The sequence below is a fragment of the Falco cherrug genome, chromosome Z (assembly GCF_023634085.1).
Source record: "Falco cherrug isolate bFalChe1 chromosome Z, bFalChe1.pri, whole genome shotgun sequence".
NCBI lineage: Eukaryota > Metazoa > Chordata > Aves > Falconiformes > Falconidae > Falco > Falco cherrug.
Window position 1 is genome coordinate 53,608,352 of NC_073720.1, and position 251,922 is coordinate 53,860,273.

General features: G+C 42.0%; 1 protein-coding gene across 1 annotated transcript; it reads left to right on the top strand.

The window, feature by feature from the left end:
* The first annotated feature begins 78,103 nt into the window (after positions 1-78,103).
* On the top strand, positions 78,104-243,491 carry LOC129734658 (pro-neuregulin-1, membrane-bound isoform-like). The gene is made up of 4 exons (XM_055698305.1): positions 78,104-78,173; positions 229,041-229,218; positions 235,550-235,674; positions 243,427-243,491. The coding sequence occupies exons 2-4, from the start codon at positions 229,064-229,066 to the stop codon at positions 243,489-243,491; spliced, it is 345 nt and encodes a 114-aa protein (XP_055554280.1). The 5' UTR covers positions 78,104-78,173; positions 229,041-229,063.
* Positions 243,492-251,922: the final 8,431 nt, after the last annotated feature.

Sequence of the window (251,922 nt, forward strand, 5' to 3'; positions counted from 1 at the left end):
GATTTCTAAGCTACTGAGTTTCTTTAACACATCTGGACTTCCATAATAATTTACACATGTAATAATAGATCTGAAGAATTTGATCTAGTGTGCTTATTTCTAAGTAATTATTGCATTTTTAACTGAATAACCTTGCTCAGCCTTCACCTTTCTTCTGTATAATATCATCTGATGGATGTTGGAAGCAGAGGAATTACAGGGCTCTCAGCTTACTGCTCTATTTTAAAGGGGGTTTACATGGCCCAGTGGGCTGGAGCACAAGAGATGGATTCTCCGTCAGGTAACCTTGAGTGGCTGGTTATGAGCTTCAGCTTGCTGTGTAGTTGAAAAAGGAAAGGGGATGAGGAGCTGATGGCACCTGCTCTTTGCAACTGTTTTTGAGTCACAAGCAAAATGCTATGTAAGAAACAAGAATGACCTGGAGCTACACCTCCTGAAGCAGGCTAGTTTTGGTACATGATTCGATTCTCCCATCTCACTATCATTCTGTAACTAAACCCACGTCTTTAATCTGAACATATTCACTCTAATCTGTCTGTTCAATCTGTTTTTCAAGGTTAATAGTTAAATGGCTAAAGATATAAATGAGGATATATGCAGGGTTTGCTAGAACAATGGTGTAAATTTTTACTTCTTCTGTAATGCTATTTGTTTTTGCATCGTAGTCTTAAACTGCAATGGATTCCTCCTCCTGTGAATTACAGTTGTTACATAAGAAAAGTGTTTTACTGAACACTGTCAGTCTAACCTTTTGCAACAGCTCTTTGAAGACAAAAGCAGAAAGTCTGAGTAGTACCTCAGCTACAGATGCAAAAGCCATGAAGAAATAGTGAAGATGTATTAGCAGTGAAAGTCCATTTCAGTATAAATGTACAATGTTGAAAGAATCTATGCTTCAATATCTTTAGGAAGCTGAAAAGAACGTGAAATATATTCAGTATCTGTAGAGGACCCACAGTATTGGGATGCTAGTGTAAGGTTGTTTTAGAGCCTTCAAAAACAATCAGGCTATGTGCTGTGTGTTGTTTTCTCTATTAAAGGAAAAACATTTAGCTGATTCCAAATCTGGCATGAGTCATTATTTTGGTTTTTGTTAAAGCAACACCTTGGAGTCCTCTGCAGGGACTCTGAAAGTGAGTTAGTTGCCTTGTATTTCTGCCCAGTTGTCTGCATGCTGTCCAGATTTATAAGAGACAATATCAGTCTCAAAGTACTTGGAGCCTTACTAGGCCAGACAGCAAAGTTCTAGAAGTACAAACAGGGAGGAGTGAAATGAGTAGCCAATGCCACTTAAGACCTAGGGGCAGATATTCTGAGTCTTAGAGAAATGTCCTACCTGTTAAAACAGTGTCTGCCTTTTAAGACGCAGAATCTGTTTGAATAGCAGAAGCTATTCAGAATAATAATGCAAAAGAATCAGAAAAGGGATAAAATGCTGTGCCTTAGGGTAACTATGGTGGTGTTAATGATACCTTAATGACCTATTTGATTTTTAGACAACATTTTTTTTTTCAAAATTGTTACGTCTCATATTAAAATCTGGAAGTACAATGTGATTCTTTAAGATATATGTAATAATTAAGGTTTTTTCTCTGCTGAGTGGTTTTCCACCTGATATAACAGGGATGTTCTATTAATAATCATAATCAACAGAACCAATGGCATCAAATGCTCATCAGTTCTTCACATTTAGGGCACTGTAGGCTCTGTGTGTATGTGTGTGTGTTCTTTCTCTCCTAAATGATGGCACAACATAGAAGAATAAGGCAGCATCCTTTAAAAGAGTATTTATATTTTCTGATGCTGCAGTTTTCAGAAGCCACTGGGAAAAAACCAGAGCAGCTGGATGCATGAATGTCAGATGGCTTGAAGTAGTTGTGTACATGTAGGGACAGCTTTGTTGCACCGGTCAGTGTCCATGGTATTTTTCAATATTTTTGTTTCCCTATAGCACTAAAGGTGCTGTGGGAAAGACCCTGAATGAAGGAATGGCCATGAAGTATTTCTGCAGTGGTTTTTCTGTAGAGTATGGGAGCTGGGTGAGTCAAATTTGTGAACTGTTATGAAATGGCACTTGGACTGGCAGTCACGACATGCAGCTATGCTGGGCTCATCCTACTTTCATAATGCATGGTTACATGTCCTGTATTCTTCTCAGTGGTGGATAATTACATGGCAATTATACAGACCTCTAAAATAAATCTCCCAAAACTATGTACTTGATTTCAAATATTTCAAGATTACTCAGGGCTCTAAGCAAGACTGAATAAATTTCCTGCATCCATGCCTGCAGTTTTAAGAGCTTTGGTCCAAACATAGAGCACCACATTAGTAATGAATATTGCTCAGTTTGCATTACAGACATCCATAATTCAGGTTATCATAAATACCATATTTCAAAGAAGGACACAATTTCACCTGAAGGTTTTGTTTATGTCCCCTATTTGGGTTTTTTGGGTCTTATAAATGAGGACCTGATCGATGTTTTTCATATGGTGGAGTCAGTGGTCAAGTTCTGTCCTGCACTGAGTATCTGATAATCTGGTTGGATTAATTCTGCATTCACTCATTTCATGCAGCAAGGGCCGTTGTCTTTCCCTCCACCAGGTGCCCAGTGGATGATCTTCAAAATGTGCTATGTTTTGCAATTGCTTCCCCTTTTCTTGTATTTGAAGAGACATTGGTAGGACAAGGGGGAAAAATATTGATCCTGATGGTGTTTATGGACTCTGGTCACACCAGCAAATAGCTTGGCAAAGAAAGAGCAGTCCAGCAGACTGAAATATTTGGTGCTGTGATCATTACAACTACAGTTGTAATGTATGCGGTTCAGGTTTTATTTCAGGCTAGATTTAGTCTAGCTCCCTGAATTGAGCATCTAGACTCTTGTGAATCAAAGCAGTCATAAGCAAAAGTCATAGGTACAAACCTTTAGTGCACCTTCCAGCAAGCATTCACAAAATTGTCTTTTTAACAGTAGCCTCCTACAGTTCATGGAGGCTATTATGATAGCAAAATCTATATATTTCCATTTGCAATGCTTCTTGCTACAAACAACACTCTTCAGCTGGCTTGGGTCTTCTTGTCTTGCAGGTTTGATCATGGAAAAGAAGTGCAGGTTTTGAAATTTGCATATTGAATTAGTCACTCGTTCATTTTACCATGCTGTGAGAGGTACATGCAAAGTCATTAACAGCGTGTCTCCTGAAGTGTTCCGTACTAAAAGATGACTGGTGTGCATTCAATGTTTTGAGTTTTGGCATCATACACAATTACAGAAATGGTGATGAAAAAGTTTCAAAACCAGCAATGCTTTAGAGCAAGAGTTCTGGTCCAGAATTAGTCTGTCCTATCTAGTTAAGGTTTTTATATTTTTTTGAAAGTATATTTTATTAGTCTGATAAAAAATAAAGTAAGGGTGAATATACACTAGGTTAGTAACATCAGCAGTGAAAAGAACAAAAACAGTCTTGACATAAATATGAATGTAATTCTGATAGCATGGCTTCTTCAGAAGCTCTCTGGTGCTGTGTGGAAGGTAGATACAGTTTAAGTACTTAGGACATGGATGGAAAATTGAAGAAAAGCAGAGCTCTGCTGATACTGATCAGTGTCAGCTGTAGAGCCTTGCAAATGAAAAATCAGATCACACATTGGGCATGACCTGGCATCTTCATGAGAAGGAATGGGATAGCAAGCAGTCAAACATACTCATGAGTTGTGGACAGAGCCCAGACTGCCAAAACTGTCCTGAATTAAAACCCCCTGCCTCAAAACCACCATCTGCTCTTACAAATCTGAATATTTTAGTGAACAGGGCTGCTAAAGAAACTGCAGCAACATCCTTCAAATGCACACATCATATATGCAGACTATGCTGTTATCAAATAATAAAGCTGGGATTAAAACAGAACAGGATGCAGTGAAAATCAGCAATTACACCTAAAGGAACAAATGCTTGCAAAGTGAGTGAGGGCAGCTGTGCTAGATTACACCAGTGTTCACAGGTGTTAGTGAACCCTACAAATAAACTTGTTTATATTTTTCCACTAATGCAGATTGGGAGAGTTTTTATGTGACACAAGCTTAGCAGAACATTGTAGCGATTAATACCTTGGATGTAAAATTAGATAAATTAATGCTTGCCTACCTTGCAGTTTTTCAGTATGTGTATTACTCCCCTGATACTCTAAACTATATATTCCAGATCAGGAGCCTTGTCAGACGAAATGGGTCCACTACTGGGCGAGTCAGGTTATCAGTTACACAGTCTGGAGTAAAGAGTGGAGCATTAGAGTGTTAATCTTGGATAGGTATTCCTCCTTCAATTCAACCATTAAATAATGCAGACTGACCTCCCCTATGCAGGCAGTCCTTCAGGAATTGAGTCTGGTACATTGTATTCAGTAGGTCATATGATGCACCACTTTACATTAGAACTGGGATTAAGGGAGGCTTTCCAGACTGGACATGCTAAGTAATGGTTTGGTTTACAGTAAGAGTACAAAAAAGCTATTTAGCACCAGCTATTTATGTAAACACTGCTGTTACAATACTCTATCTGCACTCCTCTGAAGTGGATTAAGTTGAACAGCTTAAAGGCATTTTTCTGTGAAATTAGATAACCCCCAAAAAGAGTTAGGGAAGAATAATGATGGCATGTTAAATTCACACCTGAGCTTATCTGACAGAAAAAATCCCCTGTGTTGACAGGTCCTGAGAGCACAGAGCTCATAAATGGATTGTACGCATTAGCTGTAGCGTGGTTGCCGAAAAGCTTTGAATGCACAGTGGAAGCACGAAGGGTTATGCTAAAGAGCAGCAGAGGTTTTGTTTGCTAATTAAACAATGATGCTGTTACAGAGCAAAACAAATGAAGGAAGGGAAATATAAGATGAGGCACAGTTAAAATAGCAATGTCAGCTGGAAAATTGTTGTACTGAACTTTGTGACAGGTATGTAAACACCTGGACTCAGCAATTTAAAGATATTAAGGCATCACTTCACAGAGCCTTGCACTGTCTAATCTGTGCACAAAAATGACCTCTTAAAGTGCGTGCCTTTTGTAAAAAAAAAAATAATGGCCAGACTTTTGTGGTATTTTCCTTACACATGCTATGGTGGCAAGTACCTGAGTCCTTGTCTTTGACCACCACAGTAGGCATAGTCATCAACTCAATGTAACTTGCCCTGCATATCGCGGGGAGCAATATTCTGGGTTGTGGAGGTGTGTGGAGGTGTTTGCCTTGGTGTAAGCTGTCTTGCAAAGCACACTGCAGGACAGGTCTTTCTGCAACATTTCTCTGACTCCCGAGCTTTTGCTGTGTTCTTTCAGTAACACTTACATGGTGTTCTGTGAATTCAGGTTGATTGTTATGGACATCTTATGCTTGGGGTTTTGGTATCTCTCGTTGTTTATACGTGTGGTTTAAAGCCATTTTTATCAGTCACAGGTTGCATGTAAGTCTTAGAAACAATGGTAACTTGTTATGAAGACAATCCCCACTATGGCACTGTTGTGGATGATTTCCCATCGGAGGTTCTGTTTCCTAGCAGTACCACAGCACTTCAGGTACTTGTTTCATAGGCGCAGGTCTGTAATAGCCTAGAAGTCAAGCACTAGGCTGACTGAGAAAAGTTGATGTGGGAGGTGGGTGATGGCATTGCTCCGCACAGCATTTGAGAGGACAGGGCTCATATACCCAGGGATTTATCGTAATCAGGCCCTCACCTGCATCTGAAGGAAGAAATGTTTCTGTTTTCTGCTGTTGAAGAGGGGTAGATGGGCTATAAATTAATTTCTTTGTCAGTACTTTGTCATTGCTTATCACAACTGGGACCAGAGGGTTTTGCTGAGTTCACGATGTAGCTCACATTTAGGTAGCATAGGGAGGCAGACTGAGAAAAGCAACCTCAGAAAAATATGCCCTTAAAGCAATGTTCTGTACCCAGGCAACACTGCAGTACACAGACGCCCTTACTCAGGAAAGCAGGTGCTTTGGCCTCTCCATTGGCCCAGTTACTCCCCTGCAATTTTGGGTGGTGTTTCTTGCATACCTGTATTGCTCTTGATGGTGGTGCATGTGGAAAGGTGCTGGTCTGCCGTGGGGGCTGGGAGAATATTGAGGTGCTTACCAGAGCTGTCATGCTAAACAGTCTGGGTGAGTCCAGAACAGACCACAGGCTGGGCTATGGAGCTATTGGTGAAATCCTCTGCTTTGATGAACCACAATGTGCCCTGCCTTCAGGGGGAGGGAAGGCCATTCGAATCATGCAGGCATCACCCAAGCATGAAGCACCTGGGCTGTGGTAACACAAAGAGGTGTCTGCAAAGACTGTCCACATTCCTGAGGCTGCACTGACCCACAAGATGCTGCAGGAAACAAACATCCTGAGCTCAGCCCTTGCTCTAGGCAGAAAATGTTCCCTGAGACACCAACCTTCTCCTCCTCTGGCTGAAGTTGCTCAGATTTTCAGTTCTGCTTTTCCATAATTTGTTTTCATTTTCTAATGAAATCTGTGTGATGAAATGAGACAATGGTCTCATGTGGGACTTGAAGAGGCCATCTCATGCTTGCCATTAATTAGCTGGGTTTCAGTTTGTGATTTCAAACTATTAAAATAATTAAGTTTGTATGAAGCCTTAATCACAGAAAGTAACCTGAATGTTACACTCACTAATGTCAGTTTAAGAGTCCCACTGGGCAACATGTTTCCATTTAGCTACTTCCAAGTGTTGCTTCTGGTGACCTGCTCCTACCATCTAACTGGCCTGCCTTGAAAGCAGAGTGCTGATTGCAACAGACAAATGAGGACTGCATGAGTCTGGTACATAGTAGGCGCCAGCTCAGGGAGATTTTTCTCATTACAGTATGCTGGAGAAACTTTCATTAGTTCCCCCTGGCTAGCTGCTGAAAAATGGTTTAGTCTCCCTTGTCTGGAGCTGAAATTCAAGTCCCATGCTCATGCCCTTGCTACATAAATTTGTGTATCTAAAGTCAACAGTCTGATTAAGAATAGTGCTGGACGCTTGTCTAAATGAACATGGAAAGCCATGAAGATGACTCACCTTGAGTAGGGCAAAAGGTGGCGGGACCTCAGGCTGAGCAGTGACAACATGGATGCTGAGTCAGAAGTGCTGATGTGGGAACTTAACTACCACTTAACACATTTTCCGGCTCAAAACCCTCCCTTGACCCATCCCTGCAGGTAAATCTGTGGCTGGGAAGGTTCTGCATTTTAAAACACTCCAAGAGGCTTTTCTAGTTTTCCTGTTTTGCACCAGCTCAGAAAGTGTATGTAAGCAATGTAAACATGCCACATATTTACTGGACTGGTATAGTACATGCCTAACAAATAATCTCTTCCTCCAAAACATCAATTTTTTTAATTAGCTTATGACTGAATTTGACTTTCTCTGGCTTGCCTGTGGCTCCCTCCAAGTTCCACAATGGTTAGCAGGCTAGTGCCTTAGGAGATCAGTTGTCTCATCGCATGCTGGTTGCATTATCTTTTATATGTGTAATTTTCTTGCCATTAAAAAAAATATTCCTAAATTCTTGCCTTAGATGTAACAAAAATATTACTTCACAAGTCACCATGTTCTGAGGATGCTATTCTACCACACAGACATGACTTTGAAAAAAATCCTGACCAGTTTCCCTCCATTTTTCTTTGCCCTCCGTTAGGGTACAAGTCAAATCGGCCCTTACTGCAGGGAGAAACAAAACCACAGGTGATTATATTGTAGAAAAATGCAGGAAAAGGAGGGGAGTGTATTCTCTCTGAGTTCTCTGCTGCTGAATGGCTGTCACTGCAACAGCTCATAGTGCAGTCATAACAATCCAGAAAAAGAGAATCAGAGTATTAAAGCAGGAAAGGTCGAGAATGAAATGTAAAACTATGCTGAAATAAAGATGATCAATTATATCAAATAAAGGGAAAGCCTGGCCCTGAACATTACACTTGTGTCTGTTTGAAACATAGGGGGTTTGGAAACAGGCAACAAAAATAATGAGAGCTGGGGAGGTGTCTGTAAGTAGAGGCTGAGTATACCCTGTTCTGAGTTAGGCAAGAGGTGGAGAGCAGTGAGAAGTTAAGCCTCTGTGAAGCAGAGCATTGTAAGATATTTCAGGGTTTGGGCTCAATCTTGCTTACCTTGTGAGACCAAGAGGAGACACTGAGTGAACTAAAAGGCAATCAATCTTTTGCAGCAGATGATGAACCTTTGGCACTTACAGCTGCAAGATGACATTGCTCTCACCCATGTAAAAGGAAAGTTGAAAGCTTTCCTGGCTGTGGAGGGTCAAATCAGTGAAGCAGGGGATTCTTTTAACTAGCGGTTCAGTTTCAGGTGAACCGCTCACTTTGCATCCAAAGACTAAATGGATTAAAAGATGTATGTTATGATTAGCTCCTTACACTAGCAATGTTATACTGGTGGTGCAACACTTCCAATTTCATTACCATATACACCTCCTTCAAGAAGGTTCTACAGCTTTTTTTTTTTTTTTTTGTATGCAAATTTGGCTATGTCAATATAGGTAAAATGCTTGGTGAAAGGGTGGAAACTATTCAAAACCTGTCAGAAATTAGCAGGATATCTCTTCTACCCTGACCATCAGAAGCATAGTGGTGCTGTTTGCATGTTCCTTTAAAGCAAGTGCTGAAGGGAGATAAGGCGTGTACTATGTCATCTTTAGTGTGACTACAATGGTTGTTTTATTTAGGAGCTGCTGGAGTTGTGTTGCACTACTTCAAAGGGATCATCCATATATTCAAATGCTGTACATTTGTAGAAACAGGATGTTGTGCATAGGGCTCAAGCAGTTTTCAAACTGCTGTTATCTCAGCTTGCCAGCATCTGGATGGATCTTTCTTGGTTGTCTGTCTCTTTGTATTTCTCATGCCATTCTAAAAACTTTAAACTTTATGCACACACGGAGTCACATACACACATATATATGTATACAGCAAACGTGCATGCGTACAGCAACTCCAAATTTACATAGATGTGTGTGGAGTGTTTAGTGTGTATGTGTTTAATAGTTTTTCTTTGGGGTTAAAGAAATAAATCTATTTTCTGTTGAAATTTCCTTTGAGTTTCAGACAATCTCTTCTGATCATTCTTATAAATGTCCTTTATTTACAAATAGACATATGGCTTTCCAGATCTCCTTCTGTGCCCCCATGGTTTTCTGAGCTGTAAAGAAAAGACTGTTGAACACAATTCGTGGTAGAGTAGACCCAGAAGCACACAGATCTAAGATCCCCTTCTGTTCAGCATACAGACATGGAAACACACCTACACTGACAGCCTTGGACACTTTTGGCTTCCCATTCCCAAATGGCGAGAACCATTTGCTACTGCTGGTGGGGTAAAGTCTAACCTGCAAAGCTATATGCTGGCTGGTGTTGCACTGTGATGAATTCATGGTCGGAACTTCTTAGGACGTATCACACAGTGGAAGTGATATGAACCTCACCAACCTGAAGAAATTTGTCTTCATACTTATCAGTATAGGTTGTCATGCAGGCAACCAAGTTTAGAAAGAACAGTGTTCCCAGCAAGCTGTTTGCTTGGGTGAATACTTGAAAACCTGCTATTGCATCTTTCCTGCATGTAAAAGAGCATGCCTTGCCTTACCTCCAGCACACAAAAAAAAAGGGGAAACAAAGAGGTGGAAGTAATCTCTGCTAAGTGTTGCAAAGGGTCTTTTGCAGAGCTGGAAGTAAAACACACATTGTCTGCATCCTTTACTTGCATTAAAGTAGTGCAGCTCCTGCAGGAGCACTGACTACAGCCTTTAGGTCATCCAGTCCTCAGTCCTAGGCAGGCTGCGTCACCCATACAAAAACTACAGCTTACTAATATTTGTTAGAGTTGACTTGCAAGACTCTTACAGCTTCCCACGCATGCTCTTTCAAAATGGGAAGGATACAACCCGGGAAACACACTTGTGGAGGCAGGCAGTGCTAGTTTAACCTGAAGACTGCACTTGAACAGATAAAACTGTATCTGTTAGTTACATATATGAGGCCTTGGAAACTTTCAGATTAGCTTTTCTCTGTTACCAAAATGTAAGGATCTGGTTTTCCAAGACTCCCAGTGCCTTTTTCAGGCACTAGGTGTACGTTGCAATGGACAAGCTTGAGTCTTTCCCTGTGGATCCAAGGGAAAGAGAGGTTAGTGGTGAGATGGTCAAAATGCATGACAAATGCAGAGCTGCTCTCTGAGGGTGCAGAGAGGAGATGGATTTTTCAAATAATTTGTGTGCGCACATGTTAGTGTGTGTAAATCCATCTAATTAAACAATCTGAGACTTTTCAAGTGGCTTTGCCAACAGCATCCATCAGGTTATGTTCAGAATCTGCCTTTAAAGTTTCATTTGTGCAGCTGCTGAGTACTGTAGTCAACAGAAGTCTGTGATGGTCTGAAATGGCATATATCTGTGTTGAATAAGGAAGCCAGTAAGCAGCCCTCAGACAGAAAACAGAGCACTTACCTAGAGCTGGGATGATCAGTCTGAAGGGGCCCACTGAGAACATTTTGCAGCCTCCTTCCTCAACATATTTCTTTAGGATATTTATTTTCACCCCACTGTATAAGAAGAAAGATCCTTTTTGTATTTACAGATGTGTTAAACCTTCTGCCTTCTGCCAAGCTATTCCCTTGAAGAATGCCTTACAATGTCTTGTATTGTCTCCTGTCCCTGTGTTCTTGCCATCCCAGCTGAATGACACACTGCCTTTGCTGACCAGACCCCACTTTCTCCAAATGAAGAAGTGGATACAAGCGTTATGTGCTCATAATGACAACTTCCCACCCGGAAGTCTGTGCAGATACTCTAAAGGGTGTCAGCCCTCGATGGACTGCATCTCTCCTGCTTCGACTTACACCACCTGCCACAGCTGCTTAGTGACTTGGCAGGCAACACACATCACTGCCAAGTGTTGCATTTGCTGGGCAAAATCAGATGTCAGCAGCACTGACTGGACAACTTGAGTTACAAAGTGATGCAGACCTTGGTTTGATAAATGTCTTTAGAGTAATAAACAGGGAGGATAACTGGAAACAACTTTCAAGCCCAGTGCCTGTGGGACCTGAGGTATCCTCACTGCATGTTTTGATGCTGTGTAATTACAAGCTGCAGACATTAGTTCCCTGAGGCTGGCCAAACCAGGTCAAATGCATTAAGCTGTGAGAATGTGTGAGAGGCAGGAAGAGTGGTTTTTTCCTCTCTGAAAGACACTGATGACTCTGGATATCCAAAATAGGCAAAAGTGGGTTTCCTGGTTCAGGGATGATACTTCCTATCAGATGTCCCAGAATGAATAGAGCTGAGCACTCATGGCATTACAGCCGCATATTACTCATTGGGAAAGGTGCAAACAGGACGTACCTGCAGGCTGTTGGCCACAGCTTGTAGCTTGGCTGCCTTCTGCTGCTCATATGTGGTTGAATCTACTTCTAAAGACCAACCTGCCTACTTTGCTGAATAAATCCTGTTTCAAAGGAACATCTTGGAGTAACATTCTTTGCAGAAACAGGGCTTGCCTTAGTCTGTTTCCTAATGTTGCTGATGATGGGATCCAAGCTAGATTAATGCCTGGTATTTCAGAAAACTTCATGCACTGTGCACAACATGCACACAGGAATACCAGATTGGTGAGCTGATAATCAGACCCAGGTTCTCCAGGTGGCTGGAAAGGCATATGAGCAAAACCCTTACATACACTGCTTAGCGTGCTTCTCTTCACCCTTGGAATAGTGTTTTCCTGATCCTTCCCACATTGTTTTGGCAGCATCACTTTTGCTGTACTCCTGGGAAGTAGGAGTGAAAATGTCACCGTTTAGGTCTTTAATCTGTGTAATAACTTGACTGATTCAAGGAAATGGTTCCCATTACTCTCTGTGGACTTTGAACCAAATCCTGTCTTTCCTGGCATTGAGAACAGAAGGTGGAAGACACCTTGACCTTGGTTGATGATAGCTATTGTAACCATCTGGTCCCTGGAGCTGGACCTGCTGTCAGCCCTGGACTGAGAGACCCAGGTGGACTGCAGAGGTCTGGTGACAGGGGAGCTGAATAGGAAATCCCATGAAAAAGCTGTCTGCTGTGACTTCAAGAGGGATGAGGTCAGGCTTTCTTCATATTGAGAGGTATGCGATGGCACATGCTATTTATACACAGTTCTCCAGTGGCCCTTAAATCTCCTGCTAAGAACTCTGCCTTTGCGAGTTTTTAAGGATCTTAAAGGGAGCTTATTATTCTATGATGCTTGTTTCTCCCAGAAGAAGAAGGGGAAACATTAGGGAAGGATTGTCCTGCTAGCTGACAGTTATTAATTTCTTATGAGCATTTTGAAGTTCAAATCATGTATTTATATTCTCAGGCTGCATTATTCTTCCCATGTTTTTTTGAGACCTCTACATCTTTTCTCAGAAGGGTTTCCTCTTAACCTAAGCCGTTATCAGTCATAGACAAATCAGCACAACAGAGCAGCTGTGTAGCTCATTGCACACCTAAGGCAGACACCGAAAAGTTTTGCCTATGGACCAGCAATGCTGATTTTTTTTTTTTTTCCCCCTGAAGAAAGTGATATTGCCGCTACAAATGTTCTGTTTCTCTGCTGGGGGTGACTCATGTAGCAGCTTGGATAGCTCACCCCAAGAGTGCTGTTCTCCTTATAACTTCACTGAAAGAAATTAAAATGCATTATAATGATAGCAGTATCTGATAAATCTGCTGTAGATAGGCAGAGCTGCAGGGTTTAGCAGAGCAAGCAGGCTGGCTTCAAAGTGCTATTACTATGAGGAAAATCATCACTCTGGAAGGATAAATTATATACATAAAACCTGGATGAAACTAAAAACCCCTCCTTTCACAAATGCTGTTCAGCCTTTGGGAAAACAAGGATGTGGTTTACTTTGTCTCTTGAGTGGCTGAAGTTGAAGCAGTATACTGATGTCCCAACAGCTGCCCAGCAGCCAGTTGCTGAGGGCAGGGGCAGGCTGTGCAGGCACTGTTCCATTTACATGCTCCATCAGTACCTATCAGTAGAAATGTGACTAAAAAAAAAAAAAAAAAAAGGGTTCAGGGCATACATGTTACTTTGTACTGTCTTCTGGCACAGGTAGGGTCAGAAGAGAAAGTCACACGGAACCTCCCTTGCTGGTGCCCTTTCTTGCAGGTGGTGATGGGAGCACAGCTGGGTAGCGGAACTCGAAGCCCTGCACAACCAAGCTACAAAGCCACGGGCAACAACCAAGAGATGTCCCAGATGCAAATGTCAGGGTCTGGCTGGGGATCTGGGGGCAGTTTGGAATCACTTTGGTCTTCTGCATGCTCTGATCAGAGAGCAGGCTAGCCACTTCTTTCTCCCTCTGGGATGGGCTATGAAATGAAGCCTCTCGCAGGAGGTGAAAATACTGCAAGAATTTCACAGGAATACTTTTGGCATGCAATAGATGATGGCTGAGTCCCACAGGTTTCTCAGGCACATCCTTCACAAGCAAGCTGTGGCATGGTGGCAGGTAGAGGATACACGATGCTGGAGGCTGCTGCATACTGTTTGCATCCTGTTTAGGAAAAAATGTTGCTCATATTACTAAAACAGACAATCCCATCTGCAGCACTGCCAGGAGGAGGCACTCAATAGCTCTTCTCATAGACCTGGAGTGATGACATATATTTTTCACCCAGTAAGCCTGTGCATGTAATTTGAACCAAAAATCTACTTGTGATTAGCACCCTTTAAATAGAAATTGTATCTAGCTTATTACAGTTGTTGTGGCTAATAATCACTGACAGATGTCTGAAGGATCTGAATGGTCACTGGCAGATCTGAGAACCTGGGAAACAGCAACACAGCAGAGGAGTAGGTTGTGCATGTGCTGCCTTCAGTGACCAAGTTCTGTGTGTCATTTCAGTATGGGGGACTGAGTCTATACTGTGACTATAAATTGCACACCTCTGCTTCTGTTCTGAAGTATCTCCATACAGGAGTGAAGAAATACTGAAAGCAACCCTAGATTCTTCAGTTTGTTGCTGGCATTGCTCCCAGAATGCAGCGTGCTGCAACTTTGAATTTACCATTACAGGGATGATGGAGGAATTGCTTATCAAGGAAAGAAAAGTTTTTCTTTCCTAATAAAATAAAAATTACATGTAATGTCTCTTATAGCTAGAACTGAGTACAATGAAGAGAAAAAATGGAAATCACAGAAAATATTTTTGATGTGTTGGTATGCATAGCCTTAGTCATCTGCCTTCAATTTTTTTATACTAAGCTTTGAGAGCCAAGGATATAATGGAAGAAGTAGGAAATTGGAATGTTGAAATTAAAAAAAATAAATTTGATTCAGCTGTGCAGGTAATCTCCCATGCTTTTTTTTTTTTTTTTTTGTTAGTGTCTGTATATTCTAGCCCTACTGAGATAAGCTAATTGGAAAAAGAGAGTGAGCTTGAAGATTCATGAAAAGCTGGTTTCAGAGTACGTCCTTTGATTATAAAATTTCCATTCTTCAGTTGCTTGGTGACATAAATCATCCCTTCACGGTTAGAGAAAAAAGCCACATGATTTATGCAATTTCCTACATTTCAAATTGTATATTTGACCGCTATGTTTATAATCTGTTTAAATAACCTAAACCACTGTTTAAAGAGGACAAGCAACATAATATAGAATAATTTACCATGTGCATCCAGCACCTTGAAAATCAGTGTGGACAATTTCAAAGCAATTAATGAACAAAGGTTCTTAACTTTAGTCAGATTTAATGAACTCTGTTTTCTTAAAGCATTGATTAGTCTGTCTCTGGTAGTAGCAGATAACTAGAAAAAGGCAACTAAACTCAGAAGCATGAAAGGCTTTGGAAAATCACATTGGAGGTTAGATCCAGGAAAAAAATCTAATTGGCTAGTTTTCATCCTAACAGATGAATTACCATCACTGGTCTAGTAAGAATATTGTCTGCTTGGCATTGCAAATACTTTGAAGAATCAATTGGAGAGCACTGACAGACGTGTGCACTGCAATCGTGCACATTTCTGTCACTTGCTGCAGGAAAGGTTTTGAATAAATGGTAGTGAATCATACTGCCTGGTGATGCACGCAGCATTTTTTAATTAGCTTTGTCAACAAACTCTGAGCCTTCTGTATCACTTGTACTGGCTGTACAAGCTGGCAGAGAAACTATTACATTTCCCATACACTATTTTCTGCCAGCTTTGATAGATGACTGTCAGTCCATAATGACAATGTGTGTCTTGAAGGGCTTTGCATCAGTCTGCTGGAGTACAGAAACCGGAGTCCCTTAACAAAATAGCAAAATGAAAAGTTTGTTTGTTTTGATATATGATCTCTCAGTATGTTTTTTTAAAGCAGCTAGCATGAAGAAAAGTTATCAAGAGTACTAGAAATACCAGTCCAGTGGCACACAGATGAAGGCTTCCACCAAAAAGCTAAGCAGTACTCAGTGTTGCTGTTTTCTAAGCCTTGCAAAGGTCCAACTCTAAGGACCTAGGTGAAATGTAATGGCTATTAAAGAAAAAAGAAAAGAAAAGAAAAGAAGAAAAAAAGGCAGTAAAGGCTGTTTAGCGCACAATTTTTGCACAATTCCTTTCTTACTTGCATTGACTGTAGGGAAACTACACCACCAAAACCTAATGCTGACTTAATGCTTGTGCCACAACACTTCCAGCTGTTGGGTATTTCAGTGTGAAACTGAACACCTGGACATAGTATTTTTTATAATGTGCCTAAGTTGTTGTGAAGTTAATGGTTACCTGTGAATTGTCAGAGACTCTTAAGGCTGAATTCTGGCCCCTGTAATGCACAAAAGGTGATGCAGCCAAGAAGTTGTGGTGAGTAGGATGTGGCCTCTAACTGTTAACAATTTTGGTTTCAGTCATTGGTCAGGCATCAAACACACCAAAGTATGGCAAAGTTTCACAAGATTTGCAAGTTCTATGCCTTGCCTAGGCTCAATGTTTTTTGCCCATTGTGCCAAATCCTATATATGTGTCTGTAGTGTTCATGCATTTGCTATGTGTGACTTCCACACAGGAACAGAAATGTGAATGTGTGCAGAAAACCACAGTGATTTCCATGTAGGTTATGATTTTTTTCCTGTATAGTTGGCTTGGGAAAGTGTCCTGATGAGCCTGGACTAGTGATTTAAGGAGGAATTAATTGACAACAGACTTTTTCTCTGTTACTTTGATCTAAATCTCAGCCTTCTGGTTTGTTTCACTACACCTGCAGCTGAAAGAACTATCACTGTATGTGTTATGAAAGCTGTGTGTCAGTATCCATTTCTGGTAGGGAGAGAAAATTTGCTTGTTGGACCTTTGACAATGCTTAGTTTCTTCCAGAAAAACTGAATCCCCACATGCTAGATCAATGCAATTGATTTCCCATTTGCCTCCCCTTGCTATTTCCCTCCCACCTCAAAAGTTACAATGTTGTGTAAAGACTTGGGTTCTCTCTCTCCAGTAATTTGTTATTTAAACAGGTTAAATCAGGAGAAAAACTGCAATCCTAGTTCTGTGTCCAAGCCACCTATTCAGACTAAAACAAGTTTGCATGAAAAGTGATCAATACTTAATTTACTTAAGTAATTTGGGAACTCTCCAGTGCAGAGGACTGGGAGATGCCTGCCTTCTCTGTTGTTTTTACAGATTTCTGGAGAGGCGCCATGTCTTCCATTCTTGTTTATGACACAGAAAAAGGACAGGCGTATCTAACTGTACCAAAAATGAAAACACACTTAACTGAGAGGCACCAGCTGTATTCCGAGCTCATAAAAACAGTGTCTGTTTCATAAAAAGATGTCTACAGAAAGTGGCTGGGTGGCAATTTACAAAATCAGATCCAAGAGGTGTTGAGATACCGGACTCCCATTTCATCTGATGAAATATACATGCCATAAAAATCTCAGGAATTTGGGTTAGGAGCAAGATAAGCTCGTGAAAATAAGTCCTAGCAAGCTCAGCACTTCCAGAGTGTGGTGGTTAAACACCACCTGAAGAACCAAAATACTATTGGGGGTTTTTGCTTTTTGGTTTGTTTTACTTTCTTTCTTTTTTTTTTTTTTTTTTTTTCCCCTGGCTCCAGACTTCGTGTATGCCCTGGACATGTTGTGTGGGCTCTGCCTCAGATTCTCAGGGTTATTCAGGTTTTGAACCAGCATTGATCATATCTCTAGTCTAATCTGTGTGTGAGAAGCATATTTCAATACTTTCAAGGATCTCAACTTTTCTGTCGCAGGGAAATATGAAAACAGGTAACAATTCTTCTGATATTATAGACCAGTGAGAGACAAAACTATGAGGCTCTCAGATTCTGCAGTAATGGAGAATATATGACTGCCTGGGGATGAGGGGTGTTTATAGCAACCAGGACTGCCACCATTTCCTGCTCAGCTAGATCACTTTTTATCAACTTTGATATACATTCGAGCACCTGCCCATGTGTTATCTTTCAAAAACACAAGTGAAAGTGTGATTTGGCAGCAATATGGGGTTTACATATGCACAGGCAGTTTCCAACTGCCTCTATAGGGAGTAACTCATGTTTGTCGTCACCTTACTTGACTCCTTTCCCCCAGCACTGCCCTGCTCTTGTGCCTAATTGTGTGCAAGCTATCAGCAGGGAGGGAGGGTGTCAGCTGCTTTCAGTGTGGATCTTTTTTAGGAAGTATGTAGGTTCTGCATATGAAAACACTGACCACAGACGGTCTGTCTGCTGCACCTTTGCACCTTCCCTTACTGACATTTTCTGCCTTTCCTTGTGTAGCTCCAAAATGGCAGACTTGTGTTTGTATTGCCCATATCCATTTAACCATACGGCAGTGGGCAGTGATTCTCAAACTTCCAGCACAACTTGCAGGAATGTGCTCTGATCCTAAATCACATATGGGACTAACTGGTAAATAATTTCAGTCTTACCTTGTTACTCTCTGTTGTCGGATCAAAACCACTGAAACTGGCAGGCAGGTAGGATGTTGCCTTTAGTTTCTCTGTCTTTCAGAACCCTCAGCTACCGGGAAAGATGAATGGCCTTGGTTTGCTCCACTGACCTAACTTGGGCTGCAGGCTTTTTGACTGTGAAGTATGGAATATTATGTGCATTTGAAAGATTCCACATTTCTCTGTTTGTTCCCTCCGATTAAGGGAACATAGTAGTCAACTGAATTCTGGCAGAAGGTTTTTTGTTTATTTAGGCATTTTAAAGAAATCCTTGGCAAATGAGCTGCACTAGCCATTAAAAACTGGCTAGTTGTCACAATGCAACATGAACACTGAGTCTTGAATTCTTTTTCACACTCTACCACTGGCAATCTAAGAAAGACAGAAAGCTGACAGCTTCTTTTCCTGGGTAAACATTCTTCAAACATTCACTATCAAAGAACTAGTGAAAACTTGTTCTATTGGTGCCTGTTTTGTAGATGATCTTTGTAAGGCCAGGCTCTTTTTGAATGGTGTTGATTGGCAGGGTAGGTCATGGGTCCACACACACCACTACTCAGGTCATGTGCAATACATTTGTTTTAGTTTAAAACCTCAACGATATTGTGGAATAAATGTTTGGTCAGGCTTTCAAAAATGAAAGAAGCTGCATCTCAGGAAATCCTCCCTCCCTAAAGCAAACTGCTTTGTGTGTTAACTTATTTTATTTCATCCTTTCTGCAGCAGCCCTTCTCATATGACTTCTCTTTGTGGTGGTAGTGGATGCTGCCAGGACAACGTGCCCTTATCCCTTTACCCAGCCCTGGGATCTCCCCTTTCCACCTTCCCTATAGAGCCCCTTGCTGCTGCTCTGTGCTCCAGAGGTACCACAAGTGAGGCTGATGCTTCAGGATGTGGTGTCCCAAAACCATTGGTCTGCAGAGATCTACATTTAACGTAGTTGATGCACGCTCCTTAGATGACACAAAAATGAAGCACAGTAGACTTGGAAATCAGGAAAGTCACAGTATTCACTCCCTGAACTTGCAGACACTGAAGTGCTTGGACCTTTCTCTGATATTGTTATGTGGAATTATAATTTATGTTTTGTCTTCAATCTCTTGCAGTATTTCCTCTGTCATAAGTTTGAAGTATACGTCTCATACCGTGTAATGAGATTCACATTTCTCCCCCTTTCTTTCCCAGTCTTAGGTTCCTGCAGTGTTACGTAGACTGGTAGCAGCTGCTGTCCCATACTTGGAAATAATTTCCCACACATAATTTATATGTGCCAAATAGCTGCTGTTTGAGTCAACATATAACCCTTCTTTATTGGCAGTGGCAAGTGAGTGCACACAAGTTATCCCATTAACCTTAATAAAGCATCACGTCAATGATACTCATTTTAGCAGTGACAAACAGGAAAGTTGGATATTTTTGCCTTTCGAGAAAATTGCCTCAAATTTTGATCTTGTTTTTGTCTCTTTCTTGCTTCTAAGGTTATTTTGGAAGATAAAATAGTTTTAAAGCATATTTATTCCAGAGAACAGACACATAAGTGAACAGGGTCATTGTGTCATAGTCTGCTTCAGGATATTATTGTTTCACAATGGTAACATTTCTTCCAATACCTGATGAACCTTTATAGGACCATTGAAAATAGAACTTTTATTAAAAATAATCTTTTTATTCAAGTTTTGGAGAAGTCTTTTAACTCAAAATCTTCCATTGACTTTTCCCATCCAAATAAAGACTTTATTCAAGTTCACTTAAAGCAAAATATAATGTTCTCACCTTACCTTGTACCTGTTCCCACTTCGTCCACTTAAAATGAACTATCGTTCCGTATAGAAATGCAATTTTCTGTCCTGAAAGCACCAGCAGTACTTATAAAGCTGCTTGTTAGATCGCCATCTAGTGATTTAAAGACAGCGCTAACCTTTTCTGAAGAGAGTTTCTCTGTTGGCTGATTGTAATTCAGTAATGAAGACGCTTGCCAGTGCAGTTGCCAGTGCTTATATGTGGAGTCCATGACTGAACATGAGTGACTTATCAGTATTTGAACAAATTATCTTTTCTCTGCTCTCGGTGTATTTTTATATGAAGTGGATGCAAGTGGAGGGAGGAAATACACCAGAAAGTCTGGAGCATACATCTGAAAAAAGTACTAATATATCCTTTCAAAGAAGTATTGATTTGGTGTACTGAAGCATAGTGGCACTAACTGAAAATTTTCTGGGTGTCAGCAAGTAAGAAGTCTCTTCCACTCTGTTTGATTTTTAGCACAATCTGTATTACCTATTTTTGTACTCTGTTCCAGTGTTGAGTGTCCATACTAAGCTTCAGTTAAGATGGTATGGAAATAAATGTATGGTATGCTTTTAAAACACGTTAGGATTGCCTGGCCAGTAGTAGGTTGCTTTTATATTTGCCAATTACAAGGTGAGCAACTGCGGGATGATCACGTATACATGGTCTTCAAATTTGTAGAGGGAGGCGAAATATTATAGAAGACAAGGTGCTGCTTTTGATTTGGACATGTGGCATAGCAGGCAAATAGGATGTTTTGGGATCTTTTCTTTACTGAATGCTTCAAACCAAGGCCAAGCAACAGATGTCAGGCAAGATCTGATTCTCTGATATTATTATTCACAGCTGTGCTGAACGGGCAAGTATGTCATTTCTGATCTGAGAGACCAACAGCCCTTTTACTTCTTGCAACAAGACAATTCCTCACTGTTCATATCTGTCGGTGTCTTGTATCTGTTCATGTGTTCATCCTGTTCATGTTGATGGGCTGTGACAGCCATTTTGGAGATGCCAGCAGTGGTAGTTTTGTCCACCTGTACAGAGCAGAGAGACTTTTGCTTGGGTGACGTCCCACAGTTCTGCAAACTTTGTGTCTGAAAGAGATAAGCTGGATGTCCTGGCCCTACTTTGTTGCTCAGGTATCTTCTTTGTAATGGTAGGCTCTGCCAGAAACAAATCTGTATGATGTACCAGTGACTGAAATAAACTGCTTCATGAGTGTTAAACTAGTGTGTACCTGTCTAAAGTATCTTTTGTTTTGAGACAGCAGAGGGGCGACGATGTTGCACTTTCTGGCAGTATTATACACGATAATACCTCCACTACTGCGTTGGGCTCCCATGAGCTGCAGGTCAGACTCTGTTTTTAGACTGGATGCTTTGCACTGGCATCTAATTAACTGCCTGCACTCCCCCCCCTCTGCCATCTCTTACTTTTAGCCTGGCCTTTGGTCCATTGTCTTATTGTCCTGGTTTTAGCTGGGATAGAGCTGATTTTTTTCCTAGTAGCTGGTATAGTGCTGTGGTTTGGATTTAGTATGATATTGATGTTGCTAACACACTGATGTTTTTAGTGGATGCTAAGTAGTGTTTATACTATGTCAAGGACTTTTCAGTTTCTCGGGCCCTGCCAGTGAGAGGGCTGGAGGGGCACAAGAAGTTGGGAGGGGACATGGCCAGGAGAGGTGACTTGAACTAGCCAAAGAGATTTTCCATACCATATGACAACATGCTCAGTAGTTAAACTGGGGGAAAGCTGGCTAGCAGCCTCTGCTCAGGAACTGGCTAGGCATCCGTTGGTGAGTGGTCCATCACTTGTTTTATATATTTTAATTCTATTTTATTTTTTCCTTCCTCTTCTGTCCTATTAAACTCCTATTAATAGAAGTTATATATAAACTATTTTATTATAAAATAAACACTGTTAGGGCTCAATCCACTAATTTTCTCACTTTCACTCTTCCAATTCTCTCCCCCAATCCACTGAGGTGGGGTAGTGAGTGAGCAGCTGTGTTGTGCTTTGTTGCTGGCTGGGAATCATGACACTTACTTACTCATTTCTGAAGTGATCTTCAAGATCCAGTCTGGTTTTAACAGAGAGAAGTTTCCTCACCAGTTATGGTTCGTCTCTTGACACAAGGTGGTGCCTCGAGTTGTAGTCTGCCTTAGAGCTGAGGTAGTGCTTTGTAGGTGAACAATTTTAAAAATTACTTAAAATTATTCGGGTTCCCCATTAAAGGACCATGGAGCAGTATTTGGATGCTCAGCTCTAGAAAATTGCTGTCTTACTGGCAAAGGAACATTGTGTCTACTCCAAAAAGTATTTCTAGAGTCTGAAGCATGTGTTTCCCAGAAAAATGTTGCAGAAGTATGGCCTTTCAGCATCAATAAGACAGAGCAGAGATCAGTTTAGTAGTTGGCTATGTAGGTCTCAAGGATTTTACAGTGTGCAGAAGAGCCTTCTGGAGAGATGAATACTCGGGGAAGGGGCAATGAGCAGAGGCGAGGGGTCCTCAGAAGGATCATACATGATTTGATTAGCAGATACACCCTGAGAACGCTGGATGTTGCTGCTTGCCACCATAGTGCCTATGTAAAATGTCAGAGAGGGCATCACCCTGCCCCCTGCAGTGACCCAGGCAGCTCTTAGCACCCTGCAGCTGCTCCCTGCACAAACAGGAGTCAAATGGACCAGGGGATGGTAAACGGTGATTGATAGAGAAGTTGGACAGCCCTACATACGGGGCCATAAAGCATAACTTCTTCCAAGCCATTAAGACTTCTGAAGATAATCTGAGTGTCAGCTAAGGCACATCCTCCATAAGTGGAAAACTCTGTGAGGGGCTTTTGTTGACATTTCACTAACAAGTCCTGCCAAAGCAAAAATCTGCTGCCTATCTAGGTCATTTATTTACCAGCTGCCAGGACTGCTAATCAGCTAGCTTTGGGAAGGAAGTTCGACATGGATTCTGGGGCTGAAACCTTCCTGTTACAATTTAAGAAGAAACTTTGCATTGCATTTTCTTGCCCTGAGTTATTTCAGAAACTTTCACTTTGGGGGTGCTTTAGCTAAACTATGCTTAATTGCTATATTTAATCCAAAAGCTCTATGGCAAAGGTGAAAGGAGAGACTGATAACAAAGATGATAAAGCAGATTTCTTGCAGTGCTGGAAGATAAGACTTTTGTGTAATTGACTGCATTTTAAACTTAATGCGTATCTTGTTGGAGCCAGAACTGCTATGGAAACCTTGTTTTACACAAACCTTTTCGTCAGCTGAATGATGCTCATTATATATTTTGGTTCACTGGATCTATACCCTCTTTGTTGACATATATGTGTAGTTTGATTTTCAAGCTGCAGTACTGGTATCTGTATATGTGGCTTGTATTAGTGATGGGGAAAACACTGACTACAAAACCGTAACATATCTGAAAGAATTTTCCAAAAGAAGTCAGTGTAATGCAGTCATCTGCATTCCACAAAGTGAGAAAATTGAGCTAATGGCAGTAGACTAAAGCAATTTGTACAAGGTTCCCTTGCAAGCCAGCAAAAGAGAGGAAATAAGAAGTTACTAAACACCAAGGTGTTATCCACAGAGGATTTATGAAAGGAGCTTCACAGTCCATCTGGAGGTTTAAATCTGTGGGTTCCCTCTGTCTCAGTTAATCAGCTGTTACCGTGTCCTTTCAGTGAAGTATAAGGAAAGTCTCACCACCCTTGAGCACTAAGATGGCTCTGTAAGTCACACACATCCTCACATGCAAAATGATGCTACAGACAATTCGTACCTGGGGAAAAAAAAAATAAAAAGAAAAAAAAATTAAAAAAAACCAACCAAAGCACCACAGAAGCTTTACAACTCAGGAATTATTTTTCTTTTTGTTTCATGCCCGTGCAGGGCTAATTACTGATAAGCTGACTGCACTGGTGACTTGTATTACCGTGTGGGAGGCATCAATTTACCTCAGTAACAACTGAGTAGAGAACAGAGACAGTTTTTTGTTCCTTGGACTCTTTTATGGGTTTGGAATTATACTACGTTTCTTTTTTCTATTGTCTTCAGGAATAAATACCACCATAAATTGGGCTGTGCATATGTAGTTTTAGTTCATCCTCAGATGACAGAATAGAAAGTTACCTTGACTTCAAATGCCATATATGGTATAAAGGTAGTCTATGTTGGTGGAGTTTTGTTCACAATGTAATGAAGTCCATAGACAGTAGAAGTCAACGCTAATGACCTGCAGTCCTTTAAGAGATGGTCTGATTTTTGCTATGAGAGTTTAAGGTCCTGCAGGAAGGCCAGCCCAACTGAGGAATCATTTTCTGCCCTGGAAAACCGTCTCTCTTTCCTGTTGAGAGCCAGGACTGAGGGCAGCTTTTCTCTCCTTTATGCTCTCCACTGAAGCTCATGAATCTTTTGTCTGTAATTGCTGTTTTGCCTCAGCTGTATATTTTGGATTCGTTCTTTCCCACTGTCCTGTGAAATCAATAGGTCTCTGTACCTACTGTCAGTGAATTATAGAGCAAGGACTCATGGATCTGTTCACAACTTCCTTAAAAAGAGCAGCCCAGTTTCATAGAATCACAGAATCATTTACGTTGGAAGACAACTTCAAGACCATCAAGTCCAACTGTAAAGTTAACACTGCCAAGTCCATCACTCAACCACGTTCCCAAGCGCCACATCTACACATCTTTTAAATACCCCTAAGGATGGTGACTCCTTGGCCAGCCTGTTCCAGTGCTTGACAACCCTTCCAGTGAAGAATTTTTTCCAAATATCCAACTTAAACCTCCCTGGGAGCAACTTGAGGCCATTTCCTCTTCTCCTATCCATTGTTACTTGGAAGAAGAAAGCGACACCCACCTCACTGCAGCCTCCTTCTGGGTAGTTGTAGAGAGTGGTAAGGTCCCCCCCGAGCCTCCTTTTCTCCAGACTGAACAACTCCAGTTCCTGCAGCTGCCCCTTATAAGGGTTGTGCTCCAGACCCTTCACCAGCTTCATTGCTCTTCTTTGAACTCCAGCAGGTGTTTGCACTCTTGACTGCATTATTAATATCTAAAAATGCAGAGGCCTGAGCCTTCTCCTGCTCTTATGGCATTCTTAAAGCCTTTTTCCTGTTAAAGTTCTCTGGCACTGAGTGATATACTTGCCCAGCCTTTTTTAGAGAACAGATGGGTGTCTGGCAGCTCTGTTTTGCTACCTCTTTTTCACAAATCTTTTAGAACTCAGTGTGACTGAGAGCTTGCCCTGCAGTCAAATTTAGATGAAGTTGATCAATGTGGTTTTAAAAGCTGCTACAAAGCAGGGGCTGGATACACCTCATTTTCTTTGGAATCCCAGCTAAAAGCTAAGGCATCTCTATAGTCCCGCGCTGTTGTATGAAAGCAGATGTGTATGGTAATTTTTCATTGTCACCACAGAAATGCTTTAGAAGATCTTTGTACTTGTAAGCCAACATCACATTGGCTCTCGACATTTTCTAAGATCATGTTTTGGACAGAAATGGGGTGTTTCCTGGTGTTGAAATGGGTATTCAAACCACTCCTTTTAACTTACTTTCTTTTTCAGTTATGTGTTGTTAGCTGGAATAGGACACCACCCCATAAATAGCTCAAATGAACAAGGAAATATACAGCAATGCCTTCTTTTCCCGAAAAGGGGAAGGAGCATCTTCACTGAGTGGCTTTTTGAACAGCAAGTAAAACCTAATTGTTGCATGGTCTCTAACTGGGATTAACTTTACAGCAGTAGCAGTACCTTTAAAGTACTTGACGTCCTTTGCTTTGCTGTTAATTTCACCTGAGACTGTAAGCAAAATTTAAAAAAGGGCCATCTGTGATTGATAGTTCTGTCCTAAGCAGTTCCACACGGCAGTCTAGCAGCCGTCAAACATCTCACCTTTGTGTATGTTGGATCACGAAGCATGAAGGTGATTCTTGGAACCTTGCTATGTAAGCACCCAATATATTAATTTCTAGAGGTGTAGATCCTTTCTGCTCCGTTGACTAGTCTGTGAAATTAGATGTTAAAATTACACTTGCAGGGCAGGTCACTTTGTGTCAGAAGAGAGTATTCTCTTTGGCCATTTGTAAAACTTAACTTTTGTTGGAGAGACATTGACAGTCACTAGGCATGATCAAATAAAATACAATTGCAATGATTTTGGGTTATTTCCTGTGGTAAAGTGGCTTACCACCATTGCTTTTGATTCATACTAATTGAGCATCGTGTCTCACATACTATAATGTTGAAGTTGTTGGAAGTTTTGCAAAACTTTGGTTTATCTATTTACAACCATCTGTTGGCAATGTCTGGGGTCCTTATTACACAGTATGAAACATGGTAACATTGGCATGCAGTGAAGAATTGCTTGATGCACCACCATATCACCAGAAATTGCAATGCAAATTCAGCACGGTTTGCCTGACACGGGAACTCACATTCCAAGACTCCTGTCAGTCAGAATTCCACTAGACATGATGATCTACAAATGTTTTGTGAGAGATGATCCAGTTCAAATGTGTTTATGTTAAGTATGACAACCATGAAGGGAAGTAGGAGTACTCCTGAGGTCATGCCTGTCTCAGAACCAGCTCTGCTGCCTCCTTCTCCCTTTGCTCCTTATTATTCTCACCGCATCTAGATTTCCTGTGCGCATGCACAAATCCGTCAGCCAGTGTCCTGGACTTCAATGAGGAGGGAGGTTGTGGGAAAGAAAGTGACTGAAAAAACCCCCAAACTTGCAATAACTTGGTGTTTCAGAAATCATTGAAATAAACTAAAGATTCTATAAGAACAAGAATAAAGGGACATGTAATAGAATACAGCTGACATCTTAATTAAAAAAAACCAGAAAGACAGACGGGCACAATTAGTGAACTGCAGGCAATGCAAATTAGGGTTACAATATTATTCATTAATTAGCAGGATTTTGCTAGCATTTCTTTAATCAAGGCATTTTTGTTTTAAGTCTAGCAGATGGTACATCTTGTAGTTCACAGTAAGGGACTGGCCATTATCTTGAGCAACCAGGTCTGAAGACATTTGGAGCTAATATGTGTGACTAGAGCTTGATTTTCATGTGGGAAGTTTATGGGGCCCAGGTAAGGCAGCACTAGCAGGTTGTGCTCCTAAAAAGGGATCTTTGGTGAAAGTGAGATCAGAGTTGTAGGGAGAGGTAATACTGTCTTTGGACAAATGGTTGTACCAGCTGAGGCCACTGCAGCTGTGACACCCTTTCTGCAACACTGTGGAAAGATTGTTTGTCTCTGACATCAGGTTATCTTTCTGCAAAAGAGGTCACACAGCATGAAGAGGGGAGGGGTGGTGGTGGTGGGAAACCAAAGAAACTAAGCAGTATCATCTGTTTAGATCAGTCCATCTAGCAGAAGTTAGTATCACTTTCTGTAAATCCTTACAACACCACATCAGCACTGTTAGGGCCACAGTATGGAATTTAGGGTACACATACTCAAAAACAATTGACTCCCACTTTTAAAAGAATCTCAGTAGTACCATGTTTCTGGAACTCCTCTGTTGCTTTTCAAGATATGATGCAGATCATGTTGCAAAGTTTTATTCAGTGCAACTGACTGGCAAACATAAGTGATTTGTGTGTGTGTAATCTTAAAAACAGAAGGTTTAGATGTTTTGCCTTTCCTTAGCTTCCACCACACTGTTGGAGTGCTTCATTGTCTGCTAATTTAGATTTTACATTGGCTAAGTAGCTGCACTTAAATGTGCACACTGATTTGCTTACCCTGGGAGTTTGCCTTTCCTCTGGCTCTCCACTCTTCTGGGAGAGCTGGTGTACTAAGATCTGACTGCAGGTCGCAGTGTTGCTTGCTTGTACTGTGGATTTCTTGCAGTCCGCAGGAGCTGAGTTCTGAGCTCCTTGAAATGGCTGAGTGTTGGACATCAATAAGCGAAACGAGCAGTGCCCTGCCCGCCCTGCACCAGCCCGCTGTGGGATCACCACAGCCAGAAGCACACCCAGCTGCCTGTGCTGTGCCACCTACAGCACCAACCAGAAGAGCATCGCCAGAGCTGCGAGCTGCCTCTGCACCAATACCAGGTGCCAGAACCAGGTGCACTGTTTTCCAACATGGGAGAGCTTCACTTCTGCTGGGTTGCATCCTGTGAGTGGGCCCATGCTGACTGTGTAAGGAACATTGAAAGGCTGTTTGAGATGAGGGGGAAAAAATCCCTCCTAAGCTTCATTTCTCAGTACGTCTACTAGTGCCAATAGAGTAGGGCTAGGAAGGGACTCTGTACATGCATACTTTGGTCTTTTGCTGGTTGTTCCCCACTGTCAGCTCCCTCGTGGTTGCCAAGCCTGTCAGCTTTCCCACAGCAAGAAGGAGTTACATACAGGCTGTGCACCTACTCCTCTACAGGCTGCTCCCACTAGCCATGGATAGGTGATGATTCAGCCAGTAGATGGCATTAGCAGTATAGACAGGCTCCAGGCAACCCGGCACAACCTCTTCAAGATTCCATTCTGCTCTGTAAGTTTCTGGCAGCTCCTCTGCCAGTTGGGGTTATTGTTTTGTTGTGCTGCGTTCACTCCTGGTGGGACATCCGTATCACTCCATGCCCTTTGGGGTGGTCACAACGTCTAAGAGCATCAGCATGTAAATTTGACAGGGCTGTGGGCAGCTGTGCTGTGGACTTGAGGAATAACTAAACTAAGAAGAACAAGGTTGGTGAGCTGTCTATCACAATGTACATCTGATACAGTCTTTCATGGCCCAGGCAGTAGATGAGGCTGGTCTCATCTCAGAACAAGGTCTGGTACTGTTAAATCATACTAATTCTTGTTGCCACACTCTGGCCATGAGAATATTTACCTGGCTGCACAGTCTTGTCTTCCCCCAGCAGCCTTCTGATTCCATGGTGGACATTGGGGCTCCTGCTGCTCACATTGTCAAAACATGCCATTAACTGCAAAATTAACATTGGGTTGCTCATCTTTAACTTTCAGTGTTTTTACATGTATTCAAACAAGCAAATGGATGGATAAATAATTTGAAACTTTCTCATTGACTTATTTTTAATTTTTTAAATAATGAATTCCTATCTCCTGATCACCTTTGTGGGTTGTTGCTGAGCTTTTGGTGTTAGATTGTGCACCTGGAAGCTTGCACCACACTCCAGCTCCTCACTGCACTATGTACTGTTCACATAAAGAGTGAAACTGTCTCCACCCAAGAGAGTTTGCAGCATGTGCTCGAGAAGCAGCATGTGGAAGCAAGAGCATGTGGAAGTGTGACGCTGCTTATGCCGCCAGCACCTACTGCAGAATATAGGGCTTCATGAACTCATGGGCTGACCATGCCAGCTATTTTCAAGAGCATGCACGTTTTTGCTCCAAAATGATCTGAATACTAAATTAGATAGCTTCCCAGTCACCTGCTGTGATTAGTGATGCCAAACTGGCACAGAGTAACTGCTTAGAGACAAAGTTTGTCTTTAAGCAGCAAAGGTATTTATTTCATGCAACACTGGGGAGCTAGCTGATTCCCACCAGACAAACTAGCTCCCAAGTTTTCAGTAAGAAGTCAGGTAATTTGTACAGTTTTCATGAGGTTACAACATCTTTCCATACATATTCATTTGATTTTGACACCTAATCATTCTATTCATAATAGGTGGGATCTAAGTGGAGTAAACCTTTCAACTTTCTTTTTTCAATGATTTCCTGACTCATGGTCTCCTTATCTCCTTCAGGTGCCCACCTTATCTTTTCTAATTATTCAGAGTACATTCCTTTCTCAACACAAACAGAGCATCACCCAGAGCATTGCACCAAACTCATCCTGACTAATCTTTTTAAGACCTTGCTCTGTTTCATTAGCAAGGGTAGAGATTGGTACTCTGTATAGCCTTCCACAGGAGCCTGCCTCAGTGTTTCTTAGAGGGGTAAAGACACAAGCCAGCCATGTCAGGTACTTAATGCAGGAATCATTTATATATGAAAGAGTTATATCTGATAAGACTACAAGTTTAGTGACCATTAGAAGGAAAATACAGATAGATAATCCTCCTGCATGCTTCTTCACAATGGATTTTGTACCACATTAGTAAAACTGCTGTAGGGACAAATTTGATCCATGACTTGTACAATAGCTGGAGAATGGAAAAAAGAGGATACTTTAGTGTACTCTAGAAAAAGACCAAGCCAAGTTCTTTGGGAAGTTGTGCTTTGGCAAAAGTGCTGACTGTGATCTGAGTTAACTAAATCAATGAATTAGAATTTCCTGAATGTATGGAGATTGAGTGCATAACTTTTGGATCCTTTTGTCTTCGATTTCTGGTTTGAGTTTCTTAAGTGTACTCCCTGTTTAAAGCTGCACACTTACAAGGCCAAGAAGCTTCTTAAAGTGAAACCTAAAATTCTTACTTACTGTCGAACTATGGAAATAAATTAGAGTAATGCAAGTCCCATCTTATAACAGAGCAGTGAATTTATCTTGAGGGGTGATATGGGGGCATGTATGCCAGAGTAAATAAGTGCATTGTATTCTCCACCCCAGAATGAATACTTCACCCATCTGGCTTCCCTGTCATTTCACTTTCTTACCCGGTGAAGGAGCTCTTGGTCTCCTCTCACCATTTTGAATGGTCCTAAACCCAGGTGTTGACTGGCCAAAAATAGGGACCGAGGCAGGTATGAGGAATGGCAGGGAAGCCAGTGGCTGAGAAACTTTCTTTCAAGCAGCTGGCTGAATGACCAAATGAAATTAGTGCTAAGCCAAGGCACAGCAGCCTGGAGACAGGCTCAAGAATGAGAAGACAACCTGGACTGCTGTGGGTAACCTAGATGTGCGTCTACACAACCGCTAGCAGCATTCACATTGTGCCCCACTCAGACCACTCTGTTTTTCTGAGCTGTGTATTTCTGAGACGAAATTTTATAAGACCAGCCAGACAGTCCCTGGATGAGTTTTTCTTGGATTTATGATGTTGCCTCTTCCTTAAAAAGTTTGGTTGTTTTTTTTTTAACCTGTGAGTTTTCTTTTGATTGCAAAGTATACAAGTTTAGCTGAACACCCAGTATGAAATCAGCAACATTTGGGACAAGCCTAGTGGTTTTAGGTTACAGCAAAAGCACATTATTATAACTTTTTACTGTAATTTTTCCCCTTCCAAAACTATGTTAAGCTTCATGCCAGCCAATTTGCACTGGTTTTTGTTTTTTTTTTTTTTGTCTCCAGGAGACTTTCACAGGTCTGAGGATCTAAGCCAGCTTGTGGATTTCTTCTTCATTGGTTCTTAACTCACACACTGTCACAGTCCCCTTTAACTGTTAGTGTTGCCAGAACACCTCAGAGTCCCCCAAATCACCAGATACCTTAAAATGCACAGCACAGTTTATCAGTTTTCTCCCCACTTTCAGAGCTTATGGGTCACAGCTTTTCTGTGTCTTTCACCTTCCTATGCAGCTAGGAAGTCTAGAAACTTGCTTTGTTTCTTCTTCATGAAAATTGAACTTCTCATCTACTTACATATGTTCAGAACCTGTAGAGAACGTGATGAAATACTCAGTAAAATCACAGGCATCGGTAACACTGATTTCTGCTGCTTTGCAAGTCACAAGTTTAAGTATTTACTGTTGTCTGAAAGTCCCTTAGCATGGCTGTTAACTGAGATTCATAGGAATGACCTAATTTAATAGGACTTCTGCAAGGGATATGAAGATCATATTCATGTTGTTTCATATTCATTCACACTGTTAAAGCCTTCCATAGTGCAAATGACTTCCATACTGCAAATCAAAAGTTACATTGCACCATAGAAATAAATTTCAGATTCTTACCCAAGTGACAATTCCTTTGTTTCTAAGACAAAATCTGGTTTTGCCACTTGCAGTTTCTAGATTTGCTTCAGTTTCACATACCACCTCCACGTCATTGTTTGACAATAGAGAATTGCCATTTCATATTACTACTTGTAAACCACATTGTATCTAAGATGCTTTGAGGTAGTATCTCTGTAGGCTCCTTGCACAGCAGATCTGAAGTCACAGAAGGTTTCTGTGTGTGACTGAGACATCCTCCATGTGGGTCATGTGTGGAACGTTGTCAGGTTCATTCAACTGCTATACCAGAAGAGCGCAGAACAGGCAATAGTGCATCGTATTACCTTTCTGTGTAACTCATAAAAATGCACTGAAATCAAAGGCAGTCTCTCAGTGTCACATGACTGAAGCTGCTGCAATGCTGGAGTAATGTGGGTGTTATTTGTGTTGTTATTATACCTTTGCAGATAGCCTGGGAGTGAAACAACTTGCCCAGAGCCATCCAGTGAATGAGGCATTGGGGTAAATCAAAGGAAAAACAGTTTCCAGCCCTTTAATTTTAACCATACATGAAGTGATAAATAGCCTTTATATCCAGGAAAACATTAAACACTTAGGGGAAATGCAACACTGAGAAATACAGCACCTGATATTGCCCAAGAGTGTCTTTCATCTCACTGTGCTGTTAATCTGCAGCATTTAATGACCAGCTTGATGCAATCATAAAAATTCATCTCTAGCTTCTATGCATTTTTAAAGAAACACTTCCCTTTGAGCAGCAGTGTATTTGTGTTGCCTTTAAACAGACTACGTGGCAGGTATTTTTTTTTTCTAATAAACATGTTAACTGCTTTGCTACGAATGTGATTTTGCATACAGTTCTTCCCCTTGTGAAATTCCACTTAGAAACCTCAATAATGAAAACATTCCTACTTTTAGAAAAATGTCTTTAATGTGTGTGGAGAAGGCAAGCGATTTTATGATATGGTAGCTTAGCTTGACCGAGTAAATACTCATTTGTCTCCAATATGATGATCTGTAATATGCAATGATTGTCCTGCCTACACTAGGAATTTGACAGGTGGAAGTTAAAATGCATTTCATAATGAAGATGCAGAATCATTAGACAAAAGCATAAATGCCTTCCTTAAAATCTATTGTGCAGCAGGGGATATTGCAGGGGGGTTGTGTGTCTAATTGGTTTCCTGCTGGAAAAGAAATGTTAGGTGAAGGTTGTGGGCATTTTGATGTGTACATCTTGTTCATTTATGCTTTGTGCACAGGTGCCTGGACAGAAGCAATTACAGAAAAACCTTGCCTCCATAATCTCAGCATAAACATCTGCGTGCTTTTTCAAGCAAGCAGCTCTTCCATGGGAATTTGCTCTACCTCAATAAGATTTTAAGTGGTCATGCAATTCTGTCTCATGCCACAGCGCTCTTGTTCCTCCCCCACGACCAAAACTCCCAGATCCCAGAAAGCTTCATATCCCACTGCCTAAATTCTGAAGGACTAAGGAAAAGAGCCTCAAAAACATGTGTATTACTGCATCAGCTTCATAATGCTGATCAGAAAATCCCCAAAACCAGTTAAAAATCTAGAAGACAGTCATATTCTGTGTCTGTAAAGAAGCAAGCAAGTTGGAGGTGATGAGAATGGAAGATGCCTTGGATGTAGTAATACACAAAATGAATGAATTGGATAAATACCAAAACATAGGGGTAGAGGAGGAGAGACTTTGCAGTAAAGCCGAAAAGAAATTGCTTAACATCTGAAATATTTTATAATGCAATAATAGTCTATAAGCAGTCAGACTTTCTGCCCAGTTATTTGATGTGAAATTCCAGAATGGGTAAATTAGAAAAATTCTAAAAACTGTTTTACCTAAAATAATAATTACTTGGGCTTAAGATAGTGTTTTTGCACAACTGGATTTCACACTATCTTACTGCTCAGGTGGAACACAGATCATAATTTTCTGAGTGCCACCTTATACTTCCCACATACAAATTGCTGTGAATGATGTGAACATCTCGGTAGACTACGCCTGCTCCACACTTAGCATTTCGCCCTTTGAGAGCAGCAGAGTAATACCCTCTGTGAGGCTAGACTGCTTTGGACAATGAACTGTTGAGACTGACCATATTTTTCAGGTGGAATTTTCTGATCTGACAGGATCAAGTAGTCTAATATTTCTGACTTCAGAACATGAACTCTGTAAAACACTGCAAGGTATGGGTGGCCATGGGGTACAATACTGAAAAAGTAAGCAATTACATCTGGCATGCTGTGATTCACTTCACAGTAGTAATTCCAGTGTTGTTTTCTTGCTATGTAAATTAATGTGTTTACATCAACAGTATGGTAGTGAATGGAGTTTGATTACTTCATTGTTCCAAGTCAAAATATAGCTCTGAAGAGATATTTTTATTATTATAAAGGCTAGAAGTGCAAACCGGCCTTACCTCACTTGCAGGTATTAGGACAAATTGGGAATATGCTGCCCTGAAAAGGTCACAGACTAGGTATAGGCTAGGACAGAACAGCTGGCTGAAGATATACTGCACACAAGAAACAGTAGATTGTACTGAACTCCAAAGTTATTTGTCTTGAAATACAATAATCTGAAGTCGCATGAGGTTTTCTCTGTCCTTCAGGCTGTCAATACCATTTTAACTTACTTAGTACAGATCACCTGAATTTAACCCAAAATAAGAGAAATTCCTGGCAGTAACAGTAGAAATTTTAGATTCTGTAAGACAAGGAAAAAGAAAAAAAACTCAGCCAAACAATCTGAAAACCTCTTAAGGTCTTCTTTCTTTTTTTTTTCACTTGCTATCGAAATAATGAATAGCATTTCTTACTTAATTTTATTTTAAACAGTTTTGCAAAGTTTAGTTTAATTTCTAGTTTGTGATTTTTTATGATAATAAACTCCATCCAAAAATACAGGGACATGTGTAGTTTCTCTCTCTCTAATTTCTTTTTGAAGTTTCGCTTAACTACTTCTTTCCTATCTCTGAAGAAAATATCTGTGAATTATGATGACATTTCTTGGCAAGTGTTGTCTTCAGAATCATGTAGCTGTCAAAATATGTGATGAAGTCAAATGGCCTCAAGGGAGGAAATGTCATTCGTTTGTCATCATGACAAGTGATATACCTCTGTGAGATAGTCTAACAGATTAAAGTTTATCACAAGAATCAAGAAACTTACTTTAATGATCGAACTTCCTCACTTCAGTTGTCTACCAGCTGTGTCCTTCTTCCTCCCTTTCGTCCTCACTCTGCACTTTCTCCAAGACTATTTCACTGGTTCTGTCAATGTGAGATTTCTACCTGAGATCCAGACAGACAGCAAAAGACCCTTCTGTTTCCTTGTGGACTCTGATGCTTACTGTATTTTAAACAGGGCAATGATTAGAGACAGGCAGGATACCTCTGTCGTGCACCATATGCATGGTCACCCACTGTGTACTGATCTAAGAGCTGATCAAGTCTGGAGAAGAGAATCAAGTTAGGCTCCTCTGGAGGTCACTCCTAGTGTTGCTCAACTTGGATTCATCAGCTTTGTAGCAGGAATGGTGAAAAATCTGCTGTGAGTTTGTTGCCAGTACAAAATCACAGTGCTGGTCCAGCATTGCTTATTTGTTGGATATAGTGTTCAAAGAACCTTTGCATACCTCAGAATACCTAGGCTTTTCAGTAAGGAAAAGCAGAAAGATGTGACAATTTTGGCTTGAAAGAGGGTGACTGAATCCAGCTTTCCCTGTGGAGCAGGACTACCCCCAACACTACATCAGGGCATCCTTGCGTTTGTTTGACCAAGTCTTGAAAACCTGCCTGGTCAGTCCCTCCAGGACTGCATCATCCTTTGCACCTTTCACAGGTTTTCCTTTTGTCTGGCACGAATCTCCCAAAGTGCAATTCGTTGCCCCTTGTTACGCCACCTGCAACTGATGGCAAGGGTTCTTTGTAATTCCCTTGAAATATTTGTAAGCTGCTACTAGAGCACCCCAGCCTTGCCTTTGCAGGACCAAACAAGCCTAGCAGCCTCACCCTCTTTTCTGGCTCAAATTCTATGCCCCTGACTACCTTGATAACATTAAATTTTTCAGGACTGATATCTCTGAAACAGAACTAAAAGGCTAGGTAGTGCTGCGGATTTATTCCATAGCTGTATGCTGTTGGTAGCTGTTTTGTGTGTGTTGGTTCGTTTTGTTTTCCCAAAAGGAAGACAAAAAATAAAAAGGAGGTGCTAAGTCTGAGATGACTGATAGAGAAAATGGGTATTTCTGCTACGCTTGGACAAAAGACGATTGCATGAACACTGGTGAAGAAGAGATGTGCTTAGTGAAACCTCTGCTGTGTATGCTGCACTAACAGTTAAGCTAGGTGGAAATGTCAGTTTTGCTTGAAACTCCTCACTGTCCACCAGTGTTTCCCAGTGGGGCTGTATCTCAGTTCAGAGATGTTGCAGGAATTTTTAAGGGTTGTTAACAGAAGATGTGGTATATGAGGATGTTCTGTTTCTGTGCAGCCTGTGGTACTCCCTGCCGATGTGCTTTGATCTGGGTGTTACCTCCTTACACACTGAAGATGTAGGTTGGAAATGAAAGAAAATTAAAAAAAAATCCCATTGAGTTCTTTCTCTGTGGTCTTGCAAACCAAGAGGATGATCGTAATCAATAGCACCATGCTTGTCATGTCCAGAAGATCATTGTCATTCCTGCTTCTGTACCAAAGGAGGAACAGAAGCTCATCATCCCCATGCTCTGCTACTCTAAGCAACCAGGTTGTGTGCCTCTGCTGATCAAGCAGGAGCATCCTGGTGCCTCCTTTGAGATGATAGAGACTGAGTTCAGACTCCACAGATACTGTATTGTAACATAAAATTTAGAATGGCAAGCAATCAGGAGAGGTGTAAGGATGGGCCTGCAGGCATACAGCTTGTTTATAGTAAAGAAATTATATTCCAAGTACATTTACTTTTCCACAGTGTCTTCTTGATTAAGTTCCTTTACGTAAATTCAGGGTCATATTTGTTGCTTACATGACCGTACAGAGCTCAGCAGGATTACACCAGCAGAAAGTTTTGCCTGGAGAAGGGGGTAATTGACAAAAAACATATTCATGCAGCTTCATGGTTTTCTGCCTGATAAATGCCTTGAGGTCCTCAAGTGGTATCTGTATCAGTGTAATATATTATCATTAACTACATTGTGGTGAACACCATACTTCAGAAGAAAGCTGAGCACTAACTGCCTATGTGTCATACCTTACAACATCTGCTTGTCCCATCTCAAGCAGCCCTTGCAAGGTCTGTGTTTTCATATATTCAGTTTTTTTCTTATCCACCACTTTGGCAGCAGAGCAACAAAGCTGTGATAAACTTGAATTATGCATCTAAGTGCTGGGTCTTCTTTCCACAGTTACTTGGTAGGTATCAAGTACTGTACGAGCATGGGTTCAGCAACCTATTCAAGACTACATGTGTTTCTGAGCTTACACGTGCCTGACCCACCAGACTTTTTCACTACAAGTAGGTGTGAGTGCAAGCATTTGCATGAAGGAAAGGAAGGCTGTACATTTGCAGTTTGCTACACAGAAAGGTAAATTTCCTTTTGCAGTGCTTTGTATTGCCATGTCCTCAATTTGGTATAAAGCATGCTTGGATCATTCTGGTATCAGAGATCTGCTTGGATGGGGGACTTGCTGGCTGGGTACAAGAAGTCAGACCAAGTGCAAGCCTTGGACATTTGGCAAGGCAGAGGAATCCTGATCCGCATGGATCTTTCTTATGTGAAAGCCTGGTGACAGTTATTCAACAAGTATGAGCTGATCCACCTGCAAAACATCAGCTGTGTTGCTAGCAGCCTCAGCCCTCTTGAGTGATGGCTACAACTGCTGGCTGCATGTGGAGAGTGCTCATCTGTGTGAGAAGCCTTGTGTAGCAATGAAAATACCATAAAGCAACGCTTGTGGCCAGTGAAGGACGGAGGAGGTCAGAGGCAGAGCCCTGAGCCCTTGTGGTTGTACCCTGTGCCAGGTAGTAGCTCTGGTGAGAGGAGCAATGATGGCCGTGAGAAGGGGAATAGGTGGGGGAGGGAGAGTAAAGTCCAGCTGGTGTGTGAAACACAGCATAGATCAGGATCAGCTTCAGAAAGCAAAGAAATCCTCTGCTATGAAAACAGAGAAGGGGGCTGTCATGGGGCACTCTGCCTGTGAATTTAGTACCAACAGCAGAGAGGTGACAAACCTGCCTTTTGGATCTCTGTAAGTACACGGAACGGGGACTGCCTGTGGAAACAAAGTTAACAGAGCAGGTATTTAAGAGGAGGATTTGACTTTGAAAAGCCTCTACCTTTATTATGCAAGATAAAAATCTTCAGGAGGAAGATGTAGAAATTGCAGGAAGCAAGTGGGTGGTCTGAGGGGTGAACGATAAAGGTGGGGGAAAGCATGGCAGGGCATTAACGTATGGGAGGCCTGTGATACATCCTAACTTTTCATAGTCTGGCAGAGGCACTGAATCAGGTTTCCCCTGTGCAGGGATGCCTTGGGCCGCAGAGAGCATGTAAGGGTGGGAGGAGGCTCTGTGAAGGGCTTGCTGCAGCCTGTTGAGTCCCACAGGGTGCCATTCCAGCTGTAGAAAATTTACTACTGACATAGGCCATGGAATAAATAATGAGTGTTTGCAAAGGCTAAGAGGTGGCCTGAGGCACTGCACAGTACCCAAAACTTTCTTCACTCTAACCCCTCCACCCCCTCAAAACAGGACTTGTTTCAAGATTGCTGTTGTCCTTTTAAGATGTAAAAATCTTACCTTCAACACATTAGAAAAATTATGTACAAAGAGACAAGGCGAAGCTCTGGGAAAAAAAGTATGGAGTGATCCCTGTCCTGGTACTACAGCTGTAAAGCTCTAAGAAATTTCACAGGTCTGTTCTGAAGATTTATATGTTTACAGTTTTACCGACTTCCATGCTCAGAAATGTCAAACCCCTCTCTGTTCCTGGCCATATCTTTAAGGACTGTGCAAAGTAAGATTTTTAAGGCATTGCTGCTGAAAACTGTCTCAGCTGCTGGGTCTCCCCTTGGTACTTTGAAAGGGATGGTATTTCAGTACTTGGCACTATATATAACACATCCACCCAAAATTAGATACAAGATACCCCTGCCTGAGCGCCCCGAATCACCCTGGTTACAAATGCAGTCCACAGGCACTGGGAAATGTGCGTGTCAGAGCTTCTCTCTTTTTGGCTTATGGAGTAATCCTACCAGCCTGGCAGGGTGCCCGAGACTGATAGCTCAGAGAGGGCTGTGTGGCGTGCTGTGCACAGAGGCAGGTCATGTGCGTGCCTCAGCTGGTGAGGTGACCTCGGCCATACAGACCTGGGTTTGCTTCAGTCAGCAGCTCAGGGCTACAGGCTTCCCAACACGGCAGCAAGCACCTCGGCATGGGCTGCTTACCCTGCTGCTCAGCCAGTGCTGAGAGGGAATTTACAGCTAGCTGTCATTAGTCTGTGCTGCTTCACAAAACAAAGGCTCCCTCGGGCTGCCTTTAGAGCACGGTTAGGAGCAGCACAATAGCGATTTCTACAGAAGAAAGTGGTCTGAAAATTGTCCTGGAATACTTGGAGTTGGCCTTGTATTTTATTCATGTCACAGGTTAGGTGCATGTGTTCTGGATTTACTTCTCAGTTGGAACAAGCAGGGTGAGGGAACGTACAGAAAAGGGAAGCCAGCAGGTTGTCTTGCTTTTAGGATGCCCTGTTTTGCCAAGCAGAACTGCCCCATGCAGACCACTTGCTGCTGCCAGGTGGCATTGCTTTTGACATTGCTCTGTTGTCATGCTGTTCCTTAGCAAGGTCACTCTTGATGCTTCTTTTCCCCAGTGTACCCATTTCTCCATCTCCCCTTTGGTTAGAGATCCTGATATTTTTCAGGCATTACCCTCCCCATCCTCATTATCTTCTTTTTCACAGCAGGCTTAGGATTTCACTGGCTGACTTACCTAGGTAGCTGTCAAGAGCAGTATAAACTACCCCCACCCACATCCTCAGCTGAATTAATGGAGGATAGTGAAAGTGCCTCATTTCTGGGCTGTGACTAGAGGAAAATCTCTCTTGTGAAAGGGGTTTTGGGCTCTAAACTATTTTGGACCTTCAGCAAACTTCAGCTACCGGGCATATGTGATCTCAGATGTTGCTATATGCTAAAGATTACCAAAAATGAATTTGCTGGAGATAAGTGTTTTACAGCAACAATTAAGCCTTCTATTCTTCTTGAGTTTCTGAATTGAAAAGCCTGTCATCACAAAGAGCTGGTGTAATTGCCGGTTTGTAGTACTGACATGGCCCAGGGCAAATTCAGTGATGGCATTGGGCATTCAGCACCTTTTCAGCAAGCGCAGACCTTCTGATTTCATTTCCTCCAACACCCCACAATAAATCCCTTCTGTTAAATGATGTTTTGGACAGATGAATGACAGTAAAAGATTTTATGTTGAACCACAGCCCAGATAAGTATGGAATGCACCTGAATTGTCAAATTATGGCTATTTGTCAAAGAAAAAGGCTCGAAACGCTTACACCTCTGCTGTATTTAGTAACAATGTATGTGAAAATTTCTATTAGACAGACTGACATTCATACTTTCCAAAGCAGTTGTTAATTAGAACTAAGTGGTATTTCCAATGTGCCTGTTAATGATGGCTGCCATACAAATGTGGCACTTCTGGACATTGACAGATTCATTACCTAGCAACACAAATACCGGCTCTTGAGTTGTGTGTGTTCTTCTGGCTCTCTCTTCCCCCTACTTCCCCCAGAGTGGCTTGTAATAAACACAAAAATCCTCAGTGGAATAAATGAAAACTGAGAAATTTGCTCCATTGTGTGCAGTGTTCGAAGTGCATAGGCTTACTAGCTTTGCAATGCTTTGTAGGGTATCTCAGATGCTGTCCCACTCCATCCACTGTTTCATGTCAGGTGCAGTCTCCAGCTGAGGTGGTTCTGTTCCCCATTTCACTTTTCCTCCGACTTACAATGACTTGGGGACACCCCTGCCCCTGGACCTCAGCTCTACAAGTGACTGGGCACGTTTTACTTTTGCACATAGATGGAGTGCTGTGAGAAAACGGATGGCCAGAGGTGAGGTGATCCCCCTGTCCTTTGGCATCCCTATGTTGTAGCTGAGTGTCTTGGGGAGAGAAAGCCCTGAATTTCCCTGTGCCTAGGTATGAAGTCAGTGATGCTGATGACCTTTGTATGCAGCAGACCAGACAGTTGGTTGTACAGGTTGCTTCGTACCTTAGTTTCTGAACTGGTGATGTTCCCAGTTTGAAACTCAAAGGCATGTGGCGGGATTTAAGTCCAGCGAAGCTTCTGTATTAGGCATGATACATCAAAGTCCTGCAATTCTTCCTCCAAGGAGGATCAAATCCTATTTTTTAAATAAAAGCAATTTTCTCAAGTAAGAGGTGGGAAATATATGACCAAGTAATTGTCTAGAGAAATACCAGTGCAAAAATATGTTCAGTGTAGTAAAAAATTCCCTTGCTCTTCTCAAATTGGCTCAAAACTGCTGAAGAGAGTATGGTATACTGAGCACACAGCACTAGGAAAATGTCAACGAGCAAAGTTAGCTATGTGTTACAAATGAAGCAGTAATTAAGAACACATATTTTGCACTCCCTGGCCCTTCCACCTTCCATGATTTTCACTGTCTATGGTTGCAGTCACCAGCCTTAAATTTAATAAGGTACTTCTGTCAGAGCCAAACTTGGCTAGTGAAGAACTTTGAATCAGAGTAAGTTTTAAAATGGGATAAAACCTTCAAAGACATCTCCAGTGTGTAGTGATTCTGAGCTAGAAATACAGTAAGAATCAGAGTATTTGTGGACTGCCTTTAGCTTCATCAGCTGGGGCTTATCCTTATGGGTTGTCGAAGTAATGGACTATGTGAGAACATTGTTCAAAATTTTGGAAATCCATGGCACAAACATAAGGGTGCCTCCCCTTCCCTGTTTCAATCCTTCAAATATGTTGGTGCATATTGTTCTGAAAAGAAAAGTGACATCATTGCCAGTTTAATAAAAATGAACTGAGATTCCACGTGCTTACCTGCAGGTATAGACCTGATTTCATGCATACCAGTTGGATATTTACTAACCACAGGAGTCCTTCTGAAGATGGCACTGTCTTAAGAAAGCTTTGCAGTCCTCTGAGGTACAATCTAAACAATTTTTTCACAACTTGCCAAGAATTAACCTTTCATAGGGGCTTCAGGATCTTTGTGTGCTTAGTGTCCATCATCACTTAGGTTCTAAAACAATTCTCATGGCCTTGTTCGGTCTTAAGGCAGTCCAGGGAGGAAACAGTTTTCTTCCTTTCTTCATCAGACAATGCTAAAAGAAGAGAGAGTTTCTACATTCTACCATTCTACAGCAATCTGGAGAATCACTGTTGTTTGGATGCAGAATGAGCTTGGAGAGTGGATGGTTTGCACTTGGTTTCTCTTTCTCCTACCATTTTCTAGGCTCTGAGCCACATAGAGTTCCCAAGCTGAGTTTCAGCAGGGACACTCTTTGTGCAGCACCAGTGTTGTGGTAAAGTCCCAGGCCATAGGGACAGCATTCCCATAGGAATGCTGTAATGCTGGTATGCCAGTCTTCACACGGCCCCAGGTGAAGCTGTTCCTGCAGCTATGAGGCCTCAAATGGTGAGAGTTATGGCCTTCTTCCCCTTTAGATGTGGAAAGAAGGATCTGGATTGTCAAATTTCCTAGTGTAATTTTAAAAGATCCTCTGGGAGTGTCATAGAGGAAGCTGTCAGGTGGTGAGCACTCTGGGGAAGTTGGTCTTGCATGCAGCAGTGTGAAGGATCATTGCGCATGAGGGCACAACACATTCTCATTAGAGCAATTAATTGGTGACGGTGTGTTCTGTAGAGCAGCATGGGCTGGACAGCTTTTAGAAGGGCCTCTGGCCTGTATTCCCATGTCTTGCTCTGAGAATAGCATTTACTGTGCAACCCAGAACAACCTAGAAATTACTTCTGACCTCTTGAGAAATTTTACTTCAAGATGTGCCCGTGTGTGCTTGGAAATGGACTGGGACAATCTGCTTAACTCTTCCAGTCGGCATTCTGAGTCTACAATGCAAACTGAAACCGGGTTAATCCTTTGGGTCATGTCTTTTTCTTCTTGTAAGTGCATCATTTATCCCAGGCTAGAAGTTTTTTTGTACTTTGGGTTACATGAACATGCCTGAGGTTTTGGCACCTTTGCTAACATCTGCTACAAATGTATTTTTGTTGGCTGAAGCATTCAGTCAAGGAGTGTACAGCATTAGACTCAGAGTTAAGAAATTTGCAATAAGTTACCACAGAGAAAATTTGCACAGGAATGCTGTCACTGGAGTGAGGGTTGATTTTGTAACCATTTCTAACCAGTACCCCCTTCTGAAAATTCCCTGTTTACCATTATCTCTTGATCATAAAACTGTGCACACCACTGAAAAGCATCTGAAATGTCATATTCCAGGATTCCCACAGCAGCAAAACTGTCCTTAAACTCATTGCAAGGGCAAATGCAATGGAAATTTCTGAGTTTGGGAAGTGCAGGTGGCTTTGGCAAGCTGTTTAAGAATATCCTGAATTTCAATCATGTTCTTCCTTAGGACCTTCGCATCTCAGAGACATCTGCTACAGGGAGAGGGAGGTTCAGCTGAGTGGGAGCCAGAAGCAGGCTAACCTCATGCCTGACAAGCACCTTGGAGAAGACTGGGTGGAGTGGAAAGGGAAAGGGCGGTACTAAGGGGAGGAAATCTAGAAGTATGTTGGACCTTCACCAGCTCTGCTGCAGCTGGTCAGCAGAAGCCTCCTGCCTGAGAGAAAAGACCTTTGCAAGGACAGTGCATTAGCCAGGAAAGAAGGGAAAATTAGGGGATGAAAGAGCCTGTTGCTTTCCCAGAGAGGGAGCGAGTGAAAGGGGACAGGGACAAAATAAATGCAGAGATCAAGGAGGACTGGCCTCTGGCACTCCTGAAGGCATGTTTTTCTGTAGATGAAATGCAGCACCAGGGTCCAAGGAAGTGAAAAGTGCAGCTGCTAAGTCCAGACTGCAAGATCATAGGGCACACTGCTTCCCAGCTCAACTGACTTGTAGGCAGTTTGCTCGGAGATGCCTGCATGGCCTTCCAGCACAACTGCCTCTGGAGAAGCAGGCATTTGAGCACAGACATCTCTGTACCACAAAATAGTTATATCCATGCTCAGACATCATTGTGTCCTGGGGGAGGGAGGGCCGGTGTCTAAGTTCCAGCCCAAGAATAGAGAGAAGCTTGAGTGCCTGTCAAAACCAAGATTATGCCTTGCTTCCACAACACATTCCCCCTGTGACATGGTTTGCTCTTAGAGTCAGTCAGCACTAACTTACAGTCCCCCAAAACAAGAGAAGTTGAATGCTGACCAGGAGAACTTCTGCAGACTGGAACCAGTGTGCCTCATCCTCACCCCTTGGAGACACTGTTCACCTAGGAGCCTGAATCATGCTTCCAGAGTAAAATAAGAAGATATAGCTCTTCACTGTGAAAGCTAATAAATATGTGTTTCTGAAGCCACTGTCTTTTTACTTCACCCTGGTCACAGTGCAACTATTTTGTTTATGAGTTTTGTTAGCTGGAGACAGCTGGGTTTAGAGGTAAGAGGGTGGGTGAGGAAAATTAAAAATTAGTACATTGCCCTGCTTTCAAGCTTCAGATTAACTCTTGGTCTTAACTCTGTGTATTTCAGGGTTTGGGTTTAGTTTTTTTGGGTTTTCTTGTTTGTTCGTATTGTTGGTTTATTTTGGTTGGTTTAGTTTAGTTTTGTTTTAAATCTAGTTGCTGCATGTTCTAAATACTGCAGTGAGGTGTTTGTAGTGTAGGAGGTAGGTTTCTGTTACTGGAAAACTTCAGGGATAATCCATCTGAGGCCAGTATTGTTCCAGGTTCAGGAGAGTCAGCAAACAGGAATGTCATCTGCCCAGTCATTGTCAAATGCTGAAAAATTAATATATTTCTATCACTGCAACGTATCTGGCCCTCTATTTATTTTCTGAGACCTGGAAAACTGAATATATATTATTTATGTATTTATTTTATATTTACAGTGCATACTTTTATCAAGACTTTTTCCAGGTTAGCCCTGCTCTATGTCACCCCAGCAACAATATGGGGTAATTCTCATTTTGTCCTCTTGGAGGCTGACTTTCTCTATCCAGCTGCATTAGACTCACATCGATAGGAACTTTTGAAAGAAAAAAATGGTTAGATCTACGGAGCCCATGTGAGATTGGGTATGTGTTATGCCCGACACTATACATAGTGAGAAACCATTGCTTTTGTGAAGACTGTAAGGCGGGAAGAGAGAGTTGTGATTGCACATGATGGGCAGAGATGGAATGAAGGTCTTTTGTTTCTAAGCATGTGCTTTGACTGCTTCCCTGCTGCTGTCCCACGGTGTTCAGTTTGGTAGCCAGAAGGATGTATGGGACTGCTAGAAGCCATCAGACCTTAGGACAAAGAGAAGGAGCAAGTGAAGTTCCCCAGGTTACTTACATACCCTATTCCACAGGCTCCAAGAAAGGTAAAAATATAACTTGATAATCAGTGTGCACAATGAAACACTCAGAAACAACAAAAAAGTCAAGAATTTTGAAATCTTAAAGAAGATACAGCTCATTAGGGCTATATTCTGCAGTACTTTGTGGCACAGCTCTTCAATGCACATGGAGGAAGGAAATCTGAAGCAATGTTTCGTTCATGGGCAATTCAAGAGTATTTTAACACTGAATGTGTTATCATCTGACAAGCTGTCTCCGCAGGCTGGGCTGGAGCTGTCTTCAGAGATGCTAGGGAGAAATCTTGCTCTCCTGCTGCCCTTGTTCAGGTTCTGGTTCCTGCGTAAAGGGGGGCATACCAAAAGGTGTACCTCTTGTTTCCAAGTCAAAAAGCCCCGTGATAGTCTTCCCTAGGTAGTCATGTAGAGTCTTTTGTTTATAAAGGGTGTTGCATCTGAAGACATCTACTAGGACTTGCAGAAGAGGTAGATACAATATATTAAAGCAAATCCAATTATTAATACAATAATAGATTTGATGGGATGGAGAAAATGTGTTCCCATTCCAACATCACTCCAGTGTGGTTAAATGGCATGCATTTTATATAGTAATACAGTAGGGATCCTGCTTCCACCCTCCTGCTTTGGGGGAAAGATTTTCAAAGGACTCATCACCTCCACAGTTTCATTGAGAAAGAGGTGCTGACAGAATGAGAACTGTCTTACAATTCATAATGAAACTATTTCTACCTCCCCTTTGGTAGCAGTGTTTCTGCAGTCTTAAACGACTAGCACTACCACCACAATTCTTTAAAAATACAAGAAAATCAGTAAAGTAATGGTTTTTAAGTCATCATCTGGTCCCTCCAAACTATCACATTTGCTTTTCAACATCTCTGTTTTCATGGGCCTGGGATTATTTACTAGTCCTCCTTACATAAAATGTAATCTTGGCTATCACTGCTGCCACAAGTACAAGAGTTCCCGGAATTTGCTGTTCAATGTTTAATATCAGCACACGTGTGAAACAAAAATACTATATTTCATTATTATTATGATGTATGTTACAGTGATGTTCAGAATTACAGGGTTTTTTATTGCATGGAGTTTAAAATGTTTGTTTCTTCCTCTGTTCTTAGCACATTTACTACTGGTACATCAAATAAAAGATCGTTGACTGTGCAGAAATTTATAGAGCAAGGCAAATGCTTAGCAACAGCAACTGGCACAGCCAGCTTTTCTTTATGGACAAAAGAGGCAGCATTCAACATCGAGCTGATACAGAGCTGATGGCAATCAATACCTGGTCATGACAACAAAATAACAAGAGCACTTTGCAGTGTCCTGGCATAATTCATCTTATGATGAATGAACTACCTGCAGGTCTTGCCACAGCTGTTACAGCTTCCCATTGTTTCCCCCATTATCTTTGGAGGAGTCCTCAGCTCTCTTGAGGTACATGGTCAGGGAGGGCTTTTCACAAGATATCAAGGAACAAATTGCAAGCAGCAAACCCATTTTCAGCAGTCCATATATGCTGGTCCTGCATTCCCCAGATCAGAGCAAAACACTGCAAGGAGAAAAACACTGCAGGGCAATAATCACTTTTCTTAAGGGCCTGCTTTGTGTCCTACTAGTGTTGGAAACGCTTGACGTAGAGGAAAGTTATTGATACAGATTTTTCTGTGTAGTTTTACCTTTTAGTGTACCTTCCAAAAACCAGAGGTGGAGAGGGTGTAATGCAATATTCTTCACCTCTGTGGTAGCACCAAGAAATCCCTTATGGTTTGTCTGCCATGGGGCATTGTAACAAGAGAAGGGCAGTGAAAGCACTGGCAGAAAACCCGGAGCACTATAAACTGTAGCTGGTGCTGCCTAGTCATCTCCTGTTTCCCTTACAACACCCTCTCAAGCAATGCAGAGGGTTATTGTGTTGCACAAAGCATGTTCCTCCCCTCCTTAACAGATGCCACTTCCTTGGGAAAAACTTGAGAACTAGAAAGGAAACCAGCGATGATGGGCATGTTAGTCACCTTCTGCCAATGCAAGGCTCTTCCAGCATGCAGTGCCATATTCACTGGTGCAGGCAGGGAGAGGAGACAGCCAGGAGTGTGTCGTGGGCTGCAGATCATCGTTTGGCAGCTGGAGGAGAAAGCAACTGGAAAAAATTAATTACTTAACTGGATAGAGACTGAATCTGTAGCCGATCCCATTTGACATGAGTCACATAGTAAAAACGTGGTGCTCTTATTTCGTGCCTTGCCAGAACTGCTCCAGTGCTGTTGTGGAGAGTGCAGACAAACGAAGCATAGCCAGCTGGTAGTGGGATAATTAGAGAAGCATAAAGCACCATGCAAGTACCACAGCTTCTGCAAGAGGGAGCACAAAGCCCTGCCCTTCTGTGCCTGTGAGCTCAGTTTTGCTTCTGGTGGTTGATTGCATGCCAGCATGGTGTTAGCAGTGCCAGGCCAGGGACCACAGCCAGGTGATACTTGGCACTGCTACTATTGCTCATAACTTCTAGCAAAAAGGCAAACAGAAATTCCCCTAAAGCTGTGACAGCCCAAGTGGTATATAGGATCAAGCACAATTGACCTTGGATGAAAAGCCAGGTTTAGAAATTCCCATGCAGCTATCTTGTGTTAGGGTGTGTTAACTTTCAGAAGGCAATGAGCATGGTTTTGGCACAGAAAAGGAGAATGTGGGCAAGCATGGTACATCAGTGGCGTGCTAGGGACTCCAGACTCCCTGTTCCCACTCTTTGCTCTCATACAGAGGGCAGGTAAGCAGCATGGGAATATACTGTTGGCCAGCTGTGGCAAACCCTGCAGCAGCAGCAGCTACTCCAACCTCCTCGTGCTTGTAACACCTGAGGAAAAGGAAGGGGGGGGGGGGGGGGGGGGGGGGGGGCGGCGAGGTGTTGCTCTCAATACTGCCAGTTTCTTCCAGGCAGCTTGTGGCTGCCAATTGTCAAAGCAGCACTAACATTTTTTCCAGAGGAGTGAATAAATGGTGAAGAAGCAGCATCTGTTACTTGCACTGAATGGGACTGGACCTGAAGAAAGCAGTAGCTAACAAACTGTTGCAGATAATTGAGCACTAGAAACCTTTTCTTTTTCTGCCAAGTTTTCAAGGTGCTGCCTTATTTTATTTTCTTGCTCCCTGTTACTCTTGTGTAATTTCCAAAGCATGAGATACAGCATTAGGTGTGCTGAGAGGATTAATTCTTGTGTGTGAAAAAAGAGAACATGGCAAGGAGCGAAACTCTTGTACCATGTTCCTTGGCAAAACAGTGAGGAGAGGGCAAAGCCTGCTTGGAGCTGCTTGTATTTCTGGCATCACCCAGAAACCAGTGGTAAAAATGGAAAAGAGTGTTGAAGCGTGCTGCGCTGAAGTCAAGGCTCTCTCAGTTACATAGTCTGAGCTTGACTTTTCCCCCGTGCTTTTCTTGCCTTTGAGCAATTACTTTTCTTTCAACAGCTGATTCATGGAGTGTCTCGAGGCAAAATGCAGTAGGTCCCAGGGTCTGGTGTGAAAGGACTGAAGTTTTAGGGTAGGATCCAGGGATCTAAAGGCATCCATCTTCTTTTGATTTGTTCTTCTTTTGTACTTCATTTTCTTTAAGTTCATGTGTGTTTTTAATCTAAGACACACTGGGAAAGACAGAGGATATGGGAAGTTACCTCTGGAGTTTAGCCTTGCCTCATACATTGTCTCCCCTTGCAAAGTCTGTAACGCCTAAACTGGTCAGAAAACAAGAGTTCCCAGCAGCAGCTCAAGTCATTCTTGTCAGATCTTGCTTGTCTTCAGATTCCTTGAGTTCATCGTATTGTCTGGAGTAGGCCTATGGATCTGGGCGGCTGGGACAGTGCCCAGCACATGGTGGAAATAAGCCCCTTTAAAATGTATTTGTGTGGATACACATGGATTTATGCATAAAACTTTAATCTGACCTCATGGATAATCCATTAGATTAGTAGTGCCTGAGTATTGAACAGCAGTGGTACCCACCACCCTTTCTTATAAGCCTTTGCTGTCACTTGCTTGTCACATTTTAATGAGAATATTGTAAAAGTGATGTGAACAGCTGCTGAGAATCCCTCCTATAAGAGATCTGTGTGTTTGCATGTAAATATAATGCATGCATCTCACTTTATGCTGTCTCTTCATATTAATTACCCTGGAATCTGCCAAGATATTTGCTTTGTAGTGCCTTGCTTTTCTCACATCTTTTGGTTAAGCTGAGGAAATTGGGTAGGCTGCAGGACATCCCTCTTGGGTGTCTCAGTTATGGGACTACTGCCTATGTCTATGTGCCCTATGCTTTGTGCTTCTTTGTACTGTGTAAAACTATTTTGCATCTCCATTCCACTGCATTGGTACCTGTTGTATAAAAACTGGCTACAATAACTCATTACCTTGTTCATGGTGACTGACATTTAGTTCCATTTATAACTGTGGACTTCAGTGCCAATTATAGCTATTCCGAACTTTTATAACATTAGGGAAGTGCTGAACTAATGAAGCAAAGTCAAGCTCTGTTTGAAAAGCTTAAGGATGATTTAACTATGTTGGTGGCATGGAGAAAAATCATAGATTGCATCTTTGTACTTTCTGTCACCAGGAGCTGAAGGTGGTAGAGAGACAACAGACGGGGAAATAGCTTAACCATACTTAGTGATGTAAAATCTACTGGAAGAAGCAGCCTGCAAGCCCCATCTGCTGCTCAGGGACTTCCCAATAGTGCATGAGGGGAATGAAATCCATGCATGTTCCATCTTGAGAAAATGTCTTTGCTTCTGCTTCTTGGCAGCATCCTAAATACATTCTAAAATGAGTGCTTTAGAGTAACAGTTAACTGTGCAGAAATGTCTGTGCGCTGACCCCAAAGAATTATCAGAGGTAGGTGTAATTATTTGTAAAGTAATTCAAGCTTGGATTATGAAATATTTGCTCATGTCATTCTCTTGAAAAGAGAGGGCGTGCAGTTAGATTTGCATTGACCTTTTCTAGGCAGCCCTTTGACGTTCCAAGTGGGTGGAGGAAAGGTGGAGGCACTTATGTTACCAACACGAGCACGGAAGGGTAATGCTGCTGGAAGCTGAGGCTTTCAGGAGAGAGGGGGCACCTACGCACTGCACAGCAGGGTAGTGAGTGGCTGGCAGGAGGCAGAAACCACATCCATCTCGTTTCGTTGCTTGTGGAAGTGTGTGACACTTCTGCACAGTAAAAGACAAGCAGTTTCTGATGACATTTTCTAGCTCACTAGAAATGTGTAACGTGGGGGGAATGTCTATGGGAAAAGTACACATAGTCACCAAATGAGGGTAGAGGAACTCCCCTGGAAAACAGGCAGGGCAAGAGGAACTGCCAGACCTATTGAGCCCTCACAGCACAAAGCTGGGTATGAGTCTTTCTTGGAGGCTGTGTCATAGCACAATTTGTGTTTCTTGCATTCCCTGGCTCTGCATCAAATCCTTCCTCTGCAAGCAGTAAGGTAAAGGAATAACAGACCCTTGTAACCCCTCACCATCAAAATTGCCCAGTTTGCTGTATTTTGCAGCAGCTTAGTCTCCTTTTTTTTGGCATTGAAGATAGTACAGAGAATCTGCAGTAAACATGTAGTTTGGTGGTTTGGTGCAGCGAGTTAGTGAGCAGTTCTGTCGCTTGGCCGTGGCACATGTCAAATGCACCCGGACAGGGTGCTGACAGGTTGTGTCACTCATGGTTTTATCCAAAGGTCACTTTGTAATGTGTTCTTCTCACTCACCTGACAGACCTCTAGTGGCAGGGCTGGCTCCCCGCAGTGCCCCCAAGGAAAATTGCACTGCCGCAAAGCTTCTCCGTCGTCTGACCTCACTGCCACTTAGGACCATGACTGCCTGTCCCACCTGCTACAGGTGCAGAGAAGTTGTGGAAATATCTTTTCATGTCTCTTCCTTTCAAAAGAAAGCATTTCTTTTTGTTTCTAAAGAATGTAAGTTCATCCCCTCTTTCCCCGAGTCAGTGGTATTTTCCTGACCTCAAGTCATTCTTGTTATTTGCCTCTGGACTTTTTCCAGTTGGCCTGCCAGTTCCTCTAAATGTGGACCCCAAGATGCCAGCTCAAGTCTGCAAATGGTGGATAACGGTTGACACAAAAGCCTTAACAGTAGAATGTTATTAAACATTGGTTAAAGCACTTCATTGTAGGTTGTTATGAAAGGCCATAAAATTAGGTAATATGTTTATCTGAAATTGAATGTTAACATATTCTCCACCCATTTGGAAACCAATTTTAACATATTCTCTACTTTGCTATATGTACTGAAGGGGCAACTTCTTGCTTCAGCAGCTACTACAGTCTGAGACTTCTCCCTAGCTGCTTTTTCAGAATAACTGCAGCCCAGAAGTGCTATTACACACTGTAACACACTGTATTATGCACTTAACTGAGCATCACCTTCAATAACTCAAGTGACATCATACAGATTGTACTGTGCAATTTAGGATGTATTTCTGTGAAAATATTCCCTACCCACTTGTCATATTTTGTTTTAGTGTTTGGGGTTTTTTTAGCATAGCAAATCTGCTGCAGCTGTCAGTGCTGCAGTATCTTTTAGATTTCTCTTTTTTCCCCAGGAAAAGCACAGAAAGCATGGGGCTGCAGCTACATTTTTGGTTTCCGAGACCCAGCTTGCTTGGTAGATGGAGGAGGACGGAGGAGTCAGGATTAAAATAGGGTGTGCATTTAAAACATTTAAGTTCTTTGCAATTAACAAATAGTTGATTCTTTATTCAGAGAGATCTTATTCTGGTTAATTCAGAATAAAATCCTTTGATTCTGATACATCAGTGCCTAGCAGAGCAAGTACAGAGTAGCTGCACTAGAAAAAGTCCCCAAACAGACAGAGCCTGGAGCATATGATGTATCCTGTCCTCTGTAGGCTGGTGTCACTGACACCCTTGTTCTGCAAAATCCCACCCTGTCCTCTGAGAAGACATGTAGAGCCAGGCCCTTGGGCATGTTTGTCAGGTATTTTTTTTCAGGACTGTTTAGAAGTTTGCATGTTCTGATATGAGAGAGGAGCAATTCTCTCTGCATTCCTCCATTTTGCAACCTTCCAGCTTTCACATTTTGCGACATGAAATCATGGGACTGTTTATCTGATTTGTTGGTGGGGTTTAGGGTTTTAAAAATATCAATAACTTTTAAAGAAATAGATAAACCCCCAAACTGTAGTCTGGGTCCTTTTGTGAACTTTACTTCTTGGTTTGGGAATTTTTATGGGAACTTGTTTGCAAGACTTTGAACAATGTTTAGGAGCTGCAACAATATTACAAAAAGAAAAATAATTCGTATGAATCCCAGTAAAATTATATAAGTAACCAGTGGTGACTTCAGTGTTCTAGTTGTACAAGATCACTGCTCCCCATCAAGTTGCTAAGTTAAAAAACCCCACAAATTGCCTTCAACAGCAGTGCCATCTTTTGTGGCAGTCAACAGCAGACGCAAAAATAATTTTTTGATACAAATATGGTCTTTCAAACAAAGAATGGGGTCTGGGGCCTTTTGAACTGCTTCTGCAAATTCAGATAGCTGATGTCAGCATTCATGCTGTATTGCATATCCTCCTTGTTAAAAATAGTTAGTGTTGTCAGCTATCTGTGTTTTGCAGACCCATAGCTGCACGACATTCACACTATAGAAAATTCTTCACTGGTTGTCATACAGCTGTTGTAATAACAGTTATTTCCAGATGATACTTATCTTCAAGGACATAAATTCCCTGCTTCTTGTGCAGTACACATTCTAGCAATATTTCCAAAAGGCCAACTGCTTATTCTTTATAAATAGTCTGAACCAGTAATTACTAGGCCAGCTTTTGGTAGTTTTGCAAGCCGTATTTGAGGTTGTTTTTTCCATGGCTAAAATTATGTTGACTGAAGATTAAACTTGCTTCTTACCCTGAGGGACTCTGCCCAAGGCCCACAGTTTTGCCAGCATTTGAGATATAATCATAAAATCATAAATGTTTCAATTTCAAGTTCATTTCTTTGGCAGTCAGTAGTTTTCCGACAGCCACGGGCAACACAATAGCTTTGGATCATGTCTATATTGATTGTATTGTCTGCCTCTATTTTGAAGCTGCACTGGCCTCTCAGCTGGCTACATTGCACAAATGCTTCTGAATGTTTGGAAAAACCAACTCTGGAATATGCTGGCTTTCAGCTTTTGCTAGAGGCGCCTGATCCACATCATACATGAAAGTTAGTTGGGACTTCAACAGGTTGTGAATTAAAATCAGAGTAGCTATTTTCTATTCGCATCTTAAACTGTCAGCACTCTCTGTGTATGTAGTGTAATGGAAGGCAGACTGACATTCTTTCGTTCACACTGAATTAATGCTCGATAGGCGATTTTCCAAGGTGTGCCTGCGTGGAGCTGGTTGATCTGAAAATTTTTTCTCTGGCCACTTACATGACAAGTCTAAACTGTAACTCTTTGTTTTGTGTATTACCTTTAGCTGCTGGAGACCATACGTACGTCTGTAGCCCCACTGAAATGCTGAAGTGCACCCAGTCAAACAGTGTTTTTACTGGAAAGCAGGAAATACAGAGCAGAGCTGTTTGTTTGTGGTCCTTTTTGTCCAGACTGTCAGGACCTCTGTCTCTGTCCTTTAACTGTAATTTACTCTGTTCTGCAGCTCCCCAGAGAAAACCCAATGAGGAAAGCACACAAAGAGACCATTCAAATCCCTGAGACCCTTGCTGTCTCCCACATGGAGCATCTGTCTGGTTGGGACCTCCATGTGGTATGGCAGTAAGAAGATATAGAGTCTCAGCTGTGCACTTGTGTTAACATCTACTTTTGCTGATGCACAAAGATTTGCAGCCTAGAGTCTACAAATGTTTAAATGTTAAGTTTGCGTGTCTACAGAGATGCTCTTACAGGAGAGCAGCAACCACTCACACAGCGGTGAACTCCAGAGAGTGACTAGCCTGGGAGATTCAGCCCACTGAAGTAAAAACTCCTCCCAACAGCTTTACAGCTGTCTGAAATGTTCTTTTAATTTTTTTATTTTACGTATATTTACTTCACACGAAAAAAAAAAGATGGAAAATTTCAAGATTGTTATTAGGATTGGGATCATTGATATTTAGTTTGCACCAACTTCAAGGCATTTTGTATTAGGAGAACTTGTCTAAATTTGGTGGCATTCTGGGTATGTCTTTGCAGAAGGGAAAATAGGTATCATATTACAAATGGCGATAGAAATAGCACAGTAAAAATGCTTTTATTTTCACATTACAGTGCTCCCTATTGCTCTTCTGGAAGCATATGATTTCAATAGATGGCAATTTGAGAAGACTGTCTTGCAGCAAGACACTTGTGTGGTTTTTTATCACTGTGGCTTGTTTATTGATGTTGTCCCAACATTTCCAATCCATGAGAGGTAGCATAACAGCACTTCTACCACAGGTGATTAAGTCATCAACAGTGCTGAGATTATAACTGGTGCTGCTCAGCCTTTCAGCTGCCAATCACCCCTACACAGTCTTACACCTTTTGCTGAAAAGCCTTCAGTGGTTGAACAGACTTGCTCCTGAAATGAAGACAAAAGCTGGTGAACATACAATGGACTCATGAGGTATCTTCCAATGCAAATTATCCTGTGATCCTATGATTCTGCATGGCTTCACTACAGTGTTAAGTGTATGGACAGGCCTACTGCATAATCCACCTGAGGGTTATAATGTCCATACTGCTGTTGCTCATGTCATTACCAGATACTTGATCTCCTGGGACTATTAGCAGTGAATTATGGTATTATTACTGAATTCATGGGCACTGTATATCTCTTTCAGGTCTGCAGGGGACTTGTGGGACTGCATCAGAGCAAAATTATACTTCAGTGGTGCAGCCAATGTCTGTATCTGACATATGTAATCATGGATCTCATTAATCTGTAAAATGCACTTGCTTTTGATACGTCTGATTTAGCCTAGGCACCAGAAGCAGGCCATCCCCACTTATGAAGAACTCTTTATTAAACAAATTATCTCCCACAAAGCAGCATCCTATCTGAGCCTCTTGGACTGTTTCCAGTCCCTGAAGTGGCTATATACCACCGCAGTGCTAAATGTGGACATGTAATTTGTGATAATCCCAGGTAAATATTGAGCTGGAAATCATGGCAGATCTTTGGGCTTTAAGTGATGGTTGCATTAAAATGGGTGAAAAGCTTTTATTTTAGGGATGGAGGACAGGGGCAGTCTGCTTGTATTTCGTTTAGTGACATTTTTACAAGTGAAATTAATGTTTTGGGATTGCTTCCAGCCTGATTATGTGTCTGAAGTAGGAGTGGAACAACAAAAGATGGTATACATGTCATTGCTCAAGAGGTTTTAGGCAGACAGCCTGCTTTAACTGTAAGTGTATGGATACTACTCAGGTTAATTTTCATGCACATTTGTTTGGGCACTTACTAATGTGCATTGCATGTTTTGGAAAAACGCGGGTAGAGGGCACACAACACTGGGGTCTGGGCCTTACCACAGTGTTCCAGAGGGATCCCCCAAAAAAGTGTGCCTGTTCCTCTGTCCACCTTTGTTACCCTTGTCTCCATCTGTGAAGTATCGGCTGCAGCATTGACTTATGGAATATACCCTTTGGGAATGATAAAATTCCCCATTTTCCATTACCTGGGTAAATCTTCTCACAGCTGGGTGTCAGTCTCTTTTCCCAGGTAACAACTGATAGGATGAGAAGAAATGGCCTGAAGTTGCACCAGCAGAGGTTTAGATTGGGTATTAGGAAAAATTTCTTAGAGTATTAAGCATTGGAACAGACTGACCAGGAAAGTGGTTGAGCCACCATCCCTGGAGGTAATTAAAAGACATGTAGACGTGGTGCTTAGGGACATGGTTTAGTGGTGGACTTGGTAGTGTTGGGTTAATGGCTGGGCTTGATGATCTTAAAGGTCTTTTCCAACCTGAATGGTTCTGTGATTCTATGATTCTGTGGCCGTGTGAACAGATACTTTAGTTCACAGAAGATTAATGTATCATACTCCAGTCAACCACACGTCTTTGATAACAGTTATTTTTTGTTGTTTTAAAAGGTGTACATGGTATGTCTGCTAAGATCCATGGGCAAGGAACTAAAATTATGGCAAGCTATCCCTGCCTTTAATGTGACAGAATCTTATCTGACATAAACTAGGGCAAATCTTGGCTGAATCTCGGCACTTTGCATGAGTGAATCATCTGGATCATTGACTGTCTTTTCTTGAGGGGAACTTCATGCCTTTGGCATGTCATGTCACAGTCAAAAAGCTCTTCTTGTTTCTGAGACATCTGCCTTCATCATTGGGACCGCCAGGCTGTTGGGACTTCTGTGGCCCTTCTTGTGATGCAGCAGTCTGTTAGAATGATCTTTCTGTGTTTACATGTTGCTTTCAGTAACATTTGCCAAATCAAGGCCTCTAAATTTTAATAGTTTATAAACTGGGTTGTTCTTGTCTTCAGCTATTTGAAACCTTTAACACTGTACTATGTTTACAAAGGACCTCGCTTTATCAGATTATGCTCTTTCACTAGGCTGATATTGTGTTGTTATGCCAATGCCTGACCATATCTTCCCTGAGTCTGTTAAACTTCTGCCTGTGGATGTCAGGAAGAATTTTACTTGAAACTTTAAATTAATCTGTAGCTCAACAAGATTTTTAAAGAAGCAGTTTATAGTTTTCTATTTACCTAAATAGAATCAGACACTATTTCATTGAATATTTGAAGAGAATCTGGTTTATTTTCTAAGTCCTTAATTTGTTGATAGTTTTCCACTACAGAACGGTAGGATTCCTTGTTGTCATCCAGAGAGCAGGAGGGAAGAAGAAAACCCATGACAGATATTCATGAGTCCAGATTTTCTCCTTTATAAATGTGCTAATTCAGATTAAAATCTTGAAAATTCAGGACAAAGTGTGTAGGAGTCTATAGGTTGGTGCATTTTGTTGAAAGTGAGACAAAAAAAACATGGCTTTGGGACTTGGCATTGGGACTCTGGGCAGATGCAGAGGAAGGAGCGTTAATGCTTTTAGCTGAATCATATTTATCTCAGACTTAGTGGAACTATGTATCACTGTGTGTGTTAAGGTTCTGTTTATAAATGATTAACAGTTGTTTAAATGGTTAATTGTGTATAGGTCGGCTAGTTGCATATAACTGTGTGTGAAATCACCTAGAAATGTGTTTACCTGCATAAATAATGTAGCTTTTAGAACTGTATCATGCTTCTTTTTGCTTAGAATATATTAGCCTCTATACAGGTATTTTATAATGTGATGAAAACATACAATATGACTAGCCTCTTCTGCTCTTTATGGAGGAAGAAAACAAAACTACAGTTAATCAGTAAAGCACAGGCCTTGAGGTGCCCTGACATTTCAGATCTCCTGTATCCAAAAGCTACATTCCTTGTGGGCTGAGGTTGGATGGTGTCATAGTAAAGGTACAGTAGAAAGCCTGAACATGAGTTTGTGCTATTCTTCCTTCCCCTGAAGAAATCCAGCATTTTAAAGTGAGCAAGAAGAGCTGAAGTGGAAGATGAACTCAAAAAAGTGGTGGCTTTTTACAGCCTTTACCTTTATAATTATTCGCCAGTCATTGGGAGCCCTGCACAGCTATAAAACTGGACTAATGTTGCATACATGCAGTATAAGACACCCTCCTGCCAAGGGCTTAACACCATAACAGTGATGACTACATGCTTTTGTGCTTGGTTTGGGATTGGTGAGTTCTGAATGCACAGTGAAGCTAAACAACAAAGGGCAAACTTATGAAAAATGGCAGCATTTCTCAAATGCTGCTGAAATGCCTAGTGAGCAGACGAGTGAGATACTGTTTGACTTGTTCGGCCCAAGTTAGGGAATCTGTGAGAGAAGGATGTGCACCTGTTGGAGCAGACAACTAAAATAACATTGGATTTCTACGTTCATTCGTTAGTAATTGTCCCTTTGCCCTCATTTGGGCTGTACTGAATTTTTGTCAAGAACAGTATTCTGCAGTTAGTGAGATGAGCAAATGTTTAAAGAGGGGAAGGAGCCACTTTGGACCCAAAATGAATGGCGTCCTTAGAAATGAAGCAAATTTCTTTTCAATAAATTCTCATTGACAAAAGGAGCTTTTAGATTAGAGACACACCCTACACTGAGCCTAAGCAGGTCCTGTCACAATCTCTACACCAAGATGGTTTTTGGTCTGTGTCACTGAGTGAGGTAAATAAGACCTTTATGGTCCATTTTGATCTTTACATTTTTGTGTAGCAATTACCAGTAGAGATTCCAGTTAAGGTCACTCAGTACTTCCCACTGTCTTTTCTTGCTTTCACATAATTATAACTTTACAAAGCATGTATTTTTACCCTGGTTTGTCTTTGCTGCAGAGCCATTTCTTTTTGCAAAGGACTGTGCTCTCAAGGTTGCTAAGAGGCTTAAAGCCAACAGGATTTTACCTGTTAGTGCTCACGAAACAGATTTACTTGAAAAGCTAAAGAAGAAATAATTTATCTAATTCTTATTGTTCCTCCTTCTTCAGCCTGTGAATTAATAGTTTTAGGATGATCATTTCATCAACAAATGTGACAAAAATAAGCTAGACCTTTCCTGACAAAGAGCTGGGAGAGTTCCTACAGAATGTTTGGTAGGGAGTGAGGCACTGTGTGTTATGCATCCCTCAGAGGATTTCTTCTCCTGCCATAGCAGGAGGTATTCAGAGTCAGCTGCAACAGAAGACAATCAAGGCATAAATTATTTAGATCTAGTAAACATCAAAGTAAGAATTACCAATACTAGCAATGTGTGTAAATTTTAAAACAGTACGTCCAGAGGTATAAAATTTGTCATTGATTTCACAGCATTTTAATTGGAAGAAATGTTCTGCACAACCAATTAATTCAATCAGTTCACTGGCAGCAGATATTTTTGGTGCCACAGTAGCATTGCACATTACTTTTGTTAAGTCAAGGGCTAGGACATTAGGAGATGACACTTCAAAGAAAAATCTTTCAGTGCTAGGGATGTACCTTATTTCTTGGCTCATGCTCAACAATGAAACTGAGTCATTGGTCAATTCACTTTCATTGCACCATTTATTAAATTTGCTTTCATTCCTTTTATGCCTTTCTTGGAACAGATGGAAAATTCGGCTCTCAGCAACTTCTACTTTAAAATTTCTCCTTCCCACTTGATCAGGTGGCCTCAGCATTGTTAAAGGATGTCAGAAGCCTTGTGTTCACCAAGGTGCTTTTCCAAGGTGGTTTTGTCCTTGTAGCCAGATCCTAACTCAAATGGAGTTAGCAGGTTGCAAGTCAAAGTAATTGGGCATTGGGTAATAGAGTGCTGAGAGGAGGAGCACTTACAATTATTTTGTCATGTATTGACTTGTAATTTATGCCTCAGTTCTAATGAATGGAAAAGCTTTTTTGAGGCCTGTTTTTCTCAGACTCTGGAGATCATGAAGTGTTCATAGTAGCCAATGTGGACACTGTTAAAATGTATGCAATTACCTAATGCCATTTATACTTTAAGGTTGCTTGGTGCCGTATTTCTTTCTCTTGCCATAGGAGAGCCTTCCTGTTGTAGTAATGATGCTGGTATTCATTCCTCCACATGTGAAAGGGAGAGCTCACCTCTGCCCTCATGAACCCTTCCTGGAGCACCCCGCCCCGATGGGGGGACCCCTGGCAGGTCATGGGGTGGTCTCACAGGCTGACCGCCTGCAAACGGGGGCAGAGTCTGCATTTTGAATGGGACATTCCTCCTCCGGGCTTTATAAGGGAGCTCAGAAGTGGCATTTTTAGAAAGACAGACAAAAATTTTCATCAGTGTGGTCAATCCCATTTTCTATGAGTTAAATGCTATTCCTGTGGAGAAGTTCAAACACATTGAAACGTGGCGTGTGGAAAGACCCCCACATGGTACAAGGGGGCGAGGCAATAGGATATGAAATCTTAAGGTTGCTGTCATCTTCTGGATTTTAACTGACTGACTACTAGTTATACCCATAGGCTGCATGTAAGGTCAGGTGTGTCCCCCTTGGCTTTGCAGCTGTATAGATGGTGTCTGAGAAGGTTTAAACTTTGTCAAGCTTATAGCTAAATACCTGAGTCAAAGTTTGTGAGAATGTGACCACATGGATAAAGAGAGAGGATGAACTGAAGATCATAAAGGAGTTCAGTGGTAAAATAAAGGCTAAAAGGCCCATTTTTCAAGGTCTCCATCTTTAATCTGATTTTTCTGGAACTCATTATTATCCCTCAGCTCTGCAAGCTGTGTGTGCCCTGTTCTATAAGACAGGATGTTACTATGGCAAGTGCTCTGATCTTAATGATGGTGACTGTGGGTTCCTGGAAACGATGATTCACATGCTGCATGGAAGAATTTGTCTTTGGAAACTTGCCTTGGTGCCTGGACCCATCTCCTTTTTAGAATTTTATTTATTTAAGAAGCAAGCAGATCCCTTGCTAGCTAAAGACCATTCAAAATAATGGTAATGACACAGGCTTTGTCTTTTGGTTTGTATTTACCAGTGGATAAAAAGCCACACAAGAGTAATGATTTGCAAAATAAAGATGGAATCCTGTTAGTACATTTCTGATAAAATATTTATTAATTCTGCAGATCTTTCCTATCATAGCCCTTCTCCAGTATCTTCAAGATAAGTAGACTCCTGAGGTTCCTCTTTACGTTTTCCAGGCACAGATCCAATATTTCCTCTTCTTTTAGAAAGGAGCACACACAGAGAAAAATTTTGTTCTGAGTAAAAAGACACTTAGTATCTAAATTAGCCATCCCTGGAATCTATTTAAATGCAGATTCCAAAAATTATGAGTGAAATTTGGAGACATGTTCCAGATCTAATTATTTCATTATTTACTCTTAAGGTCCAGTTTAATTTTTCACCAAAATGTCCTACTAAGACCTCACAGAGAACCATATGAGGTGTCTAGTAGTTACACCTTGTTTCTGAGCTAGTTCTTCAGCACTGTGTTTTGGTGAGGACAGCTTTATGTTCTGAATCCTGGGAGATACTCTGGTGAACGCATAGTAATTCATTAAGCAAAGTGGCTGCTATGTGGCCATGAAATGTAAACACCCACCCAAGAGTAACAGATGCCTATTGAGAAATGGAGTCCCTTAAGACCTCCAACCTATTCCACAGTCCGCAAATAGGATCAGCCTTTTATTGATATTATTATCTACACTGTTCTTTTAGACTTTGTAGTCTCTGAGGATGTCCCACAAACAGGGTACTTTGTAGCATAGGCAAACAGATGTGAACGTATGGAAAGAACAAGTTTTGCTTTTGGTCAGAGTTTCCCTTCTGCTTCTTTTTGCCCTGCCTACTGCACCATTGTGGAGTTCCTTCCTTGCACCCCTCCCTGACACATCTGTGGGGAAGGCCCTGGTGCAGCCCTGTGACTCTGCTTTTCACAGACACACAGCATCTGCTGTCACAGGTAGGAAAGAGGAGTGCAATGGAGGCAAGGCAGCTGTTGACATAACTGAAGGCTCTGACATCAGTCCTTTTAATTAAGTGGAGAAAGAAGAGAGCTAGCAGATATTTTTAGAAAGCAGGATGCTGGGGAAAATTACCTCATGCTTGAGGTCTCTGGGTTTTATCATTTTAAGCTCTACAGTGAAAAAATTGGAAATACATCTTTCTAATTCTTTCCACTTCCTTATTTATCCCTTGCCCTTTTCCCACCCTGTCTTAACAACTGGATTATTCAGGAGCTTTAATCAGAAGTTAGTTTCACAAACTTTGTATTGCTTACCTGTCTTCTGCAGATCAGTTGCATGTAATTTCAGACCTTCAAAGACTAATTAATAGAAAACAGAGCCAAGAAAAAGGATTAAAAGGGGTGGGGTGGGGGCTGTTAAATGCACTTGAAGTCTGTCTCTCCCTGCTGCCACCAAAACCCACAGTAACTTTTCCAAATTTCAGTATTGCTGTTATCACTCCTGCCCATGCTAAAGCAGCTGAGGACTTCAAGATGAGCAGAGGTGGGCCAAAGCCTGGCTCTCATGAGTATGTCCAGGTGGGTCTGACCTACAGTTCTTTGCAATCAACACAAAGTCACTTTTTGACTTCACCTGGGCTTGGATCAGCCAACAGAGTGCACCAGGATTGCTTTTACAGTAATTCAAGGGTTTCTGGCTCTAACTCTGCTCTGCCCTTATTTCTCCTATGGCAAAGCCCAAGAATCCTGTTCAGGGTCCACCTGGGTACCTTGGCTGGAAAAAGCTACTGAGTCTCTTCTCAAGAGGAGAGCTTCACAGATGGAGTTTTTTGCTCGTGAACTTTCTGGGTTTTTTCCCATGAGGTTATAGCTTTGGCACTGTTTGGGTGACATGGGTGTGTTAGAAAATGCCTGCACATTTATAGCCCCTGTACCCAGCAGCCACAGCGCAAGAAGGATGCAATGTTATTATCACAGTGAAGTGAGTTAATGACACACCACCTGAGATACAGTTACTGGCCTTTAGGTCATACGAGAGGTTGCAGGGCAAAAGACAATAGCAGAGGGAGAGAAAATGAAATGCATTTAAAAAAGTAAAAAGATGTGAATGTCCAGACTGTTCGCCATTTAAAAAAGTAAAAAGATGTGAATGTCCATAATGTTTACCATCCAGATCTTCTTGTTTTTTTATTGAGTGCTCCAGCATTTAACGGCCAGTGTTTTTCAGGAGGTAAGAATGTTCAGGAAAAGGTATATACTCAGCTGATTGTCTGCAGACTTACAGAGATTACACTAAATTGGGAAAAGGTTATGTAAATTTTGAAGATCCCTCTTTGGAAAACATGACTATTACAAGCATGATTTTTTACTCTGGTTTCCTAAGGAAATGAAGATTAGGTTATACATAGGTGGATACTTCATTCAGTAAGTCTTACTGCTTTCCCTTTGTCTCCTGAATAACATTTAAAACTGCTGGTATAGTTAGCTAAATTTGGCAGCAGGATTGTGATCTCCAAGCTTTCAAGTTTCTCCAAGTTTCATGAAAATGGGCAACTGACTAGAGGAGACAGGGTTCTGAGGTGTGGAAGTACCAAAGTATACCTCAGGCCTTATCAAATTTTGCAGAATTGAAGTAGGAGACATTATGAACACTAACTTCAGAGAGTACACATTTGTCACATAATATAATATAGTGCTGAAAGCCATACAGAATGAAGTCTGTAATTTCTGCATTTCGATAAAATATTACTTTTTTCACTGGAGAAACTGTAGACTTGGGACTTGCAGATCCTGAAGGGACTGTATACATCAGCAGGGTGGATTTCCTCTTGCACTGGGGGTCTGACGGATGCTTGACCATATGCAGAATGCAGTGGTTCCTGTAACAATGGCATTACAGAGGGTTTAGAGCTGTAGTCCAGCTAGAAATGCATTCTCATATATTCTAAACTATCTGGAGGGCTGATGTGAATTAACATAGCTTCTTCTGCACTCTATAACCTGCATTTTGAGCCCAGCATTTTTAAAGCAAGGAAATTAAACCCATTATTTATCATTACAGCTCAGAGGTATCTATTTGGTACTTGAAAACTTCTTAAAAAATGCAGGTGATAGATTTTTATTACAGCTAAACTATTTATTGTTACCCAGGTGCACATTTTTAAAGGAATATTTGTTGCATTAATGCTTTGTGGATGAATGGAGATTGTTTACCCAGGTGTCTAACCGGCCATATACTATCCTTCGTTGATTGCAATGACCACAGTGCGGAACAGCTTTGTGGTAAAACCATTGCAGATGTACTGATGACCAGAGAGCCAAGTTCTGCCTTTGTTCTGCAAATGCAACTTCTATTACATCTGGAAGGCTGTGAGTTTTGGCTCTCCAGTGTGCAATGTCCCTCAGCTTTCACTGTGAGATCAGAAAGTCTTTGAATGTTAACTGGTACATGTAATTATTTTGATTACTCTGTTGACTTAAGTAATTGCATGCTTTAGTATTTTGTTGAATTACAGTCTAAACTGTAAGTTTGTTTATTTTATCTAGTCATTGTTCACTGAACTCAAAGAACTTCATTTTAAGGATGAAATATGTAGCTGGTCAGATTGAGTGTCTAGTGCTATGTGCTAAGACATACTAGAAACAAGGCTGCCTAAAAAAAAGGAAAACTACTTTCTGGGCACATTGACAAAGGGAAAAAGAAGAATAGATGACATCTTCTCAAGAACATTGCTGTTCCCAGCAGGATGATTTCTGGGAGCTTCCTAATTTGCTTGCTATAGATATAATTTCTATAGAAACTTGGAGTTTTAAGATGCAAATCCAGTACAGCTTTATCTATTCAAACACTTCGTGCAAAGCAAGAGTGAGTTACTGCATTGTTACAGAACCAGTGAAACCAACCAATCTTTCCAGTTTAGGACATCTACTTTCAGTAAACAAAATACCCCAGGGTACACCTCTTGCAGTGTGTTCTGTGTGTCAGTTTGCTGGCTGTGACCCAAAAGCCTCCTTCCTCCCATAGAGAAAAATCTTCCTTGCTCTCCAGATACTTTTTTCACATGTGGGTTGATGCATTTGGAGGACATGAAGTAAGGATTTGTATAACACTACATAGCTTATGGACCTGGCTGGAGGAGAAGTTCAGCTTGAAGTACTGCCTGGAGGTTGCTTTACTCAAGGTGCCTGCAGAGAGGTAGGAGCAGCAGATCAAAAAGCCACTGACAGTTTGTAAAAGCAGTGTTACGAGCAGTGTTTATGGCTGAACCTAAGTAGCCATGGCTTATCTAGCTAGGAAACCCTTGTGTGATGTAACTCTCATTCCTTCAGTGAGATATATCAGTCTATGTCCATTTAGCTGGTCACAAGCTCTGTTGTGTCTTCTCCGCTAAAGATGACTGTATCCCTTCATAGATCATCTTATTAAACCCTAGGAACACATTTAAATCTTGTTGGGGAATAAACTGTTCGTCCTTGCCCATGTAAGAGAGAAGCAGAACATTTGTCCTCTTTCGTAATTCTTTCTGCTTATTTTACATGTCCTGGTTTGGAGGGGTGGGGGTAAGGGGGTGGAGTTGTTCATACCCTCAGAACAATTCACACACACAACTGTCGTAACAATGTACACAACTGTTCAGACTCAGATATTCCCAAAAAGGTTAACTGTTGATTAATGCTTGCCTGTTCAGATATTGGAAATGAATGTGGTTAACCTCTGTCACACGTCCTGTTCCTAAAACCTTTTGATCTTTTTATATATAAGGCAAAGATGTTAAAACTGAAGCTGGTAATGCAAATACCAGTGTTCAGAGTTTTCTGTGTGCATTACCAAGAAATAAGAGTATTAACTGTATTTTTAAGGCTACTTAAAGCTTGGAGATAGCTATAGATTTGGTTATTTTTCATTCAGTCAAGAAGAAAAGTTAAGAGATGATCTAGATGTTACTAAATACTCGTATCTGAGTTAGAGAAGTTACTGAAATGTCCATTTCTACTAACACTGTGAGCCAAAGGCTGTTCAGAAAATGCATTTACCTACATGACAGCGATTACCTGCTGCTTGCAATGAAACCAGATTCTGACCAAGAAAAAGGCAAAGCTTTCCTGCCTTACAGCAGCCAGATGCTGTCAGGTGCAGGTTGTATATTACCTTACTATTGGGGACAAGGCACGTGTAGGAAAAGGTCTTCCTTTGCTTCCTTCATCCAGAGAAGAGACATGTAGAGTTATAGGGCAAGGGAATATTGCAGAGGCAAAGGAGTCTGTTCAGTCTGGATCTGCCTTTATCCTGGAAGGCATTGTAACTTAGATAGTAAAGTGAACCCTGTGTTATCCTAAGACAAAAAATCAAGCAGGAAAGCGACAGTAGTGCCTTGCTTTTCATTCATGGGAAGATTTGAGCATTGGGATCAGGAGGTGTTATTTTAGACTACTCCATGGCTGCATCACAGAAGCTCTGAGATACTCAAACTTTAATAGGCTAGGTATTTCAACCTTTAAAATGAACTGCTTCTTTGTGCCCAGCAGTGACCAGCTATAATTAACATGCTTACAAGTTAATTCACATGCCTGCCTGCCCTTTGGAACCATCTGTCTCAAATGCATCCAGCTTGCAGCCAGAAAGGGGGACATGATTATCACATCCAGTTCCCACAGTAATGCAGCCTTCTTGCTTTATTCAGTAAATCCAGCACTATACTCTGTCCTTACTGAGGCCAGCAACCAATGGTGCATGGGGAGCAAGACTGCTGGGAAGGCATGCAAGTTTCACTTTGACTCCAAGTGACAATGAACTTGCCACACACCCCACCTCATCCCCAGTAATCATAGCTAATTACTGTCAGTGCTAAGAAGCCCTTCCGCATCTGCCCATTGGCTTCTGTTCTGCCTCTGTGGATGCTTCATGAGACTGAACCACTCACCTGCTTCCATGTGGGGATGTTCACACAGCTCTTGATTCCATTAGCTAAAAAACTTCTGCTGTTGCCTGTGAGAGGAGCTTGGCTCTGATGAAGGGAGGTGTTAGTGAGAGCTTGGAGTTATCCCAGGAAACAAGACTTTTACCTCCATGTGTCGGCAAATCTGGAAGAAGCAGCAAATTGAGTGTCTGTGTAATGGATCAAGAAGATGAGCTTCTGGGCTATGTTCTTCTCATTCCATGCATCAGTTGGATTAAAGCTTTTGGTCTTTGAGATAACTGGTATACTGATGCCTTCTTATCTCTCAGAGAGTTCTAGATTTTAATTAATTAACATTTGTGAACTGTGAACAGTTCCTCTGATAGGAACTATTAAGTATCAGAGCAAAATATGTATAATCTTGGCATGCTCAAATTAGCTCAACTTTGGTATATGTGAAAGAGAATGAATGACATGCTACTTCATAAGGAATATCTTGGGTTGTTTCAAATGCTGTAATCCTTCTTTTGTGGATTTCTGGGCTATTTTTATAATACCAATTCTGATTAAAAATATTAAGTCTGACTGTCAGCTCTAATCCATGCTTCATCCATGCTTACCTAGCAACGTTAAACACTCTGACTAGTCTAAAGGCATTTAGAAACATTCCCATGCTATAGAAACTTCTGAGAAAAACATCCAAGCTACCCTGTTTCTCTGCTTCTGTGTTAGGAAGGGTTTATGGAGCTGCACAAGACAGGATGGCTGTGTATTTAGTGCATTGACTTTGAATATGTCCTGGTTTGAAAGCAACTTACTTAGCTTTTTGTTGTCATTCTGATGTAAGTGGAGCTCAGCCGTGATCATCCACTGATATATAATAAAAATGTTTTTTCCATTGCTAGTTGTTGTAGTTTGCCATTTTTCTGATTATGGTAGCTGCTCAGCTCCACTCTTAATAAACTAAGCAGCTGTATAAAACTGGTCTGGAAGTGCCTCCACCAAAATGGGTGAGGTTGAATGGCTGCTGCTGTAGCCTGGTCCCTGTGCAAGGTACAGCTGCTTTGAGCCTCGTCCAAATCACAACCAGGCAAAAAATAGTTTCACCAAACTACTCAACAGCATGTAACTCACAATAGCAGTGGAGGAAAATGCACAGCTTTGGAGTTATCTTCTTTTCTTAGGCAGTTTTGTCCCACTTTGAGTTGTATTTTGGGCTGTCGGTACTACAGATAGAAATGTACTTTGCAGTATTTAGTTCTACATTTCGACACTTAAAAAGCTCAGCTAACCTCCTCAAGCTGCACAGCTGCTCTGAGAGGGTTTTCAGCCACAAAGTGTGAACTTTTTAGCACTGCTTTGCAATTAAAATGAGCAAAATCCCCCCCAAAGAATGTTTTAAAGGTTTTTAAAAGTATGTAAGTTGGTGTTGTTTTACAATATCCTGTGTGGAAAAGACAGGGTTTTTTCTAGTTTTCTAGTGAAACCTAATTTGACCATGCAAGAAGCAATTAAGCTAGAATATGTTGTTCTGTTTTATCTGATCTTTAAATAATTTACAGACTGGATTTATTTGTGCTGAATGATAAAAACGTTGCTGTTTATATGTGCAAGTAAACACAGCAGGCAAATTATGTGAGGCACATAAAAATAAGAAAGGACTAAGAAAGAAAGTATGTGAGGAAGAATATACTTGGTACTGCAGAGTTTGGCAGCCATATGTAGTGTGAATTTCTGATATAGACAGATGGAAAAATAGTAATCCAAAAACATTACCCTAGAAATCACTTGGTTTAAGTCTCCATCTCCAAATTGTCTTATAACTTTAAATTCTTTATTTCCATCTGATACCTTACTATAACAGGTGTAATCTTATAGACTTCCTTAATAGAGGAAAATGGAATTTATTGTCTATAGGGATGTGTGTAGGAAGATCCAGAGAGTATACTGGATTTCAATTTCGTAGTTAAAGCTTAAAGAGTGGTTTGAAAGCAATGCTTTTCATTAAACATTTAAGAAACCTCTGCCATAAGAAAGGTGTTTCCATGCTAAACAGAGGAGAAAGGCATATATCACTTTCTGTAATGGTAACACTGTGCCTTGGGACAGGCTGACCCACAGTGTTGTCTTCTTTAGACCATCCGAATGTAACTCAATCACAACTCACCTTCACAAAGACTTCTCCCTGTTTTCAGGCTGGGGCACTTGCTGAGAAATTAGTCTTATGCTTTGACCCAGTATATTCACTGGAGGAGGGTTCGTTTGTAGTGGGGATGTACATGGGCTGTTGGCTGCACAGCCAAAGGGGAAGGGAGATGAACAGAAGTAACCACAATCACTTCAGTGCAATGGAATTGTGGATGTGGAGAGAAGGGGCAGGTGGATTATCAGGGGACAGACGGTGGCTTTTCTGAGGACATAGGCAGCGGCTGTTTTGAAAGAACAGATGGTGGTTGGGATGTAGGAATCTGTAGGAAAGCAAAAGTTAAAAAATGCCTAAGCCACTTTTTCAAGTGGGCTGTGAGTTCAGGTTTCTCTGTTTTCAAGAAGGCTTATAGCTAGATTTTAAAAAAGCTTGGGTGGATCTTCGGAGTATGTGGTCTTAGCACTGTGTGCAAACCAAGCTTCAAATAACCCAGTCTGTCACTCTCCCACCACCCAGTCAGTGCAGTCACTGGTTACTTTGAAAAACTGTATCCATCTATTCTAGAATTTTAATAGACGTTATGGCAAATTAATTCACAGAAATGCATTTTCTCACATGCAATAGTGACTGCATAAGTGTTCTTTGCCACTATTTGATTGTTTTTCCCCACCTTGGCCCTTTTGTCTTTAAACAGAATGACTGTGACCTGCTGACCGTTTTTTTCATGACACAACAGATCAGTCTTGTCTTTCCATCACACAACCATGAAGCAAACAAACTATGTCAACAATCTGGGTTTATTTTTAGCGTCCTGAAAGCTGCTGCCTGCTCTCCAGGCAGCTGGGAGATGCTGTCTTCCTTGCTCACAGGCCCTGGTGTTCACACACTCTCTGTTCTGGAGTTTGTGTCCATTCCCCAAGTAATAACAAAGGTAAGATACGGCTATCAACAGTGGATACCTTGAAGCCAGGTTCCTCAGAAGAATACTCATGCCAAAACAGGTGACTGCCTATAAATTTCCATTTCTTACACTTCTTTCTTCTCTGAAATGACTAAGTGTAGTTGGCCTGATCCTGAAAGACATCACACCAAGGAGCAGTATTGAGTGCATGTCACATAAAAACAGTCATAACAGTTCAGATCAGTGTCTTTTAACCAAATGTCCTGTTCCCTAAATGTCATTCCTGTACAAGAAATTACAAAAACAGGGCAAGGACATAGTGTTGCTTCATTGAGCATTGCCCAGATTTTTGGAAAGTAGTGGTTGTAGGACTCCGGACCAGAGATGGGGTATTTATGCTTAGAAGTCCGTCAAAGACTTTATTCTTTGAATTTGTTTGGTTGGTTCTGGAGCCTTCAGTTTTAATTTTTTTAATTATTATTTTATTTTTTTTTAGATTGACAGTGCTTTGCAGTTAGGATTTCCAAATCTAAACTAGCTGTTGCATGAATAAGCATCACCTTTTGATTTGAATCTGCTGTGTTTATTGCTCCTTTATTCTTGGATGAGAAGCAATGGTGAAAAAATGATCCCTGCTCATTTTCTCTGTGTCACTTACGTTTTCATAGACCTAGATCATATACTTCCTTAGCTGCTTTACTTTCTTTAGCCTGGCATTTGCTAGAGTGCATGCATCTCCATAAAGATGGCTCATAGAAATGTCACAGGCCAGAAGGTTTCTGCCTGTTTTGAGTTCATACCAGGAAGAAAGCTTTTGCTGAGAATTCTTTTCCTTAGGTCTATCCAGAAGTTTTTCACAGCATACAGGATTACTAGACTGCGCACACATTCACTCCAGATTAAATGCACATAAAAAGAAGGCGAAGCTGACCCCATTTCCACTACTTTGACATTTCTTTTTTATTTCTGGTTTTCAACAATGCACAATAATACTCCATCTAGTGCCACTTTAAGGAACAAAATCATGCAAAATCCAGTTCTGGAGAGTTGGAGAGTTTTTATAGAGAAAGCCAGGACATTGGCATTGGTTTCTGTCAGCAGCTGCCTTGAAGTTGTTAGACATTTGAGTCAATCATTTTGGATTTTTTATTGTCACATGGTTCCTGTATTGATAATGCTGGATATATCAACACTACTCACATCAGTTTTAGATACAGCTGTGCTCCCTGCTGCTCCTGAAGACATACTGGGGAAGTATGTGGTGATGTAGAAGTATTGATATAGATCAGGGAATTATTATTACATACATAAACCATGTTAAAAGAAGATTATTAGGGTGGAAAAATGGAGTCTCCAGTTTTAGGAAATACAAGAATTGTGTCTGTGTGGCCTTAAGTGTGTGCTGAGCCACTCTGTTTCATTGCTTTTCAAATATTTTCTGATATTAAAAGGACATCTGCACTGAGGGTGCTGCAGTGAGTAAACTGCTTTTTTATAAGAAGAAATTCCTGTACTACGATTAAAACTACCATTAGGCTATGAAGGATCTTATTGATAGAGATTGAAAGGGGAGTGTAGGGCTCCACAGAGCTAGATAAGAGTTCTCAGTGAGGTCACTCTGCTAAGCCCTTTCACAATCACCTGGGTTGTTCCTGTCAGTAAAGCAGGTTGCAAGCGTTACCCACCACTCCCACCTATCTTCATAATCCCTTGTCTAGATGATGGTCCTAGCCCTTAACAGTTCATTGTGCATAAAGCCACTGGGACATGGACTGGATATATGCTGTTAGGAGGTGTTGTAGAAGTCACACTGCTTTGCTGGACCAGCAGGAAAACTTGTAGTACTTGGACTAAGAACTTTGAACAGACAGTGCAAGTTTTTGAAATTTTGATTTCTGATAATAACTTGAGACCCCGTTAAAATTTGTTCTGAACTAAATTTCCAGTATGGGTATTTTCTGTGTGAAAAGTGGTGCTGTTAAAAGCAGTATATTGTGACTACTTTTTTAAAAGCCTGATTTACTGATAATTTACTTCAGAAACACCTAATGACTTCAGTTTTTGTAAACACTGCACCAAGAGGGGCACTTAGCCCAGTTAAAGATCCTTTCAGAAAACTTTCATACGCTGTGGAGTTATGAAGTAGAGCAGAGAAGAATCAGTTTTTCCTCTCTACAGCTATGTTAGCTCCTCAGCTGAGACTTGCAGTCTGTCAACATCAAGCTGTCATCAAGACTTCTCTTGCAGTGTTAATGGGATGCACAGGTAGCATCTGCCACCACAATCAGCAGGGAGGGACAAAGGCTCATTGGCAAGGGGGTGCAATCCATGCTAGTGGAGAGCTAGCATGCTACGTGCAGGAATTTCATTTAGTGCAGAACAAAACCATCTCAGACTTTTAACTCCTGGAGCTGGTTGTGTCTGGATGAAGCAGCTATAGATTGCTTTATTTATATACAGTCTGTCTTGATCTATTTGTGAAAATAGGCAACCTGTAGCATTACTAAAATATTCCCTGAAACAGCATACTAACCTTTTAAAACTCATCCTGCAGACAAATGCTAAGTCCTTAGGCAGTTTTCTCTTCCCAGCTGTGGACATCTGCATATACCGGGATTTTATTATTTATATATGGCTTGTTACTAACAGCCTCAGGTTAAAAAGCTGAAATTCCATTCTGTTAGGCACTGCATTAAATGAGAAAAAAAAAGGCAGTCTTTTTTGAACTCACTCTCTGATATCATGATAAAACTCAGAGTGGGGCCTTCATATCCAGGGCTTCTAGATGCTACTGGATGATGAATGATAATAATTTCAAAGGAAGTGAGATGAGGTTATGGAAATTGATAACATCTGCCAAGAGAAGATGTGGCTTGTCCTCTGAGTGAAAGTGGCAGCTCAGGCAATGGAAAAGAGGGCGTTACATCAGTGCTTGTGTTGCAAGAGGAAAACTGCTGGTTTTCAGTTGAGGTTAAAACCTGAAGCAAGCTGGAAAACAAGAATCCTCTTTCCTGGGAAAAACTGAGACTTTTTCTTCCTTGGGGAGGAACAGCCCTTTCAAGGTTTGAGAAATTTGTCCCACAGCTGAAGGGAAGTCAATGATTAGGATCCCTGCAGCTCAGCATTGGGCAGACCATGGGCTGAAATCTGGGTCTGTTTTATTCTAAGTAAAAAGCAAGCAGCAGAAGGTTTTCCTTCTGCAGCTCCTGTAGGCAACCGAACACAGTCCACACCAAAATATCCAACAGTCTGTAATTAGGGCAGCAAGCAAAAATGTCAAAAGTCCAGATTAGAATTCTTGGGTCTACATCAGGTAAACCAGGGTCTGTCTTTTCAGTCTCAATACAGGTGATTGTTTCAACTACAGAGCTGTTTGCTGTTTTAGGCTGTCCTTAGTTCTCTCTGTCTGTGTCTGGCCAGGTTGTTCATATGTTGAGTCTGTATTCCTCATACCTGTTTTAAAACTGTGAGGTCTGCAAGAAATTGGTGTGGATGCATATGAAGGGATGGATCTGGTTTTTTAAAATGAATGACAGCAGCTTGGGTGAGAATGAAGAAAATATTGTGGAATTTGATAGGAAACAAATCTGTCTGATTTTTACAAATCTTAGGTAAGTCAAGGTCTATTTAGGTTATTGAAATAATAATACTGTTTTCCAGAAACATCAGGACTGTGCTTTCTAATTTGAGAGCATATTCTGGCCCTTCAGACAAATATCAGACACTAAAAAACAACCAACCCATAACCAACGCACTTTAGAAGGGCTTTCATGCCTGTTGCTTACCAAGGCTTCAAAGGAAGAGCTGAGGTTGCAGCACCAGCCCTTCTGGCTGGAGATGGCTGGAGTTGTTAATGCTGAAGGCTCCTTGCCCGTGAAGCTGTAGTGCGGTGGAGGGGTTTGCTTCTCCAACCTGCCAGTGAAACGCCCCCCACTATGGGCTTTGAGTATTGGGGGTCACTGTCTCTTCTCAGACACAGGTGCATCACTCCATTGGGAATGCTGGGACAATTGTTGAGAATCATTTGCTTTCATCTGACGTGCAGAAAAAAAAGAGAAAACTTTCTTCTTAAAGAAGAAATCAGCTGGTGGTGTTTGTTCCCGTGGGGCTTTGTTTGTGCTCTGAAGGGAACTTCTTGCTGCTTGCAACAGGTTATTTCCTTGACTGCAGTTTCTTGACCATGGTATGAATTTGTGAGGCTTAAGTTAAAGCACTGAATTCTGGCCTGTTGTCAAAGAGGGCTGAGGAAGCTTTCATATGCTGGATGTATATTTCCAGAGTACCCAGCAATTTGCTGATTTTCAGAGGCCAGATTAACAATTATCTAGGACTGTGCAAACTGTGCTTCTGTCTTGTTAAAATTTAAGAAGTGCTTCTTTGTTTCTCAGCTAGAAGGCTATTTCCTGAAAGAGTTTTTAGGGACTACAATATCTGTATATGTCCTTTTTCTTGGCATTTATATCTGCCAACACAGCATCTTTTCTGCTGCTTTGATTCCTCTGTGATTCTATCTTGCATTTCACAGAATTTCACAGAATGGTCAGGGTTGGAAGGGATCTTGTCCAACCCTCTGCTAAAGCAGGTTCACCTAAAGCAGGTTGCACACTGTCATGTCCAGACAGGTTTTTAATGTCTCCAAAGGAGACACCACCAGCAAACTTGCTGAGGGTACACTCGGTCCCTTCATCCAGGTCACTGATGAGTCAGGTGAGCCAAACCAGACCAGCACTGACCCCTGGGGAACGCCGCAAGCTACGAGGCTCCAGCTGGACTCTGCACCACGGATCCCAACCCTCTGAGCTCTGCCATTCAGCCAGTTCTCAATCCACCTCACTGTCCACCACCCAACCCACACTGCCTGAGCTTACTTGTAAAAATGTTGCTGGAGACAGTGTCAAAAGCCTTGCTGAGGTCAAGGTAGACAACATTCACCTCTTTTGCCTACTCAGCCAGTCATTCCACCATAGAATGTTATCAGGTTGGTATTCTGCACACACTATTCACTCCAGCTACCTCTGGCTGAATTACAGAGGTCACTTTACATGAAGAGAAGGTAATGGATGACCAATAGCTTGTTGGGGTTTTTATTAGCCAGAGGGAAGTATCTCTCTTGAAGGCACCACAGCACCTGTTAGCAATTACTCTCTCAAATGTGTGAGGTGTAAATTCTGAAATTTAGGATTACTAAATGCCTGTTTCACAAATGACAAAATTATGCAGGTTGGAAGGACCTCTGCTTCCCTCTCCTCAACACTAATCCAACTAGATCAGGTTGGTCCACACTATGAGCACTTATGTTTTGAATAGCTCCAAGAATGGAGAACCCATGATATCCCTGAGACCTTGCTGTAATAGGGACCTTCCTCTTTGGGGAAAAAAATTATTCCTCAGATCTCATGGGAGTGCCCTGTCTTGCATCTTGTGCCTGCCGCCTTTCACCCTTTCTCTGTGCATCTCTGGGAAGAGTCTGTCTCCATCTTTGCTCTCCCCTCTCATGAGGCTGCTGAAGACAGCAGTAAGGTGCCTTTTAACCCTGCCTTCTTAACCCTACCTTGAAAATCATTACCCATCATAAAGACATGTAAGTTTAATGGCTTTAATATTTTGGATTTTGAGCAGGAAGGGATCAAATTTTCAGGTTTTTATGCACAACCACAAAAGCTACTGTTCTTTTTCATCTGAATTTTTCATTGTTTATATTGAGCTGTGGCTCTCTGATTTTCATTTATTCCAAGGAACTGAAGCTGTAAATAAGACAAATGTTAAAAGAAAGGTAGTAGTGGAAATTGCCAAAATTATAAATACAATTTTAATTGAAAGTGTTTTTGTAGGCCCACAAAAATGCTTTAGTATGTAGTATTGCTTCAGTGCTTGTGAAATAGTTTGTAGTTTCCCCCAAAGAAAGACAAAAAGATTTACAAACTCAAAAGAGCAGACAATTGACTAGAAGTAAGTATTTTCCAGAAGCACTGAAAAGATAGGGTATGTGTTTACGCCTTAAAAAACACCTGGTTTCTTATTTCTCCCTTTGAAGATGCAATCCTCCAAGATATGCACAGAAAGACAGGGTGGCAAAATGTGTTAACCTTACATTTGGACAAAGAGGCTTCTGCAAGCCTTGTATTTGAGATGTTTCAGGTTTGACATGTAAAGAAAAGTTTCAAAAAATAAAGACGTAATAAAAGCAGTAGTGACTTGTTAAAAAATGTTGGACAGTTAAAATAACCTCAGTAAGGAAGCAAAGGCAATGCAGGCAAAGGATATGGAAAATAAATTGTGATGGATGAGTACTAAACCAATATGCAATTAGAGAAAGCAAAGCTATTGTGCAAACAAAAGTGAGGAATAGCATGAATAGGGGCTGGAAAATCTTTATAAATCATGCCTTAGAAGTGGTTTCTTGATAATCAGGAAGCAAGTGAAAGCCTAGGAAAGTAGCATGATGCTTTTTAGTAGATTTGAGGAGGCTGTTTTGGAAAAGCAAAGAAAATAGCACTGAATAAAGAGTAGTTCTGAATATAGTGCAGTCTTCAAAAAAACAATAGGCCAATGCATCATTCACCTCACTTCCCTCTCAGTGGGAGAATCTCTGTGCTTCTGTTATATGTGAAACAGCAAGAGAACGAGCACTCATGACAAAATTACCTGTTCTCTTAGGCAATTCTAAAGAGTCTGAAAGTGCTTGGACTACTGCTGATTTTTAGTGAAAAGTTGTTGCAAGCAGATGTAAGTACAAATAAACATACAAAAGCCTTGAAGAGACTGGATTCTTCAGTCAAAATAACTCAAGGGCAGTACCTTAAAACTTTGTACTCTGTCAGGGTTTGGAACGGTAGCCCTACATCTTACTTTAGCTGATTCTGCTGCAAGGTAGAGACTATAAAAGTGAAATTTCTCCTCAGCCTTTGCACTTACAATTAATACAAAGTGTATTACTTCAGTGGTATTCTTCTGCATTCCTATGAATGGGTGAAAGCATCTGTCAGCAATAAATTAGCATTAACTGCTCTTCAGTTAATACAGTTAATAACATGAGCATTTCTAGATGGTGCAATGCTCATGTGTGCATTTCACTGCTTTCTCAACCGAAGAATTAATTGTGCATGTCTCTGAAAAATCCTATAGCTAATGCGAATGATATTTTATCATCCATCTTCATTATTAAATAGTATGTTTGGCCCAGTCAGATTCTGTGAGCACAAGTCAGGAAGGAAGATCGTTTAAAGAGAAAAAAGAGCTCAGTAAAGAGAAAGCTTATTTGTAGAATGATATTTAGTCTCACTCACTGTTGCATTAGTAGTCAGGCTGAGACTTTGGACAAAAGGACTGATGCCAGGCTCCTTTGCTCCTCACTGGTAAAATCTCCTGCTGTTTACACGGCCATGTACCCATGGTGCTCATGGATTCATTGTTTCATTGCAGCAGCAGGACAGAAACTATTTTTATTGAAAGCTCCATGAACCTTTCGGATTCCCTGGGTTGTTCACAGTACAGGACGTACCTGAGTGTCCTCCATCAACACTGTAGGTAAAGGGAAGTCATTTGAGCTTACTTTGAGACCGAGACATTATGCAAATAAGAAGGCAGTAAGACCAAAAAGTGAACTAGACTGTAAATGTAGTGAGCATGACCTCAACTGTTAAAATATGTGGACTTAAGTGCTTTCAGGCTCAGATGCTGTCAGTCCGTGCCTGGTGCCTTATTTACAGAGCAGGATGTCTGGAACAAAAAACATCAGAGCAGTCTGATGCCTGTACCTTTGCGCCTTCTGCTGCAGAGACTATTCCCTCCACAGCAAATTCACAGGTGCAGTTTGCTAAGGAGACATGTCAGGTTAATAACACAGGTTTTGCTGACCTGAGTCAAACATACCCTTAATATCAAAGAGGATCTTGATCACACTTTTCTGAGGGAAAAGTTTTTCATAATGAGAAGTGATACCTAGCTATTTTTTCTGTTGCATCTGATGTCTGTTAATAAACAGGACAACAGGGTTGTTATGCTTATGTTTAACATTCGGGTCCTATCATATGCATCTGTCCTTTAAGAAATGCTGAAAGATTAACTCAGGTCAGGTTTGACAGCCTGATCTTCAAGGATCTTATCTGCCAGTGGAGTCCTGCACATACCTGTTGTGATGGCATCACTAGTTCTGCAGCTTGTGCACCCTCTGTCTTCTTTAATGACCCCAGTACAAGGCATTTCCAGTGGGCTAACACACAGGCAAAGAAACGAGACTCCTTGGCAAGACTCAAGGCAACCAACTCCAGATTTCTGCTGGGAGATGTGTTTGTATGCATGTGAGTGTGTGTGTGTTGAAGGGGGGAGGAATTTACAGGAAAAAGTTGTGTTAAAAAATACAACAATGTGGAGGGTGTCTGCATATCTGTTCAGTGAACTTATCTAAATATTCACTTTTCTTCCCTTTCTTTTCCCCTTCCCTTCCTCCCTTCTCTTCTCCTGTTTACTGTCAGGAAGGGCCACCTCTGAAGGGCCAATTCAATACAGCCTGGCGCCAACACAGACGGACATCAACAACAGTTCCAACAGTGAGTCTATTTGCAATTGGGAAACTCCTTGATATGGTATTGTTTTATGTGCATGTAAAACACGCAAGAACTCTGCAGAGGACTTCTAGAAGAGGGAGAAGGTAGATTTGTCATGCCTAGCCCCCTCTGGTTGGAGCACCCTGCAAGTTTTTGATGCCTCACTAAAAGCATTAGATACTGATGTGTGAGGGCCAGTGCCAGGGCATTTTACCAGCCAAACAGGCTTCTGGAGCTGCATGCTGTTCAGAAAAAACTGGCTTCCAAGGAAGGAGATACTTAAGATACTTCAGCTGACTAGAGAAGAAGAGGTTGGAAGCCATGCACAGAAAAGTCTCTTAATTGAATTGTTACTTTCCCAGCTTGGGAGAAGAGCTGCCAATTTCAGATTTGGGTTCTAGACAGGTGAAGAGACCTTGCTTTCAGTTTTGGGGTAATTTAGCTGCTATCACTTAGATTCTCTGGTGCTCCCTGAGCACCTGGAGGGGGAAGATGAGTCCTTGCTCTTGTATAATAAGATCAAGGTATAAAAATCTCTTTCTTACTATGCATGCTCACAGTGTTATCCAACACTCGTGGTCCCAGTCCCCAGTGACCACTTCCTCCAATACATGTGTTGGGGAGAGAGACTTTTTATGGGGTTGTAGGAGGGGGGGAGGGAAATTCATTACACAGAGCAAATTAAAAATTATACCTGCTCCTCAATGGTCCTAAAAGGTACTCCTGCCCTACATTTTCCTCTTGCTGACTCTCCTGGGACCAACAAGCTTTGGCCCAGCATTACAGAGAAGGTAGCTGAGGAAGGAGGGAGTGGTTTAAAGGAGAAGTAGACAAGTGAGTGAGCTGGAGGAGTTGCAAAGAGGTGACAGCAAACAGAGGATATCAGAAGGGAAAAGAGATGGCAGTGAAAAGACCCAGAGAAAGCACTTCTGGGTCTCTGGAACAGCAGTCTGAGGGCTGAAAATGTCTCAGTGAGCTGTTTTTTAGCTAAAGTGTCTGGCCTGAGATCTGGAAAAAGTCTCCATTCACCCTCCACTTCAAAGACAGTAGGACAAATGATACCCTCTGGCAGGAGCTGAGCAAGCAGATTCTGTCTGCCACTTATTGAAGACTGACCACCAGAGCTGTATGATTTGTAGCACCTCATTCATGTAATATAAAGCAGTGCACTGTGATTGGATTAACTCTGTTTTTTCTAGCTGCATTGGTCTCAGCATAGTTTAATATTTTCCATGTGTCTATTAAACACTGTATCTTTGGTATATATATGAAGATGCAGGTTTTAATTAATATATTTGAATATATTTGTTAAAATCATGCTCACAAACTGTAAATGTAACTGTAATAATGTTATCACATACAATGCTATAATCTGATTTTGTGCTGCACAGTGAACAATGGAAAATCTACAGCACAGACCAATGTCTCACTGGTCTGTGACTCAAGCAAAGAATTGGTTGTTTATTCTTACCATACTTCTTTGCCTCAAATGCTTGAGTAAGTCATACTGTATTTCTTCCCCCTTTTAATTTTCTGATGGTTTGCTTAAGTCCCACAGTTTGTGCAGTCTCATGATCTCTTCTGTAAACTGTTGCTTGGAAGAGTTGCTATCCAGGGCAGTGCATCAAACCAGCTGTTTAGGCAGCTGTATCGATCTCGTGAGCACTTCTGTGTGTCAGTAAGCATGTGGACATGGGCCTTGAGATCAACAAGAAGACTTACTGTGAAATTGCCACATGCAGTTGAGGGACCTAGGACTCTATCTGTGCCAGGTGGAAGTGATTTTAAAACATTTTGAAATCTCTCAAAGATAGGAAGCTAAACACCAGGGGAATTCAGGCTGATGTTTGGTTTGTGATAGGATACCTTTAGCAGTCAATGAGTGGATCTGAACTGCAACACAGGGCTTATGTCTTACCAGGTCCTAGAGGAAAAGAAATACAGCAACAGAAAAAAGCAAAAGCCTCAGACATGTACAGCCCCATGGTTTGGGAGAGGATGTGCTGCAAAGCACTTTCGAGGGTCTTACCTCTGTGAAATACAATACAATATAATATCTTTCTTTTAGCTCACCTAGTCATCAATCCTGTATTTGTCTAGAGCAGCACTCTATTTTTGCCTTTTTTTCTTTTCAAGTTGTTAGAGCAGTTAATCAAAATTCAAGATGGATTATGATTAGATCTCAAACCCTGCTTTGAACCTTGATTGATTTTCTTAATGTCCGCTGTGCTTCCTATCTAGGAAGAACAGTTTGAGGTTACACTATGTTTTTTCATGGGAAAATTCAGGCAAGAAAAGCAACAGCATAGTAATATCAAGCAGGTAAGCTATTGGGCAAGGCTATTCATAATGTTCATCCAACACATCTTCCTCTCTCCTGCCGCATCCATTTGTATGTAGCCTCTTCCCCTCTCCTGGTCAGAAACCAGACCTCCACAGTTTAATGTTGAAATTATTGTAGTCATGCAATCCTTGGAGATTCCCAACAGCATCTCAAAATGTTGTTAGGACTGCATTACTATAATTATTGTTGTTGTTGTTGTTATTGTTATTAAAGATGGTGTCCTTTGAATGACAAAGCCTTGTACAAATAGGAGATTATCTAGGTGGACAGATTAAAGGGTGAGAAAAAGGAAGGGATCTAAGCCCTGTAACTATGTAGAAATGTCCCTCTGAGTGTGGGGCAGTACTGGAATAGGGGCTGAGAGAGGTTTTACAATCCCCATTCTTGGACATACTCAAAACTTCACTGAACAAAGCTTGGAGCAAGCTGATTGAACCTGGAAGTCATGATTTGAGCAGGGATTGGACTCCATAACCTCCAGAGGGCTCTTCCTGACAACATCATCTTCTAATTCTATTATCTGTGGTAAAATCAGTGGCAAGGTCCTGTGTATTGAGGTACATATAGCTTGATACTTGGTCTAGCACCTAAGCTGCTGAAAATATCCTCCCTCTTTGGAAATAAGATGTCTCCTTCAACTTTGGAAATAAGCTGTCTCTTCCAAAACCACTAGGTAAATGCCGTTTTCTGGTAGTCTGCAGTGGACAGGAGAAAAACATCATGGAATTTTGTGTATCAGATTAAAATGAAGCCTGCTATATACACAAAGTAGCTAGATTTTAGGAAAAAAGGGCTGGAAGCTGAGCTGGCAATCTTAAACAGGGAAAGACATCTTGCTCCCCGTAAGACTAAGACTGAGTGAACTTTCTCAAGGACAGAAGAACAAATCTGTCCTTTCACAGATGTCCTGGGGATCAGAGCTAGAGGCATCTCACTCTGACAGCATTGTTCCTGTTGTGTAGCTAAATTGAATGGGTCAGGTCCTGGGGCTGTCAATCCAGCTAAATTTGCACCAGAGTTTAGAAAGGAAGTAGATATTCTCCAAGGGCTAAATGCCAGTGACTCTGATGTGACATTGTGGTAAAGTTCTGGGCTCTTTCAGTGGGAATAAAGTACTGTTGCATTACTGTAATGAGTTGTGGTATCACATCCATTGCTCTTTTATTGTGTGTTTTCAAACCCTAGGCTCCCATTTGGTTTTGAGGGACACCAGATTTTTAGTTCTGAATGTCTTCTTTATCTTTTATGTAGTGATGAAAATCAGAACTGAGAGCTATTTATAAATTTCTGCTGTGCATACTGAGCTCCTAAGTATTACCTGAGGCAGGGTCTGTAGGAGGAGGTAATACCAACTGACACAGATGTCAAAAACAGACTGATTTTCTGACACATTAGTCACTGTTCGTATCTGAAACAGAAGCAAGAAATTTCAAGTTATCGTGCTACATTCTAGGTTTCTTGGCTGTTGCATTTTAGTTCTTAAAATTCCTGTTCAGAATCCACTGAGACTGCTTAGGTAGCTGCTATTCATTTTAGTGGGTTTGGGGATAAGTAAAATGTCAGCAAGATTAATGATTATAATTGAATGTAAAATGTTTTCTGTTTTTTCTTGCTATCTATGATATTACTAGGTTTTTTTAGTGGCCATTCATCGAAAAGCAAACTAGCTGACTCCCTGAGACATTCCAAATTGTTTCTGCAGTCTGCTGATGGCCACCAGTTCTGCCGGCAGAGTTCATAGAGAACATTCAGAAAGCAAATCTATATCACTAACAGCACTGCTGCCAGTTGACTTTGTTATTACAAAAGTTAAATCCTTATCCTTTCTATGCTCTGACATACACACCGTGATGCCTGGATTTTGTCAGCGTCCTAATCACGTCTGTCACAATACAAATTGGATGGAAAATCTTCCACAGGAGCATCCTGCCCACAATTTTAACATTAGCCAGAAATAATTGTGCAGTGTCTTCTGTGGAAGCATTTAATTCCATCACAGCTGCCAATTTCAAATGATTGGTTTTGTTCCAGTTAATAGGAGCTGCTACAGAAATGTCACTTTGGCACAAATTTTGGTGCTGAGATCTGCAAGAAGCAGAAAACCAGCAACCATGGAGAGAAAGGGTCTGTCTGTCGTCATGTGGAGCAGCTTTTAAGGATGGTGGGATAGCTGGACACCACTTGTTTGCAGTTACCAGCTCCTCATGCACATAGAATTTTATGCACCTGAACAACTTGGGAGTGTATTTGTGACAGGACAGGGGCATAATGTTGTTGACCTCCTTCTGAGATGATAATGCATGCCAGCGCCAGGTTATGGCCCTCAGGGTCCCCATCTACAAAACTAAAACAACACAGAAAAAAGTTTGCTTTTCCACGTGAGGGGGACAGGAAGAGGTGATGGCAGAAATCAGACAAGAGCACATGCCAGTGCTCAGTGGGAGACTGGCATGTCAGGAGAGTCTCAGCAGTGTCAATGCCAGTGTAGGGTGAGCCCCAGCAAGAAGTCTGTGTCTGTTGCTCAGGATGGGGGTACAGGGAAGGGGCACTCATGAGGTTCAGAAAAAGCAGAAGTTGGTCTTTTAAATCAAGGTGTTAAAGCTGTGAAATATTCAGGGTTGTGGGATAATATTTTTTTAGTGACTGCCTCCAGGTGATGAATTTAAAAGACAAAAACATGCAACAATTGCTTTTTCTTGTTGTTGTTTTTTACATATTATAGCTTGTATTTCACAGATGTATTTCACAGATATTCTGAAGCCTGTTTACATGAGGACACTAGGTCAATAGTATCTGAATTAATTTTTGAACTGCATTTATTACACAGAATTAGAGACTGATGGGGGCACTCTCACTCAGAATTTAGCTAAACTAAAATAAAGGGTTAGATTCGAGAGCAGGGTGTGAAAAGCAATGAAGACAGAAGGAGAATTTGCCTTCACCTGAATTTTGTGAAAAGCTCATGGAGATAAAATGCTATAAATCAGGTCTTCAGCCAGTATAAGTGAGCATTATCCAGTGATTTCATTCAGGTGTTCAGTCAGGGAAAAATTGGTCCTCAGCAGGCAGTTAACCATGCAGAGTATGAATGCTCAGGAACTGGCTGGGATGTAGGAAAACAGCAGAAACCGCAGAGGTTTACAAAAGCACCTGTTGTTTAGATCAAGTTAAAGCACCCTTTGGCTTTTCCAGCTTTGTGCAGAAACCAGATTATTGTAGTTTTTAAGTCAGTAGTTTTGCATCTGGCTGCTTCTTTTGTGACCAGGACAAACAGGGCATAGTAGAAAATGCAAAATGGAGTAAACTAAACTTGGAGAAATAGACACTTTTGCCTTAAAATAGAAGAATTCATAGGCAGTGGTAGAAATTAAAGATAGCAGTTTCACAACATGCAATTAGACTGTAGAATCCTCTACTATGGAAAGATTTTGAAGGGTTTAGTTAAATTCAAAGTAGTGTTAGCAAATTGTATGAATTACAAGAATACCTAGACAGATGATTATTAATTATGATGAAAATTCTGGGAAGATTATTAGATGCTGTTCTTCTGGTGTTATTCTAGTCTGTATCAGGATGAGATAATCTAACAGACAGCCAACCTGCAGTAAGCAGAAAATTACCTGAGAAATACCTAGGACTGATCACTCTGAGACATAAGATTTGGAAGACCTTGGGTCATATTAGGTTAATGGCTGGACTCGATAATCTTAATGGTCTTTTCCAACCTAAACAATTCTCTGATTCTCTATTCAGGCTATCACTTGGTCTAGCTTCTTTTTTTGAACTCCCCCATCCTTATTTTAGCTGAGTTAAGCCCTTCAAGTGTCCAGTTGCTGATGAGTAATATATTTTGATCATACCGATTCACAGTGACTCAGGAAACCTGACTTTTTAATGCAACTTGTAGGAGAACCATGTTGAGCTAGGTGTGCTTGGAGCCTTAATATTGCCATAAATAACGGTGCTGATGAAACAGGTGAGTAGGTTTAACTCTTAGCCTAGCATGAAGTCAGTGATCAAGATAAAGTTGGAACTGTTCAGTACTGTCATAACAGCAGTGTGCAAGTTTATTATCAATGTACTGTGAAAACGCAAGCTGTGGGAATCGACAGGTAGGTTTGCTTGAAGGATCCTCAGGGCTGCAAATAAAGCATCTATGTCCAGGTCTGCTAGGGCACATTATGCAACAGACTTTCTCCTCAGCAAAGAAATTGGTGGACATGAGGGAAAATGCTGCTTTCTCTCCTTCCATGACTCACAGGGGAAGAAATGCAAAGGGGTTTATATGGGAAAGAGCAAGAGCCAGGAGTAATGGTGCTGGTCACTTCACATCTACCTTTCACATGGCAAACCCAGACAGTCCCTGTTCATAGACATCTTCATTGTGAACAGCAAAACCAAGGATGAGAGAGTAAGTTAGTAGTCATTTAGTGGAGTAACAAGCATGTCTTACAAATTAAAAGGCATGTGACATTGAGTGCCTTGTGTGGACACCTGGTAGCCACTACTTGCAGAGGAACTGAAAAGGGAGAATGATGCCTCATGCAAAAGTGCCGAAAGTTTGGGCCATGTTTTGCTGCCTGCATATCTTCCTAAGACCTTGTATGCTTCTGGCCAGCTCTAAGGTCTCCCTTTTCATTGCCTTCAACAGTACCTCAAACTGCTGTTACAGGCACTTATTTCTTCTCTGGTCTCAGTGTGCAGAACGACTTTATATCTGGAGAGTTCATCCCAGCAGTCAGCAAGAAAAAGCTAGTATGCAGCAATTTGAATAGGAATTCCTCAGCACTCTGACTTCTCCTTATCTAGAAATTACAAAGGAATTATTGCAACTTAGTGAGTTAAGAAGTACATTTAAAATACCTCTTATTTAGGTGTTTTTTTAGTTTATGTCAGTGTAATAACTATTACTATTCCACAGTAATTAGGTTCGTATGAAGTATTTTACTGGTTGAACTGCAAAAGTTTAACTGGTTATGCATTATTTATGCAAGTAATTTATGAGAACTTGTGTCATGTCCTCTGAGTGATGTTCACATCTTATGAAATCCCAACATCATCAGTAAGCATCTGGTGAAATCTTTACAGAAGTGCTTGTCCTGGGAGCACTAGAGCAGGAATTTAAAATTGCTCAGTATATCCAACAAGGGTAGTTTTATAGAATGCTTTGGGTTGCAAGGGACCTGTAAAGATCATCTAGTCCAGCCCCAAACTACTTTTCTTGTTTGGAATGGCCAAGTCATTTATGGTTATGTTTTTCTTTTTTAAAATGCAATGTTTTCACCACATCATTGTCCTGAATTATAAAATTACGCTTTCTTTTTATGATACAAACATAATTTCTGTGCAGTATTCCTCAGCTCTGAAATAATTAAACATTATAATTATGTCACCTCAGTCCAAAGTATCCTCTACAACTCTTCACAGTTTTGTAAAGGAAGAATTCAAAAAAAGGAGACCTCTGCTCATGCTGTAGCATTTTCACATCAAGTTCGTACTTGTATGAGGAAGAAGAACTTCGAAAGGTCAGAAGACACCATAGTTTACAGGCTCTTTCTGTTGTGGCTGCTGCAGCTCTTTTTCTTCTTTTGCACTAGGCAGGTACGGTCTGATTAAACATAACTTGGATGTGACAGTTTCCAAAGGATCAGGTTTGAGAAAAGCCAGGAGAACAGTGTGGCTGAGGTGACAATCTAACTGCTTGCAAGCCAGCAGCTGCTCTCATGCTTAGATACAGTAATTTTTAACTCTAGCTTACCCAGCTGAAAGGTGCAAAACATCTTTCAAAAAGAGCAGAAAAATTCAAAAACGTTGTGAGATGCACTAAGAGCATCCAGAAGTTGTCCAAATAGCAAATAGTCAGGGGCCAGCAGGCAGTGTGAGCACAAGAGGAAAGCAAGCAAGCTATTGAATTTAACAGCTCATAAAGCAGCAGGTTGTATTTCGTGAAATAAAATGGGACATGTTCTGGAACTTTTTATATAGGTATGGATTGTAGCTCAGGGAGAGAAACACCTCTCCCTCCCTTTCTTTTCCCTGGCTCCCTTTATTCATGCATAGCTAAGTGTTGTGGGCTGCTGGCTGCCTGTAGGAGTGAGTCCTTGCTTCTGTAAAGCCCAGTTGTGCTGATAGGGCTGTTAGTGTGAACTGCCCAGGGACACTTGTTACTGTTGTAGACAAGATTTTGAAGGATGAAACTGCTTCAGGAGCAAACAGTTACGCTGGTCAGACTAGATTGTCATTATGGATCTTTCCTGATTCTTAATATGCCTCACTTATAACAAGAAGAAAATATTTTTCTGTAAGAGGACAACCTTTTACTTCCTCCTTTAACAATCTCTACACCAGCCCACATGTAGTCATCTCTGTCACAGGGTAACTCCTGCCATTGTGCTGACTAAGCCTACAGAAATGCAAAGGGAATTCTGTGTATGCCACACTCTACCTGTTCCATCTCATAGATGTAACCAAGCTCCTGATTTCATAGAATCAGAGTCATAGAATCATAGAACCATTGAGGCTGGAAAAGACCTTTGAGATCATCGAGTCCAACCGTTAACACAGGACTACCAAGTCCGTCACTAAAACACATCCCTAAGCATCACATCTACACATTTTTTTAAACACCTCCAGGGATGGTGATTCCACCATTTCCCTGGGAAGTCTCTTCCAATGCTTCAACACCCTTTCAGTGAAGAAACTTTTCCTAATATCCAATCTAAATCTCCCCAAGTGTAACTTGAGGCTATTTACTCTTACGCTGTTGCTTGTTATCTAGAAGAGACCGACCCCACCTGTCTATGAACCCCTTTCAGGCAGTTGCAGAAAGCAATAGGGTCCCCCCCTGAGTCTCCTCTCCAGACTGAACAACCCCAGTTCCCTCAGCCGCTCCTCATAAGGCTTGTGCTTCAGACCCTTCACTAGTTTCACTGCCCTTCTCTGGAGGACAAAGTACAGAAAGCCTAGCAGGGCAAAAATGGGATGCAAGTGACAAAGTATCTAGTGGGGCTGACAGAAATTCAGGAGGGAAGAACAAAGAAAGACATGCCACTTACAGCCTCTTATGAAGCTACTGTAATGACTTTGGCTAATTTCATATTTTCAGTATGCTGAATTAAGTCTTTCTTCCCACAACCCATCTCCCCCAAACCCCACCCCGTGATTTTAAATGAGCTATAGCATTTGGGATTTGCTTTCCGTTGCTAAAGTGTTTACAAAGAGCTTCTTGCCACTGTACTCCAAGGCTAATAATAACGCAGGGCTGTTGGCACAGTCATTAGAATGAGAAACAAGTTTAGGCTGCACTATCCTCAAATTAAATTAGTCATGATCTCTGCGTGTCCAGTCAGCCTTCCCATCTTCTAGCATCTCTGGGATGGCTCTGCTGCATGGCCAGCCCCAGTTACACCCTGATGTTTGCAAAGATGGCTTATCAATCCCTTCTGTGCCTGTTAGTGGCCTCCTCTGCTAAACACATCTGTAGGTATCCAGGTGATCTATCAAAGAAAGAAGAGGGAAAGACGTGGAAAACCCCTTCCGATAAAGGTCTCAACATGTTATTGAAGCACCGTGGGCCTTCATAAGCACTACTTGTATGTGGACAGGCCAGGTGTTCAGGCAATGTGACAGCTGTTCTCTCCAGCATCTGTTGTTATCCCATTACACCTGCTCAATGCCCTGAAATTCAACCTTAGCTCAATACTGCTGCATCTTTCTCCTTCCATATCTTCACACTCCCCTAAAGCCATCCAAGGTCTCGGAGGTCAGTGCTTGCCCCAGCTCCCAGCCATGCTTCCCTGACTCCTCACTTATGCCATCTCTGCCATTCCTGCAATTGCAATAACTGACTAACAAGCCAGTCAAACCCTCCTTTTGCAGGGGTATTTTTCAGGTGAATCACTGGATCTGTGGGAGAAGAGACTACTAACATCTCTGCTCAGGGAAAGGCTGACATTTCAGCTCAACCCTTATTAAAGTCCAAACCAGAAAGGTATTAGGAAGACTTTAGTGAGGGGAAAGACTTCTACAAGTGGTCAGTCTAGCTGTGAATTGCAGCACCACAGAATAACATTGTCTGTATGTCACTCACAATACTGGTGAAAAAGCAAGAGCACTTCAGGCCAGTTTGGGCATTACTGGAACACCTCAATCCAAAGGAGACACTCAAGCCCATGTCTGGTGAGGTTTCACAGGACTGCCTTCCCAACAGGATGACTTGACTTTTCTTCCCATTGCTTATGCCTGTTGCCAAACAGTCCTCACTGATGGGGGCTTCTGCAAGATAGCTGTTATCAGAAGTGCAGGCAGATTTCTCTTACCATGGCTGCCTGAAGTGATTCTGCATTCTTACCAGTCTCTTCAAAATGTAATGCTTGCCCCTGCAAAACATAATTAAGATAATTACCCACCAGATCAATCTCCTGCTGGGTACGAGTTCTTTCATGCATGTGGTCTTTAGATCAAGACTGGATTTGGGGTAGTCAGGGACTGTTTGTTTCTACATGGATTTCAACCACAAGAAAAGCTACCCTGTCTTCAGGGGTTTGGCTTTGTTAGGCTGTGCAGTTGGGTCTAGGCTTTACTGACAGGGCAGGTTCACTGCTTTCTGAGGGATGGGAGGTAGGAGGCACAGTGCAATCTAGGCTATGGCTACAGGAACAAGCTGCCAAGATAATCCAGCATATATCTTTACAGAATGTCAGGTACTCTCTTTAAAATGAGTGCACCATATTCTGTCACCCTATCACCAATGTAAGGCAGCTCTCTCCCTATGGAAATGCTTCTTGTTTAGAGTAAGAGGAGAAGTCAAGTTTTCCAGGTGTCTATCATGTCTTAAACCTATTGGTATGAGGTAAGGAGTTAAGCCCCAAGACTTTTTCTGTCCTCCTTCCAACGAATGCACAATGGTTTCTGTTTTGCTTGCAGAGAAATACCTCACTTCTCTCCTTGCTAATCCCATTTGTATTGGGTTTCTTCTCCCTCTCTGATACAGAAGGTTGCCAGCATGTTCATGCCCAGCAGGCATCAGTTGGTGTCTGTTCTTAAATTCAAAGCACATAGCTGTGCCCTCAATTTCCATTCTTTAGAAACCCGAATGTACCATGATTAAAATAGACTGCAAACAGATGCTTGATGATAAAGAGGTCTCATTTGCTTGTACTAATTGCAATTTGTGCTGTGAGGATTTTATGACTGTCTAACAGCTAATCTTTGTAAGAGTTCAATGAATCTGCTGGGCTTGGGGCTTTGGCATGGCCATGGTAGGCCTGTGGTTTTGATTTGTGGAAGTTTTGGATTCAGAGCTCACTGAACAGCCCAGAACTACTCAGCCATGGGAACTGACAGCAAAATGCATAATCTGTCACACCCTCCTGCTGCAAATTTGATATGTAGGGACATCCCTCTTCCACTTGTATCCATCCTGCACTGCTTTATGCACTGGAAAATTGGTCATTTGACTTCTGGATGTGAAAAGCCTTCCTTACTGCAGAGTTTAGAAAGGATCCTTCAATTTTCTTTCTTTCATACCAATTGAACTTCAAAGAGCAAAGACCAGAAAAGGCAGATGGGGGCAAAACAAAGTGGTCTTTACAAAGGCATCACTTAAAATCTCTTCCAACATCAGGCAAGAGCAGGTCACAAGCTATGAAGGGAAAAGGCAGATGTGGCCCTGACTAGGTATGGAGACAAGTGTCTGAAGCAATTCTGATGATGTTGTTGATAGTTCAGCTGTTCATATGCCCCCCAAGAGGAGCCTGGTGGCTCAAGAGAAAGAACAGAATAGTGTCTCTCCTCCTGCAGCCCCAAGGCTTGTCCTTATACCAGTCTTTGCTGTCAAGTTCTGGGGACACACCAGACCAGCCCTACTCACTCTAAACAGCATTGTACATCAGGAGCGAGTCCCTCCACAGCAGTCTGAGACCGGTGTGGAGAGAACTGGACTTCAAGTGAAACAAAGCTCTCTATTCTTCTAGACAGAAGTTATCTGTCCTCCCAAGTTTCAAGATACATGAGCAGGTCTGCAGGTGCCCTGCCAACACCCTGGCTCTCAGTGAGTGAGCCAGCAGCACCCGAGGCTGATGCTCCAGCTGTGAGTGCGCCCCAGGCTGCAGTGGGACTGCAAGGGAAGGTAGTTCTTGTTTGTTTTCCTGAGCACTCTGTTAAAACTTTGAATCCTGTGTCAAGAGTAAAAGCAAGCTGCAGGCAAAGTAGAAGCTGGCCAGGCATGTGTTTTTTATTTTATTTGTTTTTTATCAGTACAGCAATTGTGGATGGAGTTGGAGTTTCGGCTCACATTTATTATCACTCTTAGATGTTGTTTTTGTAAACCTGGTGTTTCTGTGAAAACGAACAGAAATGGCAACATGATAGAGGAGAGAAGGAGAAAAAAACTAGGCAAGGTGGTAAAGGCACTGGTACATGGGGTTTTATTTCAGGCATTTGCATGTTACTGAAAATGTAAATTACAGGAGACAGGGAAGCTGCAAGGAGCAGGGCCATATGGTATGATAAGTTTAGCTCTTGGGTGTCTTGAGCTTTTTATGGTTGGGTCAGAAGTGAGTGATTTCAGCGCACATAGGGCTGTACTCAAACTGTTTCCATTATGTCCCTGGTAGCAAGCATCATCTGTCTGGTGGGAGCATTTGGATGCTGGGCTGAAGCAGTCGCTCTCCATCTTTCTTCATAGATTGACTGTGTGATAAATAGGCCAGTGTCACTTGAAGCACCATGCATGTGTCGCTAGTCTCTTGGCCAGTAACTTCGACTCCTCCTAAATCATGCCAGGTGTGGTATCCCTTGTCAATGCTTCCTAGCTGGAAAATAAAAAGCATCCAATTCCTTTCTTGTACAAGATAAATATGTGAACTTTTTAAAGAGTAATTTTGACTTTGAAGAAGTGTCATTTAAGAGACCTTTAGTTCATATAAGAACTTTAATAGTTCACTATTATTTAGTCAGCTGAGTAACTTAGCTGAATTTAGTTAATTACAGCTACTAGCCCAGCATCTGCAGTTGGCCTAGATGATGGTTATAGGTCCCTTCCAACTGAAATTATTGTATTGTATTGTATTCTACTCTACTCTACTCTACTCTATTCTATTCTATTCTATTCTATGAATGCGTTATACTGGAGTTAGCTATACCTCTGAATGTATCAGTGTAACCCCCTTTCTAAAAGTCTAAATTGAAATTAGAACAATCTGGTATTTCTGAAGAGTTTTGCAAAAATTGAGAATGATGTATTATAAATAATCATACAGGAGGTGAAGTCTCTCGTCTTTTTTTAATTTAAGATTATTACTTGGCATCTTCACAGATCCAGGAAATTTACCATTTTCCTTTTGATGAGAAGGGAGTTAGGAGTGAGTTTCACAGTCAAAAGGACAGGGGGACTGTCAAAAGGACAGGAGGACTCTTGGCATAAAGTAGTTGTTTTCAGACCAGCAAATCCTGTTCTGAAGTTGTATTTTCCACGGTCATTTTCAGAAATCTTTGCACAACCTTATGCATAGAAAGTGGTTTAGAAACAAAGAACTTGCATGAAATGCTTTCTTATCCTCCTTCAACTTCTGCTCCAAGGCTCAGAGTGAGTAAACCTCTTAAATACAACCTTGAAAGCTTAACTGAAATCAGGATGGAATGACAGAGGCCAATAAAGTGCCATTGCTTCAAACTGAACATCAAGTAGTACCATTCCTCAACTAAGCAAATGCAGTCATCAGCACCCGCAATAGGAACGAGGGTACATCACAGATTTGTCTACCAGGGAATCAGATTGATAGTGATTAGGATTTAACAGCTCAACAAGGAAAAAAACCAAAACCATTCTCCATAGCATGCAAAGAGAGGACTATAGTTGTGACTAAGAGTGGCTGTAACACAGCTAATGAAGGCAGTGCTCCTGCAGGAGCTGTGTGCCCCTGCTTACTCTGGAGGCGGTTATGGGCAGTTAGAGAGCATGGTGAGGTTCTGAAAGAAGCGATGCTGGCACCAAACTGAGCTGTGGTCTTGGATCCTCTCACTTCTTCCATGATGTTGAAGGTCATCTCATGGAAAGTGTATTTCCTTTAAGAGGAAGGATTTGTAGGGGAAAAAAAAATCCTTTAAATAATCCTTTAGTTTATGGATTACACACACACACACACACACACACACACACTATTTTTTCATTTTCTGCTATTCAGGTCTGAAACTTCTAAGGAGAAATTTCTTGGGGATTTTTCAGGTTCCCTGCCAGTGATCAGTGAGCAAATCTTTTCAGGGAGAAACCTGAGGAAAGGCCTTACTGGTTTCCTTGCTTTGCCATGGATTTTTGTTGCAGTTTCACAACCCTTCACAACAAACCAGAGAAAACAGATGCTTGAGTTATTTTAAGGGTAATTCTAAATAGCATTTCTCCCCCAGTGTTTTGGTTTTCTCTACTCAAGGGTCAGAGTTAGAACGGTGGTAAGGAATCTATTTATTCTTATAACCAGTTCCTCTCAGCGATGTTAATCCCCCACACCTTTGCAGTCACATTCCAACATTGCAAGATAACTTTGAAATAAGAAGGAAGCTCCACTGAGGGTTTGTGCTGTGGTATATTCCAAGTTATAAAGATTCACTGTCCAGCTCCCCATTTGCAGATTTAAGAGCAACTCTGAAAATTTCAGCCTGTGGGGCTAGTGATATTTGGAAGTTGGAAGTCTGCAGGCAGTTATAGGAAATCCCAAAGACACAGCTCTGCATAAGGTGCACAGGTTTGTTGGGCCAAGTGGGTATTCACAGGATTTGGCAGGATGCAACAGCCTCAACTACAGTTTCATCCAGCAACAGCTGAATTGAACCTGTAAGTCTGGCTAATTTCTATGTCAAAAATCAGTGGGAGAAGTTTTTTACCTTCCAGTCTGTTCCACTTCAGAACAGAGTTTTCATCATGACTTCCTCAGACCACCACAGATTCCCAGCCTCTGATTAGTCTTGGGGGTTTTAGGCTTTTTGACTACATTTGAGTTTTCTGATTTTTATTTTGCTATGTAAGCTTTTTTTTTTTTTAATTGCCTAAGGCAACATGCTGGAGGAATGAAGAGAGTGGCTAAGCCAGATCAGTAATGACAGCCTGCAAAAGCCTGCACTCTGCTACCATCAGGCATCCAGCAAAGTCTCCTGAGCCTTTGACTGGACATTAACACTGTTCCCCTTCATGACACAGGAAACTCAGTCTGCCTTCATCAGCAGCATTTTGGTATAGATGTCATACCGCTTTGAGGTAATTTCCAGTCATTGATAAGAATGAGCTGATTGCCCTTTGCTTCCCTGGGGCAAAAGCTCATGCCTATAAAGGCCTTATGTTAGTGGCTTTATGTGATTACAACTAAGCCCTTAATTTTATCATTTATAGGGGTACTAAGCTCCTGCACCAGCAGAGAGAGCTGTAAACTGATAGCAACACAGAGGAAAGAGAAAGGGTATTTTCCACAGTGAGCCCTGGGGAGAGGCAGCAGTCACCTTTGGCAAGGGTCCCACTAGTAGTTTTTCTAGAAAACATGTATCAGCATCTTCATAATCCCGTTCTGATGGAAACAAGACATTACTGGAGGAGGACTAGGCAGTGCAGTCATTGGGAGGGCTTCTTTCCCTCTGCAGACCTTCTCTATTTTGTAGTATTCCCACTGCTTCACCCTGAGTTAGGCTGTTCTCCACCTGCCTAACCCAGGAATTAGTGCAGCTCTGTCTTTTTTTCCACTTCTCTAAATGAAGCATAAAACTGAAATACAATACTGGCTACACACTAATCAGTGCCTATTTAGAAATACCCCTGGAATGATCTTTTGGTCCCATAAAGGTTTGCATTTAGACTTGTAATTTAGGACTGTACAGGTCAATCCACAGGAAAACAGTTGAAATGTGTAAACAACTAAAAATAAACTACTGCTATGCTGTCCAGGGTGCTTATCTCTTGCAGGGCATAATTGTGCATTAAATTAAGTGTTGAACAGATGGACTTGGGTAGGAGGTGCAGCTGCCAGGCACTCTCCTGCTGTGAAAGGAGAGATTTTTCAAAACTTTATACACTGTTTTATTTTGTGCATTAATTGTATTAAAAGCTAATTGACTGTGCTTTTGAAAGGCTCACCTCTATTTGCTAAAGCCGTCACCTCTGCAAATTTCTCTGTGTATCACACACTGCATTGCTGAGTGGAGGGATCCATAGAAACATGACTTTATACTTAGTTTTCTAAAGATAGGCTTGGAAGCCTAATTTTAGGTATCCAGGTCTGAACGTTTTGTTCAGATTTTGGCAGGGACAAAGCAAGTAATTTTCTAAACTCTGGACAATCAGAACTCTCCTCTCCTCTCCTCTCCTCTCCTCTCCTCTCCTCTCCTCTCCTCTCCTCTCCTCTCCTCTCCTCTCCTCTCCTCTCCTCTCCTCTCCTCTCCTCTCCTCTCCTCTCCTCTCCTCTCCTCTCCTCTCCTCTCCTCTCCTCTCCTCTCCTCTCCTCTCCTCTCCTCTCCTCAGTCTCTGAGGAAAGTGATTCCCCTCACCATTGTTTCCATTTGAATTCATTAGCACGTAGTTGTTTCCACAGCTTGCTGTTCCAACCAGTTGTCTGCCTTGTTTGCTGCCTTCCTCCACATGCTTGTGCCAGTTTTCTGCGGGCTAAAGAGGAGTTCAAAGATGTTGTTGGACCTTTTGCTGCAACGTATTCTCTTTATTCTGTCGAAGAACTCATGTTCATTTGATTCGTTAACCAGAGTTTTTCTGAGGGCTACCGTTCCATGGATTTATGGTGTTATTAATTTCCATTATTAGTTTGCAGATTGTATGGGAAAGTAAGTTACTAGAACCGTAATAATGCTGTATCATCACTGGCTGTTGTTAGTCTGAAAAGTTCCTTCCAATGGAAAGTGCTACAAGGTATCATAAACCACAATCTATAAAAACTTTATTAGGTACATCATAATTTATCGTTTTATACTATCTGATGTAATACAGAGGCAGACCTCCAATAATCTTTATTTTTTGCAGTTCTCTTCTCTCAGGCATTCTAAATGTTTCTACTGCAACTGTAAGGAACAAGTGCTGATGATTTACCTTGTAATCTATGCAGAAAGCAAGGGAAATTAAAAGACAGGGGCTTCAAAAGGCTTCTCATTTCAGAGGATCACTTTCTCTGGCCTGCAGAGCATCTCATTGCAATTATTTGACATTGTATATTACAACATGGTTATGAAAAAAGCCCAAAGAACCTTTTGATGAATCCCTTACTAATTAAAGACATTCCCACAGTATCAGTGACTGTTCTTAGGTCTGTAAGCCAACCTGGGGCCACAGAAAGTTTCCTGGAACTCTTCACTGAGACTTCAGAAATCCCTCAGTTACTCAGTGAGAAAAATACACACACACATACACACAGACATGCCCCCCCTGACCCCCACCCCCCCTCCAAAATTAGGAGACACCAATTTTGATGGAAAACCTGAAAGTAAGGTCCTCACATGGCACTTTCTAAAGCCAGTCTTCTGACAGGCTAGCCTCTCTGATCACATCAGTCCCACATCTGATTAGCTGGACTACTCAGTATGTGATGGTCTAAGATACTTAATGCAAGGCCATTAAACCTTGCAGACTTATTTGGGAGCTCACTTCTTTAGTCCTGCTCTCACACCCATCTAACAACAGACAGAGTTTACCATGGGGCTCCTTTTCCCTGTCCAGGATACCAGTTACCAATTGTTGCAGAGCCTTAACTGCACAGCAGTCAACTGCTGATGCATGGTTGTAAATTTTATTGTCAAATGTCCCACTGAGGTGTTTTGTTGTTTAGATAAAATGTTCCCTGAACATCAAAGTAAGATCTGCAGTGCACACCTCTTAGCATAAGGCATGGATACTTTCCTGGTTTCAGCTGGGATAGGGTTAATTTTCTTCTCAGTAGCTGGTGCAGCGCTGTGTTTTGGATTTGGTGTGAGAGCAATGCTGACAGCACACTGATGGGTTTGGTTGTTGCTGGGTGAGGTTTATACTCAGTCAAGGACTTCTCAGTTTCTTGGGCTCTGCCAGTGAGAGGGCTGGGGGGGCATGGGAAATTGGGAGGGGACACAGTCAGGACAGGTGACCTGAACTAGCCGAAGAGATATGCCATACGATATGACATCATGCTGAGTATATAAACTGGGGGAAGAAGAAGGAATGGGGGGATGCTCAGACTCATGGCATTTGTCTTCGCAAGTAACTATTACACATGCTGGAGCCCAGCTTTCCTGGAGGCAGCTGAACACCCGCCTGCCAATGGAAAGTAGTGAATGAACTCCTTGTTTTGCTTTGCTTGTGTCCAGATTTTGTTTTACCTATTAAACTGTCTTTATCTCAACTCACAAATTTTCTCACTTCTACTCTTCTGATCCTCTCCCCCATCCCACTGTGTGGGGTGTGAGGAGCAAGTGAGCGGCTGTGTGGGGCTTGGTTGCTGGTCAGAGTTAAACCACAACAGATACACAGTTGGAAACATCTTGTGGTGACATCTCACAGCTACTCCTGTGAAAACGAGCATCTGCTCAAGAACAAATTACCCAGCCGCAAAAAAACATTGCACATGTCTGCTTGTCTTCATCCTAATGTTAAACTATCCTCTCAGCCTCATGCAAAGGAAGGCTGGAGTTTCTCATAAGGTGTTTATCCAGTCATGTAAGGTCCAGCAAACAGGCAATGAAGATGCAAGATTGTAATAAGGGCATGTTATGACTGTATGCTAAAAGGCCCTAGTTCTGTAGGTTAAGTATGGTGTATAAACACCTTAATGGAGAGAAGTTGTTTAATAGTATTAGTGATGAACAACTCTTCTAAACTTTGGTCCTAGATCATCTCAGTTTTGATTTTAAAAATGCAGTTACCGATGTGGTATTTTGTTATCCTGAACCTTGTACTTGCTAGAGAGAGTAAATATAACTGTATTAATGGGCTCAGCTCTTACAAATTTTTACTCAATATTGGATTCTCACAAACGGAGAATTTTTGAGTCAAAACTTGTATTTATTAATTCAATTAATTCTGACCAATACCATCTTTTCATCTAAATGTTAAGAAGCGTGTGCATTTTGACACTGCATATCTTTCTGTTAACAGGTGCTGCAAGATGTTCAGAGTATTGCAAAACTGGCTGTTAAGTGCAGTTACCAAGAGCATGCTCAGGTTATTGCTGGTGGGTGTGAATATTCTGCTGCCACTGCCACTGAAATGCGGTTTCTGATCACTCGCTGCTAGTTCACTATGAACTGCCAGTGTAACATCGAATAGCCACTTAAAGTGTGTGAATCAGATTGCTGGTGCTAGCCTGGTCATGCTCAGATGCACCCCTCCACTTGTGTTTGTTCACAAAACTTAGATTTTGCATCTTTAGGATAGTATGTCACAAATCCCATGCTGTAGACTGCAGGGAGCCAGAGGAAATTCCTGCCATGAAGGCAATGGAAAGTTTCAGCAGCTCCCTTCCTGTGAACACCCAGACTTGTTGCATTGAGAAGGCATCCCCAGGAAAGACACCCTAATCAAAGAAAGGCTGAGGCAGGTCTGTAAGAAAAATAAAGACTGCCACGAAAGGAGACAAAAATTCCACTACGGCTAACTAGGCCAGGTTTGGGGGAATAACTTAAAACGGTTACAATAATTTTAAGACCTTTGCACTGCCTTGTTGTGAAAATTGTCACATGACCAACAAAAACAGGTGTTGCACCCCCTGGTGCAGGTGGAAGAAATCTTCCGTGTTAAGTGACTTGATTCTAATTAGCATGGGCGTCACTATGTGGCTCACTTAAAGACTATGATTCCTGCTGACTCCAGTGTCTTTGGTATCACAGGCTGGACGGTACTGCTGGTGGTCCTCTGTGACAGGGGACACGTGAGCTGACCAGAGTTGCAACTCAGAAAGGGAGGCTACAAGAAACCCATTACTCCCGAAGGGATTTGAAGTGGTATACGGTGCCCGCTGTGGGCTTCTTTCCCAGAACAGGAGCATTTGGACATTTGGAGTATACATTTCTTTGTGTGTGTATATAGGATACCATATTGCGTATCTTTAGCAATTGTGTGTATGTTTATACTTAAGTATTTGTGCTTCACTCTTTGAAAAACATAAATTTCACAAAAATGCTATCAGGACAAGCCAACAGCAGCATTCTTGCATACCAGAGAATTTGGGTGGGAATCAGTTTTGTAATGCATAGTTAAATGTTATCCTACAGCACATTAACAGTAGCAGATTTTCCTGTACAAAGCAGGACTAGGTCTCTAAAAGTGAAGGAAAGGTTTCCTACCTTCTGAGATTCAGCTGCCCAAACAGGCTTACTGATACTCTGGCAGAAATGTTTTAAAGACCTGAAGCATGTCACACACACACAGAGGTTTTACATTTGTGAGAGAGAGAGTGTGTATTTATAAACGTAGAGAAAGTTTCAGTAACTTGCCCAGTCATGCTGGGGTCTGTGGTGAGAGCCAGGATGTAAATTCCGTATTCTTAAGCCAAGGTTTTTCTCACAAGACTGCCTTTATGTTATACAAAAGTCTATGCTCTTTTCTCCATCTCTTTTCCCTGTCCACATCATGTGTGCAGTAGCGTTCTCTAAAACAGATCTTTCAGGATCTACTTCTGGCTCTACTGGTTCTCATAAAAGCTTGACTAGTTCAGGCATGCATCATTGTATGGTACAAAATGCTGCAGCTTGACATAAAGGAGGACGTATTTGTTGACAGAATTCTTTATTTAAAAAAAAGAAATCATTAACAAGTATTAACGTTGTGCCATCATGCCCACTTGGATGTGTATTTGAAAACATAGACTTTGCTTTTTTTTAGTCTGATTTACCTTCCAGATCAGGAGGAATGTGAACAACCAAACATCCCTGACATTCAAAACGTCAAGCTTTGGGCATGTTTGAGTGGCCAACTGCAACAGATCTGACTCAAATATGTATGAAAGCCAGTATTTTCCACTGACAGAAGGGTCAACTGATTCTGTCGAGGCTTGAAATAGAGACTAAAATGAGGCATTTGCCTTTGGGCAGATGCGAGTGGGTATTCACTAACAGGCGTCCTGCTGAACTACTCTGTGTGTAAAGTCCATAGGAAAGCCCATAAGTACACCATAGATAATCCCATCGCAAGCGTAAGTAAGTGACTAAGGGCAGCTGTGTAGCATGGATGCTGGGGTTGGCTTCTGCAGCAAATTTTCAGTCGAGGGCCATACTGAGCTCAGAGAAAAGTTAGCATGTATGTAACAGTATTGCAGATCAAGGCTGAGGAGCTAACTGAATTAGCTCCCAGCAAAGAACACAATCTCTTCCTCCTTAGGCCAGTCTTGTCTGGGGCATGGTCACATGGATGCAGTCTATGCTACACGCACATGGGAAAGAGAGGCTAAAAAAGCCCAAAAAAATTATTTGATGGAAACTGAGAAGCACAGAAGGAGAGGCAGTTAATTCAGTTAATTATTGTAGGCACTACCTATAAATGCTGTAATTCTTAAGAAATGTCAGCATACATGTGCAAATCAAACAGATCAGGTCTGTGCCTGTGATAGTGCAGTCAGCAAAAGCTTGGGCCTGTGTCACTAGGACGGAAGGGTTTGAGATTTTGCTGAGACAGCTCCTGGCAGTTTTCACAGTTAATTCATTTTTATCTGTAATTTAGAATTTATAAAACTCATTGCTCATGCAATTTAATGTAAGACTTACCCAATGTCAACCAAGATGGGTTTATGATAGCAGGAGATATTTTGAAAGTCAATAGAAAAATATATCTGCCTTGTACCAAATCTGCAGGAGTCAAAAAGTTCTGAACTGTGCACAGATTTTGATGAGAGAGAAAATTATCTATGGCATTTGCAGAAAGGATACTAGCAGCAGCTGAACCAGAGGCTATTTATGCCTTGTTTTGGGAAACGAAAGAAGAGGTTACTAGATTTTAAAGAAAAAGTATCTCCTTGCCATACACATAGAAGTCTATTGCAATGAAAAATGCAGGTTATTGATATTAATAATGTCTCTATTAACACTTTTGTATGTGACAGACATATTTAATAAAAACAGAGATGAACATGGAAGGCAAGTGAAGTATACTTTGCATGTTATTGAGGCTTATCTATACTGGTTGTACTAAGTGAAATCTTTTCTAAAAATGATCCTGCCAGTCAGTATTACATTTTGTGTTAATGACATTTATTAAAATCGTGGAGGAGGCTCTTTCATCTGACAAACTTCTTTTTTTGTGGCCATGGATATTAAATATTGGGCATTCAAATATTAGAATAAGTTTTTAAAAATTTACCTGAGATACATACCATCTGAAAAGAAAGTAAATAATTCATATCCCTGCCGGTTAAATTATCCAGTGGTATTACATTTCAGATTTGTGTGCTTTGCTTTAAGTTTGTAACACCTTTAAATGGATCCAAGTATTTCTCATGTCATCCAAGGATTTTACAGTTATAACTTCTGCAGTTATAAAGCTCAGCTTATGTGGATGTACACCTATTAAAACCAGGCTGTTCTTGAAGAAAAGAAACAACAAAAGAGATCTCTTAAACCACCACTACTGTGATAGAGCTGAGTGAACTATCCATACATAGCATGTCACGGCTTAATCACATGAATGGCTTTTTGCTTTAGTGAATACCAAGAAATAAGATAAGCACCAGTCTCAGACAGAGCTTTTTATGCAGCGCAAGTCCCTTTCCAGTCAACTGTCTGCAGGGAGAGTCCATCCCAGCAGTGCCAGAAAGGCCCATAATGATGAGTTAACCTTCTTATCACAAGCAAGAGGTTGGGTTCATCCAGTGTGCCCTGTGCATCCTGTGTCAAGATTATACAGTCTGAGTGAGTGAGCCATAAGCTAGCACCAGCTATCCATATGCAGCTGAAACACTTCGAGTCAAGTATGATCAGACACAGCTTTAGCTCAATCATTCCTTCGATTCATTAGCCCCTCCCAATCAATGAAATATCTTGGACCTTATTTCAAGCTAATTGATTGCTAAGCTTAGAGTCCACGCTCTTTATCCTGTTAGAGACTCACAGCTCCCTCTGGAAGCATCAGCGAGAAGTGTCTTATCCAGCCTCCTGTTCACATCACTTGATGTGACTCAGCCTTCTGAAGAATATAGTTACTGTTTTAAAGCATACAATATCTGGATTTCAAGTACTGTGGGACGTTGCAGTCATGTACCCCAGAAATTATAGACTGCTGTAGGAAAAGGTAAACTGACGGATGACAGGGAAAATTGGGAGTTGTGAAACAGCTTTGATGTGTGCAACAACTAATCGGACAAGCACTCTTAATCCAGCACATCCCCAGAGCCATTACAGCATGACATCTCTTATCACAAACTGTCAAGGTCCCTTTATTATGTGTTTGCAATAGTAGATATTAGTGTCCAGTGCTGTAAAGTCATAGTATAATTTCAGTTGGAAAAGACCTTTGAGGTCATCAGGTCCAACCATTAACCCAGGACTGCCAAGTCCATCACTAAACCATGTCCCTAAACAACACATCTAAGCATTTTTCAAACACCTCCAGGGATGGTGATTCCACCATCTCCCTGGGAAGTCTCTTCCAATGCTTCACCCTTTCAGTGAAGAATTTTTTCCTAATATCCAGTCTAAACCTTCCCAAACATAACTTGAGGCCATTTCCTCTTTTTCTGCCACTTGTTATCTAGGAGAAGAGACCAACCCCACCTGCTACAACCCCCTTCCAGGTAGTTCTAGAGATCAGTAAGTTCCCCACTGAGCCTCCTTTTTCTGGACTAAACACCCCCAGATCCCTCAGCTGATCCTCAGAAGACTTGTGCTCCAGACCCTTCACCACCTTTGTTGCCCTTCTCTGGACACGCTCCAGCACCTCAGTGTCCCTCTTGCAGTGAGGGGCCCAAAACTGAACACGGTGTTTGAGGTGTGGCCTCACCAGTGCCAAGTACAGGGGGATGATCGCTGACCTTGTCCTGCTGGCCACACTGTTTCTGGTACAAGCCAGGATGCCATTGGCAGTCTTGACTACCTGGGCAAACAGGTGGCTCACGTTCAACCAGCTGTTGACCAACACTCCCACGTCCTTTCCTGCCAAGCAGCTTTCCAGCCACTCTTCCCAAGCCTGTAACCTTCCTTGGGGCTGTTGTGACCCATGTGCAGGACCTGGCACTTCTCCTTGTTGAACCTCATACAATTGGCTTCAGCCCATCAGTCCAGCCTGTCCAGATCCCTCTGCAGAGCCTTCCTACCATCAACACTCTGTCCAGCTTGGTGTTCTCTGCAGACTTACTGTGGGTGCACTCAATCCCCTGGTCCAGACTCCAGTATCAAGAAAGATACTGAACAGGACTGGCCCCAATACTGAGCCCTGGGGCACACCACTTGTCACCTGTCACCAGCTGGATGCACCGCCATTTACTACCACCTGGCCTCAGCTTTTTACCCGGCAAGAGCAGACCCGTGAAAGCCACGAGCAGCCAGTTTCTCCAGGAGAATGCTGTGGGAGACAGTGTCAAAGGCTTTACCAAGGTCCAGGCAGACAGCATCCACAGCCTTTCCCTCATCCACTAGGCAGCTCACCTTGTAGTAGAAGAAGATTAGGTTTGTCAAGCAGGACATAACCCAGGCTGGGCCTGATCCTCTGGTTGTCTTGCACATGCCATATATTTGCACTCAGGGTGTTCTGCTCCATAGCGTTCCCTGGCTGTAATTCCCCACATCCTCCTTCCCACCCTTCTTGTCGATGGGTGTCACACTGGCTAACTCCAGTCTTCTGGGACCTTCCTGGTTAGCCAGGACTGTTGATAATGATAAAGAGCAGCTTGGTGGGCTGCTCCACCAGCTCCTTTAGTACCCTCGGGCAGATCCCATTCAGCCCCATAGACTTGTCCATGTCTAAGTGGAGCAGCAGGTCACTGATTGTTTCCTCCTGGACTGTGGGGACTTCATTCTGCTCCTTGTCCCTGTCTTCCAGCTCAGGGGGCTGAGTACCCAGTGGAAAGCTGGTCTTACTATTCAAGACTGAGGCAAAGAATACATTAAGTATCTCAGCTTCTTCCTCATCCTTTGTGGCAATGTTCCCTGCTGCATCCAATAAAGGATGCAGATTATCCTTGACCATCTTTTTGTTTGTAATGTATTTCTCGAAATATTTTTTTGTTATCTTTTATGGCAGTGGCCAGTCTGAGTTCATGCTGGGCTTTTGCCTCTCTAATCTTCACTCTGCATAACCTCCTGATATTCTAGTCCTCATGAGTGGTCTGTCCCTTTTTCCAAAGGTGGTAAACTCTGCTTTTTCCCTGAGTTCCAGCCAAAGCTCCCTCTTCAGCAAGACTGGTCTTCTCCCCTGCCAGCTTGTCTTTCAGCACATGGGGACGACCTGCTCCTGTGCCTGTGAGATTTCCTTCTTGAAGAACGTCCAGCCTTCCTGAACCCCTTGGCCCTTCAAAAATGTCTCCCAAGGGACTCTGTCAACAGGCTCTCAAACAGGTCAACGTTGGCCCTTCAGAAGTCCAAGATAATGGTTCTGCTGATCTCCCTCCTTACTTCTCCAAGGATTCACCCACTCCTTGCTATACAGAGCTTGGAGACAATCAGCAAAAGACAAAACCATCTTCTTTTAGGTAGGATACTATTTTTCTCAAAGCAGTCACTCTATCTGTATACTTTCAGTTTGGATCCTCACATGAGAGCTCACTAACACTTTCAAAGGACAAACTAAAAAATTAAAGTCCTTAAGTGTCAAACAATGAAAGTCCTAATCTCTGAACAGGTATTTGTTGTATTTCACATTATTATTTTTCTTAACCATTAGACATAACATCCTATCACCTCTCCTGCTGCTAAAGCCCTTCCTCTGACCCATGAGAACCAAGCATTGTTTTTGTCTTAGATGGTCTGACTAGTGTGTCTAGCAAAAATCCAAAGATTTATTCTCAGCTTTTGAAGAATGCTGTTTCTGGTTTATGCTTGAAATAAAAAAGCTCATGTGCCAAAAGTCATGTCTATTTTTCTAGCCAGCAATATTATTTTGCCCAGTAGAAGACTTAACCTCTTTCCACAAACTGCACTATAATTACATTGTGAACCTCATTACCACAAGATACTCAGAAAAAGATTAATATGTAGAGGACATGACTATCACTCACTGTTAAAAATGGCACCTGGAGGACATAGCAGAAAAAAGTGACTCTATACTTGCCTTTCTCATTAACATATTTTCTTAAATTAGCTGTTAGCAAGAGCACTAGGCTAGATGGTTCTTTGGTCTGAGTGAGGGCAGCTCATAACTGTGTGCTTATAAATCATCTACTGTCAAATATTCCTCAGATAAGTTTTTCATCAAGTCGCTTTAATTATATCCTGGTTAATTTAAAAAAAAAGAAAAAAAGAAATAAACCCAGAGCTGTGTTTCACCCTTATAAACAGGAAAAAGGAAATCTATGGGATTTGGAGGTTAGCATCTGAAAATGGAGAGCACAAGTCCCTTGTGTAAACATGCATTTGCCACAGACTTTCTTTTACAGCAAAAATAAATCAACAGTCAGAAAATAAATAACTAGATTCTTGAGTCTGGTCAGAGCAGGTGTCCAAATGAATGTTCTACTAGTACTGTCTGGCAGCATAACCCAGTTTTTAGTTAGACATTATTTTATGCGGGCAACTTATAAAATGCAAGATATATACTGCCTGACTGTTATTCAGATGAATTCATTCTTGTCATTAACTGTTCTACATTTGACTGCTAAAACCGATGTTTGCTATTTGTATCCATATTTGTGCAGGGCCACAGAGCAGGAATAAAGCAGAGATTAAAATCTTTCACTAAAAGAGAAAAATGTGTTTCTTTGTGACCTGTGTGCTTTTCCTCATCCTCATTAAACTGCAGCTGTTTTGGAACTGCTTTTGCACTGCCTTTCATTTGATGTGGTCATTTACAACAGCATAAAGCTTGGATTTAACCATATTTTTAAGTTTGTTTTCATTTCAAGGGATATATGCTGTGCAGATCTGTGGACGACTGGATCCTTTCTGCTATCCTAAAAGCAGGCACACCAATTAGTTATTTGCCTTTTTTTGTCATCTGGATGACTCGTTTCTCCAGACACTGACTGGACTAAGAGTTAAGAGCTACCTCTTTGTGCTCTGACAACAAGATCCAGAAGTTGTAAGATCTAATGTCATTTCAAAAGCTGTTACCAGGGAGCAGATAGTCACTTTTATCCATCATATCATCAGAGATTATCATTACAAATTAAAAGGTACACAGGAGACTCTTGGTGGAATAATTAGAAGTATTTGCATGTTGTGCCTTTTTTTTTTTTCAGTCAACTCAGTGCAACCACAGTTTTGTAAACAGATGGAAAATTTGGCTCTACTGGTATTATAAAGATTAACTTGTTTTGACTGCAATTACAGTAAGTATTATTTTGGGGGTAATATAATTACCAAAATCATAACTGATTTTTTCTCTAGGTGTTTTTTTTTAATGTCCCCTTTCTTTTCACACTGTTGAATTTTAATGGTGTGTGACTTCCAAAAAAATGTATTTGCACACTTCTAGTGTGATATTTGAAGTGCAATTTCTTCATTCCACATTTCCATTTTTAAAGCACTTTTGAGAAGCAAAATGACTTTTACTGGAAGAGCAATGAAAAATTTTTTACATATTTCTTTTTTACTGGAAGAGCAATGAAAAATTTTTTACATATTTCTTTTTTGGAAAATGCAGCTAGGCATGTGCAGTAAATTGGCTCCTTCACCTATGAAATAATTGGGCTTCCCCTACAGTAGTTCAAGATGCTTTTTCCAGCTACATATGGAGAATTATTTTGCAAATGCTGGTATGTCTTTCCAGACTTTGCCTCTTAGTAATTGTGGTGGTATGTCCCAATCATTTAAAGAATTTATTATAACTGCTAATCAGAGACTAGAACTCAAACCGATTAATTGGCTTACAATGTGAATGCTGATAAATATGTAAGCACAACAAAATTTTGGCATGTGCTTTGCTTGGTACATAGAAAACATCAGGACTGCTTGAAGTTTTCCCATCTCAGAATTACTATACAGGAAAACACATTTTCATTGAAATCCAGTTTTTTGTAGGAAAACATATTTCTTTTATTTATTTGTTTGTTTGTTTGTTTTCATTTTTTAAAAAACAGTTTTTCCAAATGATAAGTTTGTATTGCTCCTTTAATAAGTTTGGTTTGTTTTCTTTTTTTGTCCAAGTGTGTGAATGTAGGTGAATTAATCCCTGTTAGAAAAATGTTACAGACATTTAAATTTTGGATTGGCATTAGAATTTACATGGCAAAGAGTGAAATATTCATTTTAGTATTTTAAAATTGCGAATGTTGTGCAACTTAAAAGTACTTTTTACTTTCCATCCAAATGCAAAATAAAATGCAATAGTTCTTCCTATGGGTAGAAAATCAGAACATTACTGTCTTTGCCAATGTACTTAAGGACCTTTGTGAAAGAGTGGAAAACCTTGCAAGGTGTTGAGTGTATGCATTTTGAAAACATGACTCATTATACATTTGCTTTCTGAGTCTAGCTTTCACTACCATGCTGCTTGTACAAATACCTCTGCTTACCTAGAGAAGATACAGAATACCATGTGTGTGTGTGCACATGCATGTGTGCATGTGTGCATGTGTCTGCTTCTGTGTGTGTGTGTGTATACAGGTGGGACTTTCCAGGTGCAAAGCACAGAAAACCAAGGGACTCTCCCTCAGCAGCCGATGTGGATGTAGTTCATGGCTCGGGTGACAGCAGTAGTCTGTCTCCAAACTGTCTGCAATGGTTAAATACGTTTTTGTACTCCTACCTACAGGCTAGTTTCCCCTAAATGTTACCCTCAGTCTGGGCAAGGTTTGCTTCAGATCTTTTTGTCTGATGTATGGGATCTGGGCAGTAAGATCTGTGAAACCCTCATCAAAACCCTCATGTGCAGGGGAATTGACGTTTAGAGGTAGATCAGCTAGGCAACTCTGCAGAAGACTGATCTTCCAGTACCTGGAGCAGTAGCCAGCCATGGGGATGGTCTGGCTGATGTTTGCTGTTCTGCTTAAGAACAGCAGCCACGCACTTAGTTTCTTGTGTGGCTAAACCCATTGCATCAACATGTTATGCAGTGCTGCATGTGTGCCTGTGAGTGCAATTCGCCACTTCTGAGCTGACACACTGTTTCACATCTCAGCATACTACTTGATCTTGGTTAAGGACAGTGAACTTTTTTTGCAACACTTATTTTGACAGTGCTCCCTACAATGCTGTAGGTGGCTTGAGGAGCCCTTGTATTTCCACACCAAGGGAAACAGATCTCTTAGACTGGCCTCCTGCACAGCACAAGCAATAAATCTTTGCTATGGTGTTTCTGCTGTTAATCAACCACCCTGTAGATGTTCTAGAGCAGCTTACATTGAGAATGGCTTAAGAAGGCTTGGGTTCCTGCTCAGTAATGTGGGTGTGCCTTAGCAGGTCTGAACAATAGAAAACAACAAGCAACCTTCTCCTTTCCTATGTGTGCGATCTTTTCGGTGCTATTATTCTGCTAATTGAGCAGCTTCAGTGGCCTTGATAACATTATGACTGTTTATCAACAAGTGGTAGCAGGACAAATCAATCCTTTGCCCAGCATAGCTCACACAAAGCAGAACAGAAAGTGTGATGGCTATGTCTCTCTCCACTACCAAGAGAGGTGTTGACCTTTTGATTCTGGTGGCCAGCCCTGAACTCGTGGACTGTAGTGCCCTGTGACCTGCAGTGTCCTGGCAAGCTCAGTCAGGCAGCATCTTTGCAGGCCTGGTAAGTGCATTAGGTAAATGCTCCGGTCAGAGGCAAGACCTGAAAGACTGAGCAGGCCTTGGGAGTGTGCTTTTAGCTGACAACCATCTGAGTTTAAACAGCCTCCCTTTGACTAGGTGAACATGTGCCCCTGCCTTCTCGGGATGGCATGCTTGAGTCCATGCACCAAGTTCAACTCTCCTTCTTGGAGAACACCTGTGCCAATGCAAACTGTGTAAAAAGTTGCATTGATCACACGGCTGATTGTAACGGAAGCAGGACAACGGGGCAGTTGGTCCTTCGGTTTCCTCCCATGTAGATGCTGTATATCTGAGACTCATATACTAAAGGGGTTTTCATATCAAGATGTAGGGAGAAAAGTAAAGACCAACAGCTACCCAAACTAATTAAAGCATCAGTGGGGGGCAGTGTTTATTCAAAGTAAGGTAGTTAATTAGAGACAATTGAAATAGCAACATTGCAATTCAAGTTGGATATTTCACAGGAAAAATGAAATAGTTAGCCTCACGTCCTTGATGTTGCCATAGGCAGAACACCTTGCTGCTTCAGGAAACATGTTTTGCGGGAAGTAAATGTCCAAAGAATGGCCACAGCAATTCTCTTACAGAGGAAGATTTGGCCAACCAATAGCAATGAGAAGGAAACAGTTCCTGTGAGAGCAGTTCAAGGCATCTGCTTGTTGGAGTTTAATTATCTTACAGATAAAAGTATCTGGGTAGCTCTTCCTAGGTTGGTTTTCGAAAATAACTAAATTACTCAGTAGCAAAGCAAGGAATGCAACCTGCCTCCCCAAATTTTGCACAATGTGCCTGATCCACTTAGTCCCCTACTGGAAGACCCCCACCTGCAAGAATCATTCACAATTCTGCAGGGGCCTGAGGAAAATTATATGGGGGAATTCCCATGATCATTTATGTCAAACAGAACTGCAGGTTATCTTCACATATGGCTGCATTTGTGAGGCTGACTATATGTCACTGAACTGAGCAGACAACATTAAATATTATCTGTGGCTGAATAATTTTCACCTTTTTCTTGTATTAGATATGCTTATGTACGATCACTGGGTAGTGTCAGAATGGATGTGCAGCACCTCAGGAACTGACTTCTACTGCTTCAGTGGGAAGTGCTTTCCCCTCCAGCTTTACCCACCCAAGCCCAAGAGGACCACCTGCAGTTTGGTAGTACTTTTGTGTGAAGGTGTAGTGGCTGAAGAAGTAACTACATGCAGCAAATGCACTTTCTCCAATGCAGGCAGTGCCTCCATGGGCTGTAGCCTTTTCTCTGCATATGAACTGTTTTGACTCTTATCTGTGGCTTCTGATTCTGGGATCAGTCTTCCAAAACAGTTCGGAGTCCAATGCACCTTCATGTGTTGTGGTCTCACATTTCACTTTGGAACTCCTCTTTTTTTTTCTTTTTTCTTTTTTTTTTTTTAAGCAAAAGCAGAGCCTGTGTGTAAGTCACTTGCTGAAAAGCCTAAGAAAACTCAAGGTGCTTCTTATCATAGTTGCTTAGTTTGCTTTTCACCAGGCTTCAGTGAAAAAACACAGTAATGTCAGTGTATATTGACTGCTTCTTAAGACATTTCATCTGTATCAATTTCAGAGTAAACCACAGCAATACAAGATAGAGAATATGCTGTGTTTTCTTGCTCTTTCTCTCTCCTTACATATATACGTGTGTATTTATGCATGTCTCTGTGTGTGCATGTGTGCTGGAAAGCTTTATAGATATTTTTATATATTAGAACTGCAATGACTATCAGAGCTTCACAAATTTTGTTTCACTTTATGTGTGACACAGGACGTAGCAACATGTTATCAAGCTAACACGCATAGTCTGCCCTTTGGAAAATAGAAAAAAGGAGTGATTGATGGCCATGAATTAGTCACGAAATGTATTTTTAGTAATACATACATCATTCCTCCATGTTCTGCATCAAGAAACTATCCTGTAAAAACAGGCTTTCTTTTCAGTTTTCAAATTTGAATGCACATCCATACAAAGATTTTTGTCAACAAAGAAGCAAACATTTTTGCTTAGAATTTTGGAAAATGGCATCTTGTATTGTAATGACAGTGCACATTGGCAAAACTTGGTACCTCCACCATACAATGGAGGCACCCAAACAAGCAAAGATGCAAGTTGCATTTTATGTTTATTTTCTATCTTTTTTCAGTTGCAGTCTGCATTTGCACAAATAAAGTGCAACGACTTGTAAATAAAGTGTAATTACTTGTAAATAAAGTAAAATGACTGATGCTAGGCTTGAAATGGGTGCACCAAACTAAAAATTCTTCTCCAGTTCTCTCCAGAAAAAAAAGAAAATGTCCAGTGGACAAGGGTGAGAGAATTCCAACAGATAAATTTTTGCAGAGGCTAAACCCAGCCAAAATCTTTATAATAAAGACAAGCTTTGAAATAACGCAAGTTCAACTTTGGTTTTGCCAGGCAAATGCATTTTCTAAGCTCAAACATGTAAAAAGTGTCATTGAGTTTAGTATGTTGCAATTCATTGGTTAATGGCAAGTGCAAGATCTTGTCTGTGCTGTGAGCCTGCTGGCAATTTCCCAGTATGCCCGGGTGCTAGTTTTCCTAGGTTTGCTTCTGAGTGTGCCGCTGGATTCTAGGGACACGTGGGCAGGCCACTTCAGTATCCACACCTTTGATTCTTCTGCCTTTTTCTCTTGAAATGTCATTGAATAACACACCACATAGACATCTGAGGCCACCAAAAAGTGGGAGTTTGGGAGCTGTGGACACTGGAAAGCTAATTATTTTGAGGAACTAATCAGTTCCTCTGACTTGCTTGTAACAGCATGGGACTAAGCCTCCTGTTTCCATATCTCATGTTATCGTATCTTTTCTGTTTAAACTATATACATTTTGGGTGGTATCTGCATCTGAAAGAGACTTCATATTCACATCCATATGGATGTGTTTTAGCAGGAATGTGAACTACCACCACATAGACAGGTAGGGGTAGAAGTCTTTCACTGAGCTTAGCTAAGCAGATACTGCAGATAGATACATCCTCTGAAAACAAAGCACTTGGGACTGCTTAGGGTGACTACATGGGCTTGGAGTTGATTGGGTCTGTACCGTGCTTTACCATAGGACTTTTGTCAGTGCTGGCATGCAGCTGTGTCATTCCCAGTCTGGAGGGACTTTAAAAGCGTGGTCCTTCTCTGTGCCAGGTACCTGTCTGTGAAAGTGGCTCACTGATTTCCTGGGACTAATGCTAAAAAAAACCAAACCAGACAGCTGTCAAGGGGCAGAAGGTCAGAATCTTGCTCCTGCCCATTCCCTGCTTTCCCATTGAGATGGGCGTACGGTACGTTCGCTGTCTGAGAGTCAAATATTTCAGAGGGTGCGTGGGGCACTTTCCAATCCTCTGTGTACCCCTGTAGACTCAAGGCACTGGGAAATGCACAGACTTCAGCAGTGTCTGTTCCTCCTACTCCCTGTCTGGCTGCATGAACAACTGATTCCCTGAAAAATTAACATTGGCCAGGCTTGTATTTGTGCTTTGATGAAGTGCAGGTATGCTGGGATTTTATGTCTCTTTACAAGAAAGGTATAGCTGAATCTTATCAGATACATCACGTTTGAAGGGTGCAAAGCTGATCCCCTGGCTTACAAAGTAACAGCAAGAAGAAAAGACTGCTTTTCCTCCTTGTTCCCTTGGCAACGCTCACTCTTGTATTCAGCACCAGTCCAGCAGCCCGGAGAGCATAATTGGATGAGTGAGGTGGTGGCGGGTGATGGGTAGGGGATAGCGCATCATGTAATTAATTCTGAGCATGGCTCGTGAGGGATGGCACACTTTCAATCTCTGCTGTAACACTCCATCCTCAGCCAAAGGAGCTTGTAACAAGAGAAAGGGCTGGGAGGCGGTGGGATTAGCTGGGCTTTCAAAGGGAGAGCTGTGATTTCCAGAAATAACCCTCCCGCTGATTGAGCTATAGATGTGTCACTATTTATCAGCAGACCAGGCCATCTGCTAGAGTGTTTCCCTGGAAACTTCTCGTCTTCTCCCCTCCCCCCCATCCCTCTTCCTTCGCTGTCCTTTGCTATCAGAGTGGGCGAGTGCCCTCCCATGCACAAACCATGGAAGTGAAATGAGTGTGGTTCCCAGTAACGTCATTGGCACTTTCTCACCCGGGGAATCCCTAAGCAGAAAGAAATCATGTTGAGCACCAGACAAGTTGGGAATCTAGATCCATTAAAAATTACAGGAAGAAAAGGAACTGTGTCACCATCCACAAAGCAAGTTCTTAATCATTTTTCTGTTTTACAAATACCACTCTCTTCTGCAGATTTCTCTTGCGGAAAAAAGATTAAAATATAACTCAGGTATATAAATGCTTGCTGAGAAGAAAAGCCTGCTCTGTAGCTGATTGGTTTTGGTTTTCATTAGCTGCTTCAGAAATGTGGAACAAATTAAGTAAAAAATGCAGGGATTTTTCAGGTCCTTCAGACCCCAGCTAAGCTGCCAAGAGCCAAACCCCCATCATACAAGTCATCTTCATGCAGAAGTTTGCACCAAGATCAAATTTTCTTTCCAGGCAAAAGAACTGACAGAAGTACATTCACATGCCTTTATTTGCCTTTCACCTCTATTATGAAAGTGCTTTTTGAAATGCCAAAGCACTTACAAGCTGTGGCCCCATGATGCTATATGAAAAGATAAAATGCAAAAAGGATACCTGTTCCCCTCAAGATTCTGTTTGGACATAGGAGATGCTAATTTTTTAGTTGTTGATTTGTCCTTTAAGAAAAAGACAAAAAGGCAAAAAATGTTCCCAGAATGGTTCTCGTTATGCTGGATCCGATACAAGGATGCAAAGAAATCCCATGATATTGCTAGCACCAGCTTGTTCTGCTGAAACTGCACCTCACTCACTGCATATAGAAGGAGAAACAGGTTAGGTGGTAACTTGTCTTGTATATGGGCCTTCTCCTCTCTTTCAGGATAATTAGAGATTATTTTTTTCAGACTGATGCAGAAAGTTTCAGTTGTCCTGTCTCCATCCTATATTAAGTCAGAGAAACAGAGAAATCAATCTTAAAGTGTGTACTAATACTCACCATAACAAAAATTTGAAGACTGCAATACATTTAATCCAAAATTTTAAAGGAGACCTGAATGTTACTCTGATCTATAGATAAAATTTATTTTTAAATTAATGCTGTAATTTGGTCTTACTTGTATTTTTCATTTAAGTAATAGGAGAGATTTGTTTTACCTTTTAAAGGTCTTTCTTCTAGCCATTGCTTCAGCTTTTGGAGTTTTTCAACAAACAGCTCAAACTATTGTTCCCATTCCATAAACCCAAAATATAGCAGATAGATAGATCTTAAATAGAGCTTGATATAATTTTTGTTCTTAAACAAAATACAATCAAGAAATACAATTCCTTCTATCAGATCAGTCTGGAATTCTTACGGTCTTTTCCTTTCTATTTTAGCTCCTCAATACCAACATATTGATTTACCAATGAATTTTATTTCCTCACTTTTACCTTTAGGGAATTAACTGTGAAAATTCAGGTAACTAAGTTGTTCAGTTTTATTCTTTTAGAAAAGTCTAACAATGAAATTTTACCCTTGGTATAAACAAAATATTGGATGATGACTTAGTTACGAAGTTTAAATAAGAAAATATTTCACCTGTGGCATTCAAAAGTATGTCCTAAATAAACTAGCCTTTTTCTTCTTTTTTTTTTTTTTTTTTTTTTTTTTTGTATCAGTCATCAAACTGCTCATGTTTTATTGGTCCACTTTGATTATTGCAATATGCATATCCAGAAAGATCAAAATTGACCATGCATTGCTCATATTCTATGTAATTTATATTGTCCAAAGGATGTCTGCACTTTTTTTGTGGTTTACTTTTTTTCTTTTTTATTTGCATGTTCAGTTTTTAATTAAGAAATCTCCACAACTGAACACACAGCATAGCACAGACAGAAACAGACAGAATTAATGCCTCAACAGTTGCTAGGTATGTGCTGGAAGTGTCCATTCAGGCTCAGAAGTGAAATTCCCTACAGCTGTGATCATAAGTTACCTTCTTTCTTCAAAGAAGACTGCATGTCCTGTTTACTTTGTTCCAGAAGCTGCAATTTAGCTTTGTATTTTTATATCATGTCTGATACTGTTGGGTTTTTTTATATATTCCTTAATAATGTTGTATTTTAATAACTATGGAAACTATAAACATAGTTTTTAGTAGCAACAATGGACAATGTACCTGTGCTCATAAAAAGCTCAGCTGAAGCATGAGCACTTGAATATTAACAGCTAGCAAACTTCAGACTATTTGGTAGCTTGTATAAATTGTACCAATGTATTGTACCATGGATCTTCCAGGAATAACGAGCCTACATATGATTTATTACCAGTAAGCAGTGGGAGGTGTATGAGCTACAAGAAGTGAATATTGGCAATGTATAGCTCACTGGCAATCTGCAGTTGCACTCATCCTACTGAACTGAACTCTGGTTTATTTGAAAGAACAAATACAATCTGCCTTTGAAAGGAAGTAAGGGACAACTTGCTAAATAATTTACCAAGGCAGATGGTATACAGGCAGTATCACTTCTTTGACCACTGTTCTTAAAAAGAAATAAAGAACCAACTTCTGGCCTTCAGAACATCTTCATTCAGTTTAACAAGGTGTGGCAAAATCCAAACTAAATAAGGATAAGATGTTATTGCTCTTAATGTAACCTAATTCTATATTCCCTCCATTTGGGAGTGTTTGCTATAAACAATGTTTGGTATGGAGTGACTGCATAAATTGAAACTTGCGTGATGCCCAGATTTTTGTTACAAGGAAGAGCTGTTTATTTTGGTACCCAGGTTCGTATATTACACATAAATTATAAATCTTCTATAGGGCTAGGAGACGGAGTTAGGCAAGGGGTTTTTGTGAAAGGTTTTCATTTTCATAAGAGGCTATGTCTCTGACCTGCTGTGTTCATTCACACTGGACTTTAGTGATAAAACAGTTTCATTGAAGGCTTCTTAAGAGGGCTTGCAAGTCCCTTGCCCTATCCTTGAGAGGCAGAAAGCAGAAAACCTGCTTGAGTGGTCTGTTGCTGTACCAGGTGCAGGACTAGCACTTCTGCAGTCATGGAGAGGACACAGAAGTCATCACATGGCTTTGCGAAACTGAACTCCTTACACCATAACTTCAAGAGTCCTGGCAGATCATTGTCTTAAAACTGAGTAAGTCCATTCCTGGTACTGAGATGCTGCCTCCCGCTTCAGGAATTTGTTATAGAAATTCATCATATAAAATGGAGGTGAACTGGTAGCAGATTGCCTTCTCACAGAGGAGACCACTTCTGAAATGGCTGGGTGGTCTAACTACAGCTCTCTACTGTGCATGGGAAGAATGTCACTGGTCCCCCACCACATCAAACCAGGTTCAATGATTGTATGACCCAAACCTACAGTCAGTCCACAACTGTTCAGCTGTCGTCATGTTCATTTTTCAGGAAGTAATAATGAGAAACTGTTTTCCTTTGGACTACTTTTGTTAAATGATGCTGTTACTTTTGTCCTAATGCTCGAACATTCTGTAGGTGGATCAGGACCCTGCCCTGCCAGTTAATTTGTGCCATTGATGGTGAGTCCACAGCCTTTTGCAGCCAGGCTTGTCCTTAGGACCTACTTCCCTGTTCGCTGCAGAGTTTAGTTTTCTGTGTAGCTATGTGAAGGCTCATTCTAGCCATGCCTTAGGATATCAGTATCAAAAATTCAGGCTGCAGCAGGTAGTCTTTAGCAGAAGAATGAAAAGTTACCCCAGTTAGCTATGAAGTTTATAAATGACATAAAGACCTTCTGAAGGTTTGAATCTGATTGAACCCCGCCCCCCGCCCCCCCCCCCCCAGCCAAAAATGGATAAGATGGCAAACAAACCTACAAGAAGTCATACAGAACAAGACTCAGCCTTGAGAGTACTGTAAGTGTCCTAGCAGGATTTTGCTGGGATGAGCAGAAACCCCCCAACTTTGAGATAAAGAACAGAAGCTACTGTAGGGGGTGGTGTTTGCTTTATTTCTTTTTATCTCCTCCAAGATTTTGTACCTGTTCATTAACCTGGTATTCTTAGCAAAATATATGCATCCTTTACTGCCAGCTTAACATCTGTGTAAAGCTCAGCATGATGTGGGGCTGGCTGGCTAACCCCAGGATTTTCACTCCCGAAAATGGTAGTTTACAGCTACAGCAGCTGCAACTGCACTTGCAACACTGTGCAGACCAACATTCTCAAGATATAGCAGGTGTTTCTAAGCTGAAGTGCCATGTTTGAGGTGGGACCTGGAAATGCAGGCTGCACATTTGGGAAAGGTATTTTGCAGTCATAGGTCTTAATAAAAACCACTTGGAATGCAGCAGGACAGGCAGACAGAGTGACTGAAGCTCCAAAATCTCCTCCAGTGAGTGCCATAATGACAAAAATTTCTGTTACTTCAGTAGAACATCCCAACAACAGCACTGTTGGTGCAATGTGAATAAGCGATTTCTAAGTAGTCACATGACTGTATGTTTTAATATTTTTCCATATACCATACGGTGGATTTAGTTTCACCTTCTGATTCCTTTATGTAGTGTGGCATGTAGAGTATGCAAGATAGTCTTTGAATGCTGAAAAACCTTGTCTGTGCCACTCATAAAAATTGCAAGTAGCTCTCAATACATGGGGCTTACATTACACAAATAGCCATGAAACTGTAAGTAGCCTTCACATTACAAAAGAGCAGTTCTTCTATATTCAGTTGCAGTACACTAATTTTTACTTCATTGTGGAATGTACCATGCTTCTTTCCTATATGCTTCATTATCCAAACACTGAAACTAGTATCAGTATGATTTTCCCATGCAGTGAGCATGGCAAGTATGCTGTTAATAGCAGTCCAAAGTTTGGATATGAGTGGCTGCACAACACCACATTGCACAGGAACCTTGTAGGCACAATTTAAAGATTGCTCCGTCATTTACCTGTTCCTGCAAGGAAACTGTTTGTACCTCTGTGTCTGTGGAGCAAAAGGCAAGTTTAGATTGTTGAGCAGTTTTTCAGCTTTTAAACCAATATAACAGGTTTTAGTGCCTAAAGCAGCTGTAAAATAGATCAATCTTTCTGACATATTTCTTTGAAGATTCAGAGGCTATCACACAGATTTGAAAAACTCCTTGTCTGGTCTTTCAAAGACCAGTTTACTGGGAGAGTTCCACACAGCAGGTAAGTGTTTCCTATTGCTAGCTGTCCAGATGAGCATACAGTTTACATTGTAATCGCCTGTGCACAGGATCAAAGAACAGAATACCTTAGCAGAGAGCAGCTGAAATGCAAACACATGCAGAACAACCTCTTCTATTAAAAAATCCATGATATCACAAGGCACAAATAAGTTCCTGCTCCCCCCTCTGTTAAGGTACAGGGCAATTGACTTCCTTTTGTTATTGGTGTACAAGCAGACGTAACTAGTAGGCTCACTTATCCATCCCATCCTGCAAAAAAATCTCCCTTTACACTCAAATCTTCAATAACAAGCTGCCCACATGGTTCACCAGCAATGATCCAGTATTTGCTGGAGTGAAATATAGATCGACTTTAATCAGCTTTGAATCAGTCCTTCGAACTGTGGGCCCTTGGGACAGCAGTGGAAATGCTCTTTATAGTCTGCCTTCTGTAGCACAAAAAGTTTTGGAGCACACCAGTGCTGCAGAGGTGATAAGGGAAGAGATTTCCTTCTGGTCAATGACTGTAGCATGAGCTACATCACATATCTGAAAACTCTTCTGCACTGGAAGCTCTGAGACACTTCTGAAAAAAATCTGTTCTTACTTTCTGAAAGCCACTTTGCAAAAGCGACTACAAATTCTGAGTACAGTGCTCTAGTGCTGCACTAACAGCTGCTTTGGGAAAACAGTTGGAAGAAGCTTTTTTCAGTGTCTGAGTCAGTTGCATAAATGAAGGTAGGGCCAGGACCTTCAAGGTACTGGATGCCTTTCTTCTAACAGATTGACAGGACTAATGTGTTCATGATATACTAAATGCCCGAGATACTACTGAGACTGCTCTACTCAAAGAGCTTAGTGCCATATTCAAAAGTACAAAAAGAGTAAGGACTGGTTCATGTTATTCCCACATCTGGCACAGACAGGTGGGAAAAACAAGACATGATTTTGACCTCCTGTTCCCTACATTAAAACTACTTGTTTCATCAGCTCAGTGGGCATTTTCTGTATGCCCCCAGGCTGGAAAGGATCAGCCAGGAAGGTGGAGTGACTCATCTCCTGACACATTTACTCTTTTCGGGATCAAAGGTAGCATCACCTGGCAGCAGGCAGCCAAGGTAAGCACACGCTGTATCACATGGCAGACGAAAAGGTTAGCAGTCAAGGGCATTTCTCATAGCCTTCCACAAATCATTTTGCAGTCATCAAGCTTGCATTGGCAACATGGGCTAGCACATTTTCCCTTCCTGAGAGCAGCTCCTCAGAGTTAAGCCCTGATGGCCAAAAGTCTTTGAAACATTGATCCTCTGGGCAAGGAGAGGTACAGAGCAGCCTGGCTCTGCTGACATCAGGGTTTTTTCCTCATAGTCTCTTTTTTCTTGAAGCTATTCCTTTCCTAACTTTTATGTCAATACCTGTTTTGACCAGGAAAAGTTTTCCTCTAACATTGTGTTTCTCATCTTCAGAGGTGACTCACACTGAGTGCTGGGGCTGCGTGCATGCCAGGATTCTCCTCCCCATGAAGTTTCCGGACAGTGTTGTTCAGAACTGTACTGAAAGTCCACAGCATCCTGGAGGGATGCTTCTTCACCAGGGGGTTTTACAAATCACTTTGTAGTGTAAAGCATCGGTTTTGGATAGTGAATCGAAGCTGACTCACAAATTCATCACAGGAATGTGCTTCCGGACCTATACTACCACCTACAGAACAACAGGAAAAGGTTAATTTATCGTCGGTTGGTGGAGGTGCCTCACACTTTTCATAAGAAATCTTGCCTTTCAGGTACACATGGTAGACGCAAGGATGCAGATTTTGCAAGGGGAAATAAACTCCTAAGCTTAAAAAAAAAAAAAAAAAAAAAAAAAGAACTTCAAGCATTAGAACCAGTAAGATAGGTATAGTATGGATCTGGTTGGATCACAAAAAGATGTTAATCCTGGCCCTGAAGGAGATGAGGTATGCCTTTCATTTCAGCCAAGGCAAGGTCATACATGAATCATAGTGTATAGGTGGAAAGAGATGGATCAATAGAGAGATAAATAGATGATATATTTATATACTTAGATTTTATTTAATGCGTAAATTTGCCAAGTAAAACCAATCAACTCAATAGCACAAATGTGCCAGCTAAATATTATGGACTGGGTCTCTGTCTACCGAAAATGTTATGGTTCCACTGGCAATTGTCAACTTGATGGTACTACTGGCTACAAGCTCCAGTTTCAGGTTTCCGTCCGAAACGAGCAATGGATTCTCTAGCCTGGCCTGTGTAGCAAATACTATCACACTCCACAGTCTGACCTCCTGTTCTGATTGAGCTGGAGGATGTCTTTAAATATATCCTATCTGGAGTAATGATTCAAAACACAGAGAATCCACAACATCCTTTGACTTACTTATCTTTAGTATTAAAATAGGAATAATTACAATTTAGAAAATGAAACTTCTGAATCTGCCTTCAGTACCTAAGCACTTCTGGGTTCAGACCTTACTATGTGGCTTGTGTACCTTTTCTTTGGTAGCAATACCGGCTTACAGAGGTTTTTGTGCTGAGTCTGCCCTCAGCACCTTTCTGCATCTCTTATCTCTTTCAGTGGGCTGACAGTTGTTTTGGGCTAGACACTGTATTAGTTCAGGTTTTCCTTTTCAGGACTGTTCTTGACCTAGACCTATTTATTGATCTAACTTTCAGCCCCATATGCAGTTGGGTCACACAACTGAAGAGGTCATGTGGGGGAAAGAACAGGTACTTTGGATGGAAGAAAGGGAAAGGAACCATGTGTTGCCAAGAAGAAGGTCCTGATCCCTGCCTGCTCAAAAGAGTTATCAATAATCTTCCTTTGGTGGCCATACTTAAAATAAATTCACCTCTTACCTTTCTCTTTGTTAAGTTAAAACCCCTCAGCTTCAGTCCTTCCAGAGAAGCAGGTTTTCTGTATCTCAGTTATTATTTTAGATTTTTACTTTGTACTCCCCAGTGTCCTTTTTTGAAAATATGACTGGAAACAGACACTGCCCTGCAATAGTGGCAGAAAGAAGTTATCCTTATCTTGGTCTTTGCCATATTTCATACAGACATGGGCAGTATGGCCTGGCTTTGGCCCATCATACAAGACAACAAGCTTATGTCAGAAAATTGCCTATGGGCCCAGCGTTTTGTGGCCAGCGTTTCATTTATGCCAATAGTGATTTGCCTTTCCTCTCTGTTTTGGGAATAGTTTCTTTTATCCCCTCCCACTTCCAGTCTTCCTGAAGCCTCTGTTGGTCACTTGAAGTGGAAGATTCAGTGGTTTATTTCCATGCCTTTTCCTCATTTTGGCTCTGAACCATGGATAAGCCTATGAACTTTGGAATTAAAACATCTAGCAGCTGCGAAGCATGTCATAACAGCCAGGTCAGAGCCACTCATGGTTCTCTGCCCAAACTTGCAGCAGTGAGGGAGAGTGGGACCTCATTGTCATGCTTTGAGCCTTTCTCGCAAGGTGTGTCTCTCCCCTTTGCCTGAACTTGCATAAGTGAAGATTGCACTGCCACACATTCAGTATACACACAGCCTGCTGTTTTGTTTTAATGGGGATGTCAGAGCAGGAATGGAGTAATGTGCCAGTGAAACATGGAAAAGTAAATACTTTTCAAATGCTGTTTGCCACTCACCAAGACTTAATTTAGTTCTCTACATCACCTCTCTGAATGCATCTGTTTCTTAGAAAATTGAGAGGCAGGTAAGGATGCAATACCAAAGAAGCTGTTAAAATGCCAGTCTTTGCCAACTGTTACCACATAGCTACCACAGACAAAGAGGAAGGTAATTGCATTATTTGCATAGTGCCAACAGTGTGATGAGTGATTTATGGGTACTTTTGTGTGCTGTGAGACTCAGCCTGTTCTTCTCTAGGTTACGCTTCAACATCTGGGCACTGCAGACTCTGGCAGATGTATGCTGGGATATTTATATGATCAGATTGGACTACACACTCTAGGGATTCAGTGTCTCCTCCAAGAAAACATACAGGAAAACCACTGCAAATAGGAAGACATTGCACAGTCTACACAGTGCATTTTCTAGTGCATTTTCTAATGTTTATTAATTCCATCATGCATAAGAATAAAATGGCTGCAGTACCCTTTCTGGATACTGGGTATGAAAAGAGAAGTTGCTCTCGCATCTGTAGAAAAATGTGACTTAAACAGGTTAGCCTGTCCTGAACTTGCCTGTGAACCTCAGGAGACTCTTTAACACACAAGAATATCTTTGAGTTGGTTTATGTGCTGACCTCATTGTGCCTGTGATAAGCAGCCCCTGTAGGTACCCTACTTTGTACCAATGTACCTGTAGGTACATGGTTGCCCATGTGTGGACAGGAGGTATCCACAAGGCAGTATCACAGTATCAGTCTGCTGTCCATCCAGGAAAGTTAGTCTGTGTTACTTTTTAAAACAAAGAAGCTAAGTATGAGCGGTCTCTCTGAGAATTTGTAAGTAATTTTCTGGTACAAAATGCTCCGAAAGAGAGCAATATTATGGCCTTGTGGGTTCATGATACAGTGCCACCTAATTCTCTTGTGAAGGAGCCAAGATCCGGTTCGCACCTCCCATGGTCTGTGTCTACTACCATCCCACTTAGATACTTTGTTCTTAGTCATGATGCAGGAAGGACAGGTAAGTGTAATAGTAGCAAGTCATGGCTGCTCTGAGAGTCCCTGGGAAAAAAGACAAGAGAAGTACAGAGAAAGGAAGGAAGGCTAGCAGAGGAGTGTGATTAAGAGTTTTGCAAAAGAAAACCCATCCAGCCATCCTGTATGTTTCTGAGGAAGGAACGAACTATTGAGACTGTATCTACTTGTCTGATATTACGTCAGAGACTATACATTTCCTGCCTGCCTTGGTTGTTACTCAGCTACTGCCCTGGAAAATGAGGTTATACTCTGGTTTTGATTAGCTCTAAGCAGCAGAGTGAGCTCCACTACTGTTGCCCTATTACACCTGTAATTTTTGGCAATACTCCTGTTATGGGGACAATAACATGAGCAACCATGCAATATATTTCATGATGCTGTTGAAGCACACTTCATAAGTTATTAGGAAGTATGTTTACGTGGAGGTGTGTCTTGTCACTTACTGGTTGCAGAGCCTTTGCATTCTTGCAAGTACCACTTTTGCTTTGGAAAAATTGCAAGTAAAATATATGGCCTAATGTTAAGGAATTTTTTATGTTCTGCGCTCCAGGGTTCATGGCAGTGCCTGTAATGAACCTGTAATGATGAGCAAGTGGCAAAACAGTTATTGCCCCCCACAGAGCATGACTGTGGAGTATACCCACCAAGGTCTTTGCACCCAGTAGTCACATACAGCCAAGTCCAACATAAGTGCTGATGCACTGCCTCTAGATAAAAGTTAGTTTATGCTACTTCTTAATGCTTATTATTGTAATTTGGTGGTCCCATTGTGCAAGGAGCTATACAAACACATATTGAGAAATACAGAAGATGTGCATGTCAGGAAGGATAAAGTAGCCTGTAGAAGTTGAGGTAAACCTCAGACTTGTACCCACAGCCTGGGGAATCTATCTGCACCTCTGCATCTATCCAGTTGCTGGACTGAGGCATGTCCAGAGCACAACTGGCTAGCCTACCTACAGCAACTTTGTCCATTCAGCTTCTCCCTTTAGATAATGATGATAATGCCAAAACAAGCTGATGGACATAGCTGTGTTTCTAGAAGCTATCTGCACCATTACCTTTCCGGTCCTTGAGCTCCCTTGTCAGTCATCAGCCTGAATTGAATCTTACAGCAAAACCAAAGCATTCTGCAATGACTGAGTCATAAAACATTTCTAACCCCTCTTGGATTATTGCTTGAGCAGCTGCATGTGGTAAAATTACAGAATCTTACATACTGTTGGAGCCGAAGTTGTAATGCTGTGTGCAACAAGCAGTCCTTTGATCTTGTCTTTCAATTGGTGCCTGCACATTGATCTTGTTAGTACCTTAGTGCCAACCCAAATGCAAAGATTATGGCTAGGTGGTATCCCTACCTGTGATAGCTGAAAGTTTTCACAAGTAAGCTTCCTTTGTTTTGTTTTTCATTGTATTTAAGAACACATATAAGTTGTCTTAATGCAGCTTGTGGCCTGTCAGTCTTAAAACTGGTTAGTGGGCCTTGGAGAATAACTTTTTATATGGAAAATGCTGTGGAAAGCCACTTTGGGGCTAGATTCTGCACTCCAAGTGCCCCTGGAGAGGCTAAAGAAAAAATGTGCAACTAAGAGCTGAGTAGTTCTGGAGAGCCTGGGAGCCATTCCAGCCCTGTTCCCCACTGGTTATCTGTTTAGTGAGACAACACATTATAACCTTCTCACTGAGGGCATGAATTGCTGTGTTTACCAATTTGGTGGACAGCACCACACTCAGTGTCTGCCCCAAGTAGCACTGCTGCCTCTCTGCCTGTGTGTCACCCTGCAGCCTCAGCCCTGCTAGAGACCCATGGAGGTTATTCAGAGCTGTGCAGGCATCTGTCCCGCAGTACAATACCCCCAAACAATTCACTTAACCAGAAGAGAAAGTGAGAGATGTAGATTACTGCTGAAACAAAAGGAAAGGCTGGATGGTAAAATCAGAGTGATGGAAAATAGGTGTGTAAGCAAGGTCCACATCTATTCATAGGAGTGAAGCATCTGTCTCTCAGAGCCAATTTCAAGCTCCTTGAGTCCACAGGCTGAAATGTGCACCTGAAGGGCCTTCAACAGATCCCAGCCCAGGGCTTTAGAAGCTGAGAGCATTCTCGAACCCAGGAAGTGGTAGGTGGGGAAATGTGCATGCAGGAAAATAGATGCTCTTCGAAGATTACTCCCTTGTGTACCCTCCATACAACCATGCACTTTCACAGATCACTCTGGTAAGCCTCTATAAAAACAAACTGTGAAGAAGCATCTGCAGTTAATGTTTAAAGAGGCAGTTTCATCCAGAAACAATATTACCTCAATGATTTTAAATGGAGAGGTCTGGATTGTTTTGTAGTTTTCTTCATTTGAAGCCTGTGGATTTTATTCAGCAAAATGATGGGCCAAATATCCCAGAAGAGAAGTAAATAAGCTCCACTTGAAAAATGAGATTTGTATCCTAGAATGCATGGCAAAAGAGCTAACAGATTATGGTAGATGTCTAACTGAGCTGGGACCTCCAAAGCAGTGCCATAAGACAATCAGGGGTCATGCAGAATAGGGGAATGAACTAGGTGCAGAGAGCCAGTTGTGGCTGTATGCAGCATTAGGCATCAAAAAATATGTTAGAAATTTGGAAAAGGATTCAGAAAAGAACAGCAAAAATTACCTGAAGTCAATATAACTCACTTTACTGTGAGGTTATTTGAGAAGAATGGTCCATTTCATATGTTCAAAGTAATTGACTTGGTGGCGTTCTCTAAAGAGTTACCTGGAAAAGGGATCACAGACCTTTATTTTTGTGTAGCCAAAGAAGCTGAAGGAAGAAGGCAATGCCTAGGAGCCAGACCTAGAGTAATTCAGACCAGAAACAAAAATGGAAAAGTTTATGGAGAGTAAGTCACAATTCACTGAGCAACATGGCAGATCTTTCTGTATTTGCAGCTTAAAAAAAAAAATAAAATACTATAATTCAGTTCAAATTTGCTGAAATTCAGTGGCTATACATGAGATCAGAATAGATGATATCTGTGATGTGCTTAAGTCCTTAGGAATAACTTGTGCTTGGATATTATGGTAAACATCACAACTTTTCAACTATTTGTTAGTTAACCACTTATTCATTTGTATAGAAATTAGGTTTCTGGCTTGAGCACAAGTATTGTAAGGAGAAATATGGCATCTATTATGTCCTGTTCAGTTATTGTAGTAAAAACTTCTCTTCTTGAAGAGGTAGATAGAGAAGGCAAGTTACAGAGCTGCAAAGACATGATGAAGAAAAGCATGAAGCAGAAATGGTTCCCAGACTTCTGGATGCAGTTCTGAATGTGTTTATATAGAAAAATAAACCTAATTTCTGATAAAATAACCAAAGCAGTACTGTTAGGAAATCTAAGGTATGAGTTGGAAAGCAAAATGGTTTCTCTTTTTATTCCCAATGCAGTACTTGGCAGTGTTAAAATACAGCATTGAACGCATGTACAAAAGGTTCCAACAGAAATAATGTGAGGGGGGAAAATTCACTATGCAGTGAGCTAGGTGGCAAGAGGCCAACAAGCTTCCTTTTTTGCATCTCACAGTAATATCATACATCCAAAAGCAGTGTACTGTCACTCTGTCAGAGTGTACATGAGCCTGAAGACTGATTCTGGGGAAAGCAGATATTCAGAGCAGCTTGGAGGTTAATTCTGAGGGTCCTTGTACACTGCCAGGGATGGATCCTGAAGCCCGTTTCCCAACTTTCTCAAATAAAAGCCTCATTTTTCTTCACTGAGTGTAAGCAAGGCTTTTTGTTTGTCCTTCTTCAAGGGTCACTCAGAGCTTCTGCTGGTTTTGAATGACCAGTGTCGGCTGTGTAACCCTGAAACTAGCCAGCATCACAGCTTATGGAAAGAGCAGAAGGCAGAGAGGCCCCTCAGAGAGCTCCCTGTGAGGAAACCCAGATCTCTTCCCACAGCCCTGCTGCCTGTCGGCAGGCCCTGGCTCACACTTACCAGCGTGGCAGCAAGGAGGGTCAGAGACTCAGACCTTCTTCCAACATACATTTTTCTTTTCTTTTTTTCCCTGCAGTTGCCTTTTCCTGCATGCAGCATCTGCCATCATTGGTAGAGCAAAGACAAGAGGTGTATTTGCAAGCAAGGAAGGCAAGGCTCAGCCTGTCACTGCCCTAGCCAGGTTCAGGAACTCCAGAGCAGTAGCTAGCAGCACAGGACTCATTTCCAGCCAGCAGATGAAAAGCAGGAGGTCAGGAACAAGTTAAGGTCAGCAGATCAAGCTGGAGTAAATGGTGAAAGTTAAAAAACTTATTTCCATATCTGTCCTCGGGGAACAGCTTGCAAGCTGGGACTTGCAGGAGACCTGGCTCTGTCTCTACAGCATCACTGCCCTCTTCACCCAAATACACTGTGGTGGTAATTTCACATCCTAATGCCCCATCTTCCCCATCTACTGAATGGGGATTCCTCAGCTACTTCTTGCAAGACACTAAAATTTTTGGAAAAGGGAGGCTAAGTCAGAGATGGCAAGGATGAGTAAGGCAAACCAGCCCGATAAATGCCAGTGAAAGTGTGATGTTATCATGGACTACTTGCTGTGTGATCTTCTTGCCAGCTCCTCTGTGAAGCAGGTATTTCAGCCTTTACATTACAATAAGCCGAAGCCCACAAACACCAGTGGGAAGAGGCTAGTGGAGTTAAATGGTCTTTGGCTGAAATGTTGTGCAAGAGACATTGCTCTCTGCAAGAGACTTCCAAGACATCTGAGCTACGACTCTTGCAAGGGTAACAATTCTCCTGCATGTACCAAACAGCGCAAGGAGAAAGCCACCCTCTTCCATATTTTCAGCATGATGAGTGTGGGGTTTTCATTGCAGTTGGAGTGATACACAGAAATTGCAAATTGGCAGGAGACTGATGGCCCTGAGGAACTTGAAGATGTGCCATGCCTTTAGTTTATATCAGTGCAGGCTGAGGAGAGCCCTGGTCCATGTTTTATAACATGTGGTTTGTTTCTGTTACAGCCCCATCAACATAAAACAAGAAAGCAAAAGGGTTTTGAGGCTTTCATGTGTGTCATTGTCAGCTGGTCTCAACCAGAACATCATTTGGTAGGTTATATTTTAGCCCAAGTCTGTTACAGGATCACCTATCCTCAAATAACTACAACACTTTTGCTCTCCTGTTTTGATGAAAATTACTTTTGATTGACAGAGCCATCGCTGCTTCATGTTATTCACAAGGACATTGCCTTTCTGAATAACATCTCTCCAATCAGCATGGTGTGTGTGCACCAGAAACTTGCCAGAAGCTGCAGATATTTGGAGAACACGTATTTTCCTACCAAGGTGTCACACATTGCTCATAGAGAGGGAGTGGCTTCTTAATCCAGCACAGTGATGGGCTGGTTGGGCTGCTAAGGCAGGGGTTGCATCTGCCCTCCTCTGGAAAACCTTTCTGTCCTGCTCCCTGTCCTGTTCTTATATGCAAGGACTGTTCAGTCCTTCTTCATGGTGAGTTAGCTGTCTCAATAAGGCAAAGACTAGGCACTGCCTCACTCCAAGACATCCCTCCGCCAGTGCCACAAGCCGTACCACCATGGTGCGGAACATGCATCACATCCTCTGTTCACATAGAGTGTCCAGAAAGAAGCAGCTGAATTAGGGCTGCCTTGAAAGGGCCGTTCATCCCTGCTGTGTGCACATGTTAGGACACAGCATTTCATTGTGAAAGCCTCACCTCCCATGTCTTCCTGATCCCCAGGGTGTCCCCTCTGCAGCCTGGACCATTGCTACCCTGTGTTCTTGCTTTCTCTGCCTGCTGCTCTACTTGTTTTCGAGGCAAGTTTTTCCCCTCAGGCCCAGCCCAGAGAAAGAGAGAGCTCTCAAGGCACATGTACATAAATAAGCTCTTTACCAAATCGGGATCCTAATGTGAGTATCAGTGGTAAAAAGGGCTTTTCACATTCATAAAACCTGGGATCAGGTGCCAAACACTGTTCAAGGGGAAGTTCCTTATTTAAATGTATTGATTTCACTTAATTAGTTTAAATTTAAAAATCTCTCAAGGGAACTGATGAGATCTAGTGGATTTAATGTAGAGCTTATTTTATATATTTCTACAGATAAAGGCATTTCAAGACTCTGTAAAGAATGGCTTCTGGTATTTGCTTGATGTGTTCCAGTGGATTGCCTGGGTGCTATGATAAGGAGGCACTACATTATCATTACAATAGTCCTAATTAAGCTGATTGTAAAATTTCATTACATTCCTGGGAAACTTGGAAACCTGGGCCCAGGAAGCTAAAGAACAACCCATCTTTCCTGTTTGCTTAAATTCAGCAATGGTTGGTTGCATGGGATGCCTCAACTTCTTAATGTCTAATGCAAGATATATTAATAGCTCAGACTTACAGAAAATGTTAGCTCTCCTAACTCAGACACTTTTAAAGTCTAAGGGAAGCAACAACATTGTTAGTCATGTAAATTCTTTTCTCAGCTGTTTACAGAAGGGGTTCTCATGGAAAGAGAGGCATACTGGAGTAAAATACACAACCATGCTCATTAAGCAAATTCGACACATAGCTGCTGGCTATAATTTGAGAGTAATAAATAACTGCAAGTTAGCACGGTATTCAAGTTTTGCCAGTATGTTCGTGTCACTGGTGCAGTAACATCTTAAGTGCTGTAATGCAACGTGATTGCTAGTAAATCATGCAATATTTTAAAAAGTTACTCCTGTCAAAATATGTTCCACACTTTGACATCCATGATTCTTTTGAGAAGTACTCGGCAAGGTTTCAATTTTACTGTGCTTATTTTGCATGGTTTTGAGTGCTGCCGTGTTACTAAAGAGCCATTTCAAGCTAGTCAGAGCTTATCAGGAAGGCATTTCCCTCAGCATTTGATATCTAAATATTGAAGGGTGTTCTCTGTTTATTACTAAAGACTAAGCCAGTGTTGTTAGGCTCGGGCACGATCAACTTTTATTGTGCTTTTGATCAGAGAGCTGACGGTACCTTCTGTCTTGAAAATCCCTTTCATTTGCAATGTTACATTAAGAAAAAAAAATAAATAGTAATTGCTACTAGTTAGGAGGGCTACTAAAAAAATTGCACTTTCAAGCAAACTCTGTTTCTGACCAAAAGGAAAAAATGACAACAGTGCTGTGGCTTTGTCCAGACAAGTTGAAGCAGAGGCGTGTTGACTTCCTTGGTGTTCTTTGCCCCCAAGTTCTGCTCCATGTTCATGTTTGCTTTAACTTGACAATATTGTCACAGGGGGGAGAAGCCGAAGCAGTGCCAAAGAAGTGGGCTGGCAGAGGTGCTTCCAGACAACTGGGATGATTTCCTTGTGAATCACCCGTCTCATGAAGGAAAGTACCCATCCCCAGCTCTGAAGGTGGGGAGGCAGAAGGAAAGTAAGGAGATCCTTGCTATTGCCTCTCACACTGGAAACATTTTGTGAATGACATTAACAACTTGGTGAGCGTAGGAAAGGGGATTCTCTTTCATCCAAGGGGATTTATGTGCTATTTCATTTGTGTTGTTCATTTTTCATGGGTGTTGGCATGGAGGCAGGCTACACATTGAGGACTCTGGAAAAGACTCCCCTGAGGAAATTACTGTACTCCATGTACATATTTGTCTTTCAATTGTTCGGTAAGGAGAGCCTCAGAAGGGTCATTTCCTGCTTACACCTCTGATGGTCCTGGGACAGCAAGACAAGAGCAGAAGCAGAGCAAAATGCTTGGTGGTTCTTTGATCTCACCCTCTTTTCCCCTTCCTCTGTGTCATCTGCAGTTCCCTGCTGCCTTGTGCCCTGGGATCAAAGCAATGCTGAACTGAAGAGGTAGTGTTTTATCTGTGTCTTGTCCTGGTGTAAGAAACAGAATAAATTCTGGAGAAGCAGAGAATTGATCTTGGGGACAGCATGTCAGTTCAAAGCTTTCAACTCATCGTTATCCTTTGCTGTAAAGAAGTAAAGGGGAGAAGATGGTCCAGAGGCTGTAGTAGTTTTGGGTACTTGTACAGTCCCTTCCTGCAGCACAGGCTCTCTGCTGCAACTGTCATTTTATCAGCAGCATGGCAGAGAGGGGATGAGGCATAAGAGAGTTAATTCATTTGCTACAGACTATGAGCTGAGAGCCAGGATTCCCCCCTCACAGAACCTGGATTTGGGTTTAGTAGTGAACTGTTCCTCACCAGAGCCAGTGTTGAGCACTGCCAGACTACAAGCCCTTTGTACCCACATGCGTACAGGAAACGGAGAGCATCCAAACTGCAGAAATGCCACACAAGTATTTAAAAGTTTTGCTTGAACTGTACATCAAAATTCACTGAATTAAGCGAAATTTATTTCAATATTACAGACATATTTGTGTTGATAGAAATACGTATCACTGTAACAAAAACTACTTTCTTTCTCTCCCAAAAATTAGAAAACATTTTAAAAAACTTTGATGAAGGTAGTGGAAAGCTAAATTAAATTAACAAATCTTCATTTAAAAATGCTAGTAAAACACAGAGGGGGAAGTAATTATCTATGCACAATATTCTACAGTTTGTGTTGCTAAAGGCTTTGTTCAGCAAAAGGCTTAACACTGCTTAGCTTTAGGCACAGAAACATGAAAATAAGAAAAATAACTAAAAAACAAACAAACAAAAGACTTTCTCTAACAGTGGAGTTGTGTCCCAAGAAGACCTTGCTAGAGGCTTGGATTGACCAAAGGGAGTGAAAGAAAAAGGATAATACACACAAACACACACACACACATATATATATATATACAGGGAAAGCAATACATCAGATGTTCTTGTGGATACCCCATAGTGTTCAGGGTGGTGGTAATGTTTGCAAAATATTATATAATCGAACTTCCTGAGGAACATAGTCTAAGGCAACTGTGGGGCAAGGTTTTTGATGTTTTTCGTAGAACAATTAATGAAATATTTCTTACGTAAGAATGGAACTGTCAGTAAGGAAATAAAAAAGTCCAGGAATATACCAGAAAACAGGTTTTGGACTTCTTTTTGCATACATTTGCTTAAATATTCTCATGTTGGAAAGTTGAGTTAAAATCTTTGGTTTACTGGGTTGATCTTAGACATCCTCAAAAAATTGTCAATGCGAAGTCTTAGGGGTACTTTCTTGCTTCTGTAGTAATGTTTAGTAGCTTGGAACGGAAATATTTTTAAAATTTTTATCCACATATGGTGTTTTCTGTGAGGCTGTTTGTCTGGTTCAAAGGCACATCTGATGGGATTTTGTAGAAACAGGGTTTGATTTTGTATTTGCAAAGGATGATTGAAACATTTGTTGTAAAGTCAGCTTTGGTATGTAAGCTTTGCATATGCAAGCAGACAGGAGAAGCCAGAAACTCGTAGTTGGATTCCCTAAATCCAAAAAGCTACAGATAAAAATTTGCCAATTAAATTTTCTTTTGCAAAGCATTTCATATGAATTGCAGTACACTGATAGTGAAGCTTCTGGCTGCGAAAAAAAAAACTTTTTTTTTTTGTCCTGGAGCAGCAGAGGGAGCTATGCCGACATAATTAGCTGTATTCCCGGGATTCTGCAACAGTGAATGGAGACTTTTGTGTGAGGCCTGTTCCTGCCATCTGTAGACATCAGTATCTCAAAAATACATTGAACTGTGATACTGGCCTCAGGGAAGGGATAGAACATGTGTCTGAGAAGTAACCAACAAGATGAGAAAGCAAAACGAGGTACAATGTTCAAGGTCTCTTAGGCAATGAAAAGCCTGAGAGACCTTGCAGGTTGGTGGGATGCATGCTTTTCAGGCACTTTGACATTTTTGAAAATTGCGTTTTACATTTCAAGAATGTGGGGAATTCCAGTCATTACTTTGGAAGCCCAGAATGGCCTTTTTTCCATCATCTACATCTTCCTACACCTTCACCCTGACAATGGCTCCAACTCAGAAAGCTTTTTGCCATCTCCTCAAAACATATGCTTATACTCCACTGACTACTCTGAGGTGTAAGCATACATTGACAGTAAGACACATGCTTAAACACATGGCTGAATAAGAAAGAGCTTAATTGCTTATACTTAAGCATATATCCAAACTTTTTATAATACTTCTTGAAGAGATTTACTTGTAGGCCTGTTAATGCCCAGCAGTAAATCCTTTGGGAGCTAAATATCTGGAAAATCTAGTAATTTTTATACATAGCCACATGATAAAAAAGAACTAATTTTTCTGCACTGTTCTCATATATAGGTATATTGGATGAGTTTACATGTGTATATGTTCCTTTATGTATGGATATATACATGTACAAAAATAAATTTTCATGAAGCTATGTAACAACTTATATCTTTCCCTTCCTATCTTATCTCTTTTTGAGGCTTCATTTTGAGGCCAGCAACCATGGGGGGAAACTTGTAAATGCAAACACAAACCAGTGTCTCAGAGGTCACCACAGAATTTTTGGTTCTTCGTTGGGGGGAGTGAAACTGCCCAAGGCAAAGCAAAAACTTAAGAAGACATAACCTTGCAGAAGAGATAAACTTTAGTCTCCATTACTAGCCGAACCAGCTCCTAAATAACCAAGTTTACAAAATAATTAGTTTGAGAAAGAGGAGTGCACTCATCCAGACGTTCATTTGAGCCTATAGCCTGCTAATTCTTGCAACTTTTCCTTGCAGCCAGAAGGTTAAAATGGGGGGGATTCAGGGAGGAGAAATGGTGTTAGGAAAAGCTAAGTTTCTCTTTTAATGTTGCAGTTGCAAAAGGTGGGGTGAACAGGGAAAATTCAAAACACTTTGGGACTTACCAGAGAACCACAAGCGCTGTTAGCACTGCCTTGTGCACTGGTCTCAGGAGACCCAGGCTTTCCTGGTCATTTCCCACTGATCTGAGCCAAGGCGGGATCTGACCCACAGCAGCAGGGACCTCCAGGCTTTGGAGCTCCTCTTTAGGATAATCCTAGTTTCTCATGCCTAGTGCCTTTCTCTTTAGGTGAGCAGTGTGTTTAATAGCAGGTCTTTCCTTGACTCAGTCCAACTTTTTTTTTATATGACTGCTTTGGTGGGACACTGCTTCAGTCTGTTTATCCAGGAGTCTGTTAGACACCTTTAGAGTTTCTATTATTTGCTTGTTTTCAAAAGTGGGGATAAGTAAAACAAGATAAATTAGGTTTTAACCCTCAGTACACATGTATTTAGCAGTCAAATACTGCAGCATTTAGTGTGTCAGAAAAACCATCAAGATTTAATATGATGTTCGTTGAGAAAGGATTTAGCATAAAAATCTAAATCTATAATAAACAAGTTCAAGGCAAGCTTATATATATGGAAATTATTCAACTAGTTGAACTCTGAGTACTTCTCACAGAGGTGTAAAGGATAGGCCAGATAAACTGACTATTGTCTTTGTATAGAATTACAGAAACATTTGTTTGCAGTTTTACTCAGTCAGGCATTTTAATATTAAATTATTTGCTCTTTTTACTCAGTACACAAAGAAGCCAGAGAATAACAGAAAGGTCAGTAGTAAAGGAGGGTTCTCAAGTTGTCTATAAAATAGATGTTTCCTGAAGCATTTCCCTGACTTCTCTGCATGCCCAGGGGCAGGACAGGGAACTGTAGCCCTGCAGTCAGGAGAGCAGCAGTGAGCGCGTAGGGAACCAGGTATTTGTGTGAGTATTTTGATCCCCCTGGAGAGAATGCGTTTCAGCACCTGGGAGGATCTGGGCCTGCGCATCGCTGAAGCTCCTTTCTTCTCCACTATTATGGATAATAATATATGGATACTGAAATGAAAGGAGTGAAACGCAGCCTCATGTTTGACATGGGAAGTGATCTGAAGCCTGTAAATTGGTTGAAGGATCAGCTGCTTCATTAGACTGGTAAACTCATGCTTGAACTCTTGATTTCCCTCACCTTTACTTTCTTTCTGTGAATTCATGTTTTTGTTATCTAAGGGTGAAACCTCCTGAAACCTCAAAGTCTGCAGCTCCATACACGTCCGCAGTAGTGGGAACTGTGTCCCCAAACTCATGTCTCAGGTCTGTCCCTCATTAGGGGAAACCTCAGGCTGTGAGAATCAAATGCCACAGTCCTTAATGAAGATACTCCCTGTTCAGCACAAGAGCAGCTAAAGGCAAGAGCCTTTCACTAGTAGAAACATGTGGCCTATGGATATTTTGCAGTCTCTTTCTTCTCTTCCTCCTTTTTATGTCTGTCTTTATATTTGCTGACTCCATTTATTGTGACTGAATGCAACAGAATAAACACCTTCTAGCTCACTTTGTTTCTTCTTAATAATTTCAAGGCTTTTTCCTTTCTTTAGTTATTGATACTTTTCAGCATCAGGAGTAACAGAGAAGGAATTGCAAACAAGTCCATTGTAGAAGACCGCAGCCTAAAGGATTAAGCAGAGAAGCTTTCTGGGAGACCAATAAAAAGGTGTGTGGCAGGAAGACTACAAGAAAGAAAGTCCAGGAGAGAAAGCCAGGGAGAAGTGAAAACTAACTTCCTTTCCCTACTACTTCTGCCAGGATTATGGTTTTGTTATAAGGACTATACAAGGAGCAGTGATTTCACTGTGCTTCCTTAGGTACTTTTTTGAATACGGACCTTGATAGCTCCTGACCAGAGTAAGAAGTTTGCACTAACCTTGTCCTCTTGCAGAAACTGTTTTCCTCTGTTCTGCCCCAGCTACTCTGTCCATTGCTCTAGCAGAGGTAGTGTTAAGGCTGTGTCCTTTCTCTGCCTACCTTATCCTGGGAAGGATGCGAAGTCTGAACAATCTTATAATAAGGTTTAATTTCTTGTGGTGAAAAAGGAAGATGTAGTTGCCTAATATTTGCATAAATCTGAGTACATTTTAAAGATTAGTAATATAGTCTGGACTATAGTATATCAGAGCAAGGGATAAAGGTGTTCATGCTGGTGGGACTGGCAGGGTCCCTTTGCATGACTAGTCATTCATATGTTTTTTTTAATTCTTTGCAAACAAGCATCACTTCATTTTTACAAAGCAAACACCTGTGAGACTTGCAGTTCATTTGCTGCATTGTAACAAATGTTTTGTTTGCAGACTTCCTGATTTTTTTTAGAAGATAGAAATGGTCTATACAACAGAAAGACTGATCAATGTAGTTCATTTGAAACTTGCTCTTCAGTTGTCCCTATCTGTTACCACTATGGAAAATGTCTGAAGCACTGACACAACTCATTACAGCTGGGACTGAGTCCCCTTCAAAATCTTTACCATCCAGTCAATAAACAAAAGATAAAATCAACAGCAAATGTCAACAGTATATTTCCATTACAGAAATAGAAAAAGAAGCAAACTCAAGGTTGACATAGCTATGTAAACATTGTTAATCATGAGTGATAAAGGCTTATGGGGCTTTTGGGAAGTGGCTGAATCCCTTAACCATCCATGTCTAGACAGACTTATTAGTTCTGGGCATGACATGGAGGTGAGGAGGAAAGGTTCCTTCCTCCACTGTGAAAAAATGTTAGCAAACATTCAGTAATTTTGATGAATACCTATGTTTCGTACACAAAACGTTGCCTATGCTCATGGAGATGCCCTCCTGGGGCAAGCAAGCACTGCAGCTTGGAGTCCTTTCATCCTACAGATCCCATCAAAACCTCTCAAGTCTGGAAAGATGCTCTCTGATTAAAATGGAAGCTGCAATTTTCAAGCAATAACAGAAACTAATAGGAGGAGCTTTAGCATAAGCAAGGCAAGTTCTCAAGCTTCTGAGGACAATGCCAGCATTGGAAATACTGGTGTGTTGAAATGGCAGAAGCTGAGCCATGAGTTTCTTCCTTCTGGAAAGCACATCTCCTTTGAGGTGACCTTTGCTAGGGCAGAGGTTAGTTATGCTAAGCAAAGATCTCAGCTCCTCCTTCAGAGGATGGAAACAGAAGTGTGAAAATATGAATCAGTTTTGATGTCAAACTAGTCTACTTAGCACAATAGCACAATACAAAAAATTGAGTGGATTCTTCATAGTTTATATACAGCTGGTCTGATGCAAATGACAGCATGAAGATGAGTGTTTGCCTTACTTCAAGAATACTCTTTGCCATATTTACATGATGGAGATTGCAGCAGCATCCTTTGAGACTGCTTGGAAACTTGTTGGCACAAATTTGTTCTTATTCTTAAATTCTTAGTCACTATGAATCATTGACTTCTTTTGACAAGCCTCCAGCCTCACCTATAAAGAGATTTATTTGTAGGCTCTTAAAACAATGTGTGGCTGGAGAAAGAGTTGCTTATTTTGGTTAACCACCAGACAGTTAGACTGCACTCACAATGCATAAGCAAGCAAAATGTTCAGTTACAAAGTTTGGCTGCATTCTAATATAAACATCATCTATCCTCCAAGGCTGCACTTTTAGGGGAAATTGGGATCATACCACACAGCATCCCCAATTGTCATCTCTTCTTTATCTAGACTTCTCTGTTGGGAATAAATAATATTCATTAAATCATAGATTTGCTATTTTTATTAGAAAAACAATGAACTACTGTTCTGTGCCTTGCAAAGTGCAATGGTTTCCTAGCTCTGAATGTGAAATAAAAGCATTCTTACTTGCATGGGTTATAAAAGTGTTATGAAATATTGGAGATGCTGATAGCAATTAGCTGGGGGGATGTTTTCCTGATTTTTGAGAGTTTAGCCATTTTTATCCTCTGTACTTCCCATGGACTATGTCTATACTTCTATAGATTGCAGGGTAGTGTTAAAGTACCAAACCAAGTTAAAGCCACCTAACCAGAAACTGATAGTTCTCCAACCATGGAAGCACAACATAACACAGACAGACCTGAGAAATCAGACAGATACTGCTGCCTGCAGTTCAGGCTGCTTCGGCCAGATTGAGTACCTTCATACCACTGCGCAGGCTTTCAGGATAGACCTGCTTCTGTGCCTTTCAGTCAAGGTGCTGTGTTTTGAAGGAAGAATAAGGAAGTTTCTGTTTAATGAATGTAGTCAGGGTTGCTGGGAGAAGTGCTCCCTGGGTTCCTTCTGGTCCCACTGAATTTACCTTTCTTAAAGCTGTCATATATGGATTTCCATGCTGGTACAAATTTTGGCTGATGTATCAACGCAGACAATGTTATGCTTACTATGAGGCTGAGGCAGTGAGTAAAGCATGACAAACTTTCAAAAGTAAATATAAAATTGCCCAGTGTTGCAAACACTTGGGAACACAATGAGGACATGTCATTGCACAGTTTGTTTCTCTTCTACATAAGTATTTGGTATGCAAGTAATTCCAATCTCATGAGCCATCCTTTGGAAATCCTTCTTTTGCTTATAACTGAACTTAACTACTGATATACAGGGTTGGATCAAAGGTCTGTTAAGCCAAGTAACTTTACTTTGGGTGACTATTTTTTAATAAAAGAAATGGTAATGTAATCCATATGCCACTTCCAGAATTAAAGCCAAAGCAATATCCCAGTGCATGTGAGGTGAGGTGTCCACAAAAGGGCTATGCCTGCTGATCCTGAACATGTCCTCAAAAGACACAGTAATTGGTTTAACTACTCCCTTTAATGGTTTTGAACATTACATGTCTTGAAGTTTTTGTTGTGGCATCATGCTGATGGCTAGGAATTATCTCTAACACTCTTGCTCCATGTAATGAGCTGATAAAGGCGGAGGCAGTGGCACTGCTGTTTCATGTGATGAACTTCCCCTCCTTCCCAGGTCCCATTCAGTCACACAAAGTCTCTCATCTACCCCAGAAAGCAACATAGACATGCCAAGTAACACTGAAAGTGAAGGAAGAATGCTTTCAGGATTGTTGACCAAGGCTGAATCAGCTGTAGGAGCAGGGATTCACATTTGCTTTGCCTGATGGATAAAAAACTCAGAAAGAGGCCATGCTGTTCTGGTTTAGAGGCGGGAGGGGATGGGGGTGCTGCATCTTCCCTTCCCTTCCCTTCCCTTCCCTTCCCTTCCCTTCCCTTCCCTTCCCTTCCCTTCCCTTCCCTTCCCTTCCCTTCCCTTCCCTTCCCTTCCCTTCCCTTCCCTTCCCTTCCCTTCCCTTCCCTTCCCTTCCCTTCCCTTCCCTTCCCTTCTCCCTTCCCTTCCCTTCCCTTCCCTTCCCTTCCCTTCCCTTCCCTTCCCTTCCCTTCCCTGCCCTGCCCTGCCCTGCCCTGCCCTGCCCTGCCCTGCCCTGCCCTGCCCTTAAGCGAAGCATTAGTTTTGAGATCTAGTATTCTGGTACGTCAGAGTGCTGAGAACTTGGGAATAACACTGAACCAGGCCTGGATCACATAGATCTGTCTAACACTAACTTCTGTGATAAATCAAGTGCAACCTATCTAAAACAGCACACCTGAAATACACTATTATTTCTTTGCCTCTCATCCTCCACTGTGAGAATAGCTTCTTGTGTCATCATGGTGATAACTGCATGTTTCTGAAGCTTTTCAGATAACACAGAATCATAGAATTATTTGGGTTGGAAATCTTTGAGATCATCAGGTCCAACCATTAACCCAGGACTGCCAAGTCCATCACTAAACCATGTCCCTAAACAACACATCTAAGCATTTTTTAAACACCTCCAGGGATGGTGATTCCACCATCTCCCTGGGAAGTCTCTTCCAATGCTTCACCCTTTCAGTGAAGAATTTTTTCCTAATATCCAATCTAAACCTTCCCAAACATAACTTGAGGCCATTTCCTCTTTTTCTGCCACTTGTTATCTAGAAGAGACCAACCCCACCTGCTACAACCCCCTTCCAGGTAGTTCTAGAGATCAGTAAGTTCCCCACTGAGCCTCCTTTTTCTGGACTAAACACCCCCAGATCCCTCAGCTGATCCTCAGAAGACTTGTGCTCCAGACCCTTCACCACCTTTGTTGCCCTTCTCTGGACACGCTCCAGCACCTCAGTGCCCCTCTTGCAGTGAGGGGCCCAAAACTGAACACGGTGTTTGAGGTGTGGCCTCATCAGTGCCCAGTGCAGGGGGATGATCGCTGACCTTGTCCTGCTGGCCACACTGTTTCTGGTACAAGCCAGGATGCCATTGGCAGTCTTGACTACCTGGGCAAACAGGTGGCTCACGTTCAACCAGCTGTTGACCAACACTCCCACGTCCTTTCCTGCCAAGCAGCTTTCCAGCCACTCTTCCCAAGCCTGTAACCTTCCTTGGGGCTGTTGTGACCCATGTGCAGGACCTGGCACTTCTCCTTGTTGAACCTCATACAATTGGCTTCAGCCCATCAGTCCAGCCTGTCCAGATCCCTCTGCAGAGCCTTCCTACCATCAACACTCTGTCCAGCTTGGTGTTCTCTGAAAACTTACTGTGGGTGCACTCAATCCCCTGGTCCAGACTCCAGTATCAAGAAAGATACTGAACAGGACTGGCCCCAATACTGAGCCCTGGGGCACACCACTTGTCACCTGTCACCAGCTGGATGCACCGCCATTTACTACCACCTGGCCTCAGCTTTTTACCTGGCAAGAGCAGACCCGTGAAAGCCATGAGCAGCCAGTTTCTCCAGGAGAATGCTGTGGGAGACAGTGTCAAAGGCTTTACTAAGGTCCAGGCAGACAGCATCCACAGCCTTTCCCTCATCCACTAGGCAGCTCACCTTGTAGTAGAAGAAGATTAGTTTTGTCAAGCAGGACATGCCTGTCATAAACCCCTGCTGGCTGGGCCTCTTCTACTGGTTGTGCTGCACATGCTGCATGTTGGCACTCAAGATGACCTGCTCCATAACCTTCCCCAGCACTGAGGTCAGGCTGACAGGCCTGTAGTTCCTTCCCTCAGTTCTCCTTCCTGCCCTTCTTGTATATGTAGATTTCATATAATAGTGAAAGCCATAGTAGTTGAGGAAATTAATAGCAGTCCATTTTAATTGGATTTTAAATACTGAGTAACTACTGGAGAATGAAAGAAAACTGGAGAAAGGGAATTATATAAATACCAGAATGGGGGACAATTCCACACTTTAGAAAAAGAGAGGGAAGTAATGATACATTCTTAACTGCAAAAACCACATTACTTCTCTCCAAGTACTAAGTAAATTTGAGGTCAGACTGTTGAAACCTGAATCATGATCCATCTACAAAAAACAACCAAACCGGGGACTCGGGCATTATCTAACATTTCAGTGCTTAATATTGCAAACTTAATGTCCTTCTTGTGTAATTATCCATGCAAAATATATACTTAATCTTGCTCCTTTTGACTTTTGAGTTATAGATCTTGATAATCTCATATTTGTAACTAATACAGCTGTAATCCTGTCAGGAAGTTTTAGTGTAACAGAAACCCCAAGATGAAAATTCCAGATACCTTATCTCCAAGATGCATGTACCTAAAAGGACCTTGCAAGAACTGAAAGTGGAAAGTTTGTTGAAGTGAATCTGAGTGCTGATTTAAAGGTAGTTTTACTGCTGTAGCTCTCTCTACAGACTTTAACTGCAGAAACTGGGAGATGTCCTTGAAGAGTGTGTGGTGCAGTGGGCGGGAACGAGTTCATGTATACCTCTGTGTGCTGTTTTGAGCTCTGGTAGGATGACAGAAGCCAAACTTCACTATTCTGTGCTACAGAGCTGGATCCTGCCCTTTGGCTGAGCAATGCCAGCAGCAGCCCATGTCGAGAAGATGGCAGCAAGTTAGGGGCTGTAGCTGCGCCATCCCATCTGTGCATCAGAAGACTCTCTTCCTGTTTGTAAGATGTGGTGACGTTTTTTTCTTGTTGTGTTTATCTCCAAGGCACACATAAACAAGGAGATCTACCTTCTTGGGTTAACATTCACATTTCCCTTTTGCCTGTGACTTGAATCATCCTCTCTGCTAAAAGCGTGGAGATACCTCACAGACAGTGGAAAGGGATATTACACACGACCTGCAACATGCTATAGAAAATCTGTAGGGAAGTTGAATGTTCCCTGCATCCTGCCAGGCACTGGGCTGGGTCATCACAGTGTACCAACACATGATCTTCTGCGTAGAGCCAGCCAAACCCAAGGGCTGAGAAAACAAAACTTTCCCATTTCATTGTGGCGTGCCAGACATTCCCCTGCAGAGCTGTCCCCATGAGCCTGGGAATGGTCACCTCTGCCCATGTGCTCCCCTGCTGCTTTCACTTCAGCAGGAGCTCCCTAGTCCTGTCCCTCCAGGTGACTGCTGTCCTTGGGCAGGAGATTTCAGGGGAACATGTACATACGCCATTTGACTGAAGTTCTGGAATGTGATTGAGTAAATCGCTATTTCTTGGGTACTTCCTGCTGCACACATTTGTAGCAAGCGGATTTCCCAACTTCTTCTTTTAAACCTGTGCCAGATTAATAAATCTGAGTGAAATGAGAATAGACCAAGGTATCTTTTTCACTAGACCAGACCCGTAAATCCTCTCACAGACAAAGTTCAGAATACTTTGGTTTTACATTAGTTCTTTTATCTCCTCTGGCAACAAAATTATCCAGTGAAAAGTAGCCTTTGTGGTACTTCTGGACTCATCAGAAGAGAGATTTCTGCAGAGTTTTAGAAAATTAGGTCTTTGGTTATTGTCTTAAATACAGCTTCAGCCTGTATAGGCACTGCATGAACACAGGAAGAAGCACTGTTGCTGTTCCAAAGTGCTTAAGACACACATTGTAGCTATACCAGGAGTATTTCATTAGCATCAAAGTATGGAGATCCTGCTTCTTCTTTCCATTGCTACAAATGGTGCAAACTAGTATAGCTATATTATAGTTTTTCCGGTCTAATTATATCTGTATCAAGGTGATCTGCATCATCCTGTTAGTGGGGACTGTCCTTCACACTCTATGGCAAGGGAGACCCGAAGAGCACAGCTTGTCCTGGTTGAGCATTATGCACCTCCCACAGCTGCCTCAAGGTCTGTGTGGAGCCCCAGCATTTCTAAACATCACTGACCGAGCTGTATGCAGTGCTTGTTTCTCTTTACAGTTTCATGCAGGAGGTCAACAAAGTGGGCAATCCTTTCTGACCGAGATTTCCCAGTCTTCGTTCAGCAACAGGATGGAAGGGAAGCAGGGAAAGGATCTGATCCAAATTGAGCTTTTTGAGCTTTTCCTGTCCTTCTCCAAGTCTGTGCTTAGCACAGATTGCCATGACATCACATTGTACATATTAGGGACTGTTTCAGAGCATCCAAAGCTGCTTCATAAAAAGCATCTCGCCTAAAAGAAGTCCTGGCTGCCAGATGTGAAAGTTTATTCACTAGTAGCCATTGAGGACGTGACAGCCTTTAGGGATTTTACAGGCTGAGTCATTGGATAGTGACTAAGAATGGTTATTCACCAGTAGCTGACAACTAAACAGTCTTCTGACCTTGTGGGACAGCATCCTTCAAAGCTTTGCAGAAAGTTTACTTTAACCCTGTATTTAGTTGTCAGGTTTTAGGTTGAACGTTATGACAAACACTGTAATCAGCTGTCTCAGAGATGTTCAGAAACCTATTACCATAAGAGCTCCTTGTCATAATTATTAATCATAACATTCCCAGAAGCAGATCTTCCTATGCACCATGACTGTTGAATGCAAGTGCTGTAAAGCAGCCTTCCCCATCCATTTCCTATGTAGGCAACAGATAAAAAAATAATCAGTAATCTGTAGCTACTTCCTGTGAACAGCAGAAGTGGTTACTCAGGACTACTGATTGTGCCACGCAGCAGGGATATTAATTTTTCATAGTCCTGATCCTTGTCAAGGCCAAATAAAGTCAGATTCAGAAGATGTAGAGCTATTTCCATTGATTTTACTTCAGAGGACTGATTTGCACTGAATCAGTACCAAACCCCGTTTATGCTTTCCTACCAGTTGGGGTTACAAGGCTGTTGAGCCAGGATCAGGGACTCAAGCAGTTGCGTAATTTTATGGTTTTTTGCACAAGGTAAGAATTAAATCTATTTTATCTCTAGCTCAGCCTTGTTAGATCAAGCTGGAAAGACACTCAGGTGTCAAAAATTAGCTTATTTTCTTTTTTCACCCCTCATAAGTTTTATGAGAATATAAGAAATCAAAATCATAATAAGAACTTGGTATTTGACTTCCACAGTGTCCTGGGATGGTCTCATGCACATCATATCCTCCTTAATCAGGGTAACACTTCTTGTGTTCCCACAACAGCAGAGACACAGCCCTTAGAAAACAGAAAGTGAGGGGTTGTCCCTGCCCCTTTTTTTGCTTATTTCACACTGTTGTGCAGATCTTCTTGCTTGTTTTTTTCTCTTGCTTCATACCTTCCTGTGTTCTCTTGATCCTTGCTGTTCGGCCATTTGTAAGGCATAAGTGGAGTTGGTTTCTGTCCTGTTTCTTTTCTTCATAGTTTAATCTTTAAGTCTCTAACTGACTCTCCCTCCATTGACACTGGAATTTGAAGGTGTGATTTTTGACACTAGAAACTGGTGGCCTCCTGTGCAGCAGCTGACAGAGTATCTTTAAATGACAGAAATGCAGGTGTCATGTGTTGACTTAAATCCTACAGATAGGTGGTAGTTTCTATAGTGTGTTTCTCATTTGTACTTTAGATTCAGGACAGCCCAGACATTCCCAACCGAAGAAAGAAGGTAACCTGTAGAAGAAAAAAAGGATATTCTTCCTATGGAACAGGTGGTCCATGTGACAAAGTTTTAGGTCTGCTTTTTTTCTGGTGTTAATAATCACAACTGTACAGTGTGACAGCAGTGTTTTCTGATTTTACTCCCTGGGTTTTCCTAAGAATCCTTACACTCAGTTTAACTTTTTGACTGTACCTGAATGGCATTTTTGTAAGATTGTCGTGACCCTGAAAAGTGGCAATAGCTAGTGTCTTAACCTGTTGTTGGGTCTCTAAAGTCAGGAATGTTATTTCTTGGCTGCAGTGACGTTTAGCACCCACTCACTTGGCATCAGACTTCACTTTTGCTGCCCTTTATCACCAACACAGTGCTTCAGAGACATCAGTCTCTTCATTCACACATCTTTTTCTTGATCACTATAAACATACTGAACATGGCAGGTGCTAGCACAGAGCTTCACAGAACTACACAAATACTTTCTGTTGTGAAAGCTAAACATCTCTTTGTACCCTTTTGTTCTTTGTCTTTCCCTCGGTTCCTGGTCCCTGGCAAGATCTCTGAAAAGACATTAATTCCTTTCAAACCTTCTGTGAGGATTTTACTAAAGCTTTCTGGGAATCAAACTGTCCCCCAACACCCTTAACCATGTGTTTTGTAACTCCTTAGACAAACTCACATCATTAAAAGTTACATTAACTCAGCTCAGGTGCGAAGCCACAGGAATGTACTTGGACTTGTAAAAATAAAATTCTATAAAACATATATCATTATCCAGACTGTATGTGCAAATACATTTTGTGTGCCACAGTGGGCACATATGGGTTACTATTCCCGTTACAGATATGGTTGACATAAAAATCTGTTGACATAAAATAGATAAACCATGCAGTATCACTTCCAATTTCTCTCACAGCTTTACCCTTCTAAGTTCATCCTGAACTATACAGCTTGCCTGAAAGAGTAATTGTCTAATTATATGTAATTATCTGCAGCTTTGCATGAAAATTTATCTGTTATTTAGTCTTACTTGCAGCATATCACAGTCTAAAAAACAGGACAGCCTGCCATTACTCACAGAACCTGATGTTCAGTATATAAGCTGTGCTTCTAAGAAGTTTCTGGAAGGGTAGCAAATTCATAACACATAGAAGAGACTAACCTGTTCTAGATGACCCAGTCTGACCCAATGGTCAGAGCTGCCATAAAAAACATTCCTGTGACATGGCCATAGCTAGCCTCCACCAGTGCCAGAGGTTCCTGTCACAAGTGTGAAGGCAAAACCTTGGGATGAAAGACCATTTCTGAAATGGCCAGATAGTAACCACTCCATCAACAGGGATGATATCTTGGGCCCTCTTGAGTAAATGGAAACCTCATCACTGATTTCCAAGTGACAAGATTTGTTGATTGGGAGTACAATTGGCACTGACTTCCAAGCATCCCAAGGTGGTGTTTTTCCTAACAATCGAAAGATGTTATAGCTTTTCTTCTGTTATCTTGGCAACAGCCCTGCAGTTGAAGTAGACTGCACAAAGACTTACAATTAAGGCCAAGCATGAAAAACATCTCTCCAGGAAGCAATATTCACTGGAAACTGACTATCCCTGAAACAGGGTGTTTGTAATGCATACAATGTCTCAACCTGGAAAATAACACCACCAGAGCAGAGCTTCTGCTGGAGAAGATTGCTTTCATTATCCTCCATCTTTAAATTGGGGTGATCTTCCTTTTGCTGTCTCTGGAGTTTGTCTTGCTGGTGGAAGAGCTGTCTCTATATCTCTGAATGGAGACACTATATCCAAATGTATAAATCCTTCCCCTTCTGCATGGCTGGGGGGTTTCAAAGGAACTGTTCACAGAAGTGGTTTTGCTATGCAGAGCACAGACGTATGAGGATATGCAAAGGAAATTGCCTCCCTTGCAACTACCTGCTCTGCTTGAACCAGCCTAGCCTAGCACACTTTGAGGGAGAAGGATAGAGAACCTGCAGGAAGGTCATTGGAACATACAGGCAACTTCGCAAACAAGTACCACTGCTGTCGCCTAAAAGGCATGGTATTTTCTCCAGCCATATACATCTGCTGCACCATCACCCAAAGCGTACCCAGTCTGAGTAGGAAGCAGTCATAGATGTTTAACTAAAATACAGCTTTTCAGAGATATTTTCAGAGATAGTAAGCAAGGAAGAAAAATTACCGATTATTCTCATTCCTGTAGAAAAAGTACATTGTAAAATTCAAACTTCACCTCTTCTGAATGCAAGTGAAGAATATTTTTTTTAGAAACATGGTTTGAAACTAAAAACTCAAGCCTATGTCTAAACCAAAGCCCTTATTATTGTGCATTTTTTAAATCTCATCCCACTTGAAATCTGCAAACCTCCTAAAATTACTGTCACATTCACATAAGAAATAACAAAAATGCCAAATATTTGTGGGATAATTGCTGTTTACTTGACATTTGTTGCTGCCCTGAATTTCAGCGGACATACGCTTGCACAGTTCAACCATTAAGCTTAACATCAGCCACTTTGCAAAGTTAAATAATTCAGCTGTTTGCATTTGCCTACTAATTGCTGAGAGCAGCCATCCACACAAAGGATTAAGTGACTGAAAAATTGGACTATTATTCTGCAGGAAGAAGTCTAAAAAATGTTGTTTGGTACTTTCATACACAGCATCTCTAGGAATAAGTTAATGGAGTTCAGCAAGTTAAAAATGTGTTCAGGACTGTATATCAAATTCCATTCTGATGTGCTTTTAACTTTAGAAAAACATTTTAGGACAGAAGTAGCAATTGGCTCTCAACTTCCATCTACTACTAGTGAACTGCTGTGTTACTACTAGAATGAAACAGTTCATTAAAAAATACCTAAACAAATAAGTCAAGTCCAAAAGCATCTGAAAGCTTGCAGTAGGCATTAATGAAGACAGCAGACTCTTCTGTGATTGGGGTGCTGAAAACAACACAGCAATATATAATCAATTGAATACTTTATGAGTCATTGTAAATCTGTCCTGTGATAGTGCCTAGAAACTAGAATTACATTCTTCTCCTAAACACTTTTAACTTAGCGGAGTTTTTTGCAGAGTTTTTTACAAGCAACTCTGACTTTTAAAAGATTTCCTTCCCCTTGCATTGATAACTCCTTCATAGAGTTCATCAGTAAGAAATCAAGGGATACATCTCAAGGCAGTAATTTTCAGAGTGTTCTGTTCAGTTTGACTAATCTGCTATGTATACATCTCAAGGGTTGTTTCCCTGGTTAAATAAATACGGAGGCTTTGACTAGCCCTTGCACTTGCTGCTCTGCCAGTAGCAACGACGCTCTAATTTAACAAAGGAAAAATAGTTGCATTGGATTTAGCTATAAAATACAAAACGATATCTCCACATCAATAAAAGCGATTTTATTTCATTTGTAGTTTTCACAAAGGGACAGTGTCTAAGACTGTAGTTCTTCGGTGCATCTTAGTGACATCTGTGATGCCTTGTAAGAAAGGGCCTGTGTCTGCCCAGCAAATTATGATGCTGTGCAGGGACAGCAGTATGGATAGCAGGATATACAGCTCAACAAGCACAGTGCCATGGCTCTGCAGGTGACTTGGACTTGGAGTCATCAGCTCTCTGGCATGGCAGGCCCATCCACTGCAGCAGGCGCTCCTGGCTCAGAGCTGGCTCTGGGACCACCACTCAGGGACTCTTGTTGTTCTCAGACATGCTTTCAAAAAGACACAAGCTTCTAAAGTCACATCTCACAACCTTTTGCCAGTGTGCACATCCCTGGACATGTTTACCAGAGAGATACACAGCTCAATGTATGGCCGAAGTATGCATGCATCGTGATCTCTGACCCTGCTGGATGTGCCAGCATTTTTGATGTCAGGTGGCACTGGTTAGTGCTATGGGAGGAAGGATGGATTCAGATGTATAGCTTAGGGGCATAGCAACTGCCAGAAGCAGCCATCTCTGCCCTTACTGACAGGAGCAGCACTGTCCAGCCATTCTGCAATTTCAACAGTTGCTTTACTTTCTACTGCAGTAGCAGCACTGCCTTGGCATAGCATCTGCTGCTCACCTTCAGGCAAAACTCAGTGTTGCCCCAATGCCCAAGAAGACCCTCATAAATGTCACAGGCTTGTATTGTTTTGCAGTACTCATGGATCTGGGTTTCTGAGTTAGTTACCTCTGCACATCTCTCAGAAATAACTTCATAGACCCTCATGGCTTGGAATGTATACTGTAGGGTGTGCATGCGCTTTTTGCAATTGCTACAATGTGGAGGATTCTGGAAAAAGCCCTACTGCGGTGAATCTCTCAAACTTTAATTTTGTTTTACTCTAGCCTGTAAAATCTACTGAGTTTCCGTTCTTCCAAGAAAAGGTCTTTGGACTGCTCACTCTTGTGTAATCTTTGATCCACAAAGATTTCTCAGTTTCACATGATTGTTTGTCTATATCCCTATGTCTTCTGCAAAACTTGCCGTGTGCTGTTCTCATAACAAAGCTGATGAGATTAATGTACGGCTTGTGATCAGTACTGGTAGTTTTGAAAAGGCGTTTAAAACTGTTTCAATCCAGGCATTACCTGTATTTTAGCATTGTGCTGTGCAGGAGCCAGCTTCTCGCTCCTGGTGTCTTTGCTTACAGAACCAAATGTGGGAAGAACTGGCGGGTTTTATGTTAAGGTTACATTCTTACAAGAGCAGCATGTGATTAATGAAGGCTTTGAGCTTGTTATAGGCACGGGCAGTCTATGCTGTAAATGACTATAAACACAGCAGGAAAAGGTAATGTAGCTAATTCTAAGCCAATGTTTATAAACAACTTGTCAAACTTTATCACTGTTGGTTAATGTCTATTAATAATGTATTAATGCTTTATAAACTATTTATAAATGGAACCTTAATATAGGAGGAAACTTATGCAACTCAGTTCTGTGCCTGTGGTTAAGTACAGTATCTTCTTTAGCTCCGGAATGCATGGGTATTTCTTCTGAAGTCCAAAGAATAGTACTGCACCAACACTAAATGTTGCTGGCCTTGATAAATGCGAAGCTGATAATGTTCAGTAGGTTCTGTTTTGGTACCAACTTATTACCAGCTGGATTCCCTCGAATGCTCTACTCTGATCCCTCTCCAAGTGACTGAACACGGAAGGTTTGCAATATTTGGTCACTGGTCCCAAGACTCATGGTGGATAAATACACAGAGGACAACTTTGCTGTGTGATCATAAGTGACCAGGTCACTCTATGTTTGATCTCCTGATCCATGGAGAAAGTGCAGTGCTGCTGAAGAGGAAGTAATTCACTGGCCTTAAGTAAAGAAACGAGCCAACAACCCTCTGGAGTTGCCACTGGGAAACATTAAGCTCAGGTATCTTGTTTGAACTCAGTCCAGATGAATATACCTCCTTGCTCCCTCCCTTACACAGGATACCTGCAGGGACAAACTAAAAACTAAATTGATGTCGCTTCTTCCTGGAGCTCAACACTGCTTTGTGCATAGTTGAGACTACTGCATGTGTCATAGGAATGGGACATTTTATAAAACCATATTCACTCTGAAGCTGATTTTAATAGATCACAATACTGCTGTGATAAATACTTCAAGACAATAGGAAGTAATAACTGTGTTTCAAAATGATATCTAAACCAGTTTTTCATATTTCTCCTTCACAGTCAAATCTCCATTATCCATGAGTGGATTACACACTTTGCAAATTAACTAAACCATGCTAAAAAATGAAACTCATCTTTTTTTCTCTTTATATTTATGAGTCATTGTACATCTTCCTTTTCAAAGATAAGCATGGTGTGTTATGCTCGACTGATTTACATACAGTGTAAACTGCTTGTAGAGTCCTTTTTCTTTTCTTTTTTTCTCACCTCCCTTTATCTGGGCCACCTATCATTTGCCCTGGATATGACAGTTGACAATGCATCCACCCTACCTCAGCAGCCTGTGGTCCTAAAGAGTCACTGTAACGAGGCAGAACAATGAGCAAGCGTCTGTACAGTACAACACACTCCTGACCTAGCAACAACACCCTGAGTCCCAGCTTCCTTCCCTAGACTCCCTTTCCACCCAGCGTCCCATAATCTGGGAATCGAAATCTAAGACAAAAGTGGATGCATTCCCTGAGACATGTGTTTTTCATTTTCTTGGGTTTTTCCATTTTGATGTGAGGTGTATTTTGTAAAGGTTGACAAGCAGCGTAGCTGTGCATTAATGAGGCAGTGCAAGCTCTCAACATGTGTTCAGGGTTAGTCTGAAATTAATAGATGAGGGACAGTATGACCCATTGAGCTGTTTCTGATGATACAGTGTCACTAAAAGGAATGACCTGAGCTGTTCATTTCCATCTGACAAGCATAGTCATTAATTTTAAAACAAGCCATAATATCTCTTCTATACTGTAATGCATTTTCTTCAAAAGTGATATATCTGAGCATGACATTTTACTGAGCTGCACCAATAAAGAAAAAGGTGAGATCTTCCAAAAATATATTGTAGTAAAAAGCCCAAACTTGTGTGTAATTTGTCTTAATTAAAGGTCTGTCAGAGGAACTTGCAAATTCACTGGCTGTGCTGAAAGATCAAGCAATAAGAAAGAGGCACCGCGTGAACCACACAAAGCAAGAAAATCAAATATTTTTTTAAACCATCTCAGTGATTTAAGAGTTATTGCCAACATTTGGAAAATGATAGGCTTACAAGACTCTAAATCGTTTTAACTGTCAGCGAAACATAAGCTCCTAAATGCCTACAGACCCCTGTCTGCAAGGACATTAAAATGGAGTTAGGAGCAAGTGTCTGTTGATGGGACAGACCACAGGACACTGGGATGTTGGCAGCCCACAAGCCTGGACCCAGCTGCCTTCCACCTGCTGTATGTCACCCCACACTGGATGCATCAAAGGCAGATTTCAGCTAGCTGTGCAAAAATTGCCTGAGTTTGCCATAAGAGGCTGCAAAATGTAATGGACTTAGGACTTATGGACTAGAATCTCCAATTCTCTTAGAGATCTCCTCAGGCAAAAGCAAACAGTGTTTGTGAAGTACGAAGAGTAAGCTGTCATAGTCCTCCTCTGTTACCTCGTGGTCTGTTGAGCCCTGCAGAATAAAGTGTGATAAATGCCAGTTTTGGTGGATTTTTACTAAATACTCTGTAAAGAAAGGAAAAATATGAAATATTTAAATGCTACCAAAGATCATCGCTTATTGCACATCCTCTTGCTGTGTCTTTAATGTCTCTGTTGGTTGTGCTTCCCATTAACAAATCATGATGTTTGGCAACTGAGACAGCCCTGTTTAACAATGCCCCTGTCTGGTTTTATGGGAGATGTTCTGGCAACTGACATCTGAAAACAACCTGTCAAACAATTACACTCGGTACAGAATCAATAAAAGCTCTCCTTCAAAAAGAGTGATGACAAATTATCCATCACTCCACACCGCTTCTTTCATTTTTCCAACTGATTTGTACTTGAGAGATTGGTCAGTGGCATCTGCTTGTTAGCTCACGTTCTCATGTGGTAAACTTTTTGACCGGTTCCATTTGATGTGAGAATGAGACTTACAGGTTACCTCCTTGACAGGTTTTATTTTTGGCCTGCTGCTTCCATGAAAATGCAGAGCACCACCAAGCCCTTTGGGTCTTCTCTGTGCACTGAGCTCTCCTGATAGCCCCAGTGGCAAACTGTGTGAAGCGCCTTCACAGCAGTGCTGTGACTGGGGTCAAGAGTGCTTTCTTTCCAAAAGGCAGTTTTGGAGCAGTTGTAAAAGTTGATCCTTGTGCTCTCAGTGCAGTGAATGGGTTTGTACACTGTTGGTTCAGTAAAAGAGGCTTTTGACACCTTGCCCATTAGCACAGGCCAAGTTATTCACTTCTAGTATCAGCCTGGCAGTCAGTGAAGAGTTGAGAGAAGTCGCATTCACAGGCAGGTCATGATAGCAGGTCTCTGCCATGGCACTAGAGACACCAGCTTCACACTGAAATAGAGGAGAAACATCTGTTGGAGATCAAGTACTGCTTTCCACACACAGCTGAGCAAGAGGTAACATTGGCAAATGATGCACTGAGACATGTGTAGAGCACACTGACAACAAGCTATCACCATTCTTGGGAAATAAAGCTCAGAAGGGGCTTCAATGAAAAGAAAAACAAATGGAGAAGTCAAATTAACAAATCTTCAGAATGTAAAGCACATATATCCTAAAGCCAGCCTAAATCCCAAGGTCTGCATGCCTGGAAATTTATCCATTTCTCAATTAGGTAAAAAGAAATTCTTGATTTTTCTCTGTGTTTTGTTAAATAGGATTTTTCTCATTGTTTTTTAAGAAGGAACTAACAGGCAAGCCTTTTAACTAGGTATATCTCTGTTCTGGATCTGAATACAGGTATATCTTGCAAGGGCTGTTTCTCTTGTCCCAGGCTGATTTTTGCTGAACCAGTGAATTACTGAAACTTCACTATGGACAGAAAGCTACATGGTCATGATTCTTGTGACTTTCTAAGGAAAACAGAAGGACTTATAACATACCCATGCATTTAGGGAATGTTGCTTATATTTAAGTAAAAAGTTAAAAATCCCCATAACAAACACTGATAGATTTTAGTCATAGTATTACTGAGAGAAACATCTGTTCTTGTAGTTCCTGAGATCTCAAATGTTCTGTGCTGATGCTCCCTCCACATCTGCTGCAAAGGCCAAAGCTGTAGAGGGTGGGATTTCTATCTTTTTAGGGGAGTGTGGTACCGTAAAGGCAAAAGGGAGGAGGCAGGAGCTCTGTAAATCACGTAACTGTCTCCTAGTTGATGGGAAACACGATGGAAAGAAGAGCTGACTTTCCTTTGTAAGACCTACACCTTACTGTGATAAGCAGTCGGCACACCTGGAGATCTGCTACAGGCTGTGCATCATAGGTGTAAATCAGAAGATAAATCTTATCATATATAAAGATAAGGAGTTGATCCTTTGCTTGGTTGCAGGGATGGTCATTAACCTGCTCTGAGTCTGATGGCATAGCCTGAGGAACAGACCTTTAAACCAGGATTTTTCAATGAAGTTCGAGATCTCCACCCAAAATTGCCTCCCTTCTTCTAGAAGTTAGTGGTACATATAAACTGGTAAGAAGTTCATTTCAAACTGAAAGAGATTCCCAGCTTCTCTACAGAGCACTGGGCTAATTCCTTGGGGAAGCTTTCACTCTGCCACACAACAAAATAATGGGATGCTGGCTGCACCCATCCTTCAATTCATCCTGTTGTGAAATTCTTGGTCTCATTTCTCTAAGACAGCATGTGCAAGGAAATGACACAGGTGCTCCTTGAGTGAATAATGTTACTAAGTAGAAGAAATAAGGAAATGTAGCCATTCAGTGCATCCTGCATTTCAGTGTGGTTAATTCAGCCAAAGGAGATACAACTATATTTTTCCTGGATTTTTCCAATTTCATTCAAGCCAGGTGCCATTTTCTTCCTAGTTTGTAACTTAAATTTACTTTTATGTGTTTGATTCTCCTTTTCTTTTTCCCTTCTCCCTTTGCTTCCCTTCTCCCTTCCCTTCCCTTCCCTTCCCTTCCCTTCCCTTCCCTTCCCTTCCCTTCCCTTCCCTTCCCTTCCCTTCCCTTCTCCCTTCCCTTCTCCCTTCCCTTCCCTTCCCTTCCCTTCCCTTCCCTTCCCTTCCCTTCCCTTCCCTTCCCTTCCCTTCCCTTCCCTGCCCTGCCCTGCCCTGCCCTGCCCTGCCCTGCCCTGCCCTTCTCTTCTCCCTCCTCAAATGATGGAGAAAATGAGGCTGAAATTAGAGAAGACAGTTCAAGAAAGACTTGGCTGGAGGAGGTTCAATGGAGGCCATCGAGTTGATGGGGCTGGAGCACTCACTCTGCAAGGAGAGGCTGTCAGGACGTGTCTGGCTCAGTCTGGAGCAGGAGCAACTTTGGGGCACCTAATAGCACCCTGGTGCCTACAGGGAGGGGATAAGCAGTACTTGCAGGAGTGGGAGAGGCACTGCTCATAATTTGAAATGAGAGTTTCTAACTGGATATACAAGATGGAAAAAAAACACTACAGGGGTAATAAGGCATCAGAACAGGGTCCAGAGTGGATGTGGGATTTCAGCTGGTGGTGGTTTTCAAGCACTGACTTGACAAAGCTCTGAACAACCTGTCCTGAACAAATAGGTGACCCCACTCTGAGCAGGAGTTTGGACTAGGCTCCTTCTCAACCTGAATCGTTCTGTCATTCTAAAAATAAGAATAAGCACTAGAATTAAGACAACATTTTTTGTCAAATAAGAACAAGAATAAAATGCACTGAACAGGTTCCTTTTGCGACTCAGCCTTGACTATAAGCATTTTAAGCACAGTTAATTTCTCGCTATCATTTATGCTTAAACTCAATTGTAAAAATCACAAAGAGGCAGACAAAGGCTTCTCATATAAATATGCCATGCAGTCACTTAACTTCACACATGAATTCTGCTGGCATGGCTTCTAAGGTTGAACTCTGCCTTTGTATAAATCTGTGTAGTACTAACTTTAAATTTGCAAGTCTACTGTCAGTCCCAAAACCTTAAGGCTGTCTGAATCCTTGTTCCTGAGCTTGCAAAATGCTTAGAGTCCTGCTTCTGTTTAAGTCCTTAGCTAATATTGACCTCAAGAAAAATACATGCAGTTGCTTTGCTGATGTCAGGCTATAGTTAAGGAGCAGCTTACAAAATGATAGCTGTTTTGTATATTGTCTTGTTCAATGGGAGCAGAACAGACAGCTTCAATACATCAGCAAGCAGCTGCCCCAGGGTACTGTGAAACGCACTTGCTGGGTTTGATTAAGTTAGTATAGCATTAGAGCTGGTCACTCACTGCAGAATCCACCTTCAAGCCAAAGTTTTGCAAACCCAAAGCTTGTGATGTGTGGTTGTGAATTGCACTGCACTTGTGTCTTCTACCAAGATACTGGTTTTTTCCATTTTTCTCTGAAAATGGGAAGGTCAGTAGCTGCAGCAAGAAAAGACTCGAATACAAGAAAACTGCAGAGCTTGTAGGAGTTGTGAACCATGAAGATCACTCTCTATAAAGATGATAGTCATTTATCTTTGTTAATAGTGCTAAGGATATTGCAAAAACTTGTAGGACATTCCCATCCAGGGCAAAGCACAGCACCCCTCCCCTACATCACATCTTTATTGTAGCTCTTACAGGACATTGACTGTTACAAAATGACCCAGAGCTGCATGACAGCATGGCAGCAGCAGCACAGCCAATGCACATGATGTAACTTATACTCTTGTAGCTCCATCTCCCATGGCCCTCTTAATAAGTGAGATCCTAGCTTTGATGCAAAAAATTAGGTCATGCCTGTAATTTGGGAGAAAACACTGTAAATACAATGTGTTAAAAAACCAGAAAGCCACTAAAACAATCTCAACAGTATGTTGTAGTTTTGTGATTTCTTAATCTATTTCAAACCAGAAAGATATAAAGGACATGAGCAAGGGAGTAGTTGTCTCAACTTTTCATTTATGAATTCTTACTAGTGGCAGTGTTGCAAAAAAACCCAACCCACCCACCCCCCCAAACCCACACCCCCAAAAAAACCAAAACAAAACCCCCACAAATATATAGCCTCTGATATATTTTCCAAGGAATTTGATCCCTACTCCACCATCAAAATAACACCCTCCCATTTTTGAAACTGCTTCATCCCTACCTCTGAGGCACACTTTTTGAAAAGGAAGAGAAAGGATATTTTCTACTTGTTTTGCTAGATACAGGGAATGTATTCAGAACACTTTGGTTTTGAGTGACGAAATGGGAACTGAACACTGTGGGATATATGAAGGAATGTATTTTCTTGTAGACTCGGCTGGGATTTTTGTTACAGTTTCTGTGCTTCTCATTAACTACTGGTATGAGAAAATGGTAAGAGAAATGTGTATTCTGCCTGTGAAGGCAGAATCCTTACTCATAAACATCCCTGTTTGGTGTTTTTTGCTGTCCTGTCAGCAGTCCCGGTTGTTTGCTGTAACTGTAAGGCCATGCGTCACTATGGCTGATAGTCAGCTGATGGGGGTTGTTTTCCATTCCATCAACAACTCATTTATCTGTTTGTGTTTATTTTTCTGGAAATCTGCTAACTTGTGTAGCTCAGGAAACTGGTACATACCGTTATTCAAAGAAGTCTCATTTTGATATGGTTCCTCCACTTTAAAGTCACATTCACTTCATATCTTGTTGGACCTATCCTTCCACCATCAACACTCTGCCTTGTTGCCTTATTGATATCCCATGCAGATTGTTGAAATTCTTTTTGTCAATGACAACAGTGGGACAGCATTAACCTTCTCATAGTTCAGCTTTTTTTTCATAGAAGTTGAACCAACTTGCCAAAGTGGCCCTACTAGACACATGGGCAAGTTTGGAACCAGCTCTGTTAATCAGGGGTGCAAAAGGAAGGCTCTGTTCAGCACTTGTAGGATGAAATATTAATACAATTCTGCTCATATCAGGACAAAGCCAGTACATACCCTTTCTATACCTAGCTCCTCCTGCTTATGGGGAAGGCTACCACCACCCCTGCCAGGGACAGCGTTACTTTTGGTCCTGGGCAGAGCTGGGATGGACATGTACTGCCCATCCTTTGCATTCTGCCTGGCCCCAGCGGGCCCAGAAGATGCCATTTCTAATAATGTGCAGGTAATACAACCCTGAAGGCTAAGTTTCACTAGATCCCCCACAACTGAAGTAGGTATCTGTTTTACTGAACTGAGACCCAAGAAGTCACAGGTGTTAGCTGTTGACTCTGGTGTATAGAAAACAGCTTCTTTACTTGGACTGTGATTCCCAGTCCCACACACAGACCTGCCTTCCACCCACTGCCTGTACGTTGCCTTCCTGTCCAGTTTTTCTCAGACAGCATGAGTCTCTCTGAGATATCTGGCATCTCTAGAAAGGGCAGGATTGTTCCACCCCTGCTGGCCTGCCTGGTGGAGAGAGGAACTGGTGGGAGGTCTGGAGTAGTACAGTGAGTCCATTGCCTGTTTCATTGTGCTTTAGGATTCCTGAAGGGCACCCAAAGGGGGACTGCCCTGCCTAATGCGTGGTCCTGTCATACTGGGAAGCAAAATGGTTTATTACACCCTTATGTCGGAGGACTTCAGTCCTGGGGGAAGAGCTGCGCTGGCAGAACACAAGCCTGATAAAAAGCATTTTTTTACATCTTGCTGAGTAAATTTAGTATTAAAGCATTGGGATCGTGTGGTGGAAAATTGGGTTAAATCCTGGGTCTCTGCTAGTTTACTTTGGTAACTGTAATCAAGTATTTAAAAATAAATTTATGAAGCAACACAGATCTCCCAGCTACTGTATTCCATCTGAAAATGGAGTTAATTTTTGTCCTTTCTAGTCATTTTTTTGCCAGAAGTTCAGAACTTAGATTGAGTCTTGCTTTGGTTTTAAACACCTCCCAGCATTATTTGAACCTAATTTTTGGCTGAGGCCTCTCATTTATAGTAGTGCAAAGAAATGAGTCATTGTTCTCAAGTTTCAGAATTGCTTTAAGCTAGTAAAAGATCCATAGAGAAAATAAAGGGGTGGTCCTGTACCCCTCATCCTTACCTCCCCATCCCCAGCTGTGCACTGACATCTTTTACTAGCTTTAGTGCCTATGTACATATGACCAGCCAGATCAGTGACCCAATCTGCCTTAAAAGTAACAACTTACTGTCTCATGGCGTAATTTTTCATGGTTTGTCTTCTGTCTTATGATTACCCTTGCCCCTTGTTGCCAACACAAGAGGAGAACAAGAACAAAAGCAGAAGGGCAAGATAACCTCTTTAGGGAATAGATTGTAGTATATCAGTCATAACCTTGACAAGTAGAATAAATATCTTCATGCCAAGGAGTATAAAAAAATTCCAGGTATAGAAAAACTATTTGTTTTCCTTAGGTGTTTTATACAGAAACCCCATACATGTGAATTGGTTGCTGTGGTTTTGGGTTTAGGACCCCCCTCTTGGGCAATGGGAGTGGGTGCTTCTTGCTCTCATTAGTGCAGTCCCTGCATTATCCAAAGCTGTACGTCTGTTTTCTCAAATGCATATCATTTTTTCAACATGTGCTTGGAAAAAATAGTAGCATTGTCATACTCTTAAACACAGCACAATAATTTGCCCCAGAGCTCCAAAGTAGATGCAAAGTGGAAGATTCTACTGTCTGATAAAGATTATCTGCTGTTTCCTGTTCTAGAGACGAAAAATGAGCAAAAATAAAGGTCATCTGTGTTTATATTAACAATACAACAGTTCCACTATGTTTTGTAACAAAGTTTGGTCATTATTTATCCACTTGTCCATTATATCATTGCTTTGAACTCTCTGGGTTTGCTTATCATGATATTTCTAAAATCTGTAAACAGTCAGGGAGAAGTATTTCTAGTTTTCTAAATAGAACATTAGGTCATTTTGTTATCAGAGAAATATAACACTACCCATCTGTTGTTGTTCCACATGTGGAACAGCAGGCAGCCTCTTCCTAACCGTTAATTATTTCAAGGAAGTCAGTACAGCAACTTTGCCATATGCACCCAGTTTCATTTCTGCTCCCCGCAACAGCTATCCATGAGGTACTGGCAGTGCTGTGCTAAGACAACACACCCATCCACTCAAACTCTAGCTGAGAACCTTCTTTTGATACAGTTTGCCGCAAGTGTTTTGCGGAGCAAAAGTAGAGTTTCATTTTCACTTTAGGGCATTAATTCAGCTCTTGGTTCAAAATCAAGTTTTTATCTTCCTTGAAACCTCTGGAAATGGTGAGATTCTCTTCTCCCTAAACCTGGGGTATCGTTACCTGTTATATCACTGTACTGCTTCTGGCAGCAAGATGTCTCTCGTGTTACTCCCATATAGTCTCTGATACAGGAGGGCAGTAAAGAGGACAACAGGAATAATAGTTAACTGGATCTGAAAATCCTAGGTCCCTTTATGGTTCGTTGAAAGCATATTCTTCCATGTCAAAAGAAGACAGAAATGTTGACGTAAATGGGTTCATTCCCAAAGTAAACAGAAAGGCACTGTGGTTAGAAGCTCCTCTAGGCAGGTATTGTATTTCTGCAAAGTATCTCTGGAGTGCTTAGGAAACCTTGCTAATCCTTTAAAGTGCTACAGCAGTGCAGAAGCACAAGACCTTATTTCAAATGGAAAAATAAAACTAAGGAGTTACCACAGTGGTGTGATCCCTTTTTGAGTTTAGAGAACAGAGCAAATTGCATGTGAACTTTGTGCAACATCTCACCTTCCCGTATACCCCTCTCCCAGTTCCCACCACCTTCCCTCTGCAGTACCACCTCCTTCAGTCAGATCCTGTGCCCTGGGAGTCATCACCCCCACTGCATGAATAAGTACACCAAACTGTGTCAGGATGTGGTGCTTGTGTCTCTAAGCCTCATAGAGATTTACATTTACATAGCAAAATTCAATTATCATCTTACTCCTAATGAAGGTGTAAAAGAAGAAATGGCTTGGGGGCACCAGCTGGGTCTCTGTGGGCTCTCTTTGCTTCTCAGGATGGCTCATAGCATAGTATGTTTGCAACACACTGAGCCTAGCCTGGGCCATGGGGGTTTTCTGAAAGACCTGTGGTGTCTTCGTTTCTGGAAAGATTATGTTGGGTTGGGAGCTGCTTGGTTTTATTTGTTTTGAGGATGGATTGTTTCTGCTTTGTTTTTTGGAAGGTTATTTTTTCCTGGTTGGCATTATGCTACACAAAGCACACTCCCTATGGGTATGGCACATTGCAATGCAAAGAAGGCCCAGACACTCTTCATTATAAGAAATGTCTCCTTCACAGAGATTTCGTCTCAGCAACACCTTCTATACCTGTTCACAACTTCTTCTCCAGCTTCTTGACCAAGATCACTATATCCACCTTTCCTTCATCAGGCATTGCATAACATTGCCCTGGCAAAACTGTGACCTTATAGGGAAGCGTGACATTCAAGAGTCCCAAGTTTGTGTTAGGTGTCTTCTAAGAAATCTGTCAGAAGAAAGTAGTGAGCATGGGAAGGAAAGACTGAAAACATTTCATGAGCCAGAAGTATTCCCCAGACCAGATTATGAGGAAGCTTGCAATAGACTCCTTGTGTAGATATTATACGGGCTTTAGAAAGGAGCGTGGACCCATGTGGACCAGTGGGACTAGGGTAATTTTTCTTTAGGGACTAGCTCGATGGGAATATGAAGAATATTTCCAATTTATCTTGAAAAATCTGAGAAATATCTAAGTGATGTACCTGTATCAGGATACAGCTTTGTGTACTTTCGTGCAGTAGAGATAACATTCTTTGTTTTATACACACAAATCACATGCACAAGGAACAAGAGAAATGAGGTGCATGAAAAATGATTGAGAACGAGCTGAGAAGACAGCACTTACTGGAAAACTACCCAAATCCTCTCATGAGGAAATGAAGATGATAAAACTGGGAGGACAGGTGGCTTTGAAATTGCTCCACAGTGTGAGAAATTCTCCTGGGAAATGGATGTAGCATCTTCCCCTTTATGCAAAAGAAAGAATGTGCTCCTGGCTTGAGGGAAGGCAGTGAGAAAGTGTGAACTATGATGAGACTCAGCCCTATCCAACTACCAGCTTGTTCCTCAGACCGATTAGCCCTGCTCATACTGCTTGATGCATTACCTACCATGTGGAAAATCCAAGCTAGATGCTGGTTTGCTCCATATGGATCCCCTCCATGACTCCACTGAGGTACATGCTTTCAGGACCCTGTGATTTCCCTAAAGCATGTACATGCTTTAAGGACCCTATCCCACTCATCAAAAAATTTATAACCAGGGACCTGGTTAAAGAAGAAATTTTACTGAGAAAACTTGCTTTCTTTAGAGGTCTGTCTTACTGCAGGTAACTGTTATGTCTCTGTGGGTTCAGATAGTTTTCAATGTGAAGGCTAGCTGGAGTTTTTTATGCCCTAGAGAAGAGGCATCCTGTTTGAGTTGGGTTTTTTTTTTTAGTTATGTAATTCCCAGCGATCTATAACTGTCTGCATGGACTTGGACTACTCTTAATATATTGAAAAACTCACAATAATGTGAAAATTAATTGCAAGTGTAGGTTAAATATGAGGTTGGGGTTTTGCTTTCACATTTCTCCACTGTGTACTTTTGTGTGCATGTGCACATGGTTATGACTTCATGGACCAGGGTGCAGGTGAGATGACTTCTAAGCATATTGGTACCATTAAGCATATTCCATCCTTGAGTGTAATCCACTTGACTGTAGTCCCCCCCATAAGGACTATGTCATATAGCAGCAGAGACCACTATAAAATGTGTGCTGTACTTAGATCAGTGCTTTACCTTAAACTGGATGCTTCTGCAAACACATTTAATTTTACTCACTTGTTTTTCTCAGCTTTGAGTATCTTTCGTCCAAACAGCTTGTTACATACTAAGGAAGTCCCTTGGCCTAACTTGTGATTCTATCTTATTTACATGTCAGGAGCGTAGGTTGTGCCTGTTCCCGTATTAACCATACACTACATAATTCAATAATGCAAGTTTAGCACCAAGAACATTGCTGTGACTCTTAAAGATGATATTTTCTCTTGCTTATGAGGCTGGCAACTGGTGTTGCATGAATTGCTGGATGTAGCTGTGTCCATTTCACAAAGCCCAGCTTGAGGACAGAAGAACCCACTAATACCATGACAGTTTTCCACCAGAAGATGCCTGCATGTAGCCCTACTCTCTACCTAGATCTCTGTTACAGAAGTCTGTATCAGCACCAACATGACTTCTAAAGATGAGAGCGCTGCTAAAGGCAAGACAAAGGTTTTTCAGCACTTTTACATTTCTGTCTGCAAATCTTCTAAGGGGACTTTATGAAACACATAGTAAGTATATAATAAAAACATATAAAATAGTAGAACAGCAATAAAGTAAATTAAGGTAAGGGTGAGTTAGGCTTTAGGAGGTAAGCAAAGAGAATATAACAGAGGGGGGGAAAGAATGAAGGTCACCTGTTTTCTATCAGAAATGTAGTTCAGAGCTCAAAATCCATTCCCACAAGGACAAAAAGATGTGCGTGACACGTGAGGAAATGAAGTCTCCAGGATGTGCCTTGGGAGTGCTCTAGGACACAGGCATTTTGGAAAGAGGTGATAATGGCCTTAAAGGGCAGTGATGAGATTGCGGAACTCCTGTGTGTGGGTTCTGGAAAAAAAGATATGTTTTGAAAAACCCCAAAAAACAAAAGCTCCTGGAAACTATGAGCAACTAGGCTAATTGTAGACACTTCGAAAATGGAAAGACTTTTTTTTTTTCTTTTTTTTTTTTTTAAATAGGAGCTTTTGTAATCTGGCTTCTGTTCAAGGCATAAGGAAAAATGTCTTGATTTCTGTCTCTGTTATGTGCACTTTTCACAGTCACAGACTGCAAACCTAAAATAAGGCTAAACTCAAAATATTCCACCACACTACTTACCAATCATTAGGAAGTAGCCTGTTTTCAAGGATGAGTCCGTAATGCTATTTCCATTTTTAACCATCCATCAAATGGGTAAAATCGCTTAGGAAATAGTTGTATATCTGACAGACAGATATTTAAGCCAGTAAACTTAAGTTGCAACTTCTGATTATAGTAATTTATATAAATTAGGGGGAAATTGTAAAATATAGCTCTAGAGCCCACTACCAACTCCGGTGGACCCATGTTAGACAACTCTCTTTTTGCTGCTGACATCTATGCATTGCTTAGTGTCATCCTCACTGAGATTGTAACATTTGTCTTACTGGAAGCATGGCCAGATCTCTGTCAGACAGTGTACCTGACCAGATTCCCTCTGAAATCCATGTTTCTTACCCTAGTTACACTCATCATCTTGCAGTGATGTGTAAATGTGTGAAATTTTCAGTCTGTAAAAATGGTGTTGAATGGTAGGTTTTCAGATACTTTTTTACCAAAATCAATTGCAGGAGTCCTTCTTTGTTTCATATTCTGTTCTAAGGACTCATAGAACAACCTTGAAGGCTGTAACCCCGCTGTGAAATATCTCCAGACTGTTGATCACTAGGGTCTGCAGCAAGGCCCATTTTTTTGCCAAGGCTGCTGAAAAACTATACAAAGATAAGGCATTTAAATTAAAATCAGAAACTTGTGTGCTTCTGCTCTGCATTTGGATTTGGGTTTGGTTTGTTTGTGAAGTATTTTTCAGTATTCAGTGATTTCCTATTATCTTTGTTGCAGGATTGTCCTGCTGGTGATATCTGTGCCAGTTTTGTCTGAAGTGTTAATCTGTAGACCTTGCTATTTCATGACTCTTGATGATATGAAATGGACACTTATAAAACAAGCTGACTCTTGTTTTATACTCCACTTGTATTTGCTATTTGGTGATGGAGAGCATAATTTTGGAAAGTTAAAGACCTGAAATCTTATTCAAGGATGAAAAAGGAATCTTGCACAGATAGTTTTCTTAGGTTGGTATAGCATCTTTTCACAATCTTCAGGGTCTCACAGCCCATTACATCCTTTTGAGTGCATCTTGATGTGACCTGTTTTCATACGTAATGGTCTCCAACTTAGTCCCAGAAGCACACACTAAACAGCAACAAAGAGGAGGCTCTAGGAGGTACCCCAGTGCTGTTACTGAAATCTACTGCCCAGCATCTCTTCTGCTTTACATGTACAGAAGGAGCTATCACTCACAAAGCATTTGGTTCCTTCACTAACTGTCTTTTCTAGGCTTTAAAGGTTCTTGAGAAGCACTGCAATTACTGAAAAATCCAGGAGAAATATACAAAACTGAGTCTTGAGTTGATTTTTTGAACCACATTTGAAAACTACAATTCAGTCAGCAAAAGATCTGAGTTGGTGCTCAAGCTATATCCTTTTCTCTCTTTTCCTTGGTTTAAGCCAACAATTAATCATGGCACAAGAGGTAAATGAGTGGAGGATTTCAGTATAAACTGTGCTGGTGGATTGGTAAACATTTCTGGTATTGTTGCAAATAACCAACACAAGTGTAAGGAATGGAAGTTTAGCTTTAGGCCTGTATGTTTACTGTTATGACTTTAAACTGTTTATAAGAAGACGAGTACTTTAAATGTTCCTGGGAAGATGGGCAAAACCACATGGCTACTAAGGGTTTAACTGAGACAAAGTGTTTGCCTTAAAATTCAGAGAAACATGGTCACTTCGCAGGCGTGGTTTGTCATTTAAAACATTGCTGTTGATACTGTGCTGTGATGTCAGCCTGAAACATTTATGGTAACTGCAAAAACAAGGTGTATTAGAAGCTGGAAGGCAACATCTGGACTCTTCCTTATCACTGTGTCTTCAAACAGAGATAGTTCAGAGCTGTCCACATGCAGCCCCATCCCCCACCCCCATTCCTACTGTTTATATTGGAGTCATTAAGACGTTGACTTAAATGTCTTTCAATAAAACCCTAGGTCCACGATGTATGGTGGTCGATGAATGTGTAGTCCTTACAGTGACCAGTAAAACCTTTACCTGGATTTTGCACTAGCTAAGCCACCAGCTAAAAGCTTTGGAGAGCCGGGTGCTCTTCTCCTGGGGATTCTGAACTGGACATCCCACCTCCCACATCTGCCAGGATGCCTGCTGTGGCAGCTGCCCTCTGCACCAGGGAGCTTAGAGTCTGTCGCTCAAATTCTTCCTCTATGGGAGAAAGGTCACCCCACCCTTTCCCAACATCAAGAAATTCAAGAGACTAGCAAAGTGTTATGGTTTCAAGCAATTTTCGATCCTATTAAAGCTGTTTTACCCTGCAGAGGTAACTAGAAACTAAAAGAGAGCATAGCTCATACAGTGCTGGGATGCAACAGCAAAGCCCTCAGTTCCAGCCACTGTTCCAAGGTCTTTTTAAACATCCTGTGAGGTTTGGCACCCTGACTCAGGATTTGCAAACATGTGGCGTTGGCAAGTAAGAAACTGAGCTGCTGCTGCCAGTACAGGTGGGGAAGGGTGTCAGGAGGAGAAGGTCCCTCACCTTGGTTAAAGCGCTCTCACAGCTGTGGCCTAAGTCCACTCAGCAGCAGTTCACAGAAGCCTAGTGTTACCTGAGGAGGAGTTTTTATCTTCAGACCATCCAGGGTAAAAGGACAAACATGTAGCTTGCCATAGGTGCTACTATGACTGCCTAAAGTTAAAAACAACAAAAAAGCTACTTTGTTGAAGTGAGTGTTCGAAGAGTGGATTTCAGGCTGAAGTCTGCACTCATTAGCAAGAGATACACAAGGAAAAATGCAAACAACACTGCTTGTCCTCACCTGAGAGCTCTTTGTTTGCCTTATTAACATTCTTAGCTCACTGCTTTTTCACGGTCAAGAAGGCTGCTGGATCATGGTTGACTCTGTAGAGCACGTCAACAAATGGCATGCCCCCCTGAGGAATCTTTAATTTAGATAGGAAAGACCAAATGTGAAAGAGAAGACAAACATCCCTTGTCATTGGTTTTGCTCTATAACCTTGACTTCTCTGTGCACTTGGGTCTGATGACAACAAACTAAGCTGTCTTTTTCAGCATGTGCCGGTCAAAGGAGACCATATCATTTTGTGTGACTTTTCCTTTGCAGGTGAACATAGCCTCTTTCAGACTGCCCTGAAGTCAGCTCCTACAAGCTGGTGGGTTTTTATGCTCTTGCTGTATTTGTGACCTTTTTCACCTAAGGTCTTTCTGGGCCGTACTACTGAAGCCTTCACTGGGTTTATCCTCCCTTTGTCCTTGTGCCTCACACATATCTTAGGGAGCTATCTCCCAAACTTTTGACCAACACCCAACCCATTGAACATCCTCAGTATTACACATGCTCTGTTACTGCAGCAATACATATGGAAACCTGTTCCATGTCACAGTGCAGCTCCTATGCAAAGTGGAATGAGGAAAATGTGAGTGAGCTGGAGGGGCAAGATGCCTTAAGTGCAAAGGATTCCAGTTACATACAACCTCTGCCAGGTGCCTGGAGGAATTCCTCTCAGGTTTAGAGGAACTGCCACATAATGGTCTTCTGGATATCCCAGGGCTTGCTACATGGGGAATATCGTGGACAGAAGATACGGTTTAGTCCAATCATATATGGATATTCTTTGGTGCTTTTCTAGTTTTTCTAAATGACTCTGATGTAGAAGTAGCCCTTCAAAACCATGCTATCTGGGCTGGTATTTAGCTTGAGCAGTCAGATTTTACTTTTTAAGTCTCTGCCTGCAGCCCAGCTGACTGTTGTAGTAACACAGAGTGTTTTCAAGCTGCTGTAAATGTGTAGAGGTATTCAGGTTGCCATGCTCAGTTTAGCTGATAAGGAAGAGCTATCAATGCAACCAGTTTCAAATGTATAGCTAACATCTACCTAGAATACAGACAGCTCGTGCTGGCCCTGCAGGTACCACTGAGATCATAGCTGGGCCCATAGCAATATGTTTGCAAGGAAAAGGCAATTAATTACAGACTGACAGGCTCAGTTAGCAGAACTACACTATGCCTCTTTATACAGCAAAAGGCCAAGTTAATTATCTCTGGTATACAGGATAGCTGCCTGTGTCTAATGGCCTTTGCTCCTTCCTGGAGGGAGGGATAGTTTATTATTTGCTAATTCCAGATTAAAACTGCTAAGAAATTTGGTTTTTATTTTTCTTTGTGGAAATTGCCTGGAATCCTTAATCCTGCTATTACTTCACTTGCCTTCTCTCAAAAATCAGAATATAAAAAAAAATCTATTTGACCAGGCATTTATATATTCAGTTGTATTGATACATTTAATCTTTTCATAAAGATAGGTATCATTTTATGTGTGTATTTGTGTACATGTACACATACACATATATATAAAACTTATATAGAAATAAGTATACATGTTCTATATGTGTATACACACACGTGTACTTTCTCACTAGCACCCTGATATTCAGCCACCTGCTGAAAGAAATCACATGATAGATTTCCTTCCTGACATTCACCTTGCAGCAATGCTCTCTTTATCACAGTACAGTGGTAGGTTAGTGGAAGGATGAACAAGTAGACTTTTTGTTTTGTGAATGAGCCGTTGCAGCAGTCTCATGCTCTTAATGAGATTTCACCCATGAGCTCTCTCCATTGTCTTGCCAATAAAGCCTGTAAAAAGAAAGTTGCATCAGCAGCACTTCATTGAAGTTGCAGGTGATCCTGTGCCAAGGGTGGGGAGAGGAAAGAGTGTGTTCCAGATTATGGGTCACAGAAAGAAAGCAGAAGAACTTTTGGAACATTTCTAAAGGAATGATCATGGAATGAAGTCAGACACTGAGGCATAGGTCTATGGAGGATGTATGAGGCTGGTCACTTGGAGCTTCTGGTGGATTTCTGTACTGTAATCACCCTGTAGTCTTGCCTCAACAATGAAGTATGACTCAGCACAGCTTTACTCCAACCATACATTGCATGTGGGAATCCTCATAACATGGTCTTCAGTTTTTTAGCATTTAGCATGCACCATGGACAAGCATTACAGCCTAGCGGGCCATGTTTCAAAACATGAGTTCATGCTTGGACACCTGGATCCTGATTCAAGAAGACAATTAACACTTCCTAACTCTTCTTGACTTCTAAGGAGCTAATGCAAGTGCTTGGTGTAAAGCGTGTGTGTCTGTAAGTGCTTTGCTGAATCCATTAATAACAGCTTATATTCTCATCACAGCCTCTCACCTCAGTTCCTGTGCAGGTTAATCACATTTATGAAGTTCATCGGAAATATGAAACTAGTCATGGGTCAACCAGCCATGAATCATCCAATATATTAAAATATGAAGTGCACTTGTAAAAATCATGTTGTGCCAGCAGGCATTCTGTTCAGAGTGGTTAAAAAATGGAATAAGTTACTCATTGTAAATTACTCACCCATTTGTAATAAACAAGTAGTTTTCACCAGGAATCTTGAACTGTTCTGTTAAATAAAGCAGAGATATAAACTAAGAATGGGAAGGAATCTGGTAAATGGCTTTTGCTGAGGCACTGTGATTGAACCTATTTAAAAGGTTTTATTAGATGTTAAAAACCAACAACAAAGGACTGGATTGACTCTGGAGACCAAATCTCTGATTTGGACCCAGCAATGTTCTTGTCTGGCTGCTTTTACAGAACAGAGAGTAAATGACACATAAAAGGATTAATGAACAGAAAGGGTTTGGAAAGGTTTGGACAAATAGATAAGGAACACTACTTATACAGCTGGGTCATAAGAGAGATGAAAAATCACTAAAACAAGGTTCATTTAGGAAAAATGGGAGCTGTGCCAACCCCATATCCAAGGCCAGAATGTATTCAAAAGGCTGTTTAAGCAAAGGTCTGGAGTGGACAGAGGAAATCAACTTAAAGAGAAATGTGTTATGTGATCAAGACTGTAAAAATAATGGTTAATTTAAATCCTATAAACATCAAAGTGTTTGATTCCTAAAGCTGGGCTGTAATCGATCCTTTTTTTTTTTTATTCTGGCTTGTTCCCTGTATGCAACTGTTAGAAGGTTCCACTGTTTCTGAGGAATGATGATAACCTGAAAGGGACATCAAAAAAAGAGAGACAAAGATTTACTATCTGTGAGAATGTACATAGGAGGTGGTAAATGGTACAGAATGACCTTACTACAGGTGTGTGGCACTGCTCTACAGCAGCCACCTGACACAGCTTGGCTGGCTTACATCTCTTGAGATACTGGTCCTTCAGCAGGGTAAAGTCTTAAAAAATTAATTTAAATGTGTCAATGATCTGTCTTGTTAGGGTAAGTCTTGTTAAAATTAGTCCCTTCCTTTGCGTTCTTTCTGCACTGTTTCTCTAAAACATCTATGCAACCTAAATGTGAAACACAAGACAAACCTGGAAAGTGAATGGAACAAAAGGAAGACAATTCAAACACATCTTTCAGAGCATGAGGATGACCCTAAATGTTAAGTTTTTAGGCAGACAAAGTATCTGCAGAGTCTAAAGATCTGGGAACAGAACCCTGGCACAGGGCAAGAGCTTGTAACGATTATCCTTGGAGAAATATGTTTCCCAATTTCAAGTGATTTTGGCTATCCATGTGTGAGTGTATACAAAATGTACTTTTTTTTCAGTTTAATAATGCAATTAAATGGTGCCCTACTCTGCAAGAGACTTTAGGTTTAGATTCTCAGGGATATTTGTCGTTGTGAGGTAGATGCCTGAATCTAGACTTTAAACTCTGGATCAGAAATGCCCTTAACCATTTGTTCAGTTTAGGCACCCTCTTTTGAGCCAGCTGTGCAGGTGAAGGTGGCAGCATCAGCTCATTAGAAGCTGCCACCTGTGCAATTCTGCTGGCAGAGTGGTTCCCCAATATGCTGTAGGCAAAAACAGCTGGCATAACACAAACCCAAGCCATGTAGTATAAGTGTGTAAACCAGTCTGGTTGATTTTCCCTGAGGTGGTGATGAGCACCTTGGGGATGATATCATCATAATCTGGCTTAGCTCAGTGCAGCGTCAGAATCTGTCTGTAGCTGTAAGGCATGGCACCAGCACCACCACATTTATTGTAATGTTTCGCCTGCATCTGGCTTTCAAGCTTCAAATTGGAAAAACATGCAAGCAAAACTGGCAGCCTAAAGATGCTGAAGAAAAAACAAAAAAAGAAAGTAATTTTAATATGACAACTAAGGGATGGTAAACAAAATGAAAACTCTCATGAGACAGGGGAGAGCTTTCCTTTATTTTGGTTTGGTTTATTCTCATTTTATGTCTTTCTTTACAAACATTCAGAAACAACAGTGAAGCCTTCTCAGGTTTTAGGACTATGGTACACTTCTCAGAGGACAGCTGATTTTCCTAGGAGCTTTGTCATAAGAGCTTTTCCCATCCCTGACACAGGTGGGCTCCCTCCTTCATAATACTAATTGCTGTTCATACCATGAGGAGACGTTTTGCCAAAGAGTTTTGACAGACTGTGTCTACAAGACACTGACAGAGTATGGTTGGACTTCACAGTCTAACAGACAGAGCGCAGAAACCTGTATATTATGTGGGATTGTGTCTGCAGGAGGGCTGGTTAAAGGAACAGAGTGAAGAGTGCATCAGGACCCACTCTCAAACAGCCTGCACAAAACTATACCTGCAGTTTCAGGCCAGTGCATTGACTGAAGTGGTGGTGATTTTGATTTTCAGCCCCACCCACCTCCAACATTTGTAAAGTTGAAAGAGAAGTGTGCTTCACTTCAACTCCTTCAACAGAAGGAGTTCAGGGCTGGGAAATTTAAAACTGCCAAAATACAACCAATGAGGATTTTCGCTGCCACCAGGAAAAGTACCTGTTTTGGTGAAAGTCAGGCAGCATGACCCCTTCTGTAATTTCTAGTAATGTAACATGAAAGTAAAACAGAGGCAGAAAACAAAAGTAGAAGATCCAGAAACAATGTGGCTACCAGCAGTCATCCACCCGCTAAAATTTACTAAATTGTAGCTTCAATTTATCTATTGTTTCAGTAGCCTTTTTTCTAGGTATCCATGTACAGCCACCTCTAAGGACTTGGGACTGTAAAGGGATCTTCTCTTATACATGAAAAGTCATAGAAAATAGTCTCTCTTGACTGTCAACAGGAATCAAATAGGACAAATGTTTTCTGCGTTCATGGTTTAAAAGAAACTGATGTTTCCCCAACAGCTAGTTTCCCAGTGTCAGCTGTGTTACTGCAAGTCCTCATGTATCCAGCCTCGACGGCAAAAGCAACCAGTTTCCATATGGACTGGGAGATCATTTTTTTCTGCTGAATTAGCCACCCCTGACAGTCTTTCCTGCAGGTGCGGGTATAGTCCCCTATGATCTGCCCACAGTGCATTTGCAGAACAACACTGCCAAGATACCTGGCCCACTGGGCAGCTGGTGTTCCACAGACTGGGGAGGGATGCCAGGTCCTTAAGTTGAGAACCTGTTGTTCCCACCCTATGGGAAACTAAGAGCCTCGTACATCACTATGTCTTTAGTTTCGGTACACAAGTGTCTTTAGACAGTGATCTGCTCTGACTTTGGTTTGAATTCTATTTGGTGTCTTTTTATTTGAGAAAATAACTTCTCTAACCCTGAAGATTGATTTGATTTCTTGAAAACATTATATTAATATTTTTTTTCTCTGCCCTCCTGGCAATATTGCTGCTATAATGGACCTGCAATGTAAAAGTGATAGCTTGAAGCAGGAACTGAGCTACAATGTAGTGGAATACAACTACCTCCATAGTACCTTTCAGACTTTCTAATATCATAAACTCACCTGAGAAGCATCTCTATAAAGAGCTGTTGGCTTTTCATTTATCCAGTCACTCTGTAGGGTTCTGGGCCCTCAGACAACATGGCATAAAAGAATCTGGCACAAAAACCTGGAGCTGAATGATGAATGGGGCTGATTCTGACTTACACTCAGCACTCCAAGTCATGAACTCTGACATCTTCATCTGCAGGAGATCAAACTATTATGGCTCACAGCTGTCCACCCTGCTTCTCTGCAAAAGATGTTAGTCCCATGGTGGGCTGAGGGAAGAACAGATGCCTACATCACAGCCCAGTGTATCACCTCAGAGTGCTAATCATGGGTGGGTGGAAAGGCACCGGGTGGTTACACCTTAACCTACAGCAGATGAAATTGCCAGGGCTCATGATTCAAAGCCCTCATATCCCACCACACAGGTGGTGTCAAATGGCCTTCAAGGCTCCATATAATTACAGAAACAATGCTACTGTGCCTCTGTGCAAGGGACATTCCAGGTCCTTTTAGAAACATGCACAGCTTTATAGAGTCACAAAGAAAACAAGTTACACAGTGACTGAAGCTGCTCCAGTTGCATAGGGAATTCATATCCACCTCGCATGAGGCTGTTGAAAGGATCTGGAGGAAAACTGAGGACTGTCTCAAATATTTCAGAGTTAAAAGACACAATAAAATTGCGTATATGTTCTTTAAAAGTTGTCAAATCTCTAGTGCACTTCTTCCCTTCACTTTTTGAACAAAAACTTGAAATCAATTCCCCACAGATCTGTTGTGCTTTCAAGGTGCATTTGAAAAGGCTGCATTGTTTTCCCCAGTCTCTTGGAGCTTTTGTAAGTATCTACCAGCTTGATGTCAGAAGGAAACTCATATGGTCCTCTTTCTACAGAAGTGGTTGACTACTTCAAGTGGATAATTGATTGGACAGCTGGTTTAGCAGTCAATTGATCACTCCAGTATCCAGTCTGGCTGATAATTTCCCCTTTCTTTCCTAGTGAAGGAAACAAGTGAAGCATACAAGTGTCTCTTTTATTGTTGTGGAAACACTGACGTCTGATGTAGCCTTTTAGTTAGGTGGTTTCACCTCTGAGGCAGAAAAAATGGGCCCCTTGCAGTCAATGGGTGCAGATCAAAGCAAAGAGGTGATGAAGAGCTCATACAGCAGGAAGTTGAATGAAGACTGGAGGACAGCTGTCTGTGAATCATTGTTTTAGCAGGTAGGCAGACCATTCACAGCCCTTTGTGTTCCTGCAGCTTCCCACTCACATAACATTTGAGAAGGCAGGACTGTTGCCTATCTTCTGTGGAGCCTGGGAAATCAGTTACCAGCATTTCAAATAAGAGGAAGGGTCTTCCAGTGAGCTTGGAGCACCGTATTCATCAGTGACCTTGTATTCACAAGTTTTCCTGCATATATCTTGGTCAGTTTTGGGGGAGCTGTTACCAAGACTGGCAGTCCATACAGACATTGAATTAGAAACTGAGGCCCAAGAGGCAGCCAGAGACTGACCTTTGAAGCTCAGGGGATCCTCTGTGCCCAAATATAGTCAGTGGCTAAGTACATTGACAGCATGGCATTTGGCACCTACAGAACAGCAAGGCACACCTACAACAAGTTGCTGAATGGTGGAAATACACAAGAGTCACCTTTTAAGGACAGTGTAATCATAATCTCCTTTATATCACAATCACTTTAAAAAAACTGGCTGAAGTCACTGGGTCCCTTGGATGCTTTTAAAATGTGTATCCAGAAGCAAACCAGCTTTCTGTGCGGTTAATGTTAAGCTGGAGTAGAAGACTATAATGAATATTACATTCCCTTACTACGTAGAACATGCAGGTTCTCGTATCTATAAGTTCCCTTTACATTGTTGCAAGAGTACTAAGTGGGTGTAAATGTAACGTGCAGCCAACATAAGGCAACATAATATGTTGCCAGAGTGATGGGAAAGGGTCTTTTAGCAGAATAAATGGCTGCCTTGAGAGTTCATTAGTGTCCATACAGTAGCATTGCAGCCAAGGTTTATAAAAGTGTCCTGAGCTGTGTTTCTTTTTGCCTGAAGGTAATTTAGCATTTAGAAATAAGCTCAGTAGAAATCCAGATAATATGGTCCAAGTCCCACAACAGTCCTTACTTCTGTCCTATTCATTTCCAAACCAGCTTCCTCAGTGAATGTTTCAAACATGTTCCTCGTTCCATGGTTTCTTAGTTGAGATTCATACAACACAAAGATTCCATCCCACTGCAGGATGCAGGCAAAAAGGAGGGCTGGGGTCTGTTCATTGAGGTGCAGCTTTGCTGGGGAAATGAACATGAAAGAGAAGGTGTGTTCAACTTGAAGGTACCCTTTTAGATACTGTTTCAAAATTCAGCTGCTGGTTCTTCTGTCTGCTCTCACATTGCTATGCCCTATAGAAGTATCAGACCCACAAGACCCTGGCAGATAAACATTTTACATGCAGCACTCCTTAACTATTTGGCCTGATCTTCAACTCAGGAGACATAGCATGGTGGAACAGGCCTTTACCTGTCTCAGAGACACATGGAGAGGGCAACCTGTAAAAATCTTTGACATTCAGAGTAGAAAAACAAAAACAATGCTGCTTTCAGAGGACTTTGTTCATAATTGTATGTATTTACAGAAGGCTGACTGCTTCAGCCTTATTCCTCGTTGCAGCTGATGACAGTTCTCCCATTAAGTAGATCAATAAGAGCTTGAATCTTTGGGATGCAACACCGTCAATCTCTGCTGCAGTGCATAGCCCTCCCTGATGGGCAGTAGCCATTTGCTTGTGACACTTGGGGAAAAAGAACACTGTCCTTTTCAAGGAAAACAGAGTGACAGTTGGAGCCTCTGATGACAAGAAGCAGGGTTTTGGTGTTTTGTTTGGGGTTTGTTTTTTTTTTTTTAATGTACTTTTTTCCCTTTCCTGTTTTAAGAGAGTAGGAGGAAGTGATTGAAAGTAAAGCCTGGAAACAGCTGGCTTCTCTTTTGGGTCACAGAATTATCCAAACTGTTTGCAAATTCAGGCCTGTAAAACTAACAAACTGAAAGTCACTAAATCCACCGTATACTTCAGGTTTCGTTTGACGCCCACATGCTGAAACTACCTCACTGCATCTGCTAATACAGAGACATCCTTGCTGAAGTGAAGTATCACCCCTGCACAGCTTGTCTGTACATGTCGATTTTCAGTTCTGAGAGAGTTTCCTTCAGCTTTGGGCAGTGTCAGCACAATGACATCTGTGGCTTCTTCTCGCACTTGCTGGAGCATGAGTAAAATCACCTACAAGTTCCCTCCACATGGTTCTGTAACAAAGGTGTTATCTTTTCAAGAGACAGAGTTAGCAGAGCAAGGTGTGTGGAAGAGAAAGCAGAAAGTATGGCTACATGTTTCCATATCATCCAGCACTGCTGCTTGCAGTCAACATAATCTTTGCCTTAGGGGAAAGGAAATCCAGGAGGAGCAAAAGTATGCTTCACACTAGGAAATATCAGGGGGCGGTGCGTATTAAACTTAAATACATGTAAATAGATGTTGGAGGCTTCCTCTATAATGCCAGTTAAGTTAGGCTGGCTAACAACTTTCAAATATCGTAACTTTTCCAATGCAACTTCCTAAACACAGTTATTTTATCTGTATTACTTATGCATCTGTAGTATGACAGGTCTCAAAGCCTATCAACATCTGTGCTGTTGCACTCTAGGCTTCAGAATGCGTACAGGAAAATGTCACAGAAACTCATCCTTCACTTCATTGAATTTAAGATGCACTACTGATCATAATGTTGCAGCTTGTGAGGAACAAAAGTCTCTGGTCCGGTACCTGAACTTGCAGCCTTGAAGGCAAAACAAAGCAGATGGATTTCAACAGTCACATGGGCAGAGAAAAAGAGTAACGCAAACAAAGTGAGCTTTAGGATGGCCTGGCCCACGTGCACTGCTTGCTTCATCTTTGGTGACATTTTTTGTAAAAGGAAGCACCAACATGTAAAAGTTGTCCCTGGTTCACTTCCAGCAGTCAAGTCTCTTCCTCCCTGGTTTCATTTGTTAAGCTGTCAGCCTCCTTTCAGCAATAACTGCCATCTTAAAAAGAAATCTTCATGGAGAGGAAGAAAAGTGCCTTTCTGGACTGTGTGGTTATCACTTCTAACCACAACCAGATCAGCAAAGGAAACTGTTAAAAGAGCTCCTCACCTCTCTCTGAAGCAATTCTTTCTGGTGGAACTAACCTTAGGATGTGGTCCTAGAATACCAGGTATCCCATGCTAGCATAAACCTAGCTAGAAGAAACTGATACTTCTCCATCTGATTTTGGTTTCAACATCACCTCGAAGTCAGCCAGGATTTGTTTATACATCCATTGCTTTTCATGTATTTGGCAGGTTTTTTGCTGGTTTGTTTTTTTTTGGTTGGTTGGGGTTTTTTTTTGTTGGTTTTGGGGGTTTCTTTGGTGTGTGCATCTCAATATATTCATTTAGCTCAGCAGCATCATTTGTACTTATGTTCCACTAAAAGGTTCAAGACCTAAACACAAAAACTTTTCTGTGAGGTTGACTTTAGGTAGAGGTAATCAGGCAGTAACCTAGGCTCACTCGCAGCTAGTGGCAGAAAATGGCCCACTGAGGTCACTGTTTCTCCTTTGCTGTCTTTAGGGGAAAGGAAGACATGTTGGTTTGAGCAGCACATACTATACAAAAAGATGATCTCCATCTCTTACATGCTGCCACCTGCTCAGAGCTGGCCTGGCAGGTGTCACTGGAAGCTGAGGAGAGGTGTGAGTGACATAGGACACGTCTCCTTGCCTTCTCCATCTCCCCTCCTGGTAAGAGATCTCTGCATTCTTGCAGAAAGGAGGAGCAGCAAGCTTCAGTTCTACTCTGGTCTCCTGCCTCAGTGTCCCCAGCCTGCTCACATGAAATGAAATCTTTAACTTGTGTTCATTAAATACTTTGACTACCTACTTTAAATTTTGGTGAAAACACTTTAGCTTTGCTATCACTGAATACTAATTATCCTTCAAAGTTTCTAGATTTTTCTTATCCCCAGAAATTATTTACAACAGTTTCATCTACAAATGGCTGCTATTAGACACTCACAGACTTTTCAGTGAAAGGCAGAGTTGCAGACAAAAAGTTCCATTCATCAAGGAGTCTAAGATGGGAGTTTACAGGAAAGGTCTGTAAGCTGTAGTCGTGGACAGCAGGTTGAACAGTATTTGCAAGATTGGTGTGATTGAAATATGCAGAAAATCAACAGAGTGTTCTTGACATACATTGACCGAAGACCTGAGTGAACAGATGCTCATGCTTTGTTTCACCCAACAGTTCTACTTGTTGCACTGAGAAGAGCAAATACACGGTAATCAGTATATGGCTCAGCCCCTTCCCTTGCATTTTCACTCTGTCTGGTGCAGACAGGGCAGAGGACATGCCTGTGCCATTGAAAGCTCTGTGGACAGATTAATCTCCGCAAATGTTATTACCCAAGTGAGGTCCTGTACACAGCAAAGGGAAAGCCCATTTCTTGGGAGCTGTGCAGCTCCATTGCATGTTTTGTGTGGGAGACCACACTCTGTTTCCCAGGTTGGGGTTTTGTGTTTTGAAGTGTTTCAGAGTGATGCTGCCTCTGAAAAGCCACCAAACCAAAATGTCACTGTGCCCGACACAGGCTTCTGATTTCCATGAGTCTTCAATTAATAATAAAGCTGCGCCTGTTATTTCAATTCAGTTTTTCAAGCCCTGTCTTGGCCATCTGCTGTATGAATAAATGCAGCAGTCATTCAGATCAGGGAAAAAAGGTGACTGCTGTGGCTGTTTTTTCCTCTAATGGGTTTTATTCAGCTAACAACACTGGTCTGGTTTAAAGGCATCTCTGTGACCTTTACGAATCGGTACAGTCAAGGCACAAAGAACTTTGATAATAGGCCTCCATGGTTTAGCATGGCCATCCAAGACAAATTTCAAAAGCAGTCTAGAAAGCAATTCTTCAATCTATTTAATTGACATACAGTTCATATGAAGAAGTCAAATTTTTAGAGTAGCTGATATATAAGAAAATACAGTTAAAATTTTAGCACACGATTCCTTGTCTACCTCATCAGCTTTTTCAAACTCTATCAGTTGTTTCAATTAAGAGACGTTACCTCTCCCTTCAAGCACTGACCCACTTCTATCCCTAAATCACAGTTACAACACAATCCTACTCATTTCTCCATCTGCTGCTCAGAAGCATTTCCTGACATGATCTACAGCTTTTGGCTGTGACGTGAACTGACTTCTTTTTTAAATTATTTTATCAGCTTACATTTAAAAATTGTGTTGAAGGAACTTAACATTTTAAAGTAAAAAACTAGAAAGTACCTCCAGTAATATAACTTGTCTGTACCAACCAAATGCAGATTCCTACAGTGCGGCCTTCATGGTACACTTATTTCCCTTGTGACTTCTTCATCCAGTACAGCTCTTGAGTTTCAGGCTGCTTATGTTGGATCAGGTATTCACCTTTAGACACTTCAAGATTTTGCCAATGTTTTCCTTGCAAAGACTATCACAGCTTCATCCTAGTGCAGGAGTCCTAGGATGTCTTCAGGAGTCTGATCCTTATTCCTGGTGGGAGGAAATTAAACCTCACTTGTAAGAGACTTTGAGTATCAAAACTTGGCTTACCCTGGTGAATGTTGCTTAAAGCACTAAGCAAGTTTTCCATCCCCTGAAGAAAACAGAAATTTCAGTTCTTAGAATCAAAGGTTAAGCAGTAGTGAGCTGGAGACCACTTAATGAACAGAAGGGAACTGAATGGATTATATTCTTTACGCTGTGGCCAAAGCTTTAAAAATTGGATGTAGCAAACCTTGCTTTTAATTCCCACTCTACTTCTTCAAAATATTGAGTTTTAATGTGGTTTAGTGAGCCACATTTCAGGCGGAGGTGTATTGTTTCACTCAAAGCTCGAAGGTTTCTGGGTCTATAAGGGTAGTGTTTTGTTCTTACAATGCAGAAAGGGTGAATTTCACTGGTTATAAATTGATTAATTTTTAAGACATTAAAAATACTTTTACCATTGGTCTTGCTGCAAATGCAAGAATACAAAATAACATCTTGAGCCTTGTTCTAGTTGTCATCTTTCACTCACAACAGTGATTTTTCAGCTATGCCTGTAAAAATCCCATAAAATGGGCAGAGAGTTACATGAATTTATATATAATACGTAAGTTTATCAGGTAATTTGGAAGTGGCTAGTTTGAGTTTAACCAAAGACTTCTCAAAATAACACAAAAAATGCATTAAAAGAAAAAGTACTATTATTTTTCATACTTGCAGACACTGTTGGTCCAAGTATTTGCACTGAGCTTCAGAAGGGGTTTGTCCCTGCTCACCCAGTGCACGTAAGTCAGAGCAACCTAGAGTTGCTTTAAATGACAGCAGCTGCCAATAACCTCTCTGAAACCACACAGCCACCGACAACTGGTGAAGCACAGATACTTTTGATCCTAACCCTAAAGGTTTCCTCTTGTTTCCCTGTCCTCTAGGGCAGGGGTGTGTGGCAGCGAAGCTATGCCAGTTGTGCCTTTAAGCCACTGCAAATTCCCCTGGCTGGCATGGGGTCTCAGCTAGACGCAAGGCTGGCTCTGCTGGGGCAGGGAATCGGGAGCCTGCCCCTCCTATCTGCTTGCAGGCTGTCAAAATAAATCAAGTAACACCCCCACTATGAGTGCCTGCTTCCTACTGGTCTTCCAGTATAGAGTGAACGCGAACAGGAAAAATGCCTTAGCCCTGGGGCATGTGCAGCTAACTGAGAGGGTATTCTTTTAATAAGCATACTTGTTTTTCTTCAAAGCAGATCCAAACAGTAATTTTCCACCCTGAAGAAGTATCAGCTGGCTGACACAAAAAAAAAAAAAGAAATTAAGTAAAAGAAAGATTCTCCTCTGGGGTAAATTAAAAATAAAGGCTTAAAGGTTGTGTGTAACTAGACAATCATGAAGCTGAAGTGATCATCGGATGTTTGGCCTTTGTTCTGAAAATGAGTATGTGTATGGCTTTCACTCCTTGCTTTTGTTTCCTAAGCCCAGACAAAACTGTTTGCCAGTTCTCTGCCTCTCAAGCCAAGATGGATGCTACAGGTGATAGCCTGGACCAGTGGCTGAGAGTCCTAGCACCTTCTGTGTGGCTGTTTGTCATAGGGATTTAGCAGGGCTTGAGTTCAGCTTTGCTGTTTTTTTCAGCTATGAGGGATAGCCACCCTCTTTTGCACAGGCAGAGAGAAAAAGCAGAGACAATTTCACAGATCTGGAGCACAGCCTCAGCAGCAGCATTAACAGTTTTTTTTCCTAAGGGACTGCAGTTTAAAATCCTCAGTCTTCCCCTCCTATGTTAAAAAATAATCAAAAGGAAGGTTTTTCCTTTGTTTCCATTGTTTATAAAGGAGGATGGTAAGGGGGAAGAAAGGTGTGTGACTTCTGCTAGATACCAGGCCTGATCAGCTTAGTATCTGCAAAGAGAGATTAGAGCTCAGGCATGTGTTGCTGGTTAAAGCAGGGTCTATGCAGAAAGAGCCTAGGTTATAGAAAAGTGGCCAAAATGTGTCTTTTTCTCATCTGCAGGCAAATTTTTGCCATGATTCAGTTAACCTGACGTTTTCTGTTCAGGTTGCTTGAGGTAGTGCTACCAAGCACCATGAAGGCTTCCTTAGCAGAGCTGGCAGATAGCAGCAGGATCCCATGCTGCTGAAAGGAAGTCTTTTGAGGGCAACAGAAAAATTAGTGAGATCTTTGGTAAATCCCTTTATCTGGCCCAGAGCTCTGTGCAAAATTCCTCCTCCATGAGGTCAAGGGAAGACTTCTGTTCTGGAGATCATGACTCAGAAGGTTTCCTCACCTGGTGCATGGGCTCACAACCTACTGGTGTCCTTACTTTTCAATTTCCTTGTCCAGCTGGTCCAGCCAGGAGAATGCCCCTGAGCTGAACCAGTGGATTTGCACACATGGTGCAAAGCAGCTTGGATGGAGGTAATAGAAAAAGCTACTCCCATAGTAGAGGAGATGCTCTTTGCCCTTCACAACACGATCTTAAAAACTGCCCCAGGAATCTCTTGGAAAGTGGTGTAATCCAGGTAGCTCCTGTGCCAAGACATTGCTGCAAGGCACCAACTGGCCCCAGCACGTGTCCCACAGTGTGCTGTACAGGAAGGGTGTGCACTTGTTTGGGGTGAAAGGAGTTCCAGGAAATGCTGGCATTTCCAAGAAATTACTTGGGATATTTATTGCCTGTGGAGTGAATGCCAGGCTTGGATGAACAGCATCCCATTTGACTGAGCCAAACTGAACAGCATCCCTCTCTTTGGCCATGGGAGCTAAGTAAACCCTGCTGAAACCTGAAACACCTTTGTACGATTTGCGTATTTCTATGATGCTCAAACAGTGACCAGTACTGCTGTCATTATCCACTAGGAAGGTACCTAGCAGGACTATAAAACAACAATAAGGTGGACATATAATACACTACAAAGATGAATAAGATGGTAAACTTTAGTGTAATATTTTACAAATCTCTTTACATGTCAGATGATTCAAAAGAATAGTACTGGTGACATGCAGCCTCTAAGAGCTTTGTTGTTCAAATCAAGAAACTAAAACCACCTCTTCTTCTCAGTTCCCTCTCTTCCAGTATAATAAAATTAGTGCTATACTTCTCATTTAGTAACAATTTTACACATAGGGCAGGTGAGTCACACAGAGCATGGAGCGACCTAACACTTTTCTACACTTTTTGAAGCAGTCCACTATGCAAAAAAATTGGAAAATTCCTCTGGCAGTGGTGGACCAGCTCAGAAAACTCCCATGTATTACACTTTTTTTTACCTTCCTGCTTCTTTAGTCTTCCTTCTTTGCAATGATTGTGTATCTTTTTTTGCCTGGCCTACGCTTTTCCCTTACAACACCCAGTCAATCCTGCATTCCTCTGACTTTCAAAAAGCTTGTGGCTGTTAAAAGGATCACGTGAAGGTGTTTAAATTACATCTGGAACAGGCATGCACAAATTTAAGCATGATCAGGTATTTGTGGCCTGCCTGGAAAACTGTTTCTCCTGATGAGTAGTGTTTAAGTGAGTAGTTCCACTGACTTAAATGGGATGACTCAAGTAAGCAATGTACGTTGCAGTTAAGAGGTTGAACACAGGTGTAAAACCAAAAGGTGTACGGAAATTCTTCTCTGCTGAGTGTGTGCACCCAGTTCCTGAACAGCATGAGCAGCCAGTGCATGTGTTCACAGGTCCCTCTGTGGCAATGCATCCTGTCCAGTTTGAGTCTATACTGGGAATGAGGAAAACCATCTCTCGTTAATTTGCAGCACCTACTGGTCAATATCTGCATTTTAAAATGGGATTTCTGGAAGAGGAAAGGGGAGAAAACTGCATCACAAAGCTGGGCAGAGAAATGTGGTCCCTAAGAAATCACACTTCACGACATTGCTTTGCTGGGTGGCAGTGATGTGTTACAGCTGGGAGCTCCTTCCTGCTGGGAGGAATTTGGCTTGAAGACTCAAAAGCCTGTTCACCATTGCAACCATATTGATAGAGGACAGGCTCCAGCTCTTCATCTGAGCACAACTGTTGCTGCCAGCCAGGAAGTTGCCCCCTCTCTACTCAGAGAACACAAATTAAATGCTCCATCACCTGCATTGTCTATATCCTCACTTTGTTTTGGGAAAAGAGAGAAAGCAAAACATGTGTCAGGTGATGCTTGTTTTAGGTATGGATAGCAAGCAAAATTCACAAGCAAATTTATGCTAATGGGTGTAAAGTAAGAACAAGCATCTTTTAGGCCTACAGGGGAGGTCAAAGCCAGCTTAATGCCTAACCTGCTGGTAGAACTTTTTGCTATTTCTATATATATGGCATTAGACTGCTTCTGTGGCAACGGAGGCATTAATCCAGCCCATTACTCTTGGCTGTTGCAGTATAAAGCAGGATGGATGTTGGCAGTTAGCAAATCCCAGGCAAGGGCTGTTCCTCTTTAAAAAGTATGTTTCTGTGGGCAGAAGGTGCCCTAGGAAAGGGAAGCTGTGCAGATGTGCCAGGACCCCGTTGTCAGTTCAAAGACAGCTCTGCAGTGTGCTGTTTAGGATCCCACTGCACAGTCGCTGATAGAGCTTTGCCTGCACCCTGCTGCCCATCCAGCAGCACCCTTGAAAGCAAAAGAGGCCCTTGTCAGCTCTGCAAGAGGAAGAGGAAGCAGCCCCCTCCTTCTCCTCCTCCCCTGTGTGGGGGTGTGAGAGGTCTGGCTAGTCTCCCTGCTAGCATGAGCTAGATTGTGCAACCTGTGCATCCCTTCCTCTTGCTGGGAGCACAAGCACAACTCTGTGCATGGGCAAAGCAGCTTCCCTGCCCATCACCTATCACAAGCAGCCTGCTGGTGTGCTGCACCCAGGTGCCCTTCCTGACCATGTACCGATGCTGATATAAGCATGGGGGGAGGTGAGGGACTGATGTTCAAAGTGCATAGGGACAGACTTTCAGCAGGTGCGACTCAGTACAGCTTGTTGGCTTCAGTGATACTGCACTGACTTCACCAGCTGCAAACCTGTTCTCTGCTTTTCGTAGAATCATGGAATCATTTGGGTTGGAAAAGACCTTTAAGATCATCGCGTCCAACTGTTAACCTAGCACTGCCAGAGTTAATGTACTTTCTTTTCTTAGACCAGGGACAGAGTGGTCTAATGGTAATTACCATTACGCAGGAAGTTGAAGTTAATCTCTGTTTTCGCATGAGTATAAATGCCAAGGCCTGCATACATATATTTCAAAAGCAAAGAGAAATTACACACGGAACTGATGGCATTTCATTAGCATTTACATTATCTTTGGGCCCAGAGGGCTCAGTGGAAGCAGAGACTCTTCTGCAGAAGGAACTTTACCCAGAGCTTATAAGGGCTTTTTTTATTGGATCTTGAAAACCTCCAAGGATGGAGAAGACAGCCTCTCTGGGCATCCTGTCACACTGCCTGATTGTCATCATGGGGAACAAGTGTCTGTATCTCCAGCCTGAACCTCCTTAGCTTCAACTTGTGCCCATTGTCGCTCCCCTTCCCACCAGGCACTGCTAGGGTGCTGTCAGGTGCCCCAAAGACATCTCTGCTCCAGGCTGAACCAGCATCTCCATGCAGGACAGTGCTCCAGTCCCACCAACCCAGTGGCCTCCTGGAGCCCCTCTGAGTTGTTGTTGTCTCTCCTCTCTGGGGCCCCAAACAAGACATATTGCCTGGATGAGGCCTGATGGGTCCTGAACTGAGGGATCACCTCTCTCCCTCATATAAATCTATCTGCCTTGTCAAACTTACAAAATAAAAAATAAAATAAAAAAAAATTAAAAAAAAGACAAGCTGGATCACAGCAAAAACAAGGACACAGAGAACATGACTTGCCTAAACTTATCTTGCTTACCTGAGACCAGAAGATCATCTAGCCCACTATCCTGCCCCTGAGACTACCCACCAGCCCACAGTGGTGGAAGAGTATAAGGACATGGGAGGTATGCAGAAGGGGATTTGGGGAATTAATTATTTCCCAGCCTCCCAGAACTTGAGTCTCATGAGTGATGAGTTTAGATTGAAAAGCTCCTGAATAACTTTTTGTCCATGAGTTTATCAGATTGTTTTCAAACTCCATGTAAACCTTTACCATCCACAATGTCCTGTGGTAAGGAGTTCCACAATGTAATTAGCCAAACGTGTGGAAATGTACTCCTTTCCATGTTTGAAAATAATAAAGGCTGTATTTGAAACTTCTTCTTTCTGTTTTTGCTGATGCTCCTTACTTCAATAATTCCCTAATCACTTCTCTGTTCCACTTACATGGAGCACATGGGGCTCCACCACATCCACCAGCCTGCATGCCTTGAACCAGATGTCTTGTTCTTCTCTGTACTTCACCCAGAGCAGATTCAGGGACAAGGACTGCACAAGTTTTTAAAAGATGTGGCTGCAAACCAAGTTTAGGAGAGAGATGTTCTCTGTTTTCTTCTCTTTTCCATTCCGTAAGGTTCCTAGCATGGAGCTTGCTGTTTTGCTGGAGCACCAGCCCTGTAAATGCAGAGCTATCTATCTGACACTCAGGATCTCATTCTGACTGGGGACAATCCATTGAAACCCTGTCCCTGCACCAGTAAAGTTCAGGGAGAGTTTTTCCTCTGTAATTTTCCAAACCTTTTACCTCTACTCCAGTGTCCTTTCTGCTAAGCTAAGGTGGTTTCCAGGAATACTCCATTGGGGTGGCTCATTTCTGCTCTCATGTCCTTCAGTCTTGTCTAACACAGTCCAAATTTTGCCCCTCCTTGCCCATGGAACAGTGATAGTACAACAAGGACTATGCCCCAATAAAACTGTTTTTGTTTTTTCTATAGGTCCGAAAGTTTTATGGCATCTGCCTTTCTTTCTGCAGCCCTACTGATTGTTTTGAACCTCATATTTACCCCAACCACCCAAACTTCAGCTTTTGGAGTAACTTCCTTCACTATATTCATCCCCAAGAAGGGTGAGAGGTGTTGAAGCTCTGTGGGAGAGACACTGCATGTGAAGAACACGAAAAAGGGATCAAGCCATCCTCACTGTGCATACATGTCATCTATACAGTGCATTATGGTGGCCATGAGCCTCCACAGGCACTGTTTCACAGACAGTAAAATGGCTACAGCACAAGCTGTGGCTCCGTAATTGGTACTGCTGTACAAAGAGGTCACCTGCTGCATCCCAGGACAGAATCTGGCCCTCTGGACACTACTGAGAGTTTAGTACCAGTGTGGTCAAATTGGTGCTGTCTTGAATGAATGTCCATGAAAAGGGAACAAAACCTGTTTTCACTGTTTCACCTACCCCAGAGAGCACTAACTTTTCTGAAAGTGATATATTTAGTCCAAACCAGTATAAAAAGCCCATTCTGGAGGATTTTTGTTCCTATCAAAATTTTTCCGTGTCTGGTGCAATGCCCATAATAATATTCTCTCACTGATCCCTATGAGCAATAGACCTGGCCCTTTAGAGTAAATTTGCTGTGGCCAGCCTTCCTCAAGAAGATTGTGTCCTGTGGCATGTTATGTTAGGTGTAGGGCCACATGGTCGGACACCCTGTCTACACAGCCTGGCATAAAGGCGAGAGCAGATGTTCTGTGTCCTACATCCTGTCTCAGACTGGAATCACCTGACTGCCAGCAACACAGCTGGAAGGGGACAAACAGACAACATCTTGTGTCGTGAGTAAAAATCTCAGATAAGATAGTGTTCTGCAGATTGCTGGAACAAAAATTTGAAGATCTGGCACCTTTATGGTTCTGCCACAGTTTTGATGTGCTTTCCTGAACAAATTGTTTGCATCACACTTGAGTTTCCACATCTGTTCAATAAGGAGTCATTATAGGGGCCCTCTAAAAGCTAGGAGTTATACAGTTAAACCAAGGGAGTGGTGCTGCTGAAAGTCTTTTCAAGAACTGATGACGTTTCTTGGAGGTGAACAATGTCATTTGCTTGGTGGTTACCAGGAGGTATTCATGGATGTTAGAGCTAATAGTAATTAATTGACCATGGAAAACCACCAATGACTGAAGCAGATGACTCAGATCCCACCTCCTTGTTTAAACTTGTCGGTAAATTCTTCACTTTTTCATTTGGTAAGAACAAAGACAAACTGCTTCAAATGTAACCACAACCTGTAAACATAACATGCAATGTCTGAAGGATGGGTCAGATTTTCTGTTGGGTGAGTGGGTGCAGCTTCCAGACTGAGGCTGAGAGGTTGGCTCAGCATTTTCCAAGCCATGAGCATTTTCTCTCTGAAAGAGAAATGGGGTTTTCTACAGAATGAGAAAGAGCTAACAGCTATCTTAAGGCCAAGGGTGCAAGCAGACAAACTGGAAGAAATGGACCAGCAAGGGTGGGCATTTGCTGGAGGAATATTCAGGCTTTTGAAGAATATAGGGGAAGTGAGGCAAAAGAGAGGTTTCACCATGGCCTTCAGTCTAAGATGCAGACAATTAAAGGTTTTGAAAATGGAATTAAGAAAGCTGTTCCCACCCTGAGCAAATTTTTCATTTGTAAAGAGGTACACTAGAGCCACAGTAGACTGAACCCTCCTCCCCAAATATTTCAGACACCGAAAGCTGCTGAATGTTGGTACTTTATCCTCGGTCAGTGTCCTCATTGCATCCATCCCATCTGGATCCTCAGACAGCTCAGGCTGTGGTATATGGCATCAGCCTCAGTGCTAGGGCACTCACTTTGCTGCTCCAAGGGAAGTCACAGCACAGAGTTTCTTTATTTGCATCACATTTCAGCCTGCAAAAGCCATTAACTTACCTGAGAAACTAAAATAAGTTCGGAAAAATGACATTTCAAAACTAGGCCTGTCTTCCCCAGTTGTTCACAGGGAACAGCATTTACATTTGTTTGCTTTGCTGATCCTTAACTATTTTAATTTTACTACAACAACTCTTGCTAGCTAATCATTCTCTCCAAACCAGTTCAACTTATCCTTTAGCTCTCAGCACTTTACTTGGGGCAATCACTCACTTACTTAGTTTTGCCAGCACACTGGGATCCGTATCAACGTGACTTATTATTTTCTTGAGGTGTCCCTGACCATCAGACACTTAATCAGATTCTTTAATATCTTTTGCATCCTGTTTCTGTAGACAAGTCATGCACCTGCTGGACCATCTGCTATTGCAGACTGCAATTCAACCCACGCGCACAGATTTCTTTATCCATTACTTTGCACTTTGTTAAATGGTATCTGTCTGTACAGAGAGGCTCTTGTAAGGCTTCAGACCAGGGGCAGTCCCAGGTGTTTAAGAAGCACAGTCAAAACATTATTTTTTTTCCTGCCATTAATCCCAGAGGACTCCATTTCTACCTCCAGAAGCTGAAAGGAGCACGTGGGGAAACCTGCAGGGGAGCATGGCGTGCTGAGCACCGTTCGTCCTGCACGCAGGAAAATGGGAGCGCAGTGGCACCAGCCAGCCTGGCTTTCTAGGACTCTAGCACAGAGTGGGGAAGTGCTGGGGCTGATGTTCCTTTCCTGCCAATTTTCTTGCCTGTTCCCTACCTTTATCTCATCTTCCATTTCTTGCTCATATTTATGGAACAGCAATAAAAAACCTTGCTCTAATCACCTGACATTTGCAAGAATTTTTGTTACACTGCTTATTTTTTCCTTTCTTTTTGCCTGTCACAAGTCAGCCTGTTGAGGGGTTGTTCTGTAGGTTTACTAGGCAATTCAGCAAAATATCCAACTTTCCATCCTGCTCCCAGAGCTTTGCATCCAGAGCAGTATTTTCTCTTCCAATTTCCTTGCAGTATGGGCTGACAGTAGAATGCCTCTGGTTTGTTTTGTTGCATGCATGACCCTGCATCCATGAAAACCATACAGCTGAGTTTAATGTCTGCAAGTAAGTCAATTGTCTTCTTGAATTTATTTACCCTGTGTTGGTCTCACATCACAGAGATGGCATTAACATCATTTTGCATACATGTTGTTTCACTGCCTGGTAACAGGATACTGACAATATTGGCAACGTTGATTACAACAATACTGAAAGTGAAGGCTTCTGTTACTTGCCATAGCTTGGGAAAAGGCAACTTCAGGTGTTGTTTTGACAGTCTAAGTGTACCATATTGAAGGTGTGCATTACGCAGGGATACCTTTTTTGGATAACTGACTTGTTTAGTCCCATAAGGCCCTTTGGAGTTGGTGTATTTTGGGTTGTTGGTTTTTTGGGGTTTTTTTTTGACCAGTGTCCCTGGGCAACTGACACCTTGTGAAGAAACTTGAAAAAAATATCTTGTCTTTCTCTGTGCAATATATAGTTAACACTAACACTGTTGTACAACTACTTTGTGTGAACATATCGGTTACTGGTGCATCCCAGAGTATTTCATGGCACTTTTGACCCCTCCCAGATTTCACTGAAAGGTTCTTACCAAATCACCAGGATTTGGTTGATTGTATTCTCTTCACTTTTGCCATAGAGTCTTATTCTCCAGAGATACCACACCTTTAAAGTGACAGACTTAAGGAATGCTAATAGGAGGCTGACCATTACTTAGATGATGCAGAATGAAACCTGGCAGGAGAAGGAATAGTTAATACCCCTTCACAGAGAAGAAGAGGTCACTGTGCACTGGAAACTGTGGCCACTGTTAGTCCCATTACTAGGATCACACCCTGGTTTTGGTTATAAATGTTACCTTCCCATCTCAGAACATAAACTTTGTGATGTAGGTGACTAGCCACGTAGCTGAGATGATAGCTCTAGATTACCAAGTCCTCTGCAGCAATTGTGGTGAACAGTTCAGAAGCAAACTATAGCGTTAAACGGGTTTGCATAATGGGCCAGCATAGAGCTACGCATAGCAACAAATTATCAAATAGCACTTTGATATTCTCCCTTTTGACTGACGTATTTTCAGTCTTTCTGTGGGTTAATCATGAACAGGCAAAGGTCTGAGCTTGTGGAATAGCATGTTCATCATCAGTTTTAACTCCTGAATAAACTTGCAGGAGGAATTGACATTAAAATACGTTCTTTCTCTGCTCAGTGAGGTGATCCCACAACTCTCAGTGCTTTACTAGCAAGCTGTACAGGACTAGTACATTTACGGTAATCAGATTCCTGTCTTGGCTCAGTTTTGAATGTTTTATGAGTCAATTAAAACCACTTGAAAGAACTTAGAGACACAAGCACCACACATTTTATTCCCTGACAACTGAGTTCTGCATTGTTTTCATAGGGGTAGGATTAATGAAGGTTTTTAAAAAACTTTTCCCCAAAGGGAAGTACCCAGATCCCAGTTATTTGTATTTTTAAGCACTGAAACATGGCAGCGAGGGCACAGCTTGTAGGATTTTTTCAGTGATCCAAAATAACCCTAAATACACATGTAGTTATGTCTTCCAGTGTGCTAAAGTACTGTGTTTACTGGGATCTGTGCAGCCTCACAACACCTCCTGAGTTGTATTCTCTGTGTGTGCATGTGTATGACCTGAGGATCAGGAGAGAGTTCTGTCTAAAGAGTATTTCACAGAAAGTTTTATCCACAGAGGAAGTCACACCAGCCTGATTGCATCAGAGCACTGACAGTACCGAGGGTCTCCAGCTCGACTCCCCATTCAGACTTCTTTTAAAAAGGGAAGCATTAATCAGCAGACAGAAAAGCTATTTGCTATCTATATGTTTTAAACTAGGGCTCATCTGGAAATAGTCATGATGTGTTAGGGCCAAATCTTCAGGCGTGCCAATCACTGTTTCCATGGGCTTCAAAGGAAGCATGTTAATTTTCCACCCTCAGGGATCTGACCTCCGGATTTTTCTTCAGCTTTCATACTACATTCACTACTTTCCTTACCACACCTTTTGCCAAAAAAATTTATATTTAGCCCTTAGGTATTTTATGCTGTGTTCAATTTTCCCACCACAACTAGGCAATCTATTATATTTTCATTTATTATTTTGCAAAGACATGAAAAGAAAATAAAGGTATCTTTATAATGTAATTTTAACTTCCCCTTGACAATCTTTTACTAGGTGTATAGCTCCATAATTTCTGATGCCCCAATATGAGGAAGTAGGAGACAGTGTCCATGGGGGATCCAGTCAACCTCATTGTGGCAGAAGGATAGGGCAACAGGACTTCACACCATGTCTCTACACTTGTGGAACAAATGGAAAGTAATTAGTCTGGGAAGAAGGAACAAGTTCCTATAAACAGTTCTGAACCGGTGATCACTCTCAGATCACTGCAATCACAGCTTGCGCTCTGAAATACAATGAAGCCTCATGCTGGACTGAAACCTTAGGCACTTGTTAAATTGTGTGCAAAGTAAAAGAGCACAGAACTGGTCATACTGGGTCAAATTAAAGTCCCATCCAGCTTAATATCCATTTTCTAACAGTGACAGGAACAGACTCCTAAAGGAGATTACAAGAACTGGGCATGTAGAGAGCAATTTCCTGGATTTATGCTCCCAGCTCCTGTCTGTCAGCCAGGTACCTTTTTCTTAGGTAACTGCAGAGTGCCCAGGTGTATTTGGGGTGCATTTCCCATGCCCCCACCCCGCCACCCCAAAGGCTGGTAGGGCTCAAAATGAACAAATATAGAGGTTTTGCTCTGGCCTGTCTGCAGGTAACATCCCACCTCCACCCACCCACTAGTGCACTGCGTTTAACACAATTTCAAAACATAATTTTTGGAGGCTTGAAATAACTGGATTTCCCTGGGCTTTAATTTACCACTTGACTAGTTTCCTATTTAACCTTTCACTTCAATCCTTATTTCACAGCATGAAATGATATCCCTGCACACCATATTTCCCTTTTTGAGGCAGGCCTACAAAAATTATCTTCTGCTTGGATGTGATGGGAAGTGCATGCAACTTTCTGAAACAACTCAGTGAAAACAACGTATTACTCATAGAAAATTCTCAGTGAAGGTCGCAGCTCAGAAACTTTGATAGGAAGAATGGCATATCTGACATAGTATATCTGAAGTTCCACTTATTTAGAAAGGAAAGGGCATGAAAACTTTCTGAAAGAACAATCTTTCCCAAACCCCATTTCTGAAAGGTAGCTAAGTCTGCGACACTGGCTTTAGGCAAACGGGTTACCATAGAAATACTTCTGTGTTTAATAGGACACCAGCTAAATCAGGGATTTAACCAGGATACCGTAATTCAGCCCACAAGTTTTTACAGCCTGAGCTAGATAATAAAGACTTGCTACCTATAGATAAGTATTTTTTTTTCCACAGGTAAGGCACAGCAGGGAATCTTACCACTGATTCAGGCTTTAAATAGATACATCTTACATTTTCTTGCTGGATGAAAGACCTTAAAACAAATCTGGAGTGACTGGACATCCTCTCTAACACTGCATTTATTCATTTTTGCTTAGGATTTAAATAACAAGAGTTATGGAGAAGACAAAATCCACACAGAGAGACTTCTTTCCCCACATGCAACATATTTTTGTTTACTGCTGCTCATCTAACTGATTTTCATAGGCAGCAAAAGCTCCAGTTGGATCACAGTCGAGTTACAGTTTTCCCACCACATACTGGGCCAGACACGGAAAGCACAGTAGTGATCAGAGTGCTTATGTGAAGAAAGAGTGGTCTCAATTCCAGATCCTATTCTCCTGAGTATTTCAGCAGAACATGGCTAACTCCTGAGAAATGAGAGATGTGCGCTTCTATCTCTTCAGACAGGTGAAGGAACCGAGCTCGGGTTTCTCCCTCTTGGGTAGAGGATGCTTTCCAACACTGGGCTGTTAGCACAGGCAGAAGGGAGTAAGTCTGTCCTTGTTGCAATCATTTTCAAACAGCACCTCCTTTTTTTCTGGTGTTTCTGTTTCACTTTGGGGCGGAGAATGCACCTGCCTGCAGCATGGAGTTGAAAGCCTCCTAAGGTTCAATGAGACATCTTGTTTTACTGTTAACACTCAGGTACTTTCTTGCTCATCAGACACAGCAGTTGTGAATCCCACAGTCAGGCACTGAACACTCCTCAGGCGTTTAATATGGAGGCTGTGAACCTAATTCGGGATGCTGTTTTGATGACCAGATCATGAAGAGTTTGGAGCTACAAAGCTGAGAACTGCTGGGTCTCTTTCAGTTCTAACTCCTTTTCCCTTCCTGTGGAGAAAGAGCCTACCTAGTAGCTTTGCCACACAGCCACAGGAGTGTTTTAAAGATGAGATATGTTGGAGATTGCATGCCATTGAGATAATCTCATGAAGAAGGCTGTAACAACCTTGGGTGGCAGTGCAACCAAAACACACTCTAGAGTGCTTGTGCTACACTGATTGACTCCAAAGGGGAGCTGTTTTATTCACAGAGCCTGTGGAGCAAAGGCAGCATGGAGTCCTTGGGGACCCATCAGGCTAGCCAAGGATTTAGTCAGTGACACTGGAATAATAACATATCTGGGTTAACTGCACCCTGCCAGGAGCATCATTTTTGCTCCTGCAATAGGGCAGGGATGCAGGCTGGTGCCTGTACTACCTGTCAGTCAGCTTACTGCAGGCCAGGACAGCTTGTTGTTGCAGAGGAGAGGGCTACAGGGAAGCAGAGAGGCCACAGTGCTCTCATGGTGGAGAAGACCAAACAAGATACAGACATACCTGGGCAGCTTTGTGGCTCAGAGGCTTTACCAAACCCGCTGGGCAGCACAGTTTGGGACTGCTGACCACATGGGTACAGGCTTGGAAGGGGTCGGGACCAATGTTGCTTCTGAGGTGCATTACCACAGAGGTAGGGAATGTGTGCTGGCTCTGACGGCACACAGATCAACCATGGATTTGTGCCCAGAGTGTGCCAGCCTAGTTTGGAGGGCCTGCTGGTCCCTTGTGAGTGCACCAGGATGATGGGGGTTATCATGCTTGGCCACTAAAGTCTTGCCCCCAGTGGGAACAATCAATCTGAATGCAAAACAGCTATGCATTCAATGTGAATTCGTTAAACCACATTAAAGCTCTGTTTTGGTATTTTTAATCAAAGGTGCTTTTAATGTGATTAGACTTCATTACTTTACCAAGTGAATTGTTCAGAACTTAATTTCAGAATTTTTTAGTCCTGAACTAGAATATCCACTCAGAAATTGAATGAAGTTTCAACGTACACTTAAAAAAATAATTTTGATTCATTTCCATGAGAGTGCAATGTGTGAACTGAACATTGGTCAGTGAAGTCACACTGGAGAAGTGAGAGAGCTGTTAGTACTGCCAGTACTGAAGGAGTCTGGGTTCAAACAGAGGCTGCCAAAATTACTCCTCTTAATAGATTTTCACCTTCCATGCCTTTTCACTTAGTTTATTTTCAGAGGCCATACCCTTGGTTATAAATAGTGAAGTTTTTCAGGAGTGTAGTAGCCTCTAGAAACTTTGGTCTGATGTGTTTTTGAGGAAGACAAAGCTTATGCCCATTACCTACACAAAAATATTTTTCATTCATCCCACACCTAACAGCATCAATGTCTCACACATTAATGGGGCTAGCAGTTGTGACTAGATAATCTAAAAAGTTCTGAAACAGTAAATGTTAAAGCACCCATTTTTTTTGTTGTAACAGTTCACTAACTTTCACAAACCAGTCCATAGAAATTGTTGGTAAACTGGAGGCTATCAGGTCTTGTTTGTAGCAACATATATACAGACACATGTACAAACAATTCTGAAATGTTGGCATTTCCTGAAAAGAGACGTTAATGGGACGTCATCACCTGTCACAAGTGCTGCTGTTGCCAAAGATGCTGGTCTGTCAGCTCGACCTTTAAGCCACTGTTAGGATACTTTTGTGTAATCAAGATTTGCATCTTCAAAATGTCAGTAGAACAAAAGCTACTGTTGTCCTGATTCAGCTGAGCAGATGTCAAAGACTTCGCGCTTAGCTGCTGGGAAATTTTTAAGTCCAACTTAGATAAGAATGTGCTTTATTCACACTTATGGTTAGGATACATCTTTAAGCATTTAATTCTCTTTATCCTGATGTTTCATACTCTATTCTTACCCTCAACAGAGTGGCAATAAGCAGTTTTGATGTTTATGCAGATTGTCTTCCCACTTGTCTTCATGGGTTTTAAAGGAATACCAAATGGAGAAAAAAAGAAATTGCCAGTCCTAAGTGTAAGAGGAGACTGAGAATAGGCTTAAACCATGGCATTTATTAATTCAGGAATCAATTCTGTTGAATGTTTTTAAATGTTTTTTAAAGAGTATATTTTCTCTAAGGAAAAAAACCCAGGACTTAAAACAGGTCTTAAAACACTTCATACTCTCTCATTAAGACACTGGAGTTTCAAAGTATTTGTAATTAAGCATGTTTTGTATGGCCAGTGTATTTGTAAAAATGGTCCTAGAAGCAAAAGAAAATAAGATTGTTGACATTTCATTCAACTGTTTGTTACTCTGGAGCACTTTTTATTTATTTTTGTTTACCGATCCATCTCTTTTGCTCTGCATTGCATTTTGCAGAGATGTTTACATGAGCGAAAAATCAGACTTAGCAACATTCTGCATTTACTTTGTGTGATGTGAATAATTGCGCAAAGTGCAGAGGTCCAGAGTAGCCAGACTACCAACAGCTAGATGAGCTTGGGCATAGTCAGAGCTTAATTTCTGTATTGAAGAGTTTGACAGAGAGAGAGCAAGAGATGGGTGAGTAAAAGCTCTATACACAGTCTCTACTTGTGTGTTGGTGACAAGTGGGCAGCTCTCCTCTACCTGTCTTACAATGAACTGATGCACATGAAAGCTGGACTTTTGTTCCCCAAGTAACTGTGTAATTTTTATGGGGCTCTACAACACGTCTGAGCTATGGTTCCCACTCAACTGAAATTATGTAAATGGTTGCATCCCTCCATTTCAAGTAGTCCAAATTGGCCTTTGCATGTTGGAATTAATAAAAGTGCTTTGATATGTGTATGATGGACTGTGCTGTAGCAGTTCAAAAGATTGTTGTATGTCCTGCATTTTCTGACCAGCCTCTGACAAGCCCACTCTGTGTCATAGTACTGCACTGAGGAGGGGAAACAGCTGCTTTAACGTGGTGTTAAATTAACTGCTACTCACTCTGTTGAAGCACCTCATAACCGGCGACAGCAAAGAAGGACAGACAGTCTTGCGTACTATAAGTGATACCTGATTCTTTCTCATCGGCATATACAGGAGTAAATCACACCCTTCCACTGCAGATCTATGACACATTGTCTGCAATGAATGATAGTCATCCTTCTGGAAATAATAATCTTATTTCTGGGGCAGATTTCTGTTTTCCAAAGAAATTCCCCATTTCTCACAGAGAAGATGCCAGGGAGTCAGGAACCTGGTTTTCCAGTTTTAAGGTTTCACTTCGAATGCATCCTCAGGCTGCTGGGGTCTTCTCACAGTATGGCACCCTCAAAAAGAAGGTCTTTGGGGTGGTCCTGTGTCCTGCTTACCCTGCCTTAGTGCAGCTAACTCCCTGGAATGATGGTCTAATGCTGACGAGCACGGCGTGAAGGTAATGTTTGCCTTGAGCATTTAGATTTCGCAGACTACAGAAAAACAAGTCGCATAGAGATTATTTAAAAGTACACTTGTTACCCAGCACAGTCCCTTACATGCTGCTGGAGCAGGCTCCCTCCTTGCTGAGTAGTGACCCCTTAAGGAAAAACCGCGCTACTGCCGCCAGTAATCTCTCCATCTCTGGCTGTTCCGTGAGGTTTGCTTTCTCTCCCCGCCCTGCCTGGGGCTTACTCCCTCATTTTGGGTTCAACACATTTGAGAAAGGATGGCATAACGCCGTGTATTAACAAATCCAAAATGTTGCTCAAACGTGTCGTGCAGCAGGCACCTTCTGTAACTTTTTGTGTCGGGAATTGTACCCACGTCTTTTATTTCTTTCCCCCCACGGTTTGCTTTGTTCACTGATGCTGTATCATCGGGCCACTTAGGAAATCTATTGCTGTGCAGTCCATGTTGTTCAGTCCTCTTATTTTACCATAGAGACAGAACTTATACGAGCATTGGGATTTTTTTCTGTTTGTTTCAAAGTCCAAATGCTGAAAACCGAGCATCACTGGTTAACCATTGCTTTCTTCAAAAGCTTCTTGCTCAAGGAGAGGTCTTGAAAAAATAGAACCCTAAAATTAAGCCCTAAAACGTTCAACTACAGAAGGTGAGGAATTCAGTATATGTTTGGTTTGGAGTGTAAGGACCTGACTCAGAAAGGTATCTTTTTTTAATGTTTTCAATCAAACGACACTGAAAATTCTATAGCACTTTTTGTGCATGGTGATAATTGTGAATGTTTTTGCAGCCTAAGGGACATGTCTTCTCAAAAGAAGGAGGAATCACTAAGAACTGCAAAGTAGCAATCCTAGTTTGCCTATCTGTTTTTCCACATTGCATGATCTTCCCAAGCATAGAGTGAAAACCTTAATTTGTGAGATTTTAAGCAGTTTGTGCAGATCTTTTCTGTAACCCTTCAGAGTATTGCATTTCCTACCTAATGGTGTAAACGCATCTCCTACAGACAACGGTTACTGCACCAGCAGGGAATACGGCTCAGGCTAGCTGAGCAACTACGTGCACAGATTTTTTTAAGTTTTCCGAGTGACGCCGGAGTTCTGTTAAGTGAGTTCGTACCGTTACCAGTGACTTTAGAGCTGTCTCGCATGGGGTGCAGTGTCACCTGTGAGCTGCAGCGAGGCTTTACCTGACCGAGACTCAGTTGTGAGAATCGGTGATGCTGGGATCAGCCCCGTGAGGGGACATAAAAGTAGAAGCGAAGCCACGCTGGGAAGATGGACTGTAACCGCGACCTCCCCGGGGCAGGATCCCCCTGCGAGGCACCAGGTGCGGGAGCGCACGCTAGCCTCACAATCCCCCTTCCGCACCCGCCCCACCGGGGGGCGGCACTGCCGGAGCCCCGTGGGGAGCCGCAGCCCAGGCAGGTGCCTCGGTGGCAGCGCAGGAGCCCCGAGGAGCCTCTGGTTCTCTCGCACCCCGACCCCCGCCGAGGCCACCCGCGGCGTCCCCGCAGCTCGCCCGGCGGCGGAGCTACACGCGTTCGCAACGAGCCGCCGGCTTTGCCGATCGGTGGGGCGGCACCGGGCCGCAACACCCGCCCCGTCCTGCCCTGCCCCGCCTCGCCTCGCCCCGCCGGTGCCGCGGTGCCTGCGCCCTCCCCGGGGCCGGGGCCGGGGCCGCTGCACAGCCTGGGGCCGTGCAGGCTCCTCCCGAGAGCAGGCGTGCGGTGCCCGGGGCGGGCATTAGTAAGGCGTGTGCCGAGGGGGTGTGTATGTGGGCTGGAGTTTATTATTATTATTAGGAAAGAAAGGGAAAAGAAAAAAAAAAAAAGGGGGGGGTGGAGAAGGAGGGAGGGGGGTGAAGGGGGGGGAAAAAAAAGGCCCGGAGAGGAGTTTCCAAAAACTTCCAAGGAACTCGCTGCTCCAAGTCCCAGGCGGCGGCGGCGGGCAAGAGCGATGCTGGAGCCTCGGGCGCTCCGGGAGCCGACAACGGTGCCGGCCGGAGTCGGGATGGCCGAGAAGAAAAAAGACGGCAACGGCAGGAAGGGGAGGAAAGGCAAAGGGCCCGGCAAGAAGCCGGCGCCGCCGGAGGAGGGCGAGGTGCCCGGGTCAGCCACAGGTAAGCCCGCCGGCAGGTGCGGGGGCCGCCCCGCGCGGACCCGCCGTGCTCTTCCCGCACGCAGCGGCGCATCCCCGCCGCCCGCCCCACCGCCTCCGGCCCGGCCCGGCCGCGCTGCGCGCCCCGCGGCGGCTGCTGCCGAGCTGCGCGGAGCCGGGAGCCCCTCGGCTGTCCGGCCGCCGGCCGCCCCCCCAGCGGCCCCGAAACCCCGAGCGGCTTCCCGGCCAGCTGTTGCTTTTTCTCTTTTTCTCTTTTTCTCTTTTTTTCTCTTTTTCTCTTTTTCTCTTTTTTTTCTCTTTTTTTTCTCTTTTTTTTCTCTTTTTCTCTTTTTTTTTCTCTTTTTCTCTTTTTTTTCTCTTTTTCTTTTTTTTTCTCTTTTTCTCCTTTTTTTGCTCTTTTTCTCTTTTTTTTGCTCTTTTTCTCTTTTTTTTGCTCTTTTTCTCTTTTTTTTTCTCTTTTTCTTCTCTTTTTTTCTCTTTTTCTCTTTTTCTCTTTTTTTTTCTCTTTTTTTTCTCTTTTTTTTTCTCTTTTTCTCTTTTTCTCTTTTTCATGTCCATCCCCTGTCCCCCCCCCATTTTTGGAGGGTGTGGGGCTCCCTCTCCTATTACAAAACATGTTTTTATGTCCCTTCCCCTCCCCAGAAATCACTCTAGCTGAGTTGAACAGATGGCAAACTTTCGTGCCGGGTATTTTGTCTAAACTTGCAGCTCTTCACTCAGGGATGATCAGAGAGGACCTTTTGCTCGCTTAGCAGCACGTGTTGTTTCTCTTATGCCTTCCCAGTATTAAAAGCAAGGATTCGTGCCAGTGACACACTCGTCCTTTGTAGGTGTCCACAGAGGCAGGGCTCTGTGGATTGACCAAGACGTAGGGTTGCAGCTGAACATGCTGCCTCACTCACTGTAATTATTTATTTCTATCGGCCAAAAGCCCCAGTCAAGATCAAAACTCCTAGTGCTGTACAAATACACATGAGCACATGATGCTTTTCCTAGAGAGCTCGCGTTATGCCACCTAGTTTATCAGGAAGGCTAGCAGTACATACAGATGCATTTAGCTTTTTGCAACAGCAATGTAACTGAAGTTATTTGTTAGTCTATTCCTTTGAATTCTTTGTTGTTTGTGGGAAATTTTTCAAAAGCAGCATATATAAAACAGTCAGTTGCCTGATTTGGGCTTTTCTTTTCTTTCTTTTTTTTTTTTTTCTTTGAGCTTTTTCCCCTTCTAAACAGCCACATAAACAGAAAGCCCAAAAGGGTAAAGCTTTCTAAATATACCTACATTAACTCTGCTTAGTGCATCATGGTCAACATGATGCTGCTCTAGATTTTAATCATCAGCCCTCAGGGAGGATGTGTGTGATTCAGCAGCAGCAGGTATCCCTTTGGGCTAATAATCTTTACAAACTAACACTGCCCATTCTCTCTGTGTCTCTTGCAGACAGCGCTCACCCAGCTTCTGCTCGGCTGTGGGTGTAAATGAGTTTCAGGTACAGCAAGGGAGAGAGGTTTCCTTCATTATTCCAAGCTAGATACAAACTCTCCTTTTGCCCTTCTTTCTCTCTCTCTCACTGGGTCTTTATAATGCTGCTTGCTGTTATGCTATGCAAGTGTTGTGAGCATCTCCTGCTAAAACTAACTGCCTCTTGAACACTAATACCTCTGGCAAACTTATCTGTGACAGCTGGGCTGTTTGAGGTATTTGGGGGTTTTTTGTTTGATTGATGTAGAAAACAGGAGAACAGTGACATGGAGGATTTGTGACAGGAAAGCTCTGTCGAGGAAGTGTAAAGGAGACACGCACTTTCTGACTGCACCTCAGAGTCCCATAGCATCCCATTCCATTCTTGTAGGACAGCTTTCCACCTCCAGGGGAGCAGGGTTGCTGTACAGGAGTTGCTGGGACAGTCTTAGGAAGCTGGGGCCAGCTCTGTGCAGGGCACAGGAGACTCCAAATGACTTGGGCTGGGCACTTGGGCCAGCGCTGAGGGAGCAGAGAAAGGAGCTGTGAACCAGAGGGGATATTTTTTGAGTAATCCAACAAAGCTGACTCTGAATTAGGCAGAGACTTTTGGGAACAAGTTCTTCTCTTTCTGGTCGGGGGAGCCAGATAGCAGTCTGGAGGATCCACACAGGTGTATGTTATCTAAAGTTTAGGTATCCATATGTATTTATTTCCCACGTGTAGTGCTGTGGTCTGATCATGTCTGCCATGCTGAGAGTTTTATCTGAAAATCTGAACAGAGACAAGTGTATACTGAGGTTTACCAAGGCAGCGTTCAGATCATGCCTAGCTCCTAAGGCTAAAACTACAGAGAGCTCATGTCCCTACTAAGCTAAAATATGTTAGCGTTTGAACCAGAAAAAGTCCACTTCTCTGGCAAGTGCTTACCTCAGTTCTCCAGAGCGCCAGCATGTTTTTGTCAGTATGAAAGAGTACCACCTTCATACCTGACATTGCTAGTCAAAAGTTTCCTGTGTGGGCAAGAGCTGAGCATTCTTCTATCTTATGTAATTAAAATCCCACTCCTTCCAAGATGAGTGTATTTGTCAGGGTAATTCACATGTGTTGCTAATCCATGTAGTGTTTACAGATATGGTATCTAATAGGAAAATGAAATACAGCATAAGACATCACTGTACACTTGACTCACAATCAAATAATGTCATGCTGGCAATGTTACATTTATATATTTTATCTAATATTTTACTTAAGGATATTTTCTGTTCTGAGAGGCGTTTAGAACAAGAACTGGTATTTTAGAAGAGAAAGAGCAGAAAATCTAGTTAATTAAAACGTAGCAAGAGAGCAGTTTTATATTTCATGTAATGGGCTTTTATTCTCTCTACTCAAGAATATTAGAGTCTGAACTAATGACTGGGCTGCGTGTGTTGATTAACAGTACTTACTAGGGATGTTATGAAGGCTTTCTGACTTCGGTGGCACTATGATTGTCTTGTTTTGCTAATCCAGTTTCACAGTCTTACCTGATGATCAGTTTGTGCATCCTAAACATACCATCTGAGAGGTCATGAAACAGTTTCACTTTTTAGTTACCTGCTTGCTTAAATAGAATTATGTCAGGAGTTGTCACCTTCTCTGCTGTGTTCTCCTCTGTTGGTAGTTTGCATCTGCTTGTGGTCTTCCTTCCATATGAAAAACAGCAGCTCACAGGCTGTCATCAGTTTTGAGACCCATGCACTAGCACAGAAGTCCTTAGCAAATCTTGAGGTTTTTGTTTAGTGCTGTTCTTTCTGATCATAGCTTCTCTCAGCTTAGTTTGCTTTTGACTGTCAAAGTATATCACATATCCCTTCAGTCTTGGGTCTGGAAGCATTTTCTTATTGCTAACTTGCCACCAGGTTGACAATCAGCTTTATTGCTTGGAAAAAATGTGTATGAGAAAAGGTTTCTTTACTATATTCTGTCATAACTTATCTAGGAACTCTAGAATTACTGTTGGAGAAGAAAGAGAGTTATTGGGGAAAAAAACCTGAGCAGGTTTGGCCTCCTGTGTTCAGCTGCATGGTGGTAACACAAAAAACATCTCCATGTTTTTCATTGCCCAGGTGAGATCTGCGTTCTGTTACAAAAGTTTTGGGAGGTCCATGTTGCTATGGTTTCTTTGTCACTAAAACTATGTAGAAGAATATTTCCCCAAAAACTTCAACTGGTCTTGAACAAACTGATTCTGTCTGGCTTGTTGCAAGCCCAGATCGATTGTATCTTCCTTCAGCAGGGCATTCTGGGCTGTGATAAATACAGGGCCTGGGGGTGGGGGATCTGCGAACTGAGGAAAGAGCATTACAAAGGGACAGAAGCTTATAGCTTTTCTCCAAGTGATTTCGCTCAACTGCTACGTCAACTGAGCATGCAGACAGGCTCAACAAGTCTGCCAGCAGGACTTCCTCCAGCCTGGGCACAGACATTAAATGCAGAGAAGCTGAGGCTGTGAGGCAAGGTCTCCAGACCTTCCCCTCACAGAGACTCATGACTCAGCGTGATGTTCTAGCAGGAGCAGGGAGGCTGGGACTGCGCCCACTGTGTCAGCCCTTGAACCTTCTACTGGCCCATCCTCAGTGTTCGAACACATAAGGTGGTGCTAGTGAAATGAGAGAAAGGAATCAGCTCAGGAAAAATCCCTCTGTGAAAGAGCTGGATTTTGGCAAAAAAGGTGGTGATCCAGCATGTCACCTGCCCATGCCTTTGTCAAGTGTTTCCAGACAGCTCAGGGAATGTGAGTTTTCAGGTGGTTTCTGCTTAGGAGGGAAGAGGAGGGAGAGGCTGCTGGGCTTGAAACACGAAGTATGAGAAGACATGAAGTATTTTTGAGAAGAAAATAATCCTGATGTGTGCAAAGACCAACAGTGCTGTCAGAGCAGTGAACTCTGTGGCTATGGGTTTGTAACCTACTCTTTAGCTCAGCAGCGGCAGTAGGAAGAGCAAGGCTCTGCAAGAATCTGATGCAGAAAGACAAAGTTGGTGGGGTAGGAGGGAACAGCAGCAAAGGTGGGTCCCAGTCACCATTTCAGTGAGGTGACCTCAGCAACAGTGTTCTGAACACATCTGTACTTGCAGAGCCCAGGGAAGGGAGGCTGCGGTCATCGATATAGAAAATAAGTAACTCCTGGCGAGAAATTTAATTTAGACTTAGATAAAATGCCAGAGCTTTAAGACTACATGACAAAATGAACATCACAAAATTCAAATGAGGTGAGTGTGACCGAGCGTCGTCTTTGACTGCATCCTGGTAGAAGAATTGGTTGATAGAGGAAGAAATAGTTTTGATCATATTAAAGACCAAATTGCAAGTCAGGACTTGGTTGGGAGGACAAGAGCTCAGTCTGAGGCTTGCTAAATTTAAATTGATACTCAGTATTCATGAAGAGGGTTTAGAAGGCAGGTCAATATTTTAACATGAGTTGAAGACAAGAGCCTTGGAGATGGAATAAGAGCTGTATTTTCTGGTAAAACCTGTCCAATTCTAGAAGAAAATCATTGCTTAGAAGGAGCTGCAACTTCTGATGTTTCCGTGCCAAAATATTTATGCGCTGCTGGTATGCCTGTACATTTTTCTGGGAGGAAAGCCTCTCCACCTGTGTGCTATGCCTGAATGCTCCAAACATTCCACACAATCTTCAGAGCAATTTTGAGAATGAATCCTTTAAAAAGCATGCGAGTGTGTTCATGTTTTGTGAATAAATGAGATTAGTCACTATTCAACCTTTTTTTGACTTAACACTGCAAGTACTACTTGACTGTAGCCATAGGAATGCAAATAAAACCGTGAGGACATACCAGTGCAGTTGTCTAGTAAATATTACATGTGTATAGAAAGACATTCCCCTATGAAATAAATCCAAAAACTGTTCTGAACTTTGTGCAATATTGATAGCTAGGGAAGGCTGAACAAATTTTTTATCTTGGGTATAGAAACGCCAAGATCTGCTAAGCTATGCAAGGATTTTAAAACATTAATCCCTGGCAAAGCTTGTGAGCTGACACTCAAAGCTGAGTTTGTCTATTTGCAATTGTGGGGTTCTGTTCTTGGATTTCTAGAAAGGCACTAACTGAAAAAGAAAAAAAAAAGTTGAGTGAAACAATTTGAACAGCTCTCATAATTAAAAAAAAAAAAAAAAATCCTCCTATGCAGCTGATTTTTCAGAAGACGTCAGCGCTCCCTACTTGGGGCAGCTCACTTTTCATCACATCTACTGAATCAAAGTCATTGGGTTTTCAAGAAAACTTTTTGGGTGCTTGGTTCGTGAATGTCTAGTCACAAAAATCACAGAGGAGCTAATGAGCATCTTTGACAACAGGCTTTACTTTAGGCAGGTAAGAGGCAAATTGTTATCGTGGGAGTAAGGCAAGCTAAGTGCTGTACTGTGGAAAACTTTCTTCCAAGCATTTCCCTTCCTCCATCTCCCCCTTTTAATCTATCTGTAAGCATCCGATAGTCCTTTGAGGCAGGTACTTACAACCGAAGAACAATCGTGTCGAACAATCGTGTCGCAGGGTGTCAGAAGCTGTGGAAATGCTATGAATTCTTAGCAAATCAGTGTTTTGTTAACATTCCAAAAGTAACAAGAGTGAATGTGCGTTTAACAGTGCTGATAGTTTATCATGTTCCGTTACGATACAAGAAAACAAACCAAGTGTCAATATTTTGTGTGAGTCATTCTAGCTGTACAAAGAACTGCTTGAATGTGCTTGAGGTGTTTCAGTTAACCCTCAGTTGCTCCCTCAAATAACACGGAGTCCTGGGGTCGGCGGGAGGTCTTGTTCCAGCCCAAGAAAATTTACAGCCAGAGAAAGGCTTGCATTTGAAGGGTTACGGTGTCGGCGCCGGGGCTGCAGGCGGCGTGAGCGGGGGCACGGCAGCGAGGAGACGCGCCAGGGCTGCGGTGCTGACTGTGATGCTCGGGAGGCGTCTGTGGCAGTCAGTGCTGCTTTGAAAATGATGGAAATAATCAAAAGCATACGAAAAGGAAAAAACCTTGTGGCCTGCGGCGGGAGGCGGCGGCCCTGAGGGAGGGAGGGACGGAATGAGGGACTGAATGAGGGGTGTCTGCGCCGCTGCCGGCCGCGGCCGCGAGAGGGTGTGGCGGGAGCGCGCTGGGCCCGCGGTGCGGGGCAGGTACGGGAGGGGGCTCCGGACCCCCCGCGGTGCGGGGCAGGTACGGGAGGGGGCTCCGGACCCCGCGCCTCTCCTGCCCCGGGCCCGGGAACGGGGCGCAGCTGCCCGTTGCCCCAGAACTGCGGGGCTTCGAGCCGAGGCGTGGGAGGGTGTTTTCCAGCCCTTGGGCCCTGTGGGCGCTTCACCCGCATCAGAGGGTGGTGGGAGAATGGCAACTCGCAAAGCAGTGTCCTGCAACGAAGAGAAGGCTGGGGGGCTGCTAAGTTGCGGTGAAGGTCAGTGGATGTGGGGTAAACTGGTAGAGAAGCTGTGAGGGAGACTTAGGTTCTAGCAAACACTCTGCTCTGATCTCATGCGAGGCAAATATGAAATCATCCAGTGAGGACACAGCATGCTTTTCTCCTCTTTTCCTTCATTTTTTCGTCCTTTTCTTCCTCCCGCCTTCTCTTCCTTCCCCCTTTCCTTCTTCTTTTTCTCTCTCCCTTCTTTCCTACCTCCCTCCTTGCCATCCCTCTGTCCTGCTGTCCTTTTACGAGTCCCTCTCCATCCTTTTCTTCCCCCCTCCTTTTCACCATCCTTGCCTCTTTCCCTGTCTCCCTTCCTACTTTTTTTTTTTTTCTCTTCCTCCTTTCCATCCATCTGTCCTTCCTCCTGTCCTTCCCATCTGCTTTATTTCTGTTAGTGCAGAAAAAACAATAAAAGGAAAATAAAGCAAGATACTTCATAAGGGACAGATAGGAATCTTTAACATAACCTCCTGCTTGGACTGACTGCTGGTGTTTTATTTGTGCACAGGATACCACTTGTGTCTGGTTTTGCATTTCTGGTTGTGTAATTTTCTGTGGGAGCATTAGATTTGGGGAGAAATTAACGGTTAGGTAGTTTGTTTGCTATGAGCCGTTTGATGAATCCTAGCCCTGACAGGGAGTCCACAGGCTTCACAGGTCAGGCAAGGAGAGCGAGATGTTAATCCATTTGTGACAGTTTGCTTGGGAGCCTTTCCTGCATTTCCTCGGTGCATCTCTTTCTCAGGTTTTATAAGCTGATGGTACTTCCACGTCTGTAAGCAGGGGGAATCCAGGTCAGGCAGTTTGGGCTTGGCATTCAGACATGGACTCGGGCTGAGCCTTGCTCAGTGCCTTTCTCCTGTATTAACAGCTTTCATTTCACCCAAGTCAGCCACATGCCATGTCCTATGGCTAATGGTTAATCCCTTTGAAGACATTTACAGAAGCATGAATGCATACTTGAGATGACTAAACTGAGTCCCTGGTAACATTCAGTTGAAGAGGTGATTGATAGAGGATGTTCCTACTGCTGTTACTGCCAGAAGAGTTAAATTTTAAATCCAGTATTGGGAGACTGTGTCAATGTGATGTTTTAGCAGCACTGTTAGCTACAGTGTCAGACTCTTCAGTTTTCTTTCGGGGAAGTCCACTGGACTTTGAAGAAAAAAGAAAAATGTCATGTTGTACCTGTGTATGAAACAGCACTGAAAACTGTTCTGAGTTATTGCATTATACTTGGTACAGATACTGGTAAATAAGATAGGGCCTGTTATTCTGCGAAGACATTTTTTCATGTAGCCTTGAATTGTGCCCAATAAACTAGTATTGTTTGCATTGTCATAGTCCTTCAAGGTCTAGCTGAAATGTGTATCCTTCAAATTCCCCTGTGTGGAGCAAGCTTGGTCTGACACCAAGCTCCCATTGCCTAGGAGTCTACAGTCTATACATGTCCAATGTCACAACAGATCAGAACCTGATCCCAGCACAAACCCCAAGTCTTCTGACTCTCAGTCTAACCCCTTTCTTCAAACTACCCTGTTTCCTGACATAGAGCTATTGTAGAGATAAGAAAAAACGTACAGGTAACACAAGCACATCTCTTCCCCTGTTTTTTGGTGTGCAAGAAGACTCCTTTCTCCTTGTGCAAATGGGTTTCCCGGAGGGCACTGTGCATTGCTGATGTATCTGTTGCAGAGGGGACAGAAAGCTTTTAGTTAGTGAAGAAAAAAACAGTAAAAGGAGAATAAAGTATGTACATTGTTGTCCCACTGGTTCTGTGCAGCCAGCTCTGTGGTAAGGAGCCATTTCCACAGGGAGGATATGGGGATGAGGGGCATCAGGGAAGATGTCAGTTGCCAGATCTGTCCACTGGTAGGACTGGATGGAGGAGAGACCCTCAGAGAGAAGGTGGTATTAGAAAAATTTTCCAGCAGACTGCTTCCAAGGACAGCGTGCCCCATTACAAGTACAGAAGAGAAACTTCCCAGGCAGAGTTTTCCTTCTCCAGTGGGAACAATATGATCTGTAAAAAAATGGTGTCCCAGGATAGTGAGTGCCTCCTTCTTGTTTTTGCCTTCTGCTGAACTTCTGCAGTGAATCACACGAGCTTTACAGCAGTGTCCTGATTATCTCAAGAGAATTTACTCTTGGAGAAGTTAGCTAGGCTTTTGAAAAGTGAACCTGAAAACATGAAAGCTGCTAGTTGGACCAGTTTTTGGGAAGGGTGGACTGGAAGTGCAGAGGTATAAAGCACACTGTAAAGAGTGTATTCTCCATGGGAGCTCTGGAGGATGAATGGAGCTGCCAGTGCACTGGTGGGGTGAGATAAAAGGCACTGGTTTTAAAAGCGAAGGCAGTTATGCAGAGGAAGGACTTGCCTGGGCATATGGAGGATTTCTGTCACTTACAGCATCTAAGGTGAGGATTGGTATCTTTTTTTGAATGATATGCTATAATTCAACCAAAAGCTATGGGATGAACGCAGAGATTACTGGGTGAGGTTTTTCCTGTGTGTCAGGCTTCCAGTCTGACCTTCTGAGCGAGTTCTTGCCAGATTTAACATTGTAGATCCCAACAGGCCTGGCCTCATCTTTTTTTTCTGTTGCTGTATTTTGATTTAAACAGGATTTCTTCTTCAGCATGTTGCACATGGCATGTGAGAAGGTGCTGCAAATGTGTAAAAGGCTAAGTGCAAATGCTGGATGACAAAATGAACTGTGGGGAAAAGAAACTGATGGTCAGTGAAAGTGAAACTGATGTTAAGCACAGGTTTTCCTGGCTGTGTGAAGAGCCAACTGGAAACTAATTCAGAGTAATAATGGTGGGGAGGGTTTTGAAATAAGGTCAGAGAGTGGGATTTAAAATAGGTAATTTTCCTTTTAGCTTAGACCTACTCCTGTGTTATTTGGCATTGCTATGCCTTGATTATTTCTCCCTATCTGTGAGGGATGGGAGGGAGTGAAGACCATTTGGGTGAGGAACCTTTTTGTAAGGTTAGGGCCCATCTTCTCACAAAATGTTCATCACTCACCCTAGCTACAAGATCCCTCTTGAGGCTCATGTCAGTTCCACAAGTGCCAGAACCGACTGGTTTCAGCTGCTGGTGTCCTTGCTCCCATCCCCAAAGTGCTGTCTGCCCTCATCCCTTCTCCTTATGCCTGACTGGTGGAAGCTATTGGCAATACTCTGGCTGCCTCTGTTTTCCAGACAGGGTGTGTGAGAAAAAACAGTTCTTTGGCTGCGGTGTGAGTTGTACCTAACAGCACAACAAAGGCAGAACTTGGTGTTACAGGGATGTCGTCTTCACTGCTGTCCACAAGAAAGAGCAAGGGAGGGAGTATCGTTTCTAAGAGTTGCTGAGAGAGCAATAGCTTCATCCAAGCATTTTATTTTAAAAGTATGGAAGTAATTGCACAGGGGCTGCCAGTGACATTGCTTCCTCTTGAGGGGAGGTGCTGAAGAGAGATTTTCAGGGCACTGAACGTAGCCGAGGATAGGTTGGTCCCACAGTGGATTTTTAAATACTTCTCATGGTTCACTTTAGGCTTCCATGGCTTTCCCTCAAGTTGACTTTGCATGCAATTGCCATCAAGGCTGAAGTAAACTGCCAGGTCTAGATAGCTCTTTTTCTCTCCAGGGTTTGTAGTTTGACTCTTTGGTGTCTGTTTCCCTTTTGATTCCCAAAAGGTCAGACTCTGCTCCTGTCATGGGTTGAGCTGAGTGCTGGCTGCTACAGTGCATTTGCCTGAAGGTACCTCCATGGCACTGGCAAGAGGGAAACAGCATGTGGTTGATATGAAATAGCAGGAAGACATGTGAAAATACTCCATTTTGCAAGCTCTTCAAATGCTTGCATAAACAGAAAAGTGTTTGGGAGCCTTGTCTTCTGTCACACAGTGTATGGTCTCTGCGTACTTATACAAGATGCTTGTACCTGGGGATGCCAAACCATAAATTTTCATCAGACTCAACCCAGCACCAAAGACTGCTCAGTGCTTTGGCAGGGAATCTGCTCACATTCTCCCATCTTCACTGTGAAATGAAGTAGTTCAGAAATTGCTCTGATTTATACCATCATTTAATTTGAAGTGCTGCTTTCCTTCCCACAGTGCCAGGAGGTTTAGACACTTAATGCTGTCCAGGGGCATCAGAAGGATCTTGAGGCAGCCCACTGTCAGTGTTTCAATCTATTTCTAAGCTGTAAAAACCCAAGTCTACTTTGGAGAGCCTTTATACTGTGTGCGTAAGTGGCAAAGAATAGACTGTAATGCTAACTTGCTTCAGTGCAGGCAGTTTTCCTTAAATGTGTCCCAGGAACCTGCATGCACAGGACAGGGAAGGGCAAAAGCTGCTACTGGTGATTTTGGAAGAAGAGGGAGGAAGGAAAGCTCAGAGGAAGAAAAGCTTTCATGACAGACTTGAGGGGAAAAAAAGCCATGAGCAAGACAGAGATTGGATGCCAGCTGTAGCAAAATCACCTGTGCAGTTGAGAGGGGACCTTAGCTCACAGACAGAACAGTGGATCCAGTCCCTCCTACTCATTACAGGCAGTTCTAGGGTCACCGCATCTATGTATTTCCCTGTCCTGTGCTCAGTTAGCCCTGAAAGAAACCTGATCTTCCTACTTACAAGCAAGTTGACCTGTCAGGAATGCATGAAACTCCTTGAACATTACTGGGACTATCCGCAGACTTAAACTTGAGCACTTCCCTAAGCACTCTGGTAAATGGAACCAGCTGGGGCTGTGTGCAAGGTGAAGATATCATGCCTATGGTTTGGTTTCCTCTTCCCTCAGCCTACAAGGGTGCCTATGTATTTTAAACTGTGAGCAGGCCATCTTGGGTGTACTTCAGCATGTTCCAAAAGAACCAAGTGAAAACGTAATTAATGACACTGCCAATTATTTAAACTGAGAATAACAAATGGACTTCTGTCCTGCAAAAACAGCATTTGGAAGAAATTGAAATCATGCACTGTATCATGTATGATGGTCTAGAGATGGCAGGGAAAGAAAGTTAATCAATTAAATATCTAATATTTGCTGATGAGGTTAATGGTTAACCCAGAAGACCTGTGAAATCAAGTGCTTGTAGATTTGGAGGGGTTTTGGCATCTTTTTCATCTTATCCTCTTTACATCAGCAAAGGAATTTTTGTCATTCTAGTCTCATCTAGTTAGATTTTGCAAAGGAAAGGCAAACTCTTTTGTTTTTCCTAGGGTCATGCTAGAGCGATGTTAGTGCAAACTTATAAGCAAACTTTTGCATGCACATACATTCTGGTCCATCACAACTGCAGCAAGAGAGGAGTTAATTCTGAAGCATTCGAGGCCTCCTAGAGTTATATTACAACAGAGAATTTCTCCACTGGGGAAGTGTCAAGAAAAGAAAAGGCTTCTTTTCTAAGCCATTTTTAACTCATGGTTCCATAAAAATGCTGGAGCTCCTGGAGAGACCCCCTCGGGGAGTGGTCCTGTGAAACATGCCAACAGCTGGATGGTACAAATATGGAAACCACTGCTGTCCTAAAAGAATAGAACTTAAAGCCACTGTGAGAAAGCAGTGCATTTTCCCAAATAATCATTTTAATTCTGTTTTAATGTTTTAGAGAGGAACAAATGCATACTCTTTTGATAGTGTTGGGAAGCAAGCTCTTAATGGAAAAGCAGAAATCTCAGGACCATGGCTCACAGCAGGAGGGAGGTGTTGAAATGTCCAGTGTCATTAGTTCCTTTTTTTTTTTTCCCCCTTGTTTTTTTTTTTTTTTTTTTTAAAGCTGCAGTTGGTTAACAACTCCCTTGACAAATCAAAGAAATACCAAGCGGCCTCAGGATCATCTTGTTTCATGGCATGTTTCATCATGTTTCTTGCTATCAATTTCATGGCAAAACCCAGTCCGTTTCAGATCAATCCCAAAGAATACAGGCACAAATAAGAGCTATAAATTGCTTTGAAGTTGAGGGATAAGCAATAACTTGGGGTATTTAAAACTGGAGTTTGTTTCCATTCACAAAACCATGGTGACTGCTGACTTTATAGCCAAGGAGTGGATAAAATAGAAAACATAAGACAGTGTTTCCCTCACAGTGCTTGCACAGCCTTCTCCTGACCATCAGCAGGGTACATAAGGGTCTAGTAACACTGTCTGGGGGTTGCCATCTCTGTTCCAGTGGAAAGCCCCACATCACCAGAGCCAGGTCCCTCCTTGGAGCTATCCAAGATTCCCCACCACCTCCAAACCCCACCAGAGAAGGGAGAGACACCTTGTGCCTTTGCTTCACACCACAAAGTCTCCCAAGCATCTTACCTGACCTAGTGGTACCTCCTTCCTCTGCAGCTTGCTGACCTGGAGGACTTCAGCATGGCCAAAGGCATCACAGCCAATGATTTATGGTTACTTTTTTTCTTGTCTCTTTTCTCACTCACCATCAGCCACAGCTGGAGATGGGATACTAGGCTGAACTAGCTTTTTGTCTGACCAGGATGGTCATTTTTATGGGTGCTGAAACATGCCTGAGGGTGAAGTGAAAGATGGGCATCTGGGCCTGTTTGACAAGAGAAAATATTTGGTGTGGCAAATTTTTCAAGCAGGAGTGGAGGGTATGCATTTGACCAGGAATTAATGTATCAGCATCTCAGGGAGTCCATCCTTAAGCAGCTGCCCATTTCTTATGTTCTCAGTGCTTTGCTGCTGCCCTGGTGCCTGCTGTATCTCTTTCCCTAGCACCACCATCCTAATTTCTAACAAACACTCTTGCCTGGAGCATGCTGTATATAATGTTTCTAGGGAGGAATGTGGGGATGGAAAGACCACATGAGGTCATAAAGTTTTTGTGGAGTTGGAATTTGATCCAAAAAGTGAATTACCAGGTGCTTCTTCAGAGAGGGATTGGGGATTATATTTAAATACTTCATTTGGTAAGGCCTTTCGCTCCAGAAGAGAATCAATTCCATTTATTTTCTAAATGTGCATTTGTTTTACCATAGCATAATTCCAGGATGATGTTTAGATTGATCAGTTAAGAAATTTTTTTTAGAAAAAAAAAAAAAAAAGGAAATGCTACGTATCATTTTTCCTAACACAAAGGATTTTACCAGGCTACTGAGTAATAAAAATTTAAAAAGGCAATACGTTTCAGATGTTTATTTTCAGAAATTTGCCTTTACTTTGCAGGGAAGGGAGAGAGGAGGGGTACTGCCCCAGTACTGTAATCAAGCACTTGAACTCTGTGTTTCAGGGCCAGGGTGGATACAGCATCAATCAATAGGCTTTAATCAAGGAGGGGTGGCTGAGGAGCTTTGATCGCACTCTGCAAATGGATGTACAGCTGATAGAATGGTTGTTACCTCTCAGGAAGGCTTCCTGTAACAGAGGACGGTTCCTAGGAAAGGCATTACACTCCTGTGAGCAGTAAGCAGGGGTGAAGCTGGTCATGACTTGGCTGGGTGGCTGCTGCATCTGCTCCTGGTTCTCAGGTGGACAGAGCAGCTGGAAACACAGGTTGCATTTCCTTTCTACTGTGTTTCTGAACAGCAGTGTTAAGCACTGGTCTCCTACCCACTTGCTCAGGCATTAAGCAGGATCAGCTGGAGGCAGTAATGGCACTGCTTATCCGTGCTTGGAAGGCAAGAAGTTGGTCAGTGGTTTGTTCATGCAGAGACATCTAGAAAGCTCAACCAAATGAGTTTTTAAAGTGCATACATTAAGCCATATTGGATCACCACTTGCATTTTCTTTTTACTTAGCTCTAAACCAGTGAAAGATCACTTTGTTTCTGAAGGTGTCCCCCCATCATAGTGTAATTGAAGTACTTTAGATTCCCGCTTTGAGTTATTTCAGATAAAGTTTTGCTGTCTGCCCTTGTGCCAACAGCCCTAAAATGCCTCCCACGATCTGCTCAGAGCTGCTGTGGTGTTTCACATGAGGTGTCACACAGGCAGAGAGAAGTCAGCTTGGGACCATGTTCAAGAGGAGAGAAGTGGTGGAAAAGTGGGGCAGAGATAGGACTGGGATTTGTGGGGCTGGACATCAAGCAGTGAGGAATGAGTGAGTGAAGAGAAGTCCTTGGTGGAGAGCAAGAAGAGGAGGGAGGAGGGTGGGAGCAGAGAGTTTGGGAAGCAAGATGTGGCTGGGAGGTGAAGGTGCATGAGGAGTAGGGGAGAGGTCAGTTTTGGCTCAGTGGGGGACTGGAGATCAGGAAAGGGGAGAAAATGAGGCATTACAAACCTGCAAGGAGGGTGGGATGAGTGGGACAGAGAAGGAAGGATGAGGGAGAAGGCTGCAGATGCAGATGGCATTTTGCAGCCCTACTTCCCTCTGGGGTCAGCAGGCAGGATGACTTCACTGGCCATCCTCATCATCTTTTCCCTGCCTGCACAGCCACACTGTTTCCATGCAGAGACCATGGCAACCCAAGTTTTTGACTGGCTGCTCGAGGATGGTAGCTGTAATGATAGCAGCAATGAGTATTGAGGGAGGGGAGGGGAAGGCAAGCAGCTGTGGAGCAGGGGAAGTTGACTGAGTACAGTAATCGTGTTTGGCAGGTCAAGGGTGAACCGTGGCCTGCGGGAGTTGTACAATGCCCAAGGCTAGCAAAGTGGTGTTATAATAAACCCCAGATGTTTCCGCTATTTACAATGTATACGTTATGTTTAAACCTGAAAATACATCCTAGGATCTGGTGGGTAGGGAAACAGTTATTAGCTGCTTGGAAATGACTTGCTGGTAATGTATCTGTTCCCCCTTGATATTAGCTGTTGCCTGTTTAAAATATAAATCTTCGAAGCATATACCCTCACAAGCAACTTCTTTGCCAAACCAGTGGTTTCATTCGACTCTATGAGAAACTGCACTGTCCCCCCAACAGTTTTTTGGGAGGCTGCATCCCGGGCACGACAGCCCTGGGAGCCGTGCTAGCAGTGTGCACTATGCAGGAGAGGCACCGCTGCTAGGCAGGGAGCAACCAGGCACAGGTGTGCAGAAAGCACCGCTTAATTTCCCCAGACTAACTAGTTTAGAGCTAGGAGCCAGAACCTTCGTGGTACGTCATGGGCAGCAGCAGAACCACAGCAACTTTGAAAAACCATTTGGGGGGGGGGGATTTTGTTGGTTAGGCTTTTATGTCAAAACAATGGCTTGTCTATAAGGGTAAATTAGCTGGCTAAACTGGAATTACAGCCCAATGGATGCTCTGCACAAACCCTCCAGGTGATCAGTCCTACAGCTGGTCCAGGCCAGGCACTCAAAGTATTAACATTTAAAGTGGATGAGTTCAGCTGTGGGAAGCCCTGGAGCGGAAGCTCCTGTTCAGAGATGGACTGTACTGGGTGAATTAGAGTTGAATCTGATTTGGGAGTGAATTCAACCAAAGCCACCCAAATTCAGAAGGCACGTGATCACTGTGAAGTTTTATTGGATTTAACTAATGCATGAAAAATGCATACCTTTGGGGAAACCCGATTAACTCCTCACACGTGTCCCCTGCTTGCCCCTCCTCCCCATGCATCGGTCTGTGCTGGGCCACACTCACCCGCTGTGTGGGCGCTTGCGGTACAAAGGGGCTTGTCTGGACCTCTCGCCACAGGGTATACAAAGACTAGCCCTTTATGTCAGAAGTGGAAGAGGAGTGCTTTAAGTTAGGCTGTGCGAAAACATTGCTGAACGTCAAGCAACAGTTTGCAAGCAAAATGGCCAAAAAGGGATTCCTCACCCAGATGCAGCAGTCAATTTACTTCTGTGGAGAACCTGTTTGCCCAGGATACATGGGGCATGTGGGAGGGTTGAGCGGTCACGTTATGCAGCACTTGTCATGTTTTCATAGGCTTTTGCGCTGCACAGAAGTGAGTCTTGTGGGTCAGGGAGAAAATGGTGCTATTTTGACAGTTTCTGTTGAGTTTTTCTTTCTTCTTCTGTTTCTACCCCAAACACTCCCTGTGCAGCTATCCCACCACAAGTCTCCTGTGGCTTCCATTGAGAGCGATGCCTTTTCCTCCTGAGCTTTATTGTCCTCCCACATCCCTTGTGCTTGACTTAGAGTGATTTTCTTGAATTTTAACCCTGATGGACAGCTCCCTACCTAGCCATGCAGTTTTACAGTATTTCACATCACGCCTCGTACGAAGGGATACGGTACAAGTATTCTGCTAGGCAGACTTCCTGCGTGATTTCAGTTGCGCTCCGTACCTCTCTCTGATTCCCTTGGACTAATTATCATAGGTTAAGAACCATTCATTTTAGTGGTTTCTAATGTGATACTCCAGTTTAGAATGCAGTAAGCCACTCCAGTCAATATGAATTCAATGCCTTAAGTGTCTTGAATGTAAAATAACCAGAGCTCTGAAATTCACACCCTGTACCATGAACTAGCTTCCCCACATGGGAAGCCCAAAGTACAGAAATATCACTTGTCTGAGATCTTTTTTGAATGCTAGACTCATCTGCTTTGCTGATTAAGTTTTTTTTAATGTTTTTCATGTATTTCAATGTGATGACCTATTTTTTCAAAGTGAAGTTGCTGAATAAGAGTTAAAATAGCAAAAAACTGCATTTTTCTCTCCAAATCTATGCCTAAATCAGAGGTACCTCTCCTTTTTTTAAGGATGTGCTGACCATACTCAAATGTGACTCATAAAGTCACTTTTAGTACTTCTTTGTTTAGTGAGCCTGTTGATTGTGATTTCAAAACATGTTTTAATAAAATGCCTGCTTCTCTCCTCTCCTGTGTGTCTAGCTGGTTCATCAAATGCAAGTCCAGTCAAAATCGTCTTTTTCTGTATTTTGATTTCTATCCCTCCGCAGAATAATCAGATAATAAACATATCAGATAATACGTTATTTTCCAGCATAAAATATCTAAGAATTTATAGGGTTATTACATGTATGTTCAGTTACACAGCTGGCTAAATAAATGGAGGGCAGAGATGGCATATGCTTAGAGCTTGGAGAGCCTAGTTATGAAATTGAGAAAGGCGGCTATGCTTAATAATAAATAAGACTGTCATAATAGCAACCACTGAGATTTTTTTTTTTTTTTTTTTTGGAGGGGGAGAGAGTGGACACATGGAGAGAAATGGGGTACGGCAAGGAAAAATTTGATTAAAGCCTGCTGTTTAAGTCAGTGCTTCCACTGATTATTTAAATTATGTTTAAGATTGGGGAACCAAACTGTGGGGATTGGGGATTAACAGCTGTCAAACCTCTCCCTACTATCAAAAGAAATCCATCTCATAAGCACTAGGAGATAGCTGAGAAACAAAAAAAATCACACTTTTTTTATCTACTCAGAAAGATTGGGATGGAGATGCTGTTTGAAAGACAGTACCTGGCCCTGGAGGTTTTTGCCTTTCTTGGCATGGAAACCTGGACCTCCATGGGTAGACACTGTGTTTGGTGTGTGTTCAGTCAACTCTAGGCAGGTTTGTGAAAGTGGCAGATGGAGATGTCATGCATCGCCACCAGAAATGATGATTTTGTTGTTGTTTTGCTGGAATTTGACCCTCCTCCATGCACTCTCAACTCATGTCAGAGCTATTCATAAGAATGGCTTCTGGGCTCTTTCACACCTCCCTGAACACACAGTGTGTGCTGACTTCCTCTCCTTCCATCACAAATAGCTTGATTGTTCTGGAGGCTCCAGGAAAATGCTGTTTTGATACTGTTTCTCCTTAATCTTTCATCTGTTCATGTACTACTGGAAATTCATGAAGCTCATGAGATAAAACACTCTGCACATAGAAGATCACACATGTAAATAATGACTTCCAAAGTCCAAAGTGTGTCTTAAATTTTTTCCAGAAGCAATAGTTAAAAGGGGAAAATACAGTAGACATTCAGTATAATGATACTGTTGGGCTTTATGTTTTTCAGCCATGTTGAGTTTTATGATATCTCTCAGTAGACAGAGATTCAGAATGAGGTAATACTTTGAAAACAGTATACTTAACGTCTACAGAGTGCTTTTCTGTCTTGATTGTTTCCATTTCTTTTAGCCATAATGGTGTCCTGCTTGGTCACTTCCTACATAAAATTCCCTTTGCAGCCAGAAGGGGGACTCAGGATATTAAATTTCAGGAGATGCTGTGAACTCATCCCTCGCGTTCTTTTTTCTGAACATCCCTTTCTGATACTGTTGTGGTTCTTTCTTGGCTTCCTCCATCGATCTTTCACGCCTTTCATTTGCATAGCTTTCATTATTAGGTACTTACCAATGCAGGACAAATCTTGCAGAACGAAGTACTGAAATACTAGGACACGTGGTTGGAACCAAGTTCCAGTCAGCAAGAGGTTTTGGTATATCTTTTCTTTATCTGTTTATCACAGGGGCTTTCAGCCCCTGTATTACTGGGTCTCCCCACAGTTGTATCTTCTCCCTAGCGTGTAGGTAGAATCCCAAACTGCAATTAGTAAGAGAATATTTTGGCAACTGTGACACCCAAACACAGGGGAGTACTGTGAGACAGAAGAGAGGGTCCTTAGTCAGCTGAATGGACTTCAGACTATCACAATGAAAGAGAATAGGCAGACATTCCTAAGCAGAGAGATGTATTTTGCTTCATGATGGCAGCAGTAGTGAAATAATCGGTGAGAGAAAAGCCAGAGGTTAAAAAAAAATTGGTAAAAAAGCCAGATGGTGTGTGTACATCATTTTAGGTAAAAAACCAAACTCATCTTTTGCTCATCACCAGGGGTGTCACTAGGCTTCTTGTGAGAGTGTCCTGCACTCCCTACTCACGCCACCTTGCAGGACTGAGTCTTACAATAAACCTGAAACACCTGCCAGTTCTGCTACCAGGGTTGCACAACAGTTTCCATTGTAAATCTCCATTTTCCCAAACTTTTTTAGGATCAAGCTGTTATCTTTGATTTATTCGTGTAATATGAGTTTCTTTCTCATGTCTTCTAGAAAATCTGGACAAAAGAGATGACTGACAGCCCCCTAGGGTTCAGCACAGTTGGGGAGAACGTTATGCATTCTGCCTGTTACATGCTATTCTCAATGAAAATCCAGATTGGAACTTGACATGATACCATCTTTTTAGGAAATGTGGTTTGATTTGTGAAAGGTGGCTTTTTTTGTTTTTGTTTTTTAAGACTACTAAAAGAAAGAAAAAAACATCAACACATAAGAATTAGTCTGAACACTACACAGACGCTCTCTAAAGGGAGATTTGGTTCTGGTTCAATACTTCTATCTTACTGCTTGGGGAAACATCCCTCCTGTGTCTGTCAAGGAGCAACAGCTTCCTCTAACAGATTTTGCAGTTATTTACTTCAGACAGCTTAATAGTGGCACAACGGCCACATGAGTTGAGACTGGAGACTATTTTAATGCTGGCTCTGTAAGGTATAGATAGGCAATCTGCTGGGCTGCTGCAGCATGACACCAGCACCAATGTATGGGAACCTTCTTGCTTTTCCTCATCTGGGCTTTTTTCTGGGAAGTCGTCTCAGGGTACTCCCACATGAGATTTTGACACTGTTGGCACAATAAGGAGTGTGTAGATTGCTACCTTCCTTGCATCTTAGCTGTCAAAACCTGAACAGAGCTGGCATGAAGTCTAGTGGGACTCTGTGGTGGAAACAGCTTTGCTGCATATTAGTTTGCAGTCATTCTTCTAATGCTTTTCAGTAGTTTCTCAGCAGCAGAAAAGCACATTTTAGGCTGGATGCTATGTGTGCACAGCCCAGGTAATTCATGGTTGAAGTCAGTGTCCTGGCTGGGAATTAAAAGCAAAAGAGGAGTTTCTTGTTGCAGAGATAACAACAAACGGAAACTTGTACTAGAAATTATGTGGAACAGATAGATTGCAGGAGATGATACTCAAAAATCTCCAGCTCAGTAGTAGCAAAATGAAGCTGATCACAAGGTTATTATCCTTGAGAACGAAACAAAGAGGAGACTAGGAAAGAGATGGGACATTGGTCTTTTTATGCAGAGGTTTATAATCCCACTGATGTCTTTCTAGCCTGAATGATGAATGCATATTAACATGTGTGAGTGTTAACATACAAAGTCACTGTCATTAAAGTCAGATTTCTTAAACCAATTCAATTCAAGCAGAGAGAACATTGCCTCTAGAAAGACCTGTTAGAACTAATTTAATCCGGAAGTTTATTGATTCAACTTAATTTGTTAAGGAATTGATTTTAATGTAAGTTTAATCATAAATCAGCTTTAAATCAGTTTAAGTGTGTTCACACTGAGGCTTTGCATTGGTTTAAATAAAAATGATTTATGCTTTACTTAGAAATCTGCCAATTTGGATATAGATAAGGTCTGTAATTTTTTTTTTCCCCTTACAAAGACTGTAGCACACTTCTCCATCTATCAGTATTGAATCAATGACAAAGCATTTTATTTCCACAAGGCCTGAATTTTACCTTAGTGCTCTGCTGGGCCTTCAGTTCTTATCATATAGCAAATAAAGACCTGGATACTTGCACAATTGATATAATCAATTTTCAGGCTGTGATTTTAACCAAAACTGTGACATATAAAAAGCGTTTGTAAGTTTAAAATAATAAGTTGAGGAAGGGAGGTTTACTTGATTTACTGTGTCTTTGCTCTTTTTACCAGCAGCTTGTCCAGAATTGATGTCGAGTTTATTTTCCAACTCCTTTTTAGCTAAACTTTACAATATAGTCTCTGTTCTGACAATTGAGAGTCTAGATCGGGACGTAAGATTTGGTAAACTATGTACATTACTTGCTACACTTTACGTACTTGAGTGGCTCTAGAATGTCTTCCTGTGACTTCTGCATAAACAATATCACCTTCCTACAATAAAAGCCATAATTCCTCCCCAACTGGTGGGGATACTGGTGGCTACAATCACAAGGGTTAGATACGCAGGATGTTAAATAATAACTTTTTAATGCACTTTATAGTCTTTTTCACATAGTCATAGATTTTAAGGACATTGAGGGATTTTGACAAAAGGTTACATAAACACCTGGCAGGATGGGCTTGATTGTTATGGCTAGGAGCTCCAGGCTGGACTTGGTGGCCTAGAAATCTGTTCCAATTTTCTGTATTTGTGTAAAGATCCCACTCCTGTGTGGCCTATTACTTAGCATTCACACAGGTTTCCAGTATGTAATTCCACCACTTATGGTTGATCTGGAATATATTTTTTAAAAGCCTTGTGATTTTTCCTACATAATTTTTGAACTTTTGCCTACAGTCCAGAAACCATTTTAGAGTTGCATAAAGTGTTCCTGTTCCTGCTCCGGTGATTGCTGGACTGTGACATGTTTCTGCACGCTTTACTGATCATGTGGTTATGGATTTTTTGGAGGTTGACCTTTAAAAACGTGTCTAATCTTGTATAATAATTTAACCAGGAGAGATGCTTCTAATTAGATCTTTTTGTGAGCTGTTCCTGGTTGCAGATAGTTAGCAATATTTTTACTTAAGAATTTTGTTTGATTTTTCATTTGTCTGAAGACAGCCTGTGCACATTTTCAAACGGGTATGACATAAACGTTTCCTTGTCACTGCAGTTTCCTCTTCTGTTTCGCCATAGCTGCTGAGTATAAATGTGGGGTTCAGTATATGTTGGAAGTAAATTGTGCTGAAAGGTTTATGGTTAGATCCTCTTTGCATACTGTGTAAGCCCATAGTATTAAGTGCCATGTTTAGATTTTTGCTGAGCTGAATTTGAGCTGATGATTTGTGTGCAGTGCCCAGGTATATCCAGACCCTTGGTTCCTGAAAATAGCCAAGTGGCTTTCAGTCTTGTTGGCTTTTTGCACAACTTCTGATAAAAATAGGAAGATTTTGCTAACAGAAGTTTAGAGGTGATGGCCCCATTTCAGTCAAATGAAGGGGTCAGGACTAGCTGTGCCGTGACCCCAGGGGGAAGGCACACCCTTTTGCTGAGGCGGTGGCACACTTTTGGCACTCTTAGACCATGCTGGTTTTCCCCTTGGCATGGAGGTATGAAAGCGGTCATCTTTCAAATTTAATTAGGAGCCGAGTCACAGCATGCTCCAACATCATCCGCCTAGCAGAGATTATGGCAGACAGGGGCAGGGGGACAGCGCTTTCAGGTGCTGTGCAGCTGGGACAGGGCTGGTATATGCTCTGCTCTGCCTATGATCAGCACCAGAAGAAAATAAAAACTTTAGAGGCATCTCTAGTTAAGTCTGGGTGGGAACAGACCCCGCTTTGGAGCTGCAGTGGAATGGCTGCCTTTGCCTTCCGCAGGTTTCCTCTGTGCAGTCTTGGAGCACACAGGTGTATTTGTAAGCCTATGTCCTTCCACAGCCTGTGCTGAACACCCACATAAATCCCAGAAAAAGAGTATTGCTAGGAGAGCTGATGACAATGGATTTAAGGGAGAGGAGGGGAAGGAGAGTGGTGAATGAGGAGCCAATACCCATAGTGTTAAGTTTGATTTACGCATTAGCAAATCAATGTCTTGAAAGTTTCAAAGTTCTTCACACTGCTGTAAGTACTTTATGCAGCCTGTAATGCAACAACAGTTTCTTCCTTTCGATGCTCCAATTAATCTTGTTTTCTCCAAATTAATTTCTACGTTTTGATTTTGTTTCTGTCCATGTCAAACAAGCCATCAGACAGGCTTCAGCTCAGGTTTTCCACCTTGCAACCCCAAAATTTCAATGTGAATAAATGGTTCATTATGGGGAAGAACATCAGCCGACAATGAACCCCCAAACTGCCAACTGTGCCTGGAGATGCCCAGACATTTTCTCATCTATTTTGTGAAAAAAGTGGTGGCCTCTGTTTGAACTTTGTGAGGGAGAGATTATTTGGGACTTTTGGGGAGGCAAGTGTTTTGGTAAATCCTGTTTTGGGTGTTTCTGTGTGCCCACTAATTATTCTTTCCTGTAGATATATCCCCAAACTCAGATTACTCAGGTATCCTTGCTGGAAATGACAGGGAGTCTAGCTCTGTGAACTCATGCAGGATGAGGTGATTAGCGGTCACCATTAAGGTACCCTGCATCCCACAGTCTGGGAATCATCTTCCGACCACCATTTCCACTGCATGTCACCTGTCATGGCATTCCCTACTGCCCATGTTATATAATTTGTTAATAAGGCATCCAAGTGGGCAGCAGGTCCTTTTGGTTTTCTTGTTCAACATGAAGAACTGTTTTAATACTGGGGAAATTCATGTGAATCCTGTGGCTACAGCATTGTCTGATGTTATTTAAATTCTGCATCATGCACTAATGTAGCAGATTACATCTATATATTATATGACTGAGTTCTCGCTGGGAGTAGGGACAATTTGTCATGCTTAATTAGTAAGATTTCTGATCAGACACCTAGAAGTGCACTGGCAATGTTGCTGCATGTGTGTTGTTAGTCCTTCTCTTAAGGCTTCCACAGCCTCAAGAGGATGGGGAAGATTTTGAGGACTGTGAAAGCCTGCCACAGATAGATCTGCACTGGGCAATTTATTGGCTGAGACACAGTACACTTTTGTCTGTGAAGTGGAACTATTGCAGAATCAGAAAAAGCTACAAAGCCAAGAAAATAGTGTAAGGCAGGAGAAAAAAATGGGTCTCTCTCTGATTAGGATCCAAGGGAAAGCAATCACTTGTGTCCTTTGGACGTGAGCATCCTAGATTTGTTGGTACAGTGTGAAGGGAAGGAGCGTGATGGAGAAATGCTGACAGGCTGGAGAAGTAACCAAGAGCAAAGGAGATGGAAACGAGTTATAAAATATATATATTATATATAGTGCATATATTTATATGCACTATACAGGATTTAAACAGCTTACAGGGTTCAACACACAGAATATCTGTGTTTTCTGATGATGCCAAATACAGCAGTGTGCCAGAGTATACAAGCTGTGAGAGGGAGAGAAGGAGATGTCTGCAGCACTTTTGAGCCATCAGAATGAAAGGCTAAAGCTCTAACACAGCTACAAAAAAGTAAATTCTACAGAAAAGAGAAACAAGGAGTTACCCAAGAACTGGATTTTCAGGAGTAATCCAGAGGAATAACCCCTGAAATTATACAAAAGGAGAGTGTTTTTGCATTGAGCATCTTTCCTTCCTTGCGTTTTTTTTCCCCTGGATTTGATTTTACTCTTCCCAACATGACCTTAGGGCACACCAATGTGGCCACACATGTACCACAGCTGAGACCCAAAGTTTAAGATGTGTGTGCCTCTCAGCCCAAAGATGAACCTTCCAAGTCTGGCCATAAGGCTTAGTCTGAGACCCAGTCAAGTCAACAGTGCAGCCACAGCCTTTGCTCTTAGGTAGTTCTCTCAGCTATTCTAGTCTCTTTTTGGTGACTTAATGCATGCCTTTTCTGAAGCAAAGGTACATATTAGTGATGAAAATACTTACACTGAAGAGCAAAGAAAAGAGAGACACATGTATGATGCAGCAAGCTGTGCTTCCTTCCCGATCTGGCTTCAAGGCATGCAACTTGTGACAAAGTTTTTTAATGTGCAGTCCTGAAATTCAGCTCCTAAATCAAAAGTAGTTTCATGTAAAGAAAACCAATTCACTGAGTACTTGCAATTCCCCTTGAAGTCCACAGCACTTATGCATGCATAGCATTTTTGTGCATTGGATTGCTTTAATTCTAGTGCTCAAATAAAGATTCCGGAGCCTACCTTTATGCACTTAGGTATGTAAAATACAAACCTGTAGAAGTTTATATCGACTTTATGAGCAGTTGTCCCTGAATTGCTTATTGGATAACAACTATATTTATTTTATGCTGTCCCCACATTTTCAGTTTGTATGATCAGGTTTTTATATTGACAGTGTCTAACAGGATCATCAAAGTTTATCAGGGATGCAGCCAGCTGGAGTCAGCTGAAGCACTGTGAACCAGAAGAGAGAGTATTTAATGCAATCAGGCGGTGTGTTCCTGCAGACACGGATCATCAGTAAATAAATTAAGTGTTGACCTTTAAATTGTAATCTTTAGGTTAGACGCTTGCTCACACCCAGCATCTCTTGTGAAACCTACATTTTGCTGTCTTTGAATGCAGATCCCTGTCTCTGAGGAGGTCTAAGCTCAGAAACTGATATCTTGAGTGACTGCAGGAGGCTGGACAGCCTGGCATTATCTTGTTACACTGAATAAATGGGAGCTCTCAGGCTTTCCCTTGTGGACATGATACTTCTAGACAGGGCAGTTTGTCACTACCATCCTTTTTCTGGCTACGCTGGAGATGCTTTTTATTTGTAGAGTGGAGGGGGGACTGGTGAGACCTTCTGCATTTGCACAGTACTTATTCCGTATGTCCATTTTCAGTGTTCTGTTGAAAGCCTCACCTTCCCAAGGTTATGTTATGAGTTGGCCCTTGATAATCTCATTGGAAGGGTTTCCTGGGCTTCTGACAGGGAGAATGAAAAGATTAATGCAAGTTCAGAGAGCAGCTTCATGGCGAGGGGTAAATATCCATGAACACTGGCATGACATACCACATACTTGAAAGCATCTCACCCCGAATAAACAAATACTTCAGGTGGAGATCTATGAGCTTGCTGGGTGCACCATTACTTTGAAAGGACCAAGTGAGACTTCAGCACTGTCATACCTAAACCTGTCAGGCTGACTGAGTTTAGACTTAAATGCCCCACAGCATGAGCTGTTCCCAGTCAGGGTAATCAGAATTGCAGTTGGCTTTGTGATTAGCTTTTGAGAGTAGTTACTCTGATTTATAGTGGCATTTGCTGGTTCCTTGTTGATACGGTGTTCAAAGAACATGGCTGTAGTGTTATATCCCTCCCTATTGCTCTGTTTCTTGGCTCCTGACCATGTTGCTAACCATGTCTGTGGCATTCCCCTTTCTTTTGGCCTTTAAGACATCTGAAGTCTGCAAAAATTTCCTTTTAACATCACCAGGAAGAATGAAGTTCTGTGGATCTTGGCTTTACATGTAATACTCAAGACAAATGCCAGGTTTGAGAATTTCCTTTTGCTGCTCTACAGAGATATTCAGATTACACCAAGACCCAGAAGCTGACATGTATATGGCAGTATTTTCAAAAGGGTACAGAACTGAGAAATTCCTATTTAAGTAGCTAATTATTTGTTTGGTTTTCCAGTCTCTCAGCTCATGTTCAGTTAGTCTGGTATTTTGGAGAGCTGGTTGTGTGGGATTACCTCCTATCATTACCTGCAGTGTTTTATCATGTAGGTAACCTGCACAGAGACTCAACATGCTGGAAGGAAATAGTCAGATTTTGAAAAGTGTTCAGAATGCAAATGTTGCCTGAAAGAGTAATAGGAGGATTAAAACCAACAGAAAACAATGGAATTTTTGGTTGCTTTTTTTTCAGTTGTCTAAGCAGGAACAGTATACACTTTAAAGTGTAGTTTATATGCTTTGCACCAAAGGCTTTAGAAAATCTGGCCTGCTGCTGGTAAACCTGAGCTTGATTACAATCTTATATGCAAGGGCAGAAGGCTTTTGAAAATAATATAATTTGTCTTTCATTACTGCCCTGCCTTAAGCATTATGCTACAAAAAAGCATGTCTGAGGCCAAGGCAATGGGTGTTATTCTTGTGGCTTCTATTACCACTCCCCAAGCTGTTGGTCACAATTTTGCACAGCAAACTGTGCACATGTGCCTACTGGCAAGCATGCCTAATACATTCCTGTGCTGAGACTCTTAAAAGGCTTTGTGCCTTCCTAGGAAAAGAAAAGAAATGGAAAAAAAACAACCACTCATGGAATTTCAGCTGAAAGCGTGTAGTTGTGTGATAATATTTTGCAGGCTTCCTGTTTAATTTGTTCAATGTGTTGAGCTTCCATGCAGATTAACTATACAATCAAACACTGAGGGTGAGGAGATTGCTGTGCTTTGCCAAACTCACCAAAGTCCAGAAAGAAGAAGTTATCTCCAGTCATACATTATCAGTGAGACTTTTGCCGAAAGAATATGGAAATGCATGCTCCTTATCTGCAATATTATGCAGGCCAACAGACATTCGTTTCTGAAAAAAATTGCTAACAAAATGACAGGCATTCAAGCTGTCTTAATAAGCAAAGATCTAACACTTTGCGTGCTTTTACCTGTTAAACCCTTCCAACAGTGCAGGACTGTTGCTGACACAAGTGCTCTGCCACTTTGCAAGGGCTCATCACAGCATGACAGCCCCCTCTCACTATCAGCACCCCTCTTGCTTTCGTAGAAAGTCTGGCAAACCAGGGGAGGTCTGTGGGTCACAGAGAGAGGTCCTGTCCGGGGTGGGTGAAAAGCCTGGGGTTTGACATGAGTGCCTTTCTGTGTGTCTAACTGACTCTTAAAATGTGAGGCCCTCCCCGGTTTTGGCACAAGGATTACAGATAAAGTAGATTCCACCACACTTTTCATTCAAGCAGTGCTGCTTTTGGGCTGCTTCCACACTGCATTTCTGCTGTTTCTCTTCTGGATTTGAATGTTTTCTTTGCTACCTGGCCCTTGTCATTTTGTGATGGATGGCACGTGTAAGGGCTCTGCTGCCACTGTATCGGAGCTGCTGGCAACAGCACTGCCCAAAACGTGATCCTCAGGAAACGCTGTGAATCTCCCATGCATCTTCACAATACGTTCTGACAAGTCATCCTGACACCTCAACCCCCATCTATACATAGAAGACGCAGAAGGTGTTTTCCCTTGCCCTGTCTCCCTGGTTCCTGCTGCATCAACAAGCCTCCCCGGGAGCGAGCACTGGGCAGAAGTCTCTCTGGTGGCAGGAGCAGTGCTTGCATGGCAGGCGCTGCAAGGAGCAGTGGAAAGGAGCCAAGTAGGCAGGAGACGCCATGGGGACAAAGGGGGAAGGGGTAGAGAGGCAAAGGGAGGGAGGTGCCAGGGGAAGCAATGTCTACTTATCGTTATAAACATTTTTGCCTCCTTTAAAAACATTTTTACCCCTCAGACAAGATCTTGTCTTTCCAGCACCAGAAAAATTGGCACAGGCTGTGATGAAAGTCAACTACCTCTTGCAACAGGGAAAACTGATCTCAATCCAAGCACACAATGCTGTACTTTTATCAGCACAAGCTTTCTCATATGCCTGGCAGGTCTGATTAACTTTTACAAAACTACAGCTGAACAGAAACAAACATAGTGTAAATGAAAAGGAGAAAAAAAAAAAAAGAAGAAGAAACAATCTCTTTTCTGTCATGTCTGTGAGCAGCTTTTACTGCTTTCCCTGAAGAGCTTGCATGCTTGGACAGTGAGTTACTGTGAATTAGTGAGGGTCACTGCCATTGATTAAATCCTCTTTTATGTTTCCTGGTAACTTCTGAATTATGGCAACAGTTGAGCATATTAATTTAACACTTTTTTTTTCATTGACAGTTCCGATGGAGGAAAAAATCTGCAAGTCATTTTTAGAAGATAATATTGAATTAAAACAAAATTCAGGAACAAAATGGCATCTCCCTTTTATTCCCACTTTCACACTGCTTTGTTGACAGGGAAATCAACAACCAGTTGAAGTGTTAAGCACAAAAATGTTAATCCTTGCAATTGTGTTTATTGTCTTAATGTATGCAAAATACAGGCTAAAGAATATTGCTTTTTTATTTCACACCTCTGCAGCTTATTTTCTTACATAGTAACCAAAAGTTATAACCTTAACTCTTTAATGAGAGAGTGAAACTGTAAATACAAACCTCAGTAATAAGGCTCTTAATTAATGCTTATTGGGCATTTTTTTGAAAATTTAAAGATTGGTGTTTTTCAAAATACCTTTCTCTCTTTTGGGTAAATGCTCAATATTTACATGTGTGCTTAGGTAAATATATGTATATGTACAAATACACACATACACTTATAAAAGTATATTTAAACATACTGGTTTCAGAATAGTCTGTGGGCATTTGTTTTTCAGAAAGTAAAAATTGTTTTGGTAGCACTTTGGGAATATGCTGGAATTTCCAAAATTATCCTGGGGGATGTGGAAAATGGATAACAATATATGAGAAGACATTTTAGTAGAGATTTCTTTCTGGTCATGAAATCCTGGGCCTTACCCAATCTGTCTCATTGCCACCTTGACACATGTGCCTACCCTGCACATAAAACTTCCACGGATGCCCTCCCCAGCGCAGTTGTGCCTCTCAGACGTTTTGCTGATGTCCAGCCCAAGACTTCCTGCCAGGGACTCGTTTTCCACATCAGCAGAGATGCATGGAAAAAGTTGTCACCTTCCTCTTAATCAAAAGTTTTTTAATTATTGAAAGCTTCTCTGTCCTATCCTGTCTTCTGCTGATGGCCCAGTAGGCATGACCTCATTTGCTCATTCACTGCAGACCACATTTTCCCAACCACCGTTGTTTATGCTGCTCTGCTCCAGGCTCAGTTTCCAGGGAAATCAGGTGTTTTTTCCCCTGGGCTTTACTGGGATCAGGCAGGTCACTTCACATGTGGGACAGGCCATGCTGCTGTCTGCAACATGCAACTGCTAATTGGGCATGTGTGTCTCCAGTTCTTTATACACACCTTTCATAGTTATGGCCACATTGGTACTGCTTGCTTTTTGTTTGATTGGAATAACAATTAAGGGCAATTGACATTAGCAGGTCTCAACAAACACACAAGCAACAGATACCAAAGCATCATCAAGCGTGTTCCAGTTTGTCAAAACATTTTCTTGTACATGACCGTAATGGAGACCTGTTTGTGTCCCAGTGAATGCTCCTAATCTGCATGTTACGGGGAATCGTTTAGCCATGGTGGCCATTTGTTTGTTTGGACAATATTACAGGTATTCAAGAAACAAAACACACTGCAGCTAGAGGTGCTGCATGGGAATATTGGATCCTCAAAGGTATAGACCAACAACGGGGCACAGCTGAGCTGGGATGGACTCACAGGCTATCACCCACCAGCTGACCAGCTGCGGCTCCCCGTGTTAGCCCTCCCCCGTCTGTGTGGTGAAGGTGTTGTCTTAAGCCCCAAGGGAAGTAAGGTTAAACCAGGTGGTTTACTTCGATGCTGGAGCACAATAGAGGGTGGTTTACAGCTAACCCGGGAAGTCAAAAGAAGGGTGGTGTCTCACAGAGGAACCACATCTTCTTTTGAAAACTGTGCTCAAAGAGCAGTACTGGTTGTGAAGTATTAAAGGTCTTTAACTTAGAAAACCCTAAACGGTTTGAGATTTACCCACACAAAAAACACTATTGCTGTGACACAGTAGAAATTGAGATGAATCAGCTGGAGTCCTTCGGTGTGTGGGAGCCATTGGCTAAGCCTTTTCAATGCAGTGTCCCCTTCTGGGTCCAAAATACTCTTAATTGATATTGATTCTCTTGATGGGTTTCCAAGCCCATTGTCTTTTGCCCCAGGGAAAGGATATGGCCAAGATGAGGCTTGAGGTGGGTGTGTAATATGGGTTATAATGTTTGGCTGGAGCAAAAGCCTTTCCCTTGGATTAGGGAAGCTGTCAAGCTTCTATGTATGCTTTTAGCTCCCTGTCATATCAGTTGCACCTGGAGCCTTTGGATAGCCCCCTGACTCATAGCAGCTGAAACAAATAAAACAGCAAGACACCCTCCTCTTCCCTTTCTGTACTACCTACCAAGGCTGCTTGCTGCAGCACGCTGTCTCGGTGCATACGATCAATTTAACTGTTGTTGGTGCTTCATACCACATTCAGAAGCAGCAGTTCAGTTCTCACTAAGGATGTGTGTGTCTTGCAGGTTATAAGACCTATGTAGGATGACTCCAAAGGGCAAAACTAGGCTGTCATTTAACGTGCCCTTATGCTTCAAGGATGATACATATAACAGACTAATTATCCTTATTTTTCAGGTTTTGGAGTAGAAGCATTGCTAGTCTGTCTGGGGTTTTGCTTTCTGTAGCTTGCCTAGCTCAACTTGAGTTAACGCTGTTTTCCCTTCTGAGGATGGCCTAATCACCAGCACGTTCTTTTATTTCTTTAGCGGTGCCTCCCAAATTGAAGGAAATGAAAAACCAAGAGGCTGCTGTGGGTCAGAAGCTAGTGCTAAGGTGTGAAACCACTTCAGAGTACCCTGCGCTCAGATTCAAATGGTTAAAGAATGGAAAGGAAATAACCAAAAAAAACAGACCGGAAAATATCAAGATCCCAAAAAAACAAAAGTAAGTACAGACACATATCTTGCAAGCAGGGCTGGGAGCAGTGGGGAGAGTTGCTTACCAGAACACAAGCATTGGGGTTGTTAACTGCAGTATCACAAAACTAAAAGCTGTGAGTTACAGAGGAAGAAAATTTAAGGAAACAGACACTGATGTTGTTTTTCTTGAGTGTATGAATGAAGTGATAGTGTGGTATAAATATTTCATAAATTATTTTCCCTTTTCAATTTATATGTATTTTCTGATAGCCAAGGGCTATATTTTAACCAGTAAACCTTGGAGGCTGACCGTTTTTAAACTACTGACAAGGACAGGAGTACCTTATGTTTATTGTCTAAAATCCAAGAACACAAAATTATCAGAACAATGCAGATTTGGAAAGATTTCTGAGATTTGCTTTGCAAGCTATCTAGTTTAAGAAGGTCTGAATGCTGTCTGCATTAGCTTTGAATGCCTTATGCAAGTTTGCAGTAGTCATTTACCAGAGGCATTTCTGCACATGCAGAACAAGGCATGGGTCTAGCAGATGTCAGATGACTAGCAAAGCCTGCAAATCTCATCCTCCTGGCTGGGGGAAAGTGTCCCCGACATGTGACTGAGGACTAGTGCCAAAAGATGGCCTCGTGCCTTGTTACTGTGGGGAAGGAGAAGAAGCTACATAATGTGTTTTCTGCACTGAGACAGGAGAAGGCTTTTGCTGTCTCTACCTTGCTGTTACTCATCCATCAAAGGAAGCTATGAAAATCTGTTTGAACACAGCCCTTCAGCTCTCGCTTCTGCTCTCTGTAGGCAGGGCTGCTAACTGCTGCAGTGGGCTGTGACCTCCCTTTATAAAAGAAAGAGGATTTGGGGTGGTCTCTGTAAGAAATCTTTCCTTCCAGGGTGTGAAATGTCCCCCATGCTTTTTGTCAGGTCTCACTTCATTAGGCAAAACAGTAGCCAAAATCAAGCAGGCGCTTGACTTTTTAGAGTTATTCAGGTTGAACACCAGACATCCTGCCCTCCCTTGTAGTTTCTCATACCCCAGCCTGGGGCACAATGTGAAAACAGGAGGGTGGCAGAGCATCACCACATCCCCTGTGCCATGGTTGCACAGACAGCAAGAAGAAACCTGTGATGTCTCCTTCCAGCATTTGCAAAATGGAGCTCTTCCAAGTGGCAAACAGCCTGGCAATTTGTCTGGACCCATTTGCAGGGCCATATGTCTCCGTCAGAGTTGTATTTTCAGTCTATTCTGTAAAGAAAATGTTCAGGTCAGAGCCTGGCCCTCAGCTTCCCCAGCAACACAGTGCTGCCTGTGAGGGTAAAACAGTATTTTCACATCTTACATTTGGCTGATGCTGATTGACCAAACTCACTGGATCTGGGATTTCACCTTCTGGGGCTGGGATTTGTCAGTTCAGCATTGAATCAATAACCACCTCCTGCCAGCTCCCTTCTTCTCCTCTGCACCTCCACCCCCCCCACCCCCACCCCCCAAAAAATACTTTCAGGAGCTGGCAGGAAGGAAACTAGCTAATACTTATTGATCCGAGTATGCATGTGAAACATATGAGACTATTTTTCAGCTTGATATGCCAAAACACACTTAAAATTCTGCAAAAGACACATAATGAAAAAAAAAATTAAAATTGGACCTTTTTCAGGAAAATGGATCTGAAGTCCTGTTCTCCCACCGTAAGTGGGCAGAGTGCAGGTTTCAACCTGGATTTCACACTTCTGTGTACTGCCCCAGCCATGAGGGTATCACTCAGCACTGGAATTTCTCCCTTCTGTTTTCTGTTTTAAAATGGAAATGTAAGTGGGAACAGAGAAGCCCTTCCAGTTAGAGATATGAAAGTCACTAGATGTAGAGTACAAAAAGGGGAAAGACCGATTTTCCTTGCCTTTCTGCTTTGAGATTTTAGTTCAGGGACACATCAGTGCTGTGCCATTTCTTCTTTTGCTGTTTACGTGTGCTTCCAGGACTGAGTAGATGTCAAGAGCTTAAGAGAAGATAGATTTTATTTTGATAAAAAGTGGGACAGGCACGTGTTCTAAAACGAAATGAAAACAGGGGGAAATGCAGTGCAAATGAATACATCAAAAGATGTATAGATCACAGTAAACAAAGCTACATTAAAAAGTTTGCATCACAAATGAAAGGTGTATCAATGATCAAGGAGTTTTTTCCCCACTTTTTTTCTGTGGTTTTTCATGAGAGCACATTTATCAATGTTTGTCATGTGCATATGCTGCAATGTTGTTACAATAAGCATTTTAGCATTTATTTTTTTTTTAATATTACCAAGTGTGCGAAACATCAGCTAGGGAGACTAGAGCAGTTGTTGAGCTGTCTGGGATTAATGACTATTTTAAAGGTCAAATGGCTATCTAAAAAGTAGGCTATGTTTCTGAAGAACCATAAGTATGCAGGGTACCACAGTCTTATTGACTTTTTCATTCCAAACACTTTCTACGTATTTATAAAAACGAAGTTTGTAAGTAGTGCCTAATGGCCAGAAGTGACTTTTGGTAATGTCATATTTTCCAAGAAATCTCCTTTCTCATTGTGTGATGGCAGAATAAAACCTGTTCATTGCTGGGAGAAAAACAAATATTTCTGAGTTCTGCCTATTTAGATTTAGTTATTTTAACAAATAGCAAAAATATCTGGCAGATTGATGAAGGGTCTAGCTCAGAAGTTCAAAATTAAGACCTTAGCTTGGCACCTGGAATACACAGGGAAAAGCTAATACTGCAGCTTGGTGTGTATTTGGTACATTTGGCCAGTGTGAATACTAGGATTTGCAGAAGTGGAGCAGGTGCTGACAACTGTGTTTTCCTAGGTTTTTAAGAGTTTAGAATGGCAAGTCTGTGGCAATGCAGGCTTCCTCAAAGCTTAGTCTTCTGAAGACTGCCTTGCATGTAAAATGACCTTGGCAGATCATTTTAATCATCCAAGCTTGCTAGGATGATTTTGGGTTGATTCAGAGGGCGCAGAGCCCTGACATGTGATGACATGACGGTACAGCAAGCAAATCACACTAAATGACTGTGCCCCTTCTCATTACACCGGAAAGTCAAGAGAAACTGAATGAGTTTAAATTTTAATGAAAGGCAGTTAAAGGATTCACTGTTTACCTCAAATTTGTTATGGTGTAAGAGCATGCAGCCACTGAGTTTCTGCTGCTTTTACGATTGGTGATGATTCCTGATGCCATGACGGATTAATTTGTGTGTCCAAGTTCTAAGCTATTCCTTTGTGTCAATGGAGTTACAGAAAGAATTAGGCACCAGACAAGGGCTTTTCACCTGCTAGCTAACTTTCCCATGCCTGTCAAGTTGTACTGGTAACATTTCATTTTCCTCCTATGATTTCAAACCCATGTGAAGCCTGCACATTTTTGTTTTGGGAAGTGTGCTGTACAGAGTCAGGCTCTCTTCATTACATCAGGAGAGACTCCTTTACCAGGGTTGGGTTTTTTTGGGCAGAGTGAAGGTGCTTGCCACTTCACCTATCTCATGGCTTTGGATGCAGTAGTGCATAAGAAAACTTCGCGTGCAAGTGCCTTGTACCTTGGGCTTCATCCAGGCTTAGCCTGGATATTTGCTCGCAGACAGGCAATTCTGGATGACAGATGGAGACTGGAAGCAAAATGAATTCAAGCAGTCAGATAAGGCGGGCTGGGACTGCATTCTGTGGATGTAATTCTTTCCCTTTCATGTATGAATACAAGCTCAGCAGTGCCATAACGGCAATGAGCTGAAGTTATAGCAGAAGTAAATATTACAGGGGGAGGTATTTTCCGGTGTAGAATGGTATAGGCTGAGAAAAGGGCAAGCATTTGAATACAAAATCCCTTATCAGGTGTTTTAAGTGAGTACTGTTAGAGTACTGTATTGCTAGGGAGCTGCTTCGTTTACAGCCATTAATGAGCCATCTTCTGCTCTGATCTTTTTGAATTCCATCCTGCCATGTCTCAATAATATTCTTAACAGTATAAATATGCATATTATTTCCTCCTGTTCTCAGAGACAAAACTCACATTTTTTGTAAAAACAAGGGTAAATTTGGCTTGTTAGAAGTAGATTTGTAAGAAATATGGTTGTTTCACCTATTTTAATATAGTCTTAAAATCATAAAAGGAAGACACAGTTCCCCAACTTTTCCTGCAGGTATCATGTATAACAAAGAGAATAAAAATAAATATGCAGGGGAAAGAGTTTCTTCTAAAAGCCAAGAGTGCCACAAAACTGCTTTGCATCAATATTATTTAGCATCATACAAAGAGGAAAAGAGACTGCAGCAGACATGCAGTAGGTGCCTAAATAAAAGTGATATAGCTAGAGCTGTGCTTCTCGCTTATCATTGTGTTGACGTGATTTCCTAAACATTTACGTTAACGTAAACGTTACCTTCCCAATGTAGACGCCTGTTTACGTTGCCTTTTGAAGCATCCTGAGGCTACAGCCTGCTCTCCGTCTGGACATACGTCTATGAGCATGGCTGAAGCCTAACCTGTGCGATACAGGAAATACCACGTGTCCACACAAGCTGTTAGGCCATGTAGACTACTGCCAGACATTCCTGGACAGGCCCTCAACAGGCTGTTGCAAAGGCAGGTGTGTAGGTGGCTGGTAGAAACATTAAAGAGCAGGCCATATTTTACCGTGTTGTAAGCATAGCTGTTAGGTGCAAAATTTCCATCCAAAAAGACAGCGTCTTTCACCTTCTGGACGCTTCTGTCAGTGTCTCAGCCACATTTTTATCATATATTCATGGTTGCTACCAACTAGAGTCTGTCCAATCATCTGAAATACACCCCAATTAATTAATTCAGCATTAGGAACTGGGCTTCTAACGTCTCCTGAGAAGGGAGCCCAAATAGTCAGCTATTCAGTTGTTTACTGTTTGAGCAAACCTGAGCAAATTGCTAATCCTAGCTTGGTTGCTCCTCCTTCCTGCAAGACCGGTGGCCTCAAGAAAGCAGCCCTTTTTCATGATATGATGGGAAATTCTCATGATATGGGTTTCTAGCAGAGCTGTTGTCTATCTAGCACACTGCTGCCATCCCATGAGGGCCACAGTGCTGACTCTTAGCAGTAAGACCTTCGAATAGAGGCAGGGAAGGCTGAGCTGACAATAAGAAGATATTTGATAGCAAATGGGATAGTTTACTGTGCCGGAGGGAAGGATGGCTCACAGAGACGCATTGGAAAGTGGGATTGAACATTTTGGTTGCTCCAGAAGCCCCCTGCTACAACCGACTTGTCTCTGGTCTGAACCCAGCCCTGCTCAGTGGTTCCCAGAAGGAGTAATCAGTTGTGATTTCTGTACAGAGAGTTAGGACACATGCCTCTTCTGAAGCAAAACAACTCCCCAAATGTTGCTCAGCTAAGCAGTCATTGCTAGATGTGCTGGTGACTGTGAGTTTTTAGATGGAAGGACCTCTGCCTCCCAGGGGTCACGTCCTTTATGTTGGGGTAGGCCAACTTAGGGAAGTCAATGCTCATGCACTCTCCTAGGTGACTATTCTGTAGATAAATGAGCAGGCTTTGCTACAGGCAAAAACTTCCCCAAAGCACTTCTTTTAAACAGAAACTGGGAACGGCAATAATGTGTGTATTTTCCCCAAGCTAGTCACTCTCTACACTCTAGGTAATGGGATTATTGCCATCACATGAGTTGGGGACCCCATGAATGACACCAGAATATGTTCCTACCAAATTAATGGGTAGGCGGGAGTTCTGCATTTTAAAATCTAATCTTAAAACCTTGGAGACTGATTAAATTCTGTCTCTGAGCCAGGAACAAAATGTAGCTTCATGCAAATTGTGCTCCTGCCCATAATTTTTTGTTAGTGCTGGAGAATGATTTACTATTGGGGTTTCAGAGGTTATTAAAGAGAGTGGTGTGTCCTAATCTCATGATTATTTAGTCAGATGTTAGATACTACAATACTTACCCAGAACTCTGCTGCTGGCAATATGAACGTCTAGGAAAGGACAATCTATTTTAATGTTACACCCATCTCAATGGCATCTGGATAGCCAACAATTCAACTGAGAGAGAAAGGTTGTTTTTTCAGATTTTCTTGTAGAACAAAGCAGAACTCAAGCAGAAGAGCATAAACAAGTACCTTCATTTGAGTTCATTAATATGCCTGTTTTCCAGCAACCTGTAAGAGATTATTTTTTTTTATTCTCCCTTCTTTCAAACCCAGATAGTCTTAATCTGTCAGTAAGAATGGAAGACAACACTTTGTTGGGGGGAAAAAAAAAGAGTACATTTGTCATGCAGTGAGCCTTACTCTGGTACAGGATGTTTACGTGTTTTTTTCTGATTTCACAGGAAATACTCTGAGCTTCATATTTACAGAGCCACGTTGGCTGACGCTGGGGAATACGCATGCAGAGTGAGCAGCAAACTAGGCAATGACAGTACTAAAGCCAGTGTTATCATCACGGACACCAATGGTAAGGTTTGACTCTTTATTTTATTGTCACGTTCAGAAAGACCATTTATTAAAGCTGCCACCAGGATAAAAGTGTTTGGAGGAGAGGAAAGCTTTGCAACTGAAGTAGAAGCACTGAAAACTATTAGGTGTACTGAGAAAATTAATGAGGTCTGACTTTTCTGCTGTTATAGTTGAGATGTTTGGTTTTCCTTACCCAGACAAATGGGATGCCTCCTGTGGATCTCAGGAGAGATCAGCATTTTCTGTGGTACACTTTCAAACACCAAGTCTAAGACACAGTCTAAATCATCAATGTAAGAAGAGAATGAAAGGAAGGGAATATTATTCTAATTCCCATAGTACATGTGAGTAGCCAAGGCCCTATAGATCTGTGGGGAAGCTTTCATTTAACCTAAAACATGTCCTAGTCTGAACTACAAACCAGCACCCCTTTCTGTGTCTTTGTATGGTTCTGATTGCCACCATTTTTACTTTCACAGACGTTGATAAGTTTTTCTTTTGATTTCTAAAATAATACTAAGCATGAATGTATCTGAAGGCATATTATTCAAAGGCGTGAATGTAATAGGCTACTTTGATTCAGGTATTGTGATTTAAATTGATTTCTTGAGGAGCAGAGCTTCTCATGAGGCAGATACCATTCAGACTTACTCAAATGATTTAAAATTGTTGTGAATTGCCACTTTTGCAGGGCTCCTTTCCATTTCATTTACAGAAAGTTCCAATTGCTTCTGACAGAATTTCCTAAGTGTTTCCACTGTACGCAAATGCTTTAGCAGTACTGTTTCTCCTTGTGAGTGCATTGAAGTCTGCAGTTCAGCTGAAATCTTATTTCCTAAGTGTGGCATTAACTGATTCAGCTCTGATAATTCAAACTCCAGTGACCAACCAGTTGTGAAGTATCAAACAAGCATGACCTTATTAGCAAACAAAGCAGAAGTTCTGTGCGTATCTAAGATGGGTTTAAAGGTCTTGTTGCAATGGGAATTTACCAGACATGTTTTTCTGTTCTATGTTGTGCTCTGAAACAGGAGATAGGCATTTAAGTAAATTGAAAAACAAACATAAACATTTGCCAGTGGGATTTGTCTTTGGCTGTCTGCTGTTTTGTGATCACACAGCAATTGCTCGACTGTATTCACTTTGTGTATTTGCTGTTCTATTTCATCAACTTAAGAATCTCAAGTGCTAAGATTTCATACAAGCTGTATGGTATTATAATCACAATCAGATGTCAGGAAACTGATATAAAAGATCAAGTGTTATTTTCCAGAATGTTATTAGGAGGAAAAATGGGTAGGTGTTTCTGTGTAGCTTTGTAAATGCGCTTGGTTTCCATGAATACAAATTTTGGTTGCTTATTAGCTGCTTACATGGAAAGCTCTTACACTGTTTCCAAGATACCGGAGTTTCCAAAACTCATCTGTAGCCGCTGTGCCTGGGCAATGATACAGATAAATGCAAAAAAAAAAAAATGCTTGGCTGTCCTCTGTTACTTTCTCACACGAGGAACGGTGGTGTGGCTGGGGAGTGCATGTTGGACCTAATTCCTGTGCTTAATGACATGGATTTTTCAACTTCCTTTTGGGCTGTGCTGAATGACAGTGAAACACTCCTGCTGCAGGGACATGGGAGATTGGTTTTGAATGAAAATATTTGCAGGCAAACCCTGTTATGTGCATTTATAACTAATATGTTAGAATCTATCTAATCTTGTTGTGAAACATAAGTTGTTTAAAACATAGACATGCATGCAAACTCCCTGAATGTGGGACAAACTTGGATACAATCTAAACCTGGCAGCTGGCTCTTGTCTGTAAAGATCTGAACTGGAAACTCAGTGATATCTGAACTGGAACATCTATCTCAGTGATATCTGATAATCTAGAATCAGACATGGCAGCATTCATGGGCTGAATAAATCAATCATGTATATTTTGTTGCCACACATACATCTGAGCCCCCTCTACATATTGTTGCTTATAAATTACCAGTAAAATTGTCCCTCTAATGATGGAATTTTCCACCTGGATTTGTGAAACAGCATAGGCAACATCTGGTGACTTAAGAGCAATGGATCCCTAAGGCCTCAGAGGGCAACATCTGCTTTGCAAACAGGGACAGACCCCCTGCATGGGTGACCTCCTCACCCCTCCTTCCCCCACATTCCCTGACCTCTTCCCCTTGCTAGCTTAATGACAGATTTGGGATCTAAACTCGGTAATGAGCCCCGAAGGGCAGTCATTACTCAGGTCCTATATATCTGTGAGGTCCTGCACTACTCTGAAGAAAAAGAGAGGTTTTTTTTAAAAAAAAAAACAAACAAACCAAAAACAAAAAAAACCCCACACTAAAAACCCAAACCAAAAAAAACCCAAACCCAACACCACCATATTTAGCTTTTACTTGTTATTTCCTGCCAATGGGCTTTTGTAGAACATCTTGTGGTCCAGTGCAGTCCAGGAGCCCCTGTAGAAAACTGTGTGGTTATCTGAAAGGGCTGAACCTCTCAGAGTGGGCAGAGAGGTTGCTTCTTCCACCTCCAGGAGACAGGGCAACAGTGGGTAAGGAAAGATGCACCAGAAGCCTTGACTTATAGTCATACTGACCTGCTCTGCTACGTGAACTGCAACTTTAATTATGATCTTTAATTTAATGACCTCACCTAGTCTTGTTTACTATCTGTGCCCTGCTGTCTGCAAACTAGATTCTCCTTTACCTTTATGCTGGGTGCTTTAAGACAGTGGGTGGATAAGGTGATGGCATTTCTGGGTGTGGGGTTATTCTTTTTTCCACTAAAAGATCAGTTCTTTTCAGTATCAAAATCTTGGGTTTAACTGCCTAGAATTTTGTCACACTTTAACTATTTTAGTTGAAATTTTCTCTGCTGGTATATGACACGAAAACTCTAGGGCCAGGCCAAAGGTCTGAGTAGTATGATGCCTTGTCTCTGACATCAACTAGCAACAGGTACTGGGAAAAAACACATGAAGAACAAGGCAAATATGTTGGGGTTTTTCCCCAAGAATAGGAAAAGCCACACCTTTATCACTAAGGTCATGTCTGGAAATTGCTAACTTCCGTTCCCTGCTCCAAAGCATAGGTAAATGAGTATTTCCCAATAAAACAACTGTAAAAAATTCCTTGTTGTTTTCAGTAAACAAAAAGGTTTGTTTTTCCCTGATCTCTTTCCCAGAAATGGTAAATTTTTCTGTCTTAAACAGTCGGTGCAATACTAACTCCCATCCTTGTTACTGTTACTGTTATTATTAATGTTGCTGTTACTTGAAACTGCCAAATTTGCTCTTGTGCAGGTTTTTACAACACATACACACACACACACCCCTCACACAAACTGTATTAACCTACACAGACTTTTAAATTTTCCCATTTCTACCGAAAGCCCTTGTCTACGGAGCCATACGTGTAGATTAAAAATGCAACAAATATTAGAATAGGTAGATGAACACTTTTTTTTACCAGTCTCGCTAGCAAGCAGTGGGAGCTCTTCTGTTCTTTTTTAATTTGTAATGAGTATAACTTGCCCACAGGATATAAGCTGCCTTATTATTTTCATTCACTCCTATTCATGTATGATCCCCTAAGAAAGACTGTAACTGAGGTCAGAACAGAGGCATGAAGTTCTTCTGGAGGTGTACAAATAGTGCACAGGTTTGCAAATGCAATAGTAACTGCTTTTTTGCATCCTAATTTGTCACCTTAGCCAGGGAAAATTCTTGCAGTGAATTATTTCATGGACTTTCTCATTAACATAAGACCTTACTATGCTTAATAAATAACACTGACAAAATACATCATACCACAGCCAAAGCTTTCCATTTCATGTTTGAAAACTTGCCACAACCCCCCTAATTTAGACAACTAGGTAAATGACTTTGTTTACTAAAGTGTTGAGCACACCGCAGCTCCAGCTGAATGTGGTGTCAGTCTTTTACATCAACACCAGTTGACCTAAATCTTTTGCCTGTTTAAGGATATTTGCTGTGCCCAGCATGTCTCAGGGTGCAAAAGGGTGGATTCCTGCAGGGATATTTCAGAAGTTAGAAGTCTACAGTGCTGGATAACTGCTGGGTTGTGTGCAGGGTATCGTGTGAGTGCTTATCCTGCATATCTGTGCAAAGTGAATTGACACAGTTTGGGTGATCCTTGTGGATGTCTGGGACAACTTTGAATTGAAGGGAACAAGCAGTGCTCAGGTGATCTGCTCAGGTAGCTCAGCTGTAGGCAGAGGCAAACCTTGGCAAACTCATTAGCTACACAGTCAGTGGTCCATACAACCTTCTGGTTTTGCAACTGTAGGACTTGCAGTGGTACTAACAGCTCCAAGTTGTACAGTAGTCAATAAGGATCTGATATTCATCATTCATTAAACTTGAGTTTGCTGTTCCTCTTCTGAGGGTAGCAAGCAGCATATCTTCAAATAGATGGCAGAGAAGTAAGTAAATAAAAACACCACCTTGTATCTAGTATCCATAGAGCATGTGACCAACTATGAAATACTTCAAATGCAAGAAAAGCTTTCAACTCGTGCATTAACCTGTCTGAGACTTTATTAAAGCAGGAGATCACTGCATCTCTTCTCCCTCTAACATAGTTACAGACAACATGGGGCCATAGTTTATTTTTAACAAGCTGGCATAATGGGTCAGATTCTCAGCTGGTGCAAATTGGCATGCCTGGACCAACGCCGCTGATTTGGGCCTCCACGTGTAAAGAAATGCGGCCATCACTCACTCAGCTGGGCATAGCAATTTCCCTGACAGTAGCTTTGAACCTTGCTTTGCAATTTGGCATATTTGAATTGAGGACAGTGCTCTTTTCATCTGATCTAGGGCCGTAGTTTCTTGGAGGACCAGGAAAAAGGCAAAAAGCACAGTGGTTTTAAGAAACAAAAGGTCCGTTTATCCATTGGGTCTCCCTGTGTCCTTGACCACATGTGCCTGTGTGCCTTTGAGGCCTCAGGCTATGGCCTTACTCACCTTCTACACACCTACTCCCTACTCTGCTGTCTGTAGACCAAGCAACAGAGGTCTCCCTCCTGTCACTCGCAAGTAAGATACTCCAGGTGTGTGCTAGCTTGTGCCATTCTTCATATACTTCAGTATGTGTCACCTGAATGGCACAACTGATGCAAAAAGCTTAAGTCTTATATCACTGCCAGAAAGTAAACCTGAGGATGACAGAAAGCTTGTTTGCAGCTCTACCTGTGATATTCATGGTGTTTGAATCCTCCTCAGAGCCCAGGCTGTGGTCCATGTCAGGGTCCTCAGAGCCACCTTCAGGGCCTGAACCAAAATTAATGAGATCAGCCAAATGAATCCCTTCAGTTTGCTCAAGCAGGCTTTTTGCCTTGGTCCTTTGACAAACTTACTGGGGGGAAAAAAGGGATGTGAGGGCATGCAGAGGGCTCTTCACAACAGTAGCTGTCAGGCTGTTAGATGTTTGGTTATCCCTGGGAAAAATGTCTCTCCTGAGGAGAAGGACCTCCTGCCTCCCTCAGAGGCGTTGCTAGAAGCACCAAGGGACAGAAGGAGATAGGATATCTGAGGTAGCCACTTCTTGCTGGGTGTTAAATGTGACAATGAAGACAGGGCTGTGGGCTGCTGTCTCTGTACCTTAGCAGGCTGCAGCAGCAACTGCAAGTATCATGACTGAAAAATGCTTCCAGCTTTTCCACCTTGGGCAAGTACTGACAGCCCCTTACAAGCAACCTCTTTTCTCTCTGCTTCTTATGTTCAGATGGCTTGTCATACAGATCTTTGCTGGCCTTCTCAAGTGGGGTAAAATGCCTCTCCCCATTGTCGTGTACTGTTCTCAGTAAGCAACACACACAAATTTTGCATCTTCCAAATGTTGGCATCCACTGTGAATGTTGCTAACGAAAATGTCGCTACTGGGGCTTGGTAATGTGTGGCTTTGCCACATTTTCCAAAAGTGTTTCTCAGCACATTTCAGGTGTGGGAGGCTCTGGCTGTGTTTTCCGCTGGCAGGGAAGCTTTCTGCTGGTGTTTGTACTGACACAGCTGGGCTGGGGAGGCAGCAGTAAGAAATGATCCATCAACCTCAGCACACGCACTAAATGGAACATGGTTTCTTTAATGGTGAAAGAAAAATTTGCTCCAGTTGTGCCAGATGCTGAGCTACGCAGCTGTCAGACCCGTTCTGTCTCCTGTTGTGACTAATAAAGGTTAACTGCTCAGACAACCCAGCTGCACCACAGCAAACTGCCTCCATACCCCGAAAATGGTCCTGAAAGCTCCCTTGCTACAGACCACTGTGTTCCAAGACCTAATGAAAAGGTTTTGACCTTAATAGTTTCATTTATTATACTCATTTGCATGTCACACATCACTGGCTATCAAGGAAATGCTGCATAACACGTTTTTTCGCATTAGTGAGATGAAACTGGGACATATTACTCAGGCAAATAAGATATTTGCTAAAGAAAACGGTACCAAAATGGAAAAAATACAAAAGGAGAGCTAGCAAGTAAATGAAAATACAGGCTCAACACTGAGGTTTAATGAGAGGGATGCTGAAGGGAAGACAGCTGGACTGAGTTTTGCTTCTGATCAAGTTTCTCTGGACTCTGAAAACAGTAAGCAGAGGGCCACCTGACTGAGAATCACAGAACAGAGTAAAAATATTCTTAAGTTCTTTTTCCTAAATCTCTAATGAGGCATTTTTTTTGTTCGGCCCACCAGAGGATTCTTGGTGTGCCTTAAGGATTCAGGGCAAGACTTCATCCCTGGCATTTGTGACCCTTCTCCAGCTGTAGAGTTGAAACTCATGCAGCTGTACTGAACTGCACCACTAGGATGCTGAAAAATGTTTTGAGAACTTGGAGGCCGGGATTGTTGATTGTTACAACTGAATGGTGATTTGTTCACACCTAGGAAATTGCATACAGTTGTGGGTTATGAGTTCAGCAGCACACAGAGATATGGATGGTGTCATTGGAATGAGGCCTTTCTACAAGTCTGTGAAGCCTAAACAAAGGCTGTCTACTTTCTGCTTTCTTCCATCTGCGTTCTTCAAGACATTAGCAGGGGTATAAGCATGGCAACATCTTTCCCCCTAGCCGTCTGCCAGTTCAACAAGTGGATGCAAGATATCCATGGTAGTATGTCATTAGCAATAGCATGTCTCTGTAGGACCAGTATGGAAGAACAACTTATTTTTCCAGCAAAGCAACTGTCATATTTCTATCACTGAGAGCCCAACAGTCATCCCATGAGGGACTGGGTTTACACGTGTGACTTAGAAGATTTCCCTGAAGTGGCAAGTGACATTACTGGATATACTTACCAGCAATTCAAGTGATATGAACAGGAACATGTCTTTGCAAAATTTAACTGCCTAGAAGCATAAGGAGTGAATACTCACACTGACGCCTTCCAGAAGCAGAGCCATCTGCATGATTTCTCCTGTTGCCACTGATCAGTTATTCCCAGAGGAGAATGAGAGATTGAACAACTGGCTTCTTTCAGAAGAAATGGGCTTTTTTCCTCAGTTGTACTAGTAGACACCATTATTTTTTCATTTTTTCCCAAAAGGAAACTTTTACAAGTTGGTGTCTGATTGCAGCCTCTGCCCACTGAAGCAGAATTTAAGCTTGCTTCTTTGAGCACATTTTCCCCCTTTACCTTGTCCATTCTTGGAGCTGAATGCTGTTAGAGGATCATCTGACTCCACATTATAACTTCTTGTTGCATCTTGTGTTTTCCAGAGAGCACCAGCAAGATACCAGTATCAACAGAAGGGACAAAAACTTCTTCACGTAAGTTGAATTAACAGAGTCTTTCTGCCTCTTTCTCTTCACTTCTTCTTAAAACTGCTTCTGCAGCTCTGAAACTGCTCCCTCTTAGCAGACAACAATTCGCCTATATCCAGCACCTCACTACCTGCATATCACCTTGAATACTGGAGCTACTTCAGGGACTAAAAAATGAATAAAGAAAGGTTAAGCATATTTTTTAATATCCTGGAGCTGTATTGAGGATGCTAACTTGGCCTGCAGCTGTCAGCCTGCAGCAGCGCAAGTGAAAAAGTATTTGTCAGGAACTGTGTTTTGAAAAAGCACTTGTTGCTCCTGTTCCTGTAAATCCTAGCAGCTGCATATCAATTTGCAGAGTGTGTAGACATACTGGTGTTTCCACCAGAAACTGCTGCCTAGACTGCTTTGTTCCTCAGGGCTCTACATGCAATTCCTGACAGCTCTGCAGGGTCTGTGAATGTAGACAGGTAACTCACTGTCAGTAGTTTAACCACTTTTGAAGATGCCTTGGCATACTAGGAGCCTTCCCCAGATGGTTTCCTTTCAGGCTGGTGGAATTTGCTTACAGCATCCCACCTGCAGTTACGGATTGCACGCCTCCAGAGTTACTCCTGGAACTGACCCCAGTGAGAAGTCACTTTCATTACTTTAACTACTAGAGTTACTTTATATATGGCCTCAGTACCAGCAGTTGTCTCTACCACTGAGTTTGGCTCAGGGAGCTGTGGATAGGCGTGTGTAAGCCGAGCATCCCAAGGATATACAAGATGCACATATCCTGCTTGGCAAAGAGGCTGGGGTCTTGCTAGCTTTTTTGAGAAAGCTATGTCTGGCAGAGACAGGTTTTACTGTGAGATGACAGTGTTTGTAGGCTAGATCAAGGAAAACAGTGTGATTGCCAGATTTTGCATTTAGCATGCCTGCAGCCTTTCCTTTGATGCATCTGCGTGTGTGGCGACCTACTTCTGAAATCTTGGCACTGCTGCCTGACAGAAGAGCCATTGGATGTGCCCTTATTCTTTCATGTTCTCAGTGGGGCCTGTCACTGGTGCTTCACTGGATATGTATAAGACCACATAGCTAATAGCAAGCGTCCTGTAACCAATGGAACCATTTTTGTTCAAAGGAGGTGACACGCTGGTCACTGACTCCACTGGGCTTTCCTTGCCTTCTCTCTTGTGCAGCAAGAATGCAGTCCCTGCACTTCACTTTCCCATGAACTAAATTTCTTGTTCTTGAGTGTTCTTTTTCCCTGCTTATGTCCCTTCCATTGCCTGGTGTTACAGTACTGTTCTTCTCTTTACTGCTATTGTGCCACTGGAGAGGAGGAGGCTGGGATGTTCAAAAGGCTGGCTGCATTCCTGATGAATCGCTGCACATGCCAAGTGGCACATCTTGCTGTTGTCCTGAAGGGCAGCAGAAAGCAATATGTTCAGTGGCTGGTTATTGAGATCTTCTCATGGAGCTCTGAGCAGGTCTTTGCTATGTGGTTGGAGCAGAGACCTGCTCAGTCCCAAACAACCACGTCCCATTTTTTCCACTGTTCTCATCCAGCCTTGGGTCCAGACATGTCACTTTTCTCTGCCACTGCAGGAGTCTCCTGCTGACCAATAGTCTGGGATTTTGGGCACTGATGATTTTTTCCAGTCACTTCAAATGCAAATAAGTTATTAGTGTGTTGCTTCTTTAATTGGTGATAGGCTATTGTGAGACACTGGTGTTTAAATCACCGGGACCTAGGGCTTTTGAAGTGTCTCTACAGTTACTTTTCGGTGATAGGAGGACTTACAGAGCAGTCTTCGCTTGTAAGTGTGGTTTTATTCTGCCTAAAAACTGACTTTATTATGCAACAGATTAATCTTTTCTGCCTGACACAATGTGTTGTTAAATATTTCATTGCAGGGCATTTAGCATGCCTGAGCTGCCACGTAGGATCCACAGGCTGGTTGCTAGCCATACTGACTTCCTTCATCCCTTTCCACAGTGGCACATCACATTGCCAGCTTAGGCAAAGTGCTCTCTCTGCACACTCTTCCATCCAGCTGATAATGCTCCTCAAGCACACTCTTGAATTCTTTATTCATCCATGATACCATATGTTTTGCTGGACTCTAGGACAGTGAAAACCCATACAGCCACCCAAATGCATGGCTCTGGTTTGCTGCGTGGTTCAGGTTCCTACAGCTTGGGAGGTTCAGACCTATCTTCAGGCTACCTTGCTTCTTCTATTAACTTTTCTGAGTGCTTCCTTTGTGTGATTTGTGTTGAGATCCAGTTCCTTCAGCTGTCCTACAAGATTATTTGCCATTTTGAGAATGCTGCTTCTTTTACTTTCTTTGCAACCACTTCAGGGCTGGTGCTATGTCCATTTTGGTGTGGAATATGTCCTGCTTTCCCTTCCAGCTACAGCTCTCTGCAGTGGTGGTGACACTCGTGGACCCTGCTCCCTTTCAAGCCACAGAGGTCCTTAGCCATAGTTGTGATAGACCTGGAGGCCTGACTGTCCATTTGCAGTTATGTGAGAAGGAGATAAGAAGCTAGTGTTTCCTGGGTCAGCATGTGGAGCTTCAAGACCCACTGCTTTCCACTTTCCTCTGATGTTGTCACAAACAGCTGAAAACTTTGCTCTCTCTTTGCCAGTTTTCTCCTGGCCTTCCCTCCCAGGACTATGGAACATTTTTGCTGTAATCGATTACTCACAGTGTGCTTAGGACATGCTGTACCGACTTTGAAGTTCTTTGCTTTCTCAAGCTATCTCATTTTTTTCTCTGCTTTGGTGGGTTTCTGATTACTGGAAAAAAAAGAAAAAAGAAAAAAAAAAAAAAACAAATCCAACCTAAAAAAAAAGAAAGCTCTACTGGGGAAGATGTTCAGGCTCCTCCAGTATAACGAAGTAGCTCTGGCTATATTCTTACAAATTTGCTGTTGCTTCTGTGTGTTGCAGAACCCATGTTTAGGATCCAAGCTTCAACAGAAGGAACAAACACTTCCTCCTGTAAGTATATATAAAACGTTTAAACTACTGCTGTCAAGACCGGCAAGTACATTTCTCACTCCCTACATTGTCAAAAAATATGCTTCTATCTAGACCTGCAATAAGGGATTGGGAGTGACTGGGTAGGGTTCCTGCACAGCAGATGCATTTGTTATTTGTTATGTGTAACTCTCAGAGCCACATCATTTTGTGTAGTGAGGGCTGAACACCTTCCTCCAGGAAGGTCAAAGCACATATTTGGGCAGGGCAAAGGAGGAGGAAACTGCTCCAGTGTTTCCTACAAGGGAATTCCCTTCCCTGACTTCCCCAGGCAATGTATGACTTCAGATGCAGTCCTCTCCGCCTCCACAGCCCCTGGATCTAGGGTAGCTGGAAAATCCTCAGGTCCAGCCAACCCTAGATGCAGTACATTACCCTTCATCCCCATGCCAACTGGCACATTTAGAGCTTCCTGGGCTCTTTCTCCTGTGCCATGCTGCCCTTGGCAAGAGGATGAGGAAGGTGGGGACATCTTTTTGCGTGTTTTTGCTCAGCTGGGACAGAGATCCAGATATGGTTCCCCTTCCTGGAGAAGAGAGGTTGTCCGTCTGCTCATCTCAGGAGCACATGGGAGGATGTGGGGGTACCAGCGAGGAAGGTGACTCTTTTATTCCTCTGTAGTGATGCTTCCCAGGGAAGAATGCTTTACAGCCATAATCCTGTGTACTTTTACCCTTGAAAACCATCAGCAGAGCATTCCAACTCTTTACTAAACCCAGACCCACCATTTACCCAGCCTGATTTTGAGCAGTCTGGAAGGACCCTTCACACAGTAGAAGTCAGCAGGGTTGTGGACGGTAGGATATTGACATTCTTCTACAGTGTTAAGTATTGCCATCTGCTAGGAACGGGATGACAGGTGAGATAGACCAGAGGCCCAATCCACCAACAGTTCCAGTGTTGTTACAAAATATGGTGTGTACTCTGTAGAAGATTATACGTAAATGCCCTTAACTCACATCCAATAGCTAAGACACATCCAGTAGGAGGAATGGTCAAAGCCAAATCTCTGGACATACAAAAGATTTATTTTTGAAGATTTTCTTCTCAGCTATTAGACTGATAAGTGTTTTAAGTGGGTGTTGAAGGAATTTTAGAAATCTAATAAGTTATTTAAAAAAACCAAAAAGCTTTCTGCCAGCAAGGTGAGGAGTGTTAATGATTTTGGCCTTCTTTTTTCCTCTGATGCATAGCAGCAGGGTAGGCAGGAATAATTCCTGGAGCAAGTTAAAACAATATTTTTTTTTTTTTCTGTTCTCAGTTGCATTAATGTAAATCAGGAGTAGTATTATGCAAGTCACTAAAATAAGTAATGGAGAAGAGAGAGCAGTATTGGATATTGATTCTTATGCTGGGTAGGAAAGGTACTACAAAGCAGGAGGGAGCCAACATTTATTGCTAACAGATGTGAATGTCTACTCACATGACAGAGCGATGAGGAAATTGAGTGCACATACTTATTCTAAAGTTGCTTAGGGCTTTTCTTTTCTGAATTTCAGTGGGACATGTCCATTTCACACTTGTCACTGTCAATCTTGTAACAGCTAGAGGAGATAAAATAAACTGTTTCCTTCCACTCCTCAGACAATCGCAGATGTTTCAGAGAATATGCCAGCACTGTCACTGTTGGCCAGATGCTGAGAAAGACCTGAGAACAGCAGAGTGATTCAGTAGGCTTTCTTCCCCCAGGCTTTCACAAGTGAACACACGTGTCATGCTTTGCTTTTTTGGAGGTCCAGTGACATATATTCAGAGCTAACAGTTTAAAAAACATCCCATCTCCGTAAAACACTTCACAACAGATATCCCAAAACTGAAGATCGCTCTACCCTTTTATGTGCACATGTACCTACACTTCTCAAAATCCAGCTCATTTTGAGACTGTGGGCCTCCATTCTTAAGTAAAGAAGGGGCGGACTGTGATGTGTTCCCAGTTTCACATAAAGGGATGGTGATAGGGTTGAGGGGTCAGTAATCCAAGGGAAAAAGAAGGAAATGCATACTTTTGTTTCCTATTTCATCATGTAATGTGGCAGTGTTTGATAATGGTGCTCCTGGCACATACAAATGCTTCCCACCTTCTCCTCCACCCCAGCCCTAGGACTGTTCTATTTATTTTGTACTGTGTAATACTGACACCCAGGTTAAATCTTAATTTTCCTTGACGATGGAGCTCTCTGCAATACAGTTTTTCCTACTGAATGAACAAACCATCAGCAATTGGATCCCTAAGCGGTGTCACTACCAAGAACTGCAGAAGCCATTCTTCAACACATCAGAAAAATTTGGGATGGAAAACATTTTTCTTCCCCTTATTTACAGGACTGCAGTGCTCTGAAACCAGTGCCTTATGACCCTGTGACTTTCTTCTGCTTAGAAGCCACAGTGAAAAAGTAAATCTGAGACTTCACCCTAGTGCCTTGGGTTTATGGGTTCAGTCAACTATGTATTCAAGACTAGAGAATGAATATGTGGTAGTCTTTTTACTCTTCCAGGACTTGTTAAAAGAATCTTGGCTTCTCACCCTACTAGGCAAAAATGGTATACATATGGCAGTCTTCCTTTTCTTTAGAAAAGTGGTCAGAAAACTTACAACATACCTGGACAGAAGTTCAAAGGCTGTCAGGTTTCCTAGGTTAGAATCATCAGCACTGCACACAGTCTCCTGGTGGAGATATTTTGCAGGAACATTTGCATGGTGCAAGGGGGGAAAAGGGAAGTGGCGGTATACAGGCTGTTTACAGTGACCACAGCTCCTGTTGCATGGGAACCATCTACAGCACAGTACTGGTGTACACACCAAGAGTGATGCCACACCTTAGCTTACTGTTTCCATGGACAGCAAGAGTTTGGAAACCCATGCTCTGAGATCTAAACCGAATCAAAAGGAGACCATTTGTAGCAGTGGGAAACGAAGAGGTTGGACAGAGCGAAAGCCTGTGGGAATACATTTCAAACTCTTCATCAGAGACAGAAACATTTGCTTAGTTGCACCTTGCAGCGTTACCTCCATACCCTTGTTTGTGCTGCCCACTAAGGGTTGCTCCCTAAAATGTCTGTGGAGGCACTTCCTCCAGCAAACGGCCAGGCCATACTGTGTACTCTGCATGTTTCAGACCTGATTGTCTTACACTGAAATGCTCAGTTCAGATTTGTCTGCTTGTGCAATATGCTGAGCCAGCAACAATGGCATTGGATGTGCTTGGAGCATATTTTCCGCAGCATGTATCTTCCTGTCCCACTATTTAGCACATTGATATGATGTCCAGCTGGAGGCAGGAGTGTGGATGAAGAGCAAATATGCCACCTTGATTGTGGTTCCTTTTTCGGAAGAGTACAGAACAAGTTTGTTTAGTTTTTGGCTGGAGTGAAAGACCCAGTGTTGGTAATCTGTCCAATAGATGACTTAAATCTCATTTTCCCACAAACTTTCATGCTGGCCACTAAAACCTGCACAGAAACTTAAAAAAAGAAAGACTAGCTGGAGAAGAAATGTGTCAGTTTCAACTGCTCACCTCTTCTCTCTGCAATTATTAACTTCCAAGCTCCAAGCCTGGCACAGCAAAGCACCTTCCTAATACTTCATCTTCTCATGGTGTAATAACAGATTCCAACATGCATATTAAATGGAGAGCAGATACAGCACACAGAAAAGGAGGCATGCAAAGACTTTTTGCCTGTGACATTTTCTCAAGTACAACGATGAGCTACTTCGATAAAAATATTCCATGCTGAGCAGTAAAACCTTCTATGACATGGTGTTAGGGCCATTGGTTTATAGAGTATTTTTAACAGCAGCTTTTTGCATATGCAAGGCAAGCAGCCTGACCAGTAAATCATCTCTGTCCTAAAATCTTAACAGGCAAGTTATGTTTCTGCTAGTTTTTGCTTTCCTTCATCTCCTAAAGTTAACCCAGTCCTCCTCATCTGTATTTATGCAGTACCTGATGGGACTCCTCTTTCAAAATACATGAACTTTGGCTAAGAATCATTAAAATCTGAATCAGCACTTCTGGAAGACAGAAGGCTTGGACTCCAATAATACAGGGTTTATGTGGCTGTTTCTTTTGTCGTGGGGTTAATTATCCAAATTTCTAAAGACCCTCTGATTTTCTGCTATTTCAAGCAAATGTTTGAAGGGTTATATTGATTAGTAGCAACCACTCAAGTTGTCCTGCTATCTGATGTTTGGAGTTTTGGTTAGATTATTTTATCTTTTAATAGTACTCATGCACAGGTACCTACAGGAGTGTGCTTGTCTTTGATGTGTGGCCAAAACTTGTGAAATCAAAAAAGGCGGAAGAGTGAAACTCTACTCTGTGGTTTTTCCTTCTGAGGTCCATGGGAATTGCAGTTCTTTTAAGATACAATGTGACTTGGTGACCAGGTATCTTGCAGTATAGTGGAATATAGTACATATGGAGTTTCTGCATTAATTCAGTTTACTCTGTTTTGTTTGGCTTCATATTATACTGAGCTTGATAGACGCTAATTTCTAATATTCCCTCTATGACTGAGACAAAGATGATAGTACAATGGATATATTGCTGCAGCACAGTGTAATGATCAGAAAAATTCAGGGCACACTGCCTAACCGTAACTTCTTTTACCCCAGAAAGCCTCTGCTGTTCTGTGATAAAACCTAAATACACTAGTAGCAAGTCAGCAACTTCTGAAATGCAGCTATCTTGGGATGAAAAATCAGAATTGTTTTAGGAAAGTCTAGTAACAGGGCAGAGTCACTTGGGGCAGGAAAGAGAAGAATACTGTAACCAATTGAGAAAGCTGAAGGAATTCAGATGGTGAATTCAACTCCTAGCATGGCAGGACTCCCAGCTCCTGCTGTTAGTATATACTAACTTGGTCTGACATCTTCAGCTCTCAGCATTGAACTCATCTGTTTCATGAACTGAAAGGCTGCTTCTCCAGCAGCATAAAGGCATATACTTGATGCCCTGGTGGGACAGTGGGTCGGAAGCAAACACTGTACTACCTCATGCCTTTTCCTTTATTAATTCAGTGATTCTATTTTTCTGAATAATCATGTCTCGAGAAAATGCTTTGCGTTGCTCTAGGGACACTGTGTGAGCAAGGGCAGGGTCAGATAACTAGTACTTGTTTAATGTAAAATGAGTTTAAGCCTCCTGGTTAGTGAAATCCTTGTTAAAAGAGCTGAGCTGAAGGCACATGTTGATCCTGTGTTAAAACCTAGCACCGTGTGTGGTATTTTCTAGTTTCTTTCTCCACAGTGGACACAACAGTGGGCAATGCAGTGGTAATCTCAGTACCCTTATGATTTGATCTGGTATGACAAATCCTGTTTCCTGTGTTTAAATTTAACAGATAGGGCAAACTCATGTGAATAGATAACATTTCTCAGAGACACAGCTTTAAACTTTTTGCATGATTCCTGA

Excerpts from the sequence above, each read along its gene's own strand:
- LOC129734658 (XM_055698305.1), top strand. The coding sequence starts at position 229,064 with ATGAAAAACCAAGAGGCTGCTGTGGGTCAGAAGCTAGTGCTAAGGTGT. Across the intron at positions 229,219-235,549 it reads AAGATCCCAAAAAAACAAAA|GAAATACTCTGAGCTTCATA; the intron begins GTAAGTACAGAC and ends CTGATTTCACAG. Across the intron at positions 235,675-243,426 it reads TATCATCACGGACACCAATG|AGAGCACCAGCAAGATACCA; the intron begins GTAAGGTTTGAC and ends TGTGTTTTCCAG.